At 43.0% G+C, this 288,358-nt stretch overlaps 1 protein-coding gene and 1 pseudogene across 2 annotated transcripts; one reads left to right on the top strand and one right to left on the bottom strand.

Annotated features, from left to right (window-relative positions):
- The first annotated feature begins 7,356 nt into the window (after positions 1 to 7,356).
- On the top strand, positions 7,357 to 233,079 carry PRKCH (protein kinase C eta). Its single transcript, XM_081228102.1, has 14 exons — positions 7,357 to 8,079; positions 80,426 to 80,489; positions 127,858 to 128,008; positions 132,797 to 132,831; positions 136,192 to 136,280; positions 137,817 to 137,946; positions 140,447 to 140,574; positions 143,215 to 143,358; positions 143,540 to 143,713; positions 169,589 to 169,743; positions 210,740 to 210,878; positions 211,529 to 211,717; positions 230,213 to 230,356; positions 231,779 to 233,079. The coding sequence occupies exons 1-14, from the start codon at positions 7,717 to 7,719 to the stop codon at positions 231,923 to 231,925; spliced, it is 2,052 nt and encodes a 683-aa protein (XP_081084228.1). The 5' UTR covers positions 7,357 to 7,716; the 3' UTR covers positions 231,926 to 233,079.
- LOC308614975 (large ribosomal subunit protein uL11-like) lies at positions 178,101 to 178,914 on the bottom strand (annotated as a pseudogene). The gene has a single exon. The product of its transcript is annotated as a large ribosomal subunit protein uL11-like (transcript).
- Positions 233,080 to 288,358: the final 55,279 nt, after the last annotated feature.

A 288,358-nucleotide genomic window follows, 5' to 3' on the forward strand; every position in this document is an offset into this window, starting at 1 on the left:
TGGCTTCTAGAGCTAAAATTATGTTGCCTGTATTGTGGGACTTCATTAAATTATTAGAAAACAAACAGTACATTGCTTTACTACAAAGTATTTACCTACTTTGCTCTTCTAGTATCTACAATTGCTAACTTTTTGTATTCTAAACAAATGTCTCGAGTCAGAGTTCTAAAAAGGAAAGAGGGGAAGGGATTTGGGGGATTTTAATATGGAAATATGTATTGGTTTTGTAGAAAGTTAAATTTTTCTCCTTGCCTGAGAAAGATGATTGGGGTTGACGTGAAAATTTTATACTTCATTACCAAGATTTCAAGGACGGAAAAGCTTTTTTTATACCTCCTTATTATGAACTATAAGCTCTTGGGAAGAGGAGACAAACTGCTTTTTCATTTCCAAGAACCAGAAGACGTTCAAGTTTCACCAGAAAGATGACAGGAAATGATTTCAGTTTGAAAGGGTTAAAGTCCACCTATCTGTGATTTTGATGTGCAGTTTTTTAATATTAGCTAAATAAACTTAAATTGCTGAAATTTTCATTACAGAAAAAAATAGAAAAATCACAAAATACAGACAAATGAAAAGAAGAAAAAGCCACCCACAATAATAAACATTTATAAAGTTGCTTACTATGTGCCTGGCACTGTTTCAAGGGCTTTACAAACACCTCTATAGAACACACATTAACCCACTTTATAGATGAAAAACTAAGGCATAGTAAGGAGAGGTAGAGCCTAAAGTCACACAGCTATAGGGGATAGGATTTGGGTGGAGGCAATCTGGCTCCAGAGTCTCTGTTTTCAACCTCTACACTAGCCAGACTCTGCTCTGTAATCTATGACCTGTGATAACCATTGTTCACACTTAGGGGCTACCCTTCCAAATTTACACATACATACACACACAACATACACATGCACACTTTACACCAAATAGGATCCTGCTGAATTACAGTTTGATAGCCTGCTTTTTTCACTAACAGTATATTGTGAACATCTGTAATGGCTACTATAGTAAATAGTAACTGCTACATTCTGGCAAAATATTCTATTTAAAGTGAAGCTCCTCCCCTCTCCCTTTGTACAACTACGAAAAAGCATAGCCAAGAAGGCCCAAGTGATCTTCCTATTAAGATTACTTGAATTGACAAAAGCCATTTTATGTACTAAATTTATCACTATCTACTATTCAGTTCCATGGCTGAAAGAACATGTAGAGGGTGTTACAAATGACCTAAAGGCAATTCCAGAGGACTTTGAAAAGTCTGAGTATGATGCCCAATGACCAGAATGGAATTACGGATTAGATGGCCACTGAGTAAACCCAAGAATGCCATCAATGAGACATAGAGAAAATCCAGCAAAGGGCAAAAGAAAGATGCCATTAGAGCAAAATAATCATTTTCCTCTCACAGGTTTCTTACACAACCCGTAAAATCTAATAACTTGGTTGTTACTTAATAACCACTTAGCTTGTTAATGGACTAGAACCAAATGATAAAAGTTAACGGAACAACTGGACCATTAACTACATTAATAATAGGTTTAGAGAAAATTATTACTATTTTAAACCATATTTGCTTGCTTCTACCACTAGTGCTTTTTAGAAATATTATGAAACATACTAAAATGAAGAGTTACAGTAAGTTCTGCATTCAGAATTAAGGAATTTTGAATTATTTTAGTTTCAAAAGATATTTTTGCCTCATTTGGTGACGCTTCTGTAAGTTGTGATTATAGAAGTGAAGACGAAGAAATGTTGGAGGTCACTAAATGCAAATTAGTCTTGGCTCCCCTAAGCTATTTATCTCTTATGGTATATGAGGTATGTCTTTTTAAAAAATCTACCAAACTGTAATTCAGACCGAGGACTTGTATGAATCTGTTTCTTAACAGAATGTCTGTAAGGTTTTCCAGGATTCCATAGTACTAATAAGAAAGGCACTTAGGTGATATAAGGGATTTAAAATGAAAATATTCTAACATGGGTAGATTCAAGTAGATGAGTTATGTAAAAAAGTAAATCAGCCATGGGAGAGATTTGTGTTTGTTCTGTTCACACTCAGAAAATATTTAACTTCACTGGAGTTTCCTGTTAGAAAACAATGGCAGAAATGACTTATGGAGTCATTGCTCCTGATCACCAGGCTATGTCCAGGCAACTTGACTGCTTTTTATGGGGGTATTACTTTTATGTTTGCTCCTCCGTTCTGATCTCAGTCCCTGGAAGGCCCTTCTTTTGAGGAAGGGTGAGCAGCTCAGCCGGTCTACCCCATCGGCTCTTTAGGACTTTGCCCCTCAGCCTTCTTTTCCCTCGTTCCCTCTCATTATGAACTGTTCATCCACTGACTCACAGACTGTTGTGTCAGGACCCTTTGGCTCTCTGAAGACCTCGTTACTCTGATCTCATCCCAGACTCCTCCCACCCCACCCTACCTCCTGACTTTGCCTCTGTTTCTTCCTCCAAGTCATTGAAGATTCTCCTTTTATCTGGCTTCAGAAGCCTCACAGTGATGTGTCTAGGTTTGGGTCTTCTTTCATTCATTCTGCCTAATACAACATGTCCTTTTCAATGTGACACTCGTGTCTTCCTTGCATTCTGAGAAATGGTACAACATCTGTGAAATAGCTTACCTTTTTCTGTTCTTTTTGGAACATGTATAAGGACATTGTGGCCCACCTTTGCCACTTTATATGTACCTTTATACATATACCATTATACATACGTGCCTTTGCATATTTAGAAGTGGATAAGGAACAGCACTGCTATAACCCCTGTTCTGTGTAGCACTCTCTCCTGACTGCTGAGAATCTCCATCTTCTTCCTCTTTGTACTCAGTGTGTATAATAGTTTTCATTCCTACTATGCATTAAAACCACCTGGGATGGGGGTTAGGTGTGCATGTTTTGAAAAATGGACCAAATCTTAGCTCTTTCATGTATTAACTATGTGACCCAATTCACTTAACCATTCTGGCCCTCACTTTTCCTATGTGTAAAAGAGAGGTAATAACACTTACTTCTACGGTTGTCATGAGACTCAAATGAAATGTTTGTCAAGTGCCTTGTTACAATGCTGGTAGATACTTAATCAATGGTAATGTGGCAGCTGAGGTAACAGCTGAAATGTACCTTGTGCTTGGCCATGTATCACATATTTTATATTGAATTATGTAATCTTCAGAGCCCTTGTAGATAAGTACATTTATTATTCGTTTGTAAGTCCAGCATTCTAAGAACTGTGCTCGTTTATCTGTGTTAAACTCCAATCTTAATCCTTTGGTATGCATATTTTATGTACTTCATAGCATATTTATATTTCTTACTTTAGATTTTTAAAATGCTATTTACTATCTTTTTTCTATGTTATCATATGTCATTCTAATAACTATGTGATATTCCATTGAGTTGTTATTCTATAATTTACTCAGCCATTTCACTATTACTGGACCTCTTCAGGCAAAGAAGTGATTTCTTACTTTGAAGATTTTGATGTATGGTATCAAACTGCCCTCCAAAGGCTGTGTCATATTATAGTAACATGGGGTAGTTTTTGACCTGGCTGCATTATTCTCTAAATTCTCTATTTTAAAGTGGAATGGGGGTTGTGTGAAATGTTCCTTAAGAAATTAGAAAAGTGGCAGTGATTTAGTCAATCAAGCCATCAATCAAAAAGCATTTAGACAATGTACTAGGAATTGTATATAGAAAAGTCCAAAGTTATAATGTGACTAAGACAAGAAAAAGTAATAGTGATAAGAAAAAAAGAAACAAACCTCTAGTCTATAAAAGAACCTATAACACATATTTCAAAGTAGTCTATACAGATATGCAAGTTGCTACACTGTATTATGTACAAGCCACTAGTGAGCAGGGTGGGATGTGTAGAGAGAGGGAACTTCTTGCTCCTCTGCCTTCCTTAAAAGTCAGGACCAGCTCTGGATAACAGCTGTCATGTAGGTGAGGTCTGTATGGGCAGCTAGTCTTTCCCTACAGGGACTTGGTGCTATGTGCTGTCTTCTACCTGTCTAGTGTACCCCAGGAGCCACCTAATGATGCATGACATAGGCCGGAGACAGAGTCTTCCTCAAGACTGATTTAAGGATACTAGTAGAGGAAATCCTCGTTCTGCTGGGGCTGTTAAACTAGAAATCCAGGAAGCTGGGGCTGCTGTAGACCATCTACCCTGACTATAGGCAGACAATTTTAGACAGCAGGCTAAGAGCCACAAGCATAGATGTTTCTTAAACTAAGGCCCATTTTTTCACATGTGCCATAGATGGCATTCCCTCCTGCAGTCTCAGAACGGTGCGAACTCTCTCCTTTCCTGCATTGTTCCCATTACTAAAAAGCCCTCCGTCTGGTGATTGCGTCCTGATCCTCAGCTCTCACTCTCCTCCTCACTCCAGCTAAACGTCTTGAAAGAGTGTCTAAACTCACTCTCTCCACTTCTTATTTTTCACCTCAACGTACTCCAAATAGGCTTTCATGTCTACCCTTCTACTGAATCGGCTCAAAGACTACTCAGGACCTGTCCATTGCCAACTCCACAGGGCTTCTTCAGTCTTGTTTATTTAATCCCTTAGCATCCTCTGACCTAGCTGACCTTTCCTTCCTGCTGGAGAACTTCCGGGTTAGTTTCCACAATAACTTAACACCACATCCTCCTGCGTTTTCTCTCACTCCCGCCTGCCACTTCTCAACTCCCTTGCCTGCCCTCCACCTATAGATGTTGGGGTTTCTGGAAGTCCGCATCATAAGCCCCTTCTTTTCTCAAGCTACGTTCTCTTCCTATATTTCCTGGAACAGAGATCTCATCCACTATTCCTTCCAGCTTTGATTGCGATCTCTATACTAATGGCGCCTACATTTATGCCTTTACTTCAGACTCCACCTCTGACCTTCACAACCACATAGCCCCGATTGCCCACTGTGGTTTTACACTTAAATGTATCCAAGGTGTATCAAACCTGACATATTTCGAATTGAACTCCACCCCCTCCCAAACCTCCCACAAATCTGCGGCTCCTCTCCTAGTGTTTCCTACTCACTAATGGCTCTGTAATCCACGCAGTTGCTCAGGCTGATTTCCTGCAAGCTCCCCCTTGATACTTTCCTCTTCCTCATTCCCTTCCTTCCATCCATCCCCGAGACCTGTCAACCCCACCTCCTTATCCTCATTGCTGTCACACCACCTGAGTCCCGGTCACCATCTTCTCCCGTCTGGAGTTCAGCAGCAGCCTCCTCTCTGGTCTCCCCACACCTGTGCTTGCCCCTTCCAGTCCATGCTTCACACAGCCCCAGGGAGGATTTTCAAACCCCAATGCCATCCTGTCCTGGCCCTGCTGAACAGCCTTCCAGAGGTTTCCAGCTGTTCATAGCTAATGTCCAAAAACCTACCACTTCTGGTCAGTCTCGGACCCTGACCCACCTTTTCAGGCTCATTTCAGTCACTTGCCCCTCTAGCCACATGGAATCCTCCCTGTTCCCCAAACAGGTCAAACTGTCCCTTTTCTCAGGAACCCTGAATAAACAGATGCTTCTGCTGTCAATTTTTTTAGGTGACCCTTCTCTGACTACCCCTGACCCCCAGGTTACATTATCCCATGGCACCTTGGCCTGTTCCTCCACTGCACCCTCCCTTCATTGTTTTTCCTCCCTTGTGGGACTGTAAGCCCCAGGAGAGCAGGCACCATGGCTATCCTGCTCACTGCTATGTAACCACTGCTCACCTAGGCCTGGCACTGACTGATAGGGCAAAAATGGAGTATCTTGTGTCTCTCATCACACAACCCTAGGGCAGCTGTATAGCTGGCCACGATTTGGGACAGTCTTCTTTTAGTATTATAGCCCAACAGCAGCAAATCCTTTAGTGGTTCTTAAAGCTAGAGTCCCACTCTTTGGAGGAGAGGATGACAAAGTTGACCCAAAGGGTCCCCTCGACCTTTTCTCCTGGAGCACCAGGGCCACGCAGGAACTCCTTGGGTGTTTGAGAGCTTGCTTTACAAGCCCCATCTAAAGCTAAGGTGTCCTTAGGATGATGTGCTGCATCCTTGCCCTGTTCTTCTAAGGATATTTTGCTGTTCTTTTAAGACAGGCCCTCCCCCACCGACCCTTTGTTCTTATTTGTTTTCATTCCATAGCGTGCCTCAGTGAACTGTTGAGAACCTAGGTTAGAGAGCCCCCAGATAGGGCACTGTGGGTAGCGGGGCTAGAAAGACTGACCTGCTAGCAGAAGACTGAGTCGCCAGAGAGAATGTAATTAAGTATCTTAAGAATGGCCTAGGCTTTATGGGAGACAAATTGGTGGACCCGGCCCTCAGGGAGTAAGGAGCTCCCAGTGGACAAAAACTGCAGGAGCCCTGAGTGGAGAAAAAACTGAAGGCTGCCCCCTCTGACTCATAGAGCAACAGCCCCGGGTGTTCCTAGAAGAGGCAATCGGGCACATGTGCCAGGGACTGTGTGTGTGTGAACATCTACTGCTCTTGTCATGCAGGGCCGGGTGGACCGGGAATCACCCCGCAGAGGAAGAGATTTATTACGTCCCGGCCATGTCTGTCTTCAGAACTGAAGTTTCCTGCTCTTTGTGCAACAAGACACACCTCTCCGAGGACGGAGGCGGACAGGATTTCCATCATCACTGCTGCTCTATTAAAAACACACACACACACGCACACACACAACAACCTTGTAATTACTCTCCGCAGGAAAGGTACACAAACAGGATGGGCCCAAGCTGAACTCGGGATGAGCCATCCCTGTAAAGATTAGGTAAAGGAACCTCTCGTCACGCACCCGCCTCCGGCCAGGGCCTCTCCCAGATGGCCACGTTGGGTCGCCAGCCCACCTCCTAGGGGGGCTGGGGGGCGCGAGCGACTCCCGGCCGCCTGGGTTCCCTGCTCCTCCTCCTTCCCGCCTTCCGGCGCTCCCCGGGTCTGTCTCCCACGCCTCAGGTGTTCGCTCAGGCTGGGCCGCAAGCCCTTCCCTTTTTGGCCTGCACCTGGGGTAGCTTCCAGCCCAGAGCTCCCCGCCAGACCCCGCTGCAGGGAGTGCGAGCAGAGCGGTGCGAACCGGCCTGCGCCGCGCTCCCCAGGCCGCTTGCGCCCCGCTACTGACCGAATGCAGGGTCGGGCGCCGGCCGCGCGCCGCGCCCCCGGGCTTCGGAGGGCGCGCCAGCCCCGCGCAGGGTTGCCGTGAACTTGGAGCCCGGCGGCGCGAGGCTCCTGCTCGGGATGGGGCGGCAGCTGCTTCCTGGTTTGAAGCTCACCGAGTGGGGGAGAGCGTGAGCCCGCGGAGGCGGGGGCAGGAGCAGAAGCGGGAGGAGGCGGGGGCAGGAGACGCTTGAGGCTCGAGCTAACCGGACGGGTCGCTCCGGCTCTCCGGGGAGAGGTGCTTCCCGGCCCTGGAGAAGGGGCGAGTCCCGCGCGAGCCCCCGGGAGGCGCCGCGGGCTCGAGAGGGACGGTCGGGCGACCCCGGCCCTCTGAGGGCTTGGCGCCCGGCTCCCCTCCTTTCCACCTCGCGAGGGAGGGAGAGAGGGAGGGAAGGAGGGGAGGGAAGGTCCGGCGGGGGACGCAGAATGGCTGGTCGAGGGGGGCTTGCGCTCTGCTTTTCCCGGGAGCTGCTTCCACTCCTGCGGCCGCCGCGAGGGCTGGCCTGAACGAGGGCTCCCCGCTCTCCGGCTGCGAGACCGCGCGGTCCCTGAGCTGGGACAGCGGCCCCGGCATGTCGTCCGGCACCATGAAGTTCAATGGCTACTTGAGGGTCCGCATTGGCGAGGCCGTGGGGCTGCAGCCCACCCGCTGGTCCCTGCGCCACTCGCTCTTCAAGAAGGGCTATCAGCTGCTGGACCCCTACCTGACGGTGAGCGTGGACCAGGTACGCGTGGGCCAGACGAGCACCAAGCAGAAGACCAACAAACCCACGTACAACGAGGAATTCTGCGCCAACGTCACCGACGGTGGCCACCTCGAGCTGGCTGTCTTCCACGAGACGCCCCTGGGCTACGACCACTTTGTGGCCAACTGCACCCTGCAGTTCCAGGAGCTGCTGCGCACAGCCGGCGCCTCGGACACCTTCGAGGGCTGGGTGAGTACCTTGAACCCTCCCCTTTGTGTCCACTCCGCACCTTCTCCCCCCTTCATTTTACAAAACTTGCCCGGGGCCCGCTTTCCCATCTTCCCAAGCGCAGGCAATTCCCTCCACTGCGGTCCTCGCTTTGGTTCTCGCCCAGGTGGCCACGGCACTGGTGGCTGGTGGTGCTCGAGGGCACAGGTTTGTCTCTAGGAAGCCATCCTGGACACGGTCCCCTTTCGGGATGGCAGCTTGGGCTAACGGGAAGTCGGGGTAGGGGCGGTCACCCCCCTCCGCCCACACTTTGGGTAAGGCGCCCCAACTCTCAGCTTGAGGGTAATACGCAGGAAAGGCAAAGAAGGTGTGATAGATAGGAAAGTGACTTGATTTGGGTCAAGTTCTTTAAGCGCTTTTTAGGAGAAAGCGATACATTCTCGCAGGTATTATTCATAATGTTTATGGATACGTGTTGGTTCAGCAGCTCAGATGTGCACACGTGTTTCAGCATGCACATCCATTACATCCCAGAGGTACATAGCCTACACTGGCAGGGATTGGAGTGCCTGGGTCTTCAGTTGGCCAAGTTTTGTTTAGCAGTTTTCCAAGGAGATGAGGTTAACGTGTGTTTGTAACTTCAGTTCAGTTTCAGCCTGAGAGGTGTGAGTCCTGCAGTATGTGTTTCTGTTGTTATTGGTACTGAGAGTTTAGAGGGCTCTTCGGCAGTTTGTGAACCGCCCCCCTCCCCTCGCCTCACCTGCTGGTGCTTCTGCATATTGACAAGTAGTTAACCCGCAACTTCCTACTTGCCTGTGCTTTTCACATAGTTCCCATGAGGCAAAATTTCTGCTGCAAATAAATTAAAATGTCTAGAGCATTCTACACAGTGCTAAAATGCTTTTGCTTCTTAATCTTCATACTGTTTTTGTGATGCAGGTGTTATCCTTCCCACTCTTATGTGATGAAATGATAATTATAATGAAGTGGTCTGGCCTGGCAAAATGGAGTAAGCCCTTTGAAGAGTCTCGAGAGTTTAATGATTTAAATTCTGGAGAATGTCAGTTTTGAGCCCAGAATGGTGACTCAGTATTGAAAACCTGTTTGAAATTAACAAGTGGGGGAATCAGATGGATAATGAGGAAGACTCATTTAGGTATTTATTTTACACTTTGAGGAATTGATTATTTTATCATATACTTTGTAAACTTACAGCTAGCTTGTGGAGTAGTCTCTTAAATAGGAGAAAAAACCATAATGATTGTTTAACCATATCATCAAATTATATTGAGTTACTTTCCCTTCAGCTGAATTTACTTTGTGGAATTTAGAAGTGGAGTGGAGAGGAATGGCCAAAATAGAGATTGACTTTTTATCCTGTGACTTTCTGGACAGGAAATAGAGGTGAGTCTAGGAATCTGAATGGAATTATTAAATTAGTGTCTGATTAGGAGTTAGGTTGGGCAAAGCTCTAAAAGAACTAGGTTCTGAAATATGGTGGTGCAGACTGACCAATGGCCATTAGAAGCCTGTTTTCCCAAAGAGATCCTAGGCTGATTCATTTTACCCCTAGTCTGCACATTTGAATCACCTGGGGAGCTTTTCAAAATCCCCACTTTTAAAGACTCTAGACAGGGATCTATGGCTGTGGACCCCAGCATCAGTACTTTTCAGCTCTCCACGTGATTCCAATGTACAGTGAAGTTTGAGAACCTGTAGCCTAAATGAAGACCACAAGATAAGGACTGGAAGAAGCTTAAGTGTAGGAAGATTCAGGTTACCTGACAAGGTGGGGGTATTTAGAGCTGCCTATTGTCCCACTGGCTGAATAGATTTAAATGTAAATTAAATTTCTATATCTATAATTGTCTGAATTAATTATATTTAGATGTTTAATGTGGTGTTCCAGAAAATATGAGTATTTGGTTGGATAGGTCAGCCTTTAAATGACCTTGAAACTGGTGATTTGTCAGACACTCATATTCAATTAGGAGGCAGTTTTTTAAAGTTCTGGGTATTTTGAAACTGTGATGATAGAGTAGAATGGGTAGTGTGTTTCCTTTCTTTTAAAATTTTTTGTTAAGAAAATAATTTTAAGAAAATATTTGGAAATATATGGAATGCTTGTTTTCTAAATGATCCTTTATAGGTCTAAATGTGGTTTTGAAATTTAGAATTACAGAAGTACTTATTTATCTTTAGCATATTAAATTGAAATGTGTAGTTTATTCAGAGGGTTACAAATGGAGTAATTTACTCCACAATAAATTTATTTGTTGCAATTGAAATTACAAATTGCTAAACTCTAAAAAAATCTAGCAGCTTAGTTTTTGCTAGATCATGAGAAGAGAAAAAAACAGAAGACACCTTTATTATTAGACTAAAACAAAGTTGTTATGCTTTTTTTGCTTAACATGCTTTCTGAGTATTAAGAAGATAATCATTGGCATTGATTTTGTACCAATTTCGTCTGTATTACCTTCTAAGCTTGATGAGAGAGAGAAAGGGTTAGATCTCTTCCGTGCAGTATATTCCTAGTATCAAGCACAGTGCCTGCCATGGAGTAGGCAATCAACTATTTCTTTCCTAACTATACTATTTCATTTAATTTACATTATATCCAAGGAGGTAGTGGGATATAATGTAACAACTAAAGAAATTCTTAAATGGAAATTCACAGCAGTAAACACTTAAATTAGAAAAGATCTCAAAGACCTGAGTTTCCACCTGAAACTAGAAAAGAAGAGCAAATTGAATCCTAAGTAAGCAAAAAGAAGGAAATGTAAAGGTAGCAGAGGTTAGTTGAAGCAGAAAATAGAAACAGCAGAGAAAAATCAATGAAACAAAAAGCTTGCTCTTTGGGGGAAAAAACCATAATAAAATTGATAAACCTCAAATGATCAAGAATAAAAAAGACACAAATTACCAATGTTAAGAATGAGAGAACATCACTATAGATCCTATGGACATTTAAAAAAATATTATGAATAACTTTATACCAGGAAATTCCACAATTAGATGAAATGAACAAATTCTTTGAAAGATACATATGACCCAAACTCATTCAAATAACTTGAATAGCATTATGTCTATTAAGGCAATTGAGTTTGTAGTTAAAAACCTTCCACAATGCAAATTCAAGGTCCCAGAAGGCTTTACTGGTGAGTTCTATCATACATTTAAGGAAGAAATATTGCCACCTACACAAACTATTTCAGGAAACAGAAGAGAAGGAAACACATCCCGGCTCATTTCACGAGGCCAGCATTACCTTTATACCAAAACTTGATGAAAACATTACAAATAAATAAAACTACAGACCAGTGCCCCTCGTGAATACAGATATAAAAAATCTTAAATTTTAGCAAATCAAACCCAGCAATATAGCAAATGATCAAATGGGGTTATAACCAGGACTACAAGGTTGATTAAACATTTATAATCAATCAGTGCAACTCTTCACATTAACAGAATAAAAAAGGAGATTCATATGATCATCTCAATAGATAGAGAAAGAGTGTTTGATAAAATTCAATACCCATTCATGATAAAAACTCTCAACAAATTAGTAATAGAAGAGAACTGTTTCAACATGATGAAGGACAACTGTGAAAAACCTACAGGTAACATGTTAATGGTGAAAAACATAATGATATTCCCCTAAGACCAGGAGTGACAAGGATAGCTACTCTTACCACTTCTGTTCAACAGTGTATTGGAGGTCCCAGTCAGTGCAATAGGCAATTAAAAAAATAAAGTACAGGCAAAGGAAGAAGTAAAACTGTCTGTAGAAAATTCTAAGACACCTACAAAAGGGCTTCTAGAACCAACAAGCTAGGTTTAGCTAGGTTGCAGGATCCAAACCAATCTACAAAAATCAGTTGTTTCTGTATATTATCAGTGGACAATCGAAAACTGAAATAGAAAAGTACCATTTAAAAGAGCATCAAAATATGAAATTGGATAAATCTGATAAAACATGCAAGGCTTGTTCACTGAAAATGACAAACCATCACTGAAATAAGTTAAAGATCTAAATAAATGAAAAGAGATACTGTGTTCATAAATGGGAAGATTCAATATTGTTAAGACCTCAATTCTTAACAATTCTTCCCAACTTGTTCAATAGATTTAATGCAATCCTAGTTAAAATACCATCAAGCTTTGTTGTAGAAATTAACAGACTGATTCTAAAGTTTGTATGAACATGTGAAGGACCCAGACTCATCTAAGAATAATTTTGAAAAAGGATGAGTTGGAGGACTTAAACTATCTGATTTCAAGATAACTATAACATTACCATAATTAAGATAATGTGGTATTGGAGTAAAGAGAGTCATATAGAGTAGTAGAAGTAGCGGAGTAGAAGAGAGTCTAGAAATAGATTCACACATATATGATCAATTGACTTTCTTTTTTGACAAAGATGTCAAGGCAATTCAATGGGGAAATGATAATTTTTTTCAACAAGAGTGCGTGAACAGTTGAATAACTATGTGCAGAAACTTGAGCATTGACCTTTACCTCATATCATACACAAAAATTACCTCAAAATGGATCATGGACCTAAAAAAAGGATTTTAGCTGTAAAATTTTTATAAGAAAACAAAGAAGAAAGATCTTAGTGCCCTTGGGTTCAGCAAACATTTTTAAGACATTTTTTAGACAAAAAAGCAAGTACTATAAAAAAAATCAAATCAGACTATTAAAATTAACTGTTGCTTTTCAGAAGACACTTAAGAAAAAGAAAACACAAGCCACTGACTGGGAGAAATTATTTGCAACATGAAAATCAGACAAGGGACTTTTAACGGGAATATATAAAAACTCTTAAAATGCAATGAGAAAAATATTCAATTTAAAAATGGGACAAAGATTTGAATAGGCACCCTTCATGGAAAATAGCACATTAAAAGAGTAGTCAAGGAAAAGTAAATTAAAACCAAAACCCATGGGAAAGGCTAAAATTAAAGAGACTGATCATACCAAGAGTTGGTGAGGAAGTGGAGCAACTGGAACTCTCATATACTACTGTGCAGGATATAAAACAATAGTCACATTAGAAAACACTTTAACAGTTTCTTAAAGTGTTAGACATATACTTACCATGGGACCTAGCTACTCTTAAGTACTTACCAAGAGAAATGAAACCATTTATACGGAGACTTGTACGTGAATATTCACAGCTGCTTTATTTGTAATAGCCCCCAAACTGGAAAATGTCAGTCAACAGGTGAATACTTAAATTTATTTATTTAATTTATTTATTTTTGCCTGCCTTGGGTCTTCGTTGGTATGTGCGGGCTTTCTCTAGTTGCGGCGAGCAGGGGCTACTCTTCGTTGAGGTGCACTTCTCATTGAGGTAGCTTCTCTTGTTGTGGGGCACAGGCTCTAGGCACGCGGGCTTCAGTAGCTGTGGCTCAGGGGCTCTAGAGCGCAGGCTCAGTAGTTGTGGCACACGGGCTTTGTTGCTCCGCGGCATGTGGGATCTTCCCGGACCAGGGGTCTAACCCATGTTTCCTGCATTGGCAGGTGGATTCTTAACCACTGCGCCACCAGGGAAGGCCCCAACAGGTGAATATTTAAACAAATTGTGTATCTATACAATGGAATACTACCCAGTAATAAAAAGTGATGAACTATTGATACACGTAACAGTATGGATGAATCTTAAAATATGTAATTTACATACTGAAAGAAGCCAGACACAAAAGAGTACATATTATATGATTTCATTTACGCAAAATTATGGAAAATGTAAACTAGTCTGTAGTGACAGGAAGCAGATCAGTGGTTGCCTGGGAATGGGAGAATGAAGGTGATGGAGGGATGGATTACAGAGGAGGCGCAAGGAAACTTCTGAGCGAGATGAATATATTCATTATTTTGATTGTGCTGATGGTTTCACAGTTATCTACTTACGTCTAAGCACATCAGATAGTTCACTGTTAAGTGTGTGCACGTTGTTGCATGACAGTTATACTCAGTAAAGCTGTAGAGAAAAAATGTTGAGGATTTATTATCCTTATTTTACCAAAGAAGATGTTAGGTAAATAAATGCCTGAATTAGATTTGAGCCAAGGCTGACTCTTGAAAACTACGTTGCCTCTTTAGTGCAAAAAATATTATCAGAGTAGGAGCATTAAAAAACACCAAACTCATTAAATACAGTTTCTGACTTTTGGACACAGTCTCATTTTCTAAATGAGCACTGTCAGCTTTTTTTCTGTTTCTTCTAGAACCGGTTTATTTTGCATAATTTCTTGAACTTCTAAAACCCGAAAGTTTGTCTAAGTTAAAACCTTATCTTCTCCTTTCACAGATTTGCTCTGTATTGGCTGACTTTCCAAATGGGGACCAGCACTTCATACTTAGTGCAAAGCATAGGGACATGGCAGGAGGCAGGAGGGGCTGGAGGCTGCGTCATGGAAAGGCCTTGGCATCCCCTCAGGAAGGAAGGACCTGCTTGGCAGTATCCCAGGCTGTTTTCCTGGTTCAACCCTCCTGAAGACATTCTGTTCCCTGCAACACTGGAGGGCTGCTTTCTCTCCAACTCAGTGAGGTTACCTATTTAGTAGTCTTGGTTACCTGTTTAGTAGTCTTGTCAAGGGAAGCAGCCAGGTTACCACTTGGCAATCGTTGATTATCTTTGCCCTTGATTCCTGGATCCAGGTACATGAATTTATAGCATCAGATTGAATCTTCTAGATTCATTATCTAGCGGTTCATTCTCTTTTGTACTTTGTGGTACAGTTATTCGTTCTCACAATCATTTTTTTCGGAGCCAATTTGGTGAGGAGCGTTTAGGGAAGAAACATATTTTAGCATCTCTAGGGAGGTTTATCCCAGTGTATGTGAATTGTGTTGGGTATATTGTGTCTTCAGTTTTGTGGTAAGAATTCTGCTGCAGTGGGGCTGGCTGTTTCTCATCATGGTTAAGTTGTGACTCAGATGTTCCCCCCTCAGAGAACACCTTCCAGACCACATTATTATCTGTCACCCTTCATTGCACTCATCCCTCTCTGAGATCATTTTGTTAATTTATTTTCTTATTTTACCTTCCTCCTTTAGGGTATAAACACCTTGAGAGCAGGGACCCCACCTCTCTTATTTACTGTTCTAAGTCCAGCATCTTGAGCAGTGTCTGGTATATAGTAGGCACTAAATCCCTGTTGAAATGTGATTTTGGAGCAAGTGAAGTATAAGCACTTTGGAAGGATCTTGACTTAAACATTTTATTCATCTTTTTAAAAAAATTTATTTAATTTATTTATTTTTAGCTGCACTGGGTCTTCGTTGCTACCTATGGGCTTTCTCTACTTGTGGCGAGCGGGGGCTACTCTTTGTGCGCAGGCTTCTCATTGCCGTGGCTTCTCTTGTTGTGGAGCACAGGCTCTAGGCGTGTGGGCTTCAGTAGTTGTGGCAAGTGGGCTCAGTAGTTGTGGCTCGTGGGTTCTAGAGCACAGGCTCAGTAGTTGTGGCGCATGGGCTTAGTTGCTCCGTGGCATGTGAGATCTTCCCGGACCAGGGCTCGAACCCGTGTTCCCTGCACTGGCAGGCGGATTCTTAACCACTGCTCCACCAGGGAAGTCCCTATTCATCTTTCTAAAAACAAAATGAAAGTAATTCGGGAGTGACCAGTTATTACAATGATCACAGTGTTCCTTGTAAAAAATCAATTAATTACATACCAACTTGCACTTGAAAGACTGGACCAGATTCTTGTGTCCTTTGAATATGATAATGGATGGAAAACTGTTTGGAGAATTCTTTGCTTTTGCTTATTTTAAAAGACTATGATTTCTAAACCTGTTAATATGGTGTAACTTTGTTCACTGGTAGTTTGTGAGCCCAACATGTTAAATTCGGTTGTGCTTCAACCCTGGAGAGCTAATGAGGTTGGTGGGCAGAGGGAATCATTTTATCTTACATAACTCTTAGTACAGTTTTGGTATCTAGCAAATGTTTAGAATGATGACTAGTTGTGATAGTAAAAGTGCAGTACTTTTTAATGAGATGGGTGGCATGTATGTAGAATCAGAGAAGTGCCTTGGATTTTCTGTAGTCTTTCTTCTATTTTGTAAAACAATTGGCTGGATCTGGTACTCCATTTATGTTGGCTGCTTGCTCCATTTTATTAGAATATGATAAAAATGAGGCCTGAAAGTCAGTTCCTGACCACTTTCTTTCCACTTTCATCATTGCTGTATCCAAAATGATCTTTCTCCGTTGCCGAGCTGATAGTCATTCCTTTACTTAAGACCCTTCAGTGGTTCCCCATTGCCCTTAGATAAAACACAACTCTTCAAAATGCTATAGAATGTTCTGCATGATCTGGACCCCGATTTCCTCTGCAGCCTTATTGCTTACCTCACCCCATCCCACACGCCATGCTCCAGCCACAATGAGCAGCTTTCAGTTCCTCAGGAGCGACCATGCTAATTCCTACGTGTGCTTCAGGCCTCACCATAGACCTCACTTTACCCAGGAAACTTTCCCTGACATTCCAAGTCTGGGTTTGGTCCTCCTCCTCCTCCTTCGTGTTCCCTCAGCATCCTAAGATCTCCACTGCCCACTCCCCCTCTATCCTGAAGGGATGGATATATGAATGGATTGGGCTCTCATGGAATGGATTGGGCTCTCATGGAAGTGTATGATATTGGTCAGAGGAGTTCAGGGTTTAAAAGTGTGGGTGATTGAGATTCATCCCCTCTGCCCCTGGGGTAGCTACTCTAACAGACTATTACATGTTTCTCTATGAAATGCCAAGCCCTAGGTGAGCTTTCATGCACCACTGAGCATGTCCTATGTACCAGGCACTGTGCTCTACCCTGGAGAGGCAAGTGGGCAAGACAGACATGGCCCTTTTCTTCACAGGCCTCGTAGTTCCAAGGGGGAGAGAGATTGGGGAGGCAGGGGGGACAATAACCAGGAAATGACAGAAGTAAGGACTAAGATGCTGGTGAGTGCCTGCTTTGGGGAGACCAGAAACATTTTCCTAGAGGAAAAGCAGTTGATTTTTAAGGCTCCAGCATAGATAGCATGGCCACAGGCCTGATTCAGTTAAAGGACCATGAAAAATCATCCCTCAAAAGAAGATAAGAAACGTCTGACCTAATAATGCTTTCTCAGAGAGACATCACAGATCCCTTTTGAAAGGTAAACGTTCCTGACCCACAGAAATCTTTCCATCGTCCGAAAGTTTGGAGGGAACTAAGTTTCAATATCCATGAACAGATGACCCAAAAGAACATTTAACTCCCCAAGACAGAAAACAGTAACACCCTTTTTGAACCATCAAATACTCCAAACTTTGTACAGATCAGAAAAGAATCACTGATGTTGAAGCAGGAGGGTCTAGTTCAGAACAGCAGCACAAAGCCTGACAGCTCTTAGGCCCATGGACAGACTACAGATGTATTCATTTGGCAGTGATGTTTGTTTGTTTGTTTGTTTTTTGCGGTACACGGGCCTCTCACTGTTGTGGCCTCTCCCGCTGGGGAGCACAGGCTCTGGAAAAGCAGGCCCAGCGGCCATGGCTCACGGGCCCAGCAGCTCTGCGGCACATGGGATCCTCCCGGACTGGGGCACGAACCCGCGTCCCCTGCACCGGCAGGCGGACTCTCAACCACCACGCCACCAGGGAAGCCCAGCATATGGGATCTTCCCGGACCGGGGCACGAACTGGTGTCCCCTGCATTGGTAGGTGGACTCTCAACCACTGCGCCACCAGGGAAGCCCTGGCAGTGATGTTTTTCACATTCAGTTGGAAGGCATTTAGTTCTGTGGTGCTCTGGTTTGCTGCAGACCCCACCACCCCCTAATACTTAGTCCCCTTGACTCATTACCTGCTTGGTCCTGGGAAGTTTTTGAGTTTTTGAACCTACTATAGCTCAGTCCTTTGTTTTCAGAATGTGGAAACCAGAGCTCCAGCCAAAGCTTTACTGTTGCCTTAGCTCATGTGATGTGTGACAGACAAGACATACTTACCATCTGCATAGATATGAAGATGTACTTATTTCAACTTATTTAGATATGTATTAATTTATTAATTTGTAAATACATTAAGTTAGATATTTATTTACATATATATATATATATTTGTGTCCTAAAATTTTAGTGGAAGCTTGCTTATTAGTAAATATATGGGAAGTTAACTTTAACTGTAAATTAGTATGGTATTAACTACCCAATTAAAGAAACTCTTTGTATTTCATTGTACAGCTTCCAGCAATATATAGGTACTGTTCTGTGAGAGTCAGGAGAGCTGGGTTCAAGGTGTGGCTTTGCCATCTGTCAGCTGTGACTGCAGGCAAGCCTCTGTGTATCAGGGTCTCAGCTCCCTAGTTTCTATCAGGAGGGGCCTGCACTAGAATCTCTCTAAGGACCCTTCCATCTCTAAAGCTTCTGCCTCCATATGTTAGGCAGTTACATCAGTTCTTTGCTTTAGGAGTAACTGGTTTGGTTTTAAGCAGTCAAAATGACTTATATCTTCTCAAAGTTAGTAACTCCTAAGTATTCAGTTGGTCCAAATCTAAATTGCTCAGGCTTGGAGAGGATTTTAACTCGTGTCTAAATGACTTTCAGCATTGGTAGTGATGTTGATGTTATTTCCTTGGCTTAGAATCAGCCTTAAGGAATTACAGTGGGTCCTCATTTCAAGCCATGCAGTTATATTTCTTTTTTTGTTTTAATTTATTCATTTATTTATTTTTGGCTGCGTTGGGTCTTCATTGCTGTGCACGGGCTTTCTCTAGTTGTGGCGAGCAGGGGCTACTCTTCGTTGGGGTGCGTGGGCTTCTCTTTGCGGTGGCTTCTCTTGTTGTGGAGCACAGGCTCTAGGCACGTGGGCTTCAGTAGTTGTGGCTCGTGGGCTCTAGAGCGCAGGCTCAGTAGTTGTGGTGCACGGGCTTAGTTGCTCCGTGGCATGTGGGATTCTCCTGGACCAGGGCTGGAACCCGTGTCCCCTGCATTGGCAGGCGGATTCTTAACCACTGTGCCACCAGGGAAGCCTATATTTCTTGATTTACACTAATGGGCTCCTTGTTCTATGGGATAGTAAGTTATGTCCCTGTTTTCTCGCATCAGAGAGCGACTGAGAATCCCACCATTTGAGCTTTTGCTGGAAGCCATTCTCACTAGCATGGTAATTAATGCTTTGTTGTCATGAAATGTCTGTAGCCACCAGTCTATCTATCCACCCTAGGTGATGACAAATACTATAAATCACTTGTAGGACAGACATTTTAATTAGATGGAGGAATGGGCCCAAGGGTATTGGCTATTGTAGTGTTTAAGTGCTATACTGAAGAATTTTATGAGATGGGAAATTTTTGTTGAGAATTGTGGTACTATACAGAGAGATTTATCAAGAATTACATTAGTGTGTTTCTGTAGCACCTGTAAATTAGAGCAGTGATTGTCAGAGCACATAGGATGTTTTAGTAGGAAGACTTAACTGTGCTTTTATTATGTGTTGGCTTCTGGAACGTTCCCTTGATTTTTGCATAAGTTTCACCCTTGCACAACTTTGGCCTTACAGGGAGAGAAACGCTTAAAAGGTAACCAAAAGTGTTTAGTTTGTGCTGCGGTAAAAAAAAAAAATTAAGAAATTTGCTGTAGGATAGAACCATGGCCAACACAAGCTCCTTGTAATTACTTTAATGAAATAAGTCACATGGGGCCAGTGTGAGCGTACTCTAGACCTAGTGCCTGTTCTCCCAAGTGCTTAAACCAAAACCACAAAGGTGAATTTTTATTTGCAAGTCGTGTATATCTCTTGTACTTGCTTGCCGCTTCTGCATCTCTCTCGTAGCACTTACATTTGATGTGCCTCTGTCCTCACACTGGGCTTTGGTGTTCTTGCCTGTGATGTGTGATGCTGGCGTCTGGGCAGCCAGTGCTCTGTGGCCCCTTCCAGTATCAGAGTTATGTGGTTCTGGTCATTGTTCCATTGGACAATGCAAATTCTGCTCCCTTCTGAAATGTCTTCTGGACATTGTTCTGCTGATACTCAGATTTGTTCTAGGCTCTGAAATTATTTTTGAAAGAGTACACAAAAGCCATATTAGCAGAATTTCCTAAACAAAATGCATTTGTTAATTTGTGAGCTGTGGACCTCTTAAGTGCTTTTTTTTAAATTACTCTTGTTCCATCACAGTACAGAAGAGTTCAGAACAAATTTTTAGCAGAAGCAGTGCTTCTGAAACTGTTTTTGTATCCTGGACCCTTTTAGTGATGTTAAAAGCTATGGACCCTGTTTCTAGAAAAATGCACGTATGTGCATATTGCCAGCATGCTGGGGAAAGTGTCATCAGGTTAGTGGTCCCCTGAAGCCTGACTGTGGACACATGGCCTCAGGTTAAGAAATTCCAATTAAAAGTGTCAAAGATAAGGTTTTTATTAATTCCTAATTCCTAGGGCATTGTACTGATATTTTCCCCTGCAATTAGAGGACATTTTCACTTCAACTAATTATAGGAGACAGTTAACTAGTAGAAAAGAGAAGCTGTAAATTTTAGAGAAAAAAGATGTAAAGTGTGTTCTCACTTCTGGCTCCTGGTGAAATCTACTAGATAATGACCCATTTTAGGACCTATTTGGTTGTGTTATATAGGTATTTTCAAAAGTCTCTACTGTTGAAGGGGTTTCTTTGAGGTTTGCAATAGATGAAAAGTTAAAAAAAAAAAAACTAGGACAGTTTGAGTGACCTTGGCTTGGTGTCTTTTGTTAATATAAACTTTTCCCCTGTAAAAAGAGATAGGGTTTATCTGTATACTTAAAACATTTACCCTCTTCTTGAGCTGTACTGGGCCTTACGGTGAACCACTGTGTCAGTCCAAGACAAAATGATGAAAGCAGTGATGCTTGCCTGTTCCTCTTGCCCTGTGACCCCTGGTCTCCTATGTCCTGGGTCCCTCTGACCCAACAAGATTTTCTGATTCTGTCCTGAGTTCCAGCTCACCTTGCTGAGACCTTGGAAAACAACCTGATGGTGGTAGAAATTGAGCTGAATGGAGGGCACCCAGAGCGCAGCCCTCTAGCTAGTTGAAGGTGAAACTTGAATTTAGCTCTCTGGACTTCAAGATTCTTTCCTGATGCTACGTTAGTGTGTGATGGAGGCAGCAGGAAAGCCATTCAGTCATTCATAGACCTTTATTGAGCACCTGCTGTGTGCCCGCCTCCGTCCTAGGTGTTACAGATGGGGCAGAGAACACAACATCCAGAATTTTGGCTCTCACGGGGCTTCTACCCTCTCATGGACAGACAGATAATAAGCTAGCAAACAAAACACACAAAAATAACAAATTGTGGTTAGGTGCTCAGTGGAGAATTAAAACAGGGTGATGTGATGGAGTGTGACAAGGTGACTGCTTTACTTAGAATGGTTAGAGGACTCAAGAGAAGGTGACATTTTGGCTGAGACCCAAGTGGCAAGAAGCAACCAGCCATGTGAAGGTTAGAGAGAGCATCCCAGGCAGAGGGGACAGCTAAGGCAAAGCCCCAAAGGTGGCAACAGGCTTGACATATGGAGGAACAGGCAGAAGGTATTAGAAAGAGGATAGACTTCATATTAGCAAGTGCACTATGTTAACCCCAGCTCTGCCACAATGAACCAGTTCCTTCAGCTCTATTGTCCCTTCTGGAAAATGGTGCTAAAGTTAGATCACTCTTAGGATTGGTGTGAAGATTAGATATAATACATTAAACATGCCCAGCACAAAATAGGCCCCCAAGAAATGGTAGCTTTAGCTGCTTTTAATCTCCCAAGGAAATTGATATTTTGACAAGGGTCTTCTGAAAATAATATTGGCCAAGGAAAGACCTTCAAATGGTTACACTTTAGACAATGAAGGTGACGACGTGAACATTTCCTGGGAATAGTGTCTGCCTGCTCTCTACCTCTTTCAGTGCCATATTTCCAAAAACAAAAAAGAGTAGGGGAAAGGAAACAAAGACACTTAAGTTTATTCAGGATTCTTGAATTTTTGAATGATGTTTTTATTTTCTATGGAGTCATAAGTATTAATGGAAAAATTTAATACTTAGAGGGATAGGATAATTGTACTGCAGTGATATAGTTGATAGGGTCCCAGGTGTTTTTATTTTATTTTTTTTAGGAAACTATCAGTATAAATGTATGGATGAGGGCTTCCATGGTGGCGCAGTGGTTGAGAGTCCGCCTGCCGATGCAGGGGACACGGGTTCGTGCCCCAGTCCGGGAAGATCCCACATGCCGCGGAGTGGCTGGGCCCGTGAGCCATGGCCGCTGAGCCTGCGCGTCCAGAGCCTGTGCTCCGCAACGGGAGAGGCCACAACAGTGAGAGGCCCACGTACTGCAAAAAAAAAAAAAATGTATGGATGAGAATTAATAACAATGGTGCCAGTAATGATAAAGGAAATAAAACCTCAAAAATTATGAATAAGTGGATACATTTGATTCTTGTTGACTACTGAAAGCTCATTTACCTTATTGACTATAATTTTGTGAATTAATTCTGGATAATTTTGTCTATTTTGAATAATTTTGGATCATGCCTATTTTGGCATCTCCCTGATCTCCGGAATTTCTGACTGTCCCTTCAATATCCATTCGGTCTGTGTTCAATGTAAAAAGACACATTAGCATTTGCCTAAGCCATATAAGATGCATATTAAGATTCTGCATATTAAGATTCTGCATATTAAGATGCAGAATCTACAGTGACAGAGTCACAGCACACAAATACCAGCTTTGAGGAATATTTATTGGACAACTACCATAATTAGCAGTGCATCATAGTGTGATGGTTGGATGTCAGCCAGACTGGGGTTCAGCTGTTTGTTTTGCCTCTTATTGTAGAGGTCATTTAACCTCTGCTAGCCCCAGCTTTTTCATCATAACATAGTACCTACCTCACAGGGTTATGTGACAATATAGTGAAGACTTATGTAAACAACTAGCACAGTGCATGACACATACCACTACAGAAGAATCATCAATGTCACAATTACTACCACCTCCATCACCACTCTACCCCAGTACTTAAATATGTAGTCATGAGCCCAGCCTTTTCTGAAATTAACTCTGAAAACAGTATGATATTTATTTACCTAGAATTTTGGAGTTTTTAATTTTAAGGAATCTAGACTTTAGAATATTTAGAATTTTAGAAGGGATTTTTGAGTACAGCCTTCTTGCTGTGTTTGCTTTTTTTGTGTGTGTGTGTGATGCGCGGGCCTCTCACTGTTGTGGCCTCTCCCGTTGAGGAGCACAGGCTCTGGACGTGCAGCCTCAGTGGCCATGGCTCACGGGCCCAGCCGCTCCGCGGCATGTGGGATCTTTCCAGACTGGGGCACGAACCCATGTCTCCTGCATCGGCAGGTGGACTCTCAACCACTGCGCCACCAGGGAAGCCCACCGTGTTTGCTTTTTATTTAAGATTCTGGAGTGTAAATCAGCGGATAGTTACTGGTGGAAGAGGAGATGGTTTCCTTATCCTGGGTTTGGGGTAAATGCTGCACAAATGTCCACTCTGAAAGATCTTGCAAGGAATCTGGGGAAATGAAGCTCGAATTACTATAGTTGCAATGTTGGCCAAAGTTAGTTTATGGAAAACCTTGAGTATGAGTCTGTTGGTTTGCTCATCGGATATTGGACAGAGAGAAGGTTCTGAGTTAGGGTGAGTAATCAGAAAGAAGTAAAGTTGCAACATTTTAGTTACGAAAGTCTGATGGAGCCCCCTTTCAAAAGCTGAAGTGAGCACGTTTATTGCTGCAGTTGAGAAAAGTTGGTAAATAGCCTCTTTAAATAGGCATTTAAAGACGTTTCCTTGATTTAAGTTTGAACATGTAATGCATTGGATGTGAATTGTTCTTTCATGCTTTCAAGGAGGAAAACTACAATTTTAAAAGTGCATAGTTTGAACTTGTGGATTTCTGGGTGAATCAAAGATGCCAGCAATTTTGATTTGGTTTACAGAAAATATGACGATTTCCCCCTATATCGATTCCCTCTAGTTTTATCTGTCGACTTGATACTTGTTTGCGGGGGGGGGGGTCCTAGATCTTTCACAGGTGATTTTAAGTTAGAGGTTTTCTGATATGAAAATACGTAATTTTTCAGAACAATCTGCTCCATAGTAAGGGCCAACAGTGTTCATGGTGATGTTCAGCGCAGCCTTGGTTTTGGCTGTTCAGAAGCCCCGGTTAGCTCGTTGGCTCTGCGGAGAATTCATTGTTTTTGAGTCTCCCTGCTGGGCCTCCTTGCCTTCTTGTCATGTACTTCCTGTACCTGGGTTGTGGTCATATTGATTTGCTGGGGCGCTGCTGTTGCAGGTATCTGGGGGCAAATGAGAATTTGTTCGTGGGTGTTGCCCTGACTTCGTCCGCTGACCTCCTTTCAGCCCAGTTTTACTGCTATCTGTGTGAGCCCTAGAGACCCTCCACGGCTCCCTGGTCCCTGGCAAAGTGCCCTGCACGTGGTAGAGATTCAGGAAACATTTGTAGAATGAAGAAACCCCTCCTTGTTCTCCTGTCTTGAGTCTTCCTCAGGATGCAAACACTGGCATTCACTTTTGCTAAGAGATCTTCTCTCTCTTTTTTTTTTTTTTTTTTTTTTTGCGGTACGCGGGCCTCTCACTGCTGTGGCCTCTCCCGCTGTGGAGCACAGGCTCCGGACGCGCAGACTCAGCGGCCATGGCTCACGGGCCCAGCCACTCTGCGACATGTGGGATCCTCCCGGACCGGGGCACAAACCCGTGTCCCCTGCATCGGCAGGCAGACTCCCAACCACTGCGCCACCAGGGAAGCCCCCAAGAGATCTTCTCTTTAAAAAAAATTCCTATTTCAGATATAGACATTCATACTTGGTGTGAGGTTAAGAGCAGCCTCAGGAGTCGTTTAGAGAGAATGAATATGCCAATGTGATTTTTATTCCCTTGATTATTTTAATAAGTGTAAAAGGTGTGTGAAAAGACTAGGTGAATCCCAGGCTCCCCAAATAAAATGTTAACTTGTGTTTGGGTGATAAAAGATGATTTTCAAAGGAGGAAAAACTGACTCGAACCATCTTCTGGTATACCAGATGTCAGGACCATATTAATGGCAGCCTACCCTTGGTAAGAACAAGACACCAGCAAGGGGCATAAACTAGATCATGGTTTAACTGTGACCTTGAAGGAATAGTTGCCATTTAAGCTTATTATTTTTTTTAAAATCCTGTTACAGCAAAATAAATGAGTGACCCCTGAAGTTGCCTCGTTAGGAATCCAGTTTGCATTTTTCTCTCTGAACAGAATATCTGATGGTTCATCGTCTCCTCCTCCTGCTGTAATTTGGTCCTATTGGGCTTGTGCATGTAGAGTTTTGTTTTAAAACAGGAAAAACAATGATTCTGAAAACTGTTCCTGTCAAGATATTAAATGAGTCTTTCCATTAATATCATTTCCATTAGTATTTTGAAGTCAAATTACCTAGGGACAGTTTGGCTTCAATGAAGCTTACATTAAAAAGAAGAAACTGACTGAGAGAATTGGAAGAAAAATAATGAATTCTCAGCACTCTCCCCAGGCCCCTCCCCCACAACTCCCCCTCTCCTTACTCTTCTCAGGACCCTTGCTCCTTACTTGTCTTCTGCTTGGGTCATTGGTTGGAAGAGCTCAGGTTAGAGTCAGAGTTATAATCAGGGAGAATTTAAGTTTGTTTCCTAGCACCCAGATTCTTCTCTGTAGTCAAGGGCCCTAATGTTCCAAGAAAACTGAAGTGCACAGGTGTGAACTTCCTGCTCCCGCCTGTGGCATCTCCTGCAGGCAGTTTTGGGAAGAGGCCCAGTCCTACACCTGCTGTTTGGGCTCCCTCTGTGTCCACCCTGGGTCAGGTGTTTCATTTCCTGTACCTTCATCCTCTCCCTTCCTCCTGACACCTTTCCTTTAGAAATGACCCAGATCTCTTAAGCACTCACCATCCCCAAACCCCATAGAACAAACCACCCAGGCCTCTCTTTGCCTTGCTTGTTTCCCTTTGTTTTTTTAGTAAATTTATTTATTTTATTTATTTATTTTTGGCTGCGTTGGGTCTTTGTTGCTGCCCGCGGGCTTTCTCTAGTTGCGGTGAGGGGGGCTACTCTTCGTTGCGGTGCACGGGCTTCTCATCGCCGTGGCTTCTCGTTGCGGAGCAGGTCTCTAGGTGCGTGGGCTTCAGTAGTTGTGGCATGCAGGCTCAGTAGTTGTGGCTCGCAGGCTCTAGAGCACAGGCTCAGAAGTTGTGGCGCACGGGCTTAGTTGCTCCGCGGCGTGTAGGATCTTGCCAGACCAGGGCTCACACCTATGTCCCCTGCATTGGCAGGAGGATTCTTAACCACTGCGCCACCAGGGAAGCCCTTGTTTCCCTTTTGAGGTGAGGCTCAGTGTCTCTCCCCTTCCCATCTCGGCCACCTCCCCAAAGAGCTGTCTGCATCTGTCCTCCCTAGGCCATTCATTCTTCTTCCCAATGCAGGCTGACTTCTGCCTGCATCACTGTGTGAATACCGCTCCTGCAAAACCCAGGAATGACCGTGTAATCATGGTACTTATTTGTCTTGTTGACTGCTACCTTCTCTTTGCTTCCCTGCTTCTGTGTTTCTCCAGCACCTTCTGGGAATTTTGTTTGTTTCTTACTGTACCCCTTTCATTATCCCTTAATCTCCTTTAATACTGGTGTTTCCTGGGGTTTTGTCCTTACATTGTTGTCTTTCTCACTCCAGATGGTCTCATCTGCTCTCATGGTCTTAACCATATTGCACATATGCCAAGAATTTCCAAAGCTCTGTCTCCCGTCTTTGTCCCTGGGCTTGATTACAGCTTCTAGGATTGGGGTAGGCTCAGGGCAAAGGGGTTTATACTCTGTCTCCTTCAGTCTATACAACAGTCGTGAGAGATGAGCAGTGCCATGGTTCCTGCATTTCCTACCCGAGGAGACTGTGGCTTAGAATGTCCAAGAACAGGTCCAAGGCCTTGTGTCTCATATGCTTGCTGGAAAGACCTACTTGGGCATCCTTCAGGCATTTCCAAGTCAACAGTGTCCACAACTAAATACCCCACCTTTATCCCTACCTACTCCTCCACTCACTTTTCCAGTCAGAACTCATCTCACCATCGTTCAGGTACCTATGCATCATTGTGGAGTTTTCTCTCTTCACTTCTTTTCCCATTTTCACCAACTTCCAAGTCCTGCTGAATTGGCTTGCTAAATATTCTTGAGTCAGTTTCTCTTTTCCATCAGCACCACACTTGTTCAGGCCCTTAACACGTAGATGGATTATTCCAGTAGCCTTGGAACGGGTCGCCATGAATCTACTCCCTCAAATCCATCCTCCACAGAACTACCCGGATGAGCTGTCTAAAACTCGACCTTAGCCTCTCTCCTGCTAGAAATCTTTTAAAGGCTTCCCATCTCCTATGAAGTTCAGGCTCTTTGGGAAGATTCCCAGTAGTCTGGCCCTTGTCTCCCTCCCCCGCCCCTTCTGCCACCTCTCCTTGTCTCCTAACTCATGATCTGGGTACAAATGAGCTAATTAGGTTTTCTTGCTGCTACTCATGTCGAATTCACTTTGTTTTCAGTACATACTGGGGGAGGAGAGCAGGTATTCCTTTGTAATTTGTGCAGAGGACTTGTTGCATAACACTGGAGAAGATAGGAGGAGTGAAGGAGGTTACATAGCAAAAATATGTCACTTTCCGTGTAACCCCACACACACTCACAAACAGGCCTGGGCACGCACATGCACATAACAACACACACGGCATTCCCAGAGCACCTGCTACAGCCAGAGGCAGATCAGGTGCTACGGGTGCACAGCTCAAGGAGCTCACCTGTAGTGAGGGAGACATCACAAGCCCACTATTTCATCAGAGGGCTTTGGAATAGAAGTGTGTGCAGGACATAGGGGATTGTGAGCCTGCTTCAGGGAGGACTTCGTGGAGGAGGAGATATCCAAGTTCAGTCTTCAGGGATAGACAGTATTCACCAGATTTAAGGTGGCACAAACTCCTGTGCCTTGTCTCCCTTAGGGATTTGTATTTTTTCCATAGAATTTTACCCATGTGGGTCATTTTACACAGGGCTAACAACACTTCAGTGCCTTTTAAAAGCAAACTGTGTCTACTATATAGAAAATAGATAAACAACATGGACCTGCTGTATAGCACAGGGAACCATACTCAATATTTTGTAATAATCTATATGGGAAAAGAATCTGAAAAAGATATATATATATTATATATATGTAATATACAAATAATATATATGTAATATGTATATATATCTGAATCACTTTGCTGTACACCTGAAACTAACACAACATTGTAAATCAAGTATACTTCAATTAAATAAATTAAAAAAATTTTTTAAGTGCTAAATTCATTTAAAAAATTAAAAAAACAAAAGCAAACTCTGTCTGGTTCAGACCATTGGCAGGAACTTGCTTCATGAGGGCAAGGGGACTATCTTGGCCCCTGTTGATTCCCAGTGCCTGGCCCTGGTAGGTGCTGAATAAATGGTTGAATTGGACACCTTGAGTGAGGGGTGAGAAAGGGTTCTCCTCTTTACCCTGGAGGTGAGACAAGTCAGTGTGACAGTTGAGGCCAGTGTGGGGTGGGCCTGTGAGGTCGAAGCATGGCGGCCTGCCTGTGTTGTGGAACTGGGCTGGCTCCTGGGAGGGGCAGTGTGTAGGCTAGATGTCCAACTCTGTTCTGAACACCAGTGCCAAACTCATTTGCAGTTGAAGGGAGTGCCCTTTTAAAGGCTAAACGAGTAATTAAATTCAAGCAGAAGGGTGATGGAGGTGGAGCTAACTAATATGATCACTGTAACTTCTGTAAATGTAAATGATGATGCTTTGTCCTTTCCCGACTGCAGAAAAGCCTGGGAGACATGCCCTGGGTTATGAGTTAGTCAATGAGCAGCTGCTCAAAGATCTAAAAATACCAGAATATGTCATATCTGTGGGCTTTGTCCTGTAGTTAATTACAGATTTTTATCTCCACATATGTGAAGTTAATGATTATCTGGTTTGGGCTCGGAATTATCTGCCCCAGACCCCCGTTCCACTGGGCTTCGTCACTGCCTACTATTGGTGTGAAGCCTTTGTTTTTCCACCAGAAGAATCGCACCGTAAGTGTTTCCACAGGAACTCTGCCCTTTGCCAGTGTCATTGTTGTGGCCGTACGGCAGAACCACAGGGCGGAGGTGTTTTAGCCCTCGCTGAAAATGCCACAGGTCTTTCCATCTCTCACTGCAAATTTTCCAGTGCGTTCTGGTCCACTGTGGAGTCTTAAAACCAGGTTTACTGATTACCACATGAGAACTGACCATTAGATGTCTTAAATGATCCGTTGAAGACTAGCATCCAGAAAGGCCATTTAGTGTGTACCGCTAGCAGCTAACATTTGACAACACCATGCACAAGTTGCTGTTTAAGGTCCGTTAAGACAGCCCAGGACATCACCATTAAGTAAGCCGAGTTAAGACTTACCTCTGGCTAAGGCAGTTTTGTCCCTTTCAGTTTCTCAGTGGATCAACAGATATTGTTCTGATTGAGCCACTTGCTTTCCTTTTTTTCTGAGTGCTTACAGGGTGGCCTGGAATAGTTGGCTGTTAACTGGACTTCACGTTATGCCTGGTTGGTGTTGATGGCAGAGCAGTTGCCACTGTGATCGAGTAGTTATTTGCATTGATAAGTCAAAGGAATGGCTTGGAGGCTAGTGTACTGTCTGGAGGAAGGTTCACTGTAACTCTGATTAAGAAATTACTGAATCTCAAATGACTATAACCCAAGTGAGAGATCTTCCAAAAGAGTGGCTCTTCAGAGAAATAGTGACCAGCTCATTGAAAAAGAAGATACTAGGCTAGATAGAGAAGACACCTGTGTTCATACTGGTTGATTCCTCTTCTAAAACTATGAAAGGACTAGGCTCTATAAGCAAAAGGTCTTAAATTTTCATTCGTTCTGGAGCTGTGTTAGAACAAGGACTCGACAATACAAAGGCAGAGCGACAGATTTCTTTAGACTTTTATCTTAAACACAGAACATCTGGGAATCAACAGGGGCCAAGATAGTCCCCTTGCCCTCATGAAGCAAGTTCCTGCCAATGGTCTGAACCAGACAGAGTTTGCTTGTTTTTTTAATGTGCAAGAGTAAGACCTGGCCTTTTTTTTTTTTTTTTTGTAATCAAGCAGTATTTTGAGTAATGTTCATTGTGTAATAGCACATGGCACACTGTGAAAGTGTAAACATTGGTTAAAAAATTATGAGTCTGAAGATGTTTAAAAAGAATCTTGTTCATAACTTTGTTAGGCTGAGATGGGTGGAATTATATTTGGCATGAGGAAATTGGTCTGGATTATCTAGAACAGGTTTTTTCCGGATTCCATCTTCTGTGGACAAGCACAGCCTTACCCCTTGGCTTTCTCTTGGGTCCAGGATTCTTGGGTGAGTTCTTAGGTGATTCTTAGGTCTTACAGTCTTTTTTTTTTTTTTTTTTTTTTTTTTTTGAGGTACGTGGGCCTCTCACTGTTGTGGCCTCTTCCGTTGCAGAGCACAGGCTCCGGACGCACAGGCTCAGCGGCCATGGCTCACGAGCCTAGCCGCTCCGCGGCATGTGGGATCTTCCCGGACCAGGGCACGAACCCGTGTCCCCTGCAACGGCAGGCGGACTCTCAACCACTGCGGCACCAGGGAAGCCCAGGTCTTACAGTCTTAAGTGTCAGTCTTCTACCCCCAGAATCACGTCCTCTTTATGCTACACCGGGCCTGTATTTTGTAATAGTGGCTCTTTTGGATAGTGACTTCCTGCCTTTAGTAATCTCTCCTCGTCGTCCTGAAATGATGCCCATTTACTTTAAGAACATCATGAAAGTTGTCATTTGAGGGACATGGCTTCTTGCGGGCTTGAGAAAGAAGAGCTGTAGCATTGGTTCATGCTGTTGATGGAACCGGGTGATCTCTGAAAGCTCCCGCAGCTCTGAGAATTCTGATGTTATCCACATCCACTGCCAGGGTTGCAGCTTCATGACACTGGAGGTGTAAGAAGAAAAGGAAATAAATATGAGAGACTTAGCTCTGCTAGGCCAGTGGGAAGTGGGTCAGGAGTTGAGTGAGATGGTGCCTGGCATTTCCCAGCCACATCAGAGCAGAAGTGTCTTGTGATGCACGCAAAAGCAGGCTGACGGGTCCATTGTGTACCAGGGGTTCTCAGGAAAATAAGCTGCTGTGTGACAGGTGTAGCATGCTGCCAACTGGGATGAGTGACCAATTTAATCTTTTTTTTTTTTTTTTTTTGGTGATTTGTTAAATGAAGTGCTTAATGTTTGGACGTAACTTACTTGAGAGAAGAAGAGCCCATGGAGAGTGCTGGATGGCTGCTGGGGGACCAGACCTGTTCTTTTCAGGCCGCAGAGCCAGCCCCGGGGCAGTCAAACAGATGTAGGTACAGCCGGAGCAGCACCAGGGCCTATAATCAACAGGTTTGCTTGTGGATGAGATAGGTGGAGTGGACACCTGCTGGTCTGCTCTGATGAAAATATTGGCCCTGCTGATCTTTGCTTGGGTGTGACTCTAAAAGCTCCTCCCATGGTTGGGCTATGTGACCTTCTGTTTTCACCAGGTTCGGATTGCTAGCTCCTTCAAGCTAAAGAGATCTTAGAGTTCATCTAGGACCAAAGTTTTCTTTTCTCTCTCTTTTTTTTTTTCTTTTAAGTTCCAATGACCACCTTGAACTCCCAGTTGAGTGATTGAAGCCAGGCTCGAATTGCTTACCAAGTCTCCTACTTCACGTGATAGTTTTTTGGTTTCCACTTTGAGAGAATGACCTTCTCAGGCCTGCAAAGGGCTCTTTCTGTTCCTGTCACAATACTAGGCCGCACACTCACCCTCCCGCAGTTCCCTTTTCTAGTATATTTCCTCACAAATCGTTGTCCTCTTTCCCCTATTTTTAGGGTAGCAGATCCTAAGATACTCACATATAGATACCCTCCTTTCTCAAACTCTTCTCTAGTGAGCACATTTATGGAGGACAGTCTGTCTCTAGAGTCTTCTGTCATCTGTAGTCCCTTTGAGGCTACCATGAGTAGGGTGTTACCAAGTCTTTTCTAAGAGTCTCCATTTAATATTTAATTATTTCAGACTAAGGCCTCTCATTAAAAGAGAGGGGTCTGCGTTAGGTGTCTTACCTCCCACGGCCTCTGGTTACCACTGACTACTACATAGGAGTAGTAGGTCATTTGTATCCTTTCCCCATCTGTAGACCAAAACCTTTAGTATTTGTATCTGGAGACCAGATTGACAGAGCCTCAAATAGTAATTTGATGGAGGTGCAAATCAAATGTGAACTGTGCATATTGAAGAGGATAAATGATCCTCCACCATGAGTCTCAACTTGTTTCCTCTATCTTAGAGTTCTGCTGTGTAGGGTCCAGAGGGAGCAGAGAAGTGATAAATGGAGTCGGGTGAGGGTGGGGTCATGCATAGTAATAGTAGGTACTCAATAAAGGTTAATTAGGTGTCAGGCTGAGTGCTTCACACACATTAACTTATCCAATCCTCAGAATACTGCTGAGATATATAGATTTTATTATTAGCCATTCCTTATGAGGCCACTGAGGCCCAGAGAGGTTAAGATACTTGCCCAGGTAAGTGATGGAACTAGAGTTTGAACCCCTGTATAGAGTCACTAGGTGACATTTCACCTGCTTTAGGTGATTGATTAGAAGCAAGATGTAAAACCTGTAGATGAACTCCCGTGTATTTACCTTTTAAAGGTATATGTCTCTTAATTCTGATATTGTGGCATTATCAAGAGCTTAAGAGTTCATAGGGCCTGGATGGGGAGAACATGCTCCATGCACTGCATGTGCTTCTGTAGCAGACGACAGGTCCTCAGCTTGGTGCCTGTCTTAGCAGTGGGGTGAGTGAAGTATCAGATGATTACATAGCACAAATTTGATGGGCTTTCTCTGGAATTTACCTCCCCTCAAACCCTGTGCTTGCTGCACTATACATTTCTTCTACCTTTAATTTTATGCTCTCTTAATAGAACAGTGAATTACTAGGTAAAGACATGATGGAACTTACCAGTACAAGCATGGTGCAGACAGTGTTGGCTGCAGTCTACAAACAGTCACTAGAGGTAGTCAGGGGAATTTCCCAGTGCTTATGGCTGTAGTCTATGTCAATGGCCTTTTTTTCCTCTTTTGAAATATTTTAATATTAACTTACTTTGCCAATAGGTTCAACACTTTCTTCAAGCAATTATTATGTGTCTGGGGTTCTGTTAGACATGGATCATGCAGAAATAAAAGGATAGGTTCTCTGCCCTCAAGGAGCTTACCTCATAGGGGAAACAGACACCTAAATACTTCTAGGGACCACAGATTTTATTTTGTGTCTAACATGACCTTAATGCAGAATTCTAAAGGAATAAAACTTCATGAGCAAAGCAAGCATGAGCAAATATTTCACATCTTTCTGCCTGTGTTTTGTGAACCATTCTGTGAACCCAGACTTCAACCAGGCAGCCATTATAGGAATGAACATTTAAATGAGTTCCTTTTCCTAAGCATTACGATTTTCCTCATTCACCTCTTCATTCCATGATTAGCTAATGAAGTTCTCCCAAGTCATTTTTAAGTTTAGAGGTGGCTTAGGAATTGTGCCATGTATTTACTTGGACTTGTTTGCTGTCCCTTGCTTTACAGTCTGTTCACTAATGATTGCATTGTTCCTTTGAGTTCCTTTGAAGTTGATGGTAAGAGGTGGGGACTGGTAGGGAGAGGAACCAATGATAGGTATTCCAAAAACTGTGAAGGTATTTGGGTGAAAATCCAGGAGAAACTGTCACAGTGCTGCTTATTCAAGGTGGTTTGGTTTGTGCCAAGTTTGGAGGAAATTTAGTTACTTAAAAAAATGCAATTGCTTTTTATTTCACTATTTTCCTTGGAGTCATGGGGATGGGGTGTTGCAGTGTAAAGCGATGTCCTTGTACCAATGGTAATTTTCTGATGGTCTCCAAGACTGTATGGAAAGTGTTAGCACAGGTCCATCCATGTGCTCCTCCACTATCACCTGCTCTCTGGCCCAGGCCTTGGTGCCCACATCCAGGTGGTTGGCAGCCACCTGGTACCTCTTGCCTGCTGGGCTTAACAGTGGTGTCTCTGGCCCTAATGCAGTTGGAACATTTGTGATTTATTCCAAAATCCCAATTCTGTGGAGGGTTGTACTCTCAGCTTAGATTTAATTACCCCTAGTGGTGGTCAGTATTAACTAGGGGTCATGGGAGGAAAGACACCTAATGTATGTCCCTTGAAGAGAAGTTCAGTCCATTTTCATCAGAATTTGGTTAATAATGCTTCTGTTTTACACACCAGAAGCCTAATATAACTAGTAATGAATCTCCTTCGTAATTTATATTGGCACATCTGTAGTGTTAGATATTAAAACATTTTACGCCATGTGTGTTACCTTCACTCAGTCAGTGAAGTGTCCTCAGGGTGAGGGAGGATGCAACCATCTTTACCCAAATAGAAAGGAAGAGAGGACCCAGGTTCTTCAGGGAATGGGATGAAATGCACTTTACTGAGCTTGGCTGGGGCAGTGGGATGAGGAGGGGAGTTAACAGGCTTCGGGGGGAGAGTGTCTCACTAGCTTTCCAAAGCTGGTTTATCCAGGTGCCAAGAAAGCTGTCGAGACTCACAGAGGAACTCCCCGGTTCCTTTCCATTCCTCTTTCTGATATGATCTTAGACCAGTTTATTTACTGGCCAACCTTCCAGTTTTGTCTGCACTGGTCTATTTTCACATCTTCCTAAATGGCAGACTGTACAGTGTGGTGTTTTCGGGGGAGGGTGTCACAGTGAGAGCAGGGTGCCATCCATGGACAAGACCGCCTGCTCCTTTGTTCAGCGCGAGTTGTTGGGGCTCACCCTGCATTAGAATGCTCCAGAGGTGCGTGGCCAGAGAGTGGATTTTGAATGAATAGGAGGAAAGGCTGGGTGGATCAACACGTGAGGCCTTTTGAACCATGTGTGGCCTCTGGAGAGGCAGGAGGTAGGACGAGGTTTGCTGACAGACGGAGGGAAACAAAACTCTGCCTCTGGCATGCAGGCTTGGTCAGCCACTTTGCTACTTTGATTGTGTTAAGACGGAGGGAAGCTTCTCTGGTTCTTTACTGGGGCCAATACGAGAGAAAGGGCCTTTGTTACTGGTGTTCTTAATTTTAGTAAGCTCTGCCGAGCTGCTTTGTATACCAGCCTTAGTACATAACTTCTGTGGCTGAGCTTTTTCTCTTCTTTCTCCCCTGTCACCGTCACCAAAAGCCAATTAGCCCTTGATTAATATCATTTTTCCTGTGAATCCTCCAGGCTTGGTTAGTCTCCCACCCCCACTTTATACTTCCCTAGCCGTTGGCGCTTCTGCCTTGTAGCACTTTGCACACAGTTATTGACAGTTGATGGGTTACCCCTCCTAGGTTGTAAGCTTCCTGAGGCGCAGGGTCCATCAGCATCCTCTGCTCCCAACACATGCCTGGCACACAGTAGGTGACCAGTTAGTATTGGTTGTCCAACCCACCAGTAGACTGACAGATTGGCGCGGAGGCAGCCTTTGGAAGCGTTAAATGGAATCATTCTGAGAATTTGCTAAAATGATGGTGGGTAACAGTTTATACTCTTACAAGTCTGCCCTTGAGGCTTGTAAGTGGCAGTTGGTTTGCTTAGCCCTTTACAGGTTTCACAGTGTTTTCCCTGTTTCCTTTCATATGCGTTTCCTACTTTGACCCTCACAGTCATTCTCTAAGGCAGGTATATCATCATTTTCCATTTCAGCTGAGGGGACATAGGAGGTTACACGGCCTGTAACTTAAGGGGTGTAGCTGGGGCTTGATGACAGGTCTTCTGACTCTACATCCAGTGACCTTCCTGCTATCTCATGCTGCTCCTCCCCCTACTCTCATGTTTTTTTTTGCGGTACGCAGGCCTCTCACTGTTGTGGCCCCTCCCGTTGTGGAGCACAGGCTCCAGACACGGAGGCCCAGCGGCCATGGCTCACGGGCCCAGCCGCTCCGTGGCACGTGGGATCCTCCCGGACCGGGGCACGAACCCGTGTCCCCTGCATCGGCAGGTGGACTCTCAACCACTGCGCCACCAGGGAAGCCCTCTCATGGTTATTGATCACCTACTATGTACCAGTCCTTAATATTGTGTTGGCCAAAAAGTTTGTTCAGGTTTTTCCACAAGATGTTATGGAAAAACCCAAACTAACTTTTTTGCCAGCCCAATATTTTTTACCTTATTTAATCTCTCATCAGTTCTGTTGAGGTACATATTATGCCCATTTTGCAGATGTGGAAATGGAGGCTACGAGAGGCTAAGTAACTTTCCTAGAGACACATAGTAAAAGGCATAGGAAGAGTCTGGGTTCAAACCCAGTTCTCCAGTGCTAGAGGGCACAGCTGTTGCCACAGAGGGCACAGAGTGCCAGCTGAAACCTTGTTGACTCTTCTGGTGGGGAATGGGGAGCAGTGCTTGTCACTTTAGAAATTCTGGTTGCTGTCTGTATGTTCATCCTTATGTTCATGGTGGTGTTAGAAATATTGTACGATATTTAGCAAGTGTCAATGAGATGCCAGGACTGTGCTTGGCATGCAAAGATGAATAAGGTAACCATACAGAGAACTATGACAATGTAATATGTTATAAATGACCCCCAAAAGGTCTATGCATTGTAGGAATGTAGAGCTGGGAAGATAACCAACATTTGTATTCTTATGATGTCTCTTGCTTTCACGGTCACCCTTTTTGTATTCTTCTTCTCCCCCCATCCCCCGTACTTCCCCCCTGCACCATACCGCCATCCCCCTCCCTCTCCAGTCAGGGCTGAGGCTGAGACAGTAGCCTGTCCAAAGGCTACTTGTCAGCTACTGGGCCCTAGAAGAACACCAGCACATGCATCTGCCTGGTTGGTGTTGTATACAAACAGTATAAAAACAGAAGAGAATTGACAGGTATTTAGATCTATGGACTTGTACACAAAATAAAGATTACTTTTATCTGGTCAGTGTTTATGCCTTGGTTGCTGGCTCCATACTCCTCTGGAGAGTAAGAACATCTCATTGCCCCTCGGAATTGTTGCCAAAACTGAGCCTAGAAACTGCAGCAGGGTCTCTGTCCCCACCTCTTCACCAGAGTTCCATGCCTCTTAAAGACACTATCAGAATGTCTCCTATCCCCCGTGTCTGTCTGTACAGGGGAGCTCAAAGCGCTTTATAACTACACTTACCCCAGCAACCTGGGGAGTGAAGGAAGGGAATACAGTCAGTTTTCCTTTGTGGAGGCAGAGGTATCCACTGTGTCTGTTAGCTTAGAGCTTCAGGTTATTCCAAAATACCCTTGCTGACTTCGATCTTACAGTGCTCAAAGACCAGTCCTTTAGTGTCAGGGGTGGCAAACATATCTGTTGAGGGATTGTAGGTTATTTTTCCGACTCTCCCTGGAAGAGCCCAGTCTGCCTCATGCAGCCTCAGCCGAGGAAATAAGTAGGCTCTGGTGCTGCCTTTTCTTCACCCCACACCTTTGATGAAGCACTGCTTTGCTTTGCGTGTTAGGATCCCAGGGTAAGAAGTACGCTACACGTGTTTCTAATCTCGCAGTCAGTTTACACAGCTTAAGCAGTGCTCATTTAAAACATAGCAGAAGCTGCATGAAATGATACCCTATTGGAAAACTTTAAGGTAGCTACTGATTCCCCAAAATAAATGATTGGGCTGTCGCAACATTGAGTTGCAATGTTGAGTTGCAACCTTGAGTGTTGAGCGAGGGCTGCATCGCTGGCCTTTATTTCCCTTGTCTTTGTGGGGTGAGGGTTCCTTTGAAGGGCCCCAGGATTCTGGAACAGTGTGTTTCTAAATCTTCATTCTCACAGGTGGCGCTTCTAGCTAAGGTCCTGCAGGATTGCATTCTTTCACACTGCACTTCCTGCTTTGGGCATGTGGGCGTGGGGAGTGGGAACTGCGTGTGGTCATGGTTGGGGGCCTGCTGGGGAAGAGGACAGGGAAAGGCAGGCTGGCATTCGGTAGCTTTAGACTGTCTTTTCTCCTGCTCTGCCTTTCTGTCTCCTGAATTTCAGGATTTGGATGCATGTATACATTTAAGATTTGCTCTACGTAAACGAAAGCATACTTGCTTGCTGGGAGGGACATATTCGAGGGAACTATGCGGTGTTTGGAGGCACAGTGAGAGGTGGGGAGATTCTGGGGGAGGCCCACACGGTGTTGGTGGTTTTCCAGTTGGTAGAATAGTGTCGGTGCCCTCTTCTCTGGTACAGGTGTAGCTCTCTGGGGCCCAAAAGACAAATCAAGATTAGCAAAGAAAATGACATGCTCTTGGCACGCTGCAGTTTGCATTGAGGAAAAAGTGACCCCAATTTAAGCTTTCAACTTGAATTCTTAGTAATGAATTTAACGAAGAGGTGGCTTCCCATATCTCTTTCTGTTTAGCTGTAAAACTATAAAAATGCATGCTGTTAAGTTTGGATGGCTGCTACTCACCAGGGCAGGTGAACAGACTTTTACGCTGACGCCTTGGGCTAACCCTGGGGAACAATTGGGGCTCCCCCTCAGAGAAGGCTGCTTTCACACTTTTCACAGTCAACTGTGAAGTGCAGAGTCTTAGAGCAGCAGCACTGACTGTGGTAGGAAGGACCCTGGGGTGATTGTCCCAGGTTGGTTGCTAAATAGCAGTGTGAACTCAAGGAGACCATCACGCCTGTCTCCACTGAGATTATCTTTCAACAGAGGAATCAGACCGTTATCTCTATGGGCTTTTCTGGCTCTGAATTCTGCAATATCTACATTAGTGTAAGTCGACATATTTTATTTGAACTGTTGGGGCCAGATGTGTTCCTGAATTCGGGATTTTTCAGTTTTACACAGGGCCGTGTGTCCTCTGTTAAATAATATTTCCCCTAGGGGCTGGATGGCACCCTGTAATCAAAAGCATTAATGCTTCTGCAGTGAAACATGAATATTCACACTAAGTGGGATAAATGAAGATGGCAAATTGCCCTATATTTGTTGAGGTCAGATTTTTGACAACAAACATTATAAAAGTTTTTCATGTTTTGGAGCCTTTTGAATATCAGGATTGCAGGTAAGGGATTATGGACCTGTATAGCCAAAGGGGGAAAAAATCTGGAAGATTATGTATCAAACTCTTAGCAATGGTTTTCTTGGGTAGAGAAGTGGAGTGGAGTTACAGAGGACTTTTATTTTCCAAATTATATATATATATTTTCTAGTGAGCGTGTCTAATTTTATAATCAGAAAAAATGATTAAAGATATGTATAAAAAATAGCTAGAGATACATTTAACAAATCCATTGCACTGTTTGTTAGGACATTAAGGTTTGAATGATGTTTTTCCTCAATTTTTCAAATTTTTGAAGTGTGACTATAGTTTACATATACTTAAATTTTTTTCTAGATAATAATATTAGAAGAAATATAAAAAGAATATGTGATAGTAATTAAAAAGTCAGTGATAAAAAAATAAGTCCTTTGGAGCCCCATGTGGGGGGTCAGGAGACACCTCCTCCTTCCTGGTTTGTAGAGCACATTATAGTGACCTATTAAATAATAAAAATCACATGGAAGGAGCAAATAATGGTAGCCAAAATATAATGTATGGGAAAACACTTTATGGAAATATAAGGCCTTACAGAAATAAAAGGTGTTATTGAAGTAACATTGCAATTCTTTGGCGACCCGGAATGAATGGAGTTGGTGGGAATGTGCTTTGTCTGAAAATGGACTGGAAGAATTCCTCCAAAATTGAAGGAACTTGCACTTGCAGTTTTATGTATGGAACATAAGTGGGATGGCTGATAGTTGATTGTTTAATTTTGTCAGTTCATATATAAAGACCTATATTATTCTTAGTTTTCACATTTTTTCATATTTCTAATCAAAATATACTCATGACTCATTTGTTACCTTTTCCCACTTAATTGTATAATTACTCTTCATATGTTGCTGCATAATATTTCAGTCACTGCTTTACATAATAATTTGCTGACTTACTGCTATTTCTAATTTTTTTTTTTTTTTTTTTTACAAATAACACCTCTCTGTGCCAGTAGATCTTCCTTTTTATTTCTCCTCATATATCTAGGGAATGTTTTCTTATGAAAGATTTTTTGAATGTAATAAGCACTTGAAGTTTTTCCATAAGCATTTATTGAGCACCTACTATGTGTTGAGGCTTTGGAGATACAAAGATGAATTTTTAGAACCTTTGCATGAGCTGTGTCCATTTCCTGGAACTCTCTCCCCATCACCTGGTTAATTCTCCATTTGAATTCCACTTCACCAGGAGGCCTTCTATGAGTCCCCCAAAGTAGTTTAGGTGTTTCTGTACTTTTTCTTCTCATTTAATCATGGTTATAACTACATGGTCATTCTGGGATTATTTGTTTTATTTCTGCCTTCCTCAATAGACTATGAACACTGAGAACAGGTCCCATGTCTGATTTGCTCCTCTTGGTACTTTACTAAGCACTCAAATATCTCTAATAAATGAGTGCTTGAATAAATGAATTAAATGTTTGAATGTGTTCCCTGCTTTGAGAAACTTAGAACATTAGAGGTGACCAATGGATTGGGTTGATAATTTCAGTGATATATAAGTACTTTATGAAAATAACCTTTTTCCCCTTTGCAACAAAGCCCCTGGAGGAGAACTCAGTGCCAGCATGTTATACAACGTCTTACCTGATTTTACCCATACTCTGCCCTAGGAGTGGGCTCATCTTAAGTTCTTTTCTGCTAAAGCTATTGCTTTTCTGTACAAATCCTTCTTTGTCATTGCATTGTATACCAATAACGTTCACCTTTTGGACTTATTTTGACATCTTTGTTTTCCTCATATTTAAAAAATAGTTTTTTCAGGGCCTCTTTCACTGGTGTTATCTGATGGCTATTCTTGTTTTGGTCTTTATGCCCTTTTAAAAACTGTTAGTTCCTTGAGGAAAGGGATGATTTGATCTCCGATAGTATCTAATACAAATTCATGTGGAACAGTGTTGGTAATAAAACTTTGGATAGGATACTTTGGAAAATTCATTTTTTTAATTTAATTTTTATTTTATATTGGGGTATAGTAGATTTACAATGTTATGTTAGTTTTAGGTGTACAGCAAAGTGGTTCAGTTATACATGTACATATATCCATTCCTTTTCAGATTCTTTTCCCATATAGGTTATTACAGAATAGTGAGTAGAGTTCTCTGTGCTATACAGTAGGTCCTTGTTGGTTATCTACTTAATATAGAGTAGTGTGTATATGTTAATCCCAAGCTCCTGATTTATCCCTCCCTCCCAGCTTTCTCCTTTGTTAACCATAAGTTTGTTTTCTAAATCTGTGAGTCTGTTTCTGTTTTGTAAATAAGTTTATTTGTATCATCTTTTTAGATTCCACATATAAGTGATATCACATGATATTTGTCTTCTCTGTCTGATTTCACTTAGTATGATAATCTCTAGGTCCGTCCATGTTGTTGCAAATGGCATTATTTCATACTTTTTCATGGCTGAGTAATATTCCATCATATATATGTACTACATCTTCTTTTTTTTTGTTGTTGTTGTTGTTGTCTTATAACTTTATTTATTTTTTTTATTAGTTTCTGCTTTATAACAAAACCACATCTTCTTTATCCATTCCTCTGTCAATGGACATTTAGGTTGCTTCCATGTCTTAGCTATTGTAAATAGTGCTGCTATGAACATTGAGGTACATGTATCATTTCAAATTATGGTTTTCTCTGGATATATGCCCAGGAATGGGATTGCTGTATCATATGGTAGTTCTAATTTTAGTTTTTTAAGTAACCTCCACACTGTTCTCCATAGTGGTTGTACCAGAAAATTCATTTTCTTACATATGTTTTAATGTATCCCTTGGGTCAAATGGAGGATTTTTTTAAAAGGATGATTATCAAATAAGTATTTAAGTAATTGGACCAAAATTTATATTCTTACCTTTTTACTAAAAACATACACTAAATAATTTTAAGGGAAGATTTGGTAGTCTCGTGTTCAAGACTGAAATCTCTTGACTACTATTGCTTTGACTTATCATTTGCTTCATGGGTGGCTTCTGAATTCATTGCTTGGAATGTTGCTACTCATGGCCAGTGTTGTTAGTATTGCTATGTCATGATTTTATTTGTTGCTACTTCCACATTCTAGCTGACCTGGAATCTGGAAGATGTCCACCAAAACACCTGTATAATTCAGTCTGAATTCAGAAGTGTCATTTGCAAGAGAGGCAACCTCAGGCTCATGACATTCAAATGATTTAATCATAAATCTCCTTATACATAATAGAAACTGGCAGGTGACTCACCATGGGTGGAAGCCTGAAAACAGCCTGCCGAGGAGGGTAGTCTTTCTGGTAACACATCACCACCCTTTTGAAGTATCCAGAGAACCTGAAGAGCAGGAACTGCCAGTCAGACTGACTGAACACTTGGCATTCTTTCATGGAAAGATGACAACTCATTCAGGGTGAAAGAGGAAGTGGAGGGGGTCACAGAACAGGAGGGTGACCTGACATTTCCATTATTTTGTAGGCTGCTAGCTCTAGTGCAGTGGTTATTTGGGGGAGGGGAGGAGTTGGAATCATGTACCTCATTGTCTATGTCTAAGGGAATGTATTGTACCATTTTTGTCAAGGAGGGGAATTTGTACACGTTTTATCCTTGCGTTGCTTCAGAATCTGGATTGCTTGTGATCCCTGCTGTTCCCCTCACACTGACCTTGGGACTCTACTGATGATAAATCTAGCATCATTTTAAGAATTGAGATTCTTCTGTGTCAAATTCTGTGAAATTTGAGAGCCAGAAGACTCTTTACAGGCTATTTCTGGCTTTGCCACTGACATGTTTTGAGTGTCAGTTGATTTTTGTCTCAGTTTAGAAGCTTACATAGTAAGAGTCAAAAGACCTAACTGAGTGTTATTTTGATAATTTATGAAGTGTTGTCTTGGGACATCTTTGGGGGGAAATAAAATTATCTTTAGTTCTTTGTTACTTTGGGTAGAACCCACTGGGGAGTTCAGTAGGCAACCAGTGGTGAGGAGGGCAGTGGTGGGTCATCTGAAAACTGGTAAGTCCCCCAATTCTGTCCCCCAAAGTCTGTCTGTGCTTCTGCCATCCTTGTCTGGTAGCACCCCAGGCCCAGACCAAAGCCAGGACTGTCTTCTCCACCTGGGAGAAGGTGGAGGTCCCGTACCTGGGCCACCAAGTTGTGCAGGGAAGACTTGTGCCTGGTCAGGTTGATGCTGTCCATTTCATCCCCCTGCTACTGAACACTTACTCTAAGCATTTGGTTCTCCAGAAGGCCTCTCCACCCCCTCATTCACATGACTGCATCTGAGTGCATTAAGAAACTTGAGACTTCCTAGAATGATCTCCACCGATTTCCTGTCCTGGTGCCTGCAAACATATGTGTAGTCACCTCACCTGCTTTCCTCTAGGTTTCTCCCATCCCCTCCTGCTTGCTCCTAGGCTGTACTCTATTAGTCATTATGCCTTCCTCTCTAATTTTCAACCTTTGCATCTTGACGCTCTCCTTCCCTTTGGCTATGAAATGCTCTCAGCATTTCCTGTGTTTGCACTTCTTGTACTTCCTAATATATATTTGTCAAATCCAGTGGACGTGCTGTAGTCGTTATTGCTCTGGCCATCCTTGTTGTGTCTGATGCAGCTTATCCACTCTCTTCTCCTTAAGAGTCCTTGGCTTCTAGAAAGGATGGTCCAGGCCTCTGGTTTTCCTGCTGCTTTTCTATCTTCTATCTCCTTTGTGCAATTGCCCTCCTTTACTCAGCCCTTGCTGTTGAAGTTCAGTTCTGGAGTAATGCTCGTCTCTTCTCACATACTCTGGCTTCAGGGCTTCATCCACTCACTGAGTTTTCATCACCATCTATGTGCCATGACCCCCCAGTTCTCTGCCTTACACTGCAGCCTGGTGTGCAGCATCTGCTGGTCATCACGTATATATCTGAAAAGCTCCTTAATTGCATGGGGGCTGAACGCACCACCTTTCCTCCGAAGTCTCCCCTTTCTCCCATCTTCAGAGACTATATTGCATGGTGGTGAAGGTTGGTGCTTTGGAATCAGACAGATCTGGATTCTGACACTCATTGATATTTGATCTTGAACGTATCATTTAATTCCCAAAACTCAGAGTCTTCCTTTTTAAAATGGGGATAGAAATAGTACCTATCTCAGAAGGTTCTTAGGAGGTAGACCCTAATATATCCTTACGGTGCCTGGCTCAGAATAAGAGGGCAATACATGTTTGCTTCTACTGGTGGTATTCTCTTTTAGTTACCCGCATCCATCGAGTGATCCTTAATACCTGCTTTCTTTAGCTCCTATATCCAACCAGTCTCCCAGTTTGGCTGATTTCTAATTACCATTTATTTCCTAGTCCTGGAAATTTCTGAGTTTCCTCTTCTCTTGATTCTCACTACCACTGCCTCCATGCAGGTCCTCATTATTGCTCCCCAAGATGAGGCCACAGTCTCCTGCTTTCTTTTTGTTCCTGCAAGTCCAGTCTGCTACCAGGTGGCCTCTCTCTGTTTAACAGGACCTCTCCCCTGGTTGAAGCCCTCTGGTGACTCCTGTTACGTGTAAATCAAAGACCAAGCTCCTTAACATGGTATTCCTGGTGTCTCATGGCCCGTGGTGGCCTTTTAGCTTATTTCTCCCCACTCCCTGACTCCAGCTCTATTCACGAGCAAAAATATCCTGCTCTGTTCCCTGCGCATGCCATGCTGTTTAGGCTTTTTCTCACCTTTATTATCCACACTACTTGGAATGCTCCCTTCCCTGCTTTTGCCTTACTACCTCCTTCTTCTGAGGACTCCCCTCAGTTGCCACCTCCTCCAGGAAGCCTTCCCTGCCTGACTCTCCGAGGATAGGTTAGGTCACCTTCCACAGAATCCTGTCATTCTCTGTACTCATCATGCACTTACCAGATTGGATCATGGTCTATTTATGGTCTTTCCTACCAACATAAATCCAGAAGGGCAGACACTATGTACCATTCAACTTTATATTTTTTTGTACCTAGCTCGATGCTTGACATGTAGTAGGGACTTCTGAAATGTTTGTTAGATGAATGACTGAACTCAAGGACGAGCAAACCTCCTGATGACCTTGTTTTTCTGGTTTGTGTGGACTACAGTGTTCTGGGGCAGGACTGGGTTTCAGCAGTTCAAGCCATGGCTGGGCAGCCACAACAGAGGTAGACACGCTCATATACCTTCCTTGGAGTTCCTCGTCCTAGATGACAGCCCTGGAGTGAGTCTGTAAACTCACTAGTGTCAGAGCCTGAAAATTATTCCTGTGAAGAATAAAATGTGTCACATTATTGGCTTAATTTTTTTTTCCAGAGAAAACTTTAATATTTTAAAGCCTATGGTAATATTAACACTTTCTATTTGCATGAGAACTTCCCTGATGAAAGATACCACAGGTGTAAAGTTTTCTGAGTAGTGTTACACCACGGTGGAACTACTTTCCATCGATATAGAGATAGAGAACATGTATACTGTGAGACAGAACTTCTTTAGAGATGGAAAATAGACTGACCTACTTCAGAGGCTGATTGTTTCCTAATTTTCTATTTTAAAAAGATGACAGCCGAACACTGAAAAGCTTAGGACATTTTAGAACTCTGCTGCCCAATACAGTGGCCACTAGCCACATGTGGCTGCTTAAGTTTCAATTGAATTAAAATTAAAAAATTTAGATCTTCAATCATGTTAGCCACACTTCAAGTTCTCAGTAGCCACATATGATTAGTGGCTACCATATTGGGCATCTCAGATATAAAACATTTCCTTCATTGCAGAAAGTTCTGTTAGACACACTGCTTTTGAATGTGAAAATCTTGATGGATAATCTCAAAACCACCTAACCACAGAGGGAGTTTTACAGAGCTATGAAATAAGAATTTTTACTGGGTACACCATATAATTGCTGTGTCATTTTATATAGTATATAATAGCATTATATCACCTTATCATTTGAACTTGTCTTTATCTTCAGGGACAATGATATTCAGACACCAAATGTTATATTGTCTGTCTGGAAATGTTTTCTTATACAACTCAAAGGGGAAAATGAAGAATGTGGGTTGAATAAATGAAATTATTTTTCTTTGCTTCACATTATCAGAAAAACTCACAGGCTAAAATATATCCTGGAACTAAATATTTACATTTCTTAAAGAATGCCATCTCTGTGAGAGTGTGTGAGTGTGTGTGTGTGTGTGTGTGTGTGTGTGTGTTGGATGAAAGGGAAACAAATGATCTGTATTGTTGTATAATATAAAAACACTTAAAAAATTAAAAGCAAAATGAAAGCAAAGATCTTCTACTTTCTTTTGTTTTCTTCCATATTTGCCTTATCCACTTGGATTCTGGTGGCCTGAGGAATTTAAGAAGTAAGCATATGCTTAGTTCAACTGGAACCATGCTAGGAAGCTCTAGCTATCTTGTAGTACCAGGGAACTCACTAGAATATTTCACTGTGGAGCAGCAACTTTTTACACTGAATATCTTGGATGCCAGTACTGTGGAGGGATGGCAGGGGTTGGAATGATCTTTCAGAAGGAATAAAAGTGACAGGCCTGTACAGTTCATCTCACACATACAGATTCACACATGACTGCCGTACACAGGGAGGTATGGTATAAGTCATTCCATGATTAAAGACCCCAGGAGACCATAGGTGACTCCCATCTGGATGGCTTCTGACACCCAGTTCAGAGGCAGCAGCAGGTGGGATATTTTTTGGATTACAGAGAGCTGTGATTTCATATTAGCAGCTTGTTTCCCCACCCTGTTTAAAACAGTGCCTGGGGACATTCTTCTGCTTAACATTTTTTGGGAGGAGGGATGTGAGCTTGAGGGTAAAGGGCACCGAATTCTACTTTGACCTTCCTGTACCTTTGTCTTCTTAGGGTGCCTCCTTATTGAGGGAGAGAATAGAGGGCATGTAAGTGTGGAAAAGCTTGTAAGAGAGTACAGGGCTAAGGGTATTTGTCCTAGATAATAATCACAGTGGTTATAGTATAGGCAAAGTGGGTTCCTGACCAACATTACAAGTTTATTTTACCAATGAACTTTTACTTCCCAGTGAAACATTAGAATTTCCGGCAGTTAATTATTTGTGGACTTTGTTCATGGTTTTTCTAAAACTTTCAACTCTGTCTCCCTTCATCACAATGGGGCTCAATTTTATACCCTTTATGTCCCCTTTTGAAAAGAGGCAGTATAGCCTAGTGTTACGAACGTGGGCTTTGCAGCAGATAGATGGGGGATGGAAACCCATGGTCACTGCTTGGACAAGTTATTTAAATTTCCAAGCCTTAATTTTATAACCTGTAAAATGGGAATAATAATGCTTACCTCACAGGCAAGAGAAGGACATTTTCATGTGTGGAATACAAAATTAAGTCACGTTGACTCATTTTCAGAAAGACCTTTGAAAATTAATAAACATGCCATATTTCTTGATCATTTTTATGATTAAGTTTCATCATTTTCTTTGAGTTTTGCCACATGTATTCACTCAGTGTTATAAAACTATAAGGAAAAAGGGCTCTCAGTGAAATTAGACAGTCTCAGAATCTGTCCTACTATTAGGGAATTAATCAGAAAATAAAATTGAATGTGCTCAAAAGGATCTATTCCTTTTAAGGCAAATCACCGTATTATTTAAAAGAAAACAAAGGGGCCAAGGGAAATGAGAAAACTAGGAAATTCAAAGGAAGTTCATTTTTTTTAAAAAGCCCTTGATTATTTGAACTTTTTGCTGTTTTGAGGAATATCATTGTTCACTGATTTCAATCCAGCCTAAGAGAAATAAAGAATCCACCTTATCTTCCAGAGAGTTTTTGAGGACAGACTACTCAGTTTTGAGTGATCACAAACATTATCACAGACTTACAAAAGTCAGGATTCATGTGACTCTGACACAGAGGAGGTGGAATAATCCAGTGTTCCTCCCATGAACACTATGCAGCGATCATCACAGAAGGAAATGAAGTTCTCTTTTCCTTAATGTCTGGGCTGCTTGGGCCAGCATTACTGGAGATGTGTGTCCTGTTGAAGCTACAGCGTGTGTTGATGACCCTCTTTGCACCCGATACTGGGCTAATTCCCAGAGGTAGAAGGATGGGTCCCAGCCTTGGAGATACATATCCTATAGAAGGGAATGTGGACATGAGCACAGGCAATGTCAGTATCAGATGATGAGTGCCCTGACAGGGAGCTGGGAGATGACAGAAAACAGCTCCTTACCCCATGTGAGTCTTTGTGGAGAAGTCACCTGAACTGAGTCTTGAATGATGAGTAGGACTTAGTCATATGATGAATGGGCAGGGGAGAGGGCCACTGTTTGTAGGCTAAGGGAATAGCATGAGTGTTAACACACTAAACATCCTGTGTATGTTGGTAAGTGCAAGCCTTTCAATTGAGCATAAAGCATAGGGTGAGGGCTTCCCTGGTGGCGCAGTGGTTGAGAATCTGCCTGCCAGTGCAGGGGACACGGGTTCGAGCCCTGGCCTGGGAGGATCCCATATGCCGCGGAGCAACTAGGCCCATGAGCCACAATTACTGAGCCTGCGTCTAGAGCCCGTGCTCTGCAATGGGGGAGGCTGCGATAGTGGGAGGCCTGCGCACCGCGATGAAGAGTGGCCCCCACTTGCCGCGACTGGGGAAAACCCTTGCACAGAGACGGAGACCCAACACAGCCATAAAAAAAAAAAAAATTGTCTTCTTAAAAAAAAAAGCATAGGGTGAGGGTCAAGGGCTGCAAGGGGAGTGGCGTAGTTGGGGCTAGACCATGAAGAGCCAGGTCTGTTAAGTGAAGGCTTAAAGATATGCTCTAGCTGGGGAGCCACTGAATTTTAACCAGGGGTGTAAATGGTCCGATCTGCCTTTTGGATGGGTTGCCATGGCAGCTTGGTGGATCAGAGACTTGAGGCTGAATGGCAGGAAGCTATCATGGTCAGCCAGATGAGAGAGGATCAGCCATGCAAGTAAGCAATGGAAGTTAGGGCTGGAGAGAAGATAGGTGTGAGAAGTTCCCATGATGTGAAGTTTGTATGACTTTGATCAGTTGGCTGTGGGAAATGAATGAGATGGAGGAAACCAGGATGACTCCTCCAGTTCTGGTGGTGTTATGGATCTGGGGAATGTAGGAGAAAGAATTGGTGTGGGGGCCAAGATGACGTATTGATTTTAAAGTGTCTACCAGCCAACTGAATGTGAATCTGAAGCTCTGGGAGGATGGATGGCTAGAGACAGGAACCTAGGAGTCATCCACATAGAGGTGGTAGTTAGAACAAATATGAATAGTTTGATGCTCAAGGAGAGCACAGCACGAAGAAGGCAGTGGACAGAGGACAAAGTCCTAGGGAATAGCAGACAGAAGTGGAAGGATGGATGAAAGAAGATATTCCTAGAAAAGACTGAGAAGAAGGGCTCTGCAGGCAGCATCTGTGCTTGTCATAGAAGCTGGGTGGGGGAGCCTTTTGAGAGGTTTGGAGTTGAGATAGCTAACCCAGGCCACCCTAAGTATTTGATGAAGTAGCAGTCAAGGTAGAATGGGTGTGGGCGTTTGAAGAGAATGGAGATTGTTTGGAATAATCCAGTCACTGGAGAAAATGGGAGGTGAGCTGACCAAAGAAGAGTGGAAGAAAGGTGAAGAGATGCTGAGGCTTGAGGTTAGAAACTCTGAATGTCCAGTGGCCCCAGTGTATGTGACTCCTCAGCCTGTGTGCAGGAGCAGAGGCAGCAGATGAGGAGATTGGTCCAGGGTGGGGTTTTGCCAATCAGAGGTGGTAGAAAAGCAGGGTGTGAGGACGTGAAGCTACTAGCAAGAACTGGGAAGGAAATGTGACCAGGAGGGGGCCTCACAGGTTGGAAGGGAACAGTTCATGGCCTTGGAGGGCTCTGTGTGGTCAAAGAACAGGTGTAGAGGGAGGAGCCAGGAGGCTGTAGGGTGGTGTAGATCCCAGAGCAGTTCCAGTGTGTGGTCATGGGAGTGGGTGGCAGAAGTGGCCTGGCAGTGAAGGCCAGCTCAGTGGAGGGTGGCCCGCAAGGAAAACTATAGAAAAGGGACTTTGATTCCACTTGCACAAACTTGTAGGATTCACTCTGAATTACAAGAGAATGTGTTGAATAAAAAACTGTATTTGGATGTTTAAGAACACAGTAGATAGGTATGTGTCCTAAATGTTTTGAGCAGTCTTCCTAGATGCAGGGGCATCTCCCCTCAGCATCTCTGAAGGCACCTGTTGGGATTCTGTTGTCATTTATTTAAAGTGAGGGAAGAAGTCTGGGTTTGTGTCCCTTTAAGGAGGAAAATAAGAAAGCTTAGACAATGAATATAATTTATGATAATACTTTATACTTTTCAAAGATATTGTTTGCTCTTCAGTTTAGTTTGGTAGTTCTGGGTAATCCATTAAAAGTCAATTTTTAGTTTGTTACTTTCTGCAGAGATGGTAGAAAGGAATATATAACCCATATATTTCACTGAGTAACAAAAAGAACTGAAAGCTCTAAAGTAAATTTGTCTTCTCGTGCTAAGAAGGGCAGTAGATTGATGCTGGATTATATACACTTCAATGCAATTCCACCTAAAGTTTCATTTTCAACTTTATATATTTCTGTATTTGATTTTTTAAACTGCAGGTATGTCTTCTAAGGTGAGAAAAAATAGAAGTAAATCACATTAGCATGTAGTTTCTCGTCTCCTACCATGTGCTGGGTGGTGTGAGGACAAGAGGATGCATAAGACTTGCTTCTTGAATCCGAAGAGATCTGAATGTAGTTGAAGAAACAAGACGTAAACACAGGAAAAGTTAGATAATTATGCAGGAAGTAAACAGCAAGGCATGACGTGACTAGTGGACAGATAGATACATGGTTTGGGCAGCAGTTCTGCAGGAGTTCAGAAGAAAGGCCATTTCAGGCAGTGACGGTAAAGGAAGGGGTGTTAATGACAGAAAATGGAGGGAAAGAAGAAAAGGATTAAGTAGAGGGACTGAACGTTGGGAATTATGAAGTCTTGTTCTACAGCTTCTGCTTACCTTTTGCCTCCATTTCCCAATCGGTAGAAGGGCATGATGGTATGTTGCCTCCCAGACTGTCAGGAGGTGAGACAGTGATTGCAAAGTTGTTTGCAAATAAGGCCTGGGCCTTCCATAATGTGTAGGAGGTACAAATGGCCAACCTTTGGAAGGTGCCTGAAGTTTTAGGTTACCAGGGTTTCGTTTCTGTTGTTCGCATTTACTGAGATGGAAAGAATGAGCATATTGCTAGATGTTTGGCCTTGTTTGCCCCCCTTCTTTTTTCAGTAAGGAAAGACTCATAAAACTCGGAAGACATTTTATGCAAAACTACTAGACAAATTACTGCTTTGGAAAAATTGTTTCCATGGCCCTGTATCCTTTTTTTATTTCTTTATTTCCTTGAACAAAGATAACAAGTAATAAGCAAAACAAGAGAGGAGCCAGATTCCAATTTAGGGGGAAAATAATTTGTAATTCACTTGTTCACCTGGCGTCCTTAAAAAAGTCAGTGGAAGTTGCAGGGTGGCTGGTGACCACTTTGGGTGAACCTAGCCTGACCCCTGGCATTTTTGGAGACGATGGCCTCAGAATTCATGGGTTTCCTAGATATAAGGACATGGATGTTAGTCATGTCAACTTTATTGTTAATTGCTTTGGGGATATGAATGGTATTCACCAGGCAAGGAAGCTTGTACCCAGACTGTAACTAATGTGGACCCTTCTTACACATCTATTGATCCTTCACCATCTCTGTATTCCACGTTTATGCAAACATTTATACTTGCCCCAATTGCCAAAGACTTTGAGGGCTCTTAGCGTAATGGTGATGAACATGGGACCTTGGAAATTTAGCCTAAAATTCACTGAGTATTCAGAGAGTACCTCTCTGTCTAGGCAGGTGGCTCACGCTGCTGTGGTCTTCCCTTCTCTAAGGTAGCAGCAGTAACATGGACAAAAAGGGAAACTTCTGAGATAAATACTTTGAGTAGGGAATTCTGTTTTCCTGACTATATCCACTTGCCTACATATTCCATTACTCCACTCCTTCACTGCTTCTGGAACAGGTAACCCAAGGGCCATAAACATGACTTTCTCCTACTTTGGCAGATTGGGGACCTAGAGCTAGGAAAGTGGGTCAGAGAACAGTGGGGACAGAGGTGGGACAGGAAGCTGAAGAAAGCATATGCATTGCAGCCACAGGGACGGCGTGGAGTCAGCTCGTATTCCAAGGGACCTCCGCCCCTTCCCCAGTCTAAACGTCCACATCTGACTCAACGTCCTCAGAGGACACGCACCCAGAGAAACAGATACGAGACGGTGCGGCTCTGCTATTGCAGTGTGTATGCGTGCATGTGTGTCAGAGATCAGCCCTGATGTAACCGCCACTGAGGTCCCGGTGGGCGAGGTTACATGCAAGAGGCACCGCACACCTGAGCTGCCCTTGGTGCTGTTCTCCTCCCACGATTTCCCTGTTTTCAGCATCCACCTTGGTGCCTGGCACACAGTAGGTGCTCAAAAAATGCTTGCTGGATGACTAACTGGATGAATAGGTGCTAACTCTGACCTCTGTTGGAAATTCTGTGACCCGGAATCATTCTACAAGGAACAAGAGAGCCCAGGGGAGATTTGTGTCCTGCTTGTGACTTTCTTGTAGCAACTGCAAAATAATGTGTTACTCAGATAGACTACAGGCTCTAAACCCAGGCTCCTTGGAGGAGCCTCCAGGTGTCCATGGGCCTCAGGAATAGGATGCAAAGTTGGGGTTTTCTAGGGAGAGAGTCAGAGGGGTCTATGACCCAACCTGGCCTCCTGAGGGGCAGTGCTTTAACCCAGCCTAACCCTCCCGTGGGCATGCCAGCGCCTTCTAGTTCCAGCATCTGCTGGAGGTTCCTGACAGAGCCCACACTTTGCCTTTTGTTATGGAAAAAAAAAAAAAAAAAAGAGAAACCGTGCCTCCAAGATGATCTTGCCTTTGAGCCCGGTGTGTGTCCTGACTGGGAAGAAGACTTCCTGCTGATGGTCCTCGGCCTGATGCTGGAGATGAGGAGACTCCTCCAGACCAAAAGCCCTTAGAGGCAGAGCTGACTTTATGGAGTCTCTGCTCAGCAGACAGATGGTTGTTTATGAAGTAACAGAGGAGAAACAACTAGGCCAGAGGTCAGAGGACTTAATGCTGATGTGCCCTTTGGCAACTCCTGTAACTCTCTTGTAGGTATTTTCCATCTGTAAAACTAGGGCTGGTACCAATTACCTCCTGAGTGGAGCCAACAAGGGGAGTGTGCTGTGGAGGTCTGAACGTTCTTGAAATTTTTACAAAAATTTAGAATAGAAAGATGTTTGCTTATAAATAAATGGTGATATCCCCCCTGCAAATAAATTCATTAGACATTTTTGAAGCCTTCGAAATTATATATATGGGCATCCAATTGGTACTTACGGGGAATTGTTTAAGGATATTTAACAATGCATACGTGCATTTATTCATTATTCATTTATTCAGAAAAATGTGTAGAAGTCTATCTAATATGTGCCAGACCCTGGAAACCTACTTCAGCCTATGCTTCCTTTTGACACCCAGGCTGTGTACTTGGCCACATGATTTGGGTTTTGTAAATCAGCTTTAGAAGAATGCTGCTAGAATTTGCTGTGCAGAATGCACCATTGAGTTACTGTTGGGATATTTCTGGGCAGGTCTGTAACCACTTTCAGTACATCCTATATGAAGATGCACTAAAACAGTGGTTCTTAAACTTTAGCCTGCATCAGTATCACCTGGAGGGCTTGTTAAAACAGATTGCTGGGCCCAGCCCCAGAGTTTCTGATTGACAGGTTAAGGGGAGTGGGGTGCTTAACTATTTGTCATTCTAAGAAATTCCCAGGTGGTACTGATGCTGCTGGTCTAGGGACCACACTTGGATGTGGTCTTACATTAGACATTTCTTTAGACCTAAAGGCCTTGGGAGTTCTGTTCCTCCTCAGAAATTGGTGTGGTTTCATTGTGGTTAATGTGAATCATGGTTATGATCTTGGTTCCCTTTTTGCTTTGCTTCAGAAATTTGGACTGAAATTTTTAGATCAACTTTAATAAAAGTTAAACTGTTTACTTTTAAACTTAGCCCCAGCCTTGACCTCCTATTTCATTTTCCCCGTTCTGATTTTTTTACCTTTTTATATTTTGCAATTTTATTATATAACTTCCGGTAAACTGTTTTGTGGAATATAGTACATATTGATAAATATGATTGCAGTCACTGTTCTTGGGCATTTGGCTTTTATGTTTTAACTCTTTAATATATTAGCTATAGGAGTAGTTTCTCCAGAAAAGTCAAATTATTAATAGCAACTAACCAAAGTGGATTGAAAATAAAAACTTGGATAAGAGGGTGAGAAACAAAGTTCTCAGTAAAAAATTATAGACTTGTTTTTAACCAACTGGTGCATAGGTAATATGACATACAAGCAGAAATTTATATTGCTTGAGAACCTTACTATATAAAAGCAAACTATATAGTTTCTTAGATTGTAGGATGAGCAGAGAAGGGATGGAGCAGTGAGAACAGGGGAGGAAGAACTAATAAAGTGGGTTGCCAAGCATTAGTGTGCATCAGAGTCAGTCACCTGAGGGGTTTGTTACATGGGGTGCTGGTTTACTGGGCCTGGGGTCTGCATTTTTACTAAGTACATCAGGAGAGTCTGGCTCAGGGGGCCTGAGACAAGTTCTTGCGCTTTTACTCCTTTAGTACTGGGGAGAAAAATGAAAAGCGGGGGTGTCTTAAAAAACCTCCCAAGTCTTTATCCTTTTTTTTTTTTTGGAGGATGGGGAGTTCCTGTTCAGATTTTCTGCAACTCTTTGTGAAATCAGATAGGGTAATGGGCATGACATCATTTGCATTACACAGCGTTAGCTCCAAAAAAAATACTCCTGTTAGATGCTGGTTGGAAGCAGTTTATAGCTGATTTCTCACCTTCCCCTGCCCCTTTGTCTCTCTGTCTCTGTCTCTCTCTGACTCTCTTTGTCTCTTTCTCTTGCTCTCTCCTACTTTTAGTTTAATGGAAGACCCTTCACCAACAGCTTGTCTAAAAACAATCTGGAAAAAGGGAATCAGTGGGAGTACTTCTTAAAAGAAAAGTCTTGGGTTCTCACCGAGGGCCTTCTCCAGGAGCGTGCTGCAGCAGTAAAGGCTGCAGTATGAAAACTGGCCCTGCCTGGGATGGGCTAACCCGCACCAGAAGGGGAAAGCGGGAAACAGGGCCAACTTAGCTTAGATATGGCAAAGCTACGCACACAACCTAAAAAGGTCAGGGCTCCTTCTGCATTGCTGCCTCTGGCTGGCCTTTCATCCATTTGGTGAAAAACTCACATTTATCACCTGTAGTATTGTTACTAATTCAGATTTAAATTTCTCTAAGGGTTACCTGGATTCAGGGCTCCATGGAGGCAGCTTTTATTTAAAAGTGACTTTTCTTAAATAGACGTTTTATTTTAGAATAGTTCCAGATTTACAGCAAAATAGTGAAGCTAGTTCAGAGACTTCCCACACACTTCACACCCAGTTTCCTCTCTTAATATCTTACATTAGCGTCGTACTTTTATCACAGCTGATGAACCAGTAATGATACATTACTACTAACTAGAGTCCATAGCTGGTTCACATTTCTTTAGTTTTTACCTAATGTCCCTTTTCTGTGTTGGGATCCCATCCAGGATACTGCAGTATATTTAGTTGTCCTGTCTCCCTAAGCTCCTTGAGACTGTCACAGTTTCTCAGATTTTCCTTGTTTTTGGTGAGCTTAAAAGCTTGAGGAGCACTAGCCAGATATTTTGTAGGCTATCCTTCAGTTTGGGTTTGTCTCATGTTTCCCTTGTAGTTACATTGAGGTGATGGGGTTGTGGTGAGGAAGACCAGAGTAAAGTGTTGTGTGTCATTACATCACATCAATTACATCAGTACACATTCCATACACACATACTTGCAAAAAACTGTTGATGGAAACCTTGATTGCATGGATGAGCTCATGTTTGTCAGGTTTTTCCCGTGGGGTTGCTCTTTCCCCGCTTTCCGTCCTGTACTTTTTGGAAGGAAGTCACTCTGCACAGCCCACACTTAAGGTTGGAGAGTTAGCCTCCACTCCTGGGCTGGTGGATGGAGGATAAGTATATACGTACATTATTTGATGTTCTGCTCACGAGATTCCCCCCCCACCACCATTTACTTATTTATTCAACACTTATTTAGGTCAGTGTGGAATTGTGGATATTTATTTCATACTTTAGGTTATAATCCAACACTCCGTTATTCGGTTGCTCAAACTGTTCCAGCTTCGGCCTTTGGAAGCTCTTCCAGTAGGCTCCTGTGTCCCTTGGTGACATATCCCCATCACTGTGGGTTTGTCTTGTTTTGTTTTTTGGGGTTTTTTTTGAGCACTTCCTTATTCTTTCTGGCACTACAGACGCTCCGGGCTCATTTTGTGTATTTATCGCCCCAGCCGTAGAATCAACCATTTCCCCAAGGAGTGCTGTTCCTTTTATCGCAAAATGTTATTAGAAACCACGTTCTGGGCATTGGGTGTCCTTGTTGCTACTAGAGTGTAATTGCTTCTAGGTCCTCTCAGCTGACAGAGCAAGGAGAGATGTATTTATACCAAGCCTTATATATACACATATATATAAGTATTTCTCTCTATATACGTATGTATCTGTGTTAAGCCAAACGTGAGTTTGCACTGATGTCTTCAACTCCAATACACTACTACATGGATCGTTCTAGCCTTTCTCTCCTGCTTGTCTGCAGATTCCAACAGTGAGAACTGCTTCCCACCATCTGCCATCCATTTATATACGTGTGTAGTGGCTTCAGAAGGGTCTACTGGTTCCACCCCACCCCCACCCCTCAGCTTTTCCAGCTAGAGTTCAGTGCTTATGTGAAGTTCCTTTTGCTTTAGTCTTGAGTCCTCACTCATTTCCCAAGTTACTAGGTCAGCACCTTTTCCCTCTCTCCCTTCAGTGAGGTTAACATAGTTTTGAGTACACTTGATTCTCATGTTGCAGTTGCATTCCATGCAGGGATCTTTTGACTCGTTGAATGCTTTTTATTTTTTTAATTGCATCCATTCAGGTTCACTGTGCTGTAAAGTTCTATGGGTTTCGGTGAATGCTTAGTGTCCTGTATCTGTCATTATAGCATCATACGGAATGGTTTTACTGCCCTCAAAAAAGCCCCTGTGCTAATGAAGCATTTTTAAGAACTTGAAGGTATGGCTAGGTGAAAGAAATAGGAATGAATATTAGAAAACAGCTTCTCATGAAAAGGCAAAGGCTGGTGGGGCCGTGTTTGCTGCTTTAGGAGAAGGCAGAGCCTAGGGCCCAGGGATGTGTTTAGGTTAGAGTCAAGTGACATAATTAAGAAAAGAATATGGGTTGGGTTTTTCATTTTAGCAAAAAGCCTCCAAAGGGTCCTAGTTGAAGTACCTCTGGTTTAGATGTGAGGTGGGTGGTGGACATCCTGTTTCAGGCCTCTCTTCTTTTTTCCAAGCCCTACAGTGGCCAATCAGTTACATCTGAAAGCAGTTCCGGTTTTACTGCTAAGTGATGTTCAGAAACTGGTCTGCTGTCAGCCTGTCCCCTGGCTGAAGCCCTAGTTGGCTTTCAGCTGTGACTGTGAACTAGTTTCTAAGAGTAGGCAAAGTTAATTTAGTAAGAAGTGAGAGAATGGGACAGGTGAACTTTAGGAAAACGTCCTGTGTGGTAAATATTAATCGAGTTTATAGAAAGCCGTACATGTATTAGGATTCTCTCCACAGGGTGGTGGGAATGGTACTTGAGGACCTAAAATCCAACTCTAGTTCAACCTGCCAATTTATTTCAAAGTCATTTACCCCTGGGTGACTGTGCAACACAGTGGGCACAATGGTACTTTACTTTCCCTTACTCGGAAGGTGGCTGTGAAGATAAATGGAGAACAGTGTGTGACATCGCTCAGGTACCCAAGGTAGATGGAGTGCCTGTACCCTCTTCTTTCTCCTTTGCTGGCTCTGCTTTCTCCTTTTCTCTAAACATGGCTTTACCCCTTGACTCTGCTCTTTGAACTCCATCCTGTGTCCTTGGGATCACTGTCTTGCAGTTCAATTGTCCTTAGTTTATGGATGGCACCTACCACTCTGTCTAGCCCTTTGTTTCAAGCTACAGGCCCCATCTATCTTTTTGCCAAGCATTACTACCTCAGTGTCTCCTCAAAAAATCAATATATTTAAAAATTAGAGTCAACCTAAACCAACTGACCTTCTAGATTCTCTTACTTCTTCCAGGGTAAGTCTTCCAGGCTTCCAGATCCTGGAGCCCTTGGTTTTTCAGCCTCCCTGGCCCTTAGCCCCCAAGCCGTACTGAGCTCCTATAATGTTTCCTTCCTGTCTCCCCCCAACCACCGACCTGTACCATTGGAATAAACTCTTAACTGTGTCCTCTTCCCCCAGTCCGGTCACCCCCTCTACCTTGTCTCCCAGCCTGGCCTCCTCTACTATTGCTAGTCTAATTTTTCTTAAATTTAAACTCTTAACTTGGCATCCAAGGTAAAACTTGGCATTTCTAGCTTTACCTTCCAGCTTAATTCAACTATTTAACTAAACTACATATTCCTTCTTGCTTCTGTACTGTTTGCTCTCCTTTTCCCCACCCCCCTTCTCTTGGCAGGGTAAATTTTACAGGGGGAATTAAACTTGCAGGTAGAGGGTACAGCAATGTGGATGGACTTTAGCTAAGTATGAGGAGGACCATTCCAACAGAGCTGCTAAGGAGGGGGTGGGTATCATGGAGGAAGGCCAGCTGTTACCTCCTGGTTCCCAAGCCTGGGGATCCCATTAAAGTCTTTATCTTCCTACACCTCTGCAGCATGTCTCTTCTTTTCTGAAGCTGCTTCCTCCCATGTCCCATAATACCACACTTGGGCGAATTCCCCCCACCCCTCGGATTGCATCTCTGGTTCTTAGTATTTCTCCCTTTCCTGTGCTCTTTCTTGAAAAATTTCAGACTCTTAGAGATCACCTTTTGAGAAAGATCCCAAAATGAGAGCTCCAGCCTGGTCTTCACTCCACAGTTTGTCTTTAGTTCTATCTTCTTGCCAGTTGTTTCTATTTGGGTTCCTTTGTGTCCAAATTTGAACTCATTTCCTTCCTTCTAAAACATGTTCCTTCCCCCTGAGTTCCCTGCTTGATTAATGGCAACAGAGGTTGGCAGACTTTATCTGTACAGAGCCAGGCAGTAAATATTTTTGTCTTCGTGGGTCATAAGGTCTTAGTCACAACCACTCGTCTCTGCCCTTGTAGCATAACAGCAGCCATAGACAATATGTAAATAAAAATGGGTGTCTCTGTGTTTCAGTAAAGCTTTACTTACAAAAACAGGCACTGGGCTGAAATTGGCCTGTGGGCCATAGTTTGCTGACCTCTGATCTAGGTCACCTGGACCTCAGACTCAATATTCCTTTGACCTTCCTACTGCTTTTTCTCTTCATATGATTTTAATTTCCACTGATTCCATCCTTATGAAACCTTTCATATTTCTAGACCATACTCTCCCTCATTCACTGGTCTAGTAGATAAAATGCCCCTTTTACATGTTACTGTCCATCAATTTACATAATCAAAAACCTCTAGTGTCTCACCTTTAATAAGGTTAAAATTCTCTAAGTGCAGCTCTTTCTTCAGTTTTGCCTCTAACCTTCTCTCTTGCTCCTCTGTATGGACACTTCTTCATTCACGCTGGTTTAGTTTGTGTTCTGATACTGGATCTATCTCTGCTCATGATGTGCTTCTGACTCACAAGGGTCTCTTGCTGCTTATTGAAACTTGCCTTCGGGCCTCAACTCAGGTGAAGCTCTGCCCTAGACCAGCGATTGCTTTTTTAAATTTAATTTTATTTATTTTTTTATACAGCAGGGTCTTATTAGTCATCAATTTTATACACATCAGTGTATACATGTCAATCCCAATCGCCCAATTCATCAACCCCCACCCCACCCCCCCACCGCTTTCCCCCCTTGGTGTCCATACGTTTGTTCTCTACATCTGTGTCTCAATTTCTGCCCTGCAAACCAGTTCATCTGTACCATTTTTCTAGGTTCCACATATATGCATTAATATACAGTATTTGTTTTCCTCTCTCTGAAATACTTCACTGTGTATGACAGTCTCTAGATCCATCCACGTCTCAACAAGTGACCCAATTTCGTTCCTTTTTATGGCTGAGTAATATTCCATTGTATATATGTGCCACATCTTCTTTATCCATTCGTCTGTCGATGGGCATTTACGTTGCTTCCGTGATCTGGCTGTTGTAAATAGTGCTGCAATGAACATTGGGGTGCATGTGTCTTTTTTTTTTTTTTTTTTTTTTACTTTTTATTTTATATTGGAGTATAGCCGATTAACAATGTTGTGATAGTTTCAGATGCACAGCAAAGGGACTCGGCTATACATATGCATGTACCCATTCTCCCCCAAACTCCCCTCCCATCCAGGCTGCCACATAACATTGAGCAGAGTCCCCTGTGCTATATAGTAGGTCCACTGGTTATCCATTTTTTTTTTAAGTTTATTTATTTATTTTTTTAATTAGTTTCTGCTTTATAACAAAGTGAATCAGTCATACATATACATCTGTTCCCACATCCCTTCCCTCATGCATCTCCCTCCCTCCCACCCTCCCCATCCCACCCCTCCAGGCAGTCACAAAGCACCGAGCTGATCTCCCTGTGCTCTGCGGCTGCTTCCCACTATCTATCTACCTGACGTTTGGTAGTGTATACACGTCCATGCCTCTCTTTCGCCTTGTCACAGCCCACCCTTCCCCCTCCCCATATCCTCAAGTCCATTCTCAAGTAGGTCTGCGTCTTCATTCCCGTTTTGCCCCTAGGTTCTTCATGACATTTTTTTTTTAAATTCCGTATATATGTGTTAGCATACGGTATTTGTCTTTCTCTTTCTGACTAACTTCACTCTGTATGACAGACTCTAGGTCTATCCACCTCATTACAAATAGCTCAGTTTCGTTTCTTTTTATGGCTGAGTAATATTCCATTGTATATATGTGCCACATCTTCTTTATCCATTCATCCGATGATGGACACTTAGGTTGTTTCCAGCTCCGGGCTATTGTGAATAGAGCTGCAATGAACATTTTGGTACATGTCTCTTTTTGAATTATGGTTTTCTCAGGGTATATGCCCAGTAGTGGGATTGCTGGGTCATATGGTAGTTCTATTTGTAGTTTTTTAAGGAACCTCCATACTGTTCTCCATAGTGGCTGTATCAATTTACATTCCCACCAACAGTGCAAGAGGGTTCCCTTTTCTCCACACCCTCTCCAGCATTTGTTGTTTGTAGATTTTATGATGATGCCCATTCTAACTGGTGTGCGGTGATACCTCATTGTAGTTTTGATTTGCATTTCTCTAATAATTAGTGATGTTGAACAGCTTTTGCTGTGCTTCGTGGCCATCTGTATGTCTTCCTTGGAGAAATGTCCAGTTAGGTCTTCTGCCCATTTTTTGATTGGATTCTTTGTTTTTTTAATATTGAGCTGTATGAGCTATTTATATATTTTGGAGATTAATCCTCTGTCCGTTGATTCATTTGCAAGAATTTTCTCCCATTCTGAGGATTGTCTTTTTGTCTTGTTTATGGTTTCCTTTGCTGTGCAAAAGCTTTGAAGTTTCATTAGGTCCCATTTGTTTATTTTTGTTTTTATTTCCATTTCTCTAGGAGGTGGGTCAAAAAGGATCTTGCTGTGATTTATGTCATAGAGTGTTCTGCCTATGTTCTCCTCTAAGAGTTTGATAGTTTCTGGCCTTACATTTAGATCTTTAATCCATTTTCAGCTTATTTTTGTGTATGGTGTTAGGGAGTGTTCTAATTTCATTCTTTTACATGTAGCTGTCCAGTTTTCCCAGCACCACTTATTGAAGAGACTGTCTTTTCTCCATTGCATATCCTTGCCTCCTTTGTCATAGATTAGCTGACCATAGGTGTGTGGGTTTATCTCTGGGCTTTCTATCCTGTTCCATTGATCTATATTTCTGTTTTTGTGCCACTACTATATTGTCTTGATGACTATAGCTTTGTAGTATAGTCTGAAGTCAGGGAGTCTGATTCTTCCAGCTCCATTTTTTTCCCTCAAGACTGCTTTGGCTATTTGGGGTCTCTTTTGTCTCCATATAAATTTTAAGATTTTTTGTTCTAGTTCTGTAAAAAATGCCATTGGTAATTTGATAGGGATTGCATTGAATCTGTAGATTGCTTTGGGTAGTATAGTCATTTTCACAATATTGATTCTTCCAATCTGAGAACATGGTGTATCTCTCCATATGTTGGCATCATCTTTAATTTCTTTCATCAGTGTCTTATAGTTTTCTGCATACAGGTCTTTTGTCTCCCTAGGTAGGTTTATTCCTAGATATTTTATTCTTTTAGTTGCAGTGGTAAATGGGAGTGTTTCCATAATTCCTCTTTCAGATTTTTCATCCTTAGTGTATAGGAATGCAAGAGATTTCTGTGCATTAATTTTCTATCTTGCAACTTTACCAAATTCATTGATTAGCTCTAGTAGTTTTCTGGTAGCATTTTTAGGATTCTGTATGTATCATATCATGTCATCTGCAAACAGTGACAGTTTTACTTCTTTTCCAATTTGTATTCCTTTTATTTCTTTTTCTTCTCTGATTGCCGTGGCTAGGACTTCCAAAACTATGTTGATTGATAGTGGTGAGAGTGGACATCCATGTCTCATTCCTGATCTTAGAGGAAATGCTTTCAGTTTTTCACCATTGAAAATGATGTTTGCTGTGGGTTGGTCGTATATGGCCTTTATTATGTTGAGGTAGGTTCCCTCTATGCCCACTTTCTGGAGAGTTTTTATCATAAATGGGTGTTGAATTTTGTCAAAATCTTTTTCTACATCTATTGAGATGATCATATGGTTTTTCTTCTTCAATTTGTTAATATGGTGTATCACATTGATTGATTTGCATATATTGAAGAATCCTTGCATCCCTGGGATAAATCCCACTTGATCATGGTGTATGATCCTTTTAATGTGCTGTTGGATTCGGTTTGCTAGTATTTTGTTGAGGATTTTTGCATCTATATTCATCAGTGATATTGGTCTGTAATTTTCTTTTTTTGTAGTATCTTTGTCTGGTTTTGTTATCAGGGTGATGGTGACCTCATAGAATGAGTTTGGGAGTGTTCCTTCTTCTGCAACTTTTTGGAAGAGTTTGAGAAGGATGGGTGTTAGCTCTTCTCTAAAAGTTTTTTTTTTTTTAAAGCATTCGCTATTTTTTTTTTAAAGACAGCCTATGAGAGTCACTTTTTAAAATTTATTTATTTTTATTTTTGGCTGTGTTGGGTCTTCGTTTCTGTGCGAGGGCTTTCTCTAGTTGTGGCAACCGGGGGCCACTCTTCATCGTGGTGCACGGGGCTCTCACTATTGTGGCCTCTCTTGTTGCGGAGCACAGGCTCCAGATGCGCAGGCTCAGTAATTGTGGCTCACGGGCCCAGTTGCTCCGCGGCATGTGGGATCTTCCTGGACCAGGGCTCGAACCCGTGTCCCCTGCATTGGCAGGCAGATTCTCCACCACTGCGCCACCAGGGAAGCCCTCTAAATGTTTGATAGAATTCACCTGTGAAGCCATCTGGTCCTGGACTTTTGTTTGTTGGAAGACTTTTAATCACAGTTTCAATTTCATTACTTCTGATTGGTCTGTTCATATTTTCTATTTCTTCCTGGTTCAGTCTTGGAAGGTTATACCTTCCTAAGAATTTGATCATTTCTTCCAGGTTGTCCATTTTATTGGCATAGAGTTGCTTGTAGTAGTCTCTTAGGATGCTTTGTATTTCTTCAGTGTCTTTTGTAACTTCTCCTTTTTCATTTCTAATTTTACTGATTTGAGTCCTCTCCCTCTTTTTCTTTCTTTTTTTTTTTTTTTTGTGGTATGCGGGCCTCTCACTGCTGTGGCCTCTCCCGCCGCGGAGCACAGGCTCTGGATGCGCCCGCTCAGCGGCCATGGCTCACGGGCCCAGCCGCTCCGTGGCATGCAGGATCCTCCCAGACCGGGGCACTAACCCGTGTCCCCTGCATCGGCAGGCGGACTCCCAACCACCGCGCCACCAGGGAAGCCCTCCCTCTTTTTCTTGATGAGTCTGGCTAATGGTTTATCAGTGTTATTTATCTTTTCAACGAGCCAGCTTTTAGTTTTATTCATCTTTGCTATTGTTTTCTTTGTTTCTATTTCATTTATTTCTGCTCTGATCTTTATGATTTCTTTCCTTCTGCTAACTTTGGGTTTTGTTTGTTCTTCTTTCTCTAGTTCCTTTAGGTATAAGGTTAGATTGTTTATTTGAGATTTTTCTTATTTTTTGAGGTAGGCTTCTATAGCTATAAACTTCCATCTTAGAACTGCTTTTGCTGCATCCCATAGGTTTTGGAGCGTCGTATTTTCATTGTCATTTGTCTCTAGGTATTTTTTGATTTCCTCTTTGATTTCTTCAATGGTCTCTTGGTTATTTAGTAACGTATTATTTAGGCTCCATGTGTTTGTGTTTTTTACGTTTTTTTTCCTGTAATTTCTAATCTCATAGCGTGGTGGTCAGAAAAGATGCTTGATATGATTTCAATTTTTAAAAATTTACTGAGGGTTGATTTGTGACCCAAGATGTGATCTATCCTGGAGAATGTTCTGTGAGCACTTGAGAAGAAAGTGTAATCTGCTGTTGTTTGATGGCATGTCCTATAAATATCAATTAAATCTCTCTGGTCTATTGTGTCATTTAAAGCTTCTGTTTCCTTATTTATTTTCATTTTGAATGATCTGTCCATTGGTGTAAGTGAGGTGTTAAAGTCCCCCACTATTATTGTGTTACTGTTGATTTCCTCTTTTATAGCTTTTAGCAGTTGCCTTATGTATTGAGGTGCTCCTATGTTGGGTGAATATATATATTTATAATTGTTATATCTTCTTCTTGGATTGATCCCTTGATCATTATGTAGTGTCCTTCCTTGTCTCTTGTAACATTCTTTTAAAGTCTATTTTATCTGATATGAGTATTGCTACTCCAGCTTTCTTTTGATTTCCATTTGCATGAAATATCTTTCTCCATCCCCTCACTTTCAGTCTGTATGTGTCCCTAGGTCTGAAGTGGGTCTCTTGTAGACAGCATATAGATGGGTCTTGTTTTTGTATCCATTCAGCAAGCCTGAGTCTTTTGGTTGGAGCATTTAATCCATTCACATTTAAGGTAATTATCGATATGTAGGTTCCTATGACCATTTTCTCAATTGTTTTGGGTTTGTAGGTCCTTTTCTTCTCTTGTGTTTCCCACTTAGAGAAGTTCCTTTAACATTTGTTGTAGAGCTGGTTTGGTGGTGCTGAATTCTCTTAGCCTTTGCTTGTCTGTAAAGCTTTTGATTTCTCCATCGAATCTGAATGAGATCCTTGCAGGGTAGAGTAATCTTGGTTGTAGTTTCTTCCCTTTCATCACTTTAAGTATATCATGCCACTGTCTTCTGGCTTGTAGAGTTTCTGCTGAGAAATCAGCTGTTAACGTTATGGGAGTTCTCTTGTATATTATTTGTCATTTTTCACTTGTTGCTTTCAGTAATATTTCTTTGTCTTTAATTTTTACCAGTTTGATTACTATGTGTCTTGGCGTGTTTCTCCTTGGATTTACCCTGTATGGGACTCGCTGCACTTCCTGGACTTGTGTGGCTATTTCCTTTCCCATATTAGGGAAGTTTTCGACTATAATCTCTTCAAATATTTTCTCTGGTTCTTTCTCTGTCTCTTCTCCTTCTGGGACCCATATAATGTGAATGTTGTTGCATTTAATGTTGTCCCAGAGGTCTCTTAGGCTGTCTTCATTTCTTTTCATTCTTTTTTCTTTATTCTCTTCCGCAGCAGTGAATTCCACCATTCTGTCTTCCAGGTCACTTATCCGTTCTTCTGCCTCAGTTATTCTGCTATTGATTCCTTCTAGTGTACTTTTCATTTCAGTTATTGTATTGTTCATCTCTGTTTGTTTGTTCTTTATTTCTTCTAGGTCTTTGTTAAACATTTCTTGCATCTTCTCAGTCTTTGCCTCCATTCTTTTTCCGAGGTCCTGGATCATCTTCACTATCATTATTCTGAATTCTTTTTCTGGAAGGTTGCCTATCTCCACTTCATTTAGTTGTTTTTCTGGGGTTTTATCTTGTTCCTTCCTCTGGTACATAGCACTCTGCCTTTTTATCTTGTCTGTCTTTCTGTGAATGTGATTTTTGTTCCACAGGCTGCAGGATTGTAGTTCTTCTTGCTTCTGCTCTATTTCTTTTTTTTTATAATTTTTTTTTTTTTTTTTTTTTTTTTTTTTTGCGGTACGCGGGCCTCTCACTGTTGTGGCCTCTCCTGTTGCGGAGCACAGGCTCCGTACGCGCAGGCTCAGCAGCCATGGCCCACGGGCCCAGCCGCTCTGCGGCATGTGGGATCTTCCTGGACCGGGGCACGAACCCATGTCCCCTGCATCGGCAGGCGGACTCTCAAACACTGCGTCACCAGGGAAGCCCCTCTATTTCGTTTTTTTAATTGAAGTATAGTTGACTTAAAATGTCATGTTAGTTTCAAGTGTACAGCAAAGTTATTCAGTTATAAATATATAAATATATGTATATACATACATATTTATTCTTTTCTGTTACAAGTTATTAAAAGATATTGAATATAGTTCCCTGTTCTATATAGTAGGTCCTTGTTTAGTAATGTGCATATATTAATCCCAAACTCCTAATTTATTCCTCCCCCCTTTCCCCTTTGGTGACCATAAGTTTGTTTTCTGTGTATGTGAGTCCATTTCTGTTTTGTAAAGAAGTTCATTTTTATCATTTTTTTAGATTCCACATATGTGATAACATATGATATTCGTCTTTGTCTGACTCACTCCACTTAGTATGATAATCTCTAGGTCCATCCATGTTGCTATAAATGGCATTATTTCATTCTTTTTTATGGCCAAATAATATTCCATTGTGTGTGTATACATACACACACACACACCACATTTTCTTTATCCATTCGTCAGTGGACATTTACATTGCTTCCATGTCTTGGCAATTGTTAACGGTGCTGCTGTGAACATTGGGGTGCATGTATCTTTTCCAATTATTGTTTTCTCTAGATATATGCCCAGGAGTGGGATTGCTGGATCATATGGTAACTCTAGTTTTAGTTTTTTAAAGAACATCCATAGTGCCTGTATCAGTTTACATTCCCACCAACAGTGTAGGAGGATTCCCTTTTCTCTACACCCTCTCCAGTATTTATTTTTTGTAGACATTTTGATGATGGCCATTTTGGCCAGTGTGAAGTGATACCTCATTGTAGTTTTGATTTGCATTTCTCTAATAATTAGCAAAGCTGAGCATCTTTTCATGTGCCGGTTGTCAGCTGTATGTCTTCTTTGGAGAAATGTCTATTTAGGTCTTCTGCCCATTTTTTGATTGGGTTGTTTAGTTTTTTTGATATTGAGCTGTTTGTATATTTTGAAAATTAAGCCCTTAATTGTAGCATCGTTTGCAAATATTTTCTCCCATTCTGTAGGTTGTCTTTTTGTTTTATTTATGGTTTCCTTTGCTGTGCAAAAGCTTTTAAGTTTAATTAGGTCCCATTTGTTTATTTTTGCTTTTATTTCCATTACTCTAGGAGACGGATCCAAAGAAATATTGCTGTGATTTATGTCAAAGAGTGTTTTGCCTATGTTTTCCTGTAGGAATTTTAGAGTATCTGGTCTTACATTCAGGTCTTTAGTCCATTTTGAGTTTATTTTTGTGTATGGTATAAGAGAATGTTCTAATTTCATTTTTTTACAGGTAGCTGTCCAGTTTTACCAGCACCATTTATTGAAGAGACTGTCTTTTCTCCATTGTATATTCTTGCCTTTGTCATAGATTAATTGACCATAAGTGCACGGGTTTATTTCTGAGTGTTTTATCCTGTTCCATTGATTTGTGTGTCTTTTTTTGTGCCAGTACCATCCTGGTTTGATGACTATAGCTTTATAGTATAGTCTGAAGTCAGAGAGTGTGATTCCTCTGGCTCCATTCTTCTTTCACAAGATTGTTTTGTCTATTTGGGGTCTTTTGTGTTTCCATTTTCATTTCTGTGAAAAATGCCATTGGTAATTTGATAGGGATTGCATTGAATCTGTGGACTGCCTTGGGTAGTATGGTCATTTTAACAGTATTGGTATCTTTCCATCTGTTTGTGTTGTCTGCAGTTTCTTTCATCAGCATCTTACAGTTTTTGGAGTACAGGTCTTTTGCCACCTTAGGTAGGTTTATTTCTAGGTATTTTATTGTTTTTGATGTGATGGTAAATGGAACTGTTTCTTTAATTTCCCATTCTGGTATTTCATTAGTGTGTAGAAATGCAACAGACTTCTGTATATTAATTTTGTATCCTGCAACTTTACCAAATTCATTGATGAACTCTAGTATTTTTCTGGTGGCGTCTTTAGGATTTTCTATGTATAGTTTCATGTCATCTGATTGCTCCTTTTCTTGATCTGAATAGTGCTTTTGATGTTGCTCTTACCTGTTCCACTGAGACTGTACTGGGTTGTATTTTCTATCTTTGTGGTGTTCCTAGTTCTCCATCTAAACTTTAAGAAGCTGTTCAGGGTGGCCCAGTAGATGCTCAGATGACATGGGTAATGGTCATACATTGAATTTTCTATCTTTCCTCCATATCAGCTTATCCCTTTAGAGTCTCTATCTCATTTAATGCCACCAAGATTGTCATTGGCCTGGTGACTCTCTGTCACCACTTCTCTTTTACCTTCTACCCCACCTCTGATTACAAAGTACAGCTGCTGCTCCCTCCCCTGTCTTCCCCCGTCTGCCTCCCCCTCTCCATCCCCTCTGCTGCTGGCTTAGCTCAGGTCACCTGCAACCTTTGCTAAGACCAACAGAATAGCCTTTGAATATGTATCCCCACCACCAGCTTGTCTCCCCTTATAATGCCAACACCCTGTCTGTAGGGCTGTGTCATGTTGGTATAATCCTGAAACTTTGCAGATTGAAACCCCTCAGCGGCTCCCCATTGCCCTGGGATAAGAGCTAGCCTTCCAGGGTGCCAGGAGGCCACTGTTGACCTGATAGCTTTTTCTCTCCAGCCTAGTTTCTGACCCATCTCATTTACACCGCCTGCATTCCACCATACGCAACCCTAATAGTCCTCTGTGCATTTGCACATACTTCTGCTCTGTCTCTCCTTCCCTGGCCCACCTGGAAAACTGCTACCTGTATTTCTAGGTAGGGCACCCATGTCCATTTTGGCAAAGCTTTCCTCTTTCCTTCCCTCTGGAAGGCCAAAAGGAGTGAAAGTTTCACAAGATAACCCTTGGGAGAGACCTTGGGCTTGATGTATTTTCTAATGTTCCTTCAGATTCACAGTTATCTAAAGGTGACCAAGAGTCTGAGCAATGAGAAATTAAGTAGACACATCTATAAAACATCTTGAGGGACTTCCCTGGCTGTCTAGTGGTTAAGACTCCGTTCTTCCACTGCAGGGGGAGTGGGTTCGATCCCTGGTTGGGGAACTAGTCCCGCATGCCACTTGGGAAACAAAAAGACCTCAATTCAATGCTGAAAAGAATGCCATAGTAAAACAACAACAACAACAAACAAACCTCATGAATGCTTAAGTATGCTATATAGTTTGACTTACTCCTTGCTTTGGTTTTGTTTTCTTCCTCCATTACAATGTAGAATAATTCTGGATTTGTTTATATCTTTTTTAAAAAAAACCTGAAATCTTCTGTGGCAAAACTTAGACTCTCCATCTCCTAATATTTCTCCATCCTTGTGGGAGCTTCACCTCAGGAGGAGGCTCACTGGGGGGCTGAGAGCTCTCCCCAGCAACCCACAGAAGCTGTGAAGAAGGAAGGGGGCTGTGAGGCCACTGAGCAGGAGGGTGAGCAAGGATGGCAATCCTCACCTCCAGCCACAGTCCAAAGGCCACCTGTCCCTTTCATTTAATACCTTGTCCTGGCAAGGACAGAGTATGTTCTCTTCTGGAAGGGTCTATGGAAGAGAAAAGAGAAGGATTGAGATCATGTTGAAAGTGCCCTTTTACAGTGTTCTTTGATGTAGGGAACACAATTACCATGGTTCCTCTCTCAGTTTAGGGTCTGCTCTGGCATAAGGTCCTTGGGGGGCAGACACCTTATTGGAGGAGAAAGAAAGTGCCTTCTTAGTTCTGGAGGGTGCTGTTCTGAGAGTCCTCTGCTGGTTGCAAGGGTGGGCATTTGACTCCAGAAGAGCTCAGCCCACCCTTTTTGGTCCATCAGGAGTACCAGCAGCTCTGGATCTCCTGGGCTGGGCAGATGCCTTCAGAGCCTCTGTCCTCCTTCACAAAGGAGGTGTCAGGTAGGCCTCCCAGCACAGAATTGAACTCCCTAGGAGGTAAAGAGGGAGGAATTGTAGTGGAGTGTTTTGAAGAGCCTAAGGCATCCCATCATCTAATTGACATTTTCAATCCCTTGGATATTGGAGTCAAAGATTGAGAGACACACACACACAGCACTTGTACAATAGACCATTTCTATCTCTCCTTAGCCTTCTCCTTGGCAAAGAAAAAGTATTTTAGTCCTCAGAGATATCCAATCTGGACTATTTATTCCTGGTTTTTCATTTTGGGCAGGGACACTTTGAAAAACTAATTTTAATACAAAAGAATTCCCCTTTTGCCAGGAGTTACACTATTTACACTAGGACATAGGGGTTATGGGCTCTGAATTGAAATAACTCTAAGTTTAAATTTGCAGTGATTGGGTATGTTTAGCTGGGGGTGGGGAAGAGTTACCATGAGGCTTTATGCATGTGAGAGGCATACTCTTCTGTAGTCTTTACTTCCTCTGTGGAGTTCAGAACCTGTTTGTGGCTTGGAGTCATAGAATCTTAGATATGAAAAGGACTTAAAAGCCTAGTTGTCCACCTTTATTGTCTTGGTGCAGAAGCCAGATGACCTGCCACCAGAGCTGTGGTCACAGCCGAGGGCTCTTTCCCTACCATCCTCTTAGACCACATGGAGAGTCCAGACTTAGAAAGATGAGGATTTAATCACTGACTAAAGATAGTATTTTCCTTCTCTTTAAACTACAGTCCTATTTGATAAGTCTCACCTTTCTGTTCAGTTTTTGCCATCTTCTTTTTCTGATCTTTTTTAATCTGTGGTGCTTTTTAGTGTGCTTTTAACACATAAACCTTGTCTGATTGCAAAAACAGAAAATCAGCAGGGACATAGGGTTTGCCTCATTCACCCCCTTTTCCTTTAAACTCCTTCCCATGGCGAAGCGATGCGCTGTGTGTCTGCAGCACATGACCCTGACTCAAGTCCTCCAGGCAGCTGACTAATGGAACCTGAGCTGCCCGCTGCATTCTGCTAGCCCCAGCATAGACTTGCCACATGCCCTTGTGAAGAGCCATCAGGCGACACCATCAGGCTGATGCCACTCCCACTGGCCTTGGCAGTGAGGAAGCAAGGCTGAAACACCAAGGCTTGGCATTTGGCCGGGAGCACCCTCAGGTGCTGAGGGCACAAGTCTAGCCCAAGTTCCCAGGGAGACGGGTGATGCGATTGACCTAACATGCCAAGGCTTGGGCAGGCTGGTTCGGGTGGAACAGAAGGCATCAGGCAAACCTGCAGGCAGATGCAGGCACAGCAGCCTACAGGGAGGCTGGTGTGGAACTGGGGCAGGATCTTCCCTGAGTCTGTATCTTGGCTTGGCCTTCTCTGCTGGTGAATTCTGTAACCTCACGGAGCCTCCATTTTCCCATCTGTAATGGTGGTGGTGATACCTTGCAGGGGGTGAAGGTGAGAAATAATGTAGGTCAGGCACCTACCCGGCAGGGCTCCTGCACATTGATGAATTCAAGACACAGTAACTGTTATTTCTATTACTAAAGAACATAGCTACACGTCTCCTTGTTGGTTATTGGTACAATTCCGTAAAGAAATTTTTTTTCCTTTAAGAATTTGAACTCTCATTTTTAAGTCTGATGGTTTTAGCTGGAAGAGAATTGTGCAGTGCTTTATCATGTTTTTAAGTTCTTTAGTTACTTATCCCTAGAGTAAGACCTAGAAAAGTTACTGATCCACCTAGCCAAGAATCTGAGTATCACAGATGTCTGGCCCGAGGCCCATAGAGTTTAGGTGAACCTTCTACCTTTGCCCAAAGGATTGTTTTTTTTTTCTTTTAATATGCTAGGGCCTTTTGCTTATCCCAGGCTGAGATGAAAATTAAGTAGCCAGAAGTTTCCTGCCTGTGATCAATTCTAATGCCTTCTGTGAAGGGAAATGGTTGTAAATTATTACCAGTTAATTAAATGAGTGTTTCCGTTGAGTCCTGTCTGCAGGCTTTTATCCAAGCCTGTTTAGAATCATGGAACATTAGAGCTAGAAAGTTTTTTAACAATCCTCTCATTTCATGGACAAGAAGACCGACTCAGGGATATAGGTGACTTGCCCAACTTCTGCAAAATGATGCCAAAGGAAAGGAAACACTGGCTCAGGGTGTGTGGTGGAGGAGGGGGGCTGGCAATCAGTTGGCTCATCAAGCGAGCAGAGTATGATCCTTAAGCAGGGGGCCTGTGTAGTCCATATGCTACTGGTTTGCCGTGGAGCCATCTTGAAGTGCTTTTTTATTTTACAAAGTGCTGTCAGAGTGTTTATTACAGGATAAAATGCTATCATTCCCATTTTATAGGTGATGAAATTGAGGTGGTCAGATGACCTTCCAATTTAGCTCATTAGACCAAATCAACAGATATTTTTTGAGTGTTTACTTGGTTCGAGGAACTCTGCTAGGCCCTTCGGGGAATAAAAAAGTGTCAGATTCCACTGGAAAGGAGCTTACAGACTTAACTGCAAGTGATGAGATGTAAGTCTATGAAATTTTATCTAATTGTTAAGGGTATCAATAAATACTAAGATAATAATCGAGAAAGGAATTTTGAGACTTCAGGGATCGATGTGCATGTGAGATCTTCCTGGCAAAAGTTTCTTCCTTCAGCTTCTGTAGCTACGTCATCGTTGCCAGGTACACTCAGCTGCTTCTTCCACCTGCAGCCTCAGGGAGCTTCTCTGGGAAATCCTGAGCACCTGGCAATGATCCTGACCCTAGGAGTCATTCAGTCAATGTTGGAATGAGTGGATAGGTGAAGAGAGAAAGGCTAAGTAGAGACAGCAGCACGAGCACAGATGTCCCTGTGACGTAGTGAGGAGATGGGCCGGACTAGAAGAGCAGGTTTAAAGAATGGAAATTTGAAAAACAGGTTTGGGTTAATTAGTGGGGAGCCCACGGTGCCCTGGAAAGCCAGGTAAAGGAGAACGAGTTTTCTTCTGAAGGCACTAGGAAGCCTCTGGAGGCTTGGATGGAGGAAAGTTGACGAGAGTGGCACTTTGGAAAGGGCATTTGGGCAGAGAGAGGTAGACACTTGTTTGTTTTTATACCACAGAAGTTTTCAATTTTGATGCAGTCCAATTTGTCATTTTTTTGTCACTTGTAATTTTGATGTCATATCTAAGAAACCGTTGCCTAACCCAAAGTCAGGAAAATTTATTCCTCTATTTTCTTCTAAGAGTTTTATAGTTTTAGCTCTTACTTTTAGGTCTATGATCCATTTTGAGTTCATGTTTATATATGGTGTGAGGTAGGGGTCTGCTTTTATTCTTTTGCATGTGGAATCCAGTTGTCCCAGCACCATTTGTTGAAAAGAGTACTCTTTCTCCATTTCATTGTCTTGGTACTCTCCTGCCCCTTTTTAATCCCTCTCTACCACCCGTCTTATTTCCCTTACCCATCCCCAGGCAACCACTGATGTTTTCTGCCGCTATAGAAACTATATGTTTACAGTCAGGTAAAACTATATGTTGTCTCTCTTTTTCTAGGCAGAGTGTTCTCTTTTGTGTTTGGCTTCTTTCATTTACTATTTTTCCATGTTGTTGCATGCATCAATAGTTTATTCTTTTTATTGTTGAATACTAGTCCATTGTATGGCTATATCATATTCTTTAAAAAGCGCCTTGAGCATTTGCATACATATTTTTGAACATATGCTTGCTTTATTCTTGGTTAAATACCTAAGAGTTGAATGGCTGGATCAAATGGGAGGTGTATGTGTAACAATTTAAGAAAATGTCAAACTGTTTCCAAAGTGATAGTTCCATTTTATAGTCCCATCAGCAACATATGGGAATTCCAGTTGCTCCACATTCTTACATTTAGTATGGTCAGACATTTTAGTGTTAGCCCTCATAATAGGTAGGTATTGTTATTGCATTGTGGTTTTAATTTGCATTTCTCTAATGACTAATGAGGTTGAACTTGTTTTTATATACTTATTTGCCATCTTTATATTATGTCTTCTTTGGTGAAATGAAGTGATGAAGCCCATTTTTTAAAAGTTGGGTTGTTTTCTTATAGAGTTTTGCAAGTTCTTTATTTGGATACAAGCGAGAAAAAAATTACACTATTTTCTCCTGATCTGTGGCCTGTCTTTCATTCTCTTGACTGTGTCTTTCAAAGAGCAGACATTTTAATTTAGATGAAGTCCAGTTTGTCAGTTTGTTTTTTCATGGATTGTGCTTTGGGTTTTATATCTAAGAAATATTTACCTAATCCAAGGTTCCAAAGATTTTCTCTGATGTATTTTTCTTGAAGTATTAAAGTGTTAGGTTTTACATTTAGGTCTCTGATCCATTTTGAGTTAATTTTTGTATAAGTTACAATGTGTGAGTTGAAGTTCACTATTGTGTATATGGACATCCAGTTACAGCACCATTTGTTTACACTGAGTTTTGGTGATTTATCTATTTGTGTGTCAGAATGTCACTTTTAAAGGCCATTGCTTTCTGAGTTTTGACAAGGGCCCAGGAGTTGCCCTTCTCACTAATAGAAGTGGTCTCTAGGAAAGAGGGCTTAGCACAGTCACTTCTCCCTGAATGACTGTTACAGAAAGAATGCACAATACATCCATTTCTATGTGGGATCTCCATGGCACTCTGGCCTCAGCCCTGTCATGGTGGACATTCTGTAAGTGCCTCACATGATAACAGGGTAACCCAGGCCCTGATTTGGAAGGCCATAAAGCTGACAAGGAGAGTGACTGAGTGACTGGATTTGGGATCTAGTGAGCCTTGGAGCCCAGAGCAACCAGCTGAAATTTTGCAGAAAAAATATGAAGCTCTTAGGATTTGGGGCCTAAGCACTGCACAGGATGTGAGAAGCAGAGCCTTACAGCATGTAGAAAAGATGCAAAGGTTTTAGCTGATGGCAAACTCAAGCTGGGTCACTGGGGCTTCTCAAAGTGTTCATGAAGTCTGTAGCCGCATCACTAAAGGGCACTGTCACTGCTGAAATCAAAGCTGGTGATAACGTTGCTTTGCCCTGTTAACATCTGGTGCACCTGCAGGCTGATGTTCACTCTTTCATGGGAGTGTGGAGAAACTGGAGCATATCTGGAGGAAACCAATCAGAATGGTGAAGGAGGAGAAAACCATGTCCTCTATGAAGCTACTTGGAGTATCCTTGCTTGTTTGTTAATTTACTCACTCACAAAACCATTTCAGTCCTCTTATGTGCAAGTCAGGGTCCTAAGGGACCAGGGCATAGTGGCTACAACACGAGGGGGTTCCAGCAATGGTTTCTGTAATGGTGTGGAGTTGCCCACCTGTCTAAAAGAGGTCTCGGAAGGTCTTCCTGTAAAAAGTGAGTTTTGAGTTGATTCTCGATAGACAAATAGGAGTTTGAAAGGTTAAAAAGAGAAGGATTTTCTAGGTATAAAGATTGCATGCCTCAAATCACTAGGCAATAAGCTTCAGACAGGTAATGTATATTTTTCATCATTTTAAGTACATTCTCCATTATGCTGTCTGACCCATAATACATTTTGTTGATCCCTAAGGTTATAAATGAAATAATATACCTCCCTGAAGAGTCTACAAATAATTTATAGATGCTGAGATACGGGTTGTATGTGTTTGGGATGGTAAGGACACAGCATGTGGGGCTGTGTGCCCTGCTAAGGAGTTTGGCTGTTATCATAGAAGGGAGAGGACACATTGAAGGATTTTAAGTTAGAAAGTCACATGGTCAGATTTTCTTTTTTTTTTTTTTTTTTTTTTTTTTTGCAGCACGCGGGCCTCTCACTGTTGTGGCCTCTCCCGTTGCGGAGCACAGGCTCCGGACGCGCAGGCTCAGCGGCCATGGCTCGTGGGCCCAGCTGCTCTGCGGCATGTGGGATCTTCCTGGACCAGGGCACGAACCCGTGTCCCCTGCATCGGCAGGCAGACTCTCAACCACTGCGCCACCAGGGAAGCCCCAGATTTTCATTTTTGAAATGCCAGTGGTAGCAGCTGGGGGATTATGAGTCTGGAGACGGAAACCAGCTAGAAGGCCCCTGCAAGAGGCAAGGTGAGGCAGGGCAGGAGGAGTGGAGAGGAAGGGGAGGGTTTAAGAGAGGCTCAGAAAGTGGACTTGGTGGGATCTGGTAGGATTATATGCACACAGTGAGGAGCCTGGGCTGCTGGGGAAATGGGGGATTCATTTGGGGGTACATGATAAGACTTTGGACTCTGGACATGTTGAATTAAAGGGTCTTGTCTTAGACACTGAGATGGAGACTTTCAGAAAAGGTGCATATATAGGTTTGGGAATAAAGTGTGTGCTTGAGACTTAGGAAATGAATGCGACTACACCCTCTTGGAGGTTCTGATATGTTTGTTTCTTCTCCTACTCCTACCCCCAAAGAATCTCAGGTGGGTTTTGAAATCATGAGTCTGAATCTTCCAATGGAAGGAAAAGAGGACTCAGGAGCAGCAGGGTTTCACGAGAGATTCATGAAGGAGGAAGTGGGCAAGAGCATCAGATACGGCAGAGGGGTCAGCTGAGGGGAAGACGGACACATCTTTGGATCTGACCGTGGGATGTGACAAGGGTTACAGGAGCTGTTTCAATGCCAGAGAGAGGCAGGGGGACAGATTGCGGGAGATGGCATGGGCGTTAGAAAGTGTAGAGGGGAGGTGACGATTGTCTTTACAAATATGACTTATTCTCTTTGGCTGCCAATTTGGATAAGCCTTTTGGGGTGCAAGTGATAGAAAACCCTACTCAAACTGGCTAAAGCAAAAGGAAGTTATGGGCTCAAATAACTGAAAATCCAGAAGAATCAAGCAGGGCTTGATCTAAGGCTTTAAATGACATCAAGACCTGGTCTCTCTGTCTCTCAGCTCTCCCTTCTTTATTGACTTCATTCTCCAGCCCAGTGTGGTAGTAAGAATGGTGCCAGACACTCCCAAGTGTATGTCCTTCCAGGTTACAGTTCAGCAGGAGTGAGATCGTACTTCTTCCTTGTAGATCCAGGATTCCTGATTGGACCTATTTGGATTTTGGGCCCAAACCTGCACCAGTGATTGAGGGTAGGGAGGAGCAATTACTCAGATGGCCACATGTAGGGCATAGGCCAGCTCCAGGCCCGTCATCTTGGCCGAGGGAATTCAGTGCTCAGTTTGGCAAGCCTGGGTCACATGTCCACTCTGGAACCAGGGGTAGACTCTCAGCTGAGCCATGGACTAATATGAGGGCAGGGTGGTTCTCCAGTAAAGCTGAAGTGCTCTTCCCAGAATCTGTAGAGCTAAAGTATGCACTACAGCAGTAGGGGACAAAGCTAGGGTCAATGAATGGAAGCTATTGGTCACTGCATTTCTGCTGTTAGAGACGGATCTTCTCTGGGGTACAGGAATGAAAGACGCCAGCTGTGGTGGTAGTGAGTTGGCTGTCCCTGGAGGTGTCTAAGCAGCCACCACCATGTATAGATGCCAAGCCATCAGCACTGTACAGGTGAAGCAGATAACCTCGAGGGCCGCATTTTCAAACTGTTTCTCTGTGATACAGTAAGGAAGACATTTTACACTAAAACCCAGTCTACCATTCTCACGCGTATAAAACTGCAAACAGAATTTTCATGGCGTGGTACTTTTCCTTACTATTTGGCGTGTTCATATTTTCTGTTCCACTTTATTCTAGTTCAAAATCCCTGTTGTGTGCAACCCACTACATGGTTTTCATGTCTCACTAGTGAGTCTCGACCTGCAGTTGGTAAAACCCTGTTCTAAGGTCAGAGGTCTTAGATGGACTAGGCTTACAGAGGCATTTGAGTCTGGCTTTTCCACCGTGATGGTGACTTGGGTCAAAAATGAGGATCGAACCTGTTGCACTGTGAGAGCTCCTGATTCTAAGTGCTGGAGTCTCCTGCTGTCTTGTCAGAGCAGCTCCTGCCCATGTGGTGGCGTGGCCTTCTTTGTGGGCCCTCGGGCAGTGTTGGAGGGAGTTTACGGGCTGGATCTCGGAGGTGGCCTGGCAGTTTGGAGGCTGGCAGCAGCTCCTGCTGTGCCAGCAGCAGTTGATGTTGTGAGGTCGAATGTGTGTGCATGTATGTGGCTCTGCCAGGCTTTTATATTGAAGATGAGGGAGTGGCTTTTAAAAATAAAATATTTTTGACTTGAAACAAGTCAAGGCAGAGAGTGGAGACAATTAGAGACTGACATCCTGTTTAGTCATCTCTCCAGAGAGCTCTATTTTCAGAATTGTTCTATAAAGGTTCGCAAGTGTTGATAAGATAGTTAAGGGTATATTGTTAAGTTACTAGTCGTGATGCAAGAAGCTGATGTGAACACTGGAGTGAGTTACGGTGTGGTAACCACACTGATAACAGACTGAATGCAGAAAAAGGCAGGGTTTATAAGAATTAGCTGTTATATAGATGAAGCTCTCCCAGTCAGTGTAAAACAGGCATCTTTTATTTTGAAAAAGTAGAAACAGGGTGTAGTACTTAAAAACAGGTGGTGGTGAGCTCTAGGGTAAGGTCAGTGCGTTTCTTTTCTCGGTATTGGTCACCTGTAGATACAATACAAACAATAAATAGTACCGTTAAGGCTCTTTGAGATTGTCTGACAGAAGCCACGTCAGAAATGCTGAATAATGACATCATGGACTTGGAGATGGGAGCAGTGAAGCTGGGCATGGTTAAAGACCTTGCCCAGAGTGCAGAGCTGCTGCTGCGGCAGTCAGACTGGAGTCCGTGTCCTGGTCTAGTTCGGACATTGTACCATGTGATTTGCAGCTTATTTAAATTTAATATTCTACCCAAAAGGCCATCCATATCTATACTCAGATTCTCTGAACCTCCCTCTCTTAGACAGAAGGTCAAAGGCAGAGCTGAAGCCATAGGCTAAACCTGACAAGATTTTATTTAAGGACAATTGTAAATGTATGTATCGGAGCCCCAAAGAACCTCAGAATCCATGGCTTAGAGGTGTTCATGGGTAGTTCAAGGTTAGCGTGAAGAGGGCAGAGCCTGCCTACCTGGGCCAGTGTGGTCAGAGCAGATATGGAGGGTGCTGCCCCATCCTGGGGCCACGCTGTGTGAAGGTCTCTGGGAGACGGGAGTGTGTGCAGAGGACAGGCTCTAGTGAGAAGACGCACAGCTGCCTCGTCGGCAGCACACCTGTCTTGTTTTCTCAGCTCGTAGATAAGAACTTGAAGGAACGTTGATGTTCCCGTGACCAGTCGAGTGTAGTGAATGCACAGCACACGTACTGCCTCCCCTGGTGCTCCCTGAAGATGAACTGCACTCAGGTGGAAATGGTGTAGACAGAGACAGCACTCTTCCACTCAAACTCTTTACTTCCTCACACTAAAGGTACGCAGTTGACCATGGCACGTTAGTTCATTGCCTTTATGTTGCCATTATTTCTCTACTTCATACACTTGCCACGTGGTTTAGTAAAATATTGTTCTTACAAATGGTGCACGTCAGTTAGGCGCGTCTCAGAAACAGTGACCACGTGTGTGGTTGCTCATCCATATCACAGAGAGCCACAATGGAAGAGGAAAACATTCGAGAGAGGGAAAACATCGCACGGTTTCGTTTAGATCTGCTTTTCGTCCTTCACAGTTTCTTGTGCTGTCACTTGTTTCCTGCCCCTCTACTGTTCAGTGAAAAGCATAGATCTGATTTATGGCTGTGATTTGTGCATTGAGGCCTCTCTGTCAAGAGTTATTTGAGGCCCACAAAAAAAAATACTTCAAAATTAGCATATAACGTACAATTTTTTCCTCTCTTTCTAGGTGGATCTGGAGCCAGAAGGGAAAGTTTTTGTTGTAATAACCCTAACAGGAAGTTTCACTGAAGGTAAGAATGAATTTGGGGTGGTTTCTGGTATTTGTGTACTCTTAGTTCATACTCAGTAGGAATTTATATCATGGAGCATATAAAAAGAGCATTTTGTAGAAGACGCTTTAAAAATTGACTGTATAAACCAGGCTGGTTGGTATTTTGTTGTCTAATGGTCTATTGGTTTGGGTTGCCAGGTTAAATATATTTGCTAACTCTGGCAATCTTGTGTTTTGTTTAACATACTCACGGAGTTTTTGTTTTTATTCATCATCATCTCAGTTCTTAGTTCAAGAGGTTCTTGCCTCTTTTGGTTCATGTCTATTAAACTGTATTTTAGATTTTTGGCTTTGGACCAACCTTTTAGTTTGCCCTAGGAGTGTATTGAAAATTTAAGGGTTGTGTTCTCTTCCTTAGAATCTTTATCTCATTCTGTCCTTTAAGGTATTCTGTTCCTCTCCCCCTTGCGCTACCTCCATCTCCCATTCCCCATATTTAAAAAATTGAGGTAAAATTTATATACAGAGAAATGAATAGATCAGAAGTGAAGTGTTTGGTTTTGACAAATGCATACAACTGTGTAACTAGTGCTCCAATCCAAGACACAGAACATTTTCATCCCTCTGAAAGTTCCCTGTGTCCTCTCCCAGTTAATCCCCTGCTGCCAGAGGCAGTAAATGCAATGTTTTGCTTTGTGTCTTCACCATAGGTTAATTTTGTCTATTCTGGAAGTTCATATAAATGGAACTACATAGCATGTTCTCTTTTGTGTCTGATTTCTTTTGCTCAGCATAATTTCTGTGAGACCCATTCATGTCATTGTGTATATTAGTATTCTGTTCCTTTTTACTGCTGGGTATTCTATTACATAAATGTAGCGCAATTTTGTTTGCTTATTCTCATCTTGATGGACATTTTGGAGTTTTCCCTGTTTGGGGTTATTATAAAGAATGCTTCCATAAACATTCTTGTACATACATTACACTTTGATTTTTCTTGGGTAAATACCTAGCAGTGGAATTGCTGGATAATAGAGTAGATACATGTTTAACTTTATAAGAAACTTTCAAAATGGTTTTCCAAAGTGGTTGTATTCTTATATTCCCACCAGCAATGTATAAGAGTTCCAGTTACTCTGTATCCTCCGCAACACTTGGTACAGTCATTCTGTTTAATTTTAGACATGCTGGTGGCTATGAAATGATATCTTGTGGTTTTAAGTTGCATATCAAATTCCCTCTAATCTCTGTCTCTTTTCTGGTGGCCCTCCAGTGTTTCCAATTAATTGTTTTAGAATGTATTTCTAAATATCTTAATTGTTTTTGGTGGAAAGATTAGTCCATTACAAGCTACTCCACTGTTAACTAAAATCCTTGCAAATATCTGTAAATGTGTGGCTTCATGGTTTGTCTGTTTGGTGTTGGCATTTTGCACATTGGTGACACCTTTGAGAAGTGGTTTTCTCTCGTCTCAGCCAACCCTTGTCATTCATGTGGGCAAATTGTCTTCATGTGAACATTCTTCAAGTTGTTGTCTCAATTGTCACGTCTTATCTTTTGAAATTAGCAGAAAACTTGGGATACTTGAACATGAAAAAACTGTCCAGATTACAGTTTGGGGGTCTTCTGCCTGCTCACAGGTCTTTTGGTTTGGCTTGGTATCTTGAACATACAGGATTTGTGGGAAAAATGAGTCTGCTCATAACTCAGTCAAATAAAATATAATGTAATATTACAGAACATTGCTGATAGAACATTCTTACAGCACACGGAACATGGGTACAGCCATGGTATAGACAAGCCCAGCAGTGAGAATAGAGGTGTGAATGAGGAGCGAGTGAGATTCTGAATGTGCTGAACTACGTTTTTGCACCGAGTGACTAGGGACCAGTGGAGTAAGGCCATGCATGTTAGACCAGGTCTGATGGTGCCATTGTTGTTACATGACATCTTTTTTCAGAGTTACACCAGCTCTCTAGGACTAAATTTTATTAAGTTTTTATCTTCCTTAATTTTACACTAGAAACATCAGAACAGTGGCTCTGGAATACTCCTCAGTATTCTCATAGTATTGGGTTGGCCAAAAAGTTTGTTCGGGTTTTCTGTCTTACAAACAAACTTTTTGGCCAACCCAATATTAATTTATTAGTTATAGTGGTAAGAAGAAAGGAATGTCAAGTGTTATTTGGGGTGAGTTCTTACCAGGTCATTGCAATTATATTCCTTTTGAAGGTGACCCTGCGTAAAATGGTGAGGCAGGCCGAGTTCATCTTTGGTAATTCCACCTCCCCTCTAAGTTAGTCCTTCCTGTTCTCTGCCTTCCACTGTCTCTTACTCCAGTAAGATGCCCAGTGAGCTCCTCTCTCCAGGAACACTTGCTAATAAGGAAGACAGTGAATTCATGGACTAATTCACACTAAAATGATAATGATCGCTATCTTAGCACTCTACCCCTCTTAGGTGTGCCTGCGTATTTTAAAAGATGCTGGAAGAGCTGTTTTATCCATGAGAAATAGATTTTTTTTTAATGTTCAAATTTCAGGATCTATGGCATCATGGTGTGGGCTGTATTTTAGAAGCTCAGGTCTGTTCTCTTTGTCTGTGGGAGCCTTGCCTTGTCAGTTTGGCTCCTAGGCCGGAGCTCAGCTTGAGCTGGCACGTTGCTGCTGCCTTAGGGCACAGCTTCCTTGTCACACGCAGACAACGTGATGGCTGCCTCTGTGTGTTACACAAGGAGGGAATGGAGCCTCCCAGCCCACACACACCTTCCTCAGCTATGGCAGCACCTGGACCTGGTGAGAATGTCCCTGGCTTGGCCTCTCACCTGTCAGCCATCCTAGATCATCCCTGGCCATAAAGTGACAGGTAGGCTGCTAGAACATTTGGAGCTCTAGTTTCCATCTGGGATGCTGAAGGGTTTTACATAAAGAAGCATGATGAGGTCAGGCTTGCCTGGTGTGGCTCAGGCTGTGAAGGGGGCATTGGCCTGGGATCCCAGAGGGATTGTCGAAGCTCAAGAAATGTTGGTTGACGAAAGAATGAAATAATGCCACATGCAGCAACATGGATGGACCTAGAGATTATCATGCTAAGTGAAGTAAGTTAGAGAAAGACAAATATCACATGATATCACTTGTATTTGGAATCTGAAAAAATGACACAAATGAACTTATTTACAAAACAGAAACAGATTCACAGATTTAGAAAACAAATTTATGGTTACCAAAGGGGAAAGGTTGGGAGGGGCATAAATTAGGAGGTTGGGATTAACATATACACACCACTACATATAAAATAGATAAAAAGGACCTACTGTATTGTCAGGGAACTCTACTCAATATTCTGTAATAACCTATATGTGAAAAGAATCTGAAAAAGAATGGAGATATATATGACTGAATCACTTTGCTGTACAACAGAAACTAACACAACATTGTAAATCAACTATACTCCAATACAAAGTAAAATTTAAATTAAAAAAAAAAAAGAAGTGTTGGTTGAGCCTCGGCACGCATCTGATCTATCTCACAGGGTTGTTTTGAAGGTCAGGTGGTAGAATGCGTAGGGAAATGCTTTGCAAACTGTAGCGTGCTCTATGAAGGCACATGAGTGGGTTCTCATCTCCGTGTTCCTGTTGTCACAGCAGCAGGAGTCCTGTCATTCTCCCCACCCCTGCCTGGGACCCCAAGTATACTCAGCAAGTGTGTTTTATTTCGACACTGCCTTTATTTTATACTAGAAGCTTCGAGAATTTAGTGGACAATTTCTAATATGATGTTGGCTTATTGCCATGGCTGTTTCCCTTTCATGGCCTCCTATAGGGGTTCTTCCATTAGCCCAGATGCTATAATCCCAAAGCTCTCCTTTAAAAAGCAGTCGCTTAAATGGAGCTGTAGTCTGTGATATACAGGACTGGCATTAGGAGCTACTGACTACTCCTTATTTCATCCTGTCTCATCTTTTCATCTTTCATTAATTGTGCTGAATTAGTAGCTAAGGCAAAAAAGTTTTTATTAAATATAAGACATGACTGAGAAATGACATGAGAAATGCCTGCTGGGTGCAGACCTGTGATCTCGTCACAGATGCTGGGGAGATAAAGATGAAGAAGACACAGACACTAGAAGGAGCTCATAGGAGGCAGGCAGGTGCAGCCCATGTTTGCAGGGCAGGGGCCCAGGTCCCAGCATAGGAATAAGTCCAAGGCATGGTGTTGCCTGGCAGGAATATGTGATTGGATCTGCCAGGAGATTTTAGAAGAAGTTTCACAGGGGAGGTGATGTTTAAAGCAAGTCGGAATGATCCATAGAAATGTCCCAGGCTGGGGAAGATGGTTCAAGAGGGGATGATAGTTTGTTCACAGGCATAAGGGTGAGAGAACAGTGACGGGTTCCAGAGATTGAAAGTAGCGAGAGGGGTGCCGAAGGTGAGGGAGTGCAGTGGGAGGTGTAGCAGAGACTTGGGAGGGCCTCATGCGTAGGTTTGCCCGGGACAGTCTGAGTCTGCTATACCACTGTAACTACTAACAGTGTCACCTTTCACTCTCAGAAGGGTCCCAGGTTAGAGGATAAATTGCATGGTCACACACTACTTCTAGGCTAGTAGACGTGATGGGGTGCCAGTGAAGGGTTTTAAGGAATGAGAAACAAAATCTGACTTGGTAGCTGTGGGTACAAGGGGCTTGGGGCTGGGGGCTGTTCAGATCATAAGAGGAGACAGGCGTGTAGACAGCCAGTAAGAGACAGTTAAAGCTGTCTGAGGGAGAGGTTACTAGAGCCCAAGTTCAGTGGGAATCTGCAGGATGGATGGAGAGGAGGGGACAGCTATGAGAAATATATAGATCTCGAAACCAACAGGAATTGGCAATTCATAGGGTGTCAGGGATGAACAGGGATGAGACCCAGATGATGCTCAGAGGGGTGTTGTGGGGTCATTCACCAGAGCAGACACATAGGAATGGAATGTGATGGATTCAGCTTTGAACGGGTGGAGTTTGAGAAGCTTGTGGGAAACCCAAGTGGAGATGTTTAGGAAGAACTAGCAGTAGGAGTCTAGAGTTTGGCAAGAGATTGAGGCCTGAGGTGTAGCTCTGGGTGCCAGTGGGAGACAGGCACAAGGATGAAGGGACCCAATAAGAAGATTTAGAGAGAAAGCCAAGGTTGGCTAAGAGCAGAACTCTGTGGAACACCAGTAATTAAGGACCTGGATCACAGATTATAATTTGTCAAACTCACCCAAACTCTGCTGAAGGTTTACTTAATGAACACCCATTTTGTTAATATACTCGTTCAATAATATTTGAGTGCTTACTGCACGCCAGGGACTGTTTCGCCAGATGGTAGAAACTGGCATCGAAATGGTGATAATGAAGTCTGGAGAAAGGACAGAACATAAAAGTCTTTTTGAAAAGTCATACTTGAATTGGTGTTAACAGTAGTAGCTTCACAAGTTGATGATAAAGTATGCTGTGTATAGGTTTCTGTTTAATGCTGAGGTAAGAAGATGAGCCTGCTTAAAAACCTACAGTGAGGGCTCTTCATTAAACTGAGATGGAGCAAGAAAACTCTTCATGGAAGTCTGTCACAGAGCTGAAGGCATAACATGATCAACTGGGTCAAAAACCCATCACCATTGTTCATCTTAAGAAAGGTGTCATCACTCTTGATCAGATACTGAATTCCCCTCAGCACTGCTGTCAAGGCACAGTTGAAATGATTTATTCTTTTGAAAGGGCCGTCTCATGTCACTCTTTATTTCATTCTGGCTAAGCCTTTCTGGAGCTTAGGTGACTGGATTGGTGACCTAATCAAGCTGAAATTTATTAAGGCGATGAAATAGACCTGGATTTTTAATGCAACCTCTAGATGCTGTCACTGTGGCCCTGTTCGATTGTCACTATTTTGGACTAGTTCTTACCTGGAAGAGTGGAGTGGCCAAAAAAAAAAAAAAGAGATGAAGTACTGATGAAAATGCATCAAACTAAACTCATAACTGTTATAATTGGAAGAGAAGCAACACAAAGAAATTAAGTTAAAGTAGTGATATGCCCTCATGTGAGAACAAATCAAAAAAGATGTTGCTGCCTTGTAATGCTATTAAGAAATACAGTATAAGATTTGAAGATGATAATGTAGTTTGCATAAGTGAAGTTTGCCTGGATTCAGGGTACCTCATACTTCAGTGATTGGCCCACAGAGCAAGAACCAGACAATGTGTGTTTCCTCATGGGAGCACACCACCCCATGTGTGGGGTAGTCTTGTCAAAAAATCAAGCCCAAATCCGGTCAGTCTTCCACATCTAACCACCGTTGTAGACAAAATACAGTGGATAGGGGCACATTTTAAATGACACCAGGAGATGATGCAATCAGCAAAATCCAAACTGTGGAAAAATTTGATAGGACAAGAAACTTTGTTCCTTTGACTAAAAAATGGAAGAAAAAAAGAAAAGAGAAGGAAGGAAAATCAAAATAACGGAAGAGAAACATATAGAACATATCAAACACAGATTGCAAAACAGTAGCTCCCAGGACACAGCTGGGAAAATGGGAACAGTAACTGTATACATGATGATATTAAGGAATTATTAACCTGATTTAGCAGTGATTGCGGCATTTTGGTTGTTTAAAATAGAGCGTCTATTAGAGATACATATTGGAATGTTTACTGATGAAATGATAGCTGAGATGTACTTCAGAATATTCCAGAGGTGGGAGGAGGGGAGATAGGGTACAGATAAAACCAGATTAGCCACAAGCTGGCTGTTGAAGCTGGGTGATGGTTACATGTAGGTTTATTATAAGTTTCTGTCTACTTTTGCATGTGTTTGAGATTCTCTTTAATAAGAAATTAAAATTACACATTTAAAAAATCTATTTTCTAAACAAAAAACAGAATCTGGGTTGCCTCTGCAACATTCAAATAATGCTTTAACTTTGAACACATGCTACCTATTCGCATTTATAAATTAAAGCTGGTGTTTTTGGTCTGTCTATATTTTATCCTTAATTCCCAATTTTTATGTATTACAAAGAGGTGAGTTAAAAAATTTAAATGACTAAAGTATTTCAGAAATATTTTAAAGGTGCTAACTAAATACTAAGCTGTGAGTCAAGAACTGCAGGTAGGAAGAGATGAGTGAGATAATTCCCTTCGTTCTGTTGCAAAGTTCTCACTCATAATGAATGACAAGTGAATCATCTCCTATTAACAATTACATAACATTTTGCCCTTAGAAAGTTTAATTTTAAGATAGTTTCCTAAAAGAATAAAGTAAATCAAAAGAATTAATGGTAGAAGTAGCTTTATGAAGATAGTAAGATGAAAGTTCTTTGTGGACATGTTTCTTCCCCAGAGTTCCCAAAGCAAACTTGAAAGTATGCTGCACCAGTTTAGGAGGAAAAAGTAACTTCGTAAAAGACAAACAAAAATGCCACCGGACAGAGCACCTGTCATTTGTGGATTTGAAGCTCGTTGAGAAAACTTCACTAAAACTTCGAATCGCCCCCTTCTTTCAGGCTCTTATTACGTTACTTGGAACTAATAACACATTTCCCCCAGGGAAGAATATAGAAAGTGCTTGAATTTTGGTATCTGCTTATTCTTTCTACTAAGGCAGGGCATTATAATGTAGAGTAAGATTATGATCTTTTTGAACCATTTTCACTCAAATTTCCTGTGTCAAACCACTGGTTTACACATAATTATGTTCTCTGCTAAATCATCGTGGCCACATGTACCAAGGCAGATGAAACGTGTTAGCTGCTTGAAGGCTGCAACCCACAGTTTCTCACTGTATCTGACAGTCTCAATGTGTGTCATTTTTAAAGGGGAAAATGTTATCTCTGATGGCAGTTGTTTTTTAGTATTCCTTTCTCATGTTTCAAGCCTGGTGACAGCTTGTTGATATACTTTTTCTTAATTTAGATTTTTTTTTATTTTTAATTTTTAAATTTTATTTATTTATTTTTGGCTGCATTGGGTCTTTGTTGCTGTGCACGGGCTTTCTCTAGTTGCGGCGAGCAAGGGCTACTCTTCATTGCGGCGTGCGGGCTTCTAATTGCGGTGGCTTCTCTTGTTGCGGAACACGGGCTTTAGGCATACGGGCTCAGTAGTTGTGGCTCACGGGCTCTAGAGTACGGGCTCAGTAGTTGTGGCACACAGTCTTAGTTGCTCCAAGGCAAGTGGGATCTTCCCGGGCCAAGGATCAAACCCATGTCCCCTGCATTGGCAGGCGATTCTTAACCACTGCACCACCAGGGAAGCCCCTAGATTTTTTTTTTTTTTAATGTATTCTTTCTGTACATTCAACCTGAGGGATGAGTGACTACTTCCATTCTCTTGCTGGTCCAAGCAGTTATGTGGCTCCCACTGGAAATGACAGCCAGGTTGGAGACAGGGTAGGAGAGAAAGAAAGGTATTGAGGGAATGGGGAACTGGAAAAAGAAGAAATGATCTTTTTAGAGGATTGAGACTAATCGTCCCATGTCATAGTTGACCTGCTCCTCCTTTCCATGACAGCGGGCTCATTTATTGAACTCCTTCTGAGGACCAGACGCTGTGGTAGGCCTGTAATTGAGCAAGTAGCAATAGCATCCCTTGTTTTATTTTCTTCTGGTAGCAGGATAGCCTCATACCCTCGTAACTGATGCCTTCTGTATGTTCCTGCTATCCTCTATGTTATTTCATTTGCTCGTCACAACAAACTTCTGAGGCTGATGTGATCCTCAGTATGCAAGCTCAGGGACACTGATTTGCTATGGTCTCCTGAATAATGATTGCCAGAGCCCAGACACAAGCTCAGACTGGGATGCTGAAGTCCAAGATCTTTCTAGGCCATCTAGCTATCTGGGAGGTGTTTCCATGTTTTATCTTTATTCTACCTTGGGGAAAAAAAGACTGTCCTTTAGGTGGTATAATCTCACCCTGCTCAGAGTTTTGTCATCTTTTGGAATAATGTCATTTTGCAAGGCTTTCCTTGGATTCCTCCTTCTTAAACCTAAAGATTGACATTGACCTAGGAAAGGTTCCACCTTCTCAAATACGAGGTATGGATCAGAGAGCTCTGAGAAGGCTGAGCCTAAGATTTGCTGAGTTTTACCATCATCATCCATAGTTTCTCTCAATGCAGGCATTAAACTAGAACTTGGAAGGAATTAAAAGTCAAATAAACGAGTTCAGCTTAGGATATGATAGCTATATTTTCCTAGTTATACCTCAGCCATCATTAGCTTCATCCTGACTACTTCTCTTACTTGCATTGACTATTGATGATAAACTTTTAAGTGGTGTTTTTGTTCAAAATTCTTCATTTGGTTCTCAAAATGTGGTCCTGCAGATCTCTGGAGGTTCCAGAGACATTTTCAAGAGGTCTGTAGTTCAAAACTATTTTCCTTATAATACTAAGATGTTCTGTTTTTTTTTTTTAATGTGTTGACGTTTGCACCAGTGGTGCAAAAGAAGTGGTGGGTAAAACTGCTGGTGCCTTAGAATGAATCAAGCCACCAAAGTGTACAGTTGTCAACGTAGCCAGTGTATTCTTCCTCCCTGCAATTGTGTGGAAATTGCAGGGAGGAAGAGTTTCACTTAAGAATATCTTTGATGAAGCACTAAACGTGATTAGTGTTCTTAAGCTCATCCCTTGACTATATATCTTTATAATATTCTGTGTGACAAAATGGGAAATATGCACAAGGCACTTCTGCTACATACTGCAGTACTACCGTGTCTCAAGGAAGAACACTTGTATGATTGAGCTAGCCACTTTTTTCCCCCATGGGGCACCATATTTACTTGAAAGAATGATGGACAAACTATAGTTATGGAGACTTGGGATTTTATCAGGTATTTTCTTAAAAATGAGTGAAATGAGCTTGTTACTTCAAGGCAAGCAACTGTGAGTATGATGCCAGTGATAAAATTGGATCCTGCAAGCCATAGGTAGAATTTTGGAAAATTTATATCCACCATATGAGCTTGTCAGCTTGCAGTACTTAAAAAAGACTTCTCACATGAGTTTGTTGTTGATATTAACAACTGTGATTTTTAATATTGTAAAATAGGTCAACATTTGGAAGAGGATCTGCATAACTCAGTAAGCCCATGTTTTCAAAATGACCAGTACAAAATGTTACAAAACCATGCATGGGTCCAGGATCCATTGAAAGCTGAAGATAGACTAATCGATTTAATACAACAGTATAAAAAGTTCATTGATTGGTTTTAGATTCTACATTGCAGCTAACTTTTAAGAAGCTACCACTTGTCAAGTTTTGATGTAGAATCAAAGAAGTACCTGAAAAAGCTATTAAAACACTCTCTTTTCCACTAATCTCCATGCGAGGCTGGATTTTGTTCACATATTTCATCTAAAACAATGTTTCAGCAGACTGAATACAGAAGCAGATCTAAGAATGCAGCTGGCCTCTAAGTCACACATCAAAGAGATTTGCAAAATTGTAAAACAATGCCACTCTTCTCACTTAACTGTTTTTGCTTTAGAAAAGAGTTATCTTTCATAAAAATATTATTTTTTTAACATGCAAAGGACTTGTTTTAAATGAATAAATATTTTTTAAAGTCTCAATTTTAATTTCTAATATGGCAAATATTGGTAGAGAGAACCCACATAAACCAAAACTGAGTCCTTGATTTTTAAGACTATAAAAGGGTCCTGAGACCAAATTATTTTAGAATTTCTAGGTTATTTTTCCCCTTTATCTTTCTTTCAGAAGTCCAGAACTTTTAATTTTAGTGAGAATTTAAAGGGAAGGAACTGACAAACATTTGTGTACATTCTATTGGGGACTGATGTTAGGTGACAATTAGGTGACAAACACGACAGAATAATTCAATCATTTTTTGAAACTGTAATCCTTTTTCTCTAATTATTTTTACTGTGCAATGTACTTTTTCAGCCGGTTTTTGTTATAAGCCCTTTCTCATAAAAATCGGGAGGTCAGGAAATGACGCCCAAACAACCCAAAAGCGTATGGTGGTTTCTAACTTTAGAGATGCCTGTTATGGGTAGCTGGATGCTAAACCTTTGCTTGATTTGAGCGGAACAAGGCAGTCGCAATACTTCTGAGCAGGTGATCAGAGCTGTAAGCACTAAAAGCTGAACTGCAAAAATAGCTCAAAAGTCTATGGACAGAAGCATCAGCAGATTCACCTTATGTGACACTCACTTATTAACCAGCATGTTCCTCTAAAATCAAGGTTCTTGCAAAACAGAGTCTGACTGGTATCTTCATTTTTCTCAAGCTTCATATTTTTTTAGTTGAAATTATACTCATGCAGTGTTCTCTCAGTGGATCTGAGATTTGGGAAAAACAGAAATGATTTAATTATCTGATAGAAAAATTAATTGCTCCAGAGTCTGGTTTCAATCTCATTCCAGCAAGCTCAGAGCTCCCTGCTCTTTTTGTTTCAACTGAACAAGGCAGCAGAGGTTCTGTTTGCCAGGCCAGTTACATTGACATCCCTTTTATTAGGTTTTCCCCAGTAACGCCTGTGTCAGTGGGCAGGTAAAGAGGCAGGAAGACCTGTTTCTTTCCTTCCCCACCCCTGAAACTTGTCTTCAGCATTAAGATTTCATCCTGGTGTCTGAAATTTCTGTTCAGCACTAGCTGACTTCCTGCATGAGCTTGAGAGTGGGCGAGGGGGGCCTTAGTGGTCTAGGGTTGAAGACACATTCTTTGTGTATATCAGAGATTGCCTTCGATTTTCTAAGTGCAATTTAGTTCTAACATTGTTTTGGAGAAAGTCAGTTGCTATCTCTGTGAATTTACTTGGTTACAGAATATACTGGGTTGAGCGATACTTCTAAATTATCACCGCTTGGATCCAGTGGGTCAAGGGAACTCTCTCTGGACACACACAGAGTATTTGTGTATAACATTATGTGATGTATATATGCATGCATGTGTGTAGGCAAGTATTTAATAGCGACACTGAGTTTATTATAATAGAACTCAAAAAGTGTGTAGGTGGGGCTTCCCTGGTGGCGCAGTGGTTGAGAGTCCGCCTGCCCATGCAGGGGACGCGGGCTCGTACCCCGTTCCGGGAAGATCCCACATGCCGCGGGGCGGCTGGGCCCGTGAGCCATGGCCGCTGAGCCTGCGCGTCCGGAGCCTGTGCTCTGCAACGGAAGAGGCCACAACGGTGAGGGGCCCGCGTACCGCAAAAAAAAAAAAAAAAGTGTGTAGGTGGAGACGCAAACAATTAGACAAATTAACATTGTATGCCAAGTGGTAAGTGCTATGGAAAAAACAGAGCAGAGCGAGGGGACAGAGATGAAGACTGTGGGTGTGCAGTTCTGTTCAGATCAGGTTGGTATTTGAGCTGCAGATCTGAAGGAAGGGAGGGACCATGTGTTTGTGTTGGGGGAAGAGGGGACAGGAAATACAAAGACCCTAAGGCAGGGGCGTGGTAGGTGAGTGAGAGCAGTAGGGAGAGGATTATGGCTGAGCCTTGGGGTCCAAGGGAGGTACCAGCATCATTTTGACACAAGGTGTGTACCCTGTTAATGTCACTTCCCTTTTTAGGGACATACCTTTGTTAATTAAGTGAAGTTGAAGTTCACCTATATTTGATGCTGGCTTGCCATTTGGCTGATTGAACATAATATTTCCCCTTTGGCTAGGGGCTTGAAGAGCACCATATTTACAGCCACGTATAATGATTTAATGTAAGTTGCTAAAGCAGAAACTTTTAAATTTATCATGAAGACTTTCCCAAGTTCTGTGCATTCCATCAGGGTTTCTTATTGTTCTAAGCTACATTAGGATCCATTACACAGCTTAATAAGCATTAAAAGTTCAAATGTACTATTTGGGGATATATAACAAGTCCATGCACTGCTAAATATAATTAGCTATAATTCAATTCTAGTTATAGGTTATTAAGAAATTACTCTTATTTGTGAGCCTCACCCATCTAAAACACAGTAAATTTAGGTTCAGCTAGTCTTCTGTCTGTGAACATGGTGGGAACTATCATTTGTTAAGTTTTAGTAAATGTTAGTGACACATCTACTAAACATCTGGAAAAGTAAATAGGTTGAAGTTCAGTCTGGGTACATAGGGGATTTAGTATATACCTTTTGGAAGGTTAATTCTTACTGCATTTTGATGATACTTTTTTTGTGTAAATGAGGACACTTCCATTACCTGAGTCCTCAGATTGGGAATTACCAAGTACTGAAAATGGGGCCTTCAAAAAGTATGAAATGTCAAGAGAGGATCTATATTCTAGATCAGTGGAATCACTTGAGAATTTTGAAAAATACAGATTTTCAGGCCCCAGACTGAATCAGAATCTCTGGGGAAGAGGCCAGGGCAACAGATTCCTAATAAGCACTTAGGTTGGTTCTAATAGTTGGCCAAGTTTGGATGCCCCTGTTGTACCTTAAATCATATCTAATTTGATTATTGGAACATTCTGGTGATTGGGAGGTTTGCTAGTTGAAAAAAATTAGAAAAAAAAACTGCATAGCAGAGTGTATTACTTTGATGCATAGTCTTTTAAGAGTTGACAGAACTCCAAGTTCATTTTTTTTTAAAGAGCCTTTGAAATGCTATGATGTAAAATGGTTGGGTTGTAGTTTTTTCACTTTTGGGAGGAGAAAATGAGACTCAGAGGCAAAGGGCCTTGCTAATGTCTACACTCGGTGCTAATGCTGAGACTCAAGTCAGGATTAAACATGGTAAAATCAGGATGGGAATGTTGGCTTTGAGACAGATTCTAGGCGTTTCCCCTTCTCTTCAAGTAACTGGGGTCAGGAAAAGGCAATTTAAAGTGATTCCAGTTACAATAGGAGCCAAGATTTAAAAAATAGTATAAATGTTTTAAAAGATTTGATTGGTGCTCTGTCTTTAAAAATGATGACAAAAATTTTGAAAGTTTCTTTCATCTCTTATTTATCAGTGTTTGGGTTACAATGGCACCTGCATGCTAATTTTTAGAACCAAGAACGGATCAAATAACTCAGCGTGTACTTTTCTGACTGATTTGAAGGCTTGATATCTTTCACTTTATGCTGACTTTCTCAGCACTATCATGAGGAGGGTTATTTTTGCAAAAATATTTGAAGATGTGATCAAGTTTTCTAAAGGCTGGGCATGGCTCCATCAGTGTTGATCTCTTATTCATTGGTGGTGGACCTGACACCTGGATTTACTTTGTCAGGGCCTTAGCTGTGATTGGAGCAGCTTGTCAATCAATTTCAAGACCTGCATCAGCTACAAGATCTCACTTTGACCCTGCACCTGACTTAATTGTGTAAGTTGTATTGTGGAGTATAGCTGATGCTCAGAAAATGAGAACAGCAGCCGTTCACATGGTGAGTAAGAATAGGATAGTTTTAAGCAGGTAGGAATGACAGAGAAGGGACTAGTTTAAAAGTGGTCAGTCTGTTCCTTGATGACTATTTTTATGCTTTGAGCATTTAGTTTACCTATATCAATCTCTCTATTATGAGGGATTTTGGAAATGAAAACTCAGATGATGAGTACGGGTGTCTCAGTGAAATAACTTATTTCTTAGGAAGGGTGTAGTAACTCTTGAATAAGTCAGTAGTGTTCAGATTCCATTGTGTAAAAGGGACTGCATATCTGGGTACCACCATCTCATCGAATGGTTACTTAGAATCCACCCGAAGGGGTACCTACAATAACTGGAGGGGTCTTTCCAGCAGTGAACTTTAGGAAGGATTCATTGACAAAGACTGAACTTGGGCTTCCCTGGTGGTGCAGTGGTTGAGAGTCCGCCTGCCAATGCAGGGGACACGGATTCGTGCCCCGGTCCGGGAGGATCCCACATGCCGTGGAGCGCCTGGGCCCGTGAGCCATGGCCGCTGAGCCTGCACGTCCGGAGCCTGTGCTCCGGAACGGGAGAGGCCACAACAGTGAGAGGCCCGCGTACCGCAAAAAAAAAAAGAAAAAGACTGAACTTAACTCTCAGAGGGAACCATTGATTCTGTTAAACATATTAATAAGTGCCGATTCAGTAGGACTCTGATACCTCCTGCTGGCCCCTCAGGACCCTGTGGGGACACTCAGCCAGGATGCAAAAGAAACTTTCTGAGTCCTGCTCAAGTGTACCTGTGTCCAGTCATGTCTTGCTCCACGCCTCTGCCTCAGGGGTTGCACGTCCTTAGTAGATACTCTGGTTCCTAGGTTCTTGGTCTTGCCTCTGTGAGTGATCCAAGTTCACTCTAAGTCCAGTCTTATGGGCTCTCTTTCCAATATGTAGCATATTGACTGTATGCTGGCTGTGTCTGTTTGGTCGTCTCTCTCTCCCTCTAACCAGGAACCACGAACTGCTTACGGGCTGAAATTGGCCCCACGGTGGGTTTTGTTTTGTTTGTGGCACAATACAGTGCTTTCGAAGTGTTTCAACTTGAACTCTTCAGGCCGGGCAGGGTTCTCCAGGGCATCCCTGTTCCCAGCACTGCCTGTTGTCTGAATTCCCTCTGACTTCACATCTCCATGGCTCCACCTCTCAGTTTGCAATCCTGAATCTGTTTTTTCTTGGCAGTGTGTAGTAGCCGTGGGGCACTCTTAATTGTCTTTTACGGAGAAGGATCGCTTCTTTGCTGGAGTCAACTGAAAACACTTTCCTTTCGCTGAAGATCGTGAAAGTTCCTCTCTTGCACCATTCAGCATCCCAACCAACCCCAGTAGCACTCCCACTTCCGGTTTGGGGTCAGGCAGAGTCTCACTGTTCAGGGGAGTTTTGCAGGGAAGGGTAGGGAAAGAAATCTCTCTTCGTTGTTTTTTGTTTGTTTGTTTGTTTGTTTTTTAATCCAGGAAATAAGTCAGGCTTTTAGATAATAGGTCACTTTTAGTGATGTCTCCAGCTTCCCGAATGCCCCCAAATGTTCATTTCTGGTGTTAGTGTTAATCCTTTCTTAAACAGAACCTCACAGATACAATCCCCTGGGAACTGCTGTTGGGAATCTCTTACTGTGCTGGAGATGCGGGGTCAGTGGTAGAAAGGGCATCAGCTTTCGATCAGATGGACCTGGCTCTGCTTCCTGTACTTCCCAGCCAGCCGTGTGTGACCTTGAGCAATAGTTGCCTTACATGAAGAGTACAGGGCTGGTGGTATCTACCCCCAGGATTGTTTGTTGTGAAGGTTATGTGAGATTATACACACGCACACACCCACAGTGTTGTATTATGGCCTGATGCAGATTATGTACCCACCCATTTGGGAAGGAAATCTGTACCCAGTTTATTTCCATGTACTTTGTGATGAATCATCTGAAAGGCACTGGGGAAAATATGATGACATAAGCCTCCTTTCTCAGTCATTGTTTCAAATCCTAGACAGCATTTGAACCTATCATGTATTTCATGTTCTGGAAGGGGTGCAAGGTACATTCTAGTCTGTGTGTCTAAGTGCTTTTGATGGGAGGTGCCATGGATGAAGCCGTGGACATGAGAGAAGGTACAGGAATAATTCACTCCCTGTGAGGGGGGCGCTGCTTTGCCAGTTTCCTGCTTGCTGGGCCCCAAGGAACATAGGTTGCCCCTCTTCCTAAATCTGCCTGCCAAAGCCAATGTTACACCTTTTCCCAAGTCACCCCTTGAGGATCTCGCTAATGCCTGGATTGATGCTGCTGCTGCACGGTGTCTCCTTGTGAGGGCTGATGGTGTGTGTGCATGTGTGTGTGTGTGTAACTGCCATGGTCTCTCCGTAGGAATGGTGGTAGGACAGCAGGACAGGCATTAGGGTCTACTCCCCTGTCTAGCGTGACCCAAGGAGCAGTGGGTCCAGGAATTGTCCTTTGGGATCATATTGAAAACCAGCTCCCATGGCTGGCTGGTTCCTTCAGTGCAGATATATGGGTGCAATGAGTACCTTCTTCACATAGCTATTTTAAGATGAATGAGTTAATGTTTGTAAGACATTTCTAGGTCCCAGAAAGGTGTGTTTTAAAAGCAGATTGCATGTGCTGCTTGCTGTTAATTTCTTATCCCTAGAGGATTGAATTTTAAGTGACAGGTTGCACATTGTAAATTGTCAGGCAGCATGGGCTCCTGTCCTCTACCTTTTCCCCGTACCTGGATTTTGTTAGGTTTGGTCACCAGCCTGATGACCTAAGTGCTGTCCATCAACTCGGAGCAGCCCTAGCTGTTTTATTTTGTTGCTGTTGTTATTTATTCACACATTGCAGTTGGTTCACTGCATGTGGATGTTTTCGTAGCCTTTGGTCTTTTCCCAAATATTTACTTTAGTTTATTAAATTAGTTCCTCATTTATCAGTTAAAGTGTGAGTTGACTTTTGTGGTTTTAATTTTACAGGCTTGGTTGTCTTTGTATTGCCAGATGGCATCTCTTGTTTGAGTCCATAAGCAGGGTTTGTTTGTGGACTGGCTTGTTTTGTTGAGGGCTTAACCACTACCCAGTTCCTTCTTAAGTTAAGGATGGTGCTATATTCAAGTGAAAATCCATTTTAAATCCAGTATTTAATTATTAATTAAAATATCTCTTGTGTATTTTGGAGGCAAAATTACAACTTAGTTGCGCGTGAAGGAGGAGCACGTGCTAGAAAACTGGGAATTTTTGTGGCGGTTTGGGTTAGCTTCTTTACTCTGCCCCGTGGTGCCTATAGGGAGAGTAATACATATCCAAAGGGCTGAAGGTAGGCTCCTGCTTCTGGGAAGGCTGACAGGTATCATCAAGGTATGTTAAGGGCTCTTGTTTTCTCTAGGGGTCTTGGGGAAGTGCTGCTGCCTGTGAGGGTGAACAGAGTCTAGATCTGGGTGTTTACTTCCTGCTTCTAGCACCATTTCTGGCTCGTGGACTGTGACAGTGGAGACTGTCGCGGCTAAGTTGCTCCTTCTGCAGTCCCCACCGTATTCTGGGATGCTCCCCCATCCCCTCTCTCAGTTGGAGCCCAGTGGACTCCATGAGTTGAGGAGATGGGGATTTGAGGGTCCACAAAGACTAAGGCAGCTAGAGATAGGATAGAATACCCGAGAGGATACAGCTGCCCAGAGAAGGAACCCCAGAAATATGCAAAGCAACCCCTTTAGTACTGAGTACTAAACAGTATAAGGAAACAACTGAGGCAGGGGAAAGAGTCATCCAAAAGGATTAGAGAGAACTGTGCCTGGTACTAACAAAGGGCCAGGAATAGTGCCTGTTCCTACCAGCTGGACTGGAATATCTCAAGATTCATGGAACATTGAGTTGAGAATACAGAAGGATGTTGCCTCCCTGGTGAGGAATAACTAGCCCTAGATTTAGCACTGTTCTGGCCCACCTAAAAAATCTAAAAATCAAAATCTGATAGGATCAAACTGTTTCCAGGTAACTTAACTGTGTCCCCAAACAAAGCTCAAGAATATTTATGGGAAGACAAAACTATCCAGTACTCAACAGGTAAAATTCACAATGTTTGGCATCCTATCAAAACTCACCAGACATGCAAAGAAGCAAGAAAATATGACCTGTAATGGAAAAATCAATTAATCCATTGAAACTGGTCCAGAACTAACACAGATGTTAGGATTAGCAGACCAGATATTAAAACAGTTATGCTAACTATTCCATATGTTCAAAAAAGTTAAATACAGAGAAGGAAGATGAAACACCCCCCCCCCGACAAATCGGATCTCAAACATGATGTGCCTACAGTCAAGCCTTATGTAATTTAATCCTTAATGTTACTTCCACCAAATCCACATGACCCAAACCTGGGCCCTACTGATTTATCTGATCCCTAAGCCCATCCTGGTCCACTCAGTGTTCTCTTGAGCCCAGACGCTGGGGTCACCACTGCAATGCTAACTCAGTGATGCCAGGAGTTCGCTTCACCTTTAACTTTCCTTCATGGCTGCTGTGCCAGTGCCAGACGTGAGCAAATCATTCTGCAGTGCTGCTCCTGGGACAAAGAATGCATCTGAATTCCTGGTGTAGCACCCAGGCACTCAGCAAAAATCCAAGTGTGCTTCTTGTTTTTCTCAGCAATTCCAAAACCTTTACGCTTGCAAGCTTTGTTTTTTTTTTCTTTTTTTTCCCCCTTTCACACAAATTCTGATTCTAATACTCTGCTAAAAAAAAATCCTGCAATAACTTCCATCTTTATGTGCTCACTGTCCCTCAGTGTGGCCATCTCCTTTCTTCCTTTCTGCCGGTTGCCAGGGAAACCACTCTTCTCACAGAGGCTATACCCTTTTCCTGGGAAGATTCATCCTCTCTGGCCTCTTTAACATATTCTTGCTTGCTCATTTAATCTGGTCTGACTACACTTTGTGCTTTTGGTTGCTTCTCCTTTGGTCATGCTGATGGAAGAAAAAAATTCGTCACCTGACCCTCAGCTACCATCCTATTTCTTTCCCCCTGTTATAGCCAACTATCTTGACAAATATTCTGTATCCACTCCTGACCACCTACTTTCACCCCAGTCTCTGATTCTCTCTTGTTCAGACACCTCCTGATTACAAAATGTACGAGCCTTTCTCAGCAATCTTCCGCTCTGACCTTGCTGTTGTATTTGCTTCTGTTTCCTGTTCTTCTTTTGGGAGCCTCAAATTACCACTGCAAATCTCCCCTGTGTTCTGAGTGGTGATCCTCAGCGTCTTCAGCTCCTTCTCCCATTCCCTTCAATGATAACCTTCATCTTTCATCCTCTTCAAGACCCCCATTTACCCCGTGCCTTCATTCAGAGCAGGTGGCCTTGCTTCCTAAGTGGTTAAGAAAATTGCAGCAGGTGTGACCTCCCTCAGCTACATCCTGCTCATGACTTTATCCGCATGCCCACCATCTTTGTTCCTTAGCCTCTGTCCCAGAGGACAGTTGTGCTTGTTTTTGCCACAGACCTGAGCTTCCTCAAGCATTTTGCTTCCCTACCTCTAATTCTTCACTTCCCTCTCTCTTGGTTTCTTTCCTCAATCTGTAAACATGGCCAAGCCTTCTCATCCTAAAAATCCAGTACCTCCTTGGGTACTTTCCAATTTGTTTCTTCTATTTCATCCAGATGTCTTCAGAGTATAGCCTGTGTACGCTCTCTCCCCGTCTTTGCCTTCTGTTTTCTCCCTCAGCCACTGCTGTAGCTCACTGGCTTCCCTCATTATCATTCTGCTCAAGTAGCCCTTGATGAGGTCACCAGGGGCACCTGTATTGCCAAAGCCAGCGGCAGTTTTCAGTCCTCATCTTACTGGACATCTCTGTTGCCTTTGACAATGCCCACCACTCCCTCTACCTCAGGGCCCTCCACTTTTTGACTTCCCTGACTCTGAAGTCGGCTGACATCCTCCCTGACTCTTCCTTCTCTGTATCTCTGGACTTCTCTCCATCCCCCTTCAGTTTGCTTCTCCGGGCATCAGTGTTCAGCACACTGCTGTCCTCACTCACATCCCTGGGGATCTGTTTTAGTCCGGGGATTTCACTCTGCCTGTTGCTCTCCACCCTGACATCTATGTCTGCAGTCCAGCCCCCTCACCTGAGTGTCAGCTTCCCGTATCCAGTCACATGCTGGGCACTCCCACCTCGGTGTTCATTCAGTCTTTCAGGTAGCAAACATGCATCTTCTATCCGCATGTTCCGTTGAATATGAAATGTTAGCTATGGTGGAAGAAAGCATCCCCCCTCTGCTAGGTGTCTGATCCTGTTCCCATCTCTTTTCTTTCCTCTTCCTTCATGGGCTTCCATTCCTCCTCCTATATCTTAAAAGTGAGCACCTGTAAGATCCTTATAGGGTCTTTCATCTTCAGGGAGACTGTCAGTTATTACCTGCAGCCTCAGTTCTTCCCATGGGCCTTAGTTCACTGGTATCTTTCAGACACCATAGACTCAGACCCGAGTCATCATTCTCCTCCCTTCTCAACCCCCTCTGCCTACTCCATTTCTGTCCTTGCTACTTCTCTTCTCCTAGACACCCAAGCTCGAACGGACATATTTCCCCCACCTACGTATTTTGTCTCTTCAACTAAAAACAAAAGCAGTGTGCAGTTCCTGCTCTGTTGTGTACCTCAGTCTGTGCGCCCCGCCCCCGACATCTGTGAGAGTATGAAGTGAGGCAGAGAGAAGCGGCTCCTACCATTTCCTGTTCTAACAAGCATCTGCAGCGCCCCCATCCCCTTCCAACTGTGACATTAAGTAATCACAGTAGAAGTGATGTTTTTGGAAGAGGTTTCATCCAGACTTCCATTTCCAACCAGAAGGAGAGCTAGGGAAGATTAGCCATTGAAAGATGAGGATGTGGAATCAGTTTAATGAGGATTCTTACTGGGGATGTTTGCAGGAATTATTTTAACAACACTTACTTTAGACTATGCTATTGCCATCTTCTTTCCCTTTGGGTAGTGGATTCCTTAACACCATATGGGGCCACTTCCGTCACTTTCCTGTTACCTTCAGATTTTTTTCTTCTCTTTGCCTCACTTTATACCCTCTCAGATGTTGGGGGCGGGGCATGCAGACAGCTTTATTGAGGTACAGTTGCCTAATAAAATTACAAAATGTTTAAAGTATATGTCACAGTGATCTGAGATACATATACATCATGAAAGGATTTGCACCATCCAGTTAATTAACATCTGTCGATACCTTCAGTTTTTAAAGGTTTTTTTTTTGTTTTTTTTGTTTTGTTTTTTTTTTTGCTGTACGTGGGCCTCTCACTGCTGTGGCCTCTCCCGTTGCGGAGCACAGGCTCCGGACACACAGGCTCCGCGGCCATGGCTCGCGGGCCCAGCCGCTCCGCGGCATGTGGGATCCTCCGGGATAGGGACACGAACTCGTGTCCCCTGCATCGGCAGGCGGACTCTCAACCACTGCGCCACCAGGGAAGCCCTAAAGTTATTTTTAATTGTAGTAAAATACGTTTAACATAAAAATTTACCGTCTTAACCATTGTAACTGTACAGTTCAGTGGTATTTATTACATTTGCCTGCGCAACCATCACCACTGTCCATCTCTAGAACTTTTTTCGAAACTGAACAGAACTCTTGTGAAACTAAAACTCTACTCATTAAGTAACAAATCCCATTCCCCCTCTCCCCAGCCCCTGGCAACCATCATTCTTTCTGTCTCTATGAATTTGACCACTCTGGGTATCTTTTATGAGTGGAATCATACAGTATTTGTCCTCTTGTGACTGATTTATTTCACTTAGTATAATGTCCTCGAGATTCATCCATGTTGTAGCATGTATCTGAATTCCCTTCCTTTTTAAGGCTGCATAATATTCCATTGTATGTAAATGCCACATTTTGTTTATCCATTCTTCTGTCAATGGACTCTTGGATTGTTCACCTTCAGTTTTAAAAAAGTCTCACATTAATATTTTAGACTGAATCCTGTTCATTTTAAAAGCTCCAATCTCACAGTCAGTCGAGGCCTCCTTGACTCACCTCCCGCAACTGTGACCCGGCTGCTTGGAGTGAAGACGAGGGTGAAATCTCTTTTTCTTTTGAGGTATAATTGATATATAACATTACCTTAGTTTCAGGTGTACAGTGTAATGATTTGATACTTGTATATATTGTGAAATGATCACCACAGTAAGTCTAGTTAACATCCATCACCATACATAGTTCCAAAAAAAATTTATTTCTTGTGATGAGAACTTTTAAGGTCTACTCTCTTAGCAACTTTTAAATATGCAATACAGTATTACTGACTATCGTCACCATGTTGCACATTACATCCCCATGACTTGTTTATTTTATAACTGGAAGTTTGTACCTTTGGGGAGGAGGGTGCAGTCTTGTCCTGAGATCCAACATCCCCTTCTGTCCCTCCTCTCTCCCCTTCTTCTCCTCTCTTCCTCCCCTCCTCTCCCCCAAGAGTGATTGTCTTGGAGCCAGCCTCCCTTCCTCTGCTTCAGGTTGGAGAGGGAATAGACTCTCACCCCCTCTAATGCTGAAGGCCCTTTCCTTTCTCAAACTGGTTCTGACTTCGAGGGAGTGTGCAGACCTGGTGATGGGGTTACCAGTTCTGTCTCTAGGAAGCCCTGCTGCGGGGGCCGCTCTCAGAACTTAGATTTGGGGTACCTAGCGCCTTTCGTCCTCAGTGAAAATTCTAGGACAACAGGAAAAGTCCCACCCAACATCCTGCTACACTTAAAAAATTAAAGGGGAGGGCTTCCCTGGTGGCGCAGTGGTTGAGAGTCTGCCTGCCGATGCAGGAGTCACGGGTTCGTGCCCCGGTCCAGGAGGATCCCACATGCCGCGGAGCGGCTGGGCCCGTGAGCCATGGCCTCTGAGCCTGCGCCATGGCTGCTGAGCATGCGCGTCCAGAGCCTGTGCTCTGCAACGGGAGAGGCCACAGCAGTGAGAGGCCCGCATACCACAAAAAAAAAAAAAATTAAAGGGGACCTCGTTCTACATGACTGTAGGATCACTGACTGCAGCTTCAGTCTCTCCGGAGGTGAGACCTTTTCCTTAAGGTGAACTTCTTTGAAAGGGCTTCCTCCCACTGTCTGCATCCCAGATTGCTTTACCAAATAGAATTCCTATTAGTGTATCCTTTTTTGCTAACCTTCCCTGATCTACCATCATTTTAACTGAAAGAACCTTATTTCTAGGGCTGTCCGTGCAGTGTAGCAGCTTTAAATGGCTGGCTTAGTGGTTTCTAACCCTGTTGGTTAGCAAGGCCTTTGCTAAATTTCCCACCTCCTCACGTAAGTGTAGCTAGTTAGACTCTGTGTCTTTTGGGACCAATAATGTATTTGATGGCAAAATTAAATTCAGTAAAGTCTCTAATTGGATTTTGTTTCATTTACAAAAGTATGTAAACACTAGTTGTTTATATGTTAGACATGTTTTGTGGTCTGAGACAGTGTTTGGTGCATTGTGGATTCATCTTCCTTTATAAGGAGTCCACCCCAGCCCTTCTGGACCCACAGCTGAGGAATGGTCCCAGTAGCCAGTTTTCTTTAAAAAGAAAGAAAGAAAGAAAGAAAGAAAACAGCCTATAGAGTGATTGAATCTTTATCTTACAAAACTTGAGAGTCTAAATGAAAGCCTCTAGGATGAAAGTATGTTCGTGTGTGCAGCTGGCTTGGGTGGGAGGGCTTTTTCGTGGATGCTTCTCAGAGCTGATGAGGAAGCCACACCGGGGTTGCTTCTCTGCTGGGAGGGCAGAGGCAAGGTCATCTTACCCGCTGATTACACTTGAAAAGGGAGAGTGTGTCTTTTGCCACCTCAAAGGGCAGCTGTTTATTGAATTTATCCACCCTACAATTGTTTTCCATATGGAATGGTTCCTGGAGAAAGATCTAACATCTGCACAGGTCTATCCTGTTCCTTGGCTGTGTTTACCAAAGCGAGTTCTGCTCTTACGTTTACCCTGCAAACTGCACGTACGGCGTGAGGGTGGGTTTGGCCCGCCGGTCCAGTTTGGGGAGGTCATACTTTGAAGCATGTTGCATGTTTGACAGGTCAGGCTCCTTCAGTCATTCATTAAATATTAAGTTGGTCCTGGGCCAGGCACTAGCCTGTGTCCTAGTGATAAAAAGGGGAAATGTGACAGAATCCCTGCTTTCAAAAAGCTTACAGTCTGGAGAGGAATAAACACAGTCAGCGTGACACGCCATGGTTGATGCACAAGAGGCCAGGGTGCCTCCTGGAAGGAGGCCTGATGGCTTCAGGAGAGAGGGTGGGGACAGAGGTGAAGCTGGGCTCAGAAAGAGAGCCACGTGTGATGGGTTGTGTGGATTCTGTCTCTGTATCTTGTAATCTCAGGATTAGCCTAAGCCAGGGGTGTCGGTTTCATGTACTGAGAGATGTCTCAGAGACCCTCAGAGTAGCCGGAAGCCGTTGTGACAGGTTGGGCAACTGTACTTATTCCTCTGACCCCAGAATCAGAATTATCCCTTTGCTTGGTGTCAAAAGATGCCACTTAGTCCCTGGGTTTTGCATTGGAATTAGTAAACAGGGAATTCACTGGCAGAGACGGAAAACCTCTTGAAGGCTGTCTCACAGAAGCAAGGACGTTAACCCTGAAGCCCGGGCCGTTTTCCATCCTGAGAATGAAGCTCTGCCACTTCGTAAATTCCCATCGTGGTTTCAAATGAAGAGGCCATTGTTCATTTTCCTTCCTAAAAGAAGCAATATATTTAACTTCTGGCTTTCTGCCTGACCGATGGAGGGTTGATGTCTATGAAGCCAACACCCGTGGCTTCCCAGCAGGACAAACCCTCAGCCTTCATCTGATCTTCCCCTCTCTGGTTGAAGTTATTTAGATTCTCAACTGGCTCGGTAGGAGTCTTGTGTTAAGTCCTAGTAGGTGGCTACCTGGCCTTGATTCCCACCCTGTGTTTAAAGATAAAAAGACAAGGTCTTAGCTCTTTTAGCAGCTAGAGATTCTCCAAAAGACCTATTATGGGAATTTAAAAGCAAATGTCTGATGGGAAAATCTGTACTATCTTAGGACTTTGAAGCCCAATACAAAAGAGTCTTTATAGCTGTTGAATAGTTCAGGTCCAGGCAGGTGTCCAAGAGGAGAAGTTTTCAAACTTATTTTTAAGCAACAAAATACTTTTTCCCCCCCCCCAGGTGAAATCTACAGAATTCAAATACCATAAGGTTTCTCAGCCTCGGCATGATTGGCATTTGGGGTGGGATAATTCTTTGTCATGGGGGCTGTTCTCTGCGTTATAGGAAGTTTAGCAGCATCCCTGGCCTGTACACTTCAGATACGCATAGCAACCCCACCCTCACTCCAGTTGTGATAGCCAAAAATATCTCCAGACATTGCTAAATGTCCCCAGGGGGCAAAATCACACCCAGTTGAGAACCAATGCACTACAGTATATAAAACTGATTTTTTTTTTTTTTTTAAAGAAGGAACCGATGCTTTGGAAGGGGGATTAAACTCCTTCTGAACTCTGCCCAGGGTTCCTGACCCTTGCTGGTGGTATTTGAGGAACTGGTGTGGGGCTCTGAGGTACACAGGTGCACAATCCCAGAGGGATAGGTTGTCATTTTCAAGATCTGGAACATGGGGAACTGGTTAAAATAAAAAAAAATCTAAAATTAGACAAAGGTACAGGTATCCTGAATGTGCACTGAACAGTTACATGTGTATGAAGGTGTACTTTGTAGGTGTACTTGGCTCTGTAGAATAAGGAAAGAGAGGTGGTTGGGTGATAGCCACCTAACTGCGTATGCACTGGGCTTTGGCTACCACATTTTGTCCTCTTTTACCAGGGATGCCAGCTGGGGGCATGTGGCTCTCAGCCCCGTGCCAGAGCCCACCCTTGCTGTGTGACCCCCAGCTTCCGTGAGACTCAGCAGAACCAGCTCTCCTCAAGCTGGTTCTGCTCAAGGTAGGATCGAAGTGCAGGCTAGTACCTGCAGCCTCTTTCAGCCAGATGCTAACTGGATCCCAGTTTGGATAGTTGTTTTGAAATCATTGGATGGGTTTTCGTACTTCTGGGCTTCGTACTTAGGTAACACGTGCTTTTGTATGTGTGAGAGTGACTTTCAGGGAGCCCAGCACTGCCTCCTGTCCCCTGCCACTCTGAGCACCAGTTGGGGTGGGAGGAGGACTCTGGGAGTTTGGCACGTCATGCTCCCACCTTTTCCTCCCTGGCCCAGGTGGGGAAAGTGTGTGGAAGCCTATCCCAGAGGCAGACTCTGTAGCCCAGGTACGTGGGTGTCAGTATAAAAAACAATACCGCTGAGTCATTCTCACCAGTGGGCGGACACGTGGGCTCAGGGAGGGAGGGGATTGTCTGCCTAGAGGGCTCAGCTTCAGTCCCTCTGTCCAGCAAACTCCCCCTAACCCCATGCCACAGCTGGAGTCCAGCATTAGATCCCTGGGGAGCCTGTGCCTTGCTTGAGGGCTCACCCCTCGTCCCAGTCATCTGTTGGGCTGCTGTTGAAGGTCTTTGGCCCTTAAAGCAAGGTTCTGTTTTCCTCGAAGATGGCATGACCCTTACACTGAGCTATGGGGACAAAGGAATGAATAAAACTCATGTTACCTGTATGTCCATCTGTGGGTCTCTAACCCTTCTGAGAAATCCATTCCCAGAAATCCTGCAGGAGTCTGGCAGCAGTTTGCTTAGAATTCCTGGATGAGGCTGTGAAGAGCCAGTTGTAATGCTTCTCCATCACCCCACCCTCTCCCACTTCTGCCACTGTCGGCTGGAGGAGAGGAGCTCGGGGGGCGCCTTGGGTTGGAATTGGGTGAGGGATCTGAGACCCCCCAGCTCCAGAATAGCTAGAAAAAAGTTTCTACTTCTTGCTTAAAAGGTTTCTACTCCTTAAAAAGTTTTCTACTCCTTGTTTGAAATCCATTTTATTTACTTAAATCTTTGGTGTGGATTATTGCTGTAAGTACACAAACCATTGAGCTAAAAACAGAGGCTCAGCAAAGGTTACCACTGATATACCACTGATATATGAGTATATAATAGATGTTATCTAGTGGATGGTTTGATGAGTGACCCAGGGATATAACTGGTTTGTTTTGAAAGGGGAGTAGGGTTCCCAGGACTCCTCCCCGAAGTGCTCTAACAAGTGGCTGAGTTTTCTGACCTCTGTACTTTTGTCATCTTTAATCATCTAATTATGCAACCAGTTTTAGGTGCTGCTGAGATACGAAAACTAAACATATAGGATTGAATGGGTTTCAGAGCTAGGAGTTGCAGAAAATATTCTTACACTTATACATAACTTTATAATGTATACATTGTTCTTTTTTTTTTTTTGCGGTACGCGGGCCTCTCGCTGTTGTGGCCTCTCCCGTTGCAGAGCCTGTGCTCTAGACGTACAGGCTCAGCGCAGGCTCAGCGCAGGCTCAGCGCAGGCTCAGCGCAGGCTCAGCGGCCATGGCTCAGCGGCCATGGCTCACGGGCCCAGCCACTCCACGGCATGTGGGATCTTCCCGGACCAGGGCACGAACCCGTGTCCCCTGCATCGGCAGGCGGACTCTCAACCACTGCGCCACCAGGGAAGCCCCTATTCTCCTCTTTAATCATCACAAATCAGCCCGTGTGACCTTGATTCTCTCTTGGCCTTATCTTGAGAGAATTTCAGGAATCTGATAACGCTGAAACCTCTCGGTGCCTTCCTGTGATCTGCGCAGGCTCACATTCCTCCTTCCTGCCCAGGTCTGGTATTCATCTTCCTTCTAAATCTCATCTCCTACTAGGCCTTCATACTCACTGTAGTTCCAGCTATAGTATACTACTTGTGGGTACCTGAATGTGGCAGGCTCTTTTATACTTCTGTTTACTTATTCATTCATTCATTTCTTCCTCCATCCATTCACTCACTCACCCATTTATTCATTCATGGCTATTGATATGTGAACACTAGGGATACATCTCCCTACCCCCACATACCCCTAGTTCACAGTCTGAACAGGTAAATGTGAGTCTCTGTGATAAGAGCTTTGGTATTGGGGCTGGAAACACTACAAGGAGGACAGTCAAACCCTGACTTGAATAAGGGTCAACGAGGCAAGTCCTTAAGGAAGTTGTTTTACTGGGAGGTAGGGTGGGAGAGTAAGGACAGGAGAGAGGAGGACAGAGCTGAGGGCTAGCCTGGAGCCCAGAGCCAGGCAGGGATGGATGAATGGTAAGGGTTTAGTGCAGGCAGATAAACCAGCACATGTGCTGCTTTGAGGACTTTGCCCTGAGGCCTGAAGGCAGCCACTGAAAGGTTTTTCAGTAGGAACTGGCTGGGTGGGAATGGCTGAAAAAGACTTTCTTCGGTATTTCCTGTTCCTTCTGCTTCTCCCCCTGATCCAGTGCTGCTCAGGCTTTGGATTCAGAGCAATCAACACCTCCTGCTGCATTTCTTCAGATTCCCCGGGCTCTCTCCAGGCTCCCTCCTCTGTCTCACAGCACCCTGGACACACAGCCTAGAAATAAGGCAACAATTGCTTTTGTATTTTAACTTTCTATTGATTTGCGGGTCCTTCCTTCTAGACCACTGGTTCTCTGAGTTTAAAATACAGATTCTTGGTTCCTACCCCAGATATTCTGATTTAGTTTGGAATAGAGTCTGGGAATCTCCACTTTTTAATAAGCAGAAATATTCTAGCAGAGTGTGAGTTTAATGAGGCCCTATGTCTTACGTGTGTGTGTACACACTGTACACACACACACACACACTGACACACACACACTTTGTCTTAATCATACTGGGTTGACCAAAAAGTTCATTCGGGTTTTTCCATAACATCTAACATTGGAGAAACCAGAATGAAGTTTTTGGCCAACCCAATACTTAAAGCCATATTTAACAGAGTGCCTGGTACATAGTTGCTATGCTACACATGTTTGGTCTAATGGAAGAAGTTGCCCAAATTTATATATATAAGTAGCGTGGGAGCCTAAGTGAAAGCTCACGGATGACTGTGAGGCCAGGCTCTTTTACAGATCACTGTATCATAGCTGCCACATTGCGATGACCTCGGAGAAGCAAGCAGTCCCATTGAACCACAGAATCCTAGAGACCCAGAAATGGGAACAAGGGATCTTCAACTTGCATTTCATGATTTTCAGTTGTGTGTTGGTATAATCTGCAAGGATTCCACTAATGGGTGTTAGAACCTCATTATGACGGATCCTCTGAGGATACAAAACCTAGCTCTGGCCTCCAAGAAATCTTTGGTCTACTTGAGGTAAAAGGGAAGAATGCACAGGCAATTGAATGACTTTGTGAGATGCTGGAGGCCAGGTGGGGTGCTGTGCACGGACGAGCATCAGAACCCTGCGGTGATAATGAGGAAGAGGAGAACGCAGGTAGCTAGAGGGGTCTCCACACACCTTGGGATGAGGAAGCACTTGGATGAGGATTGGCTTTGGGAAAGTGAACAGCCAGTCGTGCTGAGGAGAGTGACCTGGGCAGAGTCTGGCTGGAGGAAGGGCTCTGAGTGGCAAGGACGCCATTTTGGAGCAGATTTGCGTAGAGGGGCCACGGGTGTTACTCTGGAAAGGGATATTGGTCCAGCCTTGGGTGGGCCGTAAAGGAAAGGCTGGGGATCTGGGTACTTTGCAGTTTCAGGCAAATTCAGCTGTTGAAAGGTCTGTTTTCCTTGTCTCCAACTCTATTCACCTTAACAAAGTCCTGCATTTCTGAATCTAAGAGAACAACCATATACTTCTTTTTTTGGAGAGCTGTGGCCGCACCTGAGTTCCAGGTGAGTGGAAAGCAGACCAGGATGCATCCAGGGACAGTTTTGTCTGGCTTTCCCTAGGGAGGAGTGTTCTCAGGTCCCCGCCTGTTCCTCGTGCCCGTGCCCTGCTCACACCACCAAGCTGTCACGTTCCCTGTGGTGCCATGCGTTTGCCAGTGCCTTCAGTGAAAACACTTAAAAAATCAGAACTATGATTTCCTTAGTCATTAATGCAAAACACAGTGCTAAAGCCTCCAGACACATGATCTAGAATAAAGTTTTCAGTTCACACTGACCCTGTCATTGCTGAAGCCGGATTCTTCACTCTTTCACAAGTCTGGGCGGACAACCTCACTGAGAATGTTTTCATCAGAGGTGTCACTTCTTAATAACCCTTTGATCCAGGATAACTTCTTCATAGTCTTAGATGGTAGTTTTGCCCCAAGGAAGTATAAGAGGACTCCTGTGAAGGCTCTTGTTTTCTTTAGAGTTTGCCACAGATACTGGCAGAAGAAAGTCTTCTATTGTTACAAGTATTTATACAGTTTTAAGTGAAAGGCTGTAGCTTATTTTAAAATGTTTCTGTTTTGAGTCTTTTATCTACAATTAGAGCGTGAAGCTGGAGTACCCTGTCCTTGTGTTCACAGAGGAATTTTCTCACACAACTACAAGAAAATGCGGAAAGTTTTGTTTGAGGAAATTCTGCTCTTTCATCTCTCATGAGTTATTGCTTCAGGAACGCGGTTTACAAAGTGGATTAGAGTCAGTTTGTAATGGGGAAATATATGTGCTCACAAAAGCAGCAACATGGCTCTCCCCTCGAAATCCCCACCTTGTTACCGGTCAACACCTGATGCTGAGAATTACTGAGCTTTCACATGGCACTTAAACACCAAAAATGTTTTGTTTATGTTAGTGGGGACTCTTATTTTTGGAAAGTGAAAAATTCTGTGTCTGTCAATCACAGAAAATATTCCCCATTGGTTTGCTTCTGAGATTCAATCATTCCCTAAAAATTAAAAAAAAAAAATGTTTTTACTAGGTAGACTTTTCTCTAATTGTCTCTTTAAAATACCCCTTTCGGGACTTCCCTGGTGGTGCAGTGGTTTAGAATCCACCTGCCAATGCAGGGGACACGGGTTCAATCCCTGGTCCAGGAAGATCCCACATGCTGCGGAGCAACTAAGCCCGTGAACCACAACTACTGAGCCCAAGAGCCACAACTAATGAAGCCCAAGAGCCACAACTAATGAAGCCCGCATGCCTAGAGCCCATGCTCTGCAACAAGAGAAGCCACCACAATGAGAAGTCTGTGCACCTCAATGAAGAGTAACCCCCGCTTGCCGCAAGTAGAGAAGGCCCACGTGCAGCAACGAAGACCCAACAGAGCCAAAAAAAAAAAAAAAAAAATACCCCTTTTTTGGAGGAGAGGGAATGAGGTGGCTCAAACTTTGAGTAACCATAGTTTTTCCTTTTTTGCGTAGATGGTTTAAAGAATTTTGAATGCCATTGTTCCCATCCCACCCTTATCCCCTGTTCCACATTCATGGCCAAAGGTTTAAAAAAAGTTCTTAAAGGAAGAAAAATTAAAGCAAGAAGGACTTATCTCTTAAGTGTTATAGAGCACTCCTACAGGTTTACATTGAGTTTCCAGTTGATCTGGAGAGTAGAGGGAAACATGAAAAGCTTCATTCCTTACAGATCGAGTGAAACCGGTTCCTATCTTCTCATTAAATACGAGTAAGAAACAGAAGAAGTAGACTCTTTTTAGGCCTCTTTCATCAGAATTACTATTGTCACGTTAAGGAACCAATTTGTAAGCTTTGGGCAGGAGCTTAAATTGAACTGAGTGAACACTCTGTTTCTCAAGGGCAAATGGTAGAGGTTTATAAATGCTTTGCAGTTAGAGGGCATGCTCTCATCCACTGTTTTTGATCTTTGTGATCAAAGATGGATATGAGGATTTTTAAAAAAATAAGTCTGTACGATAGCTCGGGACGCTGCTTCCACATAAAGAAGGTGAGCAGTCACACCCATTGCTGATGCTTTCAGAGCCTTGGGCAGTCTTGGAATATGTGTTCTTTGGGCTCTGCTAAAGCTGCCTAGTTGCAGTGGCAGTTGCTAAAATCAAATGTACTTCAGTTAGTGAAGAACTTGACAAAGATATTAACAAGACTCATTTTAATGAGGCCAGAAAAAAAAAATCTGTGTATGCTAGGAATTGTAAATGGTGATGGAGCAGAATCAATGTAATTGAGATTACTTTATTAAAATTCAAAAATATTAACATTTAACTGGATTATTTTACTCAGCTAGAGATGGTATAAAAAACTTGGCAAAAGTGATTTTTTACTTTGCTTGCTGGTCAGGATAATACCATATACATGGAATTTTAAAACATAAGTCTAGATTTTCTCTCCTCCCCACCAATATATATGCATAAAAAAGTAAACATGAGCCCTAACCTTTCTGAAGGCTTCTTTGCCTTCAATCCGGACACAATCTTGGGCAGAGAGTTCTCAGGTGAATTCCATGCAATTGAATTTTCTCAACAGGAAAAACAGTTGCTAACTTCTCCCCAAAAGTAAACAGCTGTATCAGAAAGCTATAGTACAAATGGAAGACAAACAACTCAATTTTTAAAAAATAGGTGAAAGATTTGGACAGACATTTTCCCAAAAGAAGAAATATGGATGGCCAATAAGCACATGAAAACATGCTCAACGTTTTGAGGCAGTAGGGAAATGCAAATTAAAACCACACTAAGATACCGCTAGAATGACCAAAATGTAAAACACCAACCACACGAAATGGTCAAGACCGTGGAGCACTAGAACTGTTCAAATGATTGGTGGGAGTGCGAAATGGCACAACCACTTTGAAAAATGGGCAGGCACTGTCTTTCAGAACTAAACATGTATCTACTCTGTGACCCAGCAATTCTTATCTTAGGTATTTATCCAAGAGAAATGAAAGTATATCTCCATGAATGGAAAGAAGATGCCAACTATAGTATGATTTTGAACAACTGAAGGAATGAAAGAATCAAGAATATATTTGAGCCTGACACTTGGCGTGTTTTCTTTCCTCTATTAGAGGGTCTCAGGGTGGACACCTAGAGAAGGGAATGTAACCCTAGTGTACTACTCAGCTCCTCGGTAAGCAATAAGTATATAATGAGTTAATGCTGCTTAATACTTTCTTGTAAATCTGTGCTATTAGATATATAAAATAAAATTTTATATCCTCCTGGTGAAACAAACCTTTTATCACTATATGGTCACTTCTCTAATACAAAGGCTTCCCACAGAGAAGCACGACAGATACTATTTCTCTTACAATGTATTTAATATGATATTAATGTGGCTACTCTGTTTCTTCTGGTTAGTAGTTGCCTTGTATCTTCTTTGATTCTTTTTTTTTTTTTTTTTGTGGTACGCAGGCCTCTCACTGTTGTAGCCTCTCCCCGTTGCGGAGCACAGGCTCCGGACGCACAGGCTCAGCGGCCATGGCTCACGGGCCCAGCCGCTCTGCGGCATGTGGGATCCTCCCAGACCGGGGCACGAACCCGTGTCCCCTGCATCGGCAGGCGGACTCTCAACAACTGCGCCACCAGGGAAGCCCTTCTTTGATTCTTTTACTTTCTTTTTTTTTTTTTCTATCCATGTTTTAGGTTTGTGTCTTATAAACTACAAGTAGTTAACTTTCTTTCTTTTTTTTTTTTTTAAGTTGATAGAGGTTCTTCCCACCACCGTCTCCAACAAGTCCATTTTCCCTGCTCTTATGGTTTGGAAGATACAACCTCTTTTTTTGTAACTGGCCATACTTGGAATTTTAATACATCTATGTAACAAAATCTAAAGTTGGCCACTACCTTAACCTTCTACTGAGCAAATAAGGATGTTTAAATGCTTCAACTCCAGTCCCCTTACCCCTGGCTGATATGTAATTAATTGGTTGCTATTTTTAGATGTCTTTTTACTTTTCTTTTGAAGCTCTATTAACTAGACATTACTTGCTTATTCCATCATTGTTTATACTCACCTACCATGTTTAAAAGGTTTTACTCACCATTTTCTTCTGTAGCTCAGACCTTCCTTTGAAGATCCTCCTTCTTGAAGTACATCCTTTAAAAGTACATCCTCCTTCTTAAAGTACATCCTTTAAAAGTTGATTTAGTGAAGGTGTTTGGTGGTGAACTATCTCAGTTTTCTGAAATATCTTTCTCTTCCCCTCATTCTTGAAAGCAAGTTTCATTAGGAACTAAAGAGTTAGAAGGAACTTCAGTGGCCATGTAGCCCAGCTTTTCCATTTCCAGAGAAAGCCTGCCTCTGGGCACACAATTTTTCCAAGGTCCCTACTGCCTGCAAAATAAAGTACAATTTCTTAGCCTGATAATGAAGATGCCCCTGTCCTGCCCCCATTGTCTCTGCTCCAGAATCCCCACCATCTGTCCTGCTTCTGTGTGGGAAGCCTTTGTATTAGAGAAGTTGGTTTTCTCATTGTTCTCTAGCGCCCATATACCTGGGCTTATGTCAGTCCTCCCTAACCTTTATAAGGTGCCTTGGTCTAAGTTCTGCTGTTCCGTCAAGACCTAAATGAAATGCCACCTCTGCCATGGAGCCTCTCCTGACCACCCCAGCTCTCTTCCTGCCCCTTACCCTTTTAACACCTGTAGATAGATAGCACTTAGCCTCACTGCTGGGTGCTTTTCATCTCTTTATAGCTTGTGTCTCCAATTGGAATGTAAGCCCATCTGGATAAATGGCCTTCAAACTTCTTTGATCAAGTAGACATCAGTGAACACTTTTTGAGCATGCACCCCATGTGTATGTATATTTTCTTAAATATATATATATATATATATATATATATAGTGTGTGTGTGTGTGTATATATATATATATATAGTACTATGATTGCTATAAACACAAAGTATCATAGAATTGAAGTGAGGAATGTGAGAAACAAATAAATGGAAGGTGCAGTAGTTTCTTCCTGTATCCCACCATAACGATTCGAGAAACTTCTTGGAGTAATCTTGCCCTACTTCTTGGTGTTCTGGGCCCTAGTAAATAGTAGACATTTAGTAAATATTTGATGATGGTACTGCAGTTACAAGGTATTAAAGTGATCAGGTCGGAAGGTGAATATTAGGATTTGCTTGAACCTTGTATTCTCTCAACTCTGGACATGGGTACATACTGTTTCCTCTTCTTGCAACATTCTTCCCCATTTTTCCTGTTCCACCTCCCCTTCACTTGTTCTGAAAGTCGTAACTTCATTGTCCTTAAAAAGAAGCCACCTCTGATTGCCGCCTGTCCTGGTAAGGCTCCTCCCCTTCCACACTCACATGGAAATGTGTACTATGCACAGTAATAGCCATTTACAGTCTGTCTCCAATGTAGACTTTCAGTTGTTGAAGGCATTACTCTACCATGTTCACCATTGTACCCCTACTTCCCATCACAGTGTCCAGCACTTAATAACGATTCAAAATCTGTGGATTGAATGCACATATGATAGAGAAGGAAGAGGTTGGGTGTCCTTAGAGCCTATATGGGGACCAAGGTTAAAACAAAAGATGACCTGCCCTTTAGTGTCCAAAATGGGACAGAATACCTCCTTGCCCTCAAAGTGGTTTGTGCATTGAATGACAGCTTTAAGGTTGAGAGGTCTTTTGCTATTCATTTTCCAGCGGAACCCTAGCAGTTTGTTGAATTGTTGTGTATTTAGACTATGTTTACTAGGTTATAATAAAGCTCTGAATTAAAACCAAAATATCCAGACTTTTGTTAATGTGATATGTTGAGCTAGTACTAAATGCTTCAGAAGATGGAGGCATTTGTCACACCTTATCCGGCTATTTGGTGTATTCTTGTATACATTTCTGCTTTTCCTAGAAAGGTATGAACTCTTATTCAAGGATATAGAGTGGGTTGTTTATGGTAATAAAGAAGGAATCCTTTGAATGGATTTTAAGAAAAGAAGATTCATTTGTCTTTGACTAGTGGAATGTTCTTTCTGGTAGCACAGTAATAACAACACTGGATCATTAAGATGGGAATTTATTGCTAATCCCAAACTCTACTTTTATCAGTGGTTTCAATCCCTGTCAGTACCAAACCTTTGTTTGCATTATTTTTAAAAGTTTAATTTATCGCCTTTAAATTTTATTTGTCCCTGTTTAATTTAAGGCATAAAGCAATTGTCAAAAAATAACCCAAACAACAAAAAAAGCCAACCTAATAGCCAGATGTATGCTTCTAAGTTGTTAGCCTCTACAGGAAGTGACCATATGATATAAATAACATTTGATTAAAGCAGTTGTCTCTCTCTCTCTCTCTCTCTCCTTTTTTTAAAAAAAACTATCAAATAAAGCTTGCTGAGATTCAAAGCCCTGGCATCAGTGTTGGAGCACATTTAGTTGTGTGATAAAGGTGTTTTACCTTCAGTGTTAGGTTTTGAATCAGTCTGTTTACAATGAGCAATGGTGCAGTGGTTTTAAAAATCATGTTGAATCAGCAACATGAGGGAGCAGCATTGCTTTCATTCCAGCCATGTAGTTGGAAAAGGAAATGATTAGACATCATACTCCTCATGGCTAATATCCTGTGAAGTTTTTCTGAAATCATGAAATCAGAACTTGAGAGCTTAGAAGGGACCTCAGAAGTCTACTAGTAGAAAGGAAAAAAACAAAAATTGAAAGGGAAATGGAATCAGCCAAACTAAAGGGCAGGATTCTTTTAGTTCTCAGCAGGAAACACATGTTTATCTGGAAAAGATTTTGGTTGGACAGGTTGTTTGTATAAGAATCTTTTTTGTGAGGAAGGAAGACTAACCTGAGCTTGGAGGCTGGCAGTGGAGAGAACAGTCTCTAAGCTGTTAGAGAATGAGACTGAGAAAAAAACTACAGATTTCAAATAGAGAAACCCTACTTTCATAGGGGTGATGTGCTAATGCTATTAGCTTACTTTTAAGTCAGCCATGCTGTATATTCATTTTATAAGATATGATTAAGTGGTAACTTTAGTATTAGTTGCTATAAAAGCAGAAATAGTAACTTTTAAAAAGATAGGGAAAATTTATGTCCACACAAAAACCTGCACATGAATGTTTATAGCATCTTTATTCATAATCCCAAACTTGGAAACAACCAAGATATCCCTGAGTAGCTGAAAAGATAAATAAACTGTGGTGCATCCAGACAATGAAATATTGTTCAGTGCTAAAAAGAAATGCGCTATCAATCCATGAAAAGATATGGAGGAACCTTAAATGCATATTAGTAAGTGGAAGAAGCCAATCTGAGAAGGCTACGTACTGTGTGATTCCAACTCTATGACATTCTGGAAAAGGCAAACTTTGGAGACTATCAAAAAGATCAGTGGTGCCAGAGGTGAGAGGAAGATAAGGAGATGAATAAGCCAAGCACAGAGAATTTTTAGGGCAGTGAAACTACTCTGTATGTTGTAATAATGATGAGTATATGTCATTATACATTTGTCCAAACCCATAGAATATATAGCACCAAGAGTGAACCCTAAGGTAAACTGTGGACTTTGGGTGATTATGATGTGTCGATGTAGGTTTATCCTTAGCAACAAATGTACCTATTCCTGTGAATGATATTGATAATGGGGGAGGCTACGCATGTGTACGGCAGGAACAGGGGGTATATGGGACATTTCTGTACCTCCTCTCAATTTTATTGTAAACCTAAAACTGCTCTAAAAATATATAGTCTTCAAAAATATATGGAAAGGGGGCTTCCCTGGTGGTGCAGTGGCTAAGAATCCGCCTGCCAATGCAGGGGACATAGGTTTGAGCCCTGGTCTGGGAAGATACCACATGCCGCAGAGCCGCTAAGCCCGTGCGCCACAGCTACTGAGCCTGCGCTCTAGAGCCCGCAGGCCACAGCTACTGAGCCCGCGTGCCTAGAGCCCGTGCTCCACAACAAGAGAAGCCACCGCAGTGAGAAGCCTGCACATCACAATGAAGAGTAGCCCCCACTCGCAGCAACTAGAGAAAGCTCGCGGGCAGCAGCGAAGACCCAACACAACCAAAGATTTAAAAATAAATAAAATTTAAAAAGAATTTTTTTTAAATATATGGAAAGACGTTTTAATTGGAAAGTGGTTGGCAAAGTAGCACAAAGAATATGATACCACTTACATAAGATTGCATGTCTATACAGTGTATATATTTGGCATGTTCACCAAAATTTTCAGTGATTATTTGTATAGTAAGATTGAAGATGACTTTTTAAAAGAAAAAAATTTTTCTTTATTTTCTGTATCATTTGCATTTTCTCTAGTGACCATATATTATCTTTATAAACAACTATAATGAAAGAGCAAGAAGACATTTTTATGTGCTGCCTCTGCTCTGACAAGTGAAACCACATCATGGCTTCATTATCCTCTTAAGTTCAGAAGGTTATCAAAGGGACAGGAGATACAGTGAGTGGGACATTTTCTCTCCAGTTAAATTTAGTAATGAAGGATAAAAGAAAAATTGCCAGATAACTGGAAAATGCTTCAACTTTTAAGCATATAAAACCAAGATACTTTATCTAACTTAAGCTTGGAGTTGTGGATAATGCCATTTTGAGATATTTTCCAGATAGTTAGGATGACAGAGTGATGATAGGGACATACCTCCAAGGATCCAATACAAATTTGATGGAACAGAAACATATTTCCTGCTCATCCTGAAAGCTGATGGTTAATGATCCACTGAGCAATGTTTAATTTTCATTTTAAAAAACAAGAATGAAGAAGTGGCTGCTGGAAGTCTATTTACGGATGAAATCACTGGGGGGAAATAAAATATTTGTAGAATCACAGAGTAGAAATCCTTACCATTTTTTGCAGTGAGTCTTTGTAGGATCCTTGCATTTGTCATAGGGAACAAGAAGAAATTGCTGTCATTAAATTATATGTGCAGAAAAGAGTAGGCACAATAATAGTCAAAGATTATTATTGTAAGAATTTTCTAGTTATACTTCATCTCATTCCACAGCAGCAGTTGGATGAAGGATGGATTTCAGAGGGGAGCAAACTTATGCAGGGAGACTAGTTAGGAAACTATTTCACAGTCCAGATGAGAGGAAGAAGGCATGAACTAACTATACCCAATGAGCATGGGAGGGAGAGACCCAGTCAGATCATAGAAGGCTTAGTAGAACTTGACAATCAATTTGTTGTGGATGAAGAAGGAGGGCCTGAAGACATCTGTATGCTGTTTTTTGGGGGTTTTTTCCTTCTTTTTCTGGATGACTCCAAGCATAGTGGTACTATTATCTAGGAAGAAACGTGGGTTCAAGAGGTTGAGGAAGAGGGTTCAGCCTACAAATGTCAAGTTTTAGGTACTTTGGGGATGTCTTGAAGAGATACTGAGAAGCTACTTAGAAACAAGTTTAGTAGTTAGAAGCCAGAGCTAGAGCTGCAGATTTGCGAGTCCTCAGTACATAGGCAATTGTTGGAAGTCAAGAGATCTTTTGAAGTGTTGGAGGAGATGAGTGCCCTGAAAGACCAGAAGAATGGTGTACAAAAAACCTTGGGACACACACATGTTTAAAACGTTGGGAAGAGAACAGCTGGTGAGTGAGACTAAGAAGAAATTGTGGAGCGAGAGGAACCAGATGTTGTTGGAGCCAAGGTCCCTTTCTTCAGGGCTGAGGAGAGAGTTTGTACTTCGGACAGTACTCGTAGATACAAGGGGTAAAATTAAGAAGGAGGTTATTGGATGATGGGAGATCAGGGCTCTTATAACAGTGGGGTGAGGGGCCTTTCCCAAGGTTCCTGATGGAACTTGGGTACCATTTCTGATGACCGCATCCAGGACCTCTGTTCTGCTCCTCTTTCTGCTGACAGAGGAGACTGGGGGGTTAGGTGGGGATGGGTGAGAATGGGCTCAGCTTTCATGATGCTGTGAGCCATGAGTCCTCTTCGAGAAGGTCAATCTAGTAGCAAATTGTTTTTCTCTCCTCTTTCCAGTGATAGTCATCCCCATGAGTTTGCACGATGGTAGATGCTTTTGTAGACTAGGCTTCCTCAGAGGAAACCAAGTCCCTGAGAAACACCTGTGTATAGCTCCTGAAGAGTCAGGTATCATACTACATTGAGTTGAATCATTCTGTCTGAATTTAGAAATACCTATGAGTCATGTGATTCAGCTCTTTTCAAAAAACAGAAGATTCTGTTCTGCTCAGTGCCATTTGGGGGCTTTTACTTGCCATTTTTAATACCAACACTGTTTGTCACAGCCATTGTGACTGGTGCTGGCATAAATTCCTGGAATCCTCTCCCTATCCTGGTTCACCAGTTTCTCCTTCCTCTTCCAAACAACAGCTAATCTCAACCCATTTATGAAGTCTTCCTTAATTAATCAGATGACTAGGTACACAACTCCTGTGATTCACTCTTCACTCAACACCCAACAAATGCTCTCACCCACTGGTTGTGTGTACTTGTTGTAAAGACTCATTTAAATTATGTATTTGCTTAATACGTGTGCTAATTGTTCTGTTATTATCACTATTGTCTCAGACAGGAATCATCTAAGTTTAAGTTCTTAAGCATCATTCTTTATCACGTATCACACAGTTCTGTGATCACGTGGTTGCTTATTCAGTATGTTGGATAATACTAAGCAAAATTCTCTCACTACCTTACTGCATTACCTTTCAAGGATATTTTGTATTTTAGAGACATTAACAACATAGCACTCTCTGGTTCTTTCTTGACTAGTAACTTTTGGTCAACACTAAGGTTTTCCTGTTTGTTTTTCCCATAGTTATCACCTCCCAAGTGCACACATGATAAAATGAACATCTCAGGAAGAAGAAAAAAGGCATCTGATAGCATTGCTCAGTAGTTCAACATAGTAAACAGGGTCTGGCATCCCCACTTCTATCATTGGCTGCCTGACCTCACTTAACCTTCCTGTTAGTTTCTGTTTCCTCACCAGAAAATTTATTACTTTCCGGGGGAGAGACCCAATTGATTCTAGGAGATTCTAGGAGACCCAATGTTAATAATTTTAATAAAGGACAAAGTGCAGGATGATGTTAACCATATGGTCCTGGGATAAGATCAAGAGTGGAGGATTCCGGGGGTAGTTCTGGTGCTAGCTAGCTACCAGATGAGCCTTGAGCACGTTGTTGAACTTCTAGGTAATGGTTTCCTAGGTATTGATTCTTCTTCGAGACAATTAGGTGATTGGATTAAAAATCCCTCCTATTTCTTGAACTCTGAAGTAAGAGTTTTAACAACAAGTATAATAGGTAACACTTAGTTGCCACCTGCTAGGTTTTTTTCTAATTATGTTACACTTATTATCTCAGCAAGTCCTCAGAATGGCCCTTTGAGGAGAGTTCTCTAGCCCTTCGTGTTCTCCAAATGAGGAAACTGAGGCATAGGAGACAAAACAAGTTGCCCAAGGTCACCCAGTTTATAAGGGGAAGAAGCAGGATTCACAGCTGGACTCCAGATTCCATGCGCTCACCCACCACACTCTCTTGCCTGCCATGTATAAAGGCTGCACGACCTCCTCTCCACCGCCCCTTGAAGACCAGCCACAGATTTTAGTAAACTAACTGCTTTTGCTGCTGAGCAAATTCAACTTAAATTGCATTCTACACTAAATCAGAGATATTTCCTTTATATGTTTTATATCAATAATTCTAAAAATTAAAAAGTGCCATAGATTTCTCTTTCTGATTTAATATGCTTCCAAGTCACTTGGAAACTTGGAACTATGCTTTTTTGACTCACATCAGAATGTTGCAGAAGTACTTTCAGATACAGATGTCTATGTCTGGTATATAAAGCCTTAAATTCAGGTAGGGAGAGCAGAAGACTAAAAAGGATGAAATATTTACTAGTTTTGAGATCAAGTTTAGACAGCTTGACAGAGACTTCGGAGAGCCACTCCTCCCTGGCAAAGCCTCACATCAGCAGCACAGGTTTCAGACCAGCACAACTTGCTGCGATGGAAACTTACCCTGGGCTGCCTCCTACTCACTTGTGCCTCCTCGAGTTCTGAAAGAGTGTGTAGGATGACAATCAGATTTTATGAAATATAATTTTATTTCAAACTAGTTAACCTTCGTTACATTTGACATAATTATTCTCTACCCTGTGGTTGGGAGGGCTTGGCAAGACCAACTTGTGGATAAGACAGATCAGGGCTCCAGACCTGCCCACCTCCTGAGACTGGAATGTGAGTTTCCACTCTGGGTCACTGAGCCAGCTTCCTATTTACTTAGAGACATTGAGCACCTCAGGAGCAAAACAGAAGTTGTGATGCAAGTTTTGGCTGCAGAGCATGTTAGGATTGCTTGATGTGTTCAACTAGCACGTGATCTGAAAGGTTTCTCAAAGCCCAGGGTGGTTTCAGGCACAACAGGATTAAATCGTCTTTTTTAGCCCTTCTAACTCAGTCCTAAGTCAACAGGACGCCGTGCAAACAATGAGGAAGTTCCCTCTGCACTCTGATTGTCAAATGGGGGTTGAGTCTGCGCTTTGGGGAACAGAGTTAAGTCCCAGAGTTCTTTCTTCCTGGTCAGGGCAGCCAGCAAGAGAATGGTGATAGGGAAAGCCATATGAAGCCATGGGGGCCCCAGTTTAATTACATGACTTAAATTTCTTGCAAATTCTGAGGTGTGGGTGAGTGTGTGTTTGCTTTTTAAACAAAAAGAGGCACATGTGCAAAAGAATAGAGAAAAGGGAAGAGTGAAGTTTAGTTAAAAATGACCATGTATGAGGTCTTATGAGGCACCTGGGTATAGGAGGTGAAAGAGACATAACCCCTAGTTTCCTGGGATAAGGGAAAAGATGGAGGTGTGCTCCCAGGTTGCTGTGGAAACAGAGGGGAGAAGCATTTCACTCTGATTCAGGATTTTCCTTAGGCTCTGAGGCACACAGGAAAGTCTAAGTTAACTAGTTTAAAAAAAAAAAGAAGGAAGAACATTCCAGGAGGGGTGAAAGGCAGGAGCAAAGGCATTAGGGGATGACCGACTTGGTGGACAACTACAAGCGGTTTCTTCCTATGTCCTTCCAGCTATAACAAATCACCTGGAAAATTCATAGGTCACATTACTGCAATGGTAATAGCTGTTGAGGGGGAAAAAAAAGGCTCAATTCATGAAATATTAAAACTGCAAGTGAACTGACCTTTTAACCAATCTTTATAGTATTAAGGGATTAAATGAGTAAATTATTGGTAATTAGACCCCCAGGGAGAATTTAATTTGCATTTAGATGTGATAAGTGTTTAGTAATTCAATACAAGTTTTGCTTTGGCCAGTACTGAGCTGGGTCTTAGGTTGGTGATAATGTAGATCAGGTATAGGGTGTTACCATTAGGCTAACTTTCATCATCTGTCAACAAAGGAACATTAAAATCTGTTTATTTTGTGGTTACTAAATGGCTTCTAGAAGTATTGTGGAAGACAGCAGTACAGTAGAGTAACTTCTGTTCTTATGTGACCCTTATCCAAAATTGTAAGAACCTCTCAGGAATATTGATTATGACACTATCCCTATAGCACTGAGGACAAAGGTATATTTTCACCTTCTTTAGAGAGATGGGAAACCTGAGAATGATAATAATTGGGCTGCTTGCCAAAGATGTTACACACACACACCCCAAAGCAAAACCTGAAGCAGGTACAATTTTAACCATGCTAGAGCCTCTGAAGAATTGGTATCTTAACAACGTTTATTTGGACTATTTCTACATTTTATTCTTTGAGATTTCTTGTATTGACCCTAATTTTTACTGTTAAAAAGAATATAATGATTGATATCTATATAGCATATATTCCTGCTTTCTGGTGTTTTTTATAGAGAACAAATCCTGAAGTTGAATTGTTGCATGAAAGGAAATGCACATAACACTTGGACAGAGGCCACAAAAACACTAACTCGAAAAGATATCTGCACCCCCATGTTCATAGCAGCATTGTTTACAATAGCCAAGATACAGAAACAACCTGTGTCTATCGATGGATGAACAGATAAAGAAGTTGTGATATATATACACAATGGAATATTAGTCAGCTATAAAAAATGAGGAAATCTTACCATTTATGTCAACATGGATGGACCTTGAAGGCATTATGCTAAGTGAAATAAGTCAGAGAAAAACAAATACTGTATGATCTAAAAAACAAACAGGAAAAACAAAACAACCAATTCACAGAAAAACAGATCAGATTTGTGGTTACCAGAGGCCGGGTGTAGGGGGAGGAGGAATTGGAGGAAGGTGGTCAAAAGGTTTAAACTTCTGGTTATAAGATAAGTAAGTACTAGGGATGTAATGTATACAACATGATAACCACAGCTAACATTGATGTATGATATATAGGAAAGTCGAGAATAAATCCTAAGAGTTCTCATCACAAGGAGAAAATATATATTTCCTTTTCTTCTTTCTTTTTATTGTATTTATATGAGAAGGTGAATGTTAGTTGAACCTATTGTGGTAATCATTTCACAGTATCTGTAAATCAGATTGTCATGCTTGTACACCTTAAACTTACACAGTGAAGTTACGTCAATTATTTCTCAATAAAACTGGAATAAATACTTTGACAGGTATTTGTCAAATTGGTCACCGAAAGAAATCATTCTTGAAATAGCTACGTGTTGAATGTGACCATGTGCCTAGCTCTGGGCAAAACGTTTCTAATGCATTATCTCATTCAGTCCTTGGAAAAAACCTAGGAGGAAGGCACTACCTGGTTTATAGATGGGAACACTGAGGCTTAGCAGGGTAAATACAGCTAGAGGATTATGGGGTGAAGACTGGAGACCAGTTTATGCTCCTACCAGCAGAGGCTGGAGGTGCTGATTTCCCTACACTGTAGTAGGAGTGGGCATGTTAACTACCTTTATAAGTATTTGCCAACTTAAGAGGTAAAATGTCATTTACCTTGCAGTTCTTACATGTCTGTCTTGGATAGGATTGGACATCTTGACATGTTTATTGTCTATTTGCATTTATAATTTTATGAATTGCCTGTTCACTTCCTCTGCCCCCTTTTTACTAGATTGTTTATCCTCTTTTCTTAATGATTTTACATATTATAAATAGTAACACTTTGTCACATGTTGCAAATCCTTTTCTCCCCAGTTTGTTTTAACTTTGTTTTTTGTGTCTGTTGACAAGCAGGACTTTAAATTTCATAGATTGCAAATCTGTGGATGTTTTATGGCTGTAGAAATTTGTTATCCCCATCCCATTCCTAGGAGTGTATTTTTTTCCCATGTTTTATTTCTTTCTATAATTTCCACCTCAGCATTTATCTGAGATTATTTGGGTGTAAGGAGTGAGGTAAAGATATTTTCCAAAAGGCTACCTAATTGTCTAAACACCACTTATTGAATAATCCATCTTTTCCCACTGATTTGAACCGTATTCTCTTTCAGCCAAATTGATTTCTAGTTTTGGACTTTTCTTGAGGGGGTAGAGCACTGTTTAAGTTACCGTAATTTTATAATATGTTTTAACATGTAGAGCAGGTCCTCCCTCATGGAAAGTTTGGGACAGTTTTAAAATATTTACGGTACCAAGTAAACCTTGAAAAAAATTGTCAAGTTTAAAAACATCCTTTGGGAATGTTGATTGAAATTTTGTTGAATTTAGATATTAGTTTAGATAGAATTGACAGCTTTGTAGTATTGAGTGTTCCAATTTAAGAACTTCATTTTTACTTATCTTTTCATACCCTTCAGTTGGTTTTATAGTCTTTTTTTTCATATAAATCTTGCACTTCTGATCAATTATTTCCTAGATAATTTGGGGTTTTTTGGTTGTATGAATGGGATTTTTGGCTCTTTAGATATACCAAATACCTTGACTTTTAATGATTTATGATTGTCCATCACACCGAACTCCTTTTTTTAATAGATTAGGCTGAATTCTCCTGAGTTTTCTAGTCATACATTAAACAACTTCAAATAATGGTATCTTTGCCACCTTTTCCTAACAGTTTGATCTTTTGTTTCATTTCTAACAACTTTGGCGAGTACTTTCAGAATAATATTAAATATTAGTGGTGATAATTAGTCTTATTCGTTCTTAACTGTCACAGGAATTTTGTTAACATTTACCGTTCAGTTTGACGCTTCTGACCTGTGAAAATGTGTGTTAGTCATGTTAAAGAGACAATCTTTTAGTCTTTTCAAAAGAATTTTTTATTGGATTACAAGTTAAATTTTATCAAGTGCCTTTTAAACATCTATTGAAACTGTCATACTTATTCTTTCACCTATTAATAGAATAAGCTATAATAGATTTTGTAATAATATGCCCATTGTTATGCTCCTGAGAAAATTCCCACTTGGTCATAGTGAGTTTTTCTTTTTAAGATAATTCTGGATAGTATAGAAGTTTCTGGTTATTTGAGTATATTGCTACTGGGAAAAGTCTACATAAAATGAATCCTTCAGAATTAGAGGTAGTCCTTTAAAAACTTTATCAATTCATTCTAAAAAATTAGACTGGTTTATGTGACTAATTTTGACCATGTATTTACATGGAAATCTTCTATTTCTTCCAGGTTTTAAAATTTATTAGCAGATTATTCTTGCATGATTCCTTTAGTTTCCTTTGGAGCAGTGATTCATTTAAAAGCATTATTGAAGAAAGAATCTTTATTTTATAATCACAAATCTCTGCATACATTGGAAAAGTTCTAGAACAGTTAGGTGGAAGATATCATTTATGATCTTTAAATGGTGCAAAGTTTTTAGAGTCTTCAGATTAGGAGCCACTACTTTTAAAATATGAAATTAGAAAGGGAACTCGGAGTGTATTCCCAGTTAACTTCTACCTCTTCCACGTTAACAGAGGTGGTGCTGGAACTGATGCTTTGGGGCAGGGCTCTCACTGTGTTGGGGGCAGTTCCACAGCAGAATGAAAGGGGAGTAATGAGGAACCCTGTTTGCCAGCTGGTCACTGCAGCCAGTCGGTGAACCTGAGGTCCCAGACAGCTGGACAGGGACTGTGGGACCATGCTGCTGTCCCATATTGGAGCATCGGAACTCTGGGGAACCCACGCTCTGTTCTGGGGGAGACTGGCCCAAGATAGCCAGTTATAACTAGGCAATTGGGAATCCCAGGGTTCACATATGTCTAACAAAGCATGATGATTTTCTGGGGTGTTTTACATCTTGAAGAAAGAAAAAAGTAACTTGGGGAGTATTTGAACTATCAAACTTGCTCGTACATTAGGTGCAGGTAGGTTCATTACACATTATTCTTTTTTCCCTTCTTTTAATATACAGCTACTCTCCAGAGAGACCGAATCTTCAAACATTTTACCAGGAAGCGCCAAAGGGCTATGCGAAGGCGAGTCCACCAGATCAACGGACATAAGTTCATGGCCACATACCTGAGGCAGCCCACCTACTGCTCTCACTGCAGGGAGTTTATCTGGTAAGAGGTCCCCTGGCTTCTCTCCTCCCAAGAGCTGAGACTTCCTCTGGTTGTGTGTGATTTCAGGAGAAAGCATGATTATTAAGAATTGTTTTAGAATCTGATTTTTTTCCTCTTACTCTAATATGTTGACCTAGAAATTTTAATCCCCAACAAAAAAATTACACAATTTACAGATTAAGTTTTATATGTTATTTCTTTTGCCAATCATGTTGGTAAAAGTGCTAATGAATCATGAACTGGTTAAAAAGCACTAATTAGAGAGAGAGGCTAATCAGTTAATAAATGATCTATCCCTAAGGAGGAAAGATATATCAACAGTATTTCTCTAAGAAGGCATGAATCACATGAAGACTTATGGAATTAATTGTTGCAAGTAAACTAAACATACAGTAGTCTTCAGCCTTATAGTATGTACACAAAGGCAATAGCTTTCAGTGATCACATACTATAATCCCTGGCATTTAAGAATCAAGATAATTAATAGTTGAGAAATTCTAGATGATTTGGGGCAATATCTTACTATACATGTTACTCAAGTGGCAAATCTATAATGTAAAATAAATTTAAGTAATAGTTATCTTCAATTAGAGGCAACATTAAACATATTTATTTGCAGAGAGAAGGAAGAAATACCCTCACATGCACAAAACATACACATACACACCCTTCTCAGGAGGAAGAAACACACTCTCATATCTGCAGCATAAAAGGAGATCTTTTTTGTTGTTGCAAACTTTAGTCATTTTGTTTAAGGCAGAAACACTTGATTCAGATCCATTTCTGAGTATTGATCAATTACTTTGTGTTTTGTGGGGGTTTTGTGATTACTTTGGATTTTATACCTTTTAACAGTCAGAATGCAGGCTTAGTTTGTGTTTCTGGCCTTTTTAATCAAGAATATGGTCTTGTCTATGATCCTTTTAAAGTACTATTGGAATCTGTTTGCTAGTATTTTATTGAGGATTTTTGTGTCTATGTTCATCAGTGATATTGGCCTGTAATTTTCTTTTTTTTGTGATATTTTTGTCTAGTTTTGGTATCAGGGTGATGGTGGCCTCACAGAATGAATTCAGAAGTCTTCCTTCCTCTGCAATTTTTGGGAATAGTTTCAGAAGGGTAGGTGTTAACTCCTGTCTAAATGTTTGGTAGAATTCACCTGTGAAGCCATCTGATCCTGAACTTCTGTTTGTTGAGAGCTTTTAAATTACTGATTCAATTTCAGTACTGGTAATTGGTCTGTTCATATTTTCTATTTCTTCCTGGTTCCATCTTGGGAGACTGTACCTTTCTAAGAATTTGTCCATTTCTTCTAGGTTGTCCATTTTATTGGCGTTATAGTTGCTCGTAGTAATCTCTTATGATCCTTTGTATTTCTGTGGTGTCTGTGGTAACTTCTCGTTTTTCATTTCTGATTTTATTGATTTGGTCCCTCTCTCTATTTTTCCTGGATGAGTCTGGCTAAAGGTTTATCAATTTTTTTTAATCTTTTTGAAGAACCAGCTTTTAGTTTCATTTATCTTTTCTATTGCTTTTTTAGTCTCTATTTCACTTATTTCTGTTCTGATCTTTATGATTTCCTTCCTTCTACTAACTTTGGGTTTTGTTTGTTCTTCTTTCTCTAGTTGTTTTAGGTGTAAGTTTAGGTTGTTTATTGAGATTTTTCTTGTTTCCTGAGGTAAGCTTGTATCACTATAAACTTCCTTCTTAGAACTGCTTTGGCTGTGTCCCATAGGTGTTGTTTTTTTTTAATATTTATTTATTTTTGGCTGTGTTGGGTCTTCGTTGCTGTGCACGGGCTTTCTTTTAGTTGTGGCGAGCGGGGGCTACTCTTCGTTGCGGTGCGCAGGCTTCTCATTGTGGTGGCTTCTCTTGTTGTGGAGCATGGGCTCTAGGCACGCAGGCTTCAGTAGTTGTGGCTTGGGGTCAGTAGTTGTGGCTCATGGGCTCTAGAGCACAGGCTCAGTAGTTGTGGCACACAGGCTTAGCTGCTCCATGGCATGTGGGATCTTCCTGGCAGGGATCGAACCTGTGTCCCCTGCATTGGCAGGCGGATTCTCAACCACTGTGCCACCAGCGAAGTCCCATGTCCCATAGGTTTTGGATTGTCACGTTTTTCATTTTCATTTGTCTCTAGGTATTTTTTTTATTTCCTCTTTGATCTCTTCAGTGATCCATCGGTTGTTTAGTAGCATACTGTTTAGCCTCCATCTGTTTGTTTTTTTTCTTGTAGTTGACTTCTAATTTCATAGTGCTGTGCTGGGAATATATGGTTGATATTTCACTTTTCTTAAATTTACTGAGGCTTCTTTTGTGGCCTAGCATGTGATCTATCAAGAATGTTCCATGTGCACTTGAAAAGAATGTGTATTCTGCTGCTTTTTGGGTGAAATGCTCTATAAATATCAATTATGCTCTATAAATATCAGTAAATATCGTTTGGTCTAATGTGTCATTTAAGGCCTGTGTTTCCTTATTGGTTTTCTGTCTGGATGATCTGTCCATTGATGTAAGTGGGGTGTTAAAGTCCCCTACTATTATTGTGTTACTGTTGATATCTCCTTTTATATCTATTAATATTTGCCTTATGTATTAAGGTGCTCCTATGTTGGGTGCATATATATTTACAATTATTATATCTTCTTGGATTGATCCTTGATCATTATGTAGTGTCCTTCTTTGTCTCTTGAAACAGTGTTTATTTTAAAGTCTATTTTATCTGATATAAGTATTGCTGCTCCAGCTTTCTTTTGATTTCCATTTGCGTTGAATACCTTTTTCCATCCCCTCACAAATATCATATGATATCATGTGGAATCTAAAAAAATGATACAAAGGAACTTATTTACAAAACAGAAATAGACTCACAGACATAGAAAATAAATTTATGCTTACCAAAGGCAGAAGGAGGGGGGCAAGGATAAATTAAGGGTTTGGGATTAACAGATACATACTACTATATATAAAACAGACAAACAACAAGGACCTACTGTATAACACAGGCAACTATATTCAATATCTTGTAATAACGTATAATGGAAAAGAATCTGAAACAGAACATATATATATATATATATACATATATATGTATATATATATATAAAATGAATCACTTTGCTATGCACCAGAAACTAACACAACATTGTAAATCAACTATACTTCAATAAAATAAATTTTAAAAAGAAATAAGACATTAAGTTTGTACCAATAAAAAAATTAATAAAATATAAAAGAAAGAAAAAGTATAGAGTCTTGTCTAAACCAAAGGCCCTAAACTGGCTGTCGATATGTATGAAGCCTAAAACTGTAGTCTTTAGGAAGAGGTTCCTATTCCATTTTTTAATGAAAAAATTAGCATCTCTGGCGACTTTGAGCCCATTTTTCTTCTTTGCATGCTCCAGTTAGACTCACCTCTCCCTAGATTTGCCTGACCAGAAGGGTAACTGTCTGTTGCTGTTTTATTTCATGTCACACCATTTGGCTTCCCTCCTTTATGTGACCTGCCAGCCCCTGTAGGCATTTGTGGTGACAACCTGTGATCTCAACTAACGTTCTTAATGGAAACCTACTTGATAATTTCATCAAATTTTTTTCTACCCAGGAAACTTTAACTCCCACCTAACTGGCCTTGTGAAACACACACACACACACGACACACACACACATGCACACCCACTTAAAATAGTGGTTATGTGTTTTATATATATACACACACACATACACACATATATATATATATATGATTAAGCACATGGACTCTGGCATTCAATCTTATCACCAACTAGATGTGTGAACCTAGACAAGCTATATAACCCAGCAATGTCTCCTCATTTGCAAAACAGAGACAATAATTTTATTTTATTTACATAATAAACTTTTATTTGCACTTAGAGTGCCAGGCACTGTTCTAAGTATTTTACATTATCAACACTTTTTATCTTCATGATAACCTTATAAAGTAGGTACTGTTATTATTATACCTTTTTATATATTAAGAAACAGTGGCTCAAAGTAGTTAACAACTTGCCCCAAATCACATCCAGGCCATCCAGTTTCAGGATCTGTGGTCTAGGCCATCCTATTATATGTGCTACCTCACGTGGCTTTTATGAGGATTAAATGAGATGGTACACGTCAGCTGCTTGGTTCATTGCCTGGCATATCCTACTGGCTTAGTAAAATGTGGTTTTTGTTAGTAAGAATGAGAATCATATCACCATCACCCAGAGACTGTATTAGGGAGAGACAGAGATGGAAGCTGTGGGCATATTGTGACCGCATTTCTGCTCCCCAGTGGACTCTGGGTGATGTGGGCACAGGGAAGATGGAAGATGCCTCAGGTCAGGCAGCTGGAGTGGACTCACCTGTTTACATCCATATGTATATCTACATCTGTTTACTTCACCCTCTGCATGTCTTTATGTGTATGTGAGAGGGAATGATCAATAAGGCAGTAAAGTGACACTTCAGGAAGAGGCTCAGTCATACACACAGAGGAGGGTTTATTTTCACTGAGGACTTGGGGGATTGCCACAGTGATGGGTAGAATGAGAATTGCCAAACTCACCTGTTTGCGATTCGGAGCATTCTAACTCATCAATTTCCTCCTTGTCTTGTGGTAACAAAAAAGGGCTCAAAAAGGACATTATTTCTGCTGCTTCTCTGAAATTGTGTTTTTTATAAAGGACCAGAGGATGAAATTTGTTTTCCTTAAGTACTGTAATTATAGGAACATTGTTGCTGAAATATTTGACTAATGGTTTCTTTTTTCTCTATTGTCTTGAACAGGGGTGTATTTGGGAAACAGGGTTATCAATGCCAAGGTAAGAAAACATTTTAAAACTATGTTTAATCTTGTTCCTGTGTTAAAAAGTGATTATACCAAGAGGAAACAGGATACATTCCATTAATATTTTGATAAATAACTCTCTGTAGGTCAAATGAGACCCCCATAGAATTACAACCCTTTAGTTTTGTTTAAATTTTAGCCATGTCTTTTTGTAGACAAAGTAGAGGGGATGTTTTTATTCCTGAATCCAGAATACCTATATAAGTGTAGTTGTTTAAAGTTTTGTCTCTGTAGGATCATGAGCATACTAAAAGGTAATGCGATTTTGTGAGCAGGACCCTTGAGTCTTGAAGATAAATTTTTGGTTTTTTACAATCCCCTTGTCCATAGGGATGAGAAGTAGCACAATGCTGATTTCTCTTTACCTGAATTGGAAATAGAAGCTATTATCCAAGTTGCTCTTTTGGTTTTCTGAATTTAGTTAAATGTGAGAATGTTCAAAGTTAGGCTGTTAATGGTCTTGTAAGTTATTATCCATTCAGTTTATTTTGATTTTCACAATTCTAAGATAACCTCAATTAGTGTTCCAGAAGAATTGGAATGAAATAAAAAAGGAAAGAGTAAAAGAAGACTCCTTAATCTGGAGGTTTAGCCAGGCTGGATTGGACTTTTCTTTTATTTGGGCCTCCCTCATCATTAACTTGAGTGTCATCTCACGGTTTGTCCATATGGCACCTATTATCTTAATTTGCACCCTACAGATCATTGGTAAAATAGTACTGCCTATCGTAGAGTGGTAACCTGTGGTAAACTAGGTACACATAAAGAAATCCCACCTTCTCTTCTGAAGGAGGGGAAGTAAAACATTATTTCCCTTAGAAGAGTGGAATAAGACATGCATTTGGATGTAATTTTGACTTTAATATGTATGAACAATTCTACTGAGTTCTTCAATTTAGGAAAAACTGAATTGATCTGACAGCAATAATTGACCTTCTGCTATTAATTTCAGCCCCAAATGAGAGCATAGTCCACAGGCCAGAATCAATGTCACTTTTTGGGTTGGACCTCTCCAGCACAGGGGTATGCTCTGTCCATCTCATGCATACAAAGATAACTTGAGAACCTCTTGGTAAACAAGATTACATTTTTGAGTTTAAAAATACATGATTTGTGATGTATCTGTTGTTTTTTTTTAGTTTATTTCTTCTACCAGGGCCTGTAGTGCCAGGATATTTGAAGAGCTGATTTTCAGTGGGCCACCTGTTAAAGGACCAGGAAAGAACACTGGTCAGGAGACATGAGAACACTAATTTGTTCACATCTTGCAAAGGGATATAAAACCACATGCCTAGTTGGAAGGATATACCAATCATGCTAAAAAGAGCAAACAGATTAAAGCAGACTTCAGAACAAGGAAAGTTATAAAGGATAAGGAAGGGCATTATGTAATGATAAAAGTCAGTTTTCCAAGAAGACATAAAAATCTTTAACGTATATGCGCCTAATAACAGGGCATCAAAATACTTAAGGTAAAAACTGATAGAACTGCAAGGAGATATAAACAAATCCACTATTATAGTTGGATTTAATTTTATTTCGTATCTCAGCAATTTCTGATTCTGATTGCTCAGCAATTTTCTGCCTGATCCAGCAGGCAGAAAATCAGTAAGAATATAGTTGACCTAAACAGCACTATCACAACTTGATCAAATTGACATTTATAGAATTCTCCATCTAAGAGCAGCAGAACTCACATTCTTCTCAAGCTTACTAGGAACATTTACCAACACAGACCACATTCTGGGACATTGAAACAAACCATAACAAATATAAAAGAATAGAAATCATGGAAAGTATCTTCTCAGACCACAGTGGAATTAAACTAGAAATAAATAACAAAAAGATAGCTCAAACACCTCCAAATATTTGAAGATTAAGCTACATATTCTAAATAGCACATGGGTCAAAGAAGACTCAAGAGGAAATAAAAAATATTTTAAATCAAATGAAAATACAATTTATCAAAATTTGTGGGAGGCAGTGAAAGCAGCACTCAGAGGAAAATTTAGAGTATTAAATGCATATATTAGAAAAGAATAAAGGTCTAAAATCAATAATCTAAGTTTCCATCTTAAACAGGAGAGAAATTTAAGCCCAAAGTGAGCAGCAGAAAATAAATAACAAAAATAGAGTGGAAAACAGTAAAATTGAAATTAGGAAAACAATTTAAAAATCCACAAAACCAAAAGCTATCCATAATTCTCCAAAAAGATCAATAAAATTGATAAACCTGTAGCCAAGCTGACTGTGAAAAAAACAAATGCCTTGAAATATAAGATTTTTCTATGTGAAGGATTCCCTCATATAAAAAGACCAGTTCTCTGGGCACTTTCAATTTGGTTCTCCTGAGAATTCAATCTGATGAAAGCTAGATTTGTTTTAGATTATAATGCTACTTGCTGACATGTCATCTGTCTTTATGTATTTAATCCTAGAAACTTCCATATGTCTTGAAAGATCTTAAAAATGATGTGTATTTTCATATTGCTTCATTGCACATGTTCATCCTTTAATGGAAACTGGACTCTGTACTCTATCAGTTGTCTGAATGAAAATTTTAAAAAATGTTATTTAGAAAGTTCTAACTATTCAAGCCATGGATTGGGTCATTCTGCAAATACTTAATGAATGCCTACTTTGTTCAAGTCATCCTGCTGGCTGGGAATCCTGAGGACATTAGAGGCTGTATGTGGAAGATCTGAAATGAGGGAAGCCAGCTAGAGTTTGTAGGAGACTAGAGGAGGGAGAGAGTTTCAGTCTAGAAGGGGAGCCATGGGGAGGATATTTTCATAAACGAGACATTTTTTAAAGTTGTGTCTTGTTACACATTTAAAGTTTAGTGATACGATAGGAAAAGAAGATACCCCAGGGATTGAGAGGGACATGGACAGTGTGTTGGGGAGAATGAAGACTTGCTCCAGGAGGAGCACCTAGTCTAGTTTTTAGTGGAACAAAGAGCCCCCAGAGAAGAAAAGTGACAGGTGAGCCTGGGGTGGGCTTGGGAGAGCCTGAAACCCATCTGGGAAATGTCAACTCTAGTTTGACTGACTGTGAGACACGATGGAATGCTTTAGATTATGGGCCTGAGGTGGCCAGAATCATATTCCTCTGGAGGTTGGGGCAGGAAGGAGTAAAGCCAGGAAGGATGACATTAATTCCGGACCTGAGTATGAATAGTTCAAGCGTGAGCAAAGGCCTGAGTTAAGGTGGTGGTAAGGAATATAGGAAGAACGGGAGCGCTGGCTGCCATCATGTGGGCCCACCGTCTAAATCAAGTCACCGTGGCCTGGTGCCTCCAATAAATGTATAATCGCTGGATTTAATTTCCTAGTGTGCACCTGTGTCGTCCACAAGCGCTGCCATCATCTAATTGTTACAGCCTGCACCTGCCAAAACAATATTAACAAAGTGGATTCAAAGGTAAGATAGCAGTTTGCTGATTAAGTGCCTGCATGAGCTCAGGCGTGCACATTCTCTCTATCTCACTCTCTCGCTCCATCTCTCTTGCTCGCCCTCTCTCCCCCTCTCTCTGCCTCTGTCTCTCTTTCTCTCTCTCTCTCCCTCCTTCCCTCTGTCTTTTTCTTCCTCCCTCTCATTCCCAATTCCCTTCCACACTCCTTGAAGCCAATGGTGGTATCAGAATTGAAATTTCTCTCCTTTTTATATTATGGCATTTGTATTTCTATACTTGCATAGCTTGACCTGTCCTTGAAACGACTCCATTAGTGATCAGCTGGGTAAAAGCTCTAGGGGTCAGTTCTACTAATTTGAAGAGAGATTTCCCTGAGTTTGGCATCAGATGATTGGGATTTGAACGTAGAATCCAGCCTCTGCTAGCCAGCTTCTCTCTCAGCCTCAGACCTAAAATAGGATCAGTACTACAAGATAGAATCGATATGGTAAGTATGTTGTTAAGTGTAAATTGCACTTCCTAAATAAAGTGACTTTTGGCCCCCTCCAGCCTCTCGAGGAATTTCAGGGAGGATCTATCTATACATAAAGGCTTGAACATCCCTCTTGCCCTTAGCATTGCATCCAGCTGAGGTGGGCGTACATTCTAAATTCTGGAGGTAGAAGGCACTTGGAGTATTACCAACAGTTAGCAGTGGATTTACAGATGCACTGAAGAGTCCGACTCTGGAACTTGATGGTTCTTTTCAGTATACACCCAGGATTGCTATAGAGTACACACAGAGGCGTGTGTACTTTCTTTTATGAGAAAGTGGCCAGAAACATTTCAAGAGGAGTAATATTGCCCCACAACTTGTTATGTGTGGCTCTGTTGTTATTGCTTCCAACTGTGATATAGACTATAGAGCCTATGCCTAATTTAACTATTCACTGGAAACAGTATGTGAGATTTCACCTGGTCCTGAGAAGTGATCGTCTGTGAGATAAAAGCAGAATCTTTGCACTCAGATATCAAAATACAAAGACAGGCAGAGGCTGGAAGGGCTCAATAAGATCACCAGTTGAATGTCACTTTGGAATAAATTCCTTCTGGGGTGCCCTGTCCTCTGGGTGTCACCCCATCCTCATGACACAATTTCTGGAAGAACTTGTGGTGATAGCAAGTGTATGTTGCCTATAAAAGACTTGTTGAATCCTGAAGTTAAAAGGTTCTAGAAATAGACATGGGTGTGAGGAATTGGCCAGGAGAGAAACACAGCCAAGGGAATGTAAAAGGTGAAATGAATATTTAAATTTCTATTAATCTCCCAAGATGGTGGACAGTTTAACGTATACCACACATTTCTGTCCAGCCAGTCTTGTTCACTAGAAAATGTGCTTCGTCTGCATGGTAAGGCCTGGGTAATTCATCGTGGCTGAGCAGTAATAGTATACTCATCTCAGGTGTCATAGTAACACTTTGCATTTGGTGGGCTCCTGTTACAGTTTTCACAAAAGGTGTGGGTATGGAATTTCAGCTCTCGTCCTCCTGTTTCCGTGCTACAGATTGCTGAGCAGAGGTTCGGAATCAACATCCCACACAAGTTCAGCGTCCACAACTACAAGGTGCCAACGTTCTGTGATCACTGTGGCTCCCTGCTCTGGGGGATAATGCGACAAGGACTTCAGTGTAAAAGTGAGATTCTGGAGTGCTTGGTACCCACTTCCTCTTGAGAATACCTTGCTGCGAGCTTTCAGAATTCTGCAGTTCAGACTCTGACCTAGGACAGATGGTTTTAGATACCTTGTAGATGAACATCTTAGTGGCTCTCTCTATATGTATGTGTCCCTTGTCAGGAACGTAAAGAGAGCTACATGTGATCCACAGATTTCCTAACCATGGAATGTTTACTCACTTGCTAAATGAAATGTCCCGTCTAGTTAGCTAGGCTGCTGGCTATCCTCTATCTAGTACTGAGTACAGCCTAGTCATTGTGTATTTCCATAGGTATTTGAAAGAGGAAAAGTTGGGATCTGGTCAGAAAGGGAAGATGGTAGGAGGTGAGGTGGCCAGCAGAGAAGGTTGAGTTATGAGTAAGAACTAGCAGGAGAGTTGGTTTGATCACCTCACCAGAAATAAGCAGGAATTGAGTTATAAAAGCATAACTGCAGGGCTTCCCTGGTGGCGCAGTGGTTGAGAGTCCACCTGCTGAGGCAGGGGACGCGGGTTCGTGCCCCGGTCCGGGAAGATCCCACATGCCGCGGAGCGACTGCGCCCGTGAGCCATGACCCCTGAGCCTGCACGTCCGGAGCCTGTGCTCCGCAACGGGAGAGGCCACAACAGTGAGAGGCCCGCGTACCGCAAAAAAAAAAAAAAAAAAGCATAACTCAGTCTGCCCTGTGTCTTCTCAAAGAGCATGATAGAGATCAGAGAGTAGGTGGAACGAAGGACACTTCAGCCTTGGCCGTGTGAGGGCATATGCACTTCAACAGCCATGTCCAGTGGAGCCTGAGTTTGGAGCTTTTGCCTCAGCAGAGGATACGGATATGGGAGCTGGTCCCTGTCCTATTAGGAGCTGAGGGGCTGTTGGCCTGGAGTCATCTCTCATTGAGTGTTGCTGTAACAATCTGGCTGTCGTGGGGTGCACTGTCCTCTGCTGAAATACATGTGAGTTTCAGCCTGAAGCCTGAGACACATTCTGAGTCACCAGGGGAGGCAGAGTTCATGTCAGTACAACGGGACAGCTTCCACGGGCTGCCTGGGCTTAACCAGACCTGCTTCTATTAACAGAAAGGGGCTAGTCACTTGTCTTTAAGAAAGGCAAATTCTTTTATTTCTCCAGAGCACCATTTAATTTTTCTTTTTTTATAGATACCTGAAATAATTCTTTTTCAACCAAAACAGCAGCCAACTCACATGTAGCTTTGTTTCAGGCACTGCTTGATCATTAGCTGGGTGGTGTCACCCAGGTGTGGGTTTCTAGTGTGAAAGTCACGTTCTGCTTTCGTATGGTTGTTGCCGACAGGCAGAGCCATGGGTGGGGTTCATCTGCATTGCACTTGTCCCTGGTGCTGCCGAGGGTAGCACGCCTGCAGTATTTCAGCTCCTATCATTTTTGCTTTTATTGTCACGTGGAGCTTTAGAAAGGCCACTGCAGGCTTGTATGTCTCCGTACCAGCCTTGCTGAGAGAGGTGGATTTTCTATGAATCTAATGAAGCTTAAGCCTTGGAGCTCCTCCCTTGCAAGGTACCTTCCAAGTTCTCTACTTGATGAAGTGCTCTTTTTCTTAAAGAGGATAACCCTAAATTGCATAACTTCAGGCACCACGAAACCTGGCTCTGTGTATGCTTCCAAAGATGGGCTGACACACCTCAACGTATCTGACGCTGCTTTATCCCTGCCTCCGATCAGCAGGGCCCGTGTCAAGAAACCATGTCAGAACTCCGTGCTGATTAAACCTCGGCTCTTTCATCATCCCAAGTCAGCTTCCTGTGCACCAGGAGCTTAGCTTGCTTCGCTCTCCTCTTCCAACTGCCACTTGCCTTGACCTTTAAAAAAAGTTGCTTTTTGTCACCCATGAAGCCACAGGCTGCAAGCACTGAGAAATTCAGCTGCTGCACAGGATACCACGTTCTGTGCTGTGAGGGCCACTCAAAGACAGTGCTCAGAAAAAGCTTTACTTAGAGGCTTTTCTCTCAGAAACACCAGTTCCATCCTGTCTGAACAGCCATCTACATGTGGCTGTTAGATTGCTACCTTTTATTGAGAGTTACAAGGAATGGCATAAAGTCGACTGGCACGTTTCCTTGTTATTTAATCGAGTGAGCTATTGCCGTGATGAATGTTTTGATCTCTGTATTGAATCATGCTGGGAAATCAGTGATGACTTTTAAAATATGATTTAAGTGAATGTCTTGCATCAAGTCACAGTGAAAACAAAAAGAAAATTGAAATGTATTATTCTTCCGTATGCCAGGCTTACTGCTTTTGCACAAAACAGAACTAGAGAAAATCAGGGATTTACTTACACTCAGGGGTCGTTGTGAGTGTCAGTTGAATTTGATGAGAAGATATCGTTATTCAGCCTGTGCAGTTCCTCAGTCACGGTCTTTCAGGTTATCACAGCTCTCTTTCACAGAACATGTTGACGTGGCTCCTTTCTGAATGTGGATTCCCTTTTCCTCTTCCATCCAGTATGTAAAATGAATGTACACATTCGATGTCAGGCGAACGTGGCCCCAAACTGCGGAGTGAATGCGGCGGAGCTGGCCAAGACTCTGGCAGGAATGGGCCTCCAACCCGGAAGTATTTCTCCCTCCTCGGTGAGACTTTGCTATTTTCATATTTTGTAATTTAGAAGTTGTTCAGATGTGGCGAGCCCTAGTATTGTGCGTGGCATAATCGAAGTTCCTAGTCTCGGCAAATACAATAAACAGATTTATTGCATTTTTAAAGAGCATTTTGTTCCACAAATAAGGTTCTCTATACAATTATATAACAAGAAATAATGAGCGTGCAGATATAGCAAGAAACAGAAAAGGGATTTTTTTTTTTTTTAAGCAGCTTCCTGTCATCGTGGTCTGGTGAAAAGCCTGGAATCCAGGGTCCTCGGTTCTGTTCTTGTCGGGGCCCCCGGCAGTGCAGTTGACGACTAACTATGGGCCTTTGCTTCCTTTTCTCTGAAGGGGTTGAACTTAAAGAGCTGATGTTCTCCACGGGCCTGGAATCCAGTGTTGTGTAGTATTTGTTTATGGATCGTGAATTTATCTCAAGTCCAGCCACAGACAGGAGTTCCTTCCTCTCACAGGGAGTGGGTGGAGCATGTCAGTCGCTGTGCATGTGTTTTGTCCTGCCACCGCCCTGAGTGACCCTCCCCCACCTGCTGTTGTCCATTAGAGCTTCAGCCACATCCCAGGCCCACATCCTATTGCCGCCTTCCTGGCTGTGGTCTGCTGAGAATTGGGAAAGAGCCATGGTTATGGCTGAGGCTTCTGAAATGTGTAGCTTGATGCCGGGTTCAGGAAAATTCTAGACTTAACTGTCAAATATCTCTGGGCACTTAGGAAGGGAAGTGCAATCACTGTCAGGTTCTTGGTTATCCAAACAATGTCATCACTAACCACCCCATTTCCTTTTCACTGAAGGGCCCTGCCTGGTAAAGCAGGGGCTTGGATTGACATTGCATTTCTTGATTTCAGGAAGGCGTTGGCAGAGTCCTTCAAGTCTGTGTGTCCTTCTTGTGGACAGACAGGCAGGATGCTATACCATGAGGGGGATTTCCAGTGCATGGGACAGCTGTGCCTGAAGAGTGTAGGTTAGGGATTTTGGCCTGGCCCAGGGCTTCTGAAATACCGTGGAAATAAGCTGAGCCATGTGGCACAACCTCTAGGAATGGGCATCGCCACTTGTCACTTGAACCAAGTATCTTTCATGTTCTGATACTAAATAGTGAGAAAGCCCAAATTACCTGTTAGCTGACAGTACAGCATTAAAGAGAGACATCTTTAGTCTATCAAAAGAGAAGAATGGGTTAAACAAACAAACAGACAAAAAGGTTGAGAAACACTGGATTTAGAGTTTTCTGGCAGGGGAAGTATTTAAGTGGAGAAAGTGAGATTCAAGCTGGTAAAATTTTTCCACCTTTGAAAAATTTATGATCAGAAATCTAGAGGAGAAACTATTAAAATAATGGGATTTTAAAGGTGATCCATTTTATATCTTCAATCACTGTTTCACTGGGTTGAGTAAGAAAAATCCTTGCAGTTTCAGGGTATTGCCCAGCTGTTTATTACAAACATTGCTTAGAAGTTGCCCCAGATAAGCTTTTGTTTTAGCTAAATAGGTCAAATGCTCCAAGATGTCAGATTTTTGGTCCCTTATCTGGTGGTAGCTTGTCTTATAAATATCCCAAGGTAGACATCTGCACGTCACCTTGTCTTCAGGTAGCACCCTCCCTGGGATGAGTCTTGTACTAGTGGGATGGGACTAGAGAACTCCCCGAAGAGGCCACACCTACTTCTGGTTCTATGTGGTGAACCGGGAGCTCTCATTGTGTTGGTGGTTAACCTTTCTGGAGGGCAAGTTGACCATGTATCAAAAGTCTTCACAATTGGCCCAAAGAGTTGCCTTTCCAGAAAGTTATCTTAAGAAAATAGACGAGGGCTTCCCTGGTGGTGCAGTGGTTGAGAGTCCGCCTGCCGATGCAGGGGACACGGGTTCGTGCCCCGGTCCGGGAGGATCCCACATGCCGCGGAGCGGCTGGGCCCGTGAGCCATGGCCGCTGGGCCTGCTTTTCCAGAGCCTGTGCTCCCCAGCGGGAGAGGCCACAACAGTGAGAGGCCCGTGTACCGCAAAAAACAAACAAACAAACAAACATCACTGCCAAATGAATACATCTGTAGTCTGTCCATGGGCCTAAGAGCTGTCAGGCTTTGTGCTGCTGTTCTGAACTAGACCCTCCTGGGTCAATCTGACCCTTCATATATTTATATTAACTTTTGTTTCTCTTTTATAATTTAAAATATTGTATATAGAAATGTTGCTTCATTCTTTCTTGGTGTGGCGTGGTGCTCAATTCTCTGAGCAGTTGTGAAAGCTACTATTTGCAGGACTTGGACACCAGGTGGCGCTCTTGGAACTTTGGCCACCCTGTAGAAAGCCACCACAAGAAACGAAGTGGACCAGACTGAGACATTTTCTATATTCTCCCATTTGAGCACAAACTGAAACTCGGTGGCTTAGATATATTTTAAATGATTCTGACCCAAATACAGTAAGCACAGATCAGGAGTTGGTGCTGAAGCAGTTTTGAGTGGCAGAACCTAATCCCATGTCAAGCTGTATTGATCTTTCCCCATGTGTTGTATTGAGGGTTGAAGCTGCAAGTATGGTCGTCTTCATCCATAAATGCTTCATGCTCCACTGTGATTTCTGACTCGATGTATTCCTACTCTTCTTCGCAGAATCTTGTTTCCAGATCAACCCTAAGACGACAAGGAAAGGAGAGCATCAAAGAAGGAAATGGCATTGGGGTTAATTCTTCCAACCGACTTGGGATCAACAACTTTGAGTTCATCCGAGTACTGGGAAAGGGCAGCTTTGGGAAGGTGAGTCTTGGCTCCAAGTGTCTGGGTGGTTAAAGGACGCCTGCTCCATGCATGTTGTTGGCCTGTGCATGTCTGTATACACATGCCCATCTCCCACGTGCCATCTGCCTTCTGCCCCAGACGAGGCCACACCCTAAGAGCTGCATGAGTTCTCATGCTCCCTCCTCCTGCTTTGCCATAGGTGATGCTTGCAAGAATAAAAGAAACAGGAGACCTCTATGCCGTGAAGGTGCTAAAGAAGGACGTGATCCTGCAAGATGACGATGTGGAGTGCACCATGACAGAGAAAAGGATCCTGTCTTTGGCCCGCAATCACCCCTTCCTCACTCAGTTGTTTTGCTGCTTTCAGACCCCTGTAAGTATGACCCACCTTCACTGCCTCCGTGGCCTCCTTTCTTCAAAAGCTGAGATCACAGATGTTGAAGGTTTCATAAAGTAGAGTATTAGAAACTTTGGGGGGTTGGACTCCTAAGGTAGGGTCATTCGAAGTATCCAGTGACTTCTGATGGCCAGAACCAATGAGCTAACTGCTTCCGTCCTTTCATGCTGTCCTGGAGAAGGATCACTTTGAGGGTTGTGTGTCCTAAAATTGAAAACGTCTTCATACATAAGTCTTCTCTAGCAGAGTGAAGGTTACAGAAGTCTAAGAATACAGTAAATGTCATGGGCTGCTTATTTTGGTGACTTTAACCTCAGCTCTGTTGCTAAATGCTGAACTGGTTCTGACCCGGGGAAAAGAGTTCAGACCAGGATAGGCCCAAAGGGGGCACCTTGATTTGTAATGTCCCAAGGCATTGCTCCTGGCCTCAGTTAAGTTAAGCTTGATTCTGTGGGCTGATTGTGGGATTCTGTCTATCCCATCATGTTGTGCAATTAGGAATGCTTTTGGCTGCAGTTAACAGAATATGTGACTGACAGTGGTTTACACAATAGGAAGGATGAGTTTAGTTCATTAGTACAGACTTTTTTCTTGGGAAGTCTGACAGTAGCAATGTTAGGGTTGGATTAGTTGCTCAGTGACATCAGACATCTCTTCCCCGTGGGTCTCAAGGTATTTGCCACGGCCCTAAACATCACACCTCATATGACAGCATCCAAAGCAGGAAGCTTGGGGGATGGAGGCAGAAGGGCTTCATGGACCACTCTCCTTTTATCAAGGAGAGAAAAAGCTCTCCTAGACCTGAGTTACAGGCTCATCCTGAGCTGCAAAGGAGGCTGGAAGAGCAAATATCTAGTCAAGATAAGCTGCTTTATCATGATTGGCTCGCATCAACCTTGACTTATCCCCTGGGGCAGGACACTCTGTAGCCCATTCAGAACTGGGCTCCTGTTGTCAGTGGAGAGGGAAGAGGGCTCCTGTGAAGGCACCAAGAGGGTCTGGCACAGATATTTCTTAATCTTCTTGCTGTCAAAGGCATTCTGAAAGAATTCAGGACACGTCCCTTGTGTCTGCTACCATCAGGGATGTAAAGGGTGTGATGGGAGCAGGATGGGGGCGTCCCACCTGGTCCAGTGATGCTGCGATGCATTTCTAGGGAAAGTAACAGCTATGCCGGAACCAGAAGGGCCAGTCAGAATTAGTCAGGCAAAGAGAATGAAAGTGAATACGGAATAAAGGTTAAACAGCTCAGGCATGGATCTACTAGTAAATGGGAACGGGAGGTGTCAATAAAGCTCATGAGCATAAAATGTGAGGTTGAGGAGGGTCCTGATGAGAACTAAGGCTGCAGAAGTAGCCCAGGCCGCTGTAGGCGCTGTTAAAGGAGCTAGGGTTTTAGTGCTAAGAACAAATGGAAGACATTTAAGCAGAGGAATGACATATCAGATTGCATTTTTTAACTATTAAAAACCATTTTATTTTATTTTTTTTGCAATGGGTAGTATAAGCATCCTCCAAGTATCCATACCCTCTCTTTGAAAGGAACAATTATTACTAGTTTCAAGTGTAGCCTTTCAGAGAATTTTTTTGCACACAAAAGTATACACACACACCACATATATACATCCATATTTATTTTTCTAAAAAGCACAAATGATAGTATATACTTGTCCACCATTCTGTATCCTTTTTTAAGGAAAAAAAATCCAAAATGGTTTTATTAAGGAAGTAAATCTCTGTAATGCATCTTGCAAAATTTACACATTTTAAAAAATAGAGGTATAATTGACATGTAACATATTAGTTTTGAGCGTACAAAATAATGATTTGATATTTGTATATGTGATAAAATGATCACCACAATTAGTCTAGCTAACATCCATCGTCACACAGTTACAGAATTTTTTTCTTGTGGTGAGAACCTTTAAGAGCTAATTTCTTAGCAACTTTCATATATGCAATACTATGTTATTAACTGTAGTCACCATATTGTACCTTGCATCCCCATTCTCCTTATTTTTTTGAAAAAAATGTAATAATGTATCTTGAGATTGTTTCATATTTGTATATACCTGGCTGCCTCATTTTTAATGGCTACATACTTTTCCATTTTAAGAACATGATACAATTTATTTAACTTGTTTCCTATTGCTATATATTTAGGCTATACTTAGACTTTTATTTCAAAGTTGCAGTGAGTCTCCTTGTACTTTTATCTTTAGGTACTTGCGCTATGATTTCTATATGATACACTATTAGAAGTGATATTGCTTGGTCAGCAGTAGATGCATATATAATTTCATCTAGTTGGCCCTCTCTCCCCATCGTGGTTAAAGATAGCTAACACTTTATCATTTAAATACCAGGCACTGTTCTAAGTGCTTTATGTGTATTATCTCAGTAATCCTTACAGTAATCCCATGAAGTAAGTGCTGTTAACATCACTCCCATTTTACAGATGAACAAACTGAGGCAGGAAGAAATTTAGCTTCCAAGTGGCAGACGTTTTAAGTCTGACTGCTGAGCCCAAGCTCTTACCACTTGCTGGCTGTATTTCTAAATTCATACTCCCAAACCATGTGTGAGAAGGCTTATTTCCCCCACCCTCCTGTCATGGCGTGCTACTTATCATTTTGATGGTTGGAGAGATTTTTAAAAAGGTGTCTTTGGAGTTCTAATCGGCATTTCTCTGACAGTGAGTGAGGCTGAGCATTCACATATGTTTAAGGGTCCCTTGTGTTGGCAAAGACACATGTACAGCTTAGGGAATGGATGGAGCAGGGAACACTGGAAGCCGGGAGACAGGAGGGTCTGTGAAAGGGGATGCATGGCGTGCACTCCCACGCTGTCTGAGTATGTTGGAAGGAGCTGGGGTTCAAGTAATAGCTTCTTGGGCTTCGGTTTCCTCTGCACTCCTTCCCGCCCCTCATGGTCTAGGCTCTTTGATGCCATGCCCTCCTCATCAGAGTCCTCGGTGGCTCCAGGAGCCCTGGAGCCCTGGAGTCCCTGAGTCCATGCCGCCCCTACCACCTTGCCCCTGATTCTTGCTTCCCACCTCCGGGTCCATGGTTCCTTCAGAGCTCCGGTTCTGCCCATTCTCCACTGCTACCCAGAGTATCCCCAAAACACTAATTCCCATGCTCTGTGCTCTGTCCACCTAAAGCCCTTCCTCAGCCCTCATCCAGCTGTTTTCCCAGAGAAGAGTGGGGTGACAGCTCTGGGCTTAAGAACACCCTTGTGAAGAAGGCAAGACTGGTGGGTGGTACTGGTCACCCGCCTGAGCTTCAGGTTCCTCCTCCTCATTCCATGAGCTGGACAGGGCTATGCTCAGGTCGTCTTTCCAGGGCTGCACCAAAGTGCAGATGGTTTTCTATGACATTGGGTTAGATGATATTAACAGTTGACTGACATGGTTGTGCAGTGGCTGCTTCAAGTTACTCTAATGAACAAATAAAGAAGTGTCACCTACCCAACTCCAGGGGACTTTTACCTACCGAAGGAAATCCCCATGATTCTATAGAAGCAGTCTGAGGTCTTACCAACAATTAGAGGGTGTTGTAGTAGAAAAGAACTTAACCTGGAACAGATTGGGAGACCAATAAATATAGAATACACAATGCAAAATTTTCCAGGAAAATATAAACTATACAGTATAGCCAAATATTAGTGTCCACATGTTATTTCCACAGTGTTCAGCCGGTGAAGCCTTTATTTTAACATGGGCCATCTATTCTTCCTAGTGACCGTTTCATATATGGCCACAAGGTGGCAGTCGTTACCGCAAGGTGATTTTTATTTCTGCACCAGAGAGAGAGGAGCTGACTTTGGGGTTAAAATTTGTGTGTTACAGTAGATGTCTCCAAAAGCAAAGGATAATGGGAATTTTCCCTTGCCCTAAGTCTAGATGATAAAGTGGTAAGAACCAACTTAAAAGAACCAAGTGCATTTTTCTCCTGCTGAGATAGAGATATACAGTTTCCATTTTGCTGTAGTTTAAGCCTTCTCTTGGATTTGCAAGGTATCAGACTCCACATATGCATAGCATTTGCTCTCTGCATCTGTCCATCTGTCAGAAATCCTCAGTCACTATCCCCATTTGCTATTGAAAAACTAACTATAAAGAACAGAAAATGTTAGTTACCATGAGAAATTAAAGCAGGTAAATGACTACTTTTCAGCTACTGGGTTTGGCAGGCCCTGGCCTCTAAAGTGAGATGCTAATCAGTGTGTTGTGCTGAACTGTAACACAGAATTTAGAAGGGAGCCGAGGTGAGGCGTGGGAGCACCCCCCAGCGTCTGCAATGTGTCACTTCACTGTGAAGACGCCGGCAGAGACGGCAGTCCCCTTGCCGTCCAGCCCTGTAGAATGAGAGTCTCTGAGGCCCAGGAGAAAGGGAGCAACTTGCTGAGGATCCCTTAGGCTGGGAGTGGTGGAGACGAGGTTCATCTCTGCGTCAGGCTGACTCTGCAGCCCGGCTCCGTCCACTTGGTGTCTTACACAACAGTGAGGTTGTTGGTTCAGCATCTGCTTAAAGCCCCTCCTGTCTGCCCTGACTCACCTCCAACCTGCTGATATGGAAACACCTCTGCCTTTGGAAACGGAAGACCTAAGTTCTTCCATCTCTGTTTTCCTCTGTCTGAATGGCTTGCAACTACCTTAAAATTCCTTTGAGCCTTAAAGTTCTCACGGTTGAGACGAAAGCAGGATTGCTGTGAGGACCAAAGGCGAGAATGCAGACACACTGTTGCTGCACACGCGGCAACTCGGTGTTGTGATGACCGCCTCCTTCCCCACACCAGAAAAATGTTCTGGGCCTTCCCAGGGGCCAGCACAGACCCCACGTGGAGGTGACGGTAAACACCCACAAAGTAGGAATTTTGGAACTCTTTCTGTTCTTGGCCAGAACAAAAACATAAGCAAATTTCAAATATTAGATAATTTGTTGTTTGCTGCATAGAATTATGAGCCCATGAATTATTGCTCCTGATTTTTTCATAATAATGCTTGTTACTTGCATGTATATCATTTCACTGGCATCCTCATAAATTTCTGAAAACACTGTAAATCCTAATAGTTTGTGAATAATTCGATAATCTGGATCAAGACTTATAAGAATGCATATACTCTTGGATCTGTTGATTTTATTCCTGATAATCTAGCCAAAGAAAACAACGTAAAGAAAAAAATAAATGTTACGCATAAAGATGTTTAATTTTCAGTGCATTATTTATAAGAGGAAAATATTGGAAACAGCTTCAGCCTTCAGCAATAGGAGTCTACTTAAACAATGTACTGTTTGATGAAGATTTTCAGCCAGTAGAGAAATAATTGAATATTAAGTAGTTAGATCATTGTGTGTTACTGTCGGAAGCATCTAACGTGTAATATTTATTGCACATAATTCTTACATCAGCCGTAGAAGATGGGTACAATTATTCTCTTTATTTTGCCGAGTGATAAAGTGAAGGAGAAGTTAAGTTACTTGCCCTAAATCTAACAGAGTAAATGGTGGAACACGGAGGTGGGAAGCCAGGAAATAGTACAGAATTTATGATGATTAGGGGCATGAATCCATATCAGGTTTCACCCAGGACAGCAATGTGGCAAACCTGGCCCCTGCTCCAAAAACAGCCTGAAAGGCGATGATGTCAGTAAAGGATCAGGGACTGTTAGGAAGGTTGTGGAATTAGGGATGATCTTTTTCTTTTTCGGTCTGTTTGTCAGTTTCTGCAGTGTGTTTCTGTTTCTTTGGCGAGGAGGGTGGGAGGAGTGAGGCCTTGTGAAAGGAGCAGGGCCCCGGGTCTGGGCTGCCGGCCTGGTGTGGGCCACCTTCCCCACTCTTTCAGGTTAAATTCACTTCACACGCCTTTCATCTTAATCAGTGACTGTTGTGCCGGCAGCCGAGCCTGCTGGCATTTATGGCCTAGGATCCGGGTCTCCCCACCCCCAGCTCCCAGGGGCTCTCCTTGGCTCTCCTGGAGCCCTGGCTGAGTGCTGAGGGCCGAGACCAGGAAGAACAAAGAGGCAGCGGCAGCAGGAGGGGGAGTGGCAGAGTAAACACTGGTCAGATGCTTTAGCCTTTGTCCAGAGACCCAGTTTGTTAGAGCAAAGGTTTCCATTTGGAAAACATAAGACACACTGTGCTTGGTGCCCAAGAGCTGCCTCTCGTCGGGCCCGACCCCGGCCGCGTCGGGTCCATGAGCCCGTTTTTGGGAGAGAACTTGTTTGCGTTTGTGAGCTGCTGCCCTGGGAGGGGCGGGGGACAGATGACACAAAACCTCCTTTTACAGGGACAGAAACCCAGTGCTCTCACCTCCCTACTGACGGGGTGTCCTCGGGTGTCACCTGCAGGGGTCGTCTGCGAAGCAGTGTGCCTGGGGCTCCTGGCAGGGGCATCGCTTTCCCTAAGAAGCTGCGGTTCAGCGTAGGTCAACAAAGCAGAAACGCAGCCTTTGAAGGGTAGGGCGGCTAGGAATCTTGTGACCTAAGTGCTGTCAGCTTACACAACCGGTGCAGCTGATTTTGGTGCACTGAAGTCACACTTAAAAAATGTCTGAAAATCGCCTGGCAGCATGGGTGCAGGGGAACAGTCTTTTCTCTGGGTTATTGTCTCCATCGTCCTATTAAATATTAGCAAAGGGGTTTCATGTGAGAGAGAGACACACACAGGCAGACAGACAGAAGAGATAGGCAGCAGGATGGTCATGTGGCCCTGGAATGCATCTTTCAGAATCTCATCAGGAGGTGACCTCACTGTAGCCTTCAATAGGAGAGCCCTGAGTTCTCATCTTGACTTAGCTAATAGCCCCCTTGTCTTGAGGAAGGTCCCCTGCCTTGGATTTTTTTTTTCCAGATAAGCACCTCCTGTACCCTTCTGTCACAGACCTGTCAGCAGAAGTGCCTCCCAATAGGGACCCCCCACTGACTTCGTTCAGGTGGAGGTGGGAGGTGCAGTCAGCCCCTGCACACCCAACCGCCCTCCAGCCCCTCCAGCTCTCGTTCCCTTTCCCGGTGTTCAGGGAGCATCTGGCAGCGGCAGCTGGGCCACTTGGCCCCCAGTACAGCTTTACCCGCTATGCTCTAAATCACAGCGACATCCCGGGCCAGGAGAAGAGCCCTCCGTTAACACGTGCCATAGCTGGTCGATTCTTGGAGCCTAACTGCACCAGCTTTGCAGAAGGGGTGGGTGAAGAATGAAGCAGCAGCAGCAGGTACTGTTCACCGAGACCCTAGCATATTCTGGGTGCTTATATTCACTACCAGTGTCTAGACAAGTGTACAGTTTGGTATTTCCATAAAGAGCTGTTGAATGAAGTATCTCATTTAATACTCGAAACAGTCCATGGGGGTATAGATACTATTATCCTCATTTTAAAGATCCGGAAACTGAGGTCCAGAGAGGTTAAAGAACTTGCCCCAGATCACACAGCAAGCAGGAGTCAGTCTGTGGATTCTTAACCAGGTCGTCCAGTTTAATAATCTACGCCATTTCTAATATCACACAAATACAAGTATCCTCTCTCTGCAATGTGTACAGCTGAGGAGAGTGTCATCAGACAGGAATAAAGGCAGTTTTTCACAGCATACAGGTTTGTGGCCTTTTATAAAATACCTAAGGAAAGGCCATTTCCGCTTACCTGTTTGGAACTGGGTTTCCTCCTTTCCCTGGGCAGTGAGTGCCATAAACACCATTTGGTCTGCTTATGGGTCATTTGGTATAGTTTGCCTTTGGCTCAGATCAAAATAGACAATGAGCCAGAACATGGTGTTTCCCAGTTGGGCATGTTCCCAACTTATTAATTGTGTTCCAGCTGGGAACAGAATGCACATAGGCCATCTCTGGGCTCTGGATTTCTGGGAGGCTGATTTAGGACCTTTGCTTCTGTCCTCGGAGGCTTCCCGGCTTCCCGACTATCTGTGACTCAGTAGGGCCATGAAAATGAATGGGAAATAGGAGGACGCGAAGTTCTTGCTGTTCCTTTGGCTGTCTCTGCTTAGGGAGGACTGCCAGCACACTTGGTGTGACCAAAGGGCTTGAAAGGGTTGCCATGTGTTTCCCTTTGAGGTTGTTCAGCTGTAACTGGCCTTGTCACTAGCTGTCATCCACACCGATGACCTAGAGATGGCCTGGACTCCCCACCTCCGTGGTTGTAAGGCGGTCCATGAATTGTGTGTCACTTCCATTGACTTATCTGAGAGTTGTCAAGGTCAGACGCGGCCCTTGGGCTTTCCGATAACTAGCGAGGCTTTGTGGCAGTGAGTTTTGGTTACGGTTTTCCCTGATTGTGCCTGGGAACCTGCCAAACTATAGATACTCCCGCCTCAGCAGGGCCCTGTTTTAAAGCACTGGGCTTGAAGTGCCAGGAGTGGCTCCAGGCATGAGAATGGGATGGGCTTTCTACCAAATAGTTTAGTGAAAAGTCAGCCAGTCCGGGATGACACTGATGGAGGGCTAGGGGGAGAAGCAGTGCTTTTAATCCTCAGTCTAGCTAGGAAGAGGAGATTCACACACATGGCATAGACAGTATAATGACTGTTCCCTCCATGCTACCAAAGGAAAGGTAGCTGAAAACGAGCACTGGCCTCTGGGGGAAAATTTTACCTACGGGCCAGTCTTTCCTCAGAAGGGCAACCAGAATGACTATAAAACTAACAGTCTAACTAGCAGCACCTGAGGGTGGCCTGCGGGTGTTTCCCTGGGAAGCTGGGTTGGCCTCTGCCAGGACCAACTGGGACCTTGGGCCCAGGGCCTGACGCGACACCTGTGGGTGGCTGGAGTGTGTCCCCCTTACCCTGAACCCAGAATCGTGCAGTCTAGAAACCCAACTGGTCTGGGTGAAAACCACAGACCATCATGTCTTCTAGTTTTGAAATACTTGCGTTTTCCATAATTGCTTCATCACTGGTTAGAACCCAGCTGTGCCCGTCTCCACTAGACCCCAGAACAATCCGGGGCCTCTCAGGACAGAATCAGCCCCGTCAGTCACTATCAACTTAGTCGACTTGTAGTGACAGAGACTTGTCCACCAGTAGGTGAAGATCAAGGGTGTTCATTCATTTGGCAAATGTGCACAGAGTTCCTTCAGGGTGAAGGCTCGGCTCTGAGCCCTGAGGATGCAGCAGTGGACAAAGCAAGGAGGAGCCCCTTCCCTCATGGAGCTGGTGTCCTCCCGGGGAGTTCGGGGGCCTGAGCAGCCTGCTCATGACATAGAGTCAGCTGCTGACCCTCCACGGTGGGCTGGTCATGGTAGCAGTTCTGGGATTGCTATTTAGGACAGGCTCAGAGCAGCCATCTGCTTAGAAGAGGGTCTGCGGGGCTTGTCTTGAAGCTGCATTTGCATGTGGATTCCTGTGTGGTGCAGTGAATTGGAGACCTGATGGAGATTCCTGGGGGCAGGGACGTCGATGGGTTCTGTAGCACCACTGGGCTTGGGGCCCAAAGCAGGAGGCGTCATGGAAGAGCAGCAGCCCGGCTTACTTCCCAGGCTCACCATTGCAACTGGTACAGTGTTCTTCATCCCGCTGGGAAGACTGGTCTCATTCCCTGCCCCCACCCCCCTATCAGTGCCGTCAAGACTGGCAGGGTTCCTCTTCCAGCCTTCCACTGTCAGAGAGCACCTTGGTTCTGTCTCACCAGCAGACCGTCCCGCTCCACTGGCGGGCTCTGGCAGGCCCCGTCTTCCCTTTGGGACCACCCAGGGAGTTCCTGTTTCCTTTCAGTGCAGGCGTCCAGCTTTTAGTATATTTGCACAGCAAAAGAGCCCGCTGTATTTGGAGCTCACTCCTACCCATTTCTTTAGGATGGTCTGTAATGATGTATTGCTTAGGTCTCACAAAGGGAGTCTTGGAACTCTTCCCAGCATCTCAATTCCATTCTCATTGTGTGTGATATTTTCAACGTTAAAATGATGTAATGTATAATTCCCAACCAAAACAAAAGAGGAGAGCCTTCCTGCAAAACTGCTCCCCTCCCACCCATACATGTTTTCCTGCTCCTGTGCGGTGGCCGCGTGGGAAGTGCCTTCGTCCTTGTCCTTCCTCTCACTCCTCACCCCCAGGGAGCACTGACCCATAGACTGCTTGTGAAGTGGGAACTAGCCTGTGCCCACGACAAGCCCAGACCTTCTGCACTAGCGTGTCTCTCACCAGTGGTGAAAGGCGGTTCAAGATAAGTGAGTCACAACCAACAAAGTAGAGAATTGGACTTAGAGACTGGTTCAAGTTCCTCTTCTGGAAACCTGCAGAATTGAGAGCCTGCTCATAAACTCGGTTTGTCCCTCCTTACTTTGGCTTCAGGGCAGATCTGTAGCAGGAAGTTCCCTCCACATTGCTCAGAACATTACCTCCAAGACCTTGACCTTTACCAATAGGTCAATAGTTTAAGGAATTGAATGACTGGTGAATGTTCAAACTTTCCAGTAAAAAAGATTTTTAAAAAGTAAGTTAGGGCTTCCCTGGTGGCGCAGTGGTTGAGAGTCCGCCTGCCGATGCAGGGGACACGGGTTCGTTCCCCGGTCCGGGAAGATCCCACATGCCGCGGAGCAGCTGGGCCCGTGAGCCATGGCCGCTGAGCCTGCGCATCCGGAGTCTGTGCTCCGCAACGGGACAGGCCACAACAGTGAGAGGCCCATGTACCACAAAAACAAACAAACAAAAAAAAAAAAGTAAGTTGAAAAAATTTAAATCACGTATTTGTACAATGTGATATCATTTGCCCACTACTAATATTGAGGGCAGGATAACCCTTTGTCACGGGAGGGGAGGGAGCTGTCCTGTGCATTGTAGGATTAGCAACATCCCCGGCCTCTGCTCAGGCCTCCACTCACCAGGTGCCGGCGGCACTTCCCTAGTTACGACAACCAAAAAAGTCTCCAGGCATGACCAGATGAACCCTGGGAGAAGAATCTCTCCAGCTGAAAACCACTGCCTTACATGAGTTTCTGGTGGTCCAGCCTAGATATGGGAAGTCAAGTAGGCTACATCACTAGCCTTTTCACAGAGGCCAAAGAAAATGTGACAGATCTTCTTTGTAAAGACATAAGCATTATCTCTGTTTTTTTCTGAGTTTGTAGACAGACAGAGCTCCTGTTTGGGGGCTCCTAACAGCTGTCCTGTCAGTGGCTGCACTGTGGCATTCTCGGGGACTGGGGCCCTGGTCTGGGAAGTGGAGGCAGAAGTAAGAGGTCTGTTGAACGTGAACAAGAGTTAGCACGCTCCCAGCAGTTCGGATAGGGCAGAGTTGTCAGAGCCTGGGGCATCTAAGGAACAAAAGATAAGCTCAGTGAGCATATAGTTAAAATGGGTTATGTTATAGTTTTGGAAGTTTTAGCCACAGCAATCAGAGAAGAAAAGGAAATAAAAGGAATCCAAATCGGAAAAGAAGAAGTAAAGCTGTCACTGTTTGCAGATGACATGATACTATACATAGAGAATCCTAAAGGTGCTACCAGAAAACTACTAGAGCTAATCAATGAATTTGGTAAAGTAGAAGGATACAAAATTAATGCACAGAAATCTCTGGCATTCCTGTACACTAATGATGAAAAATCTGAAAGTGAAATCAAGAAAACACTCCCATTGCAACAAAAAGAATAAAATATCTAGGAATAAACCTACCTAAGGAGACAAAAGACTTGTATGCAGAAAATTATAAGACACTGATGAAAGAAATTAAAAATGATACAAATAGATGGAGAGATATAACATGTTCTTGGATTGGAAGAATCAATATTGTGAAAATGACTCTACTACCCAAAGCAATCTACAGATTCAATGCAATCCCTATCAAACTACCACTGGCATTTTTCACAGAACTAGAACAAAAAATTTTACAATTTGTATGGAAACACAAAAGACCCCGAATAGCCAAAGCAATCTTGAGAATGAAAAACGGAGCTGGAGGAATCAGGCTCCCTGACTTCAGACTATACTACAAAGCTACAGTCATCAAGACAGTACGGTACTGACACAAAAACAGAAATATAGATCAATGGAACAGGATAGTAAGCCCAGAGATAAACCCATGCACGTATGGTCACCTTATCTTTGACAAAGGAGGCAGGAATGTGCAGTGGAGAAAGGACAGTCTCTTCAATAAGTGGTGCTGGGAAAACTGGACAGGGACATGTAAAAGTATGAGATTAGATCACTCCCTAACACCATACACAAAAATAAGCTGAAAATGGATTAAAGACCTAAATGTAAGGCCAGAAACTATCAAACTCTTAGTGGAAAACATAAGCAGAACACTCTATGACAGAAATCACAGCAAGATCCTTTTGGACCCACCTCCTAGAGAAATGGAAATAAAAACAAAAATAAACAAATGGGACCTAATGAAACTTCAAAGCTTTTGCACAGCAAAGGAAACCATAAACAAGACCAAAAGACAACCCTCAGAATGGGAGAAAATATTTGCAAATGAAGCAACTGACAAAGGATTAATCTCCAAAATTTATAAGCAGCTCATGCAGCTCAATAACAAAAAACAAACAACCCAATCCCCAAATGGGCAGACCTAAATAGGCATTTCTCCAAAGAAGATATACAGACTGCCAACAAACACATGAAAGAATGCTCAACATCATTAATCATTAGAGAAATGTAAATCAAAACTACAATGAGATATCATCTCACACCAGTCAGAATGGCCATCATCAAAAAATCTAGAAACAATAAATGCTGGAGAGGGTGTGGAGAAAAGGGAACACTCTTGTACTGCTGGTGGGAATGTGAATTGGTACAGCCACTATAGAGAACAGTATGGAGGTTCCTTAAAAAACTACAAATAGAACTACCATATGACCCAGCAATCCCACTACTGGGCATATACCCTGAGAAAACCATAATTCAAAAAGAGTCATGTACCAAAATGTTCATTGCAGCTCTATTTACAATAGCCTGGAGATGGAAACAACCTAAGTGTCCATCATCGGATGAATGGATAAAGAAGATGTGGCACATATATACAATAGAATATTACTTAGCCATAAAAAGAAACGAAACTGAGCTATTTGTAATGAAGTGGATGGACCTAGAGTCTGTCATACAGAGTGAAGTAAGTCAGAAAGAGAAAGACAAATACCGTATGCTAACACATATATATGGAATTTAAGAAAAAAGTGTCATGAAGAACCTAGGTGTAAGACAGGAATAAAGACACAGACCTACTAGAGAATGGACTTGAGGATATGGGGAGGGGGAAGGGTAAGCTGTGACAAAGTGAGAGAGTGGCATGGACATATATACACTACCAAAGGTAAGGTAGATAGCTAGTGGGAAGCAGCTGCATAGCACAGGGAGATCAGCTAGGTGGTTTGTGACCACCTAGAGGGGTGGGATAGGGAGGGTGGGAGGGAGGGAGATGCAAGTGGGAAGAGATATGGGAACATGTATATGTATAACTGATTCACTTTGTTATAAAGCAGAAACTAACACCATTGTAAAGCAATTATACTCCAATAAAGATGTAAAAAAAGATGGGTTATGTTAGAAAGCAAGCAATACAAATAGTGCAGCTTCTCGTGTTTTGGCATTTAATGATTATATTTCCACTTTACCAACAAAGCATTGAATGAGTGACATTTTATGAAAATCATCATCCCCACTCTGGTCTTAAAGGGGTGCCTCTCTGTGAGTCAGATTCCTATCCTGTGTGTGGTACATATGATTGGAATTTACAAACGGAGATAAAGCTTTAAGAAATATTTCCCAATCAGTGTATAAAAATGTGCTGGTAGCAATACAAGTGCGCTTTGGGGAAAGCAGACTTGCTGTTTTCTTTCTTTTGTTTCCATGTATGGGAATGCCATTTCAGCTTAAGATATAGATACCTTAGAGGCTATCTGCAAAACTGAGTGGTCTCTACATATTAAAAGTAGATCCTAGGGGCTTCCCTGGTGGCGCAGTGGTTGGGAGTCCGCCTGCGGATGCAGGGGACACCGGTTCGTGCCGCGGTCCGGGAAGATCCCACATGCCGTGGAGCAGCTGGGCCCGTGAGCCATGGCCGCTGAGCCTGAGCATCCAGAGCCTGTGCTCCGCAATGGGAGAGGCCACAACAGTGAGAGGCCCGTGTACCGCAAAAAAAAAAAAAAAAAGTAGATCCTAGCCACCAGAGACATTACCTGTTAATATGTTGAATGGTAATATTGTGTCTATGTTGCATTTTTAATTCAATTTAGTGAATGTTTCCTCAACCAGGGACATTATGTGCCAGGGACTGAAGCCATAAGGAAGAACAAAGTGTGGACCTGCCCTTTTGTTGCTTTCAAGCAAGGGTCTTCCTAAACACAGATATGTCTTATCACTGTGTGATAGAAGACAGTCATGGCTTGGTCCCTGGGGAGGTTGGAAAGGCCTTCCATGGGAGGGGCTGTCTGAGCTGTGTTTTAAGCATATGAATAGGAGCCCAGACAGAGGTAATAGCAGTGCAAAGACACAGAAGCTTAAAATTTTATGATGTGCCCAGGAACCCCCAAATAACTTGATGTAGCAGGATTGCAGGAGAGGAAATATGGGGAGGAAAGAAGACATCCTTTGCTGAAGAGTTTAGACTCACTCATGAGGTGAAAGGGACTGGCAGGGAGCAACCTAAGCTTTGCATTTTGGGAGGGCTCCAGGTGGCTGTCTGCAGAGGGAGGAGACTGGGGGGGCAGCCCTGGTAAGGCTGTTGAACCACCGGCCTGCTGAACCTTCCTGCTCCAAGGCAGCAGTCACAGGAATGGAGTCAAGGAAACACATAGGAGGTGGAATTGATAGGACTTTTTAGAGTAAAAGAGTGAGAGGAATAGCCAGAGTTCTGACCAGTTAGGAGCCTGGGGGAACGGAATAAATGTTTTGGGGTTTTTTGTTGTGTTTTTGTTTTGCAGAAAATCCAGTGGTAAGATGTTGCTCAGAAACACTGTTCAGATGGGGAGTAGATTTTAGTGTCATCAGTATCCACTTGGCATAGTAGAAACTATCATTTAAAATGTCAGTAGGTATTTATAGAAGGAGAAGAGAGGAAGGCGGAAGAGGGATTTCTAAGTAAGGGCGTCTAAAGGTAGGGGGAACAAAGAAGAATTGGGAGGAAGTGGTTTCTTAGGAGGAGCCATCAAGTGCTGAGATGAAGTCCGTTCACCAAAGGATTCAAAGCTATCCACTGGATCTAGGATGTGGTTGGTGTGTGGCCATCTTAGTCACCATTCTCATCCTTGGGGTTTGAAGGGCCCATCGAACTTTATTTCACCAGCTAAAGCTTCTCGACGAAGGTAACGCAATGTCCTCTCCCCTGGGTAAACTTTTTCATCTATTTCTGATTACTTTGCCCATCATCTTATTAGAGCTATGTCTCTTTTACTTGGGTCTCCCCACCTTTATAGTAAAGTCTGCATCTTTCTTCCTCAGTGGACAGTGGAGATCCATATTTTGCCCACGTTGCAAAAAGGATCTGGGAAGAGATTGTAGGGGATCTCATTCCCCAGCCAAAGGGCCAGAAAAGAATGATGTTGTGGCTACACTGGAAGTCTCAAACTCAAAATAGCACATGGAAGGCACATTCCAGACAGAAATTTCAGCAAGCGTGCAGCACCATAGAGCAGAGGAAGAAACAGACTCTCAGCCAGTGGATTGCCAGGCATCATCTTGAGGCAGATATGGAATATTCTTGGCCGGATTTGATACTTCCCTAATTGGCAAAATGTTTAATCAGAAAGCTATAACCCAGAATCTCCTCCCATGAGGAAGAAATGTCTAGTTGATCCACAGATCAAAGGGAGACATGAAATCTTCTTTAAAAAGTTGCAAAGTTTAGGAACCTCTGTCATGAAAAAGAATCTAAAGTGAAATGGCACAACGGAATTTTTACTCTTTATTCTGTAGCCCTATACAAACTAAATCCATAAATATCTTCAATAGACTTGTTCCTATTTGATGCTGAAACCAAAATCTTTATAAAAAGAATGTACTATGTGAAATAATGATTTAAAGGAATCCTATCCTGCATACCTCTAAGTGACCGAACCTTTTCTTTTTTTAAGTGAATAATCACCTAAGCTATCTTCTTTGGAATCTACATTCAGAATTTAAAAACCATGTCCAGTTCGTAATAATCTGCTTTCAGAGATGCCTGTTTTTCCAGGCTAATAAAAATGATCTTTATCATAGGACAGTGACTAGACTGTTGATACCATGTCTCTTATTCTCATTAACGTAAGCAGAAGTCCAGCTAATTGTAGGACTTCATAGAAATGGCATGGGGAATAGTATGCAACTGTTTAAAAAATCATGGTTTTGATGACTAAGTACATCAGGAAATATTATGTAATGTAAGTGAAAAAGGAAGGGTATTTTTTTTGTTTTCTCTTTTTCTGTTCTTTAAACATGCTATAAAGTGTTCAGTATAATTTGGACATAAGGGGGAAATCAAATGTGGTTAAAATTACTTTGTAAATATCTTAGGTGCTCTAAAATCTGCAGTTCTTTGGATGCTAAAAGCCATAAATAGTTTTGTTTCTCCTTGTATTTAGACTTCTCTCTCTGGGTGTCAGGATAACAGGTAATTTTATTTTCTCAATTTTCCATGTATTTACTTCGTAATTACATTTGAACGAAGAACATGTAATTACTTTTATAAACAGAAAAACCAAAGCTTTATAAATAAAGGGAAATGAAGTGGCGTCAAGCAGACCTGCCTCTCTTGAACTCTTTCACAAACTGTTTTAACTGTAGACAAGGCACTTCACTTCCACAAACTGGCCGGGTAAAACAGTTTGTTCCAACTTTTCTAATCTACTTTAAATTTTATCAGGAAACAAAAATGGTCTCCTGCTATGTTAGTTCCTCAAGGGTTTATTAAACCTTACCATAGTCCGGGCACCAGGGGCGGTGGTACTAGAGATACATCATTTGGCATCTGGGCTCTGCCTTAAAAGGTTTCAGGTCCTCCAGAGAAAACACGACCAAGTGCACAAAGTCAGCACAGCCAGCCCTGTGATACTGGGCAGGCTGTGTGTGGACCAGAGACGCCAAATGAGGCTCCACCAGGAAGGGAGGACTTGTGCTCCAACTTTGCTATATCCCTGATCGTATGTTTGCTGCTTATTTATGCTTTAAAAAAACCATCCTGGCCCAGATGTTTCACAGGATGTTGACCTGCAGGTTCGATTGCCTCGTTTCCCTCATCTGGTACCTATGCCAATAAGCCTTGTTGAGTTTCATTATAAGAGAGGACCGTAATGTATCCAGTTTGCCAGGAGAACACTTGGTCTTTGGAAAGAACTGTGTGTCCCTCCAGGTTTAAAATGCAAGCTCCTAAGGGCTTGTTATATTGGAGACATATTTCACCTCCCCAAAGACTAGTTTCTGAGCTCAGATAGGATGTACCATGCCTGTGGGCTTGACAGAAGAGTTGCTGGGTAATTGAATTAACTTCGCATATCTTCTGGGCTGCACAAAATGATAAATTAAAAACAAAACAAACAGACAAAAAGCCATTGGACTCCCTCTCCTTGTTTCTTCCTTGAAGACTTTGTAATCATTCTTCATGTGGTTAAGTTCAAGTTGTTTCCAGTTCAGGCATGGTGCAATCAGATTTCCTCACAGGGGGTGCTTTTCTGTCACCTCTTTGACGTCAGTAACGGTTTCCTGTTGATTTGAACTCCCTATTCACCCTGTAGATGACTTTGTCAGAGAAAAATTAGAAAACAGAGGCACTTATGAGAAATACAACACAATGCTGTCTATTACTGGAGATTTCCTTTTCCTTGTCCACAGCAGTCAATAGCGCTCCACAGCTTTTGATACAGGGTTGATGTATTACTCATTTAGAAGTAATTCCAAAGCAATTCTTAGAACTTGGATAAGTAAGTATGGATGTGGCTCCCAGCTTAACATTGCCTTAAAGCAATAACTAAATTAGCCATTAACTTTAAACGTTGTTTCTACTCTTTGTCTTATTTCCAAAAGGTAACCTGCATCCTCACTGTAAATACATCTTTAAATGAGATTTACGTGTGTCAATGGCAGTGACCATGGATCCTTGGTTTAAACAGAAAAATCTTTCTCAGTCTGTTTATAAGAACAAATCGACTTTGTAGAAGGGGAGAAGAGCTACTATAAACAGTCTCGTTTACCATAGTGTTTGCAGTTCATAGGGGAGCCCGTTTGCCTTGCAATAATAATTATGATTATTATAAAGCTCTTAAAATAGAGAATATGAATTATTATCTAATATTAGAAAAATGAGAAAACTTATTTGGTGAATGTGTCTTGGCTTATCAAATCTAGTTTTGTGACACCTTGTTAAATAGTCAGGTCCAAGAAAGATAAATTCTCTTTATCAGGTCAGGGCCATGACTGTGCAGTATCAGGAAGTGCTCCTGCAACCCAGCCGCTGCCCTGGGGTCCTCCTGACTCCCTGATCCCTCGAGATTCCTGTCCTGAACTGAGGGTCGGGGAGCTGCTGCTGTAGCGGTTGCAGCTGCCGTTTCGCTCCTGTGTACTCGCCAGGCCGAGTGCTCCATGAGTGGGGCACCATCTCCGCATCCATTGGCAGGCGGCTCCCTACCTGCTTCACTGTAGTCCGCACCCCAGGGGCCAGAGGCCCCAGGAGCAGACGGCCATGGCAGCTGCAGCCTAGTGCAGGTGATGAGGCGGAGGATAATACTAGTACTAATAGTTGCTGACATTCATCAAGCACGTACCATGTGCTGCATAACTGTTTGAAATTCTAAGCTTAAATCATTTCATCCTCGAACACCTGTGAGTTCAATCACCTTATTATCCCCATTTGGCCGATGAGAGTTTTGAGAGCAAAAAAATAAATAGAGCACAGCTGGAGCTGCTTTGGCATCTCGGGCTTCCTGACTCCTGACCCCTACACTGTGCTTTCTTTTAGCTACACCAGGGACTTCAGTGCCGGCCACAAGGTCTCCCAGATGTAGCTTTGGTCCTCTTTGTGTGATGTAGTAATAACAATAGAGTCTATTTGTTGAGATCCCTTTCTGGATCTGGTGCTGTGCCAGGCACTCGGCTTCTGGTTTAATCCTCACATGATCAGTGTAGTCAGAGGTGGTATTACCCTAGATATATAAATCAGGAAGCCTCATGCCCCTTAAAAATTGGTGAATGTTTCAGTTACAATTCTCCTGGTAGCAAATAATGGAAAAACACTTAACCAGAGTCATGCAAAAAGGGAGAAGTGAAAAAAAAGAATCAGAGGTACAGTGGTGTCTCATGGAACCCAAGGGCACACAATGGCCAGGTCTCTCTGGGGACCTGAAACTGGAAGGGTGTGAGGGACCCAGGTAGTTTCCTTCTCGGCCCATTCACGCTTTCTTATCTTTGCCCCATTCTCCCCCATCTGTCCATCTAGGCTTTCACTGCTCTGATATACCAAGACATCTCATGTGTTGACACCACAGAGGCGGCAGCCTCAGCTCCCTAATTCATATTTCCTCAGTTCTTGCACACAGCACAGCCTACATGAACACCTGTCTATCTCTCAGTTCCAATTTTCTGGGAAGGGGACTGGGGCGGGAGGCGGGAAGCAACTTGGTCCAACTTGCTGTGTGCAGGATGTCCAGCACTTACCCATGTGACGGTGCCAGGGCAGGTTTCTGAGAAAGGAAAGGCTCAATGGGCTGAGCAGACACCTCTTAAGGTGTCTGGCACACAGACCCTAAGAGGTCTCATCCCTGGCCCATGCTCACTCTGCACTCACCCTCATTAGGAGACATCACCTTGCCACAGGTACCATAGCACTTCTATCTATACTGGTGTTTTCTCTCTAACTTTTCCTCTTGCGATTGCCCAGCAGTTTTACCTCCTGAAAAAACAGCCCTTAGGAGGGGCTTTAGGGAATGCACGCTGCTTATACTGACAGCCACTTTCAGGTCAGAAGATATTTTTATCCCCTTTGGCCTAGGGAAGTAACATCCCTGAAATGACAGTAGCCAGGGCAGACTTGGCCCAGGCTGCAGCCGGTCAATGGAACCAGGCACGTGACGACAGGAATTCTATTATTAACCAGGCACCAGCTCCTTGGCCTCCTGTAACTCACGCTGGGCTGGGCTGGGCTGGGCTGGGCTGGGCTGAGCTGAGCTGAGCTGAGCTGAGCTGAGCTGAGCTGAGCTGAGTGGGACAAAGGGATTTCTGAGTTGCTTTTATTCCCCCAGGTGTTCCTCACCCCATGTTAATGACTTACATTTGTGGTTGGTTGAATCAGGAACAAAAGAGAGAAGCAAGGGGCAGACAAAGGGCTGGGCCACTTGGCTTTAGAACTGAGGTTAAGCCAGTCTGCAGGACCTTAGATTCTCTACTGTGCAGATCAGGGCAAGATTTCCCCTCGAGGAGCCAGGAGCCTCGGGGAAAGCGGTGCAGGTGTCCAGGCTCAGCATCTAGGAAATTGGATTTTAGAAAAAACTGGAATGCTATGTACACAGGCTTAAATACAGAAACAGCCGTCTGCCCTCACTGCCCAAGGTGGGATTTGGAAACTCTTCCCTGCCCCAGAAATGACTCATGGCAGCCTTAATCCACCAGTACAGTGAGAGCCTCCCTAAATGCATGGATCCCAGCAGATGCTTCCTCTGGTTGCTTCCCAGTTGGGTTTCTTCAGCATGACTTAGTGTTTGTCAAGTCATCAGTGAGACTAGGTTTTAAGCAGCACAGACAGTGGAGTTGTAGGCAGGAGGTGATCTTCTGCTTTGTTGCTTCATCGCTGCTTTGTAAAGGGCATTTGTTCAATGTGAAAGGTTTCCAGCTTGATGGCATTCATGCCATAGGAGTAAAATTCAGCTGGAGTCATTGGTGTTCGTAGCCGATGTTTATTATTTGTGGCGGGTTCCAACACTACTGCAGTCTTTTTCAAGCCTAGCCCCTAAAAAGCATAGCTGCCACCTGCTTTAGCCCAGACACTGGGCCTGTAATTATGGCAGAGGCCGATAGTGAATGACCGTGTGTATTTATAGGACTAAGGCCCCGTTCTCAGCTGTGGGTGACCTGCGGATAGGGTGAAGGGAAGCTTCCTAACTAGCCTTGGCTTTTTTTTTTTTTGCGGTACGCGGGCCTCTCACTGTTGTGGCCTCTCCCGTTGCGGAGCACAGGCTCTGGACGCACAGGATCAGCGGCCGTGGCTCACGGGCCCAGCCGCTCCGCGGCATGTGGGATCTTCCCAGACCGGGGACACGAACCCGTGTCCCCTGCATCGGCAGGCGGACTCTCAACCACTGCACCACCAGGGAAGCCCAGACTTGGCTTTTTGTATCAGCACTTGATCCTGAAAGCAGCCTCAGCACATGGGGAACATCCCCCTTTGCACTCACGACACCCTGCCTCACACCTGACACTTCAGCTGTTCATTCACCTTGATTCCTGCCCCCTCCATCCCACTGCATCCTGACTCGTGCTTCCTCATCCTTCAAGGCTGGTGAATCGGCTCCTCTTCAAAGCTTTCCCACAACCCCACCCCAGCCTCCAGGCTGCTCCGGTGTCCCTGCTCTGTTTCTGCATGATGCCCCCTGTGCCCCTCTACTGTGCTTAGCACACTGGGCTGATGTGCTCCGGCTACAAGAGCTTTCTGAGAGCAGGCCTGGGCTCTTGTTCATTTTATGATACTTGGCCCCCACCCAGGGCCTGGCATACTGTGTGCTCAGTAAACGTGTATTCCTCCTTGTTGAGACCCTTAAAGCAAGCATAAAAGGTCTCTGAGGGGACTTCCCTGGTGGTGCAGTGGTTAGGTCACGGGTTCCAGTCCTGGTCCGGGAAGATCCCACATGCCACGGAGCAACTAGGCCTGTGTGCCACAACTAATGAGCCTGTGCTCTAGAGCCCGTGCCCGGCAACAAGAGAAGCCACCACGATGAGGAGCCCACGCACAGCAAGAAGGACCCGACGCAGCCAAAAATAAATAAGTAAATAGAGTAGTATTAAAAAAAAAAAAGTCTTTGAAAGACTCAGTAGACTCTATGAAGCCTGTGTACCAGAACTCAGACCCTCTCCTCTCAGTGGAGCCCTGGGACCCAAACCAGAGCCTGCTGAGTCTCATTTTGGATGTGATTCCAACAAGCCTGATGGCCTGTTTATATCAGGCATCAGAATGGCTATTAAGGGAGAGGGTTGTTATTAGGGGCCCTGAATAATGGGCAGCCAGGGATGTGAAGACCCCTCTTTCTGTAGCTGCTTTCCTAATCCCACCTCCCACTGCCTAAGTACCTGCTCTAAGACAGTCTCAAAATTGCACTTTTCCAGTCTCTCATCTTTCAGATGAAAATTAGGGAAATATGGAGGAAGCCGTATGTGACTTTGCTTTGTTTCTAATTATAAGAATAATGCACACTCATCATAGAAACCTTCAGAGGGAATTTCCTGGTGGTCCAGTGGTTAGGACTCTATGCTTTCACTGCCGAGGGCCCGGGTTCAGTCTCTGGTCGGGGAACTAAGATCCTACAAGCTGCACTGTGTGGCCAAAAACGATTTTTGTAATAATAAAAAAATTTTTTTAAAGAAAACTTCAGAGATACTGAAAAGTATAAAGAAGAGATAAATGACATACAAGATCTCACAACTGAAAGCTGACTTGTCATACACAGGTATCTTTTTGTCTTTTCTGTGCATATCTGCATCTTTGGCTATAACTGAAATAATTCTGCACATTCATGGGTATGATCTTTTTTTTTTTTTTTTTTTCTAACTGAAAACATCTTCACCATTACAGCCACCACCAGCAGCCACTACTCTTTATCGCACACTTTCTAGAAGCCCCACCTGAGGACATGTTTAATGAAAGTTTATTGCTGAGGATGGCTTCTCACTCACCCCCACTATGAGTGAATCTTCGCTAAAAGCTGGATGTTTTTATCATTTATCTCCACCTCTACAAAAGAAATAGTGGAGAAATTGCTACCAAATTTGAACTGCCTTGGCAGCAGACATTTTAAAATAGAGTGGACAGAATTGTATGTAAACAGAAGGTCTCCTCACAGCAAACACATTTTGCTAGCTGATAAACATGCTTTTCGTTTTCTACCTTGTGACATTATTGTAGGTCTTTGGTAAGATGGACTGTTACTTTTCATTAAAGTGTCCTTGTATCTCCTGGCTCGTTCTCCCTTCCTGCTTGCTTAAAGAGTTGCGTGTAGCCCGAGGGCTGGAAGCTGTACCATCTGTTCTAAGTGGTGCCAGACAGGAAGTTAGAAATGAGACTCTGGGTGAAAAAAAACGCGTATTTTTGCAGTTCTAAAGCTTATGACCTCTTGCTGTGCATGCCAGGTGTGCGTGCCTCCCAGGAACCCGTGCATTATCTGAGAATCTGCCGCCAGGGCAGGTGGTGGGGCTGAGACAGACAGGCATGACTGAGGAGCGAAGGCAGTATGTCCTTCCCCAGATCTGGAATTTAGCCCAGGGTCTGGCTTTTCAGACTTGAGATTATGAGAATTATTTTAGGGGGGAACTAGGAATGGACGCAATTTCCCTTGATGCCTACTGTCTTAGACGTTCTTGCTAACCCCCGCTGATTTCCAGCAGCCTAAGGAGTAGCCACTTACCTACTGACCCAATTCTAGTAGCCAGGTATTTCAAGCTATTGGGATTCATGTGACTGCCAGTCACAACCATGCAAAGGTGAACAGGCCAGATGACAAAAATGTATCAGATGGACCTTCTTGCTGAGGGATGGTTTGAGGCGGCTTTACCACCTGGGGATTCATCCAGGCCCCTGAGGCCCCTCCAAATGAACACAGCGTCGGCATAACCATTTCTCACGCGGATGCAGCTCTTAGACCCGTCTCTATCTCAGGCTTACCCTCCGCCCCGCCCACTGCTAACCTACTCCTTCCACCCGAGCCCTCCCCATACAGAAAATAGGGAACCCCGTTGCTCATCCAAGCTCGTCCCACCCAACTCGGCCTCTCCCCATGGTCAGTCACACTCACATGAAGGCCATTAGCTTAGTCAGACGGCTTGATATACTTAGTATTCTGTTGGCTTATATTGGTCAACCTGAAGAGTTGTTTTATTGGTGTTTGGTTTTGGGTTTTGTGTGCATGAGTCTTGCCATTCCATCTTCACTCTTAAATTCTTGCTTCTCATTAGCAGAAAGAGGCATTTCATAGACCCAGAGGATTTTTTTTCCCCTTCTAATTAAGGTTTGTCTTAAAATTGGGAATAGGAGGAGGTCATAAGTTGTAGTGTCTTCTGATTGGGAAGGGCCTGATTAAACCAGTGATGGATCAGGAGATAAACGACAGCATACACAATCTCTGTCTACCATTCAGCTGTGAATGCATGGCAATGCCAAGCAGAGCTGGCAGCAACTGAAACCACAAATAAGGATGGCTTCTGTGTGCGTATACACATCCTTTGTGAATTGGTAAAATACCAGTTTCCTTACAAAATGACCTCCCACCCTCCTACCCCCCAAAAGGATGACCACTGGCCCTGATGGCACTCATTCAGAAGGTCTCAGCTCCCACATCACTTGCTCAGAGAGACCTCCCCTGACCCCCCGAAGCGGATGACACAATGTCATTGCTTCCTCCACTTTTCCTTCACGGCATTTACCAGAATTTGTAAATTTGCCTGTTTGTGTGACTTTGTGGCTTTCTTAAAGTAATGTGTATCTCCCACACTAGACTCTCTATGGATAGAGACTGTGTCTGTTTTGTGCCTTTTTTTACTCTCTGTTGGGTCCCCATCACCTAATTCAGCACTGGCTAACTTGGGACTCCATAAATGCTAATGAGAGGGAATGAGGAAGTCCATTGATCTCAGAGGTTCCTGAAGTAAAGCGTTTTATGCTGTCCATCTTGGAGAATCACTTTTTAATGGAGACTTGTACACTTCTTCCATTAAGCAGTGTTGCTTTCCATAGCACTTTATTCATAACACTTGCACAGTACTTAGTACATTGACTGCAACAGTGACTTCTAAGAGCCCATTTCACCTGCTGGGTAAGAGTTCCTTCTAGATGGAGACAGCATCTCACTTGACTTTAAGTTCCCTTTTCTGATTCAGGAACCTTCTGAGGGGCCAAATGGAATTTCTAACATTGAGGCAACCCTGAGGCTGTCATTAGACTGTCGTCTGTCTGATTTGTCAAAAATGTTTTCCTTTCTCTGTGATTATTCTCCGCCCAGGTGTGAGGACCTATCAGATGTCCCTTACTTGCTGTGATTAACCCTGCATGTTCCAGACAAAAAGGCATGCACTTTTTTTTTTTTTTTTTTTTGGCGGTAGGCAGGCCTCTCACTGTTGTGGCCTCTCCTGTTGCGGAGCACAGGCTCCGGACGTGCAGGCTCAGCGGCATGCTCATGGGCCCAGCCGCTCCGTGGCATGTGGGATCTTCCCGGACCGGGGCACGAACCCGTGTCTCCTGCATCGGCAGGTGGACTCTCAACCACTGCGCCACCAGGGAAGCCCGGCATGCACTTTTTGATTTATGCTTCTCTCTTCCAGTTTATAAAACTCAATGATTCTGGTAGAGATAGTATCATCATCCTCACCTTATTAATGTCGAACATCCAAAAAAAGTTAAATTCAAGGTTACATAGTGTTTAAAGTGCAGAACTAAAACTAGAACCAAAGCCTTCTCTACTTTTTATTTAATGCAGAAATTCAAGCTTGTGTGGAATTACTTAAAGGAGATCCAGGTGTTACTAGCACCACCAGCCCCCATCCCCACCATTCCAAGGATTTAATCCACCAGACCCTCCTGCTTTGCCCTGACCCGCTGTCAGGATGTTCCATTGAGTACCTCCATTTAACCACCTCTTCTCCCCACGCCGGAGCCCAAGGTCATGTGATACTGACTGAATTCTAGGCTAATGGCTACACCACGTTGGATCCTCTTTAGTCTCTTTTGTGTTTGTACCCAGGATCGTCTGTTTTTTGTGATGGAGTTTGTGAACGGAGGTGACTTGATGTTTCATATTCAGAAGTCACGTCGTTTTGATGAGGCACGAGCTCGTTTCTATGCTGCAGAAATCATTTCGGCGCTTATGTTCCTACACGACAAAGGAATCATCTATAGGTGAGTTTTGGTTGCTGGTAACCCCTCTCATAATTCATCCCTGGTTCATTCCCCTGTTCAGCCCATCCTTCCGTTTCTCATGATGAACAATTGAAATGTTTTTGGAATTAAATTCACAAAGCTTTGTGTGTCCATTAGAATAAATGAATAACACAGCGATTAACAATGCCTGCAAACTAAAACTTGCCCCCATGTGGTATTCGTAAAATAGGCTTGAGAGTTCTCAGAAGAGACTGTTCATGAACTTGTTCAGCCGGAGTTTTCTAAGGCCAAACCCTGCAAAGGGCTGAGCACATTGCTGCTCTCTTTTTTCTGTTTTAACCTTGAGAGTGATTCGTTCCATTTTCAGAATCCATGCCTAAACTGCAGAGCATGGATGCCTCTTGCCCTAAATTGCTGTGATTAGGAATCACAGTCCAATGAGCTTGCGGCTTACCAGTCCGGGAGCCAAGAGGTGACCAGTTGATGAGCAGTGTCCTCCTGCTCGATGATACCTATCACTTGAAGCCCCCTCCCAAATATTGTTTGATTCCATTTCATGACACACAATCTTTTGATTGTAATATATCATACTTTAAATGGGCTTGAAATCTGGTTGATGTTGTTAGATCTCAGAGCTCAGGGGAGATCAAATTAAACTTTAGTCAGACACAAAGCTGAGTAAGGTGGGAAATGTAATAGTGAGTGTTAGATAATTTTTATTCTTAAATTTCCCTTTTTTTCCCCTGTTGACAATGTCATCCTGCTCTTTACATCACATTATGACTTAGTCGCCACATATACTCCTTTTTTTCCCCCTCTTGAGAAGCAATTGCTTCTTTCCCTTGAGAAAAATTCTGTCTCATATTAGGCACATGAATGTTGAAGTAAAGAATTTCCTGATTGTTTACTAGCTTGCTAAAGGCTGTTCCTTTCATGAGCTCATGACAGCATGAACATCATTATTAAAGTGTGAGAGAGCTTCAAAAACTGAATATTCTTAAGTACCCTGGGAGAAAAAAGTAGAAAAAGAGAAGTGAGACCAGTAAAGAATGCAGTAGGACTGGTCGATGGTACCAGAAAGAAGTGGAAAAACAAGAAGGTAGAGCAGGCACTGTGCAGAAATGTTTTCTAGTGAATTCGCAGTGCAGAGCATGAAACCTCAAGTAGACACAGCTCTTCTGTCACAGCCCCCCCTGTGAAGTAGAAGAGGAGTACAGCACGGGGAGCCAGGCTGGATAACCAGCAGTGGGGTAGTCCCTTGAAGGTCATAAGGAATCTCCTTTCACTCCTAAGTCATGAGGCGGCCCCAGGTCACTTCGGATGACCTGCGCTTTGAGCTTTCTCAACCAGGACGTGATGTTCTCCTGGTGGCTCCAGCAGGGCATTTCTCCTGTCTCAGCCCTCCGCCCAGTGCATGATTGGTGGTGGTTGCTGACATGATCTCTGGTGGTGGAGGGAGTTCTAGGTCCTTCCTGGTGGTGGTATCGGACTCTGGGCTGTGTGTTCCACGTTTGTTCTCCTCTCCTTGCTTTAGCTACTCATCTCTGCTCTGTTTAGCCCAGGGAGAGCCTTCCGCACATTTAATTTTTAAGAATAATCACTTCCCTACTTGACAGGGACTTGTGTTGTAAATTTAAAAAGATTAACAATGGCAACAAGAGCTAAATGGAGTACTTGTTACAGGCCTAGTACTTGACCTGAATTTCTCCCTTAATCCTCCCAACAAGGGTATTATATAACAATAGTATTACTTGTGTTACTTAGATGAATTACTGATCTTCAAATGAGTTAATAACCAGACTATTAACTGGTAGTGAAGCCAGAATTCAAATTATGTTTTTAACCACTGGGCTATACTGTCTCCTCAGGAGAGACTTGAAGGCTTAGAGTACAACCTTAAAGTAAACTGTCACATAAACCCATTGAAGAGTGGGTTTCTTACTCCCCTTTTGGTGATAGGGCGACTTTGATTTGTGAAAATGAGGCAGAATGGGTGTTTTAGTCCATTCAGGCTGCTGTAACAAAATAGCACAGATTAGGTGGCTCATAAACCACAGAAATTTATTTCTCATAGTTCTAGAGACTAGAAGTCCAAGATCAAAGAACTAGCATGGTCATGTTTGGTGAGGGCCCTCTTCCTGGCTCCTAGCTGGTACCTTCTCACTGTGACCTCACGTGGTGGAAGGGGCCAGGGATCTCTTTGGAACCCCTTTTATAAGGCACTAACCCTATTCATCAGGGCCCCACCCTCATGACCTAAGCACCCCTCAAAGGCCCTACCTACTAATACCATCACCCTTTGAGGGTTAGGATTTCAACATAATGTTGGGGAGGGAGGACACAAACATTCAGACTAGCAGTGGGGAAAAGCAGTAAGGCCTAAATCATTTTCTTGAATACTCAGGCTTTTCATAAGCACTGTATTACCTTGATGCGAGGCACATACTAGATGACCTGTGTGGGATGTGACTGCCTCTCCATCTCCCTGTTTCATTTGTCTTGAAATATGGAGGATGGACATTGTAGCCTGATGTGGTTTCTGGTGAAGCAGTATCAGCCCACATCTTGAGAAATTTTATTTCAGTTCTTGATATTGCGGTTCAAATCTTGAGAATTTAATTCACTCTTTGACTTGAACTCCATGTGCAGGCTCTAACTGATATGGTTGACTTTGAAGGGAACACATTTAATTAGGATAGATTCCAATGCTATTTTTATCCTGTGGATTTATTTCATGGGATAATTTAATTCCATTCAGGGTACTGGCCTGAGAGCAGAGTCTTAAGGATAAGCCTTTGAAAACCAAGTCCTTGTAATTCACAGAGAGCAAAGGGTACATTTGGGTCACAGAGGGTGTGAATTTGATCCAGAGAGCACAGTGAGAAATGTGGGAGCATAGGACAGCCTTGTTTATCATACATGTCCTGGGATGGCCTTTATCAGAGCTAAAAAGATGAATGATGCCTGAATGATGCCTCTGATCTCTCCAAATAGAGCTGTTGTTGTTTGGCTGTTCTATGTTTTTGGTTTTTTCTGGGGGAGGTGTTTCTTTTGCAGCAAGTTACAAAGATGGTACCATTTGCAAGTCATCATCAAATGGGACTTTAGAAGGTAGTGCCTTATGCCTTTCTTCTCCCTCTCAGCGGACTGTGCCTGTGTGAGAGGAGACAGGCCAGTTACATTCAAGCGCTTTTCCGCTTGTGTTCTGACCCTGATTCTCAGATGTGTTCACTTGCGTTCCATGGAGGAACACAAGCCCAGCTCTTGGGAGTTACAGCAAGAAAAGAGTCTGCCCCGTTGCCTTTGGTTGGAAGGTCTGGAGCCTTGCTGTGGCCCACAGACCAAGAAAAGAGAGGGCTGCAAAATAAGCAGTCAGTCAGTCACTTTGCTGGGGGAAAAAAAGACTATTCATTCCTTTGTCTGGGGCTTATTGGCTGACTGGAATCCCAGACAGTGCTCATGAATAATTTACATGGGCACTGACTTTTTTCCAGAGTCAAGCCCTACAGAAATGGGGAAAACAAAGAGGCACGCATCCCATTTACCTGCCTGCCAGCATTATGGGCACTGTTTTCTATCGTGTTTCATAAACTGTGTTAGAGGAGAACTCAGACATCATTTGACGTGTCAACCCCTAATTCCCAAAGCCAGCCAGCGCACGTTGGATTTGCTGTTTCTGACAAAGCATGGAATGTATCTAAAATAGGTTGAGTGAGGAAGAATTTATAGAAGAGCCCAGTTTAAGTTTTGGTTCCTGCTTCCCAGGTTATACTTGAACACAGCACATTTCAACACACACTTTTCAACTCATGGGTCTGACTGCTTTGTGCCCTGTTCAGTTCTCATCATGCGGGCTGCATGGATATCAATGGTAATTTGCCATCCCATCGTCCAGATGTGGAACTGGCCACAGAGGCTGACTGCCAGACCTGACATATTGTTTTGTACTCATATACTTATACAGTACATTAACTTTTAAGGAAAATCACTTTTGATTTCTCCTCAAATTAGAGAACAATCACTACCTAATTTGACTTTTTTTCCCCATAAATTCAGAATTTGGAAAGATTAGCGATCTCCCCACCAGATGAGATCTATCTAGCTAGTCTCTGAGCACAGCTGTGAGACATTGTATCTGCATGAATACACCAATCTTTATATTATCTGACCCTTGTTTCTCAAAGATACCATAAGGGACCATCGGGTTCCTTGCTGACTCCACATACCTGTGTGATCTGAAGTTAGCTGAGTACCATTTTGCTCAGAGAGGCCATGCCAAGAGAGACCACCTCTGTGAGCATTGCTTTCATGTTTAAGAATTCACAAGTCTGGACTTCCCTGGTGGTCCAGTGGTTAAGACTTTGCTTTCCAACGCAGAGGGTGAGGGTTTGACCCCTGGTCAGGGAGCAAAGATCCCAAATGCCTCACAGCCAGAAAACCAAAACATAAAACAGAAGCAATATTGTAACAAATTCAATAAAGGCTTTAGAAATGGTCCACATCAAAAAAAAGAATCTTAAAAAAAAAAAAAAGAATTCACAAGTCATCTGTTTCCAAATCAACTTGTGTGTTGGGTCCGTGGTGAATATCATGTGCTTGAGTCATTGTTCTCTGATATCTAGCTCTTCCCCCTCTTGAGAATTGTGTCAACACCTGTCTGATTCCCATTTCCTGGGAATTTCTTACTCCCATTTCTTACTCCCATTTCTTACTCCTAAGTATTTATCAGCAGAGTTTCAGAGTCCCCCGATGTCTTTCATTTGAGCCTGGAATTCTGGACTCCTATCTACAGTGGAATTCGATTCTATATTTGTATTTATTCTACTCACTCTAGTGAGAAACATGGTCTTTTTAGGTAAAGTTGAAAGTCAAATTTAGGAGCTCTGTCTTCCCTTTGCCATGTGATAACATCATTCTTTCTGCTCCAAGAAGTAGGCCTACTCTTTCTTGATCTGCATGCTACAAAGACAGTCACAAATTGTCGTGTTTTTATCTTCATATCGTCCTTGCTTTTTCAGGATGTGCTAGCCGTGGGATTTTCAATCCATTAGTAACTTTCACTTTGGATTTTGGCTGTGAGCTCTTACTCAGGATTATTACTGGAGCTCCAAACATTTTAGTCATATTCCTGCCTTCTCTCTTCTTAGCTTGTCATGCATGTTCTGCCAGATGATGGGCTCATTCAGTGCCTGCTCCTCCATCACCAGAAAGTGACTTCAATCCCTAACTCCTGAGATCTTTTTTCAAAGGCGTGATGGGGAGCTCTGAGGATTTCCAGCTTACTAAAATAGCTTGACATGTCCCCCAAATGAAACTCATCAGCCCCTATTCCACTCCCTTGCACAGCCTTTGGGGATGTTTGACAAGAATTTATTGAGCATTGACTCTCTGCCAAGGATATGGATACAGTGATAAGCAAAAACAAAAGTGCTCCCTTGTGGAGAGTATGGTCTAGTGAGGGAGAAAGACATCAATCACATAATCATACCAATAGAAAATCACAACTGTGACCAGTGCTGTGAAGAAGAGGAATGCATTGCAATGAACGAGAACCTCTCATAGGGTGATTCAATCTGGTCAAGGAAAGGTGGAAGATTTTCCTAAGGAAGTGACTCATGAGCTGAGGTAACTAGTAAAGAGTGAAGGAAAGAGCATTCAAGACAGAAGGAATAGCAAATGCAAGTGCTCAGTGTCAGGAGGGAGTATGGCGAGCTCAAGGGCTTTTAGAGAAAGAAGTCCAGTGTGGTTGGAATTTAGGAGGCATATCTTCCCACAATTGATATTTCAATATCCTAATGTGCTCACTGGCCTCTGATGACTTTGAGATTTTTTAGGCACTCCTTGTAAATAATTTATTTAAAAGTTGGGTAAGGCTAGTCGTGTTGTCAGTCCCTGGAGGAACCATTCACTCACTGTGAGTTTCTTGTGTCCAAATCTATGTGTTTGTATTCAAAAATGGAATTATAAAGTATCAGAGCCAGATGAGACCTACAAGATTACTTAGTGCCGAGTTCCTGGTTACAGATGAAAGAATTCAAGTCTGAAACATCCAAACAATAAATTGCTTCTCAGAATGGATGTTTTCTTAGGATGGCTCGCTTGCAGCTTGTTTTTCACCTCCAGAAAAAAATATTGCCATTAGAGAATTTTGTTTCAGTCTTCAGCGTACTGCTGACCTGAAGGGCTAAGCAAAACATTCGGAAGCCTGTGATATTGTTCACTCCATTTCAGTGAGGAAAATGCAGTTGAGCTCAGAACATAATTACTGAGCTCCCACTTGTGTTACGAGGTATAGATACAAAATGAGTAGATGTGTTGTCTGCCCTCTGAGGTTCTTTCTGTGGAGTGGGAGAGACGGCCCGTAAATAATAGCAGATGGGCTCCAAAACTGGAGTATGCCCAGGGCATTATGGGAGCACAGAGAATGGCCACTTAGCTTAAGAAGGAGATTTAGGCAAACTTCCTATGGGAGGTGGTGCCTGAGCTGGGTGTGGAAAGTTAAAAGCTGAATAAAATTAAGTAGGGTGTTTAGGTAGGGCGCAGACTTGAACAAAATCTGAGAAGTGTGAAAGTCCCTGGTGAATCTGTGGGTGGAGTGGAAAACTACTAGAATTTTGGTAGCAGTAGAGCCTAAAGATTGAAGTATGGTGGAAGATAAGGCCAGAGGGGTTGACAGAAATGAAGTTATGCAAGACTTAACATTCTTGAGAAGTATGAATTCTGTATCACTTAGGATTTGGCACCATTGCCTGTCACAGGAAATATAAAATGACAGTGGCTTAAACTAAATAGAAATGTATTTCTCTTCCCTGTAAAGAATCTGGAGGTAGGGTGTCCAGCTCTGCCATTAAAGCTCCATGGAGTCCTCAGGGATGCAGATTTCTATCTTTTCTATTCTGCCCTCTCCAAGGTCACCTCATGGTCTAAGATGGTTGCTGCAGCTCCAGAAGTCATCTCTGTATTCCAGTTCCAGGCAGTAAGAAGGGCAAAGGGCACTCCTTCCAGCTGAGTCAGCTCTCTGAACTTCCACACAGTACTTACCATGGAATTGTCCAGAACTTGGTCACATGGCTGTACCTAGCTTCAGTGAAGGCTAGGAAATTACTACATGGCTATGTTCTAACTAAAAATTGAGTTTCTCTTATTAAGGAAAAAGAAGGAGAATAGTTATTTGATAGAAAACCTGCACTGTCAGGTACAAATTTCATACCAGGAAATTTGGCTTTATGTAGCAGGTAAAGGAGAGTCTTTGAAGAATTTTCAGCAAGTTGCATGACATGAGTGAGTCGATTTATATTTTACATGTATTTGGCAGGGGTGGGGGGAGTGTGTGGACATGTGCATGTGGGCGGCAGGGGAAGGTTCAGTTTGTAGCTGTTACGGTGCTCTGGGTAAGAAGATAATGAGGCTCTGAACTAAGATATTGACGGTAGGGCTGAGGAGAAGGGCATACATTTATGAGATACCAGCAAGTAGAACAGACAGGGCTTAGTGACTAGGTGGACCCAGGGCATGAATGAGAAACCTGGGGTCATTCCTAGGTGTTTAGTTAGAAGTTTGAATAGATGATGGATGGTACCGTTAGCTAGGAGAGACCATGAGCCTAGGAAGAGATCTCAGCAGAAGATGAAGACGAGAACTAGAAACATAAGATGTCAGGTACTTGAGACACATTCCAGTGGAAATGCTAGATGGGCAGATGGGTTTGAGTCTGAAGCCCAGTGAAGGGGGGCAGGAACTATATATTTGGAAGTCATCAGGACATAGCTGTTAGTTCAGATCATAGGACTGGATGAGATCATCCAACAACAGTGTCTTAAATGGAACAGTGCGCCAAAGACAGAACCCTAGGGAATCAGGCCCCATGGGAAAGCTGCCTAAATTTGGCGCTGTGGTTAAACAAAATACTGATATACTGCATCATTTAGGGTAAGTGTCCCCAGAGTACAATTCCATTTAAAATATAATGCTACAAAAAAAAAAGAAAAGCATCACTTATTTTAAAGTAAGTTTGAGAGGCAGCATGTATTCTTTGAACTGAAAGAATGCTGGGCATGGTTTTCAGAAGGACCTGGGTGCTAGTCCCAGCCCTGCTTCATGCTGGTCCTGAGGTTGTGGGTGGGTTGCTGAACACTCTGAGCCTGTTTGCCTTTCTGTCCAGTGGGGTACCATTGACATAGCTTTCCTGTAGGGTGTTGATGCAGCTCCAGTCAGGTGGAAATGGAAATGTGAAAGCTCTTTGAAACATGCCACGTCGATAGAGATTATTCTTTGCATACATGCTATCAGCAGATTTGCACTTTCTCTGTAGCATAGGCTTGAGCTGAAATTTCGCTCATGATGCATCCTCAAAAATAGAAAATTCTTCACAGAAATTAGAGTTGTGGCTTGTAAAAATCAACCCTCTGAAGACCAATCTTTTTTGGAGGCGTGGGGATCATCAAATAATCCTTTATTAAATTATTTGTCTTTGTAGTTCTTGTAGCTGGGAATTTCACCACACCACTGTTGATGTCATCTGTGATGTGGTGAGGTGGGCAGCCATCAACATTGCAGCCCACAGATGGGCAGTCCCCAGGATCTCTTTAATGCTTCCAAAGAGTTCTCTAGCTAAAGATGGATGCCACGTCTGTCATGCAGTGTTGACAATCTCATCAGAAGTGATGCTTCCACTCTGTTTGATGTTTTTCTGCTTCTTTCTGTCTCTTGGTGATTCCTTGAGGGTTTTGATGACCAGAGGCAGAGGCAGAAGGTACCATCTTAATCTGGGCCTGTCTGTTCTGAATGGTCAGTTTCACTGTAATCCTCAGACCCTTCCAATCACCAGTTGCCTTGGTGATGTCATTACCAACGTTTTTTGGAGACAGACCCAGGGGTCCGATCTTGGGAACCAGAGCAGATGTGGCACCAAATTCCCCATCAGTGCACCTCAGGTATATGACTTTGATTTCGTTGGGGTCGAACTTAGGCAGCATGGTGGAGGCAGCTGGTGTCAGATGAACCGGGATTCGGGATGAATGAAGAAAGTTGCACCCTGGGCTCCTCTGAGCCAAAAGCTGAAAGGGAACCAATTTTTTTTACAGTAAACTAAATCTGATTATGCTTTCCTTTCAAGCCAAATAATTTTCTTTGCATTTTAGCCATATTTTGATATCATGTATCGTTAATATAGTTACCATGTACTTATCATAAGTCCTTAAGATAGTTTCCTTGGGAAGCCCTGGAGCATAGGGGACAGATTGTAAAACTTGAAGACTATACTGTTGCATTTTGTTTAAATGTCAGCTGCCTCTCTAATGTATGGGGGAAACAGTCGAACTCATTTTGAGTTTACTTTTTCTGGTATTGAAGCAAATTTTTTTTTTTGTTCATTTGAGGGGCGATTCAAGAACATTTTTGGACCATCACTGGAGTAAATATCCTGGTACAGTTTCTCCAAGGATCCAGATTAATGACAGAAAGAAATTTCAGCCCTGAAACACTTTGATTGTTTCTGTACTTCACTTATTAGATCAGAATACTGATCCTGGCATATATCATCAGTGTTTGACCTTCGCATGAACAAAGGCTGTGGTTATTTGGGACTAATTGATATATGTGTTAATTGATTCCACTGGCTAATGAAATCAGACCACCGGTCTTGCTGTATTCCCCACCAAATTGATCCAGCAATCTACTGCTTCATTATAATTAAACACAATCTTGGATTCATTTGCTAAGCTCTAAAAATATAATCGTTGATCTTTAGGTACCAGATGAACACTGCCATTTGTAAAAATTGATTCAGTTGTACAGTTAAACAAATGCCTGTGAAATGCCTACTTAATGCAAAGCTTTATGTCACACCCTCAGAGACTAAAGGAAGAATAAAGGAAGGCCCCGCCCTCTAGCTTGGGTTACCTATTCATTCCTTTCACACTTAGGTGTTGAGTACACATCCTGGGCCAGCCACTGTTCAAAGCTCTGGAAATAAAGCTGACAAAACCACCTACCCTCCAGGAGCTTAAATTCTAGCACAGGTAGTCAGACAAGCAAAAAGTAAGTATATTGAGTGTCAGGGTGATAAACTCTGTGGAGAAAAAGCTATGTCAGGGAAGATAAAGTTTGAGGAGAATGGTTTTACTGTTTACACAGAGGATTAAGAAAGTCTACTCTTGTAAGGGCTCTTTGAGCAGATAGAGGAAACAGGGTCTCTATGAATAACGGGGGGAAAAGCATTCCGGGTCGAAGGAACGGCAGGGACACTGTGAGAGGGGCATGTGCTCTTGGAGGTCAAGGATGGCTGGACAGAGAGGTCTGGGGCAGAGCGGAGGAGATGATCCAAGCTCTCTCCCTGATTCTACCACACAGAATAATAGCCATGTGTGCTGAGCATGTATCTCATGAGAACAAACACCTCTGCAAGGAGTTGTACCTATTTAATTTTGCCTTCTTATGACATCTCTCCAAGGAAATGGCATCATCCTTCTATTACAGATAAGGAAACTTGAGGCTCTGGGAAGTAACTTGCTCAAGGTCATGCAGCCTGTGGTGGAACTCTATTATCCCACCTCAGGTTTGAATCCATGAAGGTGCCAGTTCCTCCATCCTCCAGGCCTTGGAACGTGCATTTCCCTTTGCCTGGAACGCTTCTTCCTCTCTCTGCCAAGGGAATGCCTGCTGACCCCTGCAGTCTCTGCTTGGTTGTCACCTCTAATGGGAAATTCTCCTGGACCCCCTTGCCCCCCACCTCTGTCTGGGTTGGGTGCCCACCCTCTCTGCTCACAGAGTGTCCTATAATACCCTTCCCTCAGCATCCTTCCTGGCCTATGCCTCTCTGCGTATGGGCCGCCTCGTGAGAGCAGGGACCATGCCTCTTTAACCCAGCATCTATCACCACTATTATACTGGTCCAAACCCATGATTTGCTGAGAAATCAAGGTAGTGTTTTGTTTTTTTTAATAAATGAATGCCTTTTGAGAATTTGACCTACTGAAAAGAATGTTTGAGCATCCATAATAGTATTTTTCAAATGATTGTTTTAATTCTTATGGATTTTAAAATTCTGGATTTTCATTTTGATGATAACATACATCTTTCACTCACTATAAAGATAAAATTTCTTCCTTGCGATTGTAATTCTCAAGTGAAAGGTATTTCATAGGAAAAGACATGTCTATCAGTGTTTCTTCACATGTTCTTTCAAAAGGAGCTGTACAGTACTTGGGTTTGAGAAACAGTGGTGGTCTCTGCCATGACCCTTCTACACTGGATGACTTAGATCCACAGAATTTGTAGAAAATTTAAGTTGTGTACTTTTCTGCTTTAGGTGATGCCAATTCCTCTCAGACGTACATCAGGTCTGTCTGCTATGTTCAGAGGACTTAACAGTAATCTGTTCCATTTTTTTATGCCTTTCTGCTAAAAGGAAAGGTAAAAACTTCTTCAAGATCATTTTTACAAACCGGACATTGTTTTGTAAGTTCCTTAAACCTATCATGTATATTTTACATATGTGACTATGTTAGAAATCCTGGTGATTTCACTTTTTTTACAGTTATGTGTAAGTTATCGAATACCATCAATACCCTAAAATTATTAAGGGGCTGTGCAAAGACATTTTTCTCATAAAGATGTGTATATACAGTCTTGGGTATATCGGTATACATTCGTTAGTGAGAGCAATGATTTTCCCCGGTGTTTTTTATTTTTAAAATAAAATGGATTCTTCTCTAATTATGAAAGTAACATATAGTAACTGTTGAAAATTTAAAATTAAATAACCTATAACCCTACCACTGAAAGATAATCATTTTCTTCAGATATATTTCCTTAGAGTTTTAAAATGTATTTACTTAAAAAAAAAAAAAGAAACAAAATTGAGGTCATAGTATATATACATTTTTAACCTGATTTTTTTTCACTTAATTTGTCATGACCATTTTCCCCTATCATAAAAGTCATTTACATTCTCTTTTTTTTTTTTTTTTTTTTGCGGTCCGCGGGCCTCTCACCGTTGTGGCCTCTCCCGCTGCGGAGCACAGGCTCCGGATGCGCAGGCCCAGCGGCCACGGCCCACGGGCCCAGCCGCTCTGCGGCATGTGGGGTCCTCCCAGACCGGGGCACGAACCCGTGTCCCCTGCATCGGCAGGCAGACTCTCAACCACTGCGCCACCAGGGAAGCCCTACATTCTCTTTTAAACCTAATATTACATGATACAGAGTGGTCTACCATATGGACCTACTTAATTTATAGTACATTTAAGTTGATTTATTAATAATGGTGAATTTATTATATCCTTGTACACATCTATTTGGATCAGTCTTTGATTCTTTTCCTGGAACAGATTCCTGGAGGTATTACTGCTGAGTCAAAAGGCATGCGTATTGTTATAACATTTTTTCCTGGGGTTTGAGGGACCTGGGTTCCAGTTCTGCCTTGCCACTTCCCAGCTGTGGAATTTTGAGCAAGTTACGTAACTGCTCTAAGCCTCAGTTTCTTCACTGATAAAATGCAGATCCTAGAAATGCACACCTGAGTGGTGCATGTGAGGCCTTTAGCCCAGAGCCTGGTATGTAGTACATGCTCAGTAATGTTCACTTTTTGAACATTCTTTGGAAAAGTGCATCAAAACACATGTTTTAATGATGAGTATTGGTGTTACCCAGTGGGTTGTGTTTGTCTTTCCACTTCACTCCACCACCACCCCCATAGATCTTAAGTGTACAATTTGATAGGTTTTGATGAGTGTACACAATATGTAATCAATTCTCTAAATAACAGATAGAATGTTTCCATCATCCCAGAAAGTTTCCTTGTGCTCCTTTCAGTTAATCCCTAATCACCCCTATAGGCAACCAGTGTTGATTCTATATAGATAGTATAGGATGTGAATATCCATATTAGGATCCTGAAAATAAAACCACTTCTCAGTAACATCCTTGTGAGTATAAGAGGATGGGGTTCTTTAAGGTGACTTTGTGAGTGCAGTGATGGTCATGGTTCAGAAGAAACCCCCCAGAAGACCTCATTCCCTGTCAGCTTTACTCTCTGTAGAGAAAACAGTTCAAGAGGGTAAACATCAGCACATCAACAGTGGTTGTCTGAGTATCTGAGGGAATGTAGGTGTTTTTTATTTTCCTTTTAATGCTTTTCAAATGTTCTACATTGAACAAACATTGTCTTTTTAATCATTAAAAATATTATTTTCAAAAGGGAATCTCAAATATGATATTGAATATACCCCAATATGAGTTTTTCAACATGATTATATCAAAAATAGGTACCTTGCTGCTGCTGTACCAATTAAGTTCTGTCAAGCCTTGGCCTTCAGGCTGTGATGATCACTCCTTGTCTGTGAGTCATCATCCTAGTCTGCTCAGGCTTCCATAATGATCACCATAGACTGGATGACTTAAACAACAGAAATTTATGTCTATACTTGTAGAATCTGGGAAGTCCAAGAGCAAGATGCTGGCCATTTTGGTGTCTGGTGTGGCCTGTCTTCCTGGTTTGCAGACAGCCACCTTCTTGCTGTATCTTCACATGCCTGGTGGAGAAGAGATGAGAAGCAAGCTCTCTAACGTCTCTTCTTATAAAGGCACAAATCCCATCATGGGGGACCCACCCTCATGACCTTATCTAACCTGAATTACTTCCCAGAGGCCCCATCTCCAAATATGGGGTGGTTAGGGCTTCAACATATGAATTTGGGAGGTATGCAACCATTCAGTGCATTGCAGTGGTTCATTCATACATTTATTCAATTTTCAACATTTTCTATTATGTGAAGCAAGGTGCTTTGCAACTACTTGATAGTACAAAATCTACCTGGGAATAATTTCAGCCCTGAGGAGAATAGTACCTGCTGGAGTTGAACACACCATGGATTGACGCAAGAGAACAGCTGAGGATTAGATGAGGGCATTGTCATTCTTTTGGCTCACTGAGCCGTGTATGTTAGTCTTGGAGGGTATGTTTTCCAGTTGTGCTGAGACCAAATCCTCCCCCTGGATCCCAGTACTTAATCCTGGCAGGAGAAATAGCTAAGCGGAACGTGGTATTACTGTTTGCCTTTTGATAAATAGTCTGCCTGAAGGTGGAATTTTTTCCATTGTCTTGCAAATGTCAAATTTTACTTATCAGCAAACTTCCTAAGAAGAAATATAACTTGGTGCAAGCACCTTGTTACCATTTAGCAAAAATGCCCAGACACTGATGAATTTCTGGGTTCAGCTGCAAAGAAAAGTGAGTGAAACTGACAGGCAAACTGCCCCGCACCTTGGAGAATGACACCACTGAGGGATCCAGTTCCCAAAGTGTGTGCATGGTGCTCAAAACGGGAAGGTGGCAGTTTGACTGTATGACCTTTCATTTCTCTTTCCTCCCTTGGCACTGCTTCTCCTACCTCCAGAATATCCCTCCAAAGCTGCTTTTTCACATATAGAATCTCTATCCTACATTCTTGATACTTCCCTGATCCATGTCCCACTGACACAATTTTTGAGCCTTGGGATTGGAAGGGAGTTCACAGTTATGTACCCTTCTTTTTCAAAGCATGAATACCTAATAGCCTGCTGAGGGGTCATTTTGTCTATATTTAAACACCTCCAAACAAAAAGGAACTTGTTCCCTCCACTTTTAGGCATCAATGACTTGGAAATCTCACCTTTGTATTGACTCAAACAATATCTCTCAGTACCTTCCATTCGCTGGTTCTGAACCACCTATAAGGAGGAAACTGAAAAAACACAAATCTAAAAGAAAGCCTTTCAGATATTTGGAGGCAATCTGGTTCTTCCAATGTAGTTTACCTGTCAAAGAAGGAAATATGATTAGTGTGATGTTGTTCATTCTGGTTATCTTTTTGCAATCACTGATTTCTGAGCAATCATAAGCCATCCATGTAATTTTTCATTCTTGATTCAGTATCTATTTGATACGTTACGTTCTTCTTCTCTAGTAAAATCAGCAGCATAATAACTAGTAATTGGTTAACTAAAGTGAGTTGTGATGTTAATAGCTCATGTTATTCCTCTTAAATAAGACTTGGGTTTTAATTGAATTTTGTTGATGCTGATTATAGGGGTGGCAGGCATGGTGGGAAGTTGATTGTTGATGTGACTTTAGAATAGGCTCTTCAGAGTTTCCTTTTGCAAAGATGAGGCAGAGGATGAGCACAGGTGTGGGGATGGGGGAGATGAAGACCTGAACACCTCGAGTTAGAGGTGCCTGTGGAACGCCTAGTCAGCTGACCATCTCAAAGTTGTAAATACCAGGCTAACGTTGAAGACAGTGGCCATAGGCTCCAGGTTGATTGCGTGGCAACAGTGTGCAAATGAGGCAGTATTGACTTACAGTTAAGAGCAAGGCTTTGGAATCAAACTTGGATTTGAAACTTACCTCCACAGTGTACTAGCTCTGTGATACTGGGTAAACTCTTTTAATTCCTCTAAGCCTCAGCTTCCTAATCCATAACATGGGGATGACAGTTCTGCTTATCCCATGAGGTTATTTTGAGAATTCAATTCATGCTGCTTGTTTATCCCCATATCTGGTATCAGTTAATTCTCCGTACATGTTATCAGTTATAAAGAAGAAAATGATCCAGGGAAGAAACTTGAACAGTGAACCCATTTAAGAGGTGGACAGATTTAATAAGGAAAGGTTAAATAAATTACAGTATACCCTGCAGAATATTATACAACTATTGAAAGAATGAATGAGTTAGATTTACATTTATTCACCTGGGTGGTTTTTTCCTGATAGATAAATCAGTGAGAAAAATAATTTAAATGGTTCATATGCTCATTTAAGTCCCATTTTTTTGCTTTTAAAAAAAAAAGGTAGCAAAACCCAACTGTACATAGATATGTGCATGGAAGAAGTTGTGGGAGAGCAGATACAAAACAAGTTTGGGATGGGGTGGACAGTTCTTAATTTTTCGATAGGTATCTTTATACTGTATCACACTGATTGTAGTGAGAATGTGTTACCTTTGTGATTTTTGAGAACCAATATTTTCGAATGAAATAAGCAAAAGGAGTGGGGGATGGGCAGAGGAAGAGGAGAAATCAGTCAGTAGGGAGTGAAAGGGAATTGTCAGCAAGGGAAGAGATGTTCTCCAGGGGGTGCAGGATGAAGAGCCAAGATCCTCAGGCTTTTTCTCTCGTTTGTCACAGCTCTATCAGGGCTTGGCATCCAGAGCTTTGGTTTCCTTGTTCATTTTCATTTGGTATCCCTCCATTTCTGGCACATGGTGTAGCAATATTTCTTCTCTCTTCTCTTCATTTCTGTTTTATTTCTAGCTACTGAGCTTGTCCAGAGGAACACATTGGGGGAGATAAAGGATATGAAGATGGGTATAAACAGTGTATTAGTTATTGACTAAAGAGCAGTGTCGATGTAACTTAATTAGATGAGTTAATGCATACATATGATAAAAAAAAGAAATGTTGAGCTATTCTAAAAAGATTACAGTGAAAGCTAAGTCCAGCTTCCTGATTTCTCTTTCTCAAGGCAACCAGTTACCCATTTCTTGTATGTCCTACCAGAAATGGTTTACATATACACAAGCTCTGTGTTTCCTATCAAAAAACAAATGGTGCTATAGGATACACTTGAAGATTTCCTAAGCCTTTTGAAAGACCAGCTCTAAACTCTTGTAAAAAAGCTAACAGTTTAGAGCCTCCTCCTCTTTTCCAAGCAGGGTCTGTGGGTGAGGGTTCAAACGTGCCAAGAATTCTGCTCTTGTTGGAGAAACTGTTCAGGTCTGTTGAGATCATGCAACAGGCTTATAAAAGTTTATTGCAGTTATATAGCTACAAAGAGAAATTTATTTCCAGCCCTACACATCGTGCAGCTGCATCAGTGGTTATATTTATAACGGGATTAAGGAGCAGCGGCACTCATGTCCACGCTGGCTGCATGGTGCTCGCTTTGGTTTGATGCAGAGTGGTCATTTACCAGCAGCTTCTCAAACCCCTTTCTCTGCAAAGCGCTGGAGCAGGCACTGGCAAAGGGAGGAAAAAATCAGATGTGAGCTCTTATGCTCTGTAAACATGTGGAAGCCTTCCAGATCTTGTGAATTAAGCAACAGCGGGTGTTAAATCTTCTTTTAATCCAAGCAATGAGAAGCTGGCCCCTCCCAAGTTTGCCCTTAGTGAGGATTTTAACACTCCTTTGACAAAGAAATGGGAGGGAGCAGTAGAGGAAAGCAGGTGATGGTGAGTCATGAAATTCACCCTTTAGAAGAACAGCTCTTGACATCATGAGCCCTTCCTGAGTGAGGTACCCAGGGCTCTTGTGTTAATTCTTGAAGGAAGGGAGGGAGGGAGGGAGGAAGGAAGACCAGTTTTTTTGGTTTGTGTGTGTTTGTTCTAATTCCTACACTGGATGCTGGAATTGAGAAAAATACTCTGTAGCGGTGAAATTAACTTAAGACTTAATTTACAGCTTGGGAGGAAAATTTTGACAAAGCAAACCTGAGATCTAAATGCTGTCAGGCTGGCCGCTTTATTACTACTCTAAGAAAAGGGGGATTCCGTTTGGGCCTAAAGAACACTGAAATTTTGTTTTCTTGTCTGTGAAGAGACAGGTTCAAACCTGCCAGAGGCAGTTGCTGAGTTTCCTTATGACTGACTTATATGTGTGGCATTGATTTTTTTTTTTCCAGTAAGAATCTGGATGAGTAATACAGAAAGTTAAAAAATAGCAAAAAAGAAAGAAATGAGAAAAGCTAGCCAAGGTCTGCCCCAGATGCCAGGAAGGTCCACACAGACGGGAAAAATCTGTGAGGTCTCTGTTTGTTTCGCCCCATGCAAATACTCAGCTGCACTCTGCAAAGCTTGAGTGCCCTATCTATTCAGCTGCCATTTAAGAAATAGGACTCTGTTCTCCACAGCTTATTCCTTGGGGTTTCAGAGTGTAAAATATGAAGTGTGTGTAATCACAGTTCCCAGCATTTCTTGGCATTTCAGCTTTGGCAGCAAGAATGGGAAAAACTGAAGCTTTTATGGCTGGGAAGGCTGAGTGTAATCTTTGTGCTGTGGTACTACCAAAGGAAGTGAGTATGTTAAAAAGCACGTTCCCTCTGAAGTCTGTCTGAGGGGCTGCTGGGCTTTGTTCAGTTTGCTGCAGCTATGGTATATGTTTATGGTCTGTTTGCATCAAAAGAAAGAGGGAGCATCGAGGGCTTACTGTGCAGAGCATTTTCACAGTATCTCACTTGATACATGATCCAGGAAGGGTGGCCTGGGTCACACTTGGTGTGTAAAGAGTTAACTCTAGAACTGATAACTTCCCAGAGAAGCTCAAGATACTGTACTTCCTAAGAATGAGTTCTCAAGATAATAACTCAGCAAAGAGTTAAGATGAGAAGAATTCAGGAAAGAACAAGCACTTTCAAGAGAAGAATTTCAAGAAATTGCTTTAACTCTGAGTGGGTAGCTTACATGGTGAAGAGGTAGGTCACCCCGTGTCTTAGTTTTCCCGGGGAAGTCCCAGTTTGCTCCTGTGATTCCCCCTTAATAGCGCCCCCCTTTTACTCAGAGGCCCATTTTGGACAGTACATTGCACAGTCACCCTACAAAGAGGTGTCCACATTCTACAGCTTTTTCTTTTTTTCTGTGAGATGGCAGAACCAAAGAAAAGGGGATATTTTTTAGAAGTTTAGAGGGTTCCCCTTCTGTAGGAAAGGAATTCCCCCAGAATTTTCTTTTCATGGACTATTCTCTCCCAGGCCATGAATTGGAAATTTAGTTATTAACCATTTAGAAGTATCTTTTTAGCATTGGTCACTATCTTAATTTGAAAGACACATGGAAGAAAATTGCTTTTCCCCTGAGTCCCATGTTTTATTTCCTTTGCATGATACTTTAATATATTTGCATGAGAGATAAATTTGTCAGTAGTCATAACTTTATGGGTCCACATTCATCTATCTATTTATGCATCTGTTAAGTCATTCATTTATTCATGCAGCAAATATTCATTGAGACCTACTTTGTGTCTAAGGATATCATAGTGACCAAGATAGGCCAGGACCCTGCCTACAGAAAGCATGTATTCTAGTGTAAGCATATAAAAAAGTAAAAGTAATTACTCGTGAAAATGACATGGAAGGAAATAAGTGCATTTTTCATGCTTAGTTTTACTCGATAGAGCTAAAGAAAGGGGAGATGAGAGAGACAGACAGCTACCTCTCCGTCCACTTTTTTCGTTGCTGAACGGGGTCTCAAACTCAAATAGCTCCAGAATAGGGACCAAAGGGGACACTACAGTCCCACGGTTCTAACCAAATAGAACTCATGTGTCTGTACTGAACTAAAGTTCAGTTTAAAAAAGAAAAACAAGAAACCCAAGGCCAGACCACATTTGGCCCTGGCCACTCATTCACTTCCTCCAAAACTCCCAGATGTCCTTTAGCTCCACATCAGTGCCCACAGGCCTGGTTCAGTCTTCCATTGCAGTAGGTCCCCTTGTGGGTCCTCGGAGGAAATGAGGGCAGTATGTGTTAGAATGTTACAACCACAGGGAGCTCTTCCACCTCACTTTGGAAACATCGAACCATCCCTCCAGAGTTTGGATGGCAGCCAGACTCTGCTCCAGGAAATCTGATGGAATATCCGAGCACTAGCAGAAATGTCATGAAGATCATCTTTCATCATGGAATTTCTACACAGTTCTGTGGAGCTCCCGTGAGTCAGCAGGAGGAACTCCACCACACTGTGGCCCCGGGCCTCAAATCAGAGGGGCTGTGGCAGTTTCCCAGCCCCAGCTGGGGGGTGTCGGGGGGGTATGTGGTGTTACCATACATGCCAGCCCTGGAATGCAGGCTCCTTCGAGTGGGCGATGATGACCCTCCCAAGCCAAGTCTGAACGCCTTGGCTTCTTGAGTGGGCTCTCTCTGGAAAGCTCATCTTCCCTTTTTCTTTAGCCATCACCCACCCCCTGCCACTCTCCCAGAAAATTTCTCTTCAGTGCCAAGAATGAGTCTCCTAGAAAACCAGACACTATCCTTAACCTAGACTTTCATGAAGGATGGGAGAGGCTATCAGTCACCTGCCCTATGGCTCCATGGGGCGCTTTCTCAGACCAAGAAAGAAAGAAAAAAAACAACCCCTAAGAAGGAACCTGACTGCCTCTTATTCCCTCTGGCCACACAGTGACTCCTCCTGAACAGACATTTAATGCAGTAGGAAAGTTCCTGCAGCCCGTGGCCTTCCACAAAGCCTCTTTTAAGGCACTGGTGTCTTCAAATGGAATTACCTAGACTCTGTTTTCTTTGAAGGTGAATCAATATGCATAAGTCTTAATTTCCCTGTTAGTAGCTCCTTCCCTTTGGTTCCCCCAGCCTTTAACACAGCCATTGACAAGGGGAGTGCCTGCTGAAAGTTACTGTATATCCTTGATTCCAAGTAACCAAAGATCACAAGATGCTGATGGTATCTGATATGATGAAAATGAGGATACTGGCAACTGGCAAGTTTTTTTGTCGTTAGTTTCAAGAAACTCTCCTGTTGCAAAAGCATTAAAGGGGATGGAGTGGGCATAGATCTTAGCATCAAGGCAATACAGAGGTTGGAGTCTTGTTCTTCTCTAGGTATGGATAGGGGTGTGGTTTTTTTCCCCCTCTCTAGGCATAGTGATGGAGGATGGCTTGGTTAATGATATTATCAAGGCCATCCTAGTGACATCCATCCAGGAAGCAGAAATCTAGATGGCCAGAAAAGTGTATGATCAGCTGACTTTGAACGCTTTTCCTTTTTTATTTCTGTGCTAGTCAGGCTTCTGCATGAGGACAGGATATAAGGGCAGTGGTATGTGCAGACACCCACATTTTCCACAAAGTCAGTCTACTCCTCCCCAGTTTCTGTCTTGGTAGATTTGTGCTCCTGGTCATTTCTTTCCCCCAAGTGGGGGAACCCCATCTCAGATAAGAGGAGGTTTGGCATTACATAGGATAAAGGTGAAAAAAATGCTGGTCAGGTGGTTGGGTTTGTCCCACACATGAGGCCCTATGCTGTAAATGGTCTTTCTTAGATGGATTTCTCATGTCTGTAGATGTATCTCAAAGAGCGGAGCTTGAGGGCATTACTTCACTCAGAACTTAGAGTCAGTTTTTTTTGCTCTGCTCTCAAGACGGTGCTACTGATTAGACTTGTAAGCATCCCATTTGGCAGCGCTTCTTTCCCACCCACGTTCTCACCTTCCCAAGGTGAGCATTATTCTGAGTCATGTCCAGATTCCTGTAATGTGTTATTAACATGGGCGGTAGGGCTGCGTCAGTCCAGGGTCTGGAGAGCTGTGCAGAGGCAGAAGGGAACTTCAGAAAGAAGCCCCAAACCCTGCCGACTCTCTTCCAAGGTGCCAAGCCTCAGCCCCCTGCCAAGAGCTTTTGGTTGCCAGGAATCACATTTGATGCAGGTTGTGAGTTATGGCATCAATGTGTGTTTGTCTTAAATGGACCTTTTGGTTTGGAAAGTACCCTTCACCCCGCCTGACATACTGTGGTGCACTCATTTTCCCTTGTTTGGCTGGGGTTTGCAACATGCAGGCTCAGAGTAGACCATCGTTAAGTGTTTCCGTGGCCTTTGTTTGACCGTGAAGGAGCCGTCTCCACCATTCAGTTACTCATTCAGTATGTCCTGCACATCTGCTTGGTACTGGGTTTGGCTCTGAAAACCAAAAGATACATAAACCAGGGTCCTTGCCCTCAAGGCTTTAGTCTCTTGGGGGCTCCAAAAACATACATAAATTGACAGCTTAAGGCATGGTACCATAAATGGTCAAAGTGAAACGAAAACAGAATGCGATGAGAACACAGAAAAGGAAGCTATTAATTCTGATGCAGAGGGTCAGCAGAGGCTTTGGAGAAGAGATGGCACTTGAGCCATAGGTTTTTCGTTAGCAGCAAAATATGGAAATACTTTGCAGGTAATTGGAACGGTAGGGGCAGAGGCCTGGGGGCAGGAAGTGTCCTGTGCTGGGGAATCATGAGGACCCAATGTGACTGAGGGACCAGAGCAGGGGGCGGGTGGCAGTTGAGGTAAGTTGGGGTGAGAACATGGAAGGTTTTGGATGTGGGCTAGGAAGTTTGGGTTTTATTGGCCTGTCAGTCGAAACCATCAGAAGCTTTGGAGAAAAGAGACTAATAGGAAATAAGTGTGCTGTGTGAAATGGAGTGCGGAGGAGCGGGTCCAGAAGCTAGGAGTTCAGGTAGAAGTCCTTGGAGTAAGTCAGGCAAGACCTAGTCATGGCTTGAAGCAAGCCAGTGCCAGTGATGGAGAGAGAAGAGGGATGGGAGATGGAGTGGAGGGAAAGCTGAGAGGACCCTGTGAATTGGATATGGGGACCAAGGAGTAGGCATTCAAGATGACTCCGAGATTTCCCGCAGAGAACTCTATAAAGCTTTTTTTTTTTTTTAACATCTTTATTGGAGTATAATTGCTCAACAATGGTGTGTGCGTTTCTGCTTTATAACTTTTAACTGAGTGAAGACAGCAGTGGGTAACGTCCAGTTTCATCCTTTTGGGTTTGAAGGGTTGAAACATCCCGAGTAGCTTTGCCCCCAAATCAGTTAATGGCTAACTTCTCAGGCATCTCTGGATCTCCAGAGAGAGGTGTCAGGGTAGAGGTTTCAACTTGGGAGCCATCTGTCCAGGGTGATATCTGAATCCATGGGCTTCCACTGCACAACTGGGCAGACCATGTGCTGAGCAACTCCAGGGAATGCCCCTCCGTCAGAGTCTGTGATAATGTGTGTGATGACTCTGAATTTCCTAGGCGATGGTGGTAACACGTCTTGAGAAAAGGGTGCCTTTCTCTAATTTGCACAAAGGTGCCATATGGTCTAGCAGCTGTGCTGGGAATAAACCCAGGCAAGGGCCAAGAACAGAACCTCAGGGAACCGCCTACCCTTCAAGGGAGGGTGGAGGAGGAGGGGCCCAGAAAGGAGACACTTAGGAGTGGTTAGAGACGGGAGGTAGACTGTGTTTATTAGCCGCTTTGGAATTTACCTGACAACGTAGTCCCACTCAGGGAACTCCCATCTTACTTCGGTTTAAGGATTCAGGTGGAGCCCCTGCCAATAGTATTCCTGAGTTTCCCCTTTCCACATACCACACGGGTTTTTCCCCACCCCAGCCAATGGGAGGGTTAACAGTCTCCCTCCGGTTGGGACCTAGAATCATCAATTCTGGGGCTCTGCTCCCTGAGAGCCAATACTGGGCAGGTGAGCAACATCCAGAGTGAATAGATGTCTCTGGAATGCCCACTCCAGAGCATCCCCCCGTGGCTCCAAGATGGCAGGCCACGTTCGCTGTCCCTAGGAAAGGACACTCCGTCAGGCCACTCACCCCTGTCACGTTTGGCTCCAGCCAGCCAGAAGTCAGGAGTTGCTGGGGCCACTCCCAGCCCAGAACAGGCAGAACCTCTCTGATGGCCCTGAGTTCCTGACCTCTGAGGGCCTGGAAGGGCAGAGGAAACTTCTTGCCTCCTGAGCCATGCAAGGAAGAAAAGGCATCCCCAGAGCAATGGCTTGGAGAGCGTCTCGACTCATCTGTGGCACAAAGCTCACAGCCTCCCCGACGTGTGCCAGCAGGATGGTATGAACGCTTTTTGCAGAAGAGAAAGCACGAACCCTGCCTTGGCTGATGAGTCTCTCCCGTGTAGACCTGTCGCTGCTGCCTCCCGGCATTTGTGACCTCGTTTGCATTGATGGAAAGTTACAGGAGGAGAGAGAGCACCACCTTCCTGGCCAGGAATGTGTCACGTAACCCAGACCAAAAATTCCGAGTTCACATCTGTGTCAACGGGACCCAGGCCCTATAGGCAGATAAAACATTGTTCAGAATGGCCATAAAACTCAGAGTGAAACTGGGGTTCATCAGAGTGGGTGGAACCCGATGGCTTGTACATTACCTACATCAGCCAGTCAGAATGTTCTGTTTCAAAATAATCACTTTTTTCAGATCTTAAATGTTGGTGATTTTTCTTTCATCAGCTGATCCTTTATTTTTCATTTGAATGAGGAAGACTCCCTTCTCCAACAAGGAAAAAAAAATCACTTGTTCTGTCTCTGGGGCTTGCTTGTTCGGTTCTTAACCATAAGTGAACCTAGGGGCCCTGACTTCAGAAGCCCTCATGAAGTCTTGGGATAATTTCATACACTACATCCTGAAAACGCAGGCGATTACAGTACCATTTTAAAAGAAAGGTCTCTGAAGCAGAGAGGAGGGGAGAGAATTTTTCCATGACTTCAAAGGGAAAATCTAGGAGTAGAACCCAAGAGGCTGAGGTTCAGGAAATGTGTTCTCAAACTGCCTTCTCTGGAAAATGCAGGGAACCACTGGTTCCCAGTGACAATTTTGGATTTATCAACTTCCAAAAAGAAAGTAGTCCCATACGATGGGAATTGTGTTCTTTAGTTTTGGCTTAAAGGATTTTCTGAGATTTTAAGTCGATTCTTCTGTAATATTCTGTCCCTTCTGGTTTTGGAGTTTTCCATGAGATGCCTTTTAAAAAAAACATCCGATGAGCTTTTCAACTTGATGAAGGACTTCAGGAATCTTATTATTCCTTTTCTTCCTGGACTGACCTTTTAATGTTATGCAAAATGTACAGGGGTAATTTGTCTTGTCTGGTTATAATACTACACTGTTGTAAGGATGCTTAATCACGAGGCACACACATTAGTCATGCGCTGTTGTAACCTACAAGCCCAGCTTTCTTATATTAACTCTAGGACTAGATTGAGAGCCAGAGTGTTGAGTACAACTGGCTGGGTGACACAAAGAAGTCACCACCAAATGCAGAAAGCAGCTCCCATTATTTCTTCTTCATTTCCTGAGCACCCATTATGTACAGAACACCAACTGGGTATTTGAGGGAGATACACTGGCCAGAAGAATTTTATACTCAAGGGGTGTATGGGTAAAGGGCATGTAACCAGAGTTTAGGGTAAAAAACTAGGGCTTGTTCAGTTTAATCAGCACTTAACTGCCCACTCAGCCCAGGCACCTTGCTCTGAGGTTAGAGAGCTGAATTAAGCATGGGAAAGACCTGCAGGGAAAACAACAGATACAGTCAGTGCAATCAATGCTGTAATTAGAAGTATGCAGCAGATTCCCCTGGAGCACAGAGGAGAGACATCATGCTTGTCCAAGGAAGGGACGCAGGAAGTTTCTGAGGCACAGAGGCTTCAGTGAGGCTGAAGTGGTCAGACAAGCCCAGTAGATAAGAAGGAAGAAAGATGCTGGCCAGAGCTCCTCAACTATCTGCGGTGGTAAACCAGTGGATTTTTCTTCCTTTCCAATCCATTTAGGACCAATACTTGTATAAAATGTAATAAAAGTAAATTCCTAGAAAAATGAACTTTTAAAAAGACATAAATAGAAGCCCAAATTTTTATTAGATTCAACAGACATAAAATTACTGTTGAATAGTTATAAAAGTTTCTACATGCTGATTCTCAAGTTTTCTATTTACTTCATTGCTACTTCATTCATTTTCTACTTCATTGTGGGCCAGTAGCAGTTTGCAGGTGAGTACCAGTCCGCGGACCACACTTTGAGTAGTGCTGCTCTACGCACAGAGAACATTTGTCCACCAGAGAGCACGGTGCTCATCTGGGAATGTAAAGCAGGCGAGGACAGTGTAGGGAGGAAGTAAGGCTGGCAGGGCAGGCAGAGGCCCAGTGGTGGTGCATTACGGATGCTACAACCAGACAAGAGCCTCTTAAAGTTTCAGACGTTCAAGGGACAAGATCAGAACTGTAGTTCTGAAAAATAACTGGTAGAGCATGGAGAATGGAGGAGAAAAGGGGAACCAGACCAGTTAGGAAATGCAGTGATCCACCTGGGAAGAGATGGGCTGAATAGAGACCATGGCAGTGTGGTGCAGAGAAGGCATCCAATTCTAAATATAATCAGGAGGCGTAATTGTCAGTTCTTAGTGATTGACTGGATGTGAGCAGTAGAGAGGGGATGTCATTGAATCCCATCCCATCATTTTACAGATGAGGAAACAGGCCCAGAGGGATGGCAGAGCTGAGGCAAGAAACCTTGCTTTCTTGCTTGGAACAAGTGTCCTTGTCCCTTGACTAGACAGTGCACCAGATAGTACCTGCATTCCAGCTTGACCACCTGACCCCCTGTGCTGCCTCTGAGGAGAGGGTAGGATGTGTATCCCTCAGAAGGTTCTGGTGCACCAAGATGCCAGCCTGCACACTGCCCAGCAGCACTCAGCCAGCCAGCCTGACTGCCTGTGCTCTCTGCTCATGGCCACTGTCTTAATGACAGAATCCACTCCCAGGTTCACTGTGTCCTGTAGTAGTCAGTTGAATTCACATACATCCTGTTTAGGAAATCAACAGAATTTTTAATATCCTCCTTTTACAGGAACACAGTTTGCTCTCACCTATCAGCCAAATATGAACAGACAGTCACCAAGCAGGGCCAGTTTACCTTTCTCTCTTGGATGGAATTGGTTTGGTTCTAGATGGCACAGGAAGGATTCATGTCTGGAGCGGGGTGGACTTGAAAGTGTGTTCAGAGCCACAAAGGTTCCTGGGGTACTGTACTGGTCCTAGGTCACCTCCAAGATAGGACCCCAGCAGGCAGTGGCAGCTTCATGTCTGCTCCAGAGGTCCCAGATGGGTGCCAGGGTTCCAGCACAAAGCAGAATCAACCAGCTTCCTAAGAGTCCCCCACGTCCTCCCTTAATCCAGCTTCATTGGGGTCTCAGGACCAAACCAACACCAGAGGGCAGAGGGGGCGTGCTCTTCAGAATATCAGCCATTGGGACTTCCCTGGTGGCGCAGTGGTTAAGAACCCGCCTGCCAATGCAGGGGACACGGGTTGGATCCCTGGTCTGGGAAGATCCCACATGCCGTGGAGCAACCAAGCCCATGAGCCACAACTACTGAGGCTGCGCTGTGGAGCCCGCGAGCCACAACTACTGAGCCCGCGTGCCACAACTACTGAAGCCCGCGTGCCTAGAGCCCATGCTCCACAACAAGAGAAGCCACCACAATGAGAAGACCGGCCACCGCAACGAAGTGTAGCCCCTGCTCGCCGCAACTAGAGAAACCCCTTGCGCAGCAATGAAGACCCAACGCAGCCAAAAATAAATAAATAAATAGATAGATAGATTTATTAAAAAAAAGAATATCAGCCATGTATTAGGGGCTCAGTAGGTGCAAAGCACGGCGTTAGGCACCAAAGGGAACTCAAAAATACAAAGATAGAAAAATGAAAACAAGGAGGCACCGCCTTAGAGATCGCATTTAATGAGAATCATAAAATAGCAGCAGCCCGAGGCAGGATTTTGGAACTTGTACTCTCTGCCTGCCCCTTCCTTTGAATACCTGTGACCGTTGTTGGCTTCCCGTGGTAAAGGAAGGTGAACCCCAGTGCAGTGGCCTTGATAGAAATTCTTAAATGGAAGCATGGTACCCGGAGTTGACTGCTCATTTGTGAAAACACGTAATAAAAAATATTAATAGACTTAGACACACTGAAAAGATACCTTCATTTATCACCATATTGTTTAAACAGTGAACAATTAGAAACAACATCTCCCAAAAGTGGCCTTGCAGGACCTGGGTTTTATCACATCATTGAATGTATGAGACCCATCTCCATAACTGGGTTTATGTCCTAAATAATTAGGCAGGGAGAGGGTAGGAAACGAGGACTGGGTGTACCAGTGGAGTTTTATTTGATTGCGTTGTGAGATGTGGATCCCATGTCAGTTCTTCAGAATGGAAATAAATGTCCCCAGCCACAGTGATAGTGTTGAGAGCCAACAACAGGATTTAGTGGCTTCCCTCTCCTCCTCCAGCTTATTCTGATTGAAAGAATGGATCACCTGTAGTGAACTGCCTGGCAGTTCAACTTAAACCAACCTTTTCTCGTTGCGCCGGGCAGGGCTGCTGATGCTGAACAGAGATCTTTGCTCCTACATCTTAGTGCTTCAGAAAGTGGTCTCAGCAAAGATGTGCAAAGGAGACGAAGGTGTTGGATGATGGGGTTGCACCAGTTCTTGAGACATTTTGCTCGTTGGCGCCAGGCTGGGGCACTGCGTGGCACGCTGCTTTGGCTTCTTGCTCTCTTCCCCGCAGAGCCATTTATAAGCCAGATGTGTCATTTAATAACCTAATAGACCTCCCTGCCCTCAAACTCAAAAGCTTACAGTAGTTACTTAGAATTTATAAAGTCCATGTATCCTCTCTATTGGTTTTGATTCTCATAAAAATCTTAAGTAACCGGCCATGCTGTTATCGGTTACGTGTTTCTTTGTTGTTGTTGTTGATGAGGAAATAATAGCTAATGCTTCCATAGCACTTCAGTGCATTGTGGGCACTGTTTTAAGCAATTCATATTTAAAACACTCATAATTCCCGTGAGGCAGGAACTCTCCTTATCTGCGTTTCATGATAAGGAAATATACGCAGAGTGATTAAGTAAATGGCCCCAGATCACACAGCTAGTAAAGAATAGGGCCAAGACTCAAACGCAGGATGCCTGGCTCCAGAGTCCCTTAACCTCACACTACGCTACTTCTTAGGAACAGGCAGACAAAAGTCAGTCAAATAACCTCCCTAAGGTTGCCTGGGGGAGGGGGAAGGAAGCAGATTGTAGCCCATCTGTCATTCTCGGCCACAAGTCCAGATTTGCTCTGTCTTCAGAATTGATCACTCTGGATTTGTTACCAGATCATCAGCATGGACTATGGTTCCCTAGGAAATGTAAAATATGCCCCACTATTATTGCTGCATGAAACCTTATATTTGCAAGAGGTCTTTAATTGCCTCCGTAATATACATATGGGAATATGTATAATGTTGTGGCATGGGTTATTTATGGAATGAAATCCAGGGTGAGTAACTGTTTAGACTAAGATTGATCACCTTGTGACCTTAACAGTGTTTTAACAGAGAAACTGAGGAACTGGGGAAAGTGACCAAACTGAAATAGCCTTTATTTACTGGATCAAGATTAGTCCAGCATTTAGGCAAGAAGAAGGTTAGTCTCCTCTCAAAAGCTATGTTCATCTGCTACTTCTGCTTACAAGTTTGATGATACTTTCTAAAGTAAAAATAAGATGCATAAGCTAATTCCCCCTGATTTGTGAATTCTGTTGACTTTTAAGATCTTAGGAAGTTATGATGACTCTTATGCATTTAACAGATTACCTTTATTAAGAAGAATGCTACTACATAAAATTGGCGAGTCTTTGAACAGTGTCTCCCCAGACAAGTACTCACATATTTCAAAGTGAACAACTTAAATGTCTGTTTTGAAAAACCTGGGCTCTTTGGTTACAAGACCAAGTACTGGGAAAAGACTAGGAAGGTGTTCAGGAAGTAGCAGTGACTTCTCCCAAAGGGACTATCTTAGGGGAAAATGTGATGCTTTGCGCATTTTCTCTGACATGCGCAGCGTTAGGAAGAAATCAGTAAAGTTCCTTCTTGGAAAGGAACTCAGATGTGTGTTGCTGCCCTGAGTCCAGCCTGTGATCAGTAGTCTGGGAATGAGCTGTGGAATATTCCAGGCCTACCCTTGGAGTTTGTAATCTGATTGGGAAAAGCAAGACTTTTTATGCAAAACATAATTAGAAAACAAAGCAGTGCTGACTATAATCCAGAACTAAGATGTGAGGTTCCTATTCAATTCTGAGGGCCTGGGAGTGGTTCTGAATAGATGTCCTTGGGTTTTTTCAGAGACTTCCGTTTAGATGGCTCAGGTTTCTGCTCCGATGGGGAGAGCAGGTAACCAGATGAGACCTGTTGATGTGGCCAAACGTTCCTGTTCAGGTCGTCCGAGGGCTCCCTCCCTCCCCACCCCTCCCCTGCTCTCCCCACCCCTCCCCTGCTCTCCCCGCCCCTCCCCCCTGAAATTGCTATTGCATAAGGTATTACTAATGCTGGCAAAGATTTGTGTTTAGCCATTTGCCAAAAGCAGCCTGCATATCCCTTCTTGGGGCTGGGGCTATAAACTCTACTCCTTCCTGTCATAAAACATGCCTCCTCACCCCCTCCCAGCAGTACCCGCGGCCCCCTTCACGTGGTCTGCAAGGCTGCATGTTCCTTCAGCACATGGCTGCACCAGCTTTTGCTGCTTGTTTGCCCCAAGCTGTAACCCTGGCAGAGGAGGGACCTTACTGTTTCTTCGCAGTGGACTGGCTTCAGGGAACCAGCCCCAGTGACAGGATCTAGTCTCATTAGTCAGAAGAGCCCTGGGTTTCCTTAGAGGGAACCAGCTGCAGCTAGACAAGTTAAGATGTCTCATTGTCCCTTACACTGTCTCCATTGTCTCCAGAAACCATGGCTAGCATTTCCCTAGTGCTGTGTGCCCAGTAACGTTAACAGAGCTTCACTCTGTGAACCCGTTTGTTGGTATTGGCACCGTGTGTCCAACATAAACCAGTAGGATCCGTCTGCCCCTGCCCATCCCCCCCTCCTCCACAGCTGCCCTGATTGTCATTAAAATCTTTCTGCTTAGGAGGGAGCCGTGCTCTGATTCCTCCTTATTGGAAATCTTTCCATCCTTCATCTTCATGCACGTGCCCTGCAGACGGCCAGCCAGTGAGTGTCTCCTCCCCACCTACCGTGACCCCAGCTTGTAGGCTCTCAGCATCCCTGTGACTCACCGATGCTATTTGTGGTCTTGCTAGATGAGAACCTCCATTTCCTTGGTGGATTTCTGTGGTTGGGAAGCCACGCTGCCCTGGCAGGTAGTTTTCCATGGATCAGCTGCACTCGGCTCTCTGCAGTCGGGGGGCCTGCGGAGTTAAAGCAGGATTCAGCTTGTAGATCACTTTGTGCCCCCCTGGACCATCAAGTCCAGGTATGCCGTTGGGCCCAGCATCTTTTCTCTGTGGTCGGAGCTAGGCCCCATGGCCGGGAGTTCCCTGACCACCAAGGGGCTATCATCTCCTTGGTGTCTTTGTCTGAAGCCCTCCACCCTGCCTCCGGCTCTCTCACTGAATGCTGCCAGGTATCACGTAGGAAGCGTTTTGGCAAGAAGTGTCGGTGAGAGAGGTTTTCTTGGCAACTATAAAATAAGAGTACTGTAAGGAGTGCTAAATAAATGTGTGCCACTTCAGCCAGGGAATTTCAACCCTCCTGGGAGTGGGCGGGGTGGGGGTGTGTGGAAGGAAAAAATATATATCGAAGGCTCAACTGCCGGTTTGATGGCTCATTCATTTGATGGTCCTAAGGAGGTATGTGATCTGCAGTGTGGACATTAACCAAACTCATTGCCTATTGCATTTGTCCAGAGAGTCAATGAATGTTTTCTTTGCACTTATTTTTCCTACCATAAGACAAGGCAAGGGGCAATCTCTCAGTCCCTTTGCTCAAGTTAAGTTGGTCCTGTGTATACACAGGAGTGAAGGTGGAAACAGGCAGCCTGCATATCAAGTGCACCAAACACCAGCACTGGATAGAGCCCAGCACCTGGCCTGTGCGGGTTAGTTCGTGAGTCCCTGGCCCCATTTTAAAGGGAGTATAATAGCCAGACTCGCCACGGAGTCATTTTTGTGATCATTTCCCATGTCAAATAGCTGTTGGGAAGAAATATGAAAAGGTAGGGGGAAAGGAGCCACAAAGGAGCCTCTAACACTTCCTGGGTTGGAAATTGTTTAATCGACTTTCATTTACCGGAAAGTAAGTTATTTCGCATTTACCTTCATAATGATGAATGTTCATGCTTCATGTATTTGTTCTTAAGCTGACGTTGCAATAGATCAGCTTCACAAACACCAGATAGATTGTCACTTCATGAGGACAAATGGCATGGGGACCTCATTTAATAATTGGGAACGTTGCTTCTTTTAGTAGGGGCCTCATTTTCATACTTAAGTTGGTTAAGACTACAGGGACATATCGTAGGGCTATTGAAAATACCAGTGCTATCCACAAGCGTTGGTAATTTCAGTGGTTAAAAAACTGAGCTTATGACAACAGGTCAGAATTCTGAGTCCACAAATGTTCACATTCCCTAAGCAAGTAAGGTGATTTTTTTCAACGTTCCCTTACGGCCTGGGTTCCAGAATAAATCCTCTCCATTCCTACCAGTAGATCACTTTCCCTCCACATCTTCCTTGGGAATTACAACCTTAAACAGTAGAGAGACCAAAGAAAAGGATTAAAGCCAAACTATGTAAATACATATTTTATGACTTTTTGCTGGTTATCAAAGTAATACGTAATTCCTATAAAATTTAGAAAATACAAAAAAGGAAAAATCATTCATAAACATATAACCTAGAAGTAACCTTGTCATCTTCTTCTTTTAGCCTTTCCCACCTCTCCCTTTTCCCTCCTGTCTTTCTTTCTTCCCTTTGTCCCCCACTCCAACAATTGTAACATAAGAGAATATTGAAAATACAATTTCGTGTTCTGCTTTTGTATTTAGAATTGTATCAGTCTGTAAATAAGTCGTGAAACCCAGCAGCTATAAAAAGATTGATAGGGGCTTCCCTGGTGGCATAGTGGTTGAGAGTCCACTTGTCGATGCAGGGGACACGGGTTCGTGCCCCGGTCTGGGAAGATCCCACATGCCACGGAGCGGCTGGGCCCGTGAGCCATGGCCGCTGGGCCTGCGCATCCGGAGCCTGTGCTCTGGACACAATGGTGAGAGGCCCGCATACCGCAAAAAAAAAAAAAAAAAAAAGATCGATAGATTTGACTATATAAAAATATGAAAGTTACCATAAACAAAACAAAAACAAGCTGAACAATAATATTTGCAACCCATATAACAAGTTACTTCTATCCATAATGTATAATGAGCCTCTAAAAAAGAATCTAAAAAATAACTCAAATTTTAAAATAGGTAAAACTTGTGAATAGGCAACAGACAGAAGAAATACAAATGGCCATTAACCATATATATATTTTAAAGATTAATCTCAATTATCAAGAAATGAAGTTAAAGCAATGAGATCATTTTCCCCTAGCAAATTGGCAAGGATGCAAGGATGATTACATCTAACCTGAATAAGGAAGCTAAATGGATGCTCTCGTACACTGTTGGTGGGAGTATAAATTGGTGCCAGCTTTTTGGAGGGCCGTTGCTCAACATCTATTTAAATTTTAAATATTTATACCCTTTGACACAGCATTTCCACTTCTAAAGATTTAACCCTCCTACAAGAGTGCAAATAATGTTCATTACTCCATTGTTTGAAGATGCAAACAATTAGAAACAATCTAAATGTTCATAGAGAGGGGACTAGTTAAATTATGAAACATCTTTATAATGGAATTTTTTGTAACCATTACAAAGAATGAGGCAGATCTACAGGATATAGAAATGTGTCCAAAAGTTCATTAAGTGAGAAAAGCAAGTTAATTCATGATTTATGGTAGTGTAGCATTAAGAAGAAAAGATTGGACGACTATGAACCTGTCATTTTCGCCATAATTTTTTCAGTAATGACCAAATTTTAGGTAATGAAAATAGTACTTGTATAATCCCCAAAGAAATAACTTTCAAAAGACAAAAATTCTGTCATAAACATTTCCCTGCATTTTTTGCCCTTCATACGATTTTAATAGCTTTCATAAAATTCTGTCACGGATATACCATAATTTATTTAGCTGTTCCCCTATTAATAAATAAATTAGCTTGCTTCCAAAATTTGCTGTCATGCACAATACAGCGACAAACATCTTTGTAAAATAAGACTTAAGTTTACACTCTCCAAATCATCACTTCATGTAGCAGAGGTTGACAGTTTAACCTAGAAAGAATCCATAAGATGGTTTTGAATGTAAAAGGGTAATGTTTTCTAATCCTTTTAAATCTTAACAGGACTACCTATGATCCACTGGAAGCAAAAGAGTTGGATCCCTGCTTCCCGGCACTCAGCTATGCTACCCACTCTGACTGTAATTTCTCTCTAGTGTTTGTGGTCTCAGTGTGAAAAAGACCAGGGGTGTTATCCTCAGGATACACTTCCCAAAGCTTAGTATCAAGCCCTCTCCTTTTTATTCCATTCTCCCTCCCCAGGTGAACTCATCCACACCCAGCTAATGACTTGCAAATTTCTATCCTTTGCCTGGCCTTTCATCTGAGTTCTAGCCGTGTATATTCAGCTGCCCATTAAACATCTCCACTCAGATGTCTAAAAAACACCTCAGGGGGCTTCCCTGGTGGCGCAGTCGTTGGGAGTCCGCCTGCCGATGCAGGGGACATGGGTTTGTGCCCCAGTCCGGGAGGATCCCACATGCCGTGGAGTGGCTGGGCCCGTGAGCCATGGCCGCTGAGCCTGTGCGTCCGGAGCCTGTGCTCTGCACTCAGATGTCCAAAATATGTCCAAAATAAATTCTTTGAGCCAGAGCGTGCTCACACCTTCTTTCCTTTTACCTTCTACATCCTTGCATTACTAAATCCCATTGCTTTTTTTCCCCTAGTAGTTCTCCATCGATCTAGTTCTCTTTACCTTACTGGCCCACCCTGATCCAGGCCACTGTCAGTGCTTTTCTGAATACTCCATTAGCTTCCCAGCTGGTCTCTTCATGTCCTTTCTCATCCCCTCTGACCTATTATCCTTCCTGTGGCTGGAGGCTTGTTGTGAAATCAGATTAATGCTATCCTTCTCCTGTCTAAGACCTTTCAGTGGTTTCTTTTTCCTCTTGGGCTAAAGACTGAAATCCTCCCTGGACCCTGGTATATCAGGCTCCTGCCATTTCCTGCCCCCTTCAATATTCTGAGCCCCTTGCATATTGCCTGGCTCACAGATGACACCCAAAGATTTGTTGGGTGGATGAATGTCTGAATGTCTTCTCTGAGGTGACATGAGTGACATTACTATATCTAACTTGTGATAAAACCAAATTTTAGGCTTTTGCTATTTCAGTGACTTTTCAAAATTCTTTTACCAATTTAATACAGTCCGTCTTGCTTTGAAAAAATGTCAAGTTTATATAAACCCACATATTCAAAACCCAAGCCAGCCCTAAATGGTTTTGTTTTGAAACTAAGATCATAATCCAAACTCACTCTCTTGGCAAATGCCACCTCTTAACTCTTGACCACATGCCAGCCTCTCTTCCTTAGAAGAGGGCAGCAAGTTATCTTCTCAATATTTGACAACTAGAGAGGGATTTGCTATGCATTCCCTTACTCCTGTGCCTTCAAGGATTGTGTGAAATCCAATCAACTCCCCCACGCACAAGCTAAGAACCAAAGCAAAAAAATTATTTTTCCAGGATTTTGATTATGCATTTAATAATGTGCACAAAAATGGCCTCTGGGCATAATTCAGTGTCAGGGTATTTGTTGATTTTCAGATGGTTCTTGTTTCTCAATTGATGGAGTCCTCTCGGGAAGCAGTCTACTAGGAGGATTAGCCAGTGACACAATAGCACTGCATGGAAGAGAGTGTGCCTATTGTAGTGGGTTTGGAGCCCAGGCCTTGGAGGGAGGTGAGCAGAACTGAGTTCAAATCCTGACTTTATCCCTGGCTCACTAAATGATGTTGGTGTAGAGCCTACTTCATAGGGTTGTTTTGAAGGTAAAATAAGAATATGGATAAAGCACTTAGCATTTAGTGAACATTCAATGTATGTTAGTGACTAATGACACTGATTGTTGTTATTATTACCATCATTATCATCATCATCATCCACAGAAGGTTTTTTCAGGTTCTCTGGACACACACACATACCCCCAAATGAGCAAACAGACAAAAAGCAATATACTTACAATAGTATATTGACTGTATATTTTAGGAAAACTAATAGCAAAGTTGTACTTCATTAAAAAATTGTTGTCCTTTAGATTTAGATATTAAAGTATGGATAAATGAGATGATTTCATGTTTTGGATTTGCTTCCAGATCTGGAAAAAGGTGGGTCAAGAAGGGAGAAAATGCACAGCTGAAACACGATTGGGCATTGATAGCGGCTTTTGCTGTGAGATCACTATGGGAGTCGTTATGTTATTCACTATGCTTTTGTATAAGTTTGAAGTTTTGCAAGATAAAAATTTTTTAAAATACATTAAAAATAGCTACTGAATAGCCTCTTAGATGCATTCTTGTTCAGGGAGCCAGCTCTCAACTCACTGTCCTTTATTTCTTTTGGAAGAGTAACTGATGCTAGTGATCTAAGCAGTAAGTCTCTTGTCATTATGTTTTATGACTCTCAGAATAGCTCATGGTGGAAACAAAATAAATACAATTTCTGAATTTCCTTTGTCTTCAACCACTTGAGAACCCTCTCTGAAACCACTGTGGGCATTTTAAGTAACCCTGATTACCCAGAAAGAACAATGTACCTTTCAGACCATCAGGGAAGATAAAATAACTCTTTCTACCCTTCTGTGCCTGCATAACAAAGGTATAGCTATTAGATACAAGTGCTCAATAAGCCAATGCATGATGAGCCCGTAACTGTGTATTCAGCAGTTTAGGATCTGAGCCTCTGCCCTGTATGAACTTGCAGTCTTCATTGTGTAGTCTTGTTAACTTTGGCTGCTGAGTTACATGTGGGCAGCCGAGGCTGAGGAACTCCAAAGCCAAAAACCGGACCTCTGCATATTTCATATTCAATTCAGGAGTCAGAGGGTGACTTTTTTGCTTTTTTGTTGTTGTTGTTTAAGTGAAGGTATCTATTTACCCTTAGAACGGAAGCTGACCGTGGCCATAAATGGTTCTGTAACCTTTGCATCTGCTTGAAAACCCTCTTCCGTCTGCGTGTAAACCAGGGGAAACGATTATGCCTGGGTCCTCTCTGCTTTATAGTTGCCCCTCCTAAAGCAGTTTCTTTTCTCCAGCTTCACTAAAGCAAAGAATTTGAACTTATATTTCAGGGCTCTTCTTCTCCCCTGGAATCTCTCTCTAAGGGGTAAAGCACATGGATTTTTATAGGTTTAATTACTTTGGAACAAAAGTCCCAGTGAAGTTTATGGAACTTACTTCCTTCCCCTAAAAATAAAACAGGCTCTGAACTGACCAGCACAACTCACTGTTATCCATCTGACATTCTTCTGTTTATCTCTTTGGTCAGCATCTTCTGCCAGGCCTGAGCTGAGGCTAGGGAGGAATAAGGCTCAGCCCCAGCCAAGGGAGGAGACAGGTGCATAGACAGAGTCTTCTGGAGTGCCGTGGAAGGTGTGCTGTCGTAGGGCTCTGAACTGGGTGCTCCACGGGCAGAGTTGACTAGCTGGGGACATCAGAACAGACCCCGCAGTGGAGGTTTGAGATATTTGGGCTGAGGGCAGAACTGATAGCCTGGGATTATGTTATGCTCTTAATCGAACCCCCTTAGGATCCCAATTTGAGAGTTTTGTCCTATTAGGTAGCATCTGGTGTGAAACGAGCAATGGCATTTCCCTCAGGGCTGGTCCAGTTCTGAGAACACCTAAAATGAGACTGCAAACTCAGGACTGAGGTATAAAACCTGCCTCTGTGTCCTGGGGCATCCTGTGACCAGGCTGAGCCTCATCCCCAGTGCTGCTCGGTTCTGTGTCCTGAGTATCGGGGCTGTGTTCCAAGAGTTCTGTGTGCAGAGGGCATTGTGACGGGCAGCTTAGAAAACTGATGACAAAGCACTTTCTCTCCCTGAACAATTCCTGCTACCTGTGACAGCTGCAGAGCAATAAACGATCAGACCTCTTTACCTGGGTCGCTAGTGACAAGCTCTCTTGAGCAATCTCAGGTCAGCTCTTTTAGACCATTGTGGGTTTCTGTTAGCACTTGTTTCTGCTACCCAAGGAGATCCTTTCTGAGCCCTTATCAGGCATAATGGCTTCAGGAGAATTCAGAAATGCAGTCACCCTGTTTGGCAATGTGAGAGAGTCAGAGCGCTCTGGGAGCAGGACCACACGAGCCTGGACCGCTGGGCTGGAACATGGTGCTGATAAAGCCAGTCCCCAGGCTTGGGTCCCCCACGGCCTTGGTCTCTCCTGCAGCCACAGACTAGAGGTGGTTGGCTGAGGTTAGAGATTATAATGTTTGCATCAGTCCCCAGAGGAGCCAGACAACCAGGCGCTAATAGGGCCTCGGGTCTGAAACCACTTCTAGAAGAACAACTGCGTGAGACCGTGCTCTTGGCAGTGGCCGTGACCAGTGTCATCCTCACCCTCAACCTGTGCTTTTGGGATTCCGCCTTCACGTTGGCTAAACAAATCTTGCTCATGCTGGGTGTGTGTGTCTAGGGGTCAGTGGAGTAGGATACAGTTTCCACAGCCCACAGCCCACTGAAAGCATTGCTTGTGGGGGAAGTGGGATTCTGCTCAGGGAAAGGGGCGGGAGCCTGATTGGAGGACAGAGGCCGGGTTTGGGTTAGAGGCAGAGGAGCCTCGCTTTCTGTGGTGGCTGCACAAGTACCCTGCACATCTTTGCCTGACACCCGGGAGATGCCTGGAGCGCGAGCACAGAGAGGAGGCTGGTCTGAGAAAGCTCTGCTGCTTTCACCTTGCTTATCGGGGATTCCTGGAAAACAGGACTTGGTTTTCATTCCTGGGTCTCTTCCAGTGACCACTGTCTGTAGGACCTGCATGGTCCAGCTGGATCAACTCACAGGGCCCAGTGTGGAAACCAGTCTCGCCAGTTCTGTCATCACCTGCTTCCTCTGAGCCACAGCGTGATTCCGGGCTGGACAGAGACCAGCCTTTCCCCTCGGGCCAAGCAGCCCAACAGACCTTTATTGTCAGAGCAGAGATGGGAGAACAAAGCTATGAGTGCCTCGACACCGCCCACTGGGGACGTGAAGCTCCAGAACAGCAGTCAGTGGCCCCCGCTGTGAAGATGCCCTGTGAGGGGCCACCAGCACTCCTAACAGCACAGCCCCAGGAGGCCGCGGCCACGGCAGCCTCCCACCTGGCCGGCGACTGCAAACCTCCAGGGCAGGGTAGGCAGCTAGCGTTGCCTTCTGGCTGGGCAGCCTCTCCTTACTGATAAGCCCGCGTGGCTGCCTCTGAGCACGTCATTCCTTCAAAAAGCAAAGCATAAAGGTGTCGCCTCATAGGCAAAGCTGCTTCTCTGGACCTCTCCCGAGACTGAGCTTAGAGGCTGGCAATGGCGTCGGTGTGTAGGACTGTTTCCCAGTTTGCCATCGGCCAGACCTCCATCTGTAATGATGCCCGGATATGCATGGCGAGGGGAGAGGTGGTGCCAGAAGCCTGTGTTGGGGAGGGGGTGTTCAGGGGGCACTGCCTTTCATTTGCAGACAGTTTTATTAGCATCCAACCCATGTTCCTGCCTCCACTGAGGCCTTTTACCAGACAGTTCTGCTGCTGGAAACACACTTCCCTTAAGTGGATTCTGCTCCTAGGGGTTGGGCGAGGGGCAGTAAGTGCCTTTTTGTCCTGTGCTCACCATAATATCTGAGGCTTCTGTGTATCTGGGGTACACCTAAACAAACCCTCTTCTTACCCTGTTTTGCTTTTCCCTGGTTATTAATGTCCCCACTGACCCACTGAATCTAAGACAGAAACCCAGGGGTCATCAATTTTGCTGCTTCTCCTCATCTCCCTCCAAATGGTCATCGAGCCTTGATACTAATTGTGTTTTCACCAAAGCACTGCTGACTGACCGCCTGGTTTTCATTCCATCTGTCACCGTCCTCATTCAGGTCATCTCTTCCCCGGACTGCTTCAGCTGCCTCTAGCTGATCTTTTCTCATCAGCTGGAAGTCTTAATTAGAGAGCTTCAGTGGGTCACTTTTGCCTAATATCTAAATATCAGAATTCCTTAGTGTGGCATTCAGGACACTTCACAGTTTGGACCTAACTTTGCCTTCTAGCCCTGGCATTTTGATGGCCCCCGTGCTCCCACGCGAGCCCCCTCTCCATCCTTACTACACCATGTGGGGTTCCTGCGCCCACCTGCACCTCACACCTCTGCGTCTGCTCCAGGCAATAGCCCTGTCCACCTGCCCACAGCGACCTTCTCACACCCCTTCCCTGTCTGGAAAACGCTGACTCATGTTTTAGGACCCAGCTCAATGTCTGTTGCTACTGTGGAAATGTCCCTCTGTCCTCCCACTAGAAGGAATGAATTGTTCCTTCCTGTGTTTCTCTCACAGCACTCGGTTCATACTTCCTTTGTACCACTTGTATTATACAACAGTTGGTTCTGTCTCCCGCCCCAACCCCCTTCTCATCCTCCTCTCCTCCCTCCCCCATGTGTGTGTGTGTGTGTGTGTGTGTGTGCGCATGTGTATGTATCTCTATACACACACATCTATATGTATATATATTTTTATTTATTTATTTATTTATTTATTTATTTATTTATTTTTTGCGGTACGCAGGCCTCTCACTGTTGTGGCCTCTCCCGTTGCGGAGCACAGGCTCCGGACGCGCAGGCTCAGCGGCCATGGCTCACAGGCCCAGCCGCTCCGCGGCATGTGGGATCTTCCCGGACCGGGGCACGAACCCGTGTCCCCTGCATCGGCAGGCGGACTGTCAACCACTGCGCCACCAGGGAAGCCCTATATGTATATATTTTGAACAAATATTTATTGAGTGCACTATGCTAGGCACAGTGGTGAACCAAACCCACCTGGTCCCTCCTCCATGGAGCTCACAGTCTAGCAAATATCTGTCTCCCCGTTATACTGTGAGTTCCTTAGGAAGAAGGATCGTCTGTACTCTTGATGCCTGTCACAGTCTGTGCCACACAGTGGCCACTTGCCCCGGAATGTTCACCGAGTGAAGTCCAGTGGGCAGAGATAAATGCCAGAGAGCGGGGGGCGGGTGGGTCGATGTCTCATGGGCTTAAGGTAAGTGGGAAGCCTGGAAGTCACCTTCTCAGTTTCTAATGGGCAGCCTGTGTTTTGATATGTGGTTATTGGCCCATTCAGATGGAACCATCGTCTAGGAGCCACGAGGCAAATGTCAAGAGCAGATCTAAATTTCTTCTCCAGATAACACAAAGACGTGTGTGCCCTTTGAAGGGTGTGTGCAGAAAGCTCTCCCGGCTGCGTGATCTCCCATCCCGTGACCCAGCTCAGCCAGGTGGATGGTGTGGGGCCTGGCTGCCTCACCACATGCTGCTTTTTGTTTCTTGCAGAGATCTGAAACTGGACAATGTACTTTTGGACCACGAGGGTCACTGTAAACTGGCAGACTTTGGAATGTGCAAGGAGGGGATCTGTAACGGGGTCACCACGGCCACCTTCTGCGGCACACCCGACTACATTGCTCCAGAGGTGAGTGTGCTCGCTGCTTGAGCAGCTTTGGCAATCCAGGCTCTCTAGCAGCCCCGTCAGAAAAGCCACACAGGCTGCATTTATGTGCTGCAGCTTGGTGGGCGGCATTGAAAGTTGACGCCTCCAGACTCCTTTGTGGCTCATTGGGTGAAGGATGGCTGAAAATGTCCTTGGTTCCTTCCAGTACAAATTTGAGTCCAAAAGTTTTGTCAACTTTGCAGTTGCTTTAGGGTTTAGCCCTGAATGAGGACAAAGTACGTTCCAGGTACAGCTATTTAATTTTTTTCTTTGCCTCTACTCAGTGCTTTGACCGCAGCCCCATTTAGCAGAAATAAAGACAAGCTCTTGAATCTTTCCCCTAGGAGTGAGTGAGCCCACAGATATAGTTCCAAAACCCTTTCTGGTTTGGATCTGCATATACTATTACTTTGGCCTAAGCAGGCCATAGATGTTTGATCACCTGGATGACAAGGCCTCTGAATTGACCCCAGGGAAAACAGACCACTCTCTAGAGATGGAATGAAACGTATGCCAACACAGGAAACTCCCTTGTTTTACTTCATCTCCTAATCCATCATTTTCGTTAGTCATTAATGATGCATTTGTTCATCAGATGCACAAAGTTCTTCTCACATTACCCCTATGCACAGATCCTCCAGGAGATGCTCTACGGGCCCGCAGTGGATTGGTGGGCAATGGGCGTCCTGCTCTACGAGATGCTCTGTGGCCACGCACCCTTTGAGGCAGAGAACGAAGATGACCTCTTTGAAGCCATACTGAATGATGAAGTGGTCTACCCTACATGGCTGCATGAAGATGCCACAGGGATCCTGAAATCTGTAAGTGTGGTGCTCTCAGCCAGCTTTTGAACTATTGCAAACCAGCTTGCTGAGTGTGCTTCTTGGGCTTTGGGTTTGTTTGTTTGTTTTTAATACCACCTACAAGTAAGCTACCAGCTCTAACTGAAATCTGTGTTTTAATCTGTAGAATCAAAGAAGCAGAGTTTTCTCAGGCTGTTTTTTTTCTCTTATGCAATAGTTATTTTGGAGCCGATGCATGAGCAGTTGATAGCATTGTTTGCCATATATCAAGTATTTCTAGCACTTGTGGCTTCAGTGTAGGTGAAGTGATGCGCCGGCTTCATCCAGTCAGGACACATAAGGCCATTGGGTCATGTGAACAGCACTCCCAGTTGTTTCGATATGGATTGTGTTTCTGTCGGCAGCACCGAAGGATGAAGGGGCCTTTCCCGGAGTGCTGGGAGAGAAGAAGAGAGGTTTTCCAAAGTTGTGCAAGATCTTATTTGCTTCCATGTTATCCTTGTGCAAGTCAGGTGCCAGGCCCAGGATTCAGGTGCAGTGTAGAATATCACATTGAAAAAGCCTTTCATTCATGCATTTAAGGCATTGTGCTGGAAGCCTTATTTTCAGGTGTGGAAGAAAGTGGATTTGATGCTGTATGTTGAAAATAAGAAAGTAACATGTAATGAGAGAATAACATATAATTTGGGTCAGTCCTGTATTAGAAAACCATGTATTATTTCCCACTAAATGCATAGGAGGAATAAAGATGAATATTCTTCAAATAGGGAAAAATCAGAACAATCCATTCTCTCCTGGATAGTGTCTAAGGGATAAGAATTACTTTGCTCAAATCATATCCTTTCCAGTGATTTGAGATAAAAAAAACTAAATTTGGGAAATATTAGCCATGCTGGTGAAAGACTTGTCTCTCTTTAGAAATTGCCAGTCATAGGGACTCCCCTGGTGGTCCAGTGGTTAAGACTTCACCTTCCAATGCAGGGGGTGTGTGTTTGATCCCTCGTCAGGGAGCTAAGATCCCACATGCCTCATGGCCAAAAACCCAAAGCATAAAACAAAAGCAACATTGTAACAAATTCAGTAAAGTCTTATTGAATGGTTTAAAAATGGTCCACATCAAAAAATAAAAAATCTTAAAAAAAAAAAAAAGAAATCTCCAGTCATATAATTAGTGTCATTTTAAGGACATTTTGTATACAGATCACTGTGTCCTGGGGCTGATGACATGATTGTCCCTGAGAATTCTCTACGGTGGTCTTTAGAGACCACATCATCGTTTTGAGTTGAACGTTAACCCACATCTGCGTCTCTCAATTTTTTTATTTCCAATTTTTAGGAGTCCTCAACCTCTTTCTGGCATTTAGAATCCTCTTAAGAGAATTCTTCCTGACTAAATCTGGGACCTAGATCTCACCCCTTTTAACTCAATCTCTGTAAAACCTAGAACAGGCACTAAGCAATGTTCAGATCATATGGAACTCTTAAGATGGTTTCTCCTTAGCCAGATAAATCCAATTACTTTTTTTTTTTTTACTTTTATTGGAGTATAGTTGATTTAAAATGTTGTGTTAGTTTCAGGTGTACAGCAAAGTAATTCAGTTATCTATACACATGTATTCATTCTTTTTCAGATTCTTTTCCCATATAGGTTATTACAGGGTACTGAGTAGAGTTCCCTGTGCTATCCAGTAGGTTCTTGTTGTTTATCTATTTTATATGTAGTAGTGTGTGTATGTTAATCCCAAGCTCCTAATTTATCCCTCCCCCAATTACTTTAAACTATACCTTTGATGTATATAGAAATATTTTTGGTAACCAGGATATATGTTATCCAGGAATATCCTCCCTCCACAATCTTTGTTCTGGGAGAAAACAGAGCCTCTGGTGCCTAAAGAGAATCTACTCTTCAGTGTGGACTGAGTTGTTCCCTCTACTTCCTTCTGGGAAGCTGTGAACCTCTTCACTTCCCTTTATTTGGGCCCCTTTCTAACGCTAGCAGCTCAGCGGGTCACGGTAGCGGGTCATGGTGTGTCACTGGCCGAGCACTGATTTTCCTAAGTGGCTCTCTGTGTTCTGCCGGGAGTCTCCCCCTAGGAAGGAGCTTGGGTTTCACCCCGTGGCGGTCTTATCTCCCAGCTCTGTTACATTCTGGCTGAGTGACCTTGACGAGCTAACTTAACACCTCTCTGAATCTCCGTGTCCTTGCTCATAAATCTTATAAAATTGAGATAATAAAATCCATGTCATAGGGTTACTGTCCAGATTCAGTGAATTCATACATGTACACCGCACAGGAACACAGTAAGCATTCTTTTGCTTCCTCCTTCAAGGAGTGTACCTTTAAAGTGATTTTCTGGAAAACACTGGAAAAGGTGTCAGAGAAAATTACTAAAAAACAGTCCCCGAGAGGATTTCTGAGACAGTTTTGTACATTACAGCCTCCAGACCTAAAAATAAAAAGCTTCAGTGCTGTAGCTGAGGAAATTCAGCTGTTCTCGGCAGAGGACTGAGACATTTAAACAGAAGTGTGATCAAAGAAAAGAAAGAAAACACTGAAGAGCGCTCAAGACTTGGGGCGAAGCACCCAGGAGGGAAGCGTCAGGGCGCGGCGGTGAGGAACCTGCCTCCAGAGCAGTGCTGTCCGAGGGCAGATGTTGGCTCTTTCACCTGCTGGTTGTGGGACCTCGGGAAGGTGGCGCAATTTTGCCACTCCTCCGTTTCCACATCTGTACCCTCAGGGTCTGAGATACTGCATGGAGGATAGCTGGAGCAGTGCTGAGCACAGAGTAGGTGCTCAGGAAGCAGCCACCACTGTCGTCAGTGAGAGCTGGCTGCATTTTTATTATTATTTTATTTTTAAATTTATTTATTTATTGGCTGCATTGAGTCTTCGTTGCTGCGTGCGGGCTTTCTCTAGTTGCGGCGAGCGGGGACTAGTCTTAGTTGCAGTGCATGGGCTTCTCATTGCGGTGGCTTCTCTTGTGGAGCACGGGCTCTAGGCATGTGGGCTCCGTAGTTGAGGCTCACCGGCTCTAGAGCGCAGGCTCGGTAGTTGTGGCGCATGGGCTTAGTTGCTCCGTGGCATGTGGGATCTTCCTGGACCAGGGCTCGAGCCCGTGTCCCCTCCATTGGCAGGCGGACTCTTAACCGCTGTGCCACCAGGGAAGCCCTGGGTGTATTTTTAGATCCTTTGCCCTTTTCTCTGAAAAATTATGACTCTATTTATTGTATTAGGAAACCATTTAAACTGCTTTCTGGCTGTAATTGCAACTTGATTCAATTAGACCAATACAGTTTTTTTTAATTGCTAGAAGAAACCTAAGAGATTGTCCATTAAAATTCCTTCATCTAATAGATGAGGAAACTGAGGTCCAGAGAAATTGTGACTCACCAAAGGCCATTCAGCACATTACTTAAAACAAACAAATAGATTAGAACCCTTGAGCAACTCCCATGGGAATGTAAAATTATGCAGGCACTGCGGAAAGTAATATAGCAGGCAGTTCCTCAGAAAATTAAACATAGAAGTACCGTAGGACCTAGCAATTCTATTTCTGGTTGTATATCCCAAAGAATTGAAAGCAGGGGCTCGAACATACTTGTACATCAATGTTCATGGCATTACTCACAATATCTAAAAGGTGGAAGCAACCCAAGTGTCCATCAATAGACGAATGGATAAGCAAAATGTGTTAGTCAGCCTTACAAAGGAAGGAAATTCTGATGCACGTTATAACCCGGATTAACCTTGAATGAATTATGCTTAATGAAATAAGCCAAATACAAAGGGACAAATGTATGATTCCACTAACAGGAGGTACCTAGAATAGTCATTCATAGAGACAAAGCAAAATGGTGGTTGCCGAGGGCTGGCGGCGTGGGTGGGTGGAGAGCTAGGGTTTAAGGGATGTAGAATTTCAGTTTGGGAAGATGAAAGAAGTTCTGTAGGTGGATGGTGGTGATGGTTGTACAACAGTGTGAATAGACTTAATCCCACTGAACTGTACACTTAAAAGTGGTTAAGAAGGTAAATATTTTGTTCTGTATATTACACCACAGTAAGGAAAAAACCCTGGGATCAGAATCCAGCTTTTCCTGACTCCCAGTCCAGGGTTCTAAGCTAGCTACACCTGGCCTTTCCCCATTTTTCTTCTACGTCTCATTAATAAGTGTCCTTGGGGCTTCCCTGGTGGCGCAGTGGTTGAGAGTCCGCCTGCCGATGCAGGGGACACGGGTTCGTGCCCCGTTCTGGGAGGATCCCACATGCTGCGGAGCGGCTGGGCCTGTGAGCCATGGCCGCTGAGCCTGTGCTCCGCAACGGGAGAGGCCACAACAGTGAGAAGCCCGCGTACCGCAAAAAAAAAAAAAAAAAAAAAATAAGTGTCCTGTACCCTTAGGGCCCCACATTTTAGCACCCAGATTACTCCCTGATGTGATTCTTTCCACTTGTCCTAGAAGCATCAGCCACTGGAGGAAGCTACCAGGGTCCTGTGTACTTAATACCCACAGAGCAAGAATCTGCCACCTATTTAACTTCCCATAAAGTAAGATATAACATTTATGATAACAATGTTAGTGTTATTTAAAGATTGTGCATTTGAATCTTTCTCTTCTGACCTGAGATGAGCCTGTGACCGTAGAAGGAGAAACTGATACATTAGGGAATTAGGATCCCTGTCTAGTTCCATCTGGCAAATATTTGTCAGATGCCTTCCCTTGGCTTGGCCTGCGCTAAGTGCCGGGAAGCAAAGATGAAAAGACACATCCTCTTCTGTTGCTCACAGCCTAGTAGGAATGAGGACACGTAAATGGATACTTAGCTGGCTGCCGAGGAGGAATGATCAAAACTCTCTCTGGGGTCAAGGGCAGGGAAGTGACATAAGGACAAGGCAGAGGAAGTGGCATGTAGGCTGGGTGCTGAGGAACAAATAAGGGTTCAGTAGGGTTGACAAGGGGGAGAAGGGTATTCTAGACAGAGGGAGTAACTTGTGCAAAGCCTCGGAGGGGAGAGGCGGCCTGCGTGTTCAAACAACTGCAGTCACCACTTCCGCCGTTGGTGTGTTAGGTGCAGGGTAGGGGCTGGGAAAGATGAGTTTAGGAAATGGGACCTCTGAGGGGTTGGGAAGACATTCAGAAAGTGGTCTGTTCCTTGCAGTTGGCCACATAGGTCTGGAGCTCAGGAGAGAGGTCGGAGATGACCACTGTAGCATGGTAGGGAGAACACGGGAGAAGGCATGGACTGGGGGAGAGGGTGAAGAGTCAAAGGAGGACAAGGCCTGGGGACACCAGTATTGAAAGGGTGACAGTGGAAGAAGATTCAGTGAGGAGGTCAGGAAGGAATGACTTCAGGTTGTGTAAACATCTCAATCTGCAGCTCATCTGCTAGTTTTACTTGTGGTGAAATAGGCCAGTGGTTTTACAGTGTGATTTCCCCAGAAACTGATGCTTACAATAGCTTTTGAGTAGTTCTAGCCAGATTCAGGAGCCAAATGGTCCTCGGCCAGAAAACCGAGAGCTTGGGGAAGTATCTGTTAGGAGGTAGGTAAGTTGAAATGTTTTTAAGGACCCTGAACAAGCATTCATTTTGTTGTGTAATTCCAGATCAAGGTAAGGTACACTGCTTTCTTGAAAAATATAGACTTCAGGCCTTTTGCAAGGATTTTGTGACCACCTGTGATTCTGGGAGCTTGGTGACTTCAAGAGTTCCTAATGTTATGAACCTAGAGGGTATCATGCTTAGGGAAATAAGTTAGAGAAAGACAGATATTGTATGATATCACTTATATGTGGAATCTAAAAAATAAAACAAACTAGTGAATATAACAAAAGAGAAACAGACTCAGATACAGAGAACAGACTAGTGGTTACCAGTGGGGAGAGGGAAGGGGGCAAGACAGGGGTAGAGGATTAAGAGGTATAAACTACTATGTATAAAATAAGCAAGCTATAAGAATAGATTATACAACACAGGGAATATAGCCAATATTTTATAATAACTATAAATGGAGTATAATCTATTAAAATTTTGGATCACTATGTTGTATACCTGAAACTGATATAACATTGTAAATCAAGAATATTTCAATTAAAAAAAAAAGTTCCTAATGTTGACTCCACTGGGTAGTGTCTTACATAGTCCCCAAAACTGTTAGGAAGTCGTGCATGCTGTTTTGGATTGTAATCATTTGTCATGGAGCTTGGTGACTATTAGAAACATAAACACAGAATTTCAGAGATGGAGGATCTTTAAAAACACTTTGTCTAACTCCCTGGTTGGTAGGTGAAGCTGAGGCTGAGAGGTGAACCAGCCTCACACAGTAGAATGGAAGGAGCCCACACTGGTCTGAGGATCACAAGACCTCATTCTACTCCTGCCACTGCTTTCCAGTCTTTACCTCTGTAACGCAATGATGATAACACCTACAGTACGCACTTCAAATGAGGTAGCACCCATGAAAGCATTTTCAAAGTGGTATGCACAATACAGGAGTAAGTTATTAGTATTGTTAAGTTATGAGTAGTAAGTTTACACCACGCTGAGAGGTGTCATTATCTTCATCCTCCCTTTGAACAATCCACCAACATCATCAAGATTATTAAGCACTGAATTGTACATGAGGCTGTGTTAGCTTTTTATTTTGGAGAGAGCTGTATTTCTGTTTTTCCCAGGAGCCTTTTTTTTCCAATTAAGCATTTTTTTTCTTATACCTTTTTAAAATTGTAGTTGATTTACAATGTTATGTTCGTTTCAGGTGTACGGCAAAGTGATTCAGTTATATATATATTATATATATATATATTCTTTTTCAGATTCTTTTCCATTATTACAAGATATTGACTATAATTCCTTGTGCTATACAGTAGGTCCTGTTATTTTTCTTTATTTTTTTTTAAAAGAAGATGTTGGGGGTAGGAGTTTATTAATTTATTTATTTTTGCTGTGTTGCGTCTTCGTTTCTGTGTGAGGGCTTTCTCTAGTTGTGGCAAGCGGGGGCCACTCTTCATCGCAGTGCGCGGGCCTCTCACTTTCGTGGCCTCTCTTTTTGCGGAGCACAGGCTCCAGGCGCGCAGGCTCAGTAGTTGTGGCTCACGGGCCTAGTTGCTCTGCAGCATGTGGGATCCTCCCAGACCAGGGCTCGAACCTGTGTCCCCTGTATTAGCAGGCAGACTCTCAACCACTGCGCCACCAGGGAAGCCCCTATTTTTCTATTTTATATACAGTATTGTGTATCTGTTAATCCCAAACTCCTAATTTACCTCTCTCCACTCCCCAACCCCCAATTGAGTACCTGAGTGCACCCCAAAGAAAGATTTTTAACAAATAAACAGAGAAGGAGAAAGCACCCATTGGTGAGCTCTACCCATGCTGCTGCCCTTGCCTCTGTGTGTGATCCTTCCCCACCAGAGAGGCAGGAAAGCCAAGATCTCCGAGCCAGCCCTTCACATCCGTTCTCACCACCGAATCAGCATGGTGGGTCATCTCTACTTGGCTTCCTGAGATTTCCTGATGATCCTTTCTTTGGAACGTAAGGTCAGCACTGTTCCTGGAATTGGTGTCTGCTGGATATTTTACTTGCCCTTTTGTTTCTTCCCTTCAGAAGGAAATGCTTTCTGAATGCCTTCTTACCTTTTTAAATAGAAGGTATTATTATTATTCCATGTCTGTAAAAGCTGTTTGGATGCCCATTTATATAACACTAGAGAGCCATAGATGTTCAAGACCTGGGGGCTTCGTATGGTATGAAGTCAGTGAGTCCCCTGAATTCGGGGTGAGGGGTGTTCTTGTCTGTCGTTTAAGGAGAGTGAGGGATTGGACAGGATGGGCACCAACGTCTTACCCAGTGTAACTCCTAACCCAGCGTTACTTTCCTCCCCTCACCCTTCCCATCATCTTTACCCCCACCCCCAAGATTGGGTAGCCATACACCCAAAACTCAAAAGTCCTCCCAAATTTCACATGAGCGTGGATAGAGAGCTGAGAACTGGCGTGTGAGAACACTCCCCACGGAGCACAGTCGCAGGAGGAGGGGAGGGGGAGCACACAGCTTTTAGCCCAGTTTTCTACTTGAAAAAAATTCCCAAGTCATTAACCAGTGATCCTGACAACTGAAAATAACCATAGTATTCACCCCAAAATGTACAGCGGAAGACTGTTTTTCTTGCTTGCCCTTTTGTCTCTCACGTCTCATCTTCGCTGTGAAGGGGTGTGTGTGTGTTAAACACACACATGGAATGTGCATGTTCCAAAAGCAAAACCATCCTCCCCTCCCCCCTCAGAGAACAGGTTGTAAAAACTGGGAACATCCACAGAAGGTAGCACAGGAAAGATAAATAAAGATACACACTCTTGTGTGAAAAACAGACCTAGACTTTCTAGATTGCTGACCTTAAAGATGATTTTTTAATGGTTTTTTTTTTTTTTACTTGGTTTTGGTATAAATACATGTTTTCTGTTGGCCACCATGTTACCGAGTTTCCTAAACTGACACTGAATTATCCCAAAATGTGAATAATCGTGACACAGACGAAAATGTGTAGTTTGCTTAGAGTTTCTGCGGTTGCGCTGAGCTTTGGCCTCATCAGCTCCAGAAAGACTTGAGGGAGTCCTCGTGGGTCCCCAGAGCTTAGGAAGGTGATGCCCTCTGTCTCTGAGGTGAGCATTCCTTTGTGCTAAATCATCTCCGGTGAGAGATCACAAGGCGCCAGTGCTGACTTGGGTGAGGTCAACGCCCTTTTCTCCGGGCTCACACACAGGTGGCCAGGTTAAATAAGTGCCGAAAGGAGTTGGATGCACTCTCCTGAGTCACCTTTGTCAGTCTGGGAGGCATTGTAAACTTGGCCTCAGAAGGAGATTATAGCATGCTTTTCGCTCCTAAGCTTTACAGAAATTAAACTGTGTGTTTGCATGTGGGCTTATCTGTCATCACACCTATCAGACTTCATCCTCTGTGCATTGTCTGCAGGAGTCTCGTTTGCCTCTGTGTACAGAGAAGGAACCACAAGTAATTGGGATCCTCTTTTAGCCCTGAGTGTGTCTCACATCTGTTACCAGGCAATTGACCAGAGCGGCACTGAGCTTGATCCTCTGCATTTCCTACTCCCCTCCTGGCAAAGATTGGAATGCTCAAGGCAGAAGCCAAAGGTGGTCAGCCAGGAGGAGGCTGAGGAAGTGGAGGGAAAACCGGGACCAGGGTCATGCAGAGGACCCAACTCTCCATCATTAGAGCCAATGTTTCAAATAGTGTTACGGGGAAAATCCAAAAGTAAGTTACTAAAAGGTCCTTTAAAAAGAGGATGGTTAACATGAAGCCTGGCAGCCCCTGCCCTTTGCCGGGACTGGAGTTCCCATATGAGGAAATGGAGCTTCAGGCTTCTTACTGAAACTAACACCTTCAGAAATGGACCATTTATTCACAGATAGGCCAGGCTAGTGTTGGCAGAAAACAGAAAAATACCGATCTTCCTAGAGGCTTCATTTTTGGCATTCTTTATCATTTTATTAAAGTTACTATTCTCAACCTCCTTCCCCCATTTTAGATTGTTGAGGACCTCTGTTCTTAGGAAACTTACATTTAATCTGTGGCTAGCAGTGTGAAGGCTCTTTTTTTTAAATGAAGTATTAATACCACATGACTCTTTAATCTTCATATCTCAGACAGGAGCATAAAGATGTCAGGTTTTGTAAAATGAGCATGGAAATATTTTCTGCGTAGGGGTTTGCTAACTGATGTCTGCGGGTCAGAAGAGCTTTTTGTTTTAAGTTGGAAAAACTCTAAGGAACACACTTAAAAACTCTAAGTAGCACACTTTGTTTTCTTTCATTTGTTCCTTCCAGTGATCAAAGAGCGTTAACTTTTAGCAGGTGGTGGTTAGGTTTGGTTTGGACACCCAAGATAATGTGTATCCAGGATAAAGAAGGGTGTTGGCCTGGGTTTCATCAGGAGGAAATAAAGACATTGTGTAGTATGCCTCTGGGGGATCCTTCTTTAGCACTTGCTTCCTTTCAATAGCTGCACTTTGGGGGATCACAGCTATCAGGTGAGCTTCCTTTTCCTTCAACACTTGGGAGGTATTGGAGAGCAGTGAAACCCTCACCATTAGTCAGAGATGCTCGGGACTGGTTTGCCAGGAATAAAACCATCTTGGCCAACAACACTGGCATTGGCACAAGGGCCCGACCTTGGGCTTCTGTCTCTGAGACTCATCTCTGATCTTTACCTTTTTTTAACCAGTGTTATCACATGACCTTAGTGAAGCTACTGAGATGGCTTGGGTTTCAGGGGAAGCTATAATGAGTATAAAACACAGGCAAGGCAGCGTGTTAAGAGCATTGATAAGGAATAAGTATATGCCCATGTAAGGGCTGCTGGATTCTAATCAGAGACAGGATGGAAAATATAGCCAACAAACCTGCAACAGATTTTAGCACTATTCCTGCCCCAGTGCAGAAAGAAACAATACAGGGCATTTTTGTATTTGTTTTCATTAGGAGGGAATAAAGTGCACTGTAGACTGTCTCTGGAGCTATCTCACAGAACATTCTGATGTGGCTCAGGTAAGACATTGATCCACTGGTGTGTTCAAATATACTTACATACTCACCTGCCCACTCCTTCAGTAACTAGCTCCTGGAGATCAGCTTAAACATGTTTTATTTCATTTTTATAAAGCAAGTCCACTTCAGACCCAAGGAAAACATGGCATCTTCAGCTGAGGGAGGTACAGTTATCTTCAATTTTTTTTTCTAATTCCAAATAGAGAAGAAAGGATAAGACTGTAGACTCTGGATGTAGGCATAGACCCTGGAGGACATTGCTCTCCCCTCCCACCTGACGACAGATGGGTCATTCAGGTGGTTCTTCCAGTGTCTCCAATAAGACAGTCCTACTCCTCCCAGGGAAGCGCCTTCCCTCACTTAATGGCATTGAGTATTAGAAATTTTTGTTTTAATTTTCCTTATGACAGCCTTACATACACTCCTTTAACTTCCACCTCCCATTTAGAACCGCCTCTTCTGGCCAACAGCACTTCCATTATTTGAAACTATCAACAGTGTCATCTGTCTTTTCTTCTCCAATATTCCTTTTCTCTCCCTTCTCTTAGCACCTGCTCTGGGTGTACATCTCCATCACTTCTCCCTCCATAGAGTCAGAGAAAGCAGAATAGCTTGTGGGCCAGCAAAGGAAGTACAACATAAGTAAGCACACATAGTGCTGTGCATTCTTATCCAGGTGAGGTCCTGAGCATCATCCCAGGATTGCTCCTGACCTGTCACTGCTCTTTCATCCAGAATCCAAATGAGAAGATTGGTAAACCTCAAAAGGAGGTTTAGCATAGTGACTGAGGGCAAAGGCTTCTACTGTTAGATGGGCCTGGCTTCAAATCTCAGCTCCACTGCTCCCAAACTGTGTGGCCTGGGGCAGGTTCCAGATAGGTCTGTTCCTCAGTTTCCCCTTTTTTTAAAAATTTTTATTGGAGTATAGTTGATTTACAATGTTATGTTAGTTTTAGGTGTACAGCAAAGTGAATCAGTTATACATATACATATATCCACTCTTTTTTAGATTCTTTTCCCATATAGGTCATTACAGAGTTTTGAGTAGAGTTCCCTGTGCTATACAGTAGGTCCTTATTAGTTATCTATTTTATATATAATAGTGTGTATATGACAATCCCAATCTCCCAATTTATCCCTCCCTCCCTTTCCCCCCTGGTAACCATAAGTTAGTTTTTTACATCTGTGAGTCTATTTCTGTTTTGTAAATAAGTTCATTTCTACCATTTTTTTAGATTCCACATATAAGCAATATCATATGATATTTGTCTTTGTCTGGCTTACTTTACTCAGTATGACAATCTCTAGGTCCATCCATGTTGCTGCTAATGGCATTATTTTGTTCTTTTTTTATGGCTGAGTAATATTCCATCTTCTTTATCCATTCCTCTGTCGATGGATATTTAGGTTGCTTCCATGAGCTGGCTATTGTGAACAGTGCTGCAATGAACATTAGGGTGCATGTATCTTCGCAAATTATGGTTTTCTCAGGGTAGATGCCCAGTAGTGGAATTGGGTCATATGGTAGCTCTATTTTTAGCTTTTTAAGGAACCTCCATACTGTTCTCCATAGTGGCTGCACCCATTTACATTCCCACCAGCAGTGCAAGAGGGTTCCCTTTTCTCCACACCCTTTCCAGCATTTGTTGTTTGTAGGTTTTCTGATGATGGCCATTCTGACTGGTGTGAGGTGATAACTCATTGTAGTTTTGATTTGCATTTCTCTAATAATTAGCAGTGTTGAACATCTTTTCACGTGCCTCTTGGCTATTTTTATGTCTTCTTTGGAGAAATGTGGCTGGCACAGGTGGTTGTCAGCTGTATGCCCACCACCGCAGCTGGCAGGAAGGGGTATGAGAGGAGAAGGTTGCTGACTAGTCTTCATAACGAGGTCAGACTCTACCGGTGATAGTGGCAAAACACAGAGACACAGGAGGCTGCAACATACACAAGCATGCATTTTATCCACCCCAGGGTGGCCTTCATGGCCGTGAACCATACTCTGTTCTGTGTCCTGTGTTCTTTCTCTGCACTCCCTCCTCAGGACTCTCTGTAGAGTCATAAAATTCCTTCCTAACTAGGAGCATCTCCCTGGAATACTGATGGGGATGTCCTATGGCATGCTAGCCAGCACTATCTGCTAACTCTCTGCCCTTTGGTCCGAAGTTGAATGAAAGGAAAAGGTCCTTTTGTTTGCCCAACAGCCAAATCCATCTGTTAAGTAGAAAATACAGTGTTCTCTCTCTCCTGGAAGAAAATCTCATTAGATGAATTGCCCTATTTATATAACTAGTCCTCTTCCTATGAAATCAGATTTTGAAAGGAAATACAATTTTAGTCATTGCCTACATTTGAATGAGTTTCAGAGTACATTTGGACCCTGTTATCTCTAGACACATTGTTAACACGGGGTGAGTTTGAACTCTATCCTCTGGAACATCTGAAAACTCAAAACCAAAGCCGCCTCAGGTGTAGCAGAGCCCACAAGACACGACAAGTGCTATAGCTGACCTCAGAATTATAGGAAAGTGCTCCAGTGCACCCTTCACCCTGCATTCAGCACTTCCCTTCTGCTGTGGAAGCAGATACAACTGCACGTTAAAACCCGCGTATCATCTGTATTCTTATTTTCGATTGTCTTTAGAAATCTTTGCTGTCAGAAAAATTGTTTTTCCTGAGACCATCACTACCACCCCCCTGTTGGAGTCTGGGACTATGAAGGCACAAACAGACCTTGTTCCCTTTTCCGGGCTGCAAAGTATGAGAGAGAGAGAGAGACAGAGCCAGATAAGCCTCGGGGCTCAGGCTCACCTCAGATGCTCATCTCTCAGAGGCTTTTCAGTCCATGCCCCTGTCTTTAGGTAGGACAGGATGGCCCTCCAAGTGGTTTAACAAGATGCTTGCTGAAACTCACTAGCATTGGTTGACTGCTTGCTCTTGTGCCAGGTATTTTACACTGATTATCTCATTTACTCATTATAATATTAGGATATACAGAAAACTCTCCATTTTATAGTTGAGGAATCTGAGGTCCAGGGAAGTTAATACATTTGTCCAGAGTCACACAGCTCACCAGTGGGAGAACTGGCCTCCAAACACAGCCGTGCAGCTGCAGAGCCTAACCAGCTCCCCTCTGGGCCCTCCATAGCAGAGGAGCTCTTACATCCTTTATAATCCGTCCCTGGCTGGCAGAAGGCTTTGCAGGACATTCCTGTACAGACCTGGCCTACATTGCTTATGTTTCTTCAGGAAGGTGCCTGGCTGACTGCTTTCCCCTGTGGTCATGCCTTCTCTGCAGCCTTGAAGGAACTGTTGTTTCTCATTCTCTGGGCAGGTGTGCTTCTGATTCCTTCAGGATCCTCTAGAGAAATTCCACTTTCACGAGGGCCACAGGAGGAAGGGGAATATGAAACGAGTCCGCACATTCTTGCCCCTGCTCTCCAGTTAGCTGGAGACTTACATTCGGGGTGGAATCAGATTTTCCACCCTGGCCTCCACCCTCTTTGCGGCTTATAACGTGCTTTCATTGACCCTAGCAGCCATTCTGCTTCCTTTAGTATATGCGTCCAGAATCTTCCATGGAGTCACTTTATTTTCCTCTTTGGCTGACTTCCCCGTTGGGACCGCAGTCGGGGAGAAGGTCAGTTGAGGTGAGGCAAGTTTTCAGTATGACCTTAGACACAGCTGAGTGGTGGCTGTAAACGCCACGGTTCTTAACTTGTTTGGCATTTGGGTCCCAGCAGGGACATAAGCAAACAGAGGAAGTTTTCTGCAACGGGATCGTGCTGTCACCATCACAGCAGCAGGAACACGGTGTTTAAGGCGAGTCCTGGGCCTGGCCTAGGGCAGTGAACCCCTGCTGCCCCCAACCCCATACCCCTCCGCCGACATGTACTGTGAAAGATTCCAGGCCTGGAACTGATGTTCAGTGTTCCCTGAACTTCCCACCTCTGCATCTTTGGAGCGGGGAGGGGTTAGTCATAGAGGAGCTATAACCCTCCCCGCCCAGCACCACCGATCGCCCCTCCTCCTGCCCGGAATGGTCCCTGCGCTGGTTTCTGTTCCGTGGCCTTCATCCTGCTCCGGCTTTCTCACGAGCTCCTGCTGCCACCCCGGCCTTCTTTCCACCCTATGCCAGGGCTCAGAGCCAGGGCTCAGGCATGCGGGGGGAGCCAGCCAGGTATGAGGCCGAGGGGAGTGGTGGGACCAGGGGGTCACCTGCCTCAGGCAGCCACTGCTCAACTCCAGGTCATTTTCACCAAGAAGAATTGCAAGTCCAATGTTCCAGAATATTCCATCTTCCAAGGGAATTTGGAAAACTTGACTTTCGTGTGTGCGATGTGACATTTGCTACTTTTTAAATGTTTGACAAGTAGTTAAAATTATTTTAAAAACACTCTATATGGGCCAAATAAAACGTCTGTGGCCTGGAGCTGCTCTCAGTTCTATTCTCTCTCCCTCCACCTCTGCCTTCCCTGCACCTCAACCTGCCCTTCCAGCATCAGCTCTTTCTCACCAAACGGTGATGGCCCTGGGTGTCAGACCTCTCACCCTGGCCTGCACCCCAGGCTTACAGGGCTCGTCAGCTCCTGGGGGATGTTTGTGCATCTCAGATGCAAAGCTGAGCTCACCAACCTCCCAGATCTGTAAGACCTTGAGAAATGGTAGATGTTTTTGTTTTCATCCCTTTGACAAAAGTTACTACCGCTACTACTACGATACTCCTATTAACACTAATACTCCCAACAATAATCAGTTTCTCTTTTGCTATCCTTTTCCGTCCCTCAACAGCCGGAGAGGACCCTGGGACCTGGCTGTCCTCCTGCCCCTTTCCCCCAGCTCCAGGCAGTGTGGAATGTGCTCATTTTTCTTCCACAAGCCCTCCAGGACCTGCTCCCCTCTTTTCCTTTCCACTAACCAGAAAATCTAGTTTCCAGACTTGTCGTGTCTGCTCGGCTGTCGTCTCAGCCTCCTAACTAGTCAGCCCCCTACCCACAAATCTCTTACCCCTCCATTAGGGATTTATCCATCCCATCGTGGCTAGAGTCATCCCTGAATCACAGGGCAGCTCGCGTCATTCGCCTCTTCGTATGCTTTTGTCGGGTCCTACTGGCTGCCCCATGGTTCCTCGGCCGTCCTTTCACGCCAGCCCTACCACCCTACAGGCTCCCTCACCAACGTGGCCGGTGCTTGCCTACAGCCATGCCAACTGCATTCTCGGGCGTGACTGCGCTCTTCCTTCCTGGCTCTGTTAATTCTATGTATCTGCCTCATGTCATCAACAGTCACCTCTTCTGGGAGGCCATCGCCTGCCCTCTCACCACCAGCCCCCAATGCGATTTTCCCAGTCTGTCTCCGAAGCTCCCGCCGCACGTGGCTGTGTCTCTCTTCCTTTCGTCCAGCTGTGTTACAGATAAAGTGTGCTTGCCTTTGCCCCTTCTCTGGATCAGCTCCTTCATGGGGGGAGACACTGTCCTTGTCATCCGTGTACCCACCCCCTATGAGGCCTAGTGCACTGCCTTGCATAGTACACCTGCAAACCTTTGTAAATTGAACTTTTTTTTAATGTGGAGAATGGATATCTTGAGCCCTTTAGATACAGCCAAAGTTAAAACAAAACTGCTTGATTATTCGAAAGGATTTACCAGAATTCTAAGCATAAGCTAGTGAAAGGGTTATTCTGCCTGACTCCATTCCCAGGGATGAAGTTTACAGAGGAGCGCAGCCACGATTTGGTCTCCTGTTCCTCGGGCAGTGCTTTTCCACGGTGCCCCTTGGGAGGCTGGCTTCCGCGCCGGAGCAGGGAAAAATGGGCAAAGTTGTTCAGACACCAGGGCTTCTTCCACCCTGGCATCGAGAGCCCCACACTGTTCCTCTGGCCCAGAAGAACAAGTTGTACTCACACATTCACAAGGTGTCCTCTGCTCGCACCGTTGGCAGGCCTGGGAGTCTCCCACAAGCCATCTGGGTCTGTTCTGCTGTCCTTGTAGCTTGAGTTTTTTGCAGCATTGTTTGTTTTTTGTTAATTGGCTCTTAGAACAGACATGGCTATTCCATCAGGGATTGTATCCCATTGACTTTCCTAAGGAGAGAACCTACTCATTTCTTTTGTGTATTTACTTTCCCCTGCCTTTCTGAGTTGCACAGACTTATCTGGGGAGAGCCCACGCAGCATGAGCTCCTAGCTCTGTCAGAACAGAGTTGTTTATGAGATATATTTCCTAAGTCTACGCTGATCACTGTGCGTGCCCAGAGTGCTAACTGCTGTGGAGCTCTGAAAGCTGCTTTGACTTTCGAGTTCCACGTCCAAATTCAGCACCACCAGGCCTTTCATTCCTTGTCTCTAGGAAAGAGGAGAAACCATTAAACCCCATCCGTGTCTTCAGTTTTTACTAGCTCCCCTTGGAAGCTTTTTTAGCATTTTATGAGGTCTGTCCTGTCAGATTTGCTTAGGGATTTCGGCAGCCTCCTCCCTCCACCTGATCCCGTTCACCTGAAGCAATCCAGGAGGTTTTGCAGCTTTGGACACCTGACATGGCAGGGCTGCTCACCTCCCAACCCTACCCTTTCTTGGGTGCACCTTCAAGATCTTTTCCAAAATACTGTGTAAATTCCACTCCAAAGCCATTTCTATGAACACACCATTACTTTTGTGTTCATAAATCAGACTTGGAAAGGGGTGCTTGGGGACTGTTATAAATCCATTTAAAGATAACTTGATTTAAGTTTTTAAAAAGTTTTTATCCAAGGCAATTTTCTTTTGATAATGGGAAATCAGCTTATGTGTCTTTAAAATTGAAAATGACATTCTGGCCATGAAAAGTGAATTATCCTATACTGGTCTTTGGTCAGGATACGATCAGAATGCCTTTACTGACCACTCTGTGAAAGGAGGGTTAGCCCAAAACATCTTTTTTTTTTTTTTTTTTTTTTTTTTTTTTGTGGTACGCAGGCCTCTCACTGCTGTGGCCTCTCCCGTTGCGGAGCACAGGCTCCGGACGCGCAGGCTCAGCGGCCATGGCTCACGGGCCCAGCCGCTCCGCGGCATGTGGGATCCTCCCGGACCGGGGCACGAACCCGCATCCCCTGCATCGGCAGGCGGACTCTCAACCACTGCGCCACCAGGGAAGCCCTCCAAAACATCTTGATAGGAGCTCAGCCACGAGGAAGTTGCCCAATTGATATAAATACAGGGGATTTATATACACACATTCCTTGAACGTATGGCAGTGCTTTTAAATTTTGGACTATGTGGCATGAGTCTCAGTCATGAAACATTTCAAAATGGAGGGGCAGGCAGGAGAGAAGGGAGCATCTCAAAGAAAAAAAACTTTTCACTCAAAACTGTGATATCTTTGTTGCATAATAAAAGCGGCCAACTTTGTTTTTCCTGGAGCCCGAACACAGAACTTTAAGGTTTTCACCCTTGCGGCTTCTTCACACAGCTCTTCAGAAAAATGACTCTCATTCTTCTCTCTGTGGTCTTGTCAGAGAGTGGGAATCCTGGCCGGCTGGTTGGGTCTCTCAGAAGAATGGCACAGCTGTTCTGAAAAGTAGCCCCATTCATAAGATGCCGGCTGTCCACAACTGCAGTGCTGGAGAAAAGCACACTATTTTATAAAGCGTTTCTTTTCTTTAAAGAGGAAAAAAAATATACATGGTATTTACAGGAAAGAAAACCGGGCCCCTCGGTTTTATTTTAGTTGCCATGTCTGAAATGGAAGTGGGGAAGGCCATAAATACACATGAGCAATTTGCGCCTCATGTGTAAAGGAAAATTGCGCCTTTACGGGATGATTCATGGTGGCTGTGCCGCCTGTGATGGGAAAATTCAGCCGGTTAAGCCAGATCAGCCAGAAAGCCTCACATCGGTTCTTCTGCCAGAGCGAATGCTTACCGTCTTGTGACATACTTATTGTCTAGGATTGAATGATTGACTCTCTTTCTCTCCCTCTCAGTTCATGACCAAGAACCCCACTATGCGCTTGGGCAGCCCGAGTCAGGGTGGCGAGCATGCCATCCTGAGACATCCTTTCTTTAAGGAGATCGACTGGACCCAGCTGAACCATCGCCAAGTAGAACCACCTTTCAGACCCAGAATTGTAAGTGTCCAGGACCACCTTAGTAGACCTTCTTCTTGCTTAAAATGTCTCAGTGTTTCACTGAGCAGCCAGGTGGTCCACTGGGGAATGATCAGACTGGAAGTTCAGCCTGACGCTTTGCAAGGCACTTCACCCAGGAGGAGGCTGGGCTCCTTGCCCCTGAGGCAACGTCTCTCTGTGTGCCAGGGTTACTTCTCAAAAAGTTTTTAACCTCTTGCTTGCCCTGGCCCCATCCTCTCTTAATTTAAAAGTTCCTGGGGTCTAAGAGGCCTTGAAACTTTCCAGGTTTCCCCAAAAGTGTTTGGTTGAGAAATTCATTCTTCCTAGCTGATTTCCTTATGCTCCTTAGTCAGGGTGCCTTTTCCCAAGCCCCCAAGAAAGTAGAGAGGCCATGAAATGCTCCTCAAAGCCCTAAGCCTGGCTCCCTGGCTTGGAGAGCTCAGGTCTGTAACAGCTACTGCAGCACAGGGCTCAGGGCAGAAGAGGCCGCGTCCTCTTTGACTAGGAGCACCTCACTAGGAAGTGAGGCAGCTGAGTGGGGTGGCATTCCTGAGGGTGGTCCAGCTCTCAGTCTGAGAGCTAAGCTCTTTCTCATGGGTGGGTCAAGAGAACCACAATGGGAAGGCAGAGAAGCTGGGCTGGCAGTACATCAAGAGTTGGGGGGACGAGGCGTGCTCAAAGGCAGAGAGAAAAATATCACTGACTCAAGGAAGAGAAGTAGGAGGTCTCGCAATGGTAAAAATGATCTCTCCAGCATTAGTTTATGAAGATGTAAAATACACATTTCCAAGCGTCATTAGCTTAATCTGTAACGGCCTGCTAGGTTGAGACACAGAGACAAAGCCACTTCCTTTAACGGACATCCCCCTGCCAGCCCCTCTGGGAGGAGGGAAAGCTTTGCCAGCAGGGCAGAATGAATCTGACCATTGAGTAAAGTGAGAGGCATTTGTTCCCTAAACTCAACATTTCCAAGAAGTCTTTCAAGAAAATCTCGTCAAGCATATAGACCTTTGTAAAACAGGAGGTGGGGCAAGCGTGAATTTGCTGTACCTCTGTTGGTTTATGTGCCTCTCCATTAGGCCTGCTGAGAAGTGGTACCTCAGTGAAATGGGGAGGGTGAACCAGCTGGCTGGGTCAGGTGAGCAAATTAATTTTTTAGTTTCCCAACCTAAGGCTGGCCTTCTCAGCAAGATTTCTGTGGGGTTAGTGAATTGGCAGTTACCAAATGCCCTAGTAATACACCATGCAGTAGAATTAGCATAAAGCACTGCTTAACCAATTGTCATAACACCAATTGAATAACACTACCGCGAGAGTTGCAGGGCAGTCCTCTGAACTCATTGAAATGGGCTAAGTCCCATGGAAGATGACTAAACCTCAAGTGCATAGAATCTGAAATTTTCCTTGTTTCCTTTCTGACAGAAATCCCGAGAAGACGTCAGTAATTTTGACCCCGACTTCATAAAGGAAGAACCAGTTTTAACTCCAATTGATGAGGGACATCTTCCTATGATTAACCAGGATGAGTTTAGAAACTTTTCCTTTGTCTCTCCAGAATTGCATCCATAGCCTTATGGGGAATGGGAGAGATGGTATGAGAATCAAAAGGGGAACAGAGATTTTCCAGGAATTTCCTTTGTGGGGAACTCCTCAGCATCAGCCCTAGAACAAGAACCTTACCTTCGGGGAGCAGGTGGAGAACTCTGTGAAGGACGGAACGTCAAGAGGTCAACTACAGTGTTTCAAGTCCTGAGGGAGCCACGGTCCTGGAAACAGTTGATACTGAAATGAGATTTCATGAAGAAATACACTGCTCAGCCTCTGAGTTTCCATGGCTATTTGGGGTTTGGGGTATTAACAGGAGCCAAAAGGAGAAAAGGTGTGAAGAATAAATCAGATCCTAGAACTTCTGAGCCCATCAGGCGTTTTCCTTCAAGGGACAAACCAAGACTTTGTATGGAGTGTCGGGCTCTTCTGTAAGCCAACGAGCCCCGAATACTGGCAGACTTCTGCAAGAAGTCTGTAAATGCTAATGAAGAACTTGAAGAGAAGGAAAGGGATGGCTTCCAAATAGAACAGTTTACTCTGAACAAAAAAGTGTGTCCAGAAAGCTCATAACTTAAAGCCCCATCCTGACAACAGATGAGCACCAAGGCAACTGCTACAGCTTATTCTTTTATCCTTACTTTCATTTAATAGATATTTATTGAGTGCCCAGTGAGACGGGGCCACAATACCCAGCAGTGTAAACAACAGATTTGCTTTCACCAAGCTTTCATCCTTAAGTTGCGTGAATGGCGTTTGCATTCTGTGAAAGGCCTCTCCACATTGCCTACGTCATACTTTGCACATAACTTTTTTCACAGAAGGCAGCTCGATGCCCCAAGAGCAACTATCCACATAATCGGCAGGTCAATCAGCAGGTGAGCTCAGGTGCTCGCTGGCTTGTGGAATCTCATCGTGGGGGCAGTGTGCCAATATTGCTCTGGACTCATCACTGAAGAATCGCACTCCGCTCGCATCCCTGACCAGACTTACGGCTTATACCTTAGCAATTTATTTAAATTATATTTTAAGAGACAAAGATGTTTGTTTGGTATGCCTTTTAATAATTAGAAACGGCTCTTGTAAGCAGGACATGTATCAAAGAAGGACCTTATAATATGTACCCATGTATGCAGTTGGAGAATTTTATCTGGCTGAAATAAATACATTTTGTAACAAAAGGGATTTTTCTTGTCTAGAAGGATTTGTCCCATCCCCACATGTAATTAAAATAAGCTTTGAGCAGAATGGATAAAACTCTTGACTCACAGCAACCTCCTGAGAGCAAAGGTTGGCATCACATTGTGTATGTCACTTAAATGAATGTGGCCTATCTCTTCCTAACCACAACTTTCATTCTGAGTCAGGGTAATGACTGCTAAGTATTGCTGCCACAGAGTAACCCTCAAACTCCTAGCAGCTAGACATAGTAATTGCTTATTTCTCATCCAGTGAGAGCAAGTTCAACGGCCCTCTTCCAACTCATAACTATGCCATCTGATAATGCAACTTCCAAGATTGCCATAGCAAGGGAAGGGAGAGATGGAGGCGGTGCTTACTATTTAACTACGTCTCCTAGGAGGGACACGCATCAGCTCTGCTCACACCAGATTGGCCAGAACATGGCCTCCCTCTAACTACAAACAAACAGGACTGGGAATTATAGAGCAGCCAAGGGGTATCTGGGCAGAAGTGATGGTCTCTGTTGGGGATTCTTTTTTGCATCCCAATGTGAAAAATGACTTTCGAGTGAAGAGAGTAGCTAGGAGCCGCCCTTTATGTTTAGCTCTTAGCAGTGCACTAGATACTCTCACCCATGCAATTTTACTAGATCTTCCCAATATCCCTGTGAGGCAAGCAGCTCATTCTACCACTATTTCCAGTGTGAATACCATGGTACATTTTACACAAGAGAGGCTTGTGAACAAGAGAGGCTCTGAGAAGCTGAGTTAGTTGATTACCCAAAAGTTTCAGACTTGGTAAAGAGTGGATCTGGTCTAGAGTCTAAATCTTTGCTGTTCTGATCCAACAGACTTCTGGAAAGGGAGGCTCATTCTGACTTGAGGACTTTTTTTGGCATTTGTAGTGACTTCACAGCTCTGAAGAGCAGTGGGGCTGATTAGCTACTGGATATGGTTTACTCCACAGTGTAAAGAACCACAAAGAATAAAGCAGGCCTCCTGTGTTCACTTAAAAAATCCATTATCACAGGCCTGCAGAGGACCCAAATACCTTCTAGACTTAGCAGCTTCCCTCGTCACAATCTATTCTCAAGCCTGCTACCTGGGTCCCCCAGTTCAGGTTCAGTCCATTCTTCTAAGATCATTCCAGACCTATCAGACAGATTATCCAACAGCCAAAGCCTGCAATGATGGGATTTCCAGTGCTTCATCCCCATCGCTCCTTTATATGTGAGGAGAGAGAGGAGGTACGTGATATTGACCTAAAGCTCCGTCTCCGACTCCAGGGTTAGAGCTCTGTTTCACAACTTTCATCAGTTCTCCTAAACCTCGCATCCCTTCTGAGAATCACAAGGCCACAGGCCCACACTTCCTGAGGCGGGCTGGCCACAAGCCATTTGATCAGCAGGTGCTGAGTCTGCTGGGGCTGCCCCGTTCCCTGAGCTCAGCAGGTACCATGGAGATCAAGATGAGGTCACACTGACACATCCCTCCCTCAAGACCATCTCGCCTCTTGCAACAGGAATCTTGAGAAATCCTCAGGCCTTATCACCCTGCTCCCTCTTCCCGACACCCATTTGTCCCTACCCTCCCAAACTATTCCATGCCAATCTGACTAAGTTAGACATGGAGCCTTGACATGCAGTATTTGAAAGGAGAATAAACCGTAAAGCATTTGCTCTGACATGTTGGTGATCCTTTGACTGCAGAAGGGGTTTTCCCTTGCTAATGGCTAACATTGATTGCACATTTACTATGTATGAAGCCCTGATGCAAACACTTTGAATGTATTTACTCATTCAATGGGTGGGTACTCTCATCTTCATTGTACAACTGGGGAAACTGAGGTATTAAGAGAGATTAAGTAACTTGTTTAAAGTCACACAAGTAAAGCAGTAGGGTCAGGATTGGGACAAGGCAGTTTAACTCCTGAGTCCCTAGTTTTAGCCCAATTTGTTGAAATTCCTCTATTAAGGCCAATTTTATTTTTCCCACTTTTGTAAGATATTGAGAATAAAAAGCGTGTAAACCGGATTTAGCAGAAAGCACTAGATAACTGCCAGCTGGGCAGGATGGTATTACTCAGCCGGTCTGCAGAACCATTTACCAGCAGTGAAACTGTGTGATTTGCATGTCAAGGGCCTGGAGCTGCTCACGCCCCCCTTAAAGGAACTGGGGCAGGCCAGAATGATGCAATCAGGACTTGGACCGCCCCAAGGAAGAGGAAACAGTCTGGTAGTCTGGGTCATAAACCCAGACTGGATGCTGTAAACCCTGCCTGAACCCCTGGGGTAACCTCTGAGCCTTGAGGGTGAGGGTGCAGGGTGAGGGGTTCCATTCCCTTCCTCTCTCCTCCTGGAGGAGCTTCTCTGTGTTTTGGTAACGCACCCTTGTGATCCACCCCCTGCTGGTAGTATGACATCATCAGGAAAGAGGCATATAGCCCAAGTCCTACCTGGGCAGCTGCATGTTTCCAGCTACAGAGCTGATGTAACTTGGTAGTAAAGAAAGGAGCAAAATAAAAACGCCCCATTTATCATTTGTTGATCTTAATTAGGTTCACATTGCCATAAAAATATTCCAGCCACAGATCTGGCCTTGACCATACCACAGGCCAACGTCATAAAGCTCTAGGTCCTCTTTATTCCTGGATTTGGTCATCCTGATTGCTTAATCTGGCTGTGTTGACTTAAAATGACTAGGCAGCGCACTGTGATTGCCCCTGGCTCAGTGTCCTACAACTTCTCATTTTATGTCATCTGGGGATAAGACTCAGATACAGCCGGAGACATTTGCGGTGGAAATGATCCCTGTGGTCATATGTTGCTCTGAACTGAGGTGTGGGTTGGACAGAACGGGTCCAAGTGCGGCTATAAATGAGGCTTTGTCGTCTCCCTTCCTTCCTGTGTTGAATTAGAACCAAAGCTGAATGCCACCGTCGGCTTCTTCCTGTCTCAGCTGCACCCCCCCCATCACCTCCACTCCCTTGTCGGTGCTTTCTCTCCTCCCCCTCCCCTTCCACACTTTTTTTTTTTTTTTTTTTTTTTTTTGCGGTACGTGGGCCTCTCACTGCTGTGGCCTCTCCTGTTGCGGAGCACAGGCTCCGGACGCGCAGGCTCAGCGGCCATGGCTCACGGGCCCAGCCGCTCCACGGCATGTGGGATCCTCCCGGACCGGGGCACGAACCCGCGTCCCCTGCATCGGCAGGTGGACTCTCAACCACTGCGCCATCAGGGAAGCCCCCCCTTCCACACTCTTTATTCCCTGGTGTAATAAGTCAGTTCTGTACTCTCTCCCTTCCTCTCTCATTTGATTTTTACAGCCCAACCGGTCATACAGCCAGTTTTCCAACCACCAAGATGACATAAAATCCTGATTTGCCTACGTTATAGGCTCTTTTAGAGCCCGGAAATGGCAGCCGTCCTTCCCTTGTGTTTCTGCATCTCCAGCATCACCCCCACCGCACCCCACCCCCCGTGTCAGCTACTGCCCTGGCATAGACAGCCTCTGAGCGCAGCCCTGCCTGTGCCGCCCATGGTTCTTGGAGACGAGCCGTCACAGGAGTGAGCTGGGCAGAGCGTAGGTCTGTGTGCTCACTCTGCCTCTTAACATGTGTGCTTGGAGAAAGGGGGTCACTTCCCCGGCCTCCCATTTTCTGGCCCACACGCTGCACTCTGGCCTGCTCGGTCCAATCCGCAAATCAGTTCAGAAGAACCTGTGACCACAGGGCTCATCTGTGAAGTGGGAGTGAGAATGACACCTGCCTGGCCCATCCTATTACTGCAGGGCTTAGCTGTGATACTCTACGTGAAGCCCATACTACAGGGTGGGACATAGAAAATGCTCAGTCAGTGGTAACAGTGATTACTGTGAGCTATTCCAGAGGCCCAAGGGAAGGTTGCCTGTGACGCCCCCCAGAAAATGGGCAGAGTGGGACCCCCTTGTTCTCCATCCTGCCCATCTCACCTATGGGGATGCCTGCCGGCTCCAAGTTGGAGGGGTTTGTACTTTGCTAACTAGTTGGCTGCTGAGATTTCTCAGGAGAGTCTTTTAAAAACTTCTCCTAGGCTGTTTGGAGTCCATGCTGCCCTGATTGACATGCAGAGTCAGCATTAAGCTTGAAACTGTGCTGCTCACCCTAAAAAAAAGAGACTAAGAAGTACCCATGGTTTTCCCCTAAAATGGCTCTTCTCTCACGCCTTTCAGGAATTCTTTCGTTCTGCTGGATTTAATCTGAAGGTACATTTAACTGACTTCTGACCAAATAACACAAGAACCACACCTCAACACCAATACCTGCCGGGTACCCTCTGGACCCTCAGCACGCCTGTGCACCAGCTCGGAAAAGAGAACACGTGTGCTCAAGATGTCCACTGCGTCCTAGCAATACTTAAGGATTGGAAGCCAACCATAGTATACAGGGCCTGTTCTTCCTGGATTAAGATACCTATGAAGGTTTCTGGTAAAACCAGAGAGCGCGTAGTCCTATGTCTTCTCCCTAGAACCTGGACCATAGCACCCCTGTCCTTATGTAACACTCAAAGACCACCCAGAGCTGCCTTTCTCATGCCACCAAGGCAGTTCTTACCTCACAGAGGTTTCATTCTTCTAAGGGCTCGGACCACAGCTGGGAGAATTTGGGCTAGACAAAGTGAAGATTGTGCAGGCACTGAGTACAGTCCAACATTCAAGTGGTTGTAAAGGTTGAAAGAGGAATCTTCTTTGGAAACATTTCAAATTAGAAACCAGGGCTAGTCTAGTAGTCATTTGATCTGGCAGTGTCAGAAATTACCAGGATGATCTCTGAAGTTCTTCCAGGCTTGTGCTCTCAAGACTAGAGATGAACAGAGGGATATGGTTCATCAGCCTCCACCAGTAGACACCAACTCCATACTACCCTCACCACACACAAAACCTCCATCACTCAGATTTCCTCCCCATCCATCTCTGCAAACTTCACACCCTGGCACACCCACACACCCTCTCTGCTAGCTCTCTCCATCCGAATCCCCCTGGGGCTCACACAGATCGCTTGTCCCCAAAATCACATATCCATGTCATACGTGGTTGCCCTTCATATTTCTCATGCTTGTCCATACATGGAAAGGAAAAAGGCTTTCTAAAATTATGATCAGCCCAAGATCACAAGAAGGATAAGCCCCCTTTTAGCAACTGATAATCAAGCACTTAAGAATGAAAGAGAAAGCAATATTCGTCAACTCAGCTCCCTCTCTATTTTCTCAAAGAAAATGATTTTCAAGCATAAAATAGTTATTGAGAAAATGAATTGTAGGCCAAGGTAGATGAAGAGATATCAATTATTTAGGTGAGTAGAGGCAAAATTGCAGAATTATTTAAGCAGTAATTTATGAGCACCAGAAGGGTTATTGATCATTAGGACTGTACCGGGGCTCATAAAAAACAAGTCTTGAAAGTCTAATCTTGTTTTCTTCTTTGATGTTTACTAGACTGGTGGATCAGGTTTGTATGATCAGTTTCACATAGCTGAGCTTCAACAATATACATGACAAAGTCTTACTTCCATGTGGCCCAGCAGGATTCACTGAACAATGGTACCCAATGTATGGTGATTAATAGATTAGTATCAATCTGAAACAGTGTTCTGCAACCTTGGGTAACCCTTGCTTCCCGGAGATTAACAGACAAATTTCACAACTTCCGTTAGTCTTATCTTAGATTTCAAACATCATGACCAACCACAAAAATCTGATAATGAGACAAAGTGCTACTTTGTTTTCAAACTACACATGCCCTCCCAGGAGATTCTGATACATAAAAGCAAAGTGAAGCTTAGAGATCCATTCACTCATGAAGCTAATATTTATCAAGCAGGGACTACATGCCTGGCATGCTTTTGTGGCTGGAAAACACCAAAGCGAAAAATACAAAATAAAAAAACACACACCCAAAGATTCCTGCATTCTAATCTAGAGCTGTGATAGTGTCTACCCAAATGAACCCACTCAGTGTAAGGCAGGCTTGTGGTCCTGTGGCACCTGAGCCATTATATGTGCTTCAGAAATCTGTGCTCTCGAACGACACCATCAGAGCTGGGGGTCAAACACCCACTTTTTGACTACAAAGATAATACACTTTCTCAGCTCTACCTGGAACAAATTTAAGAAATAAATGAAACTTGTACTTGGGTCTGAGAAAGCTGATTATATCAGGGCAAGATGGAGATGATAGCAGGAGCAAAAAAGTGGGCAGAGGCAGAGAATAAATTCAATGTGTGTATTCAAGGAATGTTTCTTAGGATTTAAAAGAACTTTTGCTAAGTTATGGGACACTATGACAAGCAAGACAGTCACAGTCCCCACACTCCCCCCTGGAGCTTATGGTCCAGTGAATAGACAACCACAGGGTGCTGTGGCTGCCCCAAAAAATAAAAATGCAACCGAGGCCCCAGAGTTCCCACTGTCATGTTTCAGATGAAGGGGATGATGAGCCCCACTGAGCTTGCCATGATTAGACTATGCCCGGAAAACTGCACTCAGTTGCAGACACCAGTACAGAGATACAAAGCTCGATCACATTCAGAGAAGAGTGAACTGGGTGATGAAGGGAGAAAAAGTGTGTAACACAGCAATGAGAGGGTAAACTGGGCGTGAGCCCAAGAAGAAAATGAGGGATGACATGGTAACTACCTTCAAGTATACAAAAACTACTGTGGTGATCATTAAGGCTGCTCTTCAAGTGTTTCCAGCTCTCTGCCTCCTGGACTTTGAGTAAGAGCCCCTTTTTGACCCCATTATGGACAGGTGAGACCACATGAAGAGTTTTAGCCAAAAAGTTAAGAGCAGAATGATGTATAATGTGGGTAACCTTGAACATTCAGTGCTGGGACAGACTTTCTTTCCTCTCCAGCCAAGCCCTCGACCAACCCTTGATGGACATTTTATAAGATCAGCAATAATTATTCATATTTTCATTACTGCTAAGATTGTGGTGGTTGTTTGTCACTGTGGCATAACCTAGTCCATCCTAATGCTTGCTATATGGAGAGAGTCTGGTAATTTAGAGCCCACAGGGTTAAAACTAGGATCATGTCAGGCTGCAACAAGCATTACAGAATTTGTTTTAGCATAAAGGGAACTATTTTTTCACAAAGGTACTCAAACGTGTAATCAGCTTCCTTGGGAAAGAAAGAGTTCACCATCACTGGACATCTTCAAGGACTCTACAATCTTTGGTGAGATGGTGGACAGGAGGTCAGAATGGACCATCTCAGAGAGGCTCCTTTCAACCCTGGGAGACCATCATGACACACACTGAATGGGCTTAGCGAGCACACTGTAACTGTGCTGCTTCTCTGGACCCACCAGGGGAGGCCTGGGGCTGGCTCACCATAATGTCTCCACTGGCCACAAGCCCTGGCCTCTGCTGCTTTCACTATACCACACAGTCCTACACCTGTGCTCAGCATTGCTGATGGGCGCAGGAAGTGTGTACAAACTGCACAGCAGCTCAGATGACAAAGAGGTAAAGCAAATGATAAAGGCTCTCTTGACTCTCCATCATGCAGAATGATAAATAGTCCTCTGGGACTCCTGTCTGCATCATTAGCATCCTGGGGGCATTAGGAAACCTCTGAATTCACCCCTATTGATTTGTCCCTCATCATGCTTATCTGCTTTGTAGGAAGAAGAGCTAAACATCCTCCCTAACCAGGCAGAACTCCAGCACAGAGATCTGCTCTGGAGAGATATGTGTTGAGAGTCAGGCTAGGGAGAAATATGGATCTTACCATCAAAGGCTGGGTTTCACAAGTACACACAGAACATTCTCCAGGATAGATCACATCTTGGGTCACAAATCAAGCCTCAGTAAATTTAAGAAAATTGAAATAGTATCAAGCATCTTTTCCAACCACAACACTATGAGACTAGATATCAATTACAGGAAAAAAAAAACCTGTAAAAAACACAAACACATGGAGGCTAAATGACCAAGAGATCACTAAAGAAATCAAAGAGGAAATCAAAAAATACCGGGACAAATGACAATGAAAACACAATGACCCAAAGCCTATGGGACATAGCAAAAACATTTCTAAGAGGGAAGTTTATAGCAATACAATCATACCTCAAGAAACAAGAAAAATCTCAAACAATCTAACCTTACACCTAAAGGAACTAGAGAAAGAAGAACAAAGAAAACCCAAAGTTAGTAGAAGGAAATAAATCATAAAGATCAGAGCAGAAATAAATGAAATAGAAACAAAGAGAACAATATCAAAGATGAATAAAACTAAAAGCTGGTTTTTTGAGAAGATAAACAAAACTGATAAACCATTAGCCAGACTCATCAAGAAAAGGAGGGAAAGGACTCAAACCAATAAAATTAGAAATGAAAAAGAAGTTACAATGGACACCACAGAAATACAAAGAATCATAAGAGAATGCTACAAGCAACTATATGCCAAAAAAAATGGACAACCTGGAAGAAATGGACAAATTCTTAGAAAGGTATAACCTTCCAAGACTGAACCAGGAAGAAACAGGAAATATGAACAGACCAATCACAAGTAATGAAATTGAAACTGTGATTAAAAATCTTCCAAGAAACAAAAGTCCAGGACCAGATGGCTTCACAGGTGAATTCTATCAAACATTTATGGAAGAGCTAACACCCATCCACCTCAAACTCTTCCAAAAAATTTCAGAGGAAGGAACACTCCCAAACTCATTCTATGAAGCCACCATCACCCTGATACCAAAACCAGACAACCATACTACAAAAAAAAAGAAAATTACAGACCAGTATCACTGATGAATATATATGCAAAAATCCTGAACAAAATACTAGCAAACGGAATCCAACAACACATTAAAAGGATCATACACCATGATCAAGGGGGAATTACCCCAGGGATTCAAGGATTCTTCAATATACACAAATCAATCAATGCAGTACACTGTATTAACAAATTGAAGAATTAAAACCATATGATCATCTCAATGGATTCAGAAAAAGCTTTTGACAAAATTCAACACCTATTTATGATGAAAACTCTCCAGAAAGTGTGCATAGAGGGAACCTACCTCAACATAATATAGGCTATATATGACAAACCCACAGCAAACATCATTCTCAATGGTGAAAGACTGAAAGCATTTCCTCTAAGATCAGGAAAAAGACAAGCTGTCCACTCTCACCACTATTATACAACATAGCTTTGGAAGTCCTAGCCATGGCATTCAGAGAAGAAAAAGAAATAAAAGGAATCCAAACTGGAAAAGAAGAAGTAAAACTGTCACTGTTTGCAGATGACATGATATTATACATAGAGGATCCTAAAGATGCCACCAGAAAACTACTAGAGCTAATCAATGAATTTGGTAAGGTTGCAGGATACAACCTGCAACAGGAATCGCTTGCATTCCTATACACTAACAAGGAAAGATCAGAAAGAGAAATTAAGGAAACACTCCCATTCATCACTGCAACAAAAAGAATAAAATACCTAGGAAAAAACCTACCTAAGGAGGTAAAATACCTGGACTCAGAAAACTATAAGACACTGATGAAAGAAATCAAAGATGACACAAACAGTTGGAGAGATATACCGTGTTCTTGGATTAGAAGAATCAATATTGTGAAAACGACTATACTACCCAAAACAATCTACAGATTCAATGCAATCCCTATCAAACTATTAATGGCATTTTTTTACAGAACTAGAACAAGAAACCTTAAAATTTGTATGGAGACACAAAAGACTCCAAATAGCCAAAGCAATTTTGAGAAAAAAAAAATGGAGCTGGACTAATCAGACTCCCTGACTTCAGACTATACCACAAAGCTACAGTAATCAAGACAATATGGTACTGGCACAAAAACAGAAATATAGATCAATGGAACACGATAGAAAGCCCAAAGATAAACCCACGCACCTATGGTCAACTAATCTATGACAAAGGAGGCAAGGATATACAATGGAGAAAAGACAGTCTCTTCAATAAATGGTGCTGGGAAAACTGGACAGCTACGTGTAAAAGAATGAAATTAGAACACTTGCACATCATACACAAAAATAAACTCAAAATGGATTAAAGACCTAAATGTAAGACTGGACACTATAAAACTCTTAGAGGAAAACATAGGAAGAACACCCTTGGACATAAATCACAGCAAGATCTCCTTTGACCCACCTACTAGAATAATGGAAATAAAAACAAAAATAAACATATGGGACCTAATTAAACTTAAAAGCTTTTGCACAGCAAAGGAAACCATAAACGAGATGAAAAGACAACCCTCAGAATGGGAGAAAATATTTGCAAACGAATCAATGGACAAAGGATTAATCTACAAAATTTACAAGCAGCTCATGCAGTTCAATATCAAAAAAGCAAACAGCCCAATCAAAAATGGACAGAAGACCTAAATAGACATTTCTCCAAAGAAGACATACAGATGGCCAAGAGGCACATGAAAAGCTGTTCAACATCACTAATTATTAGAGAAATGCAAATCAAAACTACAATGAGGTATTACCTCACACCGGTTAGGATGGGCATCATCAGAAAATCTACAGACAATAAATGCTGGAGAGGATGTGGAGAATAGGGAACCCTCTTGCACTCTTGGGGGGAATGTAAATTGATACAGCCACTATGGAGAACAGTATGGAGGTTCCTTAAAAAAATAAAAATAGAATTACCATATGACCCAGCAATCCCACTACTGGGCATATACCCTGAGAAAACCATAATTCAAAAAGACACATGCACCCCAATGTTCATTGCAGCACTATTTACAATAGCCAGGTCATGGAAGCAACCTAAATGTCCATCGACAGACTAATGGATAAAGAAGGTGTAGTACATATATACAATGGAATATTACTCAGCCATAAAGAGGAACAAAATTGGGTCATTTATATAGACGTGGATGGACCTAGAGACTGTCATACAGAGTGAAGTATGTCAGAAAGAGAAAAACAAATATATATTAACGCATATTTGTGGAATCTAGAAAAAATGGTACAGATGAACCGGTTTGCAAGGCAGAAATAGAGACCCAGATGTAGAGAACAAACGTATGGATACCAAGGGGGTAAAGGGGAGGTGGGATGAATTGGAAGATTGGGATTGACATATATACACTAATATGTATAAAACAGATAACTAATAAGAACCTGCTGTATAGTACAGGGAACTCTACTTCATTTTGCTGTACAGTAGAAACTAACACAACATTGTAAAACAACTATACCCCAATTAAAAAAAAAAAGGCTGCCTTTGAGCCGTTGTCCCATCTTCTCATGCTCTGCTGGAGCTGGCTTGTACTGGCTCACGGGAACCAATCAAACACATCTCTTTCTAAGTCAGTGTTGAGTGAGCTCACAATGTCAGCTTAAAATTGGGCCTGGTGGGAATATTTACACCACGAAAACTGGTAAGTGGTACAAATCAGGGTTCTGTTTTGTTTTGCAGCACTATTTTGACCACTTACCAGCACATCCCCTGGTAAGAAATAACAAGAAAATCATGGTCTTCAGAACCGGGATGATCTGGTTCATTCTGGCTCTGCTCTACTTGTTGTCACTAGGGAGAAAGTACTAAAATTTCTGTGAACCTTAGTTTCCCTGTTTAAAATGAGTATATAATGAAAATCAAGCTATTAAGTACCTCATAGGGTAGTATGAGGCTCAAATGTGATAACGTCCACATATCCCTTACTAAACTAAACAACGCTCCTTCACCTCGGGGCACATACAGACAGCAACCTCCAGAGACAGAAAAAGAACATCTCTGAATCGTGACTTCTACTTTTTTAAAAGTGTAAAACAGTCCCAGAAGTGTCCCAGCCTTACATCTTCATATCCCATCAGCCAGTTTACCATCACACATGACTATACCTAAAACCAATACTTGACAAGAGTAATAGAAGCCGAACTACAGCTCCTGAGTGTGCCCAGGAGTCCCAGGTAGGATTGGTGGGACTTTTAAATCGCCCCACATGGTTTCAATGTGCATTTAGAATATAAAACCAGTGGCTCAGAGGCTAAGTCTTGGACAAATTATGACTTAGCCCACTGGGCCTAGAGAGGGATTCATTTCCTCCTGGAGGGCAAGGATGGAGGACACAATCGGAGTTCTAGGAGTGTGAAAGGGAGAAAGGAGGCTGTTTATAAGGTAACTAGTATTGGCCCCAGTCTGCATTCCCAGCTACTGGACCTTTCAGGGGCAAAGAGTTCAGTGGGAAAAACCAGAAGCATTAAGAAATGGTTGTTCTTAGAGTCAAGACACTCAACTCTTTGAAAAACAGAAATGAAGTCTTAGATTAAGATTTGAGAAAATAAGGTGTGGGAGGGAGAAGGTTAAGAAAGTGTTTGCAGTTTTGGTTCAAAATGGCATCATAAGAGGCTCCTGAACTCCCCTCCTCCTACGGACACACCAAATCTATAGCTACATATGGAACAAGTTCCTCTGAAAGAAATCCAGACACTAGCCGAGTGACTTGTACACATTGGGCAAATGAGAAAAAAACCCACATCAAAACAGATAGGAGAGGCTGAGACAATCTCACCATAAACCCCACCCCCAGCTTAGTAACACACAACCAGGAGGGAACTCACAACTCTTAACTTCTGAGGAGTGAAGGGTTTAGTCTTCATATCTGGTGTAACAACTTTTAAGACTTCCACCTGATAGATGAGCCCCAAAAATATCTAGCTCTGAAAGGCAACTGGGCTTGCGTCCCTGAGACCCACAAGGCTATGAAAAACTAAGAAACAGTTCTTAACTTATTCCCATGAATTCATCATGACTATGACCCCAAGCAGCAGAACTAAATGCCCAGGTTTTCTGGGAAAGAGGCCTATTTGCTTACCTTAAAAGCTATGGCCTGAGGGGTAGGCTTCTAAGGCATCTAGGGGTCAACTACAGTCATCTCCAGAGACTGGGGTGGCTGGCAGATGCCATTTTCACACTCTGCTTGTGTCTCACTCCAGGTCACAGGTATCTCACAGAAAGGAACTTGTGCATACATCTGGCACCCCAGCATTACCAGCTGCCACCAAGGGGATGAAACGCTTGATAACCTGACTCCAGTGGCCAGCAGAGCTTATATTTGTGGGTTCAACAGCACTGTAACAGACGGAAAAACAGTTCTTAACTAGCTATCCACCCAAGGCACAGCACAGAGGCAACAGACTGAAATGCCCAGTCTTCCCATGAAAGAGGACTATCTACATATCTTAAAAGCTGCAGCCTGAAGGTCGGGCTTTGAACTTAACACATCTCTAGGGGCTAACTGCTATCCTCTCCAGATACCAGGGAGGCCAGTGGGTGCCATCTTTGCAGTCTCCCTCTGTCCCACCCCAGGTAACCAGTGTCTCTGATAATGAAGCTTGTGCATACATCTGGTACCCTGGGTTTTGTGGCTGCTACCCAAAGGATACATCCCTGAGAGTCTGGTGGCCAGTGGAGCTTGTGTTAAGAGGTTCAATGGGATGGTAGCCAAAAATAAACAGTTCTTAACTGGCTATCCCCCAGGGCTCAGTACAGAGGGAACAGACTGAAATGCCCATATCCAGTGTTCCCCCTGAAAGAGGCATATTTGCATATTTTAAATGCTGCTTCCTGTGGGTTTGGTTTCCTATCAGCCTACATCTGGGGTTGACTGAGATCCTCCATTTGTGACACTGACAGGTCTTGGCACACCCCTCACTGACTGGGAGTCACCAAGATTAAAGATGGTTGCTTGGCCAATCACAAATGTTTGAGAGACAACCAAGAGCTAGGGCAGGGTTGAACAGTAAGTTTCATCTCCTACACAAGGCCACTTCCAGACTGAGAGCTAGCTGTTTTATCTAATGCACAGAAACGAACACAGAGAGTCAAGGGAAATGAGAAACACAGGAATATGTTCAAAACAAAAGAACAAAATAAAAACCCAGAAAAAGACCTTAATGGAATGGAGATAAGTGATTTACCTCATAAGGAGTTAAAAATAATGGTAATAAAGATGCACACTAAGGTCAGGAGAACAATGTATGAACAAAGTGAGAATTTCAACAAAGAGAAAGTATAAGAAAATATAAGAAAGTACCAAACAGAATTTACAGAACTGAAGAATACAATAACTGAACTAAAAATTTCATGGTGGGAATCACTGAATTGGAACAGAATAAAGAAAAAAGAATGAAAAGAAATAAGGACAGTCTGAGAGACCTCTGGGACAACATTAAATGCAACAACATTTGCATTATAGGCATCCCAGAAGGAGAAGAGAGAGAGAAAGGACCTGAGAAAATATTTGAAGAGATAATAGCTGAAAACTTCCCTAATATGAGAAAGGAAGCAGTGACCCAAGTCCAGGAAGTACAGAGTTCCAGGCAGGATAAACCCAAGATGGAACATGCTGAGACACATAGTAATCAAATTGAAAAAATTAAAGACAAAAAGAAAATATTAAAAGCAACATGGGATAAGCAAGAAATAACATACAAGGGAATTCCCAAAAGATTATCAGCTGATTTTTCAGCAGAAACTCTACAGGCCAGAAGGAGTGGCATGATACATTTAAAGTGATGAAAGGGAAAAACCTACAACCAAGAATACTCTACCTGGCAAGACTTTCATTCAGATTTGACAGAGAAATCAAACGCTTTACAGATAAGCAAAAGCTAAGAGAATTCAGCACCACCAGACCAACTTTGCAACAGATGCTAAAGGAACTTCTCTAGGCAGAAAAGGCCACAACTAGAAACAAGAAAATTACAAATGGAAGAAATCACCAGTAAAGGCAAATATACAGTAAAGATAGTAAATCATCCACACACAAATATGATATCAAAACTAGCAATCGTAAGGAGAGCACAAATGAAGGATATTGGAAATGTATTTGAAATGAAAAGACCAGCAACTTAAAACAATCTTGTTTATATATAGACTGCTATATCAAAACCTCATGGTAACTGCAAACCAAAAATCTTCAACAGATACACACACAAAAAAAGAATAAAGAATCCAAACACAAGAGTAAAGTTAGTCATCAAATCACAAGAGAAGAGAACAAAAGAGGAAGGGACTAGACTTACAAGAAAAAATCCAAAACAATTAACAAAATGGCAATAAGAACATACAAATCAATAATTACCTTAAAAGTAAATGGATTAAATGCTCCAAACAAAAGACATAGACTGGCTGAATGGATATGAAAACAAGACCCATATATATGCTGTCTACAAGAGATGCACTTCAGATCTAAGGACATATACAGACTGAAAGTGAGGGGATGGAAAAAGATATTCCATGCAAATGGAAAGCAAAAGAAAGCTGGAGTAGCAATACTTGAATCAGACAAAATTGACTTTAAAATAAAGACTGTTAAGAGACAAAGGAGGACGGTACATAATGATCAAGGGACAACTCCAAGATGAAGATATAACAATTTTAAATATATATGCACTCAACATAGGAGCACCTCAATAAATAAGGTAAATGCTAAAATCCATGAAAGGAGAGATCGACAGTAACACAATAATAGTGAGGGACTTTAACACCCCACTTGCGTCAATGGACAGATCATCCAGACAAAAAATCAATAGGGAAACACAGGCCTTAAATGACACATTAGATCAGGTGGATGTAATTTGTATTTATAGAGCATTCCTTCCAAAAGCAGCAGAATACACTTGCTTCTCAAGTGCACGTGGAACATTCCCCAGGATTGATCACATGCTGGGCCACAAAACGAGCCTTGGTAAATTTAAGAAATTTGAAATCATATCAGGCATCTTTTCCGACCACAATGCTAGGAGGTTAGAAATCAACTACAAGAAAAAAACTATAAAAAACACAAACACGTGGAGGCTAAACAATATGCTACTGAACAACAAATGGGTCACTGAAGACATCAAAGAAGAAATAAAAAAATACCTAGAGACAAATGAAAACAAAAGCACAACAATCCTAAACCTATGGGACACAGCAAAGGCAGTTCTAACAGGTAAGTTTTAGCAATAGAATCTTACCTCAGGAAACAAGAAAAATCACAAATAAACAAGCTAACCTTACACGTAAAGCAACTAGAGAAAGAAGAACAAAGAAAACCCAAAGTTAGTAGAAGGAAAGAACTCATAAAGATCAGAGCAGAAATAAATGAAACAGAGATGAAGAAAATAATAGAAAAGGTCAATGAAACTAAAAGGTGATTCTTTGAAAAGGTAAACAAAATTGATAAACCTTTAGCCAGACTCATCAATAAAAATAGGGAGACGCCTCAAATCAATAAAATTTAAAATGAAAGAGGAGAAGTTACAACAGACACCACAGAAATACAAAGAATCATAAGAGACTGTTACAAGAAACTATATTCCAATAAAATGGGAACCTAGAAGAAATGGACAAGTTCTTAGATACAATCTCCCAAAACTGAACCAGGAAGAAATAGAAAATATGAACAGATGAATCACAAGTACTGAAATTGAAAGTGATTAAAAAACTCCCAAACAAAAGTTCAGGACAAGATGGCTTCACAGGTGAATTCTATCAAACATTTAGAGAAGAGTTACCACCTATCTTTCTGAAACTCTTCCAAAAAATTGCAGAGAAAGAAACACTGCTAACCTCATTCTGTGAGGCCACCAACACCCTGATACCAAAACCAGAGAAAGATACTACAAGAAAAGAAAATTACAGGCCAATATCACTGATGAACACAGATGCAAAAATTCTCAACAAAATACTAGCAAACTGAATCCAACAATGCTTTAAGAGTCATACACAACGATCAACTGAGATTTATCCCAGGATGCAAGGGTTTTTCAGTATATGCAAATCAGCCAGTGTGATACACCACATTAACAAACTGAAGAATAAAAACCATATGATCACCTCAGTAGATGCAGAAAAAGCTTTTGACAAAATTCAACACCTATTTATGATGAAAATGCTCCAGAAAGTGGGCACAGAGGGAACATACTTCAACATAATAAAGGCCATATATGACAAATCTATAGCCAACATCATACTCAATGGTGAAAAGCTGAAAGCATTTCCTCTAAGATCAGGAAGAAGACAAGGATGTCCACTCTCGACACTTTCATTCAACATAGTTTTGGAAGTCCTAGCAACAGCAATCAGAGAAGAAAAAGAAATAAAACTGTCACTGCTTGCAGATGACATGATACTATACATAAAAAATCCTAAAGATGCTACTAGAGAACTAATAGAGCTCATCAATGAATTTGGCAAAGTTGCAGGATACATAATTAATACACAGAAATCTCTTGCATTTCTATACACTAACAACAAAAGATCAGAAAGAGAAATTAAGGAAACAATCCCATTCACCACTGAAACAAATAGAATAAAATACCTAGAGATAAACCTACCTAAGGAGGCAAAAGACCTGTACTCCAAAAACTATAAAACACTGGTGAAAGAAATTGAAGATGACACAGATGGAAAGATATACCATGTTCTTGGATTGGAATAATCAACACTGTCAAAATGACTATCCTACCCAAGACAATCTACAGATTCAATGCAATCCCTATCAAATTGCCAACTGCATTTTTCACAGAAGTAGAACAAAATTTTTTTAAACTTGTATGGAGATACAAAAGACCCTGAATAGCCAAAGCAATCCTGAGAAAGAAAAACAGAGCTGGTGGAATCAGACACCCTGACTTCAGACTATAATACAAAACTACAGTAATCAAAACAGTATTGTACTGGCACAGAACCAGAAATATAGATCAATGGAACAGGCTAGAAATCCCAGAGATAAACCCACACACCTTATTAACTGTGGTCAGTTAATCTATGACAAAGGAGGCAAGACTATACAATGGAAGAAAGACAGTCTCTTTGATGACTGGTGCTGGGAAAACTGGACAACTACTGTAAAAGAGTGAAATTAGAACATTCTCTCACACCATACACAAAAATAAACTCAAAATGGATTAAAGACCTAAATATAAGACTGGATACTATATACCTCTTAGAGGAAAACATAGGCAGAACACTCTAACATAAATTGCAGCAATATCTTTTTCAAGCCATCTCCTATAGTAATGGAAATAAAAACAAAAAGAAACAAATGGGAACTAATTAAACTCAAAAGCTTTTTCAGAGCAAAGGAAACCATAAACAAAATGAAAAGACAACCCACAGAATGGAAGAAAGAATTTGTAAATGATGTGATCGACAAAGGATTAATATCCAAAATTTACAAACAGCACATGAGCTCAATACTTAAAAAAACAAACAACCCAATCAAAAGATGGGTAGAGGACCTAAATAAACATTTCTCCAAAGAAGACATACAGATGACCAAGATACACGTGAAAATATGCTCAACACTGCTGATTATTAGAGAAATGCAAATCAAAACTATAATGAGGTATCAGTTCACACCAGTCAGAATGGCCAGCATCAGAAAGTCTACAAACAAACAATAAATGCTGGAGAGGGTGCGGAGAAAAGGGAACCCTCCTACACTGTTGGTGGGAATGTAAACAGGTACAGTCACTGTGGAGAACAGTATGGAGGTTCCTTAAAAAATTAAAAATAGAGCTACCATATGATCCAGCAATCCCAGTCCTGGGCATATATCCACAGAAAACCATGGTTCAAAAGGATACATGTACCCCAATGTTCATTGCAGCACTGTTTACAATTGCCAGGACATGAAAGCAACCTTAATGTCCATCAACAGAGGGATAAAGAAGATGTGGTACATATATACAATGGAATATTATTCAGCCATAAAAAAGAATGAAATAATGCTATTTGAAGCATCATGAATGGACCTGGAGATGATCATACTAAGTGAAGTAAGTCAGACACAGAAAGACAAATATCATATGATATTGCTTATATGTGGAATCTAAAAAAAAAAAAGGATACAAATGAACTTATTTACAAAACAGAAACAGACTAACAGACTTAGAAAACAAACTTATGGTTACCAAACAGGAAAGGTGGGGGGAAGGGGTAAGTTGGGAGTTTGGGATTGATAATATACACATTACTATATTTAAAATAGGTAACCAACAAGGACCCACTGCATAGCACAGGGAACTCTGCTCAGTATTCTGTAATAACCTAAATGTGAAAAGAATTTGAAAAAGAATAGATATATGTAAATGTATAACTGAATCACTTTGCTGTACACCTGAAACTAACACAACACTGTAAATCAACTATAGTCCAATATAAAATTTAAAAATTTTAAAAAGAGCTCCAAATAATGGTCATAAATATGCACACCAAGGTCAGGAGAACAATGCATGAACAAAGTGAGAACTTCAACAAAGAGACAGAAAATATAAGAAAGTACCAAACAAAAATTACAGAGCTGAAGAATAAAATAACTGAACTAAAAAATTCAATAGAACTGTTCAATAGCAGACTGTATGAAAGGAAAAAAAGCATCAGTGTATCCAAAGACATGGCAGTGGAAATCACCCAATCAGAGGAGTTAAAAAAAGAAAGAAAGAAAGAAAGAAAGAGTGAAGGGAGTGAAGAAAGCTTAAGGGACTGATTGCATATATCAAGTGAACCAGTAGGCACGTTATAGAGATCCCAGAAGGAAAGGAGAGAGAGAAAGTGTCAGAAAACTTATTTGAAGAAATAATGGCTAAAACAGAAGGAAACCTGGGGAAGGAAACAGACATCTGTATCCAGAAAGCCCAGAGAGTTCCAAATAAGATGAACTCAAAGGGATCTGCACCAAGATACACAATAAATTGCCAAAAGTTAGAGACAAGGAGAGAACAACTTATGTACAAGGGAACCCCCATAAGACTATAAGGAGATTTTTCAGTAGAAACTTCAAATATATGATGCCACTCTCTTCTGGTCTGCAAAGTGCCGGGGGAAGGAAGAAAAAAAAAAAGCTACTAAGAATACTCTACCCAGCAAAATTGTCTATCAGAATTGAAGGAGCGATAAAGAGTTCCCCAGATGAGCAAAAGCTGAAGGGTTTCATCACCAATACACCAGCCTTACAGAGATGTTAAACGGACTTCTTTAAGCTAACCAAGTGTATTAATTAGTAGCAGGAAAACATATGAAAGTATAAATCTTGCTGGTAAATGTAAACATATAGTTAAATTCAGAATACCCTAATGTTGTAATGTTGGTGGGTTAATCACTTGTAAATCTAGTATGAAAGTTAAAAAACAAAACAAGCAAAAACAACAATACGATAATGTGTTAAGGAATACACAAGACAAAAAGATGTAAATTGTGATGTCAAAAACATAAAATGGATATAGGGGGAGAGTAAAAATGTAGAGATTTAGAATGCACTTGAACTTATCAATATAAAATAGACAGTTACAAATATAAGATATTTTATATGAGCTCCATGGTTACCACAAGCAAAAACCTATAGTAGATACATGAAAGATAAAAGAATATAAGCATATCACTACAGAAAATCATCAAATCACAAAGGAAGAGAGCAAGAGAAAAAAAAGGAACAAAGGAAATACAAAATAGCCAGAAAATAATCAACAAAATGGCAATAAGTCCAGGCCCATTAATAATTACTTTAAATGTAAATGTATTACATTCACCAATCAAAACAGAGAGTGGCTTAATGGATTAATAATGTTAAAAAAAAAAGTCCCAACTATATGCTGTCTATAAGAGACTCACTTTGAAGGACACACACAGACAGAAAGTGATGGGGTGGAAAAAGATATTCCATGCAAATGGAAACCAAAAGAAAGCTGGGGTAACTACACTTACATAAGCAAAATAGACTTTAAGACAAAGACTGTAATAAGAGGTAAATAAGATAATTATATAATGATAAAGGAGTTAATCCAACATGAGGTTATAACATTTGTAAAGAGTTATGCACCCAAATAGGAGCATCTAAATATATAAAGCAAATATTAACAGACCTAAAGGAAGAAATAGACAGCAATACAATAGTAGTAGGGGACTTCTATATCCCACTTTCATCAATGGATAATTCATCCAGACAGAGAATCAGTATGGAAACATTGGCCTTAAATAACATGTTAGATCAGATGGAATTAACAGACCTATATAGAACATTCCATTCAAAAGCAACAAAATAGAGGGGGAACCTTCAAGATGGCAGAGGAGTAAGAAGTGGAGATCACCTTCCTCCCCACAAATACATCAGAAATACATCTACATGTGGAACAACTCCTACAGAACACCTACTGAATGCTGGCAGAAGACTTCAGACTTCCCAAAAGGCAAGAAACTCCCCCACATACCTGGGTAGGGCAAAAGAAAAAAGAAAAAACAAAGACAAAAGAATAAGGATGGGACCTGCACCAGTGGGAGGGAGCTGTAAAGGAGGAAAAGTTTCTACACACTAGGAAGCCCCTTCACTGGCAGAGATGGGAGGGGGAAGGCAGGAAGCTTCAGAGCCATGGAGGAGAGTGCAGCAACAGGGGTGCAGAGGGCAAAGCGGAGAGATTCCTGCACAGAGGATTGGTGCTGACCAGCACTCACCAGCCGAGAGGCTAGTCTGCTTACCTGCTGGGGCGGGTGATGGCTGGTATCTGATGCTTGGGCTTCGGAGGTCAGATCCCAGGGAGAGGACTGGGGTTGGCTGCATGAACACAGCCCGAAGCGGGCTACAGTGCACAGCTAGCCAGAAGGGAGTCCGGTAAAAAGCCTGCAACTGCCTAAGACTCAAGAGACCATTGTTTCGGGGTGCGCGAAGAGAGGGGATTCCTTCCCTGTCTGCCCACAGAAGGCAGAGCACCACCTAAAAGAGCTCCAGAGATGGGTGCAAGCCACGGCTACAGACTCCAGAGATGGGCGTGAAACACTAACGCTGCTGCTGCAGCCACCAAGAATCCTGTGTGCAAGCACAGGTCACAATCCACACCGCACCCCTGACCCAGGAGCCTGTGCAGCCCGCCACTGCCAGGGTCCCGTGATTCAGGGACAACTTCCCCGGGGTAACACATGGCACGCCTCAGGCTGTTGCAACGTCATGCCGGCCTCTGCCCCTTTAGGCCTGACTTGCATTCCAATTATAACTACCTTACCTCTCCCTCCCCCGGCACGAGTGAGCCAAAGCCCCATAATCAGCCACTGCTTTAACCCCATCCTGTCTGGGCTGGAACAAAAGCCTGAGGGCAACCTATATGCAGAGGTGGGCCAAAGCCAAAGCTGAACCCCAGGAGCTGTGTGAACAAAGAAGAGAAAGGCAAATTTCTCTAGGCAGCCTCAGGAGCAGTGGATTAAATCCCCACAATCAATTTGAGGTACCCTGCATCTGTGGAATACTGGAATAGACAACGAATCAACCTAAAATTGAGGCAGCCCACTGCCTCAATTTTGGGAGTAACTGTAGTCTTGGGGTTTGCTCTCTGTGACTGACTTGTTTCTGATTTTTATGTTTATCTTATTATAGTTTTTAGCGTGTGTTATCATTGGTGGATTTATTGGTTTTGTTGCTCTCTTCTTTTTTAAAAACATTTTTATTTTAATAATTAAATTTTTTTTTAATTTTAACAATAAAAATTTTATTTTAGTATTTTTATTTTAGTATTTTTTTCTTTTTATTATTTTTCTTTTTTTTTCCCTCCCTTTTCTTTTGAGCCATGTGGCTGAGAGGGTCTTAGTGCTGCGGCCTGATGTCAGGCCTGAGCCTCTGGGGTGGGAGAGCCAAGTTCAGGACACTGGACCAACAGACACCTCCCAGAACCACGTAATATCAATTGGCGAGAGCTCTCCAAGAGATCTCCATCTAAACTCTAAGATCCAGCTCCACCCAACGGCCAGCAAGCTCCAGTGCTGGACGCCCCATGCCAAACAACTAGCAAGACAGGAACACAACCCCACCCATTAGCAGAGAGACTGCCTAAAATCATACTAAGTTCACAGACACCCCAAAACACATGGTTGGATGTGGCCATGCCCATCAGAAAGACAAGATCCAGCCCCACCCACCAGAATACAAGCACCAGTCCCTGCCACCAGGAAGCCTACACAAGCCACCGAACCAACCTCACCCACTGGGGGCAGACACCAAAAACAACAGGAACTATGAACCTGCAGCCTTTGAAATGGAGACCCCAAACACAGTAAGTTAAGCAAAATGAGAAGACAGAAAAACACACAGCAGATGAAGTAGCAAGGTAAAAACCCACCAGACCAAACAAATGAAGAGGAAATAGGCAGTCTACCTGAGAAAGAATTCAGAGTAAAGATGATCCAAAATCTTGGAACTAGAATGGAGAAAATACAAGAAGGTTTAACAAGGACCTAAAAGAACTAAAGAGCAAACAAACGATGATGAACAACACAACAAGTGAAAGTAAAAATTCTCGAGAAGGAATCAATAGCAGAGTAACTGAGGCAGAAGAACGCATAAGTGACCTGGAAGATAAAATAGTGGAAATAACTATCACAGAGAAGAATAAAGAAAAAAGAATGAAAAGAATTGAGGACAGTCTCAGAGACCTCTGGGACAATATTAAACGCACCAACATCCGAATTATAGGGATCCCAGAAGAAGAGGAGGAAAAGAAAGGGTCTGAGAAAATATTTGAAGAGATTATACTTGAAAACTTCCCTAACATGGGAAGGGAAATAGTCAGTCAAGTCAAGGAAGCGCAGAGAGTCCCATACAGGATAAATCCAAGGAGAAACATGCCAAGACACATATTAATCAAACTATCAAAAATTAAAAAGAAAGAAAAAATACTAAAAGCATCAAAGGAAAAGCACCAAATAACATACAAGGGAATTCCCATAAGGATAAGTGCTGATCTTTCAGCAGAAACTCTGCAAGCCAGAAGGGAGTGGCAGGACATATTTAACATGAGGAAAGGGAAAAACCTACAACCAAGATTACTCTACCCAGCAAGGATCTCATTCAGATCTGATGGAGAAATTAAAACCTTTACAGACAAGCAAAGTTAAGAGAATTCAGCACCACCAAACCAGCTTGACAACAAATGCCAAAGGAACTTCTCTAGGCAGGAAACACAAGAAAAGGAAAAGACCTACAAAAACAAACCCAAAACAATTAAGAAAATGGTGATAGGAACATACATATCAATAATTACCTTAAATGTAAATGGATTAAATGCTCCAACCAAAAGACATAGACTGGCTGAATGGATACAAAAACAAGACCCGTATATATGCTGTCTACAAGAGACCTGCTTCAGACCTAGGGACACATACAGACTGAAACTGAGAGGATGGAAAAAGATATTCCATGCAAATGGAAAGCAAGAGAAAGCTGGAGTAGCAATTCTCATATCAGACAAAATAGACTTTAAAATAAAGACTGTTACAAGAGACAAAGAAAGGCACTACATAATGATCAAGGGATCAATCCAAGAAGAAGATATAACAATTGTAAATATTTATACACCCAGCATAGGAGCACCTCAATATATAAGGCAAATGCTAACAGCCATAAAAGGGGAAATTGACAGTAACAAAATCATAGTAGGGGACTTTAACACCCCACTTTCACCAATGGACAGATCAACCAAAATGAAAATAAATATGGAAACACAAGCTTTAAATGACACATTAAACAAGGTGGACTTAATTGATATTTATAGGACATTCCATCCAAAAACAACAGAATACACTTTCTTCTCAAGTGCCCATGGAACATGCTACAGGATAGATCATATCTTAGGTCACAAATCAAACCTCGGTAAATTTAAGAAAATTGAAATGGCATCAAGCATCTTTTCTGAACACAATGCTATGAGACTAGATATCAATTACAGGGAAAAAACTGTAAAGATACAAACACATGGAGGCTAAACAATATGCTACTAAACAACCAAGAGATCACTGAAGAAATCAAAGAGGAAATCAAAAAATACCGAGAAACAAATGACAATGAAAACATGATGACCCAAAACCTATGGGATGCAGCAAAAACAGTTCTGAGAGGGAAGTTTACAGCAATACAATCCTACCTCAAGAAACAAGAAAAATCTCAAATAAACAGCCTAACCTTACACCTAAAGCAATTAGAGAAAGAAGAACAAAAAAACCCCAAAGTTAGTAGAAGGAAAGAAATCATAAAGATCAGATCAGAAAAAAAAGAAAATGAAAGAAACAATAGCAAAGATCAATAAAACTAAAATCTGGTTCTTTGAGAAGATAAACAAAATTGATAAATCACTAGCCAGACTCATCAAGAAAAATAGGGAGAAGACTCAAATCAATAGGATTAGAAATGAAAAAGAAGTAACAACTGACACTGCAGAAATACAAAGAATCATGAGAGATTACTACAAGCAACTATATGCCAATAAAATGGACAACCTGAAAGAAATGGACAAATTCTTAGAAAAGCACAATCTTCCTAGACTGAACCAGGAATAGAAAATATAAACAGACCAATCACATGCACTGAAATTGAAACTGTGGTTAAAAATCTTCCAACAAACAAAAGCCCAGGGCCAGATGGCTTCACAGGCGAATTCTATTAAACATTTAAACAAGAGCTAACACCTATCCTTCTCAAACTCTTCTAAAATATAGCAGATGCAGGAACACTCCCAAACTCATTCTATGAGGCCACTGTCACCCTGATACCAAAACCAGAAAAAGGTGTCACAAAAAATGAAAATTACAGGCCAATATCACTGATGAATGTAGATGCAAAACTCCTCAACAAAAACTAGCAAACAGGATCTAACAGCACATTAGAAGGATCATACACATGATGAACTGGGGTTTATCCCAGGAATGCAAGGATTCTTCAATATATGCAAACCAATCAATGTGATACACCATATTAACAAACTGAAGGATAAAACCATATGATAATGTCAATAGATGCAGAAAGAACTTTTGACAAAATTCAACACCCATTTATGATAAAATCTCTCCAGAAAGTGGGCATAGAGGGAACCTACCTCAACATAATAAAAGCCATATATGACAAACCCACAGCCAACATCATTCTCAATGGTGAAAAACTGAAAGCAGTTCCTCTAAGATCAGGAACAAGACAAGGGTGCCCACTCTCACCACTATTATTCAACATAGTTTTAGCCACAGCGATCAGAGAAGAAAAAGAAATAAAAGGAACCCAAATTGGAAAAGAAGAAGTAAAACTGTCACTGTTTGCAGATGACATGATACTATACATAGAAAAGCTTAAAGATGCCACCAGAATACTACTAGAGCTAATCAATAAATTTGGTAAAGTAGCATGATACAAAATTAATGCACAGAAATCTCTTGCATTCCTATACACTAATGATGAAAAATCTGAAAGAGAAATTAAGGAAACACCCCCATTTACCACTGCAACAAGAAGAATAAAATATCTAGAAATAAATCTACTTAAGGAAGCAAAAGACCTGTGCTCCACAAACTATAAGACACTGATGAAAGAAATCAAAGATGACACAAACAGATGGAAAGATACAAGATGTTCTTGGACTGAAGAATCAACATTGTGGGCCATACCACCCTGAACGCGCCCGATCTCGTCTGAAGAATCAACATTGTGAAAATGACTATACTACCCAAAGCAATCCGCAGATTCAATGCAATCTCTATCAAATTACCAATGGCATTTTTCACAGAACTAGAACAAAAAATTTTACAATTTGTATGGAAACACAAAAGACCCTGAATAGCCAAAGCAATCTTGAGAAAGAAAAGTGGAGTTGGAAAAATCAGGCTCCCTGACTTCAGGCTATACTACAAAGCTACAGTAGTGAAGATAGTATGGTACTGGCAGAAAAACAGAAATATAGATCAGTGGAACAGGATAGAAAGCCCAGAGATGAACCCATGCACCTATGGTCACCTTATCTTTGACAAAGGAGGCAAGAATATACAATGGAGAAAAGACAGCCTCTTCAATAAGTGGTGCTGGGAAAACTGGACAGTTACGTGTAAAAGAATGAAATTAGAACACTTCCTAATACCATACACAAAAATAAACTCAAAATGGATCAAAGACCTAAATGTAAGGCCAGACACTATAACACTCTTAGAGGAAAACATAGGCAGAACACTCTATAACATAAATCACAGCAAGAACTTTTTTGACCCACCTCCTAGAGTAATGGAAATAAAATAAACAAATGGGACCTAACAAAACTTAAAAGCTTTTGCACAGCAAAGGAAACAATAAACAAGACAAAAAGACAACCCTCAGAATGGGAGAAAGTATTTGCAAACGAAGCAACTGACAAAGGATTAATCTCCAAAAAATACAAGCAGCTCATACAGCTCAATGTCAAAAAAACAAACAACCCAACCCAAAAATGGGCAGAAGACCTAAACAGACATTTCTCCGAAGAAGATATAGAGATTGCCAACAAACACATGAAAAGATGCTCAACATCACTAATCATTAGAGGAATGCAAATCAAAACTACAATGAGGTATCACCCCACACTAGGCAGAATGTTCATCAAAAATCTATAAACAATAAATGTTGGAGAGGGTATGGAGAAAAGGGAACCCTCTTGCACTGTTGGTGGGAATGTAAATTGATACAGCCACTGTAGAGAACAGTATGGAGGTTCCTTAAACAACTAAAAATAGAACTACCATATGACCCAGCAATCCCACTACTGGGCATATACCCTGAGAAAACCATAATTCAAAAACATACATGTACCACAATGTTCACTGCAGCACTATTTACAATAGCCAGGACATGAAAACAACCTAAATGTCCATTGACAGATGAATGGATAAAGAAGATGTGGCACATATATACAATGGAATTCTTATGCAGCCATAAAAGGAATGAAATTGAGTTATTTGTAATGAGGTGGATGGACCTAGAGTCTGTCATACAGAGTGAAGTAAGTCAGAAAGAGAAAAATACTGTATGCTAACTCACATATATGGAATTTTAAAAAATGGTACTGATGAACCTAGTGGCAGGGCAGGAATAAAGACGCAGACATACAAAACGGACTTGAGGACACGGGGTGGGGGATGGGGAAGCTGGGACGAAGTGAGAGAGTAGCATTGACATGTATACACTACCAAATGTAAAATAGATAGCTAGTGGGAAGCTGCTGAATAACACAGGGAGATCAGCTTGATACTTTGTGATGACCTAGAGGGGTGGGATAGGGAGGGTGGGAGGGAAGCTCAAGAGGGAGGGCATATATGTATACATATAGCTGATTCACTTTGTTTGTTGTACAGCAGAAACTAACACAGCATTGTAAAGCAATTATACTCCAATAAATATATATATATATTTAAAAGTGTAGTATTGGCACAAAAACAGACACATAGGTCAATGGACCATAAGAGAGAGTGCATGTATGGTCAGTTAATTTACTATAAAGGAGTCAAGAACATACAATGGAAAAAGGTCCGTCTCTTCAGTAAATGGTGTTGGGAACCTGGACAGCCACATGCAAAAGAATGAAACTGGATCCCTATTTTCACCATATACAAAAATCAATTCAAAATGGATTAAAGACTTGAACATAAAACCTGAAACCACAGAACTCCTAGAAGGAGACAAAGGGAGCAAGCTCCTTTACATAAGTATTGGCAATAATTTCTTTTTATTTGACAACCAAAAACAAAGGCAATACAAGTGAAAACAAACAAGTGGGACTATATCAAACTAAAAGTTCTGAATAGCAAAGGAAATCATCAACAAAATGAAAAGGCAACCTACAGAATGGGAGAAGGTATTTGCAAATCATATATCTGATAAGTTAATATCCAAAATATAAAAACTCATACAACTCCATAGCACACGAAAAAAGTCTAACTGAAAAATGGGCAGAGGATCTGAATAGACTTTTTCCCAAAGAATACATACAAATGGCCAACAAGTACATTAAAAAGTTGCTCAATAGACTTAATCAGGGAAATGCAAATCAAAACCACAGTGAGATACACCTCACACCCCTTACAATGGCTATTATCAAAAAGACAAGAGAATGTTGGCAAGGATGTGGAGAAAAGACAGTCTCTTCAATAAATGGTACAGCTACATGTAAAAGAATGAAATTAGAACATTCTCTAACACCATATACAAATATAAACTCAAAATGTACTAAAGACCTAAATATAAGACCGGATACTATAAAACTCCTAGAGCAAAACATAGGCAGAGCATTCTTCTGACATGAATCGCAGCAATATCTTTTTGGATCTGTCTCCTAGAGTAATGGAAATAAAAACAAAAATTAAATTAAACTTAGAAGCTTTTGCACAGCAAAGGAAACCATAAACCAAATAAAAAGACAACCTACAGACTGGCAGAAAATATTTGCAAATGATGCTACTGACAAGGGATTAATTTCCAAAATATACAGCTCATACTGTTTAATATCAAAAGAACCCAAACAACCCAATCAAAAAATGGGCAGAAGACCTAAATAGTCATTTCTCCAAAGAAGACATATAGATGGCCAATAGACACATGAAAAGATGCTCAATATGGCTAATTATCTGAGAAATGCAAATCAAAACTACAATGAGGTATCACCTCACACCACTCAGAATGGCCATCATTAAAAAGTGTACAAATAACAAATGCTGGAGAGGGTGTGGAAAAAAGGGAACACTCCTACACTATTGGTAGGAATGTTAATTGGTGCAGCCACTATGGAGAAATGTATGGAGGTTCCCTAAAACATTAATAAGAGTTACCATATGATCCAGCAATCCCACTCCTGGGTATATATATCTGGACAAAACTATAATTCAAAAAGATATATGCACTCCTATGTTCATAGCAGTACTATTTACAATAGCCAAGACGTAGAAGCAACCTAAATGTCCATTGACAGATAAATGAATATAGAAGATGTGGTGTATATATATATATACACACACACAAACACACACACATACACATATACACACAATGGAATATTACTCAACCATTAAAAAGAATGAAATAATGCCATTCAGCAACATTGATGGGCCTAGAGATTACCACATTGAGTGAAGTAAGTCAGAGAAAGACAAATATCACATGATATCACTTATATGTTGACTCTAAAAAAATTATACAAATGAACTTTACAAAACAGAAATACTCACAGACAAAGAAAACAAACTTATGGTTACCAAAGGGGATAGCCCGGGGAGGGCAGGAGATAAATTAGGTGTTTGGGATTAACATATACACACTACTATGTATAAAATAGGTAAACAACAAGGATGTACTATACAGCACAGGGAACTATACTCAATATCTTATAATAGCCTATAGTGGAAAAGAATCTCAAAAAGAATATGTATATATATTCACTTATATATACATTATGTAAGTGAATCACTTTGCTGCACAGCCGAAACTAACACATTGTAAATTAACTATACTTCAATTAAAATAAGTGGTAAAAAAACAACAACACAGTAAGATATCACCTCCCACCCATTAGAATGGCTATTATAAGAACAAGAGGAAGCAAATGTTGGCAAGGATGTGAAGAAAAGAGAACCTTTGTGCACTGTTGGTGGGAATGTAAATTGGTGCAGCCGCTATGGAAACATTATGGAGATTCCTTAAAAAAATTAAAAACAGAACTACCGTATGTGATCCTGCAATTCCACTTCTGGGTATTTATCCAAAAGAAACAAAGTTACTATCTTGAAAAATATATACATTCCATGTTAATTCATTGCAGCATTATTACAATAGCTAAGACATGAATTTAACCTAATAGTCCACTGGTGGATGAATGGAGAAAGAAGATGTGGTATACACATATGAGGACGGAATATTATTCAGTCATAAAAAGAAGGAAATTCTGCAATTGGAAACAACATGGATGGACCTAGAGGGTGTTATACAAAGTGAAATAAGTCAGACAGAGAAAGACAAATACTGTATGATCTCAAATATATGTGTAATCTTAAAAAAAAAAACCTCACAGATACAGGGAACAGATGGGGGAGTGGCAGTGAAATGGGTGAAGAGAGTGAAAAGGTACAAACTTCCAGTTATAAGATAAATAAATTCTGAGGATGCAGCATGGTGACTATAGTAAACCATAGTGTATTGTATATTTAAAAGTTGCTAGGAGTGGGGGCTTCCTTGGTGGCGCAGTGGTTGAGAGTCCGCCTGCCGATGCAGGGGACACGGGTTCATGCCCCGGTCGGGGAGGATCCCACATGCCGCGGAGCGGCTGGGCCCGTGAGCCATGGCCGCTGAGCCTGTGCGTCCAGAGCCTGTACTCCGCAACGGGAGAGGCCACAGCAGTGAGAGGTCCGCGTACCGCGAAAAAAAAAAAAAAGTTGCTAGGAGTAAATTATAAAAGTTCTCATCATAAGAAAAAAATTGTAACTATGTGAGATGACAGATCTTAACTTATTGTGGTGATCACTTTACAATACACACGTGTCAACTCATTATGTTGTCCACCTGAAACTAATACAATGTCATATGTCAATTATATCTCAATGATATACAGGAAAATGATCAATAGACAATAACCTTTTAAATTACCAAACATTTCTCAAATTAAAAGTTTTCTTTAAAAGAAAAAAAGAAAGCTTTGGCAACTTATCCTGAGAGGGTAAGACATGCTGCTCTGTTCATTCTGTTTGTCCTGTGTTACAGCACTGGGGCGAGCCCTGTGAGGACCACTAAGATTCTGGTCACCAATTCAGTGAGGCTGGGTGGGAGGGGTAAGTTCCCCACAACCAGCAAGTCCCTGACTCCAGCTGTGTCTTATAATTCAACTCAATTCTGACACCTACCTGGAGATAGTGGCAGATCCCTCAGGTTAAGTCCTACAATTCAGATTATCACCTGTGCTTCTGACCAACCAGTTATAGATTATAGGAGGTTCTCATAACCACCTCCTGGGGTTCAATTAGTTTGCTAACGCAGCTTACAGAACTCAGAGAAACATCTACTAGATTACCGGTTTATTATAAAAGAATGTAACTCAGGGACAGCCAGCTGGAAGAGGTACATAGGGCAAGGTATGGAGAAAGGGCACGGAGCTTCCATGCTTCTCAGAGCACACTACTCTGCCCAAATCTCTGGGTGTTCACCAACCTGGAAGCTCTCTGAACCCAGTCCTTTTGGGTTTTTATGGAGGCATTATTATATAAGCATGGTTGATTACATCATTGCCTTTGTATTGAACTTAATTTCCAGCCCCTCTCCTCTCAGTGCAGAGGGAGGGGTGCAGGGGAAGGGATGCAGGGGGAGGGGTGGGACTGGAATTTCCAGCCCTCTAATCGCATGATGGCTCCACTGGCAATCAACCCCATCCTTAGGTGCTTTCCAAATTTGCTTCATTAATATAACAAGACATCTTTATCACTCTCATCATAGGAAATCCCAAGGGTCTTAGGAGCTCTGTGCCAGGAATAGTGTCCAAGACCAAATATATATTTCTTATTATAAATCACAATATCACAACCACAAGTGCTTTTGCAGACCGACACTGAGACACAGCCACAGGCACAGTAGAATTTTCTGCTTGGTCTGTATCTTCTCAGAATGTTGGGGCCCTAATAAAGTTAATTCATATATCAGGACCCCTAAATGGAGGCTGCCCCCGGGGGGGCAGCCCACATCACAAATCTAAACCTAAGTCAGCCAGCACTTATGGGAAACACCTGTCAAGGAAACCTAACTACACCAATCATAATCCTCCAACTCAGCTGTAGCTAGCTCACCTGAGCCTAGAAAAATAGGATCCATTAGCCTTATAAGGAAGTCCCTGACCTCCTAGCCAACCATGCCTTGCTTCAGCGTTGCCTCTTCTAATGCACTAAAGAACTCCCTCTCACCCAAAATCCCTCAAGAGTAGCACTTGAGGCACTGTCCTCCTCCAATCTATGGATGGCTTTCCCTTGAACAAAGCACATCAAACATGTTACTAGATTGTTTTAGTTTTATCATTTGACAGGCCCCAAGTGTGATTCTAGGGACTGACTTTCTGAGGCTCAGAGCTGTCTCCTGGACTCCAAGGGGCTGCCAACAGTAACTGCTGAGTCTATACTATGGATCTTGAAGAATATGGACTTTGAGTCAGGAGACATGGATGTGAAACCTGACCCTGCATTCTCCCTGGGCCAGTTGTTAAACTCTCCCAAACCTCCCTCCCTTCATTGATTAAGCAGCAACAATACCCACTTTATATGACTGTGATGAGGATTTTTTTAAAGGATGACTTAAACTCTTACCTCTCCATATAAGTTATAGTTCATTTAGCATAACTGAGGAATTAGGTTTAAAAGCAGAGACCTTTAGGGGCTTCCCTGGTGGCGCAGTGGTTGAGAATCCGCCTGCCAACGCAGGGGGACTACAGGTTTGATCCCTGGTCTGGGAAGATCCCACATGCCGCGGAGCAACTAAGCCCGTGCGCCACAACTACTGGGCCTGCACTCTAGAGCCCTCAAGCCACAACTACTGAAGCCCGCACGCCTAGAGCCCGTGCTCTGCAACAAGAGAAGCCACCACAATGAGAAGCCCTCGCACCGCAACAAAGAGTAGCCCCCGCTCGCCACAACTAGAGAAAAGCCCGTGGGAAGCAACGAAGACCCAATGCAGCCAAAAATCAATCAGTCAATAAATTTATTTTAAAAAAATGCAGAGACCTTTAGCTCAGTCAGCATTTCCCCCATCTAAAGGCTCCATAAGCATCAGTTGAGGAGGAGGGAGGGGAGGGGAGGGGAGGGGAGGGGAGGGGAGGGGAGGGGAGGGGAGGGGAGGGGAGGGGAGGGGAGGGGAGGGGAGGGGAGGGGAGGGGAGGGGAGGGGAGGGGAGGGGAGGAAGAAGAATCATGTTCCAGCTAATCCTAGAGGAGGTGTGGAGTTCAGTCACTGCTAAGAGCAGGACCTAGTTCTCAGCTCCATCTGTCTTATTCCCCAGACACCTCCACTCTCATTAGCTCTCCACTTGCCGAGGAAGGAATAAGTGAAGTGGAACCAAGGAGCTTTATTTTTTGTTTCCCACTGCAATCTGTCTCAGAGGCAGAATGTGAGAAGCCCAGAATTTCTCCTCGCCCCTCTCTGCACCTCCCCAGGTGCACCCACAGGGATTTCATCCCAAATAGAAGCCAGGACCTTCCAAAAGCAGGAGAGAGACTTGGATTCTCTTTTGTATCTCTTTTATGTGAGAAACAGACACCAGGGTCAAGCAGGGGCACTTCCAAACCAGTTTTTATTTCTGAGGAAAGGCCAAGACTGATCCAGCATCAGACATGGTAGCTTTCTATTCAGACAAGCTGGAGAGCTGGGCAGGACCAGACGAGAATGGATCTTTGTGAAAGGCTAGGCACAGCCAGCGCAAGGCCCTGCTCTTTACTCAGCTGACAGTCCCATTTTGGGAATCAGGCCAGTCCTGCAGTTCCTGGATGACCTGGAAACACACATGGACTTCCACATGACTGCAGGGCCAGCCAGACAACTGCATGGCCCCGCTAAGAAAGTCCAGAGGCATGGGGTTGATTGGACCAGGTCTCAAGAGGGATATTAAGGCATGTTGGAAACAGTGTGTCTGGAATCTCATGTCCTTGACTGCTCATGAATGTGTGGTTTGGGTAGCTTTCTGGTTTGACTTACAGGAAGGTCTGATGGGGATAGAGCAGGAATATTGTAACAGCTCTGGATCACCTTGGAAAAATATCGCTCATTTGCCAGCCTGACACTGCAATTCCAGGAAGCAGCTGTTGGTGAATCAGCAGCCTCCTCTTTTCCTGTGGTTTCAGGAAGCTCATCCAGGGCCCCACCCATCTCCTCTCCAGGAAGAGAAACACCCACCAGGCACACAGGGGCTTTTCTGGAAGGGACTGGGGGTCTCCATGGCAGCTCCCCACCCCTAAAGCTGGAGGAACAGGGATGACATGAGGGACCTCACAGCCCCAGACCCTACCTGAGTCTTTTTTTTTTTTTTTGCGGTACGCGGGCCTCTCACAGCTGTGGCCTCTCCCGTTGTGGAGCACAGGCTCCGGAAGCGCAGGCTCAGCGGCCATGGCTCACGGGCCCAGCCGCTCCACGGCATGTGGGATCCTCCCGGACCGGGGCACGAACCCGTGTCCCCTGCGTCGGCAGGCAGACTCTCAACCACTGTGCCACCAGGGAAGCCTCTACCTGAGTCTTTTGAAAACATTCTCAGGCTTTTGCTACAGAAAATCTATCCCAGGTTTCTGATTCTCTCTTCTGGAGTTCATCACAACACAGAAACTACGTAGAAGTCTCTGCATTCTGAGTGGCATGGTGTGCTTTTGCCTCAATGTGTTATCAGTCTCTTAAATACAGAGCCAGCCAGGGTCTGCGAAGCTCCCAGAAGCTTGTTGGTTGGTCCTCTGTGGGTCACTAAGCAGCTGGACAGGGCTTAGGAAAAGGAGGGGGGGGCACAGCTCCCACTGTCATCACCCTGGGCCCTCTCGTGCCTGTACCCCAAGCGGAGGGTCCCTGCTCTCTGCCTTTGCCTTGGCCAATCTCTGGCCTCCTCCTGAGGTTACTGCTACCCCTGGAACAGCTTTGGGCCACTGGACATAACATTTGTGCCTTATTTTTCCCACAGCCCTGTGGAGCTCGGCAAACAGTAAACAGATTTGGAGAGGAGGGTCGCTCCTGGGTTTTCACACCCACATGAGAACTATTTTTATTTTTCCTGTGTGTATATCTGGCTCTTCTCCATGCTATTACATTCAAACACAGGTTGAGACCTCAGTGACCCACATTCAGATCCAATGATTAAGAAAGCAAGTCAATGTTCACTGATGATTCAGAAGAACTTGAAAGATGAGCTGAGTCAATGTGGCTGTGGAGTTTATTTAATCCCTCCACCCATCTCCTTGCCATGGGCGCACCTCCTTACCTTTCTCTGAGAGTCAGCAGCCTTGATCTTCCAGGGCTCATGGGAGTGCACCACGGAAGCCAGAGAGAGGTGACTGAGTTGTCCGCAACCACCTTCCAAGACTCTTCATTCTCAAGGCCTTTGGGACACGAGCCCTCGGGCTTCAGGGGAGGCAGGTAGCTGTGCAGCCTGTAACTACCTGAACAGGGAAGCAGCCGTGAGGCATGTTGGGAGAGAAGCCAGCTCAGGGCTTTTTAACTCCAGCTCTAGGGAATCTAATAATCTAAGTGGAGGCTTAGATTACCTCACCTGTGGGCCAGGTTCCCTCAGCAGTCAGGGGAGGGGTTTAAAGGATACTGTGAAAACTTCTAGATAAGCCTGAAGTCAGGATGGACGAGGAAGAGAAAAACAAACCTCCCAAAAACCATCCCATGGAGCTCATTTCTTGCCCTAACAAACCATGTCACTCCTACTCCTTTCCCTCTTCCTACTTCCCTTTACTCAGCTTCCATTCTTCCTTTCTCTGCTGCTTTTTGGTCATATATAGGCTGGTCCGGTGGTTCTCATCAGCTACACCTGGACACTTGTTAGAAATGCAAATTCTCAGACCCCACCACAGGCCTACTGAATTAGAAACCCTGGGGGAGGGGCTGGCAATCTGTGTTTTAACCAGCCCTCCAGGGGATTCTAAGCACTCTAATTTGAGAACCCTGCTCTAGTCTCTTCTTCCCCAGTTAGGCTGCAGGCTCCGGGGGTGGGAGCGGGGTTCTGACCACACAGGGCTTAGTGTGGTCCTGGGAACCAGGGGCACATCCCTGCACAGAACCTGTAGTAAGAAGCAGAAAGAAGATCAAGAAGGAAACCTGGAAATAATCAGAACCTGGGTTCTGATTGGGTGGCCCTGGCCAGGTCACTCACCTCTTGGACTTTTAGGTTCCTCTTCAGAAGTGTAGACAGGAAGAAGTTAGTCTCTGAGGTTGGGTTGTTCTCACGTCTGTAAGTCCTGATCTAGCCAATGCCTGCTTCATTGTTCTTCCCTTTTCTGCTGACTCCCTGCCCAGCCCTCATGGCAATCCTGAGTTTTGTCTTGTCCTTGGTCAATTACTGTTTGTGAGAGAGACAGAGAAATCCAATCTAGAAATGAAATAGAAACACATGTAGGAGAGGTCATAGCCTCCAACAGAAATGGGGCCATGCTTTGACTGTGTGCTCCCAGAAGGGAGGGAGCTGGAGGGGTCCCCCTGTTGGGAGCTCAGCTGGGAAAGAGCGAGCGGGCTATGCTGTCAGGGGTCCAGGTAGCCAATTAAAGCAACAAACTTTTAATCACTCACTGTGATGGCATAAATGAAAGTTCTACAACTGGAGAAAGTACACAACCCCCTGTTCCATTTTCCCTCATGGAACTGCACACCGGCCCAAGGTCGGGTGGACCAGCCTAGACACGGTGGTCATCTCTCTGTTGAGGGAGCCCCTGAGAAAAAGGCAGTTTTATGGATCCTAAAGTTGGGTGGGGGGAGGGGAAGGGCTAGGAGTGGAAAAGAAGTGAGTCAGAGGAGGGGAAGAGTCTTCACAGTTTCCTCCCCCCTGCCCCCACATAAGGAGGCCTCAGGAGAGACAGCACCTGAAGAGGACCTCTGCCCAAGGCCTCAGTCATAGAAACCTAGGAATGAAGGTGCTTCTGAGCTAGGAATGTAAATATGCGAAGGGCATGACCAGCGAGTGGGGCCTGAGTCCTTAACTGCACCTCTCGGGCTATGCACTAAAGCACGGGAAGCTGCCTGCAGGCCTGCCAGGCAAAGCCTTTGTAATTGCTGATGGTCAGGCCTGCAAAATCACACAAATCACCCACAGGTTTTTAACCAGGAGCCAGACTCCTCACCTCCTCCCAGGGAGACATTAAGAGGCCTCTGCTCCCACCTGCCTCTTCTGAGTAAACTCCTCCAGCTTTCAAGCAAGGATCAGGGCACACGGCTCTGCATAGAAATGCCATGACTTTCTCCAGGTGGAAATCACTTTTCACCCACCTTTCTAGGCTTGAACCTCTTGGTTTCTGTCATTTTAAATCACAAGTATCTCTGGGAAATAATTGAAAAAACTAAGTGCACACTGTAATGAAAAGTTCACATTATTGACACAGATAAGACTCTAAGATGAATCCCAAAGTCACCAGAACTGTCTTCCTGAAAGATATCTAGGGCGTGGGAAAAAGATGTTTCAAAGGAAAGAAATCATAAAGATCAGAGCAGAAATAAATGAAATAGAGACAAAGAAAACAATAGCAAAGCTGGTTCTTTGAGAAGATAAATAAAATTGATAAACCCTTAGCCAGACTCATCAAGAAAAAAAGGGAGAGGACACAAATCAATAAAATTAGAAATGAAAAAGGAGAAATAACATGGGCTTCCCTGCTGGCACAGTGGTTGAGAGTCCGCCTGCCGATGCAGGGGACATGGGTTCATGCCCTGGTCCGGGAGGATCCCACATGCCGTGGAGCAGCTGGGCCCATGAGCCATGACCGCTGAGCCTGTGTGTCCGGAGCCTGTGCTCAGCAACAGGAGAGGCCACAACAGTGAGAGGCCCGCATACAGCAAAAAAAAAAAAAAAAAAAGGAGAAATAACAACTGACACCACAGAAATACAAAGGATTATAAGAGGCTACAACAAACAACTCTATGCCAATAAAATGGACAACCATGAAGAAATGGACAAACTCTTGGAAAGGTACAATTTTCCAAGATTGAACGAGGAAGAATTAGAAAATATAAACAGACCTATCACAAGTAATGAAATTGAAACTGTAATTAAAAATCTTCCAACAAACAAAAGTCCAAGACCACATGGTTTCACAGGCGAATTCTATCAAACATTTAGAGAAGAGGTAAGACCAGTCCTCAAACTCTTCCAAAAAATTGCAGAGGGAGGTACACTCCCAAATTCATTCTATGAAACCACCATCACCCTGATACCAAAACCAGAAAAAGATACCACAAAAAAAGACAATTTTAGACCAATATCACTGATGAACACAGATGCAAAAATCCTGAACAAAATACTAGCAAACAGAATCCAACAACATATTAAAAGGAACATACACCATGATCAAGTGGGAATTATCCCAGGATGCAAGGATTCTTCAATATATGCAAATCAATTAATGTGATACACCATATTAACAAATGAAGGAATAAAAACCATATGATCGGGCCTCCCTGGTGGCGCAGTGGTTGGGAGTCCGCCTGCCGATGCAGGGGATACGGGTTCGTGCCCCGGTCTGGGAGGATCCCATATGCCGCGGAGCGGCTGGGCCCGTGAGCCATGGCCGCTGGGCCTGCGCGTCCGGAGCCTGTGCTCCGCAACGGGAGAGGCCACAACAGTGAGAGGCCCGCATACTGCAAAAAGAAAAAAAAAAAAAAAAAAAAAAAAAAAAAAAAAACCATATGATCATCTCAGTAGATGCAGAAAAAGCTTTTGACAAAATTCAACACCCACTTATGATAAAAACTCTCCAGAAAATGGGCATAGAGGGATCCTACCTCAACATAATAAAGGCCATATATGACAAACCCACAGCCAACATCGTTCTCAATGGTGAAAAATTGAAAGCATTTCCACTAAGATCAGGAACAAGACAAGGATGTCCACTCTCACCACTCTTATTCAACATAGTTTTGGAAGTCCTAGCCACGGCAATCAGAGAAAAAAAAGAAATAAAAGGAATACAAATTGGAAAAGAAGTAAAACAGTCACTGTTTGCCAATGACATGATACTATACATAGAAAATTCTAAAAATGCCACCAGAAAACTAGTAGAACTAATCAATGAATTTGGTAAGGTTGCAGGATACAAAATTAATGCACAGAAATCTCTGGCATTCCTATACACCAACAACAAAAAATAAGAAAGAGAAATTAAGGAAACACTCCCATTTACCATTGCAACAAAAAGAATAAAATACCTAGGAATAAACCTGCCTAAGGAGGTGAAAGACTTGTACTCAGAAAACTATAAAACAAACACGGATGAAAGAAATCAAAGATGACATAAACAGATGGAGAAATATACCATGTTCTTGGATTGGAAGAATTAATATTGTGAAAATGAATATAGTACTCAAAGCAATCTACAGATTCAATGCAATCCTTATCAAACTACCAATGGCATTCTTCACAGAATTAGAAAAAAAAAATTTACGATTTGTATGGAAGCACAAAAGACCCCAAACAGCCAAAGCAATTTTGAGAAAGAAAAACAGAGTTGGAGGAATCAGGCTCCCTGACTTCAAACTATACTACAAAGCTACAGTAATCAAGACAGTATGGTACTGGCACAGAAACAGAAATATAGATCAATCGTACAGGATTGAATGCCCAGAGATAAACTCATGCACATATGGGCACCTAATTTATGACAAAGGAGGCAAAAACACACAATGGAGAAAAGACAGCCTCTTCAATAAGTGGTGCTGGGAAAACTGGACAGCTATATGTAAAAGAATGAAATCAGAGCACTAGCTAACACCATACACAAAAATAAATCCCAAATGAATTAAAGACTGAAATGTAAGACCAGACACTATCAAACTTTTAGAGGAAAACATAGGAAAAACACTCTTTGACATAAACCACAGCAAGATCTTTTTTGACCCATCTCCTAGAGAAATGGAAATAAAAACAAAAATAAACAAATGGGACCTAATGAAACTTAAAAGCTTTTGCACAGCAAAGGAAACAATAAACAAGACAAAAAGACAACCCTAAGAATGGGAGAAAATATTTGCAAATGAAACAACAGACAAAGGATTAATCTCCAAAATATACAAACAGCTCATGGAGCTCAATATCAAAAATACAAACGACCCAATTAAAAAATGGACAGAAGACCTAAACAGACATTTCACCAAGGAAGACATACAGATGGCCAAGAAGCACATGAAAAAATGCTCAATATCACTAATTACTAGAGAAATGCAAATCAAAACTACAATGAGATATCATCTCACACCAGTCAGAATGGCCATCATCAAAAAATCTAGAAACAATAAATGCTGGAGAGGGTGTGGAGAAAAGGGAACACTCTTGCACTGTTGGTGGGAATGTAAATTGATACAGCCACTATGGAGAACAGTATGGAGGTTCCTTAAAAAACTAAAAATAGAACTACCATATGACCCAGCAATCCCACTACTGGGCATATACCCTGAGAAAACCATAATTCAAAAAGACACATGTACCAAAATGTTCATTGCAGCTCTATTCACAATAGCCCGGAGCTGGAAACAACCTAAGTGTCCATCATCGGATGAATGGATAAAGAAGATGTGGCACATATATACAATGGAATATTACTCAGCCATAAAAAGAAACGAAACTGAGCTATTTGTAATGAGGTAGATAGACCTAGAGTCTGTCATACAGAGTGAAGTAAGTCAGAAAGAGAAAGACAAATACCGTATGCTAACACATATATACGGAATTAAAAAAAAAATGTCATGAAGAACCTAGGGGTAAAACGGGAATAAAGACACAGACCTACTTGAGAATGGACTTGAGGATATGGGGAGGGGGAAGGGTAAGCTGTGACAAAGCGAAAGAGAGGCATGGACATATATTCACTACCAAACGTAGGGTAGATAGATAGTGGGAAGCAGCCGCAGAGCACAGGGAGATCAGCTCGGTACTTTGTGACCACCTAGAGGTGTGGGAGGGAGGGAGACGCAAGAGGGAAGAGATATGGGAACATATGTATATGTATAACTGATTCACTTTGTTATAAAGCATAAACTAACACACCATTGTAAAGCAATTATACTCCAATAAAGATGTTAAAACAAACAAACAGACAAAAAGATATAAGGATACCAAAATCTGTACTGGTTAGAGTTCTACAGGGAAATAGAACCAGTAGGATATATATATATATAGATATAGATATATATATATAGATAGATAGATAGATAGATATAGATATAGACACAAAAGCACACATATATACATACATGGGGACATATATACTATTTTGCATGGAAGCTACATGGAATATCAAAATTATATTATTTAATCCCATTTTAAAATGCTGAAAATATGACTTCAGTTTATCTTCAAATTAAAATAAAATCTCCAACAATGTCAAAAAATAAAAAATAAAAATAAATAAAATGATATACACATTGAAAAAAAAATGGTACTGATGAACCTAGTGGTAGGACAGGAATAAAGACGTAGACATAGAGAATGGACTTGAGGACGGGGGTGGGGGGGAAGCTGGGGCAAAGTGAGAGTAGCATGGACATATATCCACTACCAAATGTAAAATAGATATCTAGTGGGAAGCAGCCACATAGCACAGGGAGATCAGCTCAGTGTTTTTCGATGACCTAGAGGGGTGGGATAGTGAGGGTGGGAGGGAGTCTCAAGAGGGAGGGGATATGGGGATATATGTACGCATATGGCTGATTCACTTTGTTGTACAACACAAAATAATACAGTATTGTGAAGCAGTTATACTCCAATAAAGAGGTATTAAAAAAAAAGTATCAGAACAGGCCCTACTGATGCTAAAGCTGACACGGAATCACTCACTTGTCCCAGCCTATACTATTTTCTATTATAGTTTATACTGACATGTCCTATCTTCCCTATTGGACTGTGAGCTTCTTGAGGGCAAAGACTATGCCTTACATACCTGTATATCACCCAAAATACATTGCTCTCAAATACCTGATGTGTGGATAAGTGGTCGGTATACAGAACTTCAAACAACAACAAAATCAGTTCTTCTCCTGTGGTCTGGAAATATCTAAGCCTTATATTTACTTTTATACACAATTATGTCCTATCTTCCCAAGTGGGTTGTACATATTTTCATGTTTGAGGCTTCTCAGTGCCTGGGCCATAATTAGCTCTCAACAAATAAATACTTAACTATTAGATGTCTCAGAACAGTCTTCACCAAGAGGCGAAAAGTAGAACTGGAAAGTTAATCCTCTCAAACCCCATGAAGATCCATCCTCCAGGGTGTGAGATTCCAGGCATGATCAGACAGGATCACCCCTTCCTGGAATCACTCAGAGGGCAGCCATAAGCATATGGGGGATATTTCTGGAAACAGTGAGTTAACAGCCTCCCTTTGCTTCAGCTTGCCCCAGTACTCAGACTTAATTGGTGGAGATTTATGGGTTTGTGTACAACGTACTTGATGTTTCTTTTTTATTAGTTGTTCATCACAGACAGCATTGGAAACTACCTGGTGCAATCATCCCTAGCTCTTGACCATGATAATCAAGGTGGTCCTGAAAAGGAGTCAACAAGCCAGAGAGCTAGTCTCCTGCTTTCTAATGGATGACTTATACAATTTAGGTCAAGAAGGAGGCACTATCCACTCTAGGCAGGCATAGCCCAGCCCACCATCCCAATACATTCTACTCTACCCTTCCATTCATCCATCCCCGCTGTCCCTCCTGCTTCATTGAAGTCATGTGAGCAGGTCCCAGACTTACAGCCCAGTTAGACTGAGCTTTGCCTGTCTTCCTCTGATGATTTCTGACTGTCTTGTGGCCAACAGCCAGACTCTGGGTTTATTCTCCCCATCAGCCATGCAGAGGAATGGTCACCAGAGAAATTCCAGTTCCGCATTCCTCTAAGGATCAGTGGTTCTGACTACTTAGCAGTATTACCTGGGGGAGAGTTTCCAGAATATGGCTCCCTGGCACTTATCCCCAAAGATTCCAATTTAGTCAGTCCAGGTGATGTTCAATCAGCTGTATTTTAATGATTCTGATGCATGAGCAAATTTGGGAACCACTGGACAAATTCTAAGCTGAGATCAAGAAAGATGTGAATCTACCCTTCTGTATGCCCGCAATGACTAGTACAGCATCTGGCACAGAGCAACCACTTATATTCATTGAATCAATGAATGCTGAAAACATGGTGGTGGCTTGGAAGTAGAGTCAACCTAGTATCTTACCTAAAGGCTAGGCAAGAACCAGTGGGATGCAGAAAGCCAAACCAGTCAGAGTGGGGCTAGGGATAGGAATAAAGCAGCAGGACAGTGGTGGGCGTAAGCAGAAGAAAATGGGTAATTTGAGCCCCACGTGGGAGAACATGGCCCCTGCTCTGGAATATGCTACAATCTTTAAAGATGCTGCTGCCCCTATTCTGGGACTTACAGGAGTTCTGCCTCCCCTCCCATTTAAGAAAGCAAATCTGATGGATGACTTCCCTGGTTAAAACCCTCCAAAGCAAAATGAAACCACCGAAAAACCCTCCAAAGGCCTGTATTGTCAGGATAAATTCTACACTCTTTTCTCTGACTCAGAGTCCTTTCCTAGTTCCTCCCTCGCTCATCACACGGTACTGGCTCCCACCTCTTTACATATACAGCCACACTTACAAGTCTCAAGTCGTACACTCTGCCTGTTCTCTCTGCCTGCGATGCTCATTCCCGGTCCCGAGACCATCGGGACCAGATTTTTTGTTTGTTTGTTTTTTAATTTATTTTTTTAACATCTTTATTGGAGTATAATTGTTTTACAATGGTGTGTTAGTTTCTGCTGTATAACAAAGTGAATCAGCTATACATATACATATATCCCCATATCTCCTCCCTCTTGCGTCTCCCTCCCACCCTCCCTATCCCACCCCTCTAGGTGGTCCCAAAGCACCGAGCTGATCTCCCTGTGCTATGTGGCTGCTTCCCACTAGCTATCTACTTTCCATGGCATGGACTTATATATACTCTCAAATCACAGTTTTAAACATCACCTTCTCTTCCCCCAGGAGACTGCTGGCTCCCTGAGGGTCGAGGTTAGCCTGCTGTGTCCAAAACCTAGCCAGCAGTTGTGCTAATATTCCAATGAAAGGAAATTGAGAAGGGAAACCGACAGCAGACACTCAGGATTGGCGTTTGTTTGTGTTGCTGTAAAACTGGATTCTGCAGACACAAACCAGCTCATTGATTTGGATCTAGAGAGGAACTGGGAGATGGGAGTTGTGTTGAGAAGGAGAAAAGCAAGTGCAGGTGGGAGGATCAAAAAATAAAAAATACAACCAGAGAGAAGGGAGAGTGCGCAGTCCGACGCTGAGGTCAAAGGCCGTGGGAGACCATCTCCTGTGGGCACACTTGGCCAACGCAGACTGCCAAGAGGCTCCACGTTGAGAAAACGCCAGCGGCGGCGGCACAGGCGTGACGCGAGGCTGCAGGTGGGCGGGGCGCGGGGCGGGGCTGCGCGCGGACAGGGTCAGGGGCAGCGCGCGGGCGCCGCTAGGCCGGCGCTGGAGGCAGCTGATTCGCCTGCTTGACGCTCTGATGCCTTGATTTGGTCTGACAAGTGGAGGCTGCTGTGAGAAGCGGCCTGGATTTTTGACATTCAGCGAGCTAGAAATAACCAGCTGGGCTCCTGGCGCTGTGGTCGGTCACAAATGTCTTGCCCTTCCGAAACGACGGGCTGACTGAAGGGACTTTTCCGCAGTGCAGATCTGTTCTCTGTGTGTCAGCCTGGGTTCTGGTCCGGATTCAGCTCCCAGCTCGGTTTCGTGGAGTCACTTGAATTGGCTGCCGCTCAGCCTTCCCTCTGTTGTTGACAGCTGACCCCCTTCCGCCTCTGCTGAAAATGGTTCTGAGTGGCTGCCTTGTCCCTCCTAATCCCGTGGCCTGAACTTGATATTCGCCGCTTCTAGAAGCCCAGCGCTCCACATATCCACTCCGGGAGGGACTAGAAGATGACCCCGATTGAAAAGGTGCTGATGAACGTTTTGTGAACCCTGAGAGAGTGTTGAAATCTAGGAGCTCTCGCCCTAGAAAAATTTACACACCGATCAAACATTGCTTACAACTGCCGGGAGTTACTGGCGTAAATCACAGACCCCTGGCTTAACAGTCCAGTCCAACTCCTCCTCTTGCAGGTGAGGAGACTGGCCTGAAACAAGCCCTCGGGGTTGCCCCCCAACTGCCCATCCTCCTGCACCACGAGCACCGCTTTTTCCCTCCTTTCCTTCTTCAACCAGCCTCCTCACCGACCCTCCACACTTGGGCGCTCTCAAGAGGGAAGCTGTCCCATAAATATTTATAAAATGCGTGGGATGTCCTGAAGCAGAGAAAGTGAAAAATAACACCCCCAGGTCTGCAGAACTTCGCCTGATGCTTCTCTCCCAGCTTCCACTCATCCTTCCCGTGAGCCTGGGGAGGGGGTGCAGCTAGAGGGAGCTGAAGCTGCCGCAGCAAAAAGTCCCCACCCCCTTCAGAATCAGCACCATCAACACTATCACATAAAACTTCCCGCTCCAGCACCATCCAGCCGCTGCCTGGTAGCGAGCAACAAGAACCAAAGCAGCTTTGCACGGTGGCTTGCTCACCCAGAAGTATCTGGTACAAATGGGCTTCTTGTACAATGGGGAACTCCTGGGAGTGCCCTTTTGAATGTACTGCAAGAAACAGCTCTACCAATGGATGATTCAGGAGGCTATAATTGGCCTTCATATAAAATAATATAGCCCAGCAGGGTGTAGGAAGGCAGTAAATCAAAACCTAAGCTCTTGCTACTCAAAGTGTGCATGGCACCAGTGGCATCGACGTCACCAGGAGCTTGGTAGAAATGCAGGCTCTATCCCAGACCCACTAGGAGATCTGCGTTTTAAAGAGATTGTGAGATGATCTGCATATGGGTTAAAGTTTGAGAGACCCCACCCAAAGTCGGCTGATAGCGGTCATTATTAGAGTCCCAGTCATCCCCTGCTCCCACCTGGGAAAACCACAACAGGTGGATGAAATTCCTCCAAGCTCTGCTTGCAGGAGATGATGGCCACGCTTACAAGGAGACCCAGTACCCACCTCTACCCCCTCCCTCAACCAGAGACCTCACCCACCTGTTGGCAGAGTCACCCACCTTGTTACTGCTATTCTATGATTTTATCTTCTGGGAAGACAGAGAAGTCTTCTATCTGGAGATGAAAATAACAAGCGACTACTTCCTGAATAAAATCCAATTTGGCTTTAGCTTTGGCAGTAGCTCTAACCCCACTGCTGTTGGAACCAGTTCTAAGGTCTAACTACCAAATACTTCAGGGGAAATGGGAGGAGGGTAACTCTCTGCAATTGCCCATTTGTACCATCTAGCACTATTTTCACTTGCCTTTGAAAAGGAAGGTGCAGAAACTATGGGCGGTGAGGAGGACCCAGACCGGTGACTTCCAGAGTGGGCCTGACAGGGGAAAATGGAAGAGAAGTGCAGAAAATTGCTCAGGGGAAGACAGGCTTCAGTGACACCTGCTGAAACAGAAACCTGATCTCACAGGACATCCCTCCCTGCCTGTTCTCTACAAATATTAGGGGGCTTATGCGGTAAAAAAAAAAAAAAAAAAAAGAGATGTTTGGCCAGCTTATAGAAAATGTAATGTGGGCACTTTGCTGTACTGGCTTTTAAAGCGGTCAAAAGCAAACCAACTTCAAGGTGTCAGCTGCTCTGTTTGCAGCCTTAGAAAGACATCCTTGTTCTTTTATTGTCCTGCCTTTGCTCAGAGCAGCAAACTCTCCCTGGGGAAATGGCTTACCTTAAAAGAGATGCTATTATAGCTGAAGATGTTTTAGCTTCACTTCCAATCTCTGATTCCTTGTGGAAAGTAATGGCTGCTGCGGTATGCCCTGTGCCTTTTATTCTTACATTTTTGCTTAGGTGAACAGTAGCTAAGTGGACACAGCTGCTTAAAATTCGGGACTTAAATGTTTCCATGGAGAATGATTCAGACAACAAGAGAGGTAACCAACAGTAAGCAAAAGTGCACAGTCCAAGTTATAAAATTTAGGGGAGGGGAGGAGGCTGATTCAGCTGGTGGAACAAAGTGATTATTACTTGGCATCCTGGGTTAGTGAGAGAATCAGAGAAGAACTGCTTTACATCCCAACATCCAATTGAAAAGGAAAACAAAACTTCACCCCATCACATCGATGTTGGGCAATTTATTATAGATGCTACAAAGGGATTTACTTTTCCCACAACAGTTGATTGGAGGCATCTCAAATCACAGCTCGAACAGACTCTTAGCTCCGGGCAGCCTCGTAACTGCGGACCCAGCTTTGCACAGCTCAGTTCTCCCTGCCAATCTAATTTTTTTTTTTCTTGAAAGCTCAAACTTACCTTCTCCAGGAAGACTTCCTGAATGATCTCAGCTCACAGGGATCTCATCCCTGATGTAGAGGACATTCGCTGCTCAGGAGCAGAGTCTACCCCCTTGTTTTTGTGTAACCTTGGAATTACACTCTGTTTTTGTCTATGTACACTGATCTGTCAGTAGTAGCCTTCCATGTTCTTCATCTCCTATTGTCTCCCAAGCTCTCACTATACCCAGTCTGTGCTTGACCAATATCAGTTGGGTGTACGGAGACGGTAACCTCTTAGTGGCAGGTCCTTGGCTCACCCATCTGATAAGCCTCACCCAGGGCCTCATCGGCAGACTGAGAAAGGGTTAGGACTATTGACTCAGGGACATTCTTGGCTCTGTATGAATGCTTTATTTTTAAAACAAGGGGTTTTGCCTCCAGTGCATTGAAGAGACATAACCCCCACTGTCAGCATATTTTTAAGTATCTGCTTGTGTTGGATCCCACTGTCAGGGCAGAGTCCCTACACACAGATTCCCTCACTCTGCCCTGTTGCCCCCATCCCCAGAGATGGGGCAGCTGGTGGAATGTGTTCAAACCAGGTCTACCATCCAGGAAAGTGAGCAGGGTAGTTTGAGATTTCCACTCTTCTCGAATTCCCCGTGTTCTGAACAGCCAAAACTAATGAAAAGAATGGATTTGTTTTACTCACAGGTGTCAACACTCCCCCAAAAGTATTTGTTTGGCTAGCTGGGGTGTTGGTGGCCATTGACCAATAAGGTCTGCAGGTGTGCAGCAGAGCAGAGCTCTGGATTTCTATAGGAATGTCACTGTCTTCTACTTCACATCACCTTCATCCTAATGAGGTCACTGTATTGTGTGTCTGCTATGTTCAAGGCATTGTGTAGGCATTAGAGAGACAGTGGTGAATAGACACTGCTTATAATCTAGTGGGAGAGACTGGAATCGATCCAATAAGTAAACAAGTAAGTATATAATTATCAACTGTGATAAAGGCCCTAAAGAGAAAGAATAGGATGCTCTGCAAGAACATACAAGCACTTTTATCTGATCTAATGGGGGTGGGGAGGGAAGGATTCAGGGAGGGCTTCTCAGAGGAAGTGACATTTGAGCGGAACACCGAAAGAGAAATAGAAATTAAAAAGTAAGGAGGGGTAAGGGAGTGCTTGAGATTAGAGCCTGAGCATTGGAGGAACAGAAATAAAGTCCTTGTGTCTGGATTAAAGGGAATGAAGAAAGCAGGGATCAGGAGAGGTAGACAGGGACTGGGACAGGTGGGGCTGTGTAAGGAGTATTGAGGAGTCTGGCTTTTATTTTAGAACAATGGAAAGCCATTTTAAGCAGGCGATGAGAACATTAAACTTGTGTTTCCAGAAGACTGGTCTGGTGAGACAATGGTGAGCAAAAACGTCGTCACTCACATCTCTTCCAACTGTCCCATGAAGAGTCTAATGAACTGCCCAAGTCCTGCTTCTTAGCCTCTGAGCCCAAGTGTGTGATGCCTCCCCAGGCCCACTGAAAAGCCTAGAGGGCTTGTTGAAAGTTGTGGGAGTCCTAAAACTCACTGCTAAGGCATTCAAATATGGGCTGCTTTATTTCCATGAGCCTTTTGCCTCCACTCCCAAGGAATGAATCCTTAAAATTAGAACCCTTGGGTTCCCATGCCCAGGCAGGCTCACTTCTGTTGGATCACAGTAATCATGGCTTTGACTGTGAATTCCCAATCCCAGACTAAATGATTAGCCCAAGGTCAGTGGACTAGTCAGCTGCCACACCAAGGACAGCTTTCCAGTTCCCTACACCCCAGGCAGATGTGCACCTCGGGAATATTGTCGGGGGCTTATAATATGGGTCACTTAGAAAGAGAAGGAAAGAATGTGTGTTCCCCAGACATTTGTTCTTTGATGTTCATGTTTATTCTAAGATTCTGAAGTTCCCAGGATCACCTTCTAGCGTGGTCAGAAATTCGCTTTGAGGGGAAAGTGATTCCTTATTTGAAAACCATGCCCATCCTTCATGGATGATGCTAGCTTTCTTGCTGGCTGTCCCACCTTACCATTTCCTGAAGCTCCTGGTAAAGTTGAAACAGGCACATGAACACCCCCTGGGTTGCCAGAAAGACATCTTAATCCTCAACAGGTTTTGAGGATCTGAAAAGTAGTTGCTTATTCACTAGATTTGCTTTACAAAGTTTGCACTGTTGGCACCTTGTGTCTGGGCCTTTCCCCAGCCTTCTGTGCAGATATGAACCCAGGGTGACTCATCCTTCTGCATTTTAAAGGAATTCCAGGAGAGCTCAGACAAGCCGCTGAAAAACCTGTGTTATTTCAGGACTTGTGAGCCTGGATGTTTCAGGCCCCTGAAATTAGAAATGACTCTTGTGGCCAGAGGTAGCATTCTACCTCCATCAGAAGAGGTGACAAGGCATGTGGGGTTTTTGGGGGGTTCCCCCCGGAAGAGAAGCAGCTTGAAAAATTGGACCTAAATGTCCAGCTTTGTCCTTGCAGCCAGAGCTCCCTCCCATCAACCCACTTCTCACTCCATGAGCTGATCTGTCCTGACAGCTGCCAAATTAGTCCCTCACTCCTGGGGCTTGCTTTGGCACTGCTACAGATCTTTCTTTCAAAGTCCACCCTGCATGTCCTCACAGTTTCTTCAGCCTTACTTCAGGGGTGAATTAAATTGATCTAAAACTCTTCATAGGAAAAGGTAGTTTCAACCAGCTAATAGAGGTTCTGAAAGATATATAAATCTCCGGTGCCAGACCCGATCCACCAAATGCAAATCTACGTTTGGATATAAATCATCTACAAACAATTCTGAAGAACACACAGGTCAGAGGGAATTCTATGAGGTCTGCTATTATCTTTCTGTTTTTTTTCTTTCTGATTCATGCACCACTGGAATGTCTTCTCTGTTCTGTTCCTCCAAATAGAACAGTCCCTCTGTTTGTGTCTGTGACACGTTTACTGAAGGGCAGAGTCTAAACCCAGTCTAGAAAGGCGTGTCCCTCCCTCAGTCACCAATCAGCCCATCTGTCACCAACCGATGGAGTGGCCTTGGGCAAACCACATGACCTCTTTCTCCTCTTTCCTTCTTTGTAGAATAAGGAGAATGCTGCTCTTATGCTCTCATAGAGTTATTATGAAACATTTAATTTGTAGTATGTGGGTGAACTGTGACAAGTTTTAAAATAGTATATTAATATAACTGTGCTATTATGTGAAGTAGTGTTTTCTTATCCTTTCTCCCTATTCCCCCTGGAAAAAAACAAACCAAAAACAAAGAAACAAAATCCTTGCCAAACTATGTGATGGCATGCCTAATTTAAGTCCTGGCCAGAGTGGAAAAGGCTGGCACTGCTGTGGGATTCATCCATGGGTTCCCAAGAATGCACATACCCTGCATCTCTGCTTTGCTTGCTTTCTTGCTTTACTGTCTTTATGGCCTGGGCCTCAGGCTGGGGTGGAGGAGAAGTCATACGATTTCCTAGAGGCATAGTCTGTTGCATATTAATATAAATGCCTCAAAGACTTTTAGCCTGCCTGCCCATATTTGGAGGACTCGAAGAAAATATTTTTGTGTGTGTGCTAACTCTGACAGTGCCTTTCTCACACTGAAAATTACTGGGGGCAGAGACTGGTCTCTGCCATCCATTTTTCATGATGCACTAACTTCTAGGCAATGAGTAAATGCTTCTGTGGGTGAAAGGGCTCTGGTCCCAGTGCTGTCACCAATTAGCTGGTGTGCCTGGAGTATGGCTTTCAATTTCTCTGGGGCTCATTTTCTTTTCTTTTTATCAATTTATTTATTTTTGGCTGCATTGGGTCTTTGTTGCTGCGCGCGGGCTTTCTCTAATTGTGGCGATCAGGGGCTACTCTTTGTTGTGGCGCGGGCTTCTCATTGCAGTGGCTTCGCTTGCTGCAGAGCACGGGCTCTAGGCACGTGGGCTCAGTAGTTGTGGCTTGCGGGCTCAAGAGCACAGGCTCAGAAGTTGTGGCGCACGGGCTTAGGTGCTCCGCGGCATGTGGGATCTTCCCGGACCAGGGCTCAAACCCGTGTCCCCTGCATGGCAGGTGGATTCTTAACTATTGCGCCTCCAGGGAAGCCCTGGGCCTCATTTTCTTAAGCTGGAGGTTTTCAACTGGTGTTCAGTGAAACCCTTTGGTGAGGGGAGGGGTAGAGACAGGCTCTATTATTCTTATTCTTATTTTTTAGCATTTGAAGCATCTTTATAAACTTTTGGCTAATAGGAAAATGTTGAACGCTGCCATCTTCTAGCACTAACTTTCTATGGCCTGAAAAATTCCACCAGAAAGCTCTCTGATTGTTCCTATGAGATATTTATTTTCGTCCAGTCATATTTTTCTTCTTTTTTTCTTCAAAGATAATAATTGTCAGGGAGCAGTGGTTAGACAATGTCCTCACACTTATGTCTGGGAGATTAGGAATTCTCAGTTTAGCCCATCCAGTCTGGAAAGGTTTTCTGTAGTGAACGGCTGGTATAGGGGTGTGGTCAGGTGAAACAGGAACCAGGGCTGAAACCCCCATAGCGTGGTCATCTTCCAAGACACGATGATACTTAGGCACAGCTTAGAAATCTGCAAGTTGTTCCTGACCCTCGACACTCGCCAGTAATGAAATGTGCACTTCTGGGACTGGTCCCATGTTCTGCCTTCTGAAGTAATTTTAATTAAAACAGACAGACTCTGACATAAAAGGAAAAGATAGAGAATTCGTAGAAAACCTAAACTGTGCTGTCTGTTAGAGGTGGCAGCATTTGCTAGTCTCCTTCTGGCTGTGGAGATGCTGTGAGTGCCGTTGACCCAAAGGTTGTTATGACCTTGTCAGATAAAGCAGAGGCCAAGACCATGAGTCCGATGGACCAGAGAGAGTGGTGTCCCAAACAATGCCCCCAAAGTGAATCTGCTGCAAAACAAGTAATGTGCCCAGACCATCCAGATGGCCTACCCCATCAGATCCACCATAATCTACCGACTGAGTAAACAGTGACACCACGCATCTAGAACCTGCATTCTCCTCTTTCATCTCTGCCAAGTACTCTCCACCATGGGAGTACCTGAGGCCCTCAGTCTAGAACTTTCTCTTTGTTCCCCAAAAAGTTTTATCTGGCGACAGAGAGACCCCATGAACACGTAGGGGCTGGTAGACTTTCCCAAACCACCCTTAAGGCTCCTCTCAAAACCCCACGTTGACCCTCTCTTCCCTCTTCTCCTTCCTCCTCTGTCCACCCTCACGCTTACTCCTCGGGAGCCCCACTGTGTTTCACATAGTCCTGCTCTTATCCTCCATCAGAAGACCTTTCTACGAATGCTGAGCATCTGGAAACAATCTCTCAGTAATGTGTTGACACTTCAGTGCTCTTCTGAAGTTAAGAGGCAGATTTCTCAGGAAACATTTAAAAGGAGATTGGGTTCCACTGTTTCGAATTATGTGGAAAGAGGAACACAAAATATTATAAAAGACTGAGAGAAATCCTAGGGTCAAAACTTCTTAAATAAATCTGATGACCTAGTTGGAACGTGCCGCAAGTTGCCTTTCTGGCTCATGTATTTAAAACAATTGTGTGACATCACTGTTTAGTCACTAGTCTATGTTTATCCCCAAGGCAATTCCTGACGAACAGTGCCGCCAACCATGAGATGCTGTTTCATATACAACAGGCATCGTGGTCTACTTTGCTCATGTGCAGAACATGCAGTTTTCTCACACAACAGGTTTTTTGTTTTATCCAATCAGTGAAACAGAGGACCCTCAGAAGGGAAATCGTGTCTGGCAAATCACTATCCCTCTTAAAAGACACAGCTATTTAGATTTAAAGATAAAGTCTCCTTTAGCGTTAACTGCATCTTACAGGTATTTTTCTTTGTTTAACTTTTTATTTTGAAATAATTTTCAAGCTTAAAAATATTACAAAAATAGTGTTAAAAAAAAAAAAAACTCCTGTATGCGCTTCATCCAGATTCACCATTTCTGGGATAACATTTTGTTATTTCTCTCTGGATATCACCACCACCATCATCATCATCGTCATCATCTAATGCATTTGAGAATGTTTCATATGCCTGAATCCCTAAATATTTTAGTGCATATTTCTTAAGAACAAAGACGTTCATTCACAACACAGTATAGTTATCAAAATCAAGAAATTTAATACAGTAGTAGTATCTAATCTATAGACCTTATTCGCATTTTTCCAGTTATTCCCAAAATATCCAAAAAGCACTTTTTTTTTGGACGAGCTCTCATGAGGTACTTTTGTTGTCATTGTGATGTGAGGTACTTTTGTTGTCATTTACTTCTTAAATATTTTATCATTTCAATTGTGAATTCCTCTTTAACCCGTGAGTTATTTAGAAGATTGCTTTACTAGTTTTCAAACATATATTATAGTTATTATTGTTTTAAACTTCTTTTCATTGTTGATTTCAAATTTAATTGCACTATTGTCAGAGAACATGGCCTCTATCATATCCCTTTACATTTGTTGAGACATCCTTTGTGATTTTCATAGGAGATAAGATTATGTAAATATGTGCTGTTGGGAATAAAGACTTTTTCCTGCATGTCTAGTAGATTTGTTGTTCAAACTTTTAAAATTCTTTCGAAGTTTTCATCTTACTTGATCTCAGTAATCTATACTATGATTGTTGACTTGTTGATTTCTGCTTATAATTCTCTCACTTAGGCTTTGTAGTTTTCAGAGATATGCTGTTAGGTACCTGCAGGTTCATGAATGCTACATTTTGGTGGATTGTCCCTTCTATGATTATGTAGTGTTTTTGTCTTAAATTCTATTTAGTCTGACATAATGTTGATGTACCAGGTTTCTTTTTATTATTATTACATGGTACACCTTTTTTTTTTTTTTTTTTTTTTTTTTGCGGTACGCGGGCCTCTCACTGTTGTGGCCTCTCCCATTGCGAAGCACAGGCTCCGGACGCGCAGACTCAGCGGCCATGGCTCACGGGCCCAGCCGCTCCGCGGCATGTGGGATTTTCCCGGGCCGGGGCACGAACCCGTGTCCCCTGCATCGGCAAGCGTACTCTCAACCACTGCGCCACCAGGGAAGCCCTGGTACACCTTTTTAATTCCTTTATAGTCACACTTTCTCTTTTAGTGTTGTTTTAATTACGTCTCCTATAGGAGGCATGTAGCTGGATTTTTTTTAAAAATCCACTGTGATAACCATGTTAGTAGATACATATTTTATTGCAATATATTTGAACTTCTGCCCTGTTATTTTGGGTTTTCTCCTTACCATAATTTTTTTTAGCTTTGTAAATTTCTCCTTTTCTGTCTTCTACTCTACTAATGAGGTTTCCATATACTTAGAGTATTTTAATAAATACAAATTTATTTGTTGATTTTGGTGATTCCCTTTAATTTTTT

This window comes from Mesoplodon bidens (assembly GCF_964165515.1).
Source record: "Mesoplodon bidens genome assembly, chromosome: 3".
Taxonomy (NCBI): domain Eukaryota; kingdom Metazoa; phylum Chordata; class Mammalia; order Artiodactyla; family Ziphiidae; genus Mesoplodon; species Mesoplodon bidens.

Excerpts from the sequence above, each read along its gene's own strand:
- PRKCH (XM_081228102.1), top strand. The coding sequence starts at position 7,717 with ATGTCGTCCGGCACCATGAAGTTCAATGGCTACTTGAGGGTCCGCATT. Across the intron at positions 80,490-127,857 it reads AACAGGAAGTTTCACTGAAG|CTACTCTCCAGAGAGACCGA; the intron begins GTAAGAATGAAT and ends TTTAATATACAG. Across the intron at positions 211,718-230,212 it reads CCACAGGGATCCTGAAATCT|TTCATGACCAAGAACCCCAC; the intron begins GTAAGTGTGGTG and ends TCTCCCTCTCAG.